Here is a 259,765-nt window from a genome sequence, read left to right as displayed (position 1 = left end):
ATAACATGTGCTTCGTTCCTCTAGAGTTTTAATTCAAACCACGATCTGTTTCCTGAACTTAACTAGTCGTTTTGGTGCCTACACTTAACTGTTGTCACCGTAGCTGTATCCCATCTAGCCTCAACCGCTGTTAAAGTGCCATTCTGACAATATGTATTTAGATCACTTTGTAAATGAAAGCTTTAAATAGCATGTTATACATCGTCCCATAAAATATACAATAACTTTCTCTCTAAAAGGGCTAACATCAAGGTTTCATAGTAATCACAATTATTTAAAAAGTATTTACTTTTTATACTAAAAGGTGCCATTTTATGCTGTCCTCTCTTTACTTCCTATTCCCATTTTCAATTACGATTTTTGTAAACTTACCACAGATGATTTGGCAAAGTAATGACTGGGAATATGGCAGCTTTCCACATTTCCCCATTGAATATCTTGGTCATCATGGCAATTGAGAGATCTGAAAAATACAAACATATAAAAATTTAAAATAAGATAAGATCCTTAATTAATCCCACAGTGGTGGACATTTTCAGTGATACTGCACCAAAAGGAAAGTGCAATGACAAAAGCATCAGTAAAAATGCAAGAATAAAGCAGTTCAAACAGTTAAGTATACAGACAGAAATTATAATAACACGGTGTTCACAGTATTGCACAGAGTAGTTATTGATATTGCATAATAAGGTGTACATTGATGTTGCACGTGAGTAAATTGTCACATATGGTGTGACATATGGTCTACTTGGAGCAGTGTTGATTATAAAGTCTGACAGCAGCAGGAAGGACGTGTGGTATCGCTCCTTCACTGCACGTTAGGGTTACATTTGAATACAAAATGTAACCTAAGTACAACTTCCAAAGCGTTAAAATATTTACTGTTGATAGATGGCTATGATTTAATAATAGTTTATTACCTACCCATTTCAAAGTCTGTGTAGGTCTTCTTCTTTGGCTTCCTGTTTTCTGGAATCATTAGTGCCTCTTCCTCTGAGCAGGCCAATTCAGCAGTGGTCGTCAAATCAGTTTTCAAACTCTTTCCTCTTATCTGTAAGAGATTAATATACAGAGGTAATTAATAATTCAACTACAATGTAATAGAGAAAGTCTAGGAACCTTTGAACACACAGGGGGTTGAAAAATAGAGCAACACATAAAAATCATGAGTGGCACTGCGCCTGCCCCAAATACTAGATAGATTCGGATTACAGGTGTGTAATTTGCATCATGCAACAAACTAATATGACAATAACATACCTGACTCTTTTCACTTGTTGATCAGGCTTATACACACAACTATTATTGTGGTATGATGTCCATCATCTTTGCATTGCCTTCTCTCCCAACTTCTGCCCACGTTTTCTGATCTTCCACTATACATCATACCAACATAAAAACAGACACACTATGTGAAAGCTACTATCAAATAATACTGCTCTTTTGTGAGGATGCAGTATTTTTAGTATTGCAAACTACTGTTTTGCAATGAACACGGTGTATTCCTGACATTTTGTAGAAGATGATATTCTTAGCAAGAACCACCTTTTTATAGGATAACTAGTGAAACAAACAAGCAAACAAACAACAACTAACAGTTTACCAAAGTTACCCTTGCTATAAACATGAAACAGAAAAGTACCAATCACAGGGTACCCCCAGGATCCTCCAACTTAAATTCAAGGCTTTTTAAGACCTTTTCAATAGCATTTCAAATGAAATTCAATGCCAACTTTGTACCCATTCCGACAGAAGTATGAGGGGAAAATGTCAAATCTGTGTACGTTTTAAACCCTAGAAAATAATTATGTACAAGTAGAATTTAATTAAATATAACATTTTATTTAAATTATCAGTCATATTTAATACATACGCAACAGCATTGTAGCACACACGGGTGTGTAGGCCTATTCTCTATTCTATTCCTATTCGACTTGTTTGTTAACAGAAAAGCCCCTCTCCACCGTAGCCTGCCCATGGGAGAGGAGCAGAAGGTTTCTGACGAAAAGCCCCGAGCTGTGGGTAGGGCTGACTTATGTAAGGATGGAGAAACACATCCAGCCTCTTCTCCAGGGGCTTGAAGGACAGGAACTTCTCATTCCTCACCTCCAGGGACAGGAACTGTGCAAATTGTTGAATGATCAGATCACCTAAAGAAAGAGTGAATGAAAAAGCACTTACATATATATAATAATCCAATCAAATGTACATGTGTTTCTTTTGTAAATTGTATGCCTAACGTCAGGACTTAATCTTATGTACCTGTAGCAACCCCGTCCAACTGCTTGTCTTGTAGAAACCTTTTGACTAGACACTTCATCTGGCCTTGACACAATTCAGGATCTGTATACATCATGGCCGGGTTAAGACAAGTCATTTGTCTTACAGTTGGGAAATTCAAAGGGCTCTTCTCTTGAATCTTCTTCACAATTTTGGACAGACCCTCCATGCATTCCTTTCTGAACTGGAGGTCGGAAAGCTCCTCGGTGGATCTACTCTGCTGCTGACGTTCCTAAGGATGAATGGGGACTAAATTAAGTAAATAGCTTCCTCTCCCTCCTCTTTCCTTCTAGCTAATCCAGTGAAGGGCTGAGTACACCAGATTAACAGGGACACTAGGAACAACCTGGTCACAACCTGCATTTCCTAAATACCTTTATTGCAGCCTCAGCTCCAATGCCAATATCAACAGCTCTTAGATGAACCCTGGACTGCGTGTCACTAACATCAAGCCGGACCAAATGCTGAGGTGTGGCATCATTGAGAAGTTCCCGTTTGATGAATCGCCTCAGCAAACTCTATGAAAAGACAAAAATATACATATTTTACAATACATATCACTGTAATAATGAAAATAAGCACTCTGAGTTTACAATGTTTCTTTTTTTTCTTCAGTATTATTCAATGAGACTAATTTTCTGACTATTCAAAATATTAGCATTTTCAATTAATTCAGTCTTAGCTGTAGTCTTAGCGTAAGTGTGAATGAGAGGAGATTTGACAATATGACACTAAAATGAGAAGATTCACCTCACCTTCAGCAGTTCAGCCAAGTCATTACCAATGAAAGGCAGCACAAGGTGTTACACTTCGACACACTGCCATGAAAAAGTGAAGCTTTGCCAGAATGAGAGGGTCTTTGGTTGCTGCGGCAATGGTATCATAGGAGGACGTCCCAGGGTTAGGAAGCTTTTTGGTGCTAACAGCTTCAACATACTTCATCATGTCTGGCCAGATAACAAGGGCCCTCTCCGCCACTGGGAGATTCTTGACCCAGCAGTGACCACAAAAAGGAAAAGCGAAGACTTTGGACTTTGTGAGATTACAGAAATCCTCCCTTCTTGCTGGCACGTTGTGGAAAATTGTATGCAGAGCTCTTAGGAACTTCCACATCCACATTTGACAGCATTATGGAGAGTATGCAGGCCACAACTCCCCACCACTGCCAGCTGAGCACCCCCAAAATGCTCTGCATGCTCCTGCTGCAGCATCTCAAAAAACGCCAATTGACATTGGGTCCATCCATAGACACATCTTCCTCAAGTCAAGGTCACATACACACTCCTAAAAGACATGAAAAGACAATTTTAAACAAACACGTATTATATACATAATAGTTATAATAATATAATATATAGCAGTGGTTCCCAACCTTTTTTCCTTGGCGCCCCCTCAACTCATGTCTAAGAAAAGCTGAGCCCCCCCTCCGAAACCGAAGTTGAGGTAACTCTCGAGATAGACCCTTACTTTCTTTTTTGATACAGAGGAGTTATCAGCACTTTTACGTTTCTCCGCCATGTTTCATTCATAAAATAGTGATGCCGTGGCGGCAGGAAAAACGAGGATGATAGCAGCTAACAGCTGACCTGATGACAACAAGGGTCACAGGTTAAGAGGCCCCGGAGGTTTGGCCTACTAAGTAGCCTGCCTACAATTTTAAGCGAGAACAAAAATACATAGTTTTTATACAGACTTTTGTATACATTATATATTCTAGTGTATTATCATAATTTGTTTAACGTGCAAATATTTTTTTTTTACCTCAACCTCAAACCAGATAAAGACTTGCGCACCCCCTGTGATCTTTGCCGCCCCCCTGAGGGGTCCCCGGACCCCAGGTTGGGAACCACTGATATATAGTATAAGTTATAGTAATATATTAATAGTGTGATTGAGGTTGGGGCCTCAAGGTTAAAGGGTTCTGTCTGAGTGGTGAGATACAGGGATGTACTTCTGGTAGGCAATCATTGCCGTCATTAATTCAATAACACTGCAGGAAATGTCCACTAGGTGGCAGCAGCGCATTATAAATCAGTAAGCTACGTGACAGAATTTCACCATCCAGTTTTACAACACATTTGCAAGGAGGTAAACACACGACAGTCGTACAGTTAAAAAAAAAAAGGCAAAATTAGTACACCAATATGAAAAAGTGGTCATATAAAAGTAAATTAATCTTGAAATAGCTATCCTCACAAGGCCAACATTTACAATATTGTTCCCTGAAGAAAAAGGCGACATCCTGCTAACAGTTAGCTAACGATAGTGCAGATACAATTCAGAAAAAAACTTACTTTGAAATGTTTGAGCAGGTCCACCGCCGTTGCATGACCCATAAACTGTGAGCCCAAGTATCTTGACTGGACGTGGTCGTTAACCCAGTAGCAAATATGAAGGTCCAACTGCTTACTTTTCGTCATCTTATTGAGGCTCTCATCAAACATGACCACAAACCTGTTTGCCATATTTACCTGGTCAGTCAGTTCTTTAGTTATAAAGGGAGCCAACCCGAATTTAGTTATATATGCAGTTTTGTTGCTTCCACACGAGAATGTAGCTGCAACCTCGGAGTCAGGAAACATGGTTTTAAAAATCTCTGTAATGTTCTCATTCGATGTGTAAGAGTGGTGCTCCGAGACTGTTTTGAGGACCCACATCACTTCTGCCTGCAGCGTTGGTGTCGAGCCACAGTACGATAGGATGTTCCTTGGCTGTGGTGGCAATGCTTCTAATGTAGCAATTTCTTCATTACTGCTAGCCACAGCAGTATCAGTAACCGAAGAGGTCTGCGGTGGTGCACAGAACTGCACAATTGGTGCCTGGTGCTGGCGAGCAGTACTACACGCTGTGTGTTTGGCACCCTTCATATGAGAGTCCAGGACTGTAACACCCATCGTCGCTAGCTAAAAAGCTTTTCGGCACCAACAGCAATAGGCCTCGCGGTCATTACCTGGCACAGACTTGACCCAAACGTAATTCGGATTCTGTGACCACAGCGGATTAAACCGACACTTTCCCATTTTAGACGACAAACTAGGCTAGGCTAACCGACACTTTTCCATTTCGGATGACAAACTAGGCTAGGGCATAACAAAATGAATTGTTTGGTTCCGGTACCCGACCAACCCGGTCAATTTATGTGCGACCCAAATTTATTTTATGAGCTTGGGGAAGAAATAATACAAACCTACACGGTCGTTCACAAAGACAATCCTTGTCGTCTCGTACAAAGGCACTGGTAACTTTTGCTGTTCTGAATAGTCGCCAGTAGGTGGCGAGAATGCAATATGCACAGCAAATATGTAATGTGTAGAAGGAGAGTAAGTAAGAGTTATTCTTTCTTTTACAATGATGGACATGTGTAATGTGTAGATTATTTGCCCAGAATCTGTGCCCTCCACGGCTCAAAGTACCCCGACTCCGTCCGCATTTGACATGCTGTTTCGTGCACAGCAATTTACTCATTTGCCCCCACCGAAAGTTGTACAGACCAAAAAAGACGAGCTGAAAAAATGGCATTCTGGGGAGCCTGCAGACCCGGGGAGTGGGCTTTTCTCTTCCAGAGAGCACAAACCAAGGCTCATTTTTGCTGACGGTAAGTGAACTATAATATTTTAATTATGGTATTACAGGGCGGTACTTGGACTCGAGACTTGGATACGTTTTTCTATGGACTTGGACTTGTCTTGGTCTCTGCTACTGGTCTTGCTAAATATGGCTTTTGGTCTCGAGCGAATCCTGGTGTCTTTATTATGTTTATAATATTATTGGAAGGAAAGTGAAACACAGCTCGAACGGGGATGTTGTTCGGCTTTTCACAAGTTTAGACAGCTAGCTAGCTAACGCTACGCTGACGTTTGCTAAATGTTAGCGCAACAGCGTTAGCCTTAGCCTGCTAGGTAAATATTACGACTGCCTTTGGAGTTTCTTATATCTGCGTCCACGTTGTCAACATAAGACCTGTGGCGTTAGCTCTCCTTTTGTACCATAATGTTATTGAATGAAATATTAAGCTTCACTCCTACGAGATGGGTGGGTTTTTGTTACGTTACACACAAAGCTAACTGGCTATAGTTACGTATGTACGTATGCTAGCGGACATTAGCTAACGTTGCCGAGCCAGCTAGCAACTTCGACAGTAGAGTTTCGGCGAGCTAACCACGACAGTATTGTCGCCCACAATCAACCTCTGCTGCTAAAAGCAGTCAACCTGCAGTGATATTTGAAATGGAGACACACAAATCGTGCCTTTTCCCGGAGATCCTGGCCATTATTTTAAGGCATAAACCAACCATAGGGGTACACTAACAGTGGTCACTTCTTTTCTACACTACATCTGGAGTGAAGCTATATTGTCATTTAGTTGCTCAAATGCTCAGTACTAGTACCTAGCAGTGGTAATAGTAGTGGATTGGTGTTTGTATCAGTTCTAACACTGCTATTATGAGGTATCACCATCGTCATTCTGTTTTCTAAATTTGTACTAAAATGAAATGTATAAAAGAGTCATTAAAATATTAAACAACTTTAATATTAAATAACTGACACCATTTTGTTTTTTTGTATTTTCAGATGCTAACAAATTGCCTTTGGTACATCACAAACCAGCAGACTGTGATACGTGATGCGTCTCACCATGACGGAGATGTGATTCCTGTTCCACCATGCTGGAGCTTTGAAGGATGCAATGAAATGAAGAGAAAGAAAATTAAGGAGCAACCCATGTGTGCTGCCTTTCTGAAGAATCACTACCAAGCCCTGTTGTCTTTGTGTGACCAACCATACATGTCCTCAACTGATGCTTGGAGAGCACTGAAGGAGAACCTTTTCAGTCTTGCCACCTGCCTTCGCAACTATGCGGAGTACCTGAAGAGGAAGAGTGATACTACATCTGCAAATCATAGCTCAAGCAAACCTGTCAGAGTTGTATCTGAGAACATTTCTGTGACACACCACAAAAACACCCCGAGGTGGCTGCAAGGTACCAGTTGCTGGACAATGTTATGTGTCAAACAGATACTCTAACACCTGTGCTCCTGGATGAGACTGTACACCTGGAACCGTTTGCAAGTTCATGGCACAGATTTGACTTCATCAACAGAATCCAGCTGTCTGTACCTGTCGATGTGCTGAAATACCAACCTGGGCGCAGCAAGACTGGCATCATCTTTCTGTGTAAAGTGGAAAGGAGAACACAGGACGAGCAGCTGACCCAGACCACTCTAGTTGTCAGTTCTCTGCAGCCATTTCTCCCACAGTATCACACCAGGTACATGAAGAAAGAATTAAAGAGGAAGGTAGCAAACGTGGCTAGGGTGACACCAAGCATTGTAGAGGCAATTTATCAGGAAATCTCCCATGATTCTTCAGCCCCATTGAATCCTCATGAACCAGCGCATCCAAGTGGCTCTCCCGGGAGAGCCTGGCATTACTCTCGACTTGCGCACCCTTAACAGTCGTCCTGGTGAAAACTTTGAGGAATTCTTCTCTAAGATGGAAGAAGCAGTCAATAAAGTCACTGCAGCAGATGATGGGAGACATGGCACTGCCCACCTGTCACAGTGGTTGTCGCTAGAGGATCTCATTGAACAGGTGAAGTCCAAATGCCCTGAAGGAACCAAGGTGTCCAACAAAGCCCTTGTGAGATTGCAATTTGCACCACAGAATTCCTACACCCGGAGAGCCTTGAACTTCACTTCACGCTTTGAACTCAAGTACAAGATCCAGCGAAGACCGCTCTGAGCATCTCACCCTGATGCACACTTCTGTGCTGCACTCTTCAAGTTCTTGCGTCTACGCATGTATCAGCTGAGTTCAGACATATTTGTCTTATTCATCGACGATAAGGCCAAGATCCCGGTTGGAGAACCAGGGGAGCCTGTGTCCACCGGTGTCCGAGGTCGACATTCAATCTCACCTTCAACCAGCCAACTGGCAGCACTGGACCATGACATGACGAGCAAGGGATCCATCACATCCACAGTATACATGCAACCTAATGTCCCTAGTCAGCCAGAGGGTTCATGGTACAGTGGCAAGGTAAAGATCGTGGTGCAGGACTCTGTCTTCCAAAAGTCTACAGCATACAGAAATGCAGCAGCAACAGTAAGGCTCGCACAGGAAGACCCTTCAGGATGGAAACCAATCCATGTCAAGTACAGTGATAGTGGAACAGAACATCGCACCCTACTGGTCAAAGTTCAGCTCAGTCTGATCACAATATTTAAGATGCTAGAACTGGACATGCTCATTGCCTGCAGAGCAGCTCCAGGCCAGAGCTGGCAGAATCCAGTTAAGAGGGTGATGGCTATACTCAACATCGGCCTGCAGAACTGTGCATTGGAGAGAGACAAAACAGCTGAGGACATGGAAAACCTGCTAAAGAGGTGCAGTTCTATGGCAGAGATCCGCAAAGCTGGCGAGAAAAACCTACAACTTGCTGAGGCTTGGAGTACTTCAGTTGCGCCAGTGCTGGACACAGTGGCAGGACGCTACAGTCAGCTAAAGTTGAAGGGAGAGCCAATCACGATCATAAATGCAGTCACAGATGCAGAGGAAGATTCTGTCATGCAGGTTATCTCCACACTCTTCCCAGCAATCAATCCTGCAACAGTGACCAAGCAACAAGCAGACAAGGATCCAGCATTCACTGAGTGGGTGCAGAAACACTGCCGGCAACGCCAGTATCTGTTTCAGGTAATCTTATTTTCCCTGTGTTTTTCTGTTTTTATGTATAACTCGTAATGTTTCTTTTATTATATATTGGCTGTAAAGGACTTTGAGCTGCATTCCATGTATGAAAAATGCAATATAGCTAAATAAGTCTCTTTCTTTCTTCAGATATGCAAATGTGATGACACTGACTGCTGTTCAGTACCAGTCCTCCCGCCTGAAAGGATGATCTGGCTTCCTGACCCAATGCCTGATGCCTCTCGTAAGAATTTTTTTATTTTTATTTTGTTTTACTTTAACATTCACTACATTGTAAAGCAAGCAAACCTTGTGGATTGTGCTTTAGCCTAATATTTCACCTGTTCACATATTCATATTACACCCACAGCTGAAAGCAAAACACTTTAATACATGTTTGTGTTGTGCTTTATTGAAATAGGTGACCATTACTTGACTCTGGCTGAGGTTATGGGCAAAGACACAGTTGACGCCCATCGACCTTCTGCCCAACAGTCCCACAAGAACAAGCATGCTATGTGTGTTGACTTCTTCATGTCAGACGCACTGGAGAAGCAGCAGAAAGAGTCCAGACTGTTTACTGCCCAACACGCACGGGCAGTAGTCGGCTGCATGGAATGTTCCAAACCACGAGTTATCTACTCAATGCGGCTCCTCTCCTCTAGCCACCAGGCCACACTAGCAGAGGCACTGTCAGATGACAGCATGGACTACACCTGTGGGAGTCACATCCTGGAGCCAAGACATGTTCTTGCATCAACTGTCCAGGTCAGGCTGGCTCTTTCATGTGGGGATCCCGTAGAGCTGGCCTACTACCGTGCACCTTTTCGGAGGCAGGATCTATGTGCACACTGTGGTGGGCCTCAAGGCAACACGGTGGAGCGCGAGGTGCATTCAATGTTACGCTGCATGAATTTTTAATTATCCTACATTAGTAACAGTTAACTTTGTTACGGTATGAAATTAATCCTAGGAAAGGCAAAAAACATAAGACCTTTGTAACAAAATCCAAGACTTTATATACCAAATTCAAGGCTTTTAAGGCTTTAATTTGAGAGTATCAAATTTAAGACTTTTTCAATGCTTTTAAGACCCCCGCGGGTACCCTGCAATCAAATTATTGTGATATTGATAATTGTATTGATCTCAAAGTCAAATGTGATTCAATATGTCCATCGAGCGTGTTTAGTCCCTGTTAAAGCCGATTATAAACCGCTAATGTCAGTTTTATGTAGCTAACGTTAGCTAGGCTTATGGTCAATTTAGCTTCAACAAAAAGTAAAACAAAGTTAAGTGACTGGACAGTAACTACATTAAGCAAACGCTAGCTTGCCAGGTAAATTGTTTTTATTTAAGTAATCAATGTTAGTGATAGATCAGTAAGAAAATGATGGTAACAGGTGACGATGCTCATTGGAGTGTTTTGAAGGCTAACGTTAGCCAACGAAAACGGGCACCATCTAGTAACTGATGTTTTATGACCGTTGGCGCTCCAAACCCCGTTTTCAAAATCAGTTGTTAACCAGATTTAATGCCGAGTGTACAGAAACGAACCAGTCTTACTAGCTAAACTGTCCTAAAACTTATTTTACATAGTGTCATTTTGGTAATAAGCAGGGTAAAAATAAAACATTATAATCACAATGTAATAAATATGAACGTTAGCCTGCCATTAGACGGCCCCTGAACTTCTTCACCTTTTTTAAATATGATTTAACGTTAGTTGGCAGATTAGCTAGCTAGCTAGCTAGCTAGCTAACGCTACATGCAGAATTTACCTTTACATTTTGATTATATAACAAGTCTTCAGCTTTAAATGTTGCCAGTTGAGGTTCAGTTCCATTTAAGCCAAAAAAAATCAAATTAACCGATATGAGCAAAGTATGACTGGGGTGCAGCACTCAGTTACTGTTAGCTAGCTAGCTAGCTAAAATTAACGTTAAGGGATATCGGGTAACGTTCAATTAGCTATCTAGCAGCCTAACGTTAGCTAACGTTACTGGCCTGTACTGCAAATGACATAGCTAACGTTAACTTTACATTCAGATTCAGTCAGATTAGTACATAACTAGCTAGAGCTCGGATATTTTAATTTTAAATTAATGTAAGAAAGGGCGGCTAGTTCGATGTTAGCCTGATCTAACGGCTCTAAAGTTACTTTAAACCATGACATGGCGTAACTTACTTACACATTCTGTTATTTGTCAGATGAACACCAACTTCCACATGAGAAAACGTCGAAATATTTGTATTAACGTTACGTTAAGATGAAATAGTGCTTACCATGGCAACGAAGCAGTCTCCATCCTAACCCTTCTAGACTAAACTTTTTTTCCTTCCTTTATCGACTGTGGCGTGAATATGTTCCTGGGCAGAATTCAGATTCACTGTCCATCACATCAACAGTGAGTGTACACAGTAAAGACATCCAGACGCTCAATAAACGATGCTTCCAAATAACCCGCGAACAACTGAGGAACTTCTAATTCATCTCACACACATAGTTAATACGTTGCTGCGATGTATACACAGGTTTCCTGTTGACAAACATTACAGGGTGCACATTACCAGGGGCAGAAAGCCAGATTGGTGAGCTGGTCCGCTACTGCAACAACTTTAAGTATTGAAGCTTTCCTTACTGTTTGTATAACTGCTGACTCAAAACGTGATTTTAGTTGGATCTGTTTGTCTGTCTTTAATTTTGCAGTGTTACTGTGATATATGTATGGCTATAATTATCGTTTTAGGCTAATGTAATAACAAATGTTAGCAGCAGGGTTACCCCTGAGTGTACCCCTATGGTTGGTTTATGCCTTAAAATAATGGCCAGGATTTCCGGGAAAAGGTACGATATGTGTCTCCATTTCAAAACATCACTGCAGGTTGACTGTTTTTAGCAGCAGAGGTTGATTGTGGGCGAGAGGGCAACAACACTATCGTGGTTAGCTCGCCAAAACTCTACTGCAGCTGTGTTGGCAACGTTAGCTAATGTCCGCTAGCATACGTACAGGCTAACTATAGCCAGTTAGCTTTGTGTGTAACATAATAAAAACCCACCCATCTCGTAGGAGCGAAGCTTAATATTTCATTCAATTAAATTATGGTACAAAAGGAGCAATAACGCCACAGGTCTTATGTTGACAACGTGGACACAAATATAAGAAACTCCGAAGGCAGTCTTAATATTACCTAGCAGGCTAGGCTAACGCTGTTGCGCTAACGTTAGCAAAACATCGGCGTAGCTTTAGCTAGCAGTCTCGAGTCCGGACCTTTAACAGTCTATGGTCCGGACTCGAGTACTACAGCCCTGACAGGTAGATATCACTTAGCTGAACAACTGAACAAGCTGCAACTTTTCTGATCGATACAATGGGAGCCTGACTCTTGCATATGACCCTAATCTGCCCTTGAAGCCATAACCTCCGCCGGGATTTGGCAAAAGCATGCTTCCCCCTAGGTATGTTAACCACCAGGCACCCATCACTGGCTCTGTTTGTGCAATTAACCACGCAACAACTCCTTGGCATTTTGACTTACGCTATGCTGCTACTACTACTACTACTACTACTACTACTACTACTATTAGCTACACAAAACACGTCTTCTTTCTGCCCCCCGGTTGCGTGCGCAAGCAGTGATGACCTTGAGTAGACAGTGAGTCTAGACAATATAAGAAACACTCGGTTACAATAATAAGACGCCCAGATGCTCATTAAACGATGCTCCAAAATGACCCGCGAACAACTGAGGAACTTGTAATACATCTAACAGACATAGTTAATACGTTGATGCGATGTATAGATTTCCATCATAATAAGACGTCCAGACGCTCATTAAATCATCGTGGTGACGTACGTGTGCTTACTGGGTACAGGCATCTTATAATCCTTTAAATGTACGCGTGTCTAACAAGGTCTTGTCTTGCAGCTACTTTTCAAACTTAATTTAAATTGGGTAAACATCCAGACTCAGTATTTCTGGGAATTATTTGCGTACAGGTGTAGATCGGAAAACAAAAACAGTTCGGAGAAGTTGAGTAAGGGCTTTTGTTTGAACACGTGTCTTTGAAGAGCATTAAATGACTTATATAACTTAAACTCACTACAACTAATCCACACGTTACAAACACTATCCAAACTGCTCCAATCCTAACCTTTACATCTCATGATCACGTTTTAGTTACTTGGTTTAATAAATTACTTTTTGCATTCAGAGTCGTGTCATCCTTTGTTGCCAGATAACACATGCTAATTCAGTTATTGTCCAATAGAAGGTCCCGCTTAAATGACTATTTTGAACATATAGTCAAACCTTTTAGTAGGCTCTATGTCTGCCAATAAAATATCATTAATCTTATTTCCTATAAGCAAATTAGGCTTATAATTAATAATACATTTCTGTCTTTCTTCTCCGTCTCTGAATTGTATTTTCTTGTATTGTGATTTTAATAAAACAAATGATATATTTGTGTAGCCTACCCTCACTTTCATTTTTACGAGGAAATGGAAAATGTAGTCGTTTTAAAAAGAGAGAGAGAGAGAGAGAGAGAGAGAGAGAGAGAGAGAGAGAAGGCGTTTTTCTAGGCTTACCTTCTATAACTGTGCTCAGAATCAACGTAAATGCCAATAAAGGTATAGTGTTGCTTTTGGAGAAACACGGTGTCCATAGTTGCACGAAGAAGCATCCATCCATTCCATTGATTGAGTTTTCCTCTTATTATACATCCATATCCAGCATATGTCCCTGCAGCTGCTCGAGTATGGCTGATGATGCTCTCCCGACGTCCAGTGTTGCCAACACCTCGCCTGGGCGTGTCCAACGGTAAATTCAGAGGGTCAAAAAATATGAAATCGCGAATTATTTTCTAGACGAGTCACGGTTAAGTTAGTGAGAATGTTGCAATTGATAACCGTTTAGACTCTTAAATTAACGTTATAAACTCTTAAATTAACGATTTTAGCCACACAAAGCCTATAGTTGGCAGATTTCTGGATGTTATATTGCTGTATCCCTGAAGTAGGCTATATTGTTTATTTGATGAAACCTGCGATGAAGTAACCTTTTTTTTTTTTAAAATACATTTTTAATGCTTTGTTTGAAAATTGTCAACATAAAAAAAAATAGTAGTACAAGCATAAACGTAGGCCTTTGCCAGAGGAAAACAATGAAGCCAAACACATGTAATACTATAAATAATACACATTTACAATAATACAATATGAGACCACAGAAGAGTACACGATAAAAAAAGGTTTTCATGCCTCCCATTGTAAGGGGATCTGATAACAAAAAATTAGATAAAAGGTTTACCAATATTTAATCATAAATCTTATTTTTCTTCTTGCCAAATTTCATATCCATACATGCAGCTCTAGAAATTCTAAACCTTCCTTTGTTGCATTTAAAACGAGCTTGTATCTGTGGATTTTAGTCATCATCAGTGGGGGTTTCACAAATTGTGAAGCTGATTTATATTTGCTAATTATATTGCAAATAATATGTTGGATTCATATTAGGATATTTTAATTTTCTTGGAAACTTTCAAAAAAATTACAATAATTTGGCAGCCCCCCCTGCAGTAACTCTGAAGACCCCCTAGGGGCCAATAGTAGTGTGTGAATGCTATTGAAGGGTCTTGCCTACAACTTTCGTGGGTTCCATAATAACGCGTCCCAGACCACCTGTTGAAGATCTCTGCTGTCGAACATTCTAGCTTTAGCCTCCCTGCTCCAATCCTCCTGCCAATTCATTTCCGTCTACTCCTATATGGGCTGGAATCCAGATGAATTTCACTATTACTCCTGCTTTGTTAATCCTGAAAACATTTTGGGCTATTTCTAACACAACAACCTGTCTGGTATCTCACTGCATGTTTTTGAAACTGGTTAATGCACTGTTTGAAACTGATCCTATTAACACTTTGCTTTGGCTTATTGTTTTGTACCAACTCAAGGGCTAAAAGAATGGCCAACATTTCTCCCGTAAACACTGAACATTAGAGGTGTTGAAATTAATCAAATAATCGATGCATTGAATCGTGGACATGGACGATGCTGCATCGATAATCGGCAGGCTCATAATCGATTATTTCTGTTTACAATTTAATGTAGGCCTAACAACATTTCTGTTTACATATTCTGGTATGTTTTGCACATTCAGGAAGTGCCATGTGCTCAGTGCTGTAGTTTTAATATCCAATTTATTTAGTATTAGAGCACTGCAGAATGTTTGGTTGTTGAAGCTTGAAAAGCTATGAATTAAATATCCTATATGGCTTTAATAGAAAAATGTATTTGACGCATCGTGATGCATCGAGATATCGAATCGAATTGAATCGCTGACATGATAATCGTAATCAAATCGAATCGGGAGATCAGTGAAGATTTACACCTCTACTGAACATTATCACTGACTCTTTTATTTGACATATTATTTAATTCTGGGATAATGAATGCAACGCCTACTTTATTAATATATGTTTTTGATGCATCAGTATATATTTTAATAAACATAGAATAATGTTCCTCTAAATATCTAATAACCTAAATCTTATCTATACTTTTCTCTTTTATACACTCTAAAAGGTGGATATCTATATTATACTATTCTATCCTGTTGCAACCAACTGAACTTTGTAAAAGCAGTGTCCAAGAGTCCAACAGTGATCAGAATGAATGAATAAATTAATAAATGAAATATTGGCTTCCTCTAAGACATTGCGATTGATGTTAAACAGAAATATGTTAACAAAGACAATGCACACAGCTTGACCATAAACAGGCTAGTACAATATACATATTGCTCTCAAACAAAGCAAACATTGTGAATGGGTTGCTGTAGGAACCCAGCGGTACAAAGTTCTCTGTCCGAACAGTTCCTCATTGTCCAGAAAGTGTAAACAGATTGTCCGAGGGTAAATCAAAAAGAGGTGTGTTATTGAAGAACAGTGTATCTCTGCCTGCCACTGCATGAGGGAAACTGACTGATCTGCAATCCGGCCTCAGATATTGCCTTTTTTGTTGTTGCTTAATTTCGAGTAAAAAAAAAAGTTGCATTTGTTGCAGTTAGGCATTAACAACCATTTCCTCAGTTTTCTTCAAATCTATATTACTACATTAAAAAAGGTTCTCACGAGGGATGGACTGAGGGATTTTGGACTCATGACCTCAGTATTTCTAAAATGTAGTATTTTTGCATACAGTTGATGTTTTGTGTGTATAATCTTCAACTCATCAGATCTCCAAAGTAAGTATTAACTATACTTATACAGCTGTCAAATAAATGTAGGGCTTAATGGAGTACAATGGATTTGCCTCTGAGATGTAGTGAAGTAGAAGTATGAATTAGCATAAAATGGAAATACTCAAGAAAGTGTAAGTAGCCTACCTCAAAGCTGTACTTAAATACAGTAAATGTTGTTAGCCTACTTTTCACCCCTGCACTTGCGTGGTAATATCTATAAAGCTGTACCATGTTGAATGATCTTTTAATTACATTTTAATATTAGAATCAACTAGCTGTAAATGCAGTGGAATAAAAGGTACAATAAGTTTGTTTTCTTCCTGTCTTGGCCTTTTGTCCACAGAGGGAGAGTTGACATATGTTAGAAAGATATTTCAAAAACAATTAGAAGTAGAAATGTGCTCATTATTTATATAATTTCTGCTTTTATTCAGCCAGTGATTTCAGTTTCAGTGATCATGTCCTTTTGACCCATCCTGCACGCTTCTCTATTTTCTCTGTCTTAACCGCATCCTGATGGAAGCTGACCCCAGTGTCTTCGTCGTGATTTTAAGCATTGTCCCAATTTCCTTCTTTTCCTAACAACCATATACCTACAATTTAGCAAATCATACATACCTTATCCATCTCAAACATGTAAAGCCTAAAAACAGGTTGTCTTTTGTCTTTATAAACACATTTATTTTAACAAATTAGGGCTTTACAAGTTATCTTGTGGCTATAATGTGACATAACGGTGGCATTGTAGAACATTTATAACAAACTTTATCACCATCTGCTGGCCACTTAACACCATTACATATATTATCATAGCACAAAAGAACTCAGCCAAAAAGCATCAAATCAAATATAATAAACATGTAAGCTGAACACGACCATCAGAAATAGAAATACAAATTTGACCTTTACTGCTGTATGCCTTTGGTCAATAGTAGAGTATTTTGAATCTGTGACTTCTCTGTATGCTTGAAGATCCATACATTGATTTAGAAATCAGATTTTAAGCTTGCCCTCTAGTGTCACATAATAGAAGGCTTGAAAACGATACATCAGAGTCACAGCTATCAAAATGTGTGGCCCTGTCTGTCTGAATACTATGGTAGCTTCATGTTTGGTAACAGCTATCAAAATAAAGCATGTAAAGTAAAAAAGTAAAAAAGACTATATCTGATGTGAATGTTTGCTTTGGCCACACAGAATCTGATGAGTTACAACACACCATGTAACACATAAATGAAATATTTCCTGTATGTATAAGATAGTAAGTAAATAAAAAAGTTATAAACACAACAGTGGTGGACTCAGGCTGTCTGCGGGGCAGGGGTGAAAAAAATATAAAGGGCACTAGCATGCGGCGGCAGCACATTATTATCTCAATTTTAAGGCCACCATAGAGGGCACTTTATCATGTTTTATCTGCCATAGGGGCTTCCAAGAGGGCACCTTTGCGGCGTTTTTTTTTTTAACATGGGTCACCAAGGGGGGCAGTCGCCATCGTCAAATGTGTCGTCTCTCTTCTGTTCAACACATCTCTTGTTTCCTATTCAGCTTTATACTGAACTTCATGCTTGTCAGGATTGAATTGAGCCTCTAGATGAACCGACTCCCTCTGTCTGGGCTGCGTTGTGTATTCTGCACAACTTTGGGATGGAGCAGGAGGAGCCACCTGTATGGACAGAAAGTAGAAATTAACTCACTATAACTCCAAGACACAAAAGAGCAGATGGGCATTTAATAGGAGAGATTGCTGAGAAATGCTTTGTGAGACATGAGAACAAAATAATTTGAGTAACAACAAAGTTCTTCTAACCTCTCTTCCAAACTGAACACAAAACTGGGCATAGCTCAGGGCCCTGCTGTCTTTGTCCTGGTTTGGGGTCTCGGTCCAGCTTTTTCTGCAGAGATAAAATTGTGACCAGTAATGAGACCCCTCATAACCTTCCAATTGTTTCAGACACATTATTACATGAGACAAAGTTGATAATTAGATTGATGCTTTTATTTGAGATCTGCTCCTTTACTTTACTATTCTGTCTCTCTGTCGTTACCTCTCTCCATTAGTTTCTGTTTCTGTCCCTCTCTCTGATTTTGTCTCATCTTTTCTTCATCTCTCAGATTTCTTTCTCTAATTTCTGATCTCCTCCCACTGTGAGTTTGTCTCCCTTTTTTCCCCTCCAGGCTCTTCTGCCTCTGACTCTACTCGTCTCTTTTATCTCTATCCATTTCTTTGTCTTGCCCCGTTTTTAAAATGTGTTGCTAAAAAGCTAGAGGCAGCTGCACTTTTATTCTTTCTTTTCATTTTCTCAGATCAGAAGGCCAATCAAGCTGCATTGACCTACAGTAGTCCAGATGAAAAACAATCTCTTGGTTAAAATCTGTGTTTCATATGGCTAAAATATTCCCATTCCAACAGTCAAGGATGCAGCCTGTTTGAAGCCTGTGTGAAGACCCATGGACTTTATATTTATCTGCTAAATAATGCACTGTCAAGTTCCAACATTCTCTAAAGGTTGTTTACTGGACGGGATCTCTTTCTCATGTCAGCAACAATCTCTATTTTAGAATGGAGCAAATGTAACAAAACCCAAATGTCCCCGCAGGGATCAATAAAGCATTTCTGATTCTGATATTACAGCATACACACTTTTATAACAAGCAAAACAATCTTGTTTTAATGAGATAAGTTTCTTTGTCTTACGGTAATAAGCAGAAACATCTCTTTTTCAAATGAGATGTTGATTTTTTACATTAAAGTTTTTCAATACAACAAGATAAAGTGATATATTCTCATAATGAGAACGTGACAGAATAATATGACAAAATATGTAATTATAAAATGAAAAAATCTTGTTACAGTATAACTTGTAAAATATCTTGTTAAAAGGAGAAAATTATAAACTAAAAAAAAAATGTTGTCATGGTGGCAACAATAGACCCTTATCACAGCAGACCTTTTGACTTGTCGAAGCAGGAGAAGCACAGGTGAAATGAATAACATTAATGATGCTGAATTCCATTTAGGTGAGCCAGCTCCAGGGCTCTGGTATTGTGTGTCACTTACACGGCTTACTGGGCCATGATGTAATAGAGCTATCCTTAACTAAACTTAGCTTCCTACTTTGACAAGTCAAAATGTCTGCCATGGAAAGGGTCTCTGTGCCCCAGTAATCCATTAATATCATCTAAAATTACCATGATGCAATGGAAACTGTTTTTTTAATAAAGTGGATAAACAATTGTATACTGTGTGAAATATATTTAGTAGAAAATACATAAATGTGTAACAAAGTGTCAGGGTTTTGGTATTTGGTTTCCTGTTTTATTTTGTAGTCTGTCTTGTCTGTCTTGTCTTGTCTAATTTACTTCCTGTTTTCTGTTTTCCCGCCTGTTTGATTGTTCTGCCCCGCCCTGATGTGTTCCACCTGTTTGTATCACCTGTCCGTTGTTAGTGTTCATTACCTGGTGTATTTAGTTCCTGTGCTGTTCTTTGTCTGGTGTCGGATCATTGTTTGATGTTGCGTGTTTTGTGTCTGGTTTTGTTTCTGTCAGCACGTCATAGCCTGTTCAGTTTTATCTGCCTGCTCCATTTTTGGACCGCCTTTGGTTTGTTCAGCTTTTTGTGTTTAATAAATCCTCGTGCTCATTACTCCTTGCCTGCTCTCTGCATTTGGGTCCACCAGTCTCTCTCTGCACGTGACAGAATGATCCGACCAAATATGGACCCAGCAGAATTCAAGCCAGTTTTCCATCCACTGGATTCGGATGGAGAACTTTTGACGGAGTTTCTCCGCTCCCTGCACGAGGAGGACCCTGCCTTCGCCAGGCACCTTATGGAGGTGCGTTGGCAGGCCACAGCCCAGGAGTTTCGCTTCCCCGTCTCCATGCCTGGGTTTTGTCCTGATCCCAGGCGGACGTGCAGCTCTCCTGATCCCGGGCGGACTAGCAGCTCCTCGGATGCAGCCCGGCCAGCGTGCGCCCCCGCCCGCCAACAGTCCTATGAAGGAACCCGCCTGGCTGTGTTTTCTGGGACTCGTGGAGGCCGAAGACGGGGGAGGGGAAGACATGGCTCCCAGCGCCATGCCCTGCATCAACCTCTTGTCGAGCCTGAGCTAACCTGTGTACCTGAGCCTGAGCTAACCTGTGTACCTGAGCCTGAGCTAACCTGTGTTCCTGAGCCTGAGCTGACCTGTGTTTCTGAGCTTAAGCTGACCTGTGTATCTGAGCCTGAGCCGACCGGTGTTCCCGAGCTGACGTACAACCCTTCTGTTCCCGAGCTGACGTGCAACCCTTCTGTTCCCGAGCTGACGTGCAGCTCTCCTGTTCCCGGGCTGGCGTGCAGCTCTCCTGACCCTGGGCTGACGTGCAGCTCTCCTGACCCTGGGCTGACGTGCAGCTCTCCTGACCCTGGGCTGACGTGCAGCTCTCCTGACCCTGGGCTGACGTGCAGCTCTCCTGACCCTGGGCTGACGTGCAGCTCTCCTGACCCTGGGCTGACGTGCAGCTCTCCTGACCCTGGGCTGACGTGCAGCTCTCCTGACCCTGGGCTGACGTGCAGCTCTCCTGACCCTGGGCTGACGTGCAGCTCTCCTGACCCTGGGCTGACGTGCAGCTCTCCTGACTCTGGGCTAGCTAGCAACTTTCCTGAACCCCGGCTAGCTAGCAACTTCCCTGAACCCCGGCTAGCTAGCAACTCTCCTGACTCTGGGCTAGCTAGCAACTTTCCTGATTCCTGGCTAGCTAGCAACTTCCCTGAACCCCGGCTAGCTAGCAACGCCCCTCATTCCCTGCTAGCTAGCATCTCTCCTGACTCTGGGCTAGCTAGCAACTTTCCTGATTCCTGGCTAGCTAGCAACTTCCCTGAATCCCGGCTAGCTAGCAACTCCCCTTATTCCCTGCTAGCTAGCAGCTCTCCTGACTCCAGGCTAGCTAGCAACTTCCCTGACTCCTGGCTCGCTAGCAACATCCCTGAACTCCGGCTAGCAAGCAACCGTCCTGAGCCCCGGCTAGTTAGCAACCTCCCTGAGCCACAGCTAGCTAGCAACTCCCCTCATTCCCTGCTAGCTAGCATCTCTCCTGACTCTGGGCTAGCTAGCAACTTTCCTGATTCCTGGCTAGCTAGCAACTTCCCTGAACCCCGGATAGCTAACAACTTCCCTGAGCCCCAGCTAGCTAGCAACCTTCCTGAGCCACAGCTAGCTAGCAACTCCCCTCATTCCCTGCTAGCTAGCATCTCTCCTGACTCTGGGCTAGCTAGCAACTTTCCTGATTCCTGGCTAGCTAGCAACTTCCCTGATCCCCGGCTAGCTAGTAGCCTTCCTGAGCCCCAGCTAGCTAGCAGCCTTCCTGAGCCCCGGCTGGCTAGCAGCCTCTCTGAACCCCGGCTAGCTAGTAGCCTTCCTGAGCCCAGGCTAGTTAGCAACCCCCCTGAGTCCAGGCTAGCTAGCACTCTCCCAGATCCCAGACTAGCTAGCAGCCCCCCTGAATTTAGGATGGCTAGCAGCCTTCCTAGTGTCCCCGAGTTTCCTAGTATCCCCGAGTTTCCTAGTGTCCCCGAGTTTCCTAGTGTCCCCGAGTTTCCTAGTGTCCCCGAGTTTCCTAGAGTTCCCGAGTTTCCTAGTGTCCCTAGGCGGTCCGTTATCCTTGATTCCCGGCTGACTAGCAGCTTTCCTGATTCCCGGCTGACTAGCAGCATCCCTGATTCCCGGCTGGCTAGCAGCCTCCCAGAATCCCGGCTGGCTAGCAGCCGCCCCAAGCTTCGGCTGGCTAGCAGCTTCTCCGAACCCCGGCTTGCTAGCAGCCTCTTAGATCCCCAGCTGGTTAGCAGCATCCCTGATCCCCGGCTGGCTAGCAGCTCCCTTGATCCCCGGCTGGCTAGCAGCTTCCCTGAACCCCGACTGGCTAGCAGCCTTTTTGATCCCCAGCTGGTTAGCAGCACCCCTGATTCCCGGCTGGCTAGCAGCTTCCCTGAGTCCCGGCTGGCTAGCAGCCGCCCTGAGCTTCGGCTGGCTAGCAGCATCTCTGAACTCCGGCTGGCTAGCAGCCTCTTAGATCCCCAGCTGGTTCGCAGCATCCCTAATTCCCGGCTGGCTAGCAGCCTCATAGATCCCCTGCTGGTTAGCAGCCTTCCAGAATCTCCGCTGACGTTCAGCCTCCCAGAATCTCCGCTGACGTGCAGCCTCCCAGAATCTCCGCTGACGTGCAGCCTCCCAGAATCTCCGCTGACGTGCAGCCTCCCAGAATCTCCGCTGACGTGCAGCCTCCCAGAATCTCCGCTGACGTGCAGCCTCCCAGAATCTCCGCTGACATGCAGCCTCTCAGAATCTCCGCTGACGTGCAGCCTCTCAGAATCTCCGCTGACGTGCAGCCTTCTAGAACCTCCGCTGACGTGCAGCCGCCCAGAACCGCCGCCTACGTCGACAGACCTCCCAGAGTCTACGTCGACAGACCTCCCAGAGTCTACGTCGACAGACCTCCCAGAGTCTACGTCGACAGACCTCCCAGAGTCTATGTCGACAGCTCTCCCAGAGTCTACGTCTACGGGCAAGCCAGAGGCCTTGTTGGTCTCCGGAGCCCCAGAGACTTCCCTAGTGACTTTGCCCGTGGTGGTCAGGCCCACTCCTGCCGCTCGTGTCCTGTCGGTGGTCAGACCCACTCCTGCCCCTCGTGTCCTGTCGGCGGTCAGGCCCACTCCTGCCCCTTGTGTCCTGTCGGCGGTCAGGCCCACTCCTGCCCCTTGTGTCCTGTCGGCGGTCAGGCCCACTCCTGCCCCTTGTGTCCTGTCGGCGGTCAGGCCCACTCCTGCCCCTCGTACCCTGTTGGCACCCCAGTCAACCTCTGCCCCGGTTGCCTGGCCACCAGACTCCAGTCCAGCTGACCCGCCGCCAGACTCCAGTCCAGCTGACCCGCCGCCAGACTCCAGTCCAGCTGACCCGCCGCCAGACTCCAGTCCAGCTGACCCGCCGCCTGACTCCGGCCCAGCTGCCCCTTCACCTGCGCAGCCTCCCAAGGGGCTCCGCCTCGGCCGACCTGCAAGGCCCCCGGAGGGGCGCTGCCCTCGACGTCCTGCCTGGCCGCCTGAGTGCCCTCGACGTCCAGTACGGCCACCTGAAAGATTCTGCCTTCGTCGCCGGTGGCCAGAAGGTTTCTGCCTCCGTCGCAGGCCGCCAGAGGGATTCTGCCTTCGTCGCCGGTGGCCAGAGGGATTCCGCCTTCGTCGCCGGTGGCCAGAAGGTTTCTGCCTCCGCCGCAGGCCACCAGAGGGATTCTGCCTTCGTCGCCGGTGGCCAGAAGGTTTCTGCCTCCGCCGCAGGCCGCCAGAGGGATTCTGCCTTCGTCGCCGGTGGCCAGAGGGATTCTGCCTTCGTCGCAGGCCGCCTGAAGGTTTCTGCCTTCGTTGCGGCTCTCAGTCCCCTGTTGCCGAGGCCTCTCTGTCCCCTGTTGCCGAGGCCTCTCTGTCCCCTGTTGCCGAGGCCTCTCTGCCCCCTGTTGCCGAGGCCTCTCTGTTTCCTGTGCCCCAGTGACTCTCTGTTTCCTGTGCCCCAGTGACTCTCTGTCCCCTGTTGCCGAGGCCTCTCTGTCCCTGTCCCGGGGCCATCCTGTTCCCTGTCCCGAGTGGCCCCTTCTGTTCCCTGTCCCGAGTGGCCTCTCCATTCCCTAGCCCCGCTTGACTGGTTTGTTAACCTGTTTGGCCCTCCTCCGGTCCCCCTCCGCCCTCCCTGGGTTGTCTTTTTGTTCTGTTTTTGGGACATCTGGGATCTGTCCCTTGGGGGGGGGGGGGTACTGTCAGGGTTTTGGTATTTGGTTTCCTGTTTTATTTTGTAGTCTGTCTTGTCTGTCTTGTCTAATTTACTTCCTGTTTTCTGTTTTCCCGCCTGTTTGATTGTTCTGCCCCACCCTGATGTGTTCCACCTGTTTGTATCACCTGTCCGTTGTTAGTGTTCATTAACTGGTGTATTTAGTTCCTGTGCTGTTCTTTGTCTGGTGTCGGATCATTGTTTGATGTTGCGTGTTTTGTGTCTGGTTTTGTTTGTCAGCACGTCATAGCCTGTTCAGTTTTATCTGCCTGCTCCATTTTTGGACCGCCTTTGGTTTGTTCAGCTTTTTGTGTTTAATAAATCCTCGTGCTCATTACTCCTTGCCTGCTCTCTGCATTTGGGTCCACCAGTCTCTCTCTGCACGTGACACAAAGCAACTAGCCCGCAATTCGGATACACGACAATGACAAATGGAGAGGGGGGAGGAAGTCATTATCAGCAAAGATAAGGAAAAGGCACATTAACTAGTTTGAAATGTTTCAAAATAAAGCAAATACAAGATATCACTTTTATAATGACAATTAGCTACAATTTGCACACACATCACTAAATGAAAACTATCACTCACCTGTAGAAGCACACAGCTAGAGTGAAGACATATAGAACAAATCCAGTTACAGCTGTGAGTATTTATAGAAAAGACCAGGATGAACTGATTTCTGCACAAAATCAGATGTGAATTAATTTAAGCAGCATGCAGTTTGAGCTTTGAAATACACTATGGCTGGTATAGAGATGATTAGTCCTGTTTTGTGTCCTACATACCTTCAGGTTCAGACACCGTTAAATTCCACTTGATAGTCCATGTACCTTTTTTGTCAATTATATCACATCTGTAGAGTCCTGCATTGTCATGCTGAACATTAGAAATATTCAGCTTTGAAGGTAAGTTTACGTCTATTTTGTGAGAGGTGAAATTTGAAACAGTTTTGTTGTGTAAGACTAGATGAGAAAAAAAAGAGCTGTCTTTGGTCCAGTTGATTTGCGTTGCATTTGTCGTTGATATGTTGCAAGTGAGGATGACGGGGTCTCCCCTGGACACCAGCATATTCTTGTGCTCAACTATGTCTGAAAGAATCTCTAACATTGAAAGAAACAATCAATCAATATAAAATAAAATCTGTAATTGAATCTATAAGCTTGCATCTCAAACAAACAAACAAACAAATGTCCACTGTACCTGCAAAGACTTGACACATAATTAATACTTGAATGGAGAGCAGAGCTGCTTGGTTTAGGCTGAACATAATGGCCATCAGATAAAGACTGAAACTTCACCATCAGCTTTTACATGTATTTGTGGAGGAGGCGCAGAGAAAAGGAAGTGGTTAGCTGCTGTTTGGCTGCTCAAAACTAAGGTGTGTGACCATTCTGCTAAGTGTACATTTAGAGCATGTTGAAAATAAAAATAAATATACCGTAAAATTTATTTAATTAGTGATCATTAAAATGCATATAACAGACATGTTCAACTGCAGGAAAAGCACCTCTGCATAGTGTTGAACACACTTTAGCCACATAGTGTGACCCTGCTGCTGAGTGTACTTTAAGAACATGTCAAATACTTTTGATGCTTGAAGCATAATAACCTGACCTAATAAAGGAGCTGTTGCTCAGTGGGTTACATATGCATTCCCCCAGAGGAGTCAACAGCTTCTACTTTGGAATACTTCACTGTTTTGATCACAAGACACTTTGACACTATTATAAGAACAAGAACTGTTACTTTACAATTACAAAATATCCTGTCTCTCTCTGCCAGCATATATCTTGTCTGTGAGTAAAACAGCAGAGCAACACACACTCAGAGATGTCCTCCACTGGAATAATTGAACATAAAACTATACTTGACTGTAGTCTCTGAAATGCAGTGTATTGTAATTTAAAATACCCCCTGTAATTCCCTCACAGAACAGTAGGGGGCACAGAACCCAATGGAAGCCTGTTGAGCTGAGATACCTTTATTGTCATTACAACTAACATTGACATTGACAGACATGAAAACATTCAACACAGCATACTACTCATAAAACCAACTTATACATAACAACATACTAAAATACACAGAGTACCATGAATTCACAAGTAAAAAAAATCCCTACAGTGACAGCTCTGGTTTTAATGTATTAATGTTAGATAAGCCAAAGGCATCAGGGACCCAGTTGTCCTCCCTCTGATTGCCTTCCCTTGAAGCCCCTGGTTTGTCCATGTCTCTTGTTTAACTTTCATTTAAATGCCTCATCAGCTCAGAGACCGTAGATTGAATTGAGCCTCTCCGTGTACTGACTCCTGTGCTTGTAATTTCCCCTAATGTCTGTGACACCCTGCAGCTGAGGGAGACCCACCTACAGAAATAGGAAGTAAAAAATAAAGTTAATCACTGTTTCCGAGAATGAATAAAAAAGAAGAGACATGTGAGAGTGTTAAAGATGAGAAAGTCTCTCTGACCTCTCCTTCCGACTGAAGATCAAACTGCTCCTGTACTGGGTTCTGGTTTGGTATCCTGGCCCTGAGTTTTCTGCATTGATAAACTTCAAAAGTTAAACACAAGAAGAATACACTGAAAATCTCATGATGGCAATTTATTCACAAACAGTTGTCAAAGGAGTACTCAGATGTGTGACATTATTAGGTTACTGTGCTCCTGAATAGAATTGCACACAAATACAAGCTGGCCATTAATGACAAATGGAGCAAAGGTAAATGATGTGTCTTTTCAAAGTGAATTTACCTTTGTGAAGACATTCTGCTCGTTTTTGTTTTTTTTGTAACAAAAAGATCCACGGGAGTATTGTTATGTCGTAACTGACTCCTGTAAACTTTGTAAATACGTTTTTTTGCAATCTTTTTTCATTGTAGTGATTACAATTATAGGGTTACATTCACTAACATTTGGTCATGCTTATGTATGACAACAATGCTTTTGTTGGGAATGCTTTAAGTTTGTCAAAGCCCATTGCATCAACTCTTAAGTCTTTATAGTTATTCTGTTTGCATGAATCTTTAGTGACATCAAAACATTCATACAGTCTCTGTGCATGTAGCTACACTATAGATATATGCATCAAAGCCCATTTACGTGTACAGGTAGGTTAACTACAGACTAAGTTCTGTAGCAACCACGGCCCTAACCAGGATTTTAGGTCACGAGTTCCACATCCACCAAAGTCAAAAACACGTTATCCAAATTGTTTTGAGTTTTTACATTTCTTTTTTTCTTTTGCTTAATTATATTCATATTTTATGTTGAAATATGTAAATTTCATTTCCCAGCATTAAAGTCTAAATGTTTCAAAACCTTCAACACTGCCAGGCATGAAACTGATGGTGGAGAAATACTGATAATTACATGGCTGGGTATCAAATCTCAAACTTCAATCCTTAATCAAAATGTCTGTAGCACAGAGTATTGAAAAGTGCATCAAAAGTCGGTGTTGAAAGCTTTATCAGATCTTAAGGCTTTTTGACTTATTCTTTGATTAGATATTTCCTGATTTATTTTGGGAAATATCTCTAACCTTAGAGTATATCTTACGTAGGCAAAACTTTTTATTCAGCACGGATGCATTGAGCAGTTTGATATGTTTTGTTAAATCAAAAGAAAAAGTTCAAAAGGTTAATGTTTATATTCCCTAAAGATATTGTATAGATACTTATATTGATACGCAGTCCTTGTTGTTTTCTAATTTAGAATGTTTTGGCCAAAAAGTAGTCTGATTTAAGCATATTGAATTTAAACACAGTTGACTCAGCCTGGAAAAAACTATCATGAGTAAATTACACAGTACATGAGCTCACTGTGTTCTCAATGGCAGCTATGACCCTGACCTCATGCGTATGACTTTGTGCACTTCCTCACATCTCTGCTCCTTCCACTGTGCACACAAATACCTCGACAAAAGGCACAAGTAAAGGACATTTTAAGGTCAGTGAAACAGCTTTAGCAGCTTGTACAATTTTTTGTCGCCACAAAAATAGAGCCATTAAGGGTTGATTCACCCATATTACACATTTTAAGATTGCTGCAAAACCCTGATATAATGTAGATAAATGAAACTGTATTCGTCTCCATTTAGGGACCCCTTTTCTGGAAAAGGTGCTTGTTTAATTTTTTAAACGTTATATTTTAATTGACAAAACAATCTCACCACAAGCTTTGCTTAAAGCAGAGCTATGGGCCCAATGCATTTCTCATGGACCAATGCCATGAGCATCACAAAGAAAATTCCATTTACCTTTTATTTTATTTGAATGGAGCTTAAATAAAGCTACTAGGGCAGCACTCTAATTTGATATTTTATTGCCACACAACGGACATTCCTGGCAGCGCCCTTCCTCAGATCAGGGTCTGATCTGGATTGGTTGTGGCTCCCTCCGTTGGAATTGAAGGGCTAGTTGTGGATGATTTACTCCACCTGGACAGTTTTGGTTGAATAGTTAAACCCACCTGTGTGTGGAGTATTGTTTGTAATTGTCTGTGCACACGCTGAGGAAGGGCGCTGCCTGAAACGTCCGTTGTGTGGCAATAAACTATCAAATTGGACTGCTGTACTACTAGCTTTATTTGTGATTATTCACTTTTAGGATCCAGCACCCAACATTCAAAGTTGTCTAAGTGTCTACATGAGTTGAGCGCGTCCAGTCCTTTTTTTTATTTGAATGGAGCTAAAATGCAGACCTGGACATAATAAACATAAAACCAAGACTAACTCTATGACAAGATGATAATATTATTATTATTATTAATAATAATAATAATAATCATCTTTATTCATTTAACTTTTCAAAATCCACATTACTCACTAAGAACAAATATAAAACAGACAAGTCATAAAATCATCAGGGTTTTCAAGAAAACAAATGAAAAACTATTTGGTGTATAAAGACCTGTACAGTGTACAGTATGTAAGAAAAGGAAAAACGTTTTAAAAAGAAATAAAATACATTCACAAGGTGGTTCAAGCGCAAATAAAATCAGGAAAGTCCCTCTGATAGAAGTATGTTTAGTTTTCCGCCAGGCACCTAGAACAAATGAAAAACCTCTGTGCGAGGATCTCAAAGTATGTACCGACATGAACTAGAAGGTCAGAGATATAGCAGGGTGCGATGCCATTAAGAGCCTTAAAAGTGATCAGTAAAATCTCAAAATCTATTCTAAAACAAGAGGCTAAAACAGGAGCAATGTGATCACGTATTGGTTCTGGTTAAAGGCTTGGCAGCCAAGTTCTGTACAGTCTGGAATCATAGATTTTTGGTTCAAGCAAGTAAAGAGGCTGTTGCAGTAATCCAGGCGTGATGAGATGAAGGTATGTAAAATTGTCTCTGTCTTTAAAAGTTAAGTTGGATCATATTTTTAAAATATTTTAAGATAATAAAAACATGATTGCACCAGGTTTGTGGTGTGCCACTTCAACTGTCAAACCAGACACCAAGATTACTTGCAACAGGCTTGATGTTGTCCAATAGGGGACCAATCGTAGGCAGAATTTGTTCTGCTATGTGCTGGGACCCTATGACAAGGATCTCTGTTTTGACATTCCAGGGTCTGTGGCTCTAACAGGCAGGAACATCTGCTCATCATCAGCATACAAATGAAAAGAGACACCATGTCTATGAATAACGGGCCCAAGAGGTCGGATGATACATAGGGGTGAGTCAGAAATTATCATTTGTTTGTAATTTAGGTTAACTGACACTTTTAATGCTAAAATCTACTACTAAAATCAACTTAAGTTCCCAGTAGGCCTACTGCTCCGCAACAGAGAAGAGTCAAATCAATTTGTACAAACTGAAAGCTTAAAGGTATCACTCGCCTGTGGAGGCAGACAGCTGAAGTCAAGACACATAGTAGCAATCCAGTTACAGCTGTGAGTAGGCCTATGTGTAGAAAAGACCACGATGGACTGGTTTCTGCACAAAATCAGATGTGAATTAATTTAAGCAGCATGCAGTTTGAGCTTTGAAATACACTATGGCTGGTATAGAGATGATTAGTCCTGTTTTGTGTCCTACATACCTTCAGGTTCAGACACCGTTAAATTCCACTTGATAGTCCATGTACCTTTTTTGTCAATTATATCACATCTGTAGAGTCCTGCATTGTCATGCTGAACATTAGAAATATTCAGCTTTGAAGGTAAGTTTATGTCTATTTTGTGAGAGGTGAAATTTGAAACAGTCTTGTTGTGTAAGACTAGATGAGAAAAAAAAGAGCTGTCTTTGGTCCAGTTGATTTGCGTTGCATTTGTCGTTGATATGTTGCAAGTGAGGATGACGGGGTCTCCCCTGGACACCAGCATATTCCTTTGCTCAACTGTGTCTGAAAGAATCTCTAACATTGAGGGAAACAATCAATCAATATGAAATGAAATAAAATAAAATAAAAATGAATTGAATCAACAGAAAAGCATGCATCACAACTACAAATGTCCACTGTACCTGCGAAAACCTGAACCATAACATATAGTTGAATGGAGAGCAGAGCTGCTTGGTCCCGGTTGAACATAATGACCATCAAACACGGACTGAAACTTCAACATCAGCTCTGAGATGAATTTGTGGAGGAGGCGCAAAGAAGAGGAAGTGGTTTGTTGCTATTTACGTAGTTAGTTGATTTGGCTGCTCAGAACCAATGCACATGTCGTTCTTTTTGCGGTATAAAGTTTTGTCGCGTGTATAGCGTTGGAGGTCATACACTTGGAATTGAGAATTGAAACTTCCTTCTTCTTGAAGGCCATGTAAAAAAATGATGTGTAAAATGCACATACATGTGCAATGTTCAACTGCAGGAAAACCACTCCTGCATAGTGCTGAACACATTTTAGCCACATAGTGACCCTATAGATAGAAGAGTGAGTTTTCACATTGTATAACCATTATAACCATTATAACCAGTTCTTTATAAGGAGGCTCTGATCTTGTTCAATGTGATTTCACAAATATTGTACTACTGCACTATAAGTGTGAAAACCACAAACCGTAAACATCAAAAGACCTTCAGACACAGGCACTGTCTAAGAAGACATTTTAACATGTCACTGTAAGAAAAGCACCCTGACTCTCCTGTTCGCTGTATTGCTCCTGCTATTTTGGGATATAAGGTCTAATATACAATATATAATATAACTGAAAACTCCTGTGTGGGTGTGCAGGGCCTTAAAGTCATAATGATTCATACTCCTACAAAGTAACAAAACTTTCCTCTCTGTAGTTACCTTATTGCAAATGTCACATGAAAAACAGTACAGTAGTAAAAATGTGACATTTTAAAAGTAAAGAGGTGTGTTTCGTGTTTTATTTGATCATTATTATGTATAATTTCACCCTTTTACAATAGAAAATTACATTTGTCATGAATGCATTAATAATTTATTTTTAATTTGTATGTCCTTTGTTAGATTAAGCAGAAGCTTTTCATATACTTATCATCAACTTACACATCGTGCTGCATTTTAACAGATTGTATTTAAAATATTGGAATTTGCTTAAAAAATAGAATTGACATTAACTAAAAGTTTTGAGCTCCTTGATACAATTGATGATTTCAGGAAGTGTTTACAGATCAGTGTGGGAAATATAAATATTGAGCCAAACATTAAAGCAACTGCATGTCATCAGAAATCAGTTATGGCTCAAAGGGAAGAAGGTCTGATATCGAGAGGCTCTGGAATATCAAACACAATGACATCCTCCATAACTGGTCCATATATACATCCACCACCCACACACTCAAAGGCTTCACAATTATACAAGATGATTCTTATTTCCTTATTTCTGCCCACAGACACTCTCCAAAGACTCAACTGTCAAAACCGAACAGAAACAGGAAACTTGCACTTTTAAGTCAGATGCAGACGACAGGCAGGTGACACGTGATGAACGATACAGGTCACAACGATACATCACTTATAGGATATGTAGAGCCTCTGGGTAGATCACAAATATGTCATAAGCATGTCGCTCTTCTCCCTGTTTTTTTGTTTTTTGATTTGGCCTTCTATTCAGATTGTCATTTTAATTGCCAGGAAGTACTGCATATAGCATACTAAACACTGGGCTGTGCATGCCCCAGTCTTTTAAAAGCAGAGTTGATTATGTATGGGGAGAGGGAAAGCAGTGGTGGAGGTGAGTAAAGAGTAAAAAGCTGAGGGCTTTGAAGCAGTGAATGGTGAGGAAGTGCTTTAGTTGTATTGTGCACCAGCAGGGGCTGCTGTAATCACCTTATTCCTACTTCTCCTCACATGAGCAAAGCAGTAGGTCAACACATGCAGAATAAGTGTGTGTATATGTGTATACCTACGGGGTACAAATATTCTTATAGAGTAAAATTTATTTCTACTTTTCTCTAAAAGGCCCAATTGTTCTCCATAGTCTTGTTTTCCACCACTGTACATTTAAATACCAGTAAGAACTGGTAAGAACAATGGAATTACACTCTAAGTCTTGTGATATATAATAAAAGGTTACCGTGTAAGCTTTTTCACTATCATATCTCTCTGTCTCTCTGTCTCTCTGTCTCTCTGTCTCTCTCTCTCTCTCTCTCTCTCTCTCTCTCTCTCTCTCTCTCTCTCTCTCTTTCTCTCTCTCTGTCTTAGAGCAGCATTTGATTATAGGATGAAGATCAATTTAAAGGGCACAGGTTGACAAAAGGGTTGCAAAGGTCTGCCAGAAGAAAAAAAAAGTTAGCCTCTTCAATTAATTTGAGGATGTGTGTGTGTGTGTGTGTGTGTGTGTGTGTGTGTGTGTGTGTGTGTGTGTGTGTGTGTGTGTGTGTGTTTGTGTGTGTGTTGTGTGTGAAGGGACATCAGTGTTTATAGATGTTTCACGTCTGATGTAATACCTATGCTGGTTTGCACCATAGTCTGTATACACTTGACCCCTCCCACTCTGTATACCCTGTGGATGGAAATGTGTTTGTTGTTGCGGTATGAATTTGCAAGTGTGTGTGTGTGTGTGTGTGTGTGTGTGTGTGTGTGTGTGTGTGTGTAGTGCACATGCTGAAGGGTTTTCTTTTCATCCAAATGCCAGTGAATGAGGTCTTAGGTAATGGCAGTCAGCAGGTGCTCTAGGTCATATTCACTAGAGACTGAGTGAGAAGAGGCCAGGCTAACAAGCACGAAAAGACAACATTGCTTTTCAACAACAACATATGAATCCCTCCAGCATCATCTCATTTGTTTCCATTAACATAAAAAAAGCACCGATTAGATGCTTTGATTGCGTTTGTTATCCGTCCTTCGTGCTCTTCGATATTTGCAAATGGGAAATCATGAGGGAAGAGCAATATTGTGAGCACTACAGAGTGAAACCTTAAGCATGGTCATATTATCAGATTCTGCAGGGCCCTTCCACACACAAATGCACCTACTTCAAGAACCCTGAAACCTCACACACAGACACACACACACACACACACACACACACACACACACCTTTGAATTACACTTCTGCAGGCCTCGGAGAAAAGATAAATAAAAAAACGTGATTAAAAAAAAAGTAATTGAATGTGTATGCATGCATTTGTGTGTGTGTTTTTGCCTGTGAGTGTGTGTATGTGTGTGATTCAGGCATTGATGGATGTTTGTGAATATTTGAGATGCCTCTCGGAAAACCCCTGGCAGAACACGGGAGACATCAGAGGAGCTAATGCCTCTATTCTCCATTCTGAATACTGTATGATTTGCTTGTATGTACGTGCACAGTGCATAAATTTAAATTAGGGGTAGCAGAGAGCAGTTTTACTCTGATGGCTTGGAGAGAGAATATGTATTGTTTGTTTGACGTTACAGCAAGAGGAGAGATTAAACAGTTTGTCTGATTAAGTATTCATCTTCTCTACACTGCTTGCAGAACATGGTGAAAGCAAATCAGCTGTAAATGTGCGTTCTTTTCGGAGTCAGTGTTTAATATTTTACACATATCTGTACATGCTTGAGTCTGTGTGTGCATGTGTGTGTGTGTCTATGTGCACAGGCAAAGAATAAGAGAAAAGCTTAACATGGCAAAAACTGGAAGAGCAGATGACAGGACAAATCAGCTGTCAGCTTTTGCATTACATATCAATCCACCTGCTCTTAGAAACATTTTGTTTGCATCTTTTACAATTGATTTATTTATTTTGAGGGAGGTGGACATGAATAGGAAAAAAAAGGGTGGGCAAATAAAGCGTGTGTAAGTGGTTAAGAACAGATAAATCTACTGTTGATTTTAATCAATCGTTGATTTGAACTGATCTCAATTGATCTTCATATGTTAAAAACCCTACTGTTGTGCTGTTTTCGCGACCCTGCCTTGCAGACATTATCTTTAGCCTATTTCTTCTGACAAATAGGTTTTAATGGACACGTACAAAGCGCAGGACACCATAGACAGGGTTTGCATCGTGAGTCGCATATGGTTAAGTTCAGGCAACATTGTGGTTTCAGTTAAATGTTCATGAAACCAGTATCTCATGCTTAAAGTTACTTTTGACTTTTTCAAAATGTAACCAAGATGACAAACTGTCCCTTACCTTAACCATGTGCGGTGAGTAGGACTATATAAACAATGAAACACAGTCATTTTAAAATACAAAATTTGAAATTGAAATATGAGGCGTTTTTTCCTTTTCCTGGTCAAAAGGGGATGCAAGCTATTTAAAAATATGCTTTGATATTCATTTTCTATTTCATATAACAAAAAATAAAATCACTCGAAAATAGAAATGAAAAAAGGCCTGTTTTTTCATATTCAGAGACCAGATGTTGTCATTTCTAATGCAACAGCACCAGTATACCAGTGTTGCTTTCAGCACAGGCTAAAATGACTTGCCAGAAACATACCAGTTAGATAGTAAATGCTGTAAACATTCTTTGTACATTTTTACAAGCATTCCCTGAAAGATCCAAGCAGGCCTGCCTTGTTGCCTGATTCAAATTGTCTTCAAAAGCTTGTTTTTGTTTCCCGAAGTGAAGGGATTTTGAGAACGGCAACACACAGACTAAACAGTCCTTGATGTGTAAAACCTGCAAAGTTCCCTTTAAGTATTACATTTTGGGTCTGGGTTATCTGGAAAGTAAGTGGCAACAACAGTTCATAGTCATCTCACCAACATGCTAAATTAAGTTGGTCATTGTTGAATTGTTGCCTCGTTTCACAGATGAATTTTATTTTGTTGCAACTAACAATGGGAAACATCTTTGTTTCTCCTTTCACACAGCTTCCTGCATGCCGGAAAAACAGGGAGGCCAACAAAGGTCATGGAATAAGTGAGATGATGTGGAAAATATATATATAATATATATATATATAATATAATATATATATATATATATACATGCAGCAGAAAACAGAAAACTAAACTAAAAACTAAAAACTCACTGCTCATTATTCAAGAAAGAAATATAGAACACAGCATCTATTTAAACAGGTAGATTTCCTCAGAGGGGATGAAGTTAAATATAATTGATGGCTTGCAGTGGGAAAAAAAAATTCATCCACTTCTTTCTGTTCAAAATTCAGTGTACCGCGGTGTTCAGTGCCTCAGTCTGCCCATCACTTGTGAATAACTCCTCACATGAGCATGCACACAAATGGTGGTTTGTAATCCTGAAATATTTAAATCATAAGAACCTTTGAACATTAAAGGTCCCATGGCATGAAATTTTCACTTTGAGGTTTTTTAACATTAATATGCGTTCCCCCAGCCTGCCTATGGTCCCCCAGTGGCTAGAAATGGCGATAGGTGTAAACTGAGCCCAGGGTATCCTGTTCTGCCTTTGAGAAAATGAAAGCTCAGATGGGCCTTTCTGGAATCCCCTCCTTATGAGGTCATAAGGGGAAAGGTTACCTCTCCTTTGTCTGCTTTGCCCGCCCAGAGAATTTGGCCCGCCCATGAGAAAGAGGCATCATGGCTTTCAAATGAGCAAAGTGGCAGTTGGTCAAGGCCACACCCCCACTCTCCACCTTGCCCCCCCCCCCTCTCTCCTCCTCAATAGCTACAGACACAGAAATGGCACATACTAAGGAAAGCTCATTGTGGGACTGGCTCTAGTGGCTGTAATTCTGCACCAAGCCTGAATTTTGGGAAAGAGACTTCAGATACAGTATTAGGGGACCACTAAGGTCTATATAAAAGCATCCAAAGAGCACCATGTCATGGGACCTTTAATCTTTTAGTAGGCTACATGGGGGAAAAGGGGGATTTTTTCACAGGACTTCTATGTATCTAACTGAATGACATTGTGCCAGTATACAGCTGAATACCGCACAGTATGAAGGGCCTACAAATGACAACTAAAAACATAAAATGTGATCGTGCTGAACTTTTGTTTATAATTTACATGTATGTGTTAACTGGACCCTGGGCAAGTAAAATCAAAAAAGAGACATAAAACATTGTGCATCACTTTATCATCCAATTGCATTGCTTTTAGACAGAAGCTATGTTACAGCAGGGGTAATTCTTGATTGAAATAAAGTAATACCTTTTAAATTTAGTAAATATAATGTGAATATGGTGTTTGTGAGTGTTGCACCATGTGTGCTGGCTGTATAAACAGAAACAGAAACTTTTTTGCATTACCCATACCACTTTTATCTAAAGGCGCTGACACACCAACCCGATTATCGGCCGTCGGACAGTCTGGCGAGGTCAGTGACTTGAGTCTGTTCGGTGTGTTCCATGCCGTCATCAGTCGGAGGAGCCGTCGGGATCCATTTGGGCCGATTTGACATGTTGAATGGGAAGGCGGGCAGTCGGACTCAATGACCAATCTGATTGGTGGAGTGCTAATCCGGACATGACGAGCGGGATGAGCGTGACTAACGCCTCTCAAAATCTGAAGAAAATCTTTTAAACTGACATTTGTCGATCTGAAATGAAGACAGATTCAGCAACTGCATGGCCTATTTCTCTCTTAAAATGTTTTCAGAAACACGTTTCAGTGAACTATTTTCGTAAAATATGAGATTGTATTCTGAACAAGCCGCCATTATGGTCCATCTTTGAAATTCGGGAGAAGCCAGACCCACATGATACGTTCGTCCAATCGGCTGCCGGTTTTAATTTTTTGGGCGACAATACAGATTAGCGCCGCCTGCTGTTGCTGTTACATTCTGCTGCTGTGCACCCGCAGAACGTACACTCAAGTCGGCGTGGCTTCGGTGTGTTCAGAGGCACTTTTTTGACCAACTCGGGGAGGCAGTCAGTCCGACTGCCTTCTCTGCCAAAGGTCGGCCGTTGGGTTGGTGTGTCTGAGCCTTAAGGATGTGCATCTGTCAGCATGGTTTGAAGTTCTTTTGCCACCTACTGGGCCAAAAAAGCAATAATGCAGCTTTACCTAACTGGTGAAACCAAACTGACCATTAGGGAATTTAACTATAAACAAAAAAAACCCTGATGTCTTGATAATTCTTGTATTTTTTCAGTGATATAGAAAAATGGACTACAGGATGCATGCAAATTTATCTTACAGTAGACTATCTTATATAGGCTAAGATTAAGATCGTGGTGGATGTTAATGTGGTATGATGGACCTACATACACACACACACACACACACACACACACACACACACACACACACACACACACACACACACACATACACACACACACACAGACACAGCAGCCATTACGACCCTTTAGTAGTAAAAGGTCATTTTTTAGGGGACTATGGTTTTACTAAGAATACACACACACACACACACACACACACACACGCACACACACACACACACACACACACACACACACACACACACACACACACACACACACACACACACACAGACACAGCAGCCATTACGACCCTTTAGTAGTAAAAGGTAATTTTTTAGGGGACTATGGTTTTACTAAGAATATACACACACACACACACACACACACACGCACACACACACACACACACACACACACACACACACACACACACACACACACACACACACGGTTCCTCCCCTCTACGCTTGTGTAATTGTCCTCGGAGGTCTCTGGGCATTTTGATTGGCCGCGGCGGAGAGAGGAGGAGAGACTGACGGGCTGGCACAAATTCCTCAGCGCTCCTCGAATTTCTTGAAATCACGGATCTCCTGCTCGCCTTCGTCCTGACAAACATCCAGACCAGCTCCCCTCCTCCTCCTCCTCCTCCTCCTCCGTGTACATAACCGAGCCGAGGAGCTTTAACAGAAATGGTAACGTACATTAAAAGTAGCATTTTCCTCAAGTTTCCTTAACCTGCTGAGGAACTGGTGTGGAAACGGATGGAAGTGTTAAACTCTTACTTTTTCTTTTTTCGTGTCCAGATGTTGCGAAGTGTCGCTGTGCTCCTTCTGCTGGCCGTGGCTGTCTCTAACGCTGAGGTAAGTTTAGCATAAACGGCTTTGTTTTTTACTCTTAAACTATGATCCTTTTTTGTGTGGTTTCAAATGTGTACCAAATAATGCCTTAAATATGTACTGAACACTTTTCTGTACGAAGCTATCCGTATGGAGTAACATTAACAGCAGCTTTGTTCACAAAGCTAGACGAGCTAGAAAACATCTGGAAAAGGGTCTGAGTCACTATCATCCGACACACACGGTGCTGGGGTATAAATCAGATATTTACAGATGACTATGCAGAGCCTATAGCTTGTTATGGTATTTCTCTTCTTAAAGAGAACCAATTATGTCATTATTGTTACCACTCATGCGCAATTATGAGCTCCATTGTGGAGACAAATCGGCTCCCAGTTTAACTAAATTGCCACTGGGACAGTTTCTTGAAATAGGGATATCATTCTTAATCCTGACAGATATTGTGCATATTGATGGCAGTTTGATAGGCATGTATATGTTTTTTTCTTTGGCTGTAACCTGAAACAAACACTCACATTTTGCGTCCTGCTGGACCACACCAGAAATGCTCCTCCTAGTTAATTTTTTTGGTGTGGAGTTGTGAAGAACACAGCAAAAGCTGCCATAAGAACAACACAAGAGTGACAGACAGCTGTGAAAACAAAGGAAAGGAGCTGCTAGTGTTTGTGAATATCTCACATGCCCTGCTCGCCTTGGGGTTTGATGGCCCTCATCATCAATATTGTAGGATGCTTCGGTGCCAAACGCTCCGCCGACTGGCAGCTGTTCTAATGGCAAACACCGTGTTTGGGTGGTCAGTCAGAGAGCATGTGTGTTTGTCTGTGTACATTGGGGTGGTGAGTGTTCTCAAGAGTTGTGAGAATACTCACCTTATGGCTCTCACACTACAGTGCTAAGTAGTCCAACCTCTGAGTAAACACAGAGATAATGTGCTGTTAGATAGGCTGGCTTGATGTCGCAGAGGGATGACCACTTCAGTCTTATCGAACTCTCGGTGAGAAAGCCAATAAGTGTGTTTCCCAAAATGTCAAACTATTCCTTTAAGAAAAAGAAACACACACACACACCAGGTGGTGGTTAATGGTCTTAATCTCACCAGACACAGCTGTTGAACACCTGGCTCTGTGTTGACTCCGCTGTTGACCTGAACAACAGTTGCATGCTGAGGAAATAAACAGGGGGAATAGCTGTAGCCTAGAGGATATATTTTTTAAACAGCTATGCCAAATGTGAAACACAAGATAAACTAATTGTCTGCTGTCTAGTCTATCTTTATAGCCTTACGCAGATGGACATTAGTGACTCAACAGCCACGACATCACTCATAGCCTGACATGCGGGTCCTCCCTGCTGACCTTTCCCTACATTTGCCCGCTGGCTAGAAAATGTGCCATTGTGTGTGCCTTTATTGGATTCATGGTCGTGATCTGTGAGGTATGGCATGGTGGAGACAGAGCACACAACAGTGTCTGTTGAGTGTATCCACAAAGTTAATGGGGAGGCATTAGAAAGGCATCTATTCTCCAAAGGTAATTACCCTGATAATATATGTCCTGTTGTCGTGGGAAGGGCCTGAACTGGAATTCCAGTGTGCTGTCTAAAGGAGGTCAACAAGTTGGAGCAAAGCTGGATCTGATGAGCCTGCAGGGTGTGTATTTAGGTTATGTATAGGTGTTAGATTTACTGCATAAAAGAGCTAGAAAAACTGATGAAAACAGGAGTGTGTGTGTGTGTGTGTGTGTGTGTGTGTGTGTGTGTGTGTGTGTGTGTGTGTGTGTGTGAGAACTAATGTGTTTATTCTCTGGCGTGAGTGCAGGGTATTAAAATCTGGACACTAACTCCTGATTTATTATGAAGGGGAATGCCTGTGTACTTCCAGAGGTGACAAATTTCGGCATTTGATGACAAGCCGCTCAGAGGCGTTGTGCGGCCATGGTTTGGTGTGTGTGTGTGTGTGTGTGTGTGTGTGTGTGTGTGTGTGTGTGTGTGTGTGTGAGAGAGAGAGAGTGCAGACAGGAAAGAGATATGCATCTTGTGAATAAAATGTTGATGTTTTACTCAAACATACCGGGAGCTTGATATGTAAAGAAGGTCGAGATGCAGGCGTAGTGAAAGTCATAAGAGTTTGCAGCCTCTGGGGACGTGTGCACACACTTGCATATAAACAGAGAGAGAGAAGTGTTTATATTTCTGTTTTTATGGCATGCAGTATTATTGTTTTATACTGCATCATTCGCTGTGACAGGGTGGAATGACACAGTGGTTAATTTAGTTATCTGCAGTAGCTCTGGATCTTAAACACAAATGTCAAGCGGAAGTCATCTCAACAAGGCAGCTAGACAAGCTCTCCTCTCCTTAAAGACAGTCCTAGAGTTGAGAGGAAGACAGATTGAAGAGGAGAAAAAGAAGAAGACGCCGGTACCCCTGTTGAGGCACTGGATCTGTAGCCGACCCCGATTGAGCCACAGCCTCTCTTGAACCTCGCCACGTTGCCATGTTGATGCCTGTTCTCCCTCATTCAAGGTGGGCTAAAAATATCTGCCCAGGTGGAGGGAACATGAGCATGAGGGGACGCTGTGTCCTCTGTCTGTATCAGCCTGCTCTAATTACTGTAGCCCAACATCCAGTCATGGATCCTGCGCAGGGATTGTTGAGGGTGGTGAGATAGAGTGATGTAAAACCGAAAGGAGATGGAGCCACAGTTATGCAATTATAGCAGGGGAGATTGTGGTGAGGTAAGACTTGTGTAGTCAGACAGAAAGAAGGGGGTGTACTGTGTTTCATGTCCCTGCAGTGTGTTCTCTTCATTCTTGGCTTGGCTTAAAAGGAGTCCTCATTTAGCTTACCAGCTGTACTGGTGTCTTATCATTACCAGCACTGTGTACTCAAAGGCACTACACACATTAATTAACACACACACACACACACACACACACACATACACACACACACACACACACACACACACACACACACACACACACACACACACACACACACACACATGACAAAGAGCAGCACGGAAGTATACTCAAGGGGTTGTGAGTAAGAGATAATGAATATGTAACATGCTAACTTACTCATACGTACTAAAAGTTAAACATACGTATAGGTGCGGAGGCTTGAATCAGTTCACTCAGGAAAAGAGGCCTCCTGAATGCAGGTTATAAAGGTGACCATTTCCCATTGTTTCCCTCTTTGTAGCTCATGGCCAAAGGCAATAAATCCACAACTTTAGTGTGACATGTTAAATAATTGTTTGACACTGTTTTAGTTCCTTTTAAAATTGCCTTTACAGTTTACTGATACGATAAATTGTCAAAAACTTATACTACCCATTTGCTTCCACCAGACATCGTCCTGTATCCAGCAGCCTGTGTAGAGGTTGCACCTTGAGATCAGGCCCTGCATCTGAAATGCAGTTTGCTTGGTGAAAACGGGGTCACTGTGGGATGAGATATTATTCTGTTCTCTCCAAATGTCACTGTTACATTTCTTTTACCATTAACACAACAACTGCTGTAGCTTTTAACTATGAAGGGGTTCATGTAACAAATTTAATTTTCATGTGATCTGAGATGTGTGCTATAACACAGCAGACATGCAGGAAGAATGTAAGTTTACTCACCATGTGTGTGTTGTGTAACAGACTTTTACAACAAACTACAACTACACTACACCTGATATAATGTTTCAGTTGGTGAGTGATTTAATAATGTTGGGTACCCTTTCAGTCTTAGAGCTGAAACAATTAATTGATTGAGTCAGTTTTGATAATCAATTAACGTTCCCTTGTTCAGCCTCCAAATTGTGAGGATTTGCTGCTTTTCTTTGTCCTGTATGATAGTGGTAGAAGAAGAACTTTGCTACTTTTAACCTTTTACTTAAGTAAAAGTCACAATACCACCCTGTACAACATTACAAGTAATAGTCTTGCATTGACAAAGTTTGTTAAGTAAAAGTGCACACGTATTATTAGCAAGATGTATCAAAAATAATAGTACTTAAAATTCAGAAAAATAGCCCCTGTGATTCAGGTCAGACTTGTGTTGGCTGGGGATCATGATTTCATACACCACATTTAGTTTCCCTCCCAAACTATTTCATTGTTTGAGCATGGAGGTTCAATCCTGACCTTTGAGAACAGTAACACAATAAGCAAAGCTCAAAGCTTCACTTACTAGCTTACGTGAGCTTTCAACCACATATCGTTGTCTTTATTTAGCGAATGGAGCTGCCTCAGATGTCTTGTTTATGAGAAATTCTAAGTAGAAGTACCAAAAATAAATGATTTAATAATATGATCAACACACAAGGTACATACATTAATATGATTACTGAGTGCTTAGGCACAATTGACACTGAATTTAGGATTGCAACAAACGAATAATTGATTCATCTTTTTGTCTGTAAATGTAAAAAAAAATAGTAAGAAATGTTCATTGTTTCCCATCTCCCAGAGGTGGCATCTTCAGTCCAAAACCAACCATATATTCAGTTTATTGCACACAACAAAGAAAAGCAACAAACCTTCATGCTTTGTCCAGGAAATTTAGCATTTTTGCTGGAAAAACTGTTAATCGATTATCAAAATAGTTGCCGATTAATTATCTGTCCATCCACTAATTATTAAATAATTAATTGACTAAACGTTTTAGCTCTAATTAAATCCTGACATTTTTTTTTTTTTTTTTCCATCTCATGCTTATTTGTCAAAGTTGAACCAGGCATACGGGACTATGGGACAAATTAAGAAACAGATTAAGTTGTATGGATGTATCATCATGGCCCCACTGACCGTCTGACATGATGAAGGTTGAAGTCTCAGAACAGATTTTAAATGGCATCACACACACTAAACACATTCTCCAGTCGGTAAATGAGCCTTTTCCTTCGACAAACATGTTCCAGCCGTTAGCCCCAATACTGGCCTCAAAGAGGGCAGGGAATCTACTCATTCTCTTGGCCTTAGCCTAGCGTGGGCCCTCCCTCCCTTCCTCTCTCCTTTCCTGGCAGTGGAAAAATGCCCAGAACAGAACAGGGGTGGGAAAGAGGGAAGGGAAAGTTGGCGAAGTGAACGGAGAGAAAAAGAGGGCAAAAGAATTTGTGGGAAATTAGGTAAGATTAGGTAGAACAGAAGAGAAAAGAAAAAAAAAGCACAGTCGGTACTTTATGCAGGAAATGATAACGAGAGAGAAATAGATGTTTAGAGGATTGGATGGATAAAGGTGGGATATTTCTGTATGGGATTGCCGTGGGTCAGGTGGTGGAGACAGGGGACACTTTTGTCCCAGCAGTGTGACAACAGGGTGCACAGGGGAGGGGAGGCTGGGGGTGGTGCTGTGTTCATAGCATTTTATGTTCTCCGCTGACATTTTAACTGCTAGCAGATGTGTCTCTGCCCAGAATGTGACTTATTTCCTGCCTTTCTTTCGTCTCTCTCTATCTCTCTCACTTTCTCAGTTTTCTCTCTTTCTTCCTTCCTTTCTTTCAGTCTCTTTCTGTCTATCTATCTTTCTTCATTTCATTTCTTCTTCTTTTTCTTCTTGGTTCTTTCAGGGTATAGTATAATAGATACATTTCACCTCTTGAATAACGGGGCCTGTGGGTGTAAAATAAGAGGCTGCAGACTGGGGTGACATCATCCTGTCCGTTGGTGCATTCCTTTCACACTGAATAAGAAACAGGGGGAATAATAACAGGCTGATCAGTGTAAACTGGTTTTTACTAAGGGTCCCTTTGTTTCTGCAGGTTTAATCTCAGACTTGGCCCCCCAGAGAGTGTTTGAGACCACCCATAGAGCTCTTACAAAGAGCTCATATCTTTATTACACACTCAAATTAGTCTTACTTTGGCCTCATTTTTCCAAGGACACATCATGCCAGTTCCACTATCCGCTTATTGTCATATAAATCCATGAAAGTCTAAGCAGACAGTTCAAAGGAAGCATGCCATGTTGGGGTGTTGAATAAGTGTTTTTGTATGTCTGGTCTCAAGAGGCTGTCAAGTACAGAAGAAATGAGGCTGAATCCGGTTTGATATGTACAAAGTGTACAGTTGAATAGATTCAGATGGAAGAAAATGCAAGAAATTTGAGAATGGAGGCCTAAATATTGAGGGCAAATGCTATAGCTTTCTTTAATGATTCAAAACCGGAGATGATGATAGTCTGTTATGTTTCTCCCCTGTGTGATGGATTTAGTCACAAGCTTGTATTGAATTCCTTAAAGGACACTTCTCTTCTGGTAAGGCCTGGTTAGAGGGTAAAGAGACGTAGGAGGAAGGTCTTCATGGGTAGACGGAGACAAGCTGTTTGGTTTGAGCCCTCCTTGTCCGCCCGTTGCTCCTGGCATGAGCCCATGTCTCATTAAGCTGACAAGCATTGGACAATCTAGATAATCTAGAGCTGGAGAGACAACACAGGGGGAGAGCGGGAAATGCTGGGGATGGGGGAGAGCAGGGGCACCTCTCTGACCTAGATACTGAGGAGATTTTTGGCTCAAGACGAACTCTGTCGGACCCCAGCTGAGGCCAAACAAAGCTGAGGAATGTACGCCCCCTAACTCTTGATTCTGTCTCTCGTCTACATCCTTCACCTTCACATTTTATTTCACCTCCTTTACACATTTGTCAAACAGTAGGTTGCATTTTGAGGCTGTGAGGGAGAAGTCGCCATGCTGTGCATGCATTTGTCTGTCCATCTGTCAGTCTGAGACTCTGTGTCGCGGTAGTGAAATACATGGAATCAGTGTAATGTAGGTAAAAAACAAACACTATTAGTGTTTTGCTTTCAGCCGCATGACGTTTCTCACACACATATACCTTCTAAAAGGTGTTTATAAACTCAAAAGTTTGAGGTTGTTAGAGCTTAAATATTTGGAGTAAATTAAAGTACTAATTAAGCCAACTCAAATATTATCAGTATATGCAACTCGAAAATATTAAATTATCTTAACCGAATAATTTTAAGTATAAAAACACAGTATTTCATGTTCACTAAACTCAATATTTATTGGTTTCTTGTTCAGTCATTTAATTAACCGTAACTCAACAACATTGACTTCAAAAAATAAGAGTTTACTAAACTCAAAAGATAGTATATGCTACTGGCACTCAACAGTTTTAAGTAAGTAGAACCTAGGGGTGGTATGGTTCACAAAATCCACGGTTCGGTTCGTATCACGGTTTTAGGGTCACGGTTTTCGGTTCTGTACAGTTCTTGTTATTTTTTCTTTTAATCTTTAACACTCCAGAAATATACTTCAGCATATGATATATAGCTAAAATTAGCATATTGAATGCATGTTGCACAATACATGCATACAGTGGCAGTTCTATCTATTGTTTTATTTCCGCTGTCATCATAGGTAACATGAAATCCCAAATGTTCCCACACACCAGACTATATACGACGCTGGCGCATCCTCCAACTCTGGGCAGCCTTCCTTATCTCTCCCACCATTTCTGCATGTGACGTGACCTGCAGCACTCTGCTCGGCGCCTCTCAAAATCTGACGAAAATCTTTTAAACTGACCTTTGTCAATCAAAAAAACAGACAGATTCAGCAACTGTATGGCCTATTTCTCGCTTAAAATGTTTTCAGAAACACTTTTCGGTGAACTATTTTCGTAAAATATGAGATGGTATTCAGAACGAGACGCCAGAGTCTGTTTTGAAATTCGGGAGCAGCAAGAACCACGTGATGCGTTCGTCCAATCAGCTGCCATGTGTTGCGTTCATGTTGCTCATCCCCCTCGTCGTTTCCAGTTAGTGTTTTAACATAGGTGTCGAAAATGGGCACTACGGCAGTAAGTGGTTAGTGCACATTAACAGTGTACTGACGAACCGTGCGACACACACACACTCCGAACCGAGACATGCGAACCGAGCGGTTCGGATGTTTTTTCATGAACCGTACCACCCCTAGTAGAACCTCTTGACACATTTTAAGTTTACAGTACTTATTCTAATTAATTATTTTGAGCATTCGGGTTTACAGTGTACATGTGTATTCTCAAGACAAACTGCACACAACTTAAACGAATAGTTCAACATTTTGGTGAAACAGTTTTTTGGAGAACATTGATACCACAGTCATGTCTGTATGCTTTATAGAGCCAGGCTAGTTGATTTAGCTGCTTTATTGTTTCCAGTTTTTATGATAAGCTACGCTAGTTGTAGCTTCATATTAACATTCATGAGAGTGGTATTCATATTCTCTACTTTCTGCAAGTGAATACGTGCATCTCCCAAAATATCAAACTATTCCTTTCATGCCTTATGTACATAATATCCCAGTACCTGTAAAGACAACCATATGAAATAGTGTTCAGTATTATAATTCTGTTTTAAGCACAAAGCTTTGCTGATTATAAATGCCAGCTAGAAAAATCTCTAAATTGAGACAGATTGATGCCTTCAGGACACAGTTGGGAGCTTTAATGCCTGCCTCGATTTTCCTGCCTCATCTGCTCATGTCAGCATCATTGTTGTAACTCTCTAATGATTTCTGAAATATAATTTCTTTGATGAATAACTGAGTTTTGGGGGATAAGCTACCACATAAAACATCTGAGCAGTTTTTAAATTGTTTAATACTTTGCATTCAGTTGGTATAAAATTAAAACATGATTAACTGCTTCCATTCAGATTGTTGAATCTGAAACTTTATTTAGTTACAAAACTGAGGGAGAAGCAGTTCTGAGTGTAAAAACGGAAAGGCTTTTTTCTCGGGTTTATGCTAGTGACCAGAATGAATAGAAACCGCATTACTTGTCCATATTCTTGCATCCTTCTGGGACCATTTTATTTTAATATTTCAAGTAGTCAAATAGCATAATATTTTATTCATAAAAACACTTACCAGGCTTGCTCTACCTTAGGGGAAAGAGGAAAATGTTTTGTCAAACTTATCTTTTACACTGAGTTGCCAGTTTACTAGATACATCTAGCTGCATTCAATGAATCCAACAAAAAAGCCCTGCAACAAATCCTATCTTTATAAAGCTTATTATATTCAGTTATTGTTGCGCAAGCTGAACCACCTTTCACCTTTTCATAATGCAGTACAATTCAACAGCACTGGAAAGTACACCCTCCACAATAAGCATAGCGCTGAATCAACATCTCTCTAACGCAGTCTCAAGAAATCCTCAATATGAACAGGATTTACTGCTGGGCTGTTGTATTGGATTGCATTAAATGAAGCTCTGTGTGCCCAGTAAGCGGATCAAGCTGATTAAACTGATCTTGATTGCTATAGAAAGTCATATTGTTGTATAGTTAATTAACAGGAAGGTTAAATGCAATATTTAATGTAGTTATTTTATTTATTTATTTTTCAAGTAACATCAATTAGTCCATTGTCACTGTAGGTATATCCACGTCAGGGTGTTTACAATCCGTAAATCAATGTTTTCTATGTTAATGAGGGGCAGGTGTCATTGTGGGAATGGATTCACAGTGGCTCTAAAGTGACACCCACAGGAAAAAAAGCTGGCCTGCTAGATCAATGGAGCATCACAGACACACACACACACACACACACGCATACACACATACGCACATGCACAAAACACAAAACATACACTTAAGGGCGGATAGGCTCTATTACTCTACTGTTGTGTGTGCTGTATGGACAGATGCAGAAAGACATGCAAATAGATGTGTTTTCCATGTGTTAGTGTGTGCAGATTTAGCCTTGCTGCTGTTGTACTGCCTGCACCCTTATCAGCAGAAGAAGATGAAATAGGCTTTTTAATTTTTTAACTGAAGCGAGAACACATTGCCCTTTACCTCCAGTCTGCCTCAGCATGAAGCCATTCAACACAGTGCAGGGGAGAAATTGACTTCAGAGCGCACACAACCCCTGCCTCTCTTCTTGTATCTTCCCCATCTACCTGTTTCTTAGTAATAGTCAGACTCTCTGCACATCTTTCTCATCCTCTTCTTCCTCTCTCTGCTCACATTTTTCCTCTGTCTGGCTCTGCAAAACTGGTCTCGGATCACTGACGTGTCTTGCAGCCGTAAAAGGGCATGGCACTGAGAATAATATGACAAGACAGGGAGAATTACAGCAGAGGAGAAATAAAAGTACACTAGACTTGAATTGAGAGGCACCACACTGAGATAGGGAAATTAAATTATGCGCTTAGGGGTTTTGAGAAATATCACGCAAAATCTTTTTATCTTCTTTAAAAATTTAAATAAGTTTAACCTCCTTACAAAAAAACTGAAAATGTGAAAGAAAAGGGCCAGGAGTCGAGGAAAATGAGCTGTGAAATATGTATATATATACAATCAGTTTTATGCTTGAGGCAGCTTTCTGTATGAAGGTCTCTGCTTAATCTGTTATGATTCACCAGTCACTTATCAGAGCTCTGGCTCCTGTGATTGGTTTTAAATGGGAGAGAAATAAATAATGGCGTCATTTGTTGGCTGTAATGAAAAATTGATGTCATTTATGTAGGACACCCACAGCGAGTTTGTTTGTTTTCGTTTGTGCTGAGTTTGTACATTTTTTGTCTTCTCTGATGGTGATTGGGTTAATGGGTGTGTTTACATGTGCTTAAGCATCCCAGTCATGGTCGGGTTTGTGGAGAATCATGGTTATGTGTTTATGTGTCATGTAAACATCTTCATTATCATCTTAATTTCTGACACCCAAATAACCCCATATCTTGGTTTTGAGGCACCTGAATATGTTGTTAGTATGATATAAACTGGGATACTGTGGTGTTTAAACACCTTACTGTATCTAGTACTAATGACTGTATGCCATGGGTGAATGAGCGTTCTCAACTTTAAAATTTTCATTTCTAAAACTGGTAATCTTAAATTAATACTTTAATATTTTGGTAAATGCACTTATTTGCTTTCCTGCCAAGAGAAAATGGATACCACTCGTGACTGTACACTAAATATGAAGCTACCACTAGCAGTCGGTTAGCTTAGCTTAGCATAAAGACTATAAACAGGGGAACAGCTGGCCTGAGTCTATCCAACACTAACAAATCTGCCTACCAGCACCTCTAAAAGTTTTAATGTAATTGTGATGTCACCAGACAACCAGCAGAGACTCCAGGAAGTCACTGCTCCCGACAAATAGTGTGGCACATAACCCCCTTAACTGCAAATTGTGGTTTACTTTTTACTTTTTTATGGACTAATCAAACTAAATATCATTAGTGAGCTTTAGAGGTGTTGGTAGATTTCTTTTAACCGTAGGACAGAACCAGGCTAGCTGGTTCCCCCTATTTCCAGCCTTAATGCTAAACAAAGTTAACTTGCTGATGGCTTTAGCTTCATATTTAGCGAACAGATCTGAGAGCGGTAAGAAATTATCATCTAACTCTCAGCAAGAAACGTAATAAAAGTGTTTCCCAAAATGTCAAAGCCTTTTTTTGTTTTTGTGACCATGATATGTACAGAGTGGAACAACTGGTCAGCTCTCTGGTGGATAATATATACTGTAGGGGTTACATTGTGTCTTCACCTAAAACCTAAAACATACCTTTTACATTCCCGTATTGCTATTTCTTGTTACTTTTTAGCCATCATATACAAAAATACCAATACCTAACATTTAATAGCTAATATTTCTACTGTCCTAGCTCCCGGAATGAGTGGCAAGGATATGTCAGAGAAACCTGGATAGAGTTAGAATGATATATACAGCGAGACAGCTTTTACCAGTTTCATCTAGGTTCCATGTAAAGGCCTTATCCCGAATTATAATCTAAACCAGGTTAATGTACTCAATGATGATGCATGGCTGCACCGTCCTGTTCATCGCAACAATGAAGGCTCCTTGCAGGCATGATTTATGACCACATAAGGCATCCTCCTGTTCCTGGTTTGTTGAAGGTTGGTTGGGTCTCATTACAGTCACTTTGTCGGTTGTTTTCTACAGTCTGTGTCAATCATAAATTCTGAACAACACGCTCTGCTGTGATCTTATTATGGGGCTTCGTTCCATTTGCCTCTTTTGATTGACACCTCTGTGATCTTGCCACAACAGGAGCCTGTACATGCTCTCACCATAGCAACAATCCACTTGAATCATCTGGGAAAAAAAGAGCTAAATGTCAGGGATCCTCTGCTGGTTCTACTCGGAGAGAGATGGACAGACAGAGCTCTACGTTTATACCAGATTCACCGAAGCAGCTCATCCATTATTCATGTTCTCATCGGAGGTTTCTACAGGTTTTAACAGACTCCTAGCCCAGCTGTGTCTAACAAACTGAATTGTCCAACATGCTCAAAGCCACAGGGATTGCTTTGAAGATTTTCATGACCTCAACTTTGGAGTGCAAGTGTGTGCGTGTCTTTAAAGCATGCATAGAAAAAAACCAAACCCTCTCCTCTCACCACTTTGGGTTAAAGCAGCTGCACTGTGATGCTTGCATGTGACTGCCTCCCCTCTCCCAGTCCTGCATCCATCTTGTTATATTCTATCATTGGTGAGCTTATGAGAGTTAGGTCACAAGAATCCAGCATCAGTTTAACCTAAATACCAGACCTTGAACTCACAAACACACACAGCAGCTTGAAAGCCAGCTCACGTGCGCTCGCACAGAGGGCCAACTTTCGGTCCACTCTTACAGGAAACAGCGGCTTAAAGAGGAGGAGGGGAGTCTAGAAAAACAGGGAGGAGAAAAGATTTCATAGCATGGGAATGGGCCCAAAGGAAAACAGCTCAGACTCCAGATGTGGAAACACCCTGTACAGACGCAAACACAAACCCACACACACACTTATACAAAGACACACAGATAAGGAAAGGAGGAGGTAATGAGGGTCATAAAGCAGCTCTTGGAGCTGCACTTGGCATCTTGTGATTGGTTGGTTTGTAGCTCTAGTGAACTCCATGTTTGGCAAGTCCTCTGGCGATATCTTTCAACAAACAAACAAAAGACAAAGAAACAAAGGCAAGTGTCAACAACAGAAAATTAGACTAAATGTACTGGAAAAACTACAGTTTGATTGTAGTCCTGTAAGGTCTCATCATGCTTACATCATGTCTTTGTTTCCCTTAGCACACTTACACACAGAGATAATACTGTTGTCAACACTACATCTGTTTTAATTTGAAGCATTGCCTTGTGTAATCCACTCTAAAGACATCAGCTTTTCTAAGTGGAGTATGGTCAGCTGTCACTTCTTGAACTTAGTCTGCAACATTAGTGGTAACATAAGTGGGTCTCCAGAGACCTTCATTAAAAGGACATGCAATTAAACATGAACAGGGATAAGGCATTTACTGGAAAGCATAATAATCATAATAATCTGTTACTTTAACAACAGAAATGTTTAAACTTTAAAATATGCAGATCTAAATTGAAATACACAATAATAGGTAAGGTAAGATTGGATAGGTAAGATTGCAGCCCTATTTTTTAGAGAATCTAAAGTCAAGCTCAAGAATATTCAGACTTTGCACAGGGATGCAATGTGTTTCAAGTGAGTCAAAGGCATAGACCACAAAGTCATGGCTATTTTAATTTATCATGTTGGTGAGGTAGCGCCACCTTGAGGGGAAATGTCATCAATCTTTGAAGGTTGGCTCAGAGTTGACATGTGCATGCATCTTTTAAATTTGCTAAAATTAAACGGTCCAAGAAGCAATTTATATTAAATAGGCCACACTTACAGTTGGATTTGGAGTTATGCAAGTATATTAAATTATGTACCAAAATAAAAAAAAATTGGAAAGGAGGAGTGGTGTAAAAGGTGTTGATGTATTTCCAAATGATGGAAATACTGTACATATTTAGGGAGAATATCTATGGATAAATATGTGTTAGACCAAGTAATTCAGGGGGGAATGACACAATTCAGGGGTTATAAGAGAGTAGTTCTTTATGAATGGCAACAAAAATCTAGGCAAATCGTCTTTTGCCCCAGGCCTAACTTTCCACTAAATTTCTTTGAAGTCTGTTTTTGAGATATCTTGCTACAATGCTATTTCTAAAGTGCCAACAATGTGTTTACTTTCTTTCAGGAGCTGCAGAGCAAGAGCAAAGTGTGTGCCAATGTGTTCTGTGGGGCCGGCAGAGAGTGTGCAGTTACAGAGAAAGGGGAGCCCAGCTGTCTGTGTATAGAGGTAAGTTTTGGGGTGTGCAGCTCTACAGAGACTATGTGACATTACTTTCACACAAGAAAGGAGTGGTAATGTAAGAAGAAAAAAAAGACATGAGATTCAATTTTCCCCTAGTTTTCACATCTCTTCCTCCCCTCTCCCTCTCCCTCTCCCTCTCCCTCTCCAGAGCTGTAAGCCCCACAAGAGGTCAGTGTGTGGCAGCAATGGTAAGACCTACAGGAATCACTGTGAGCTCCACAGGGATGCTTGTCTAACTGGCTTGAAGATACAGGTGGCCCATGATGGACACTGCCATGGTACGAGCAGCAGCACACAACATTTTGGTTAAATCATGATAAAACTTCTCTACTAGCAGAACAGCCACCTATACTGTTTATGTAATTCATATGTACTGTATATGTATCATTTTGCAATTAACAAATGGCTCATTCAGCTTCTGTTTTAAATATGGAAAGGCTACACCAGTGCATTTGAGTGCTTCACCATCCATAAATAGCTGGCGGATAGAATGGGACCCCCTCTGGTCACCATGGTTGTCTTGTAACATATGTGTCTGTCACTCTAAGTACTGGATAAACAGATACAAGATATGAGCAAACAATATGTCACTTTCTCTCACCACAGGGTCCACTAGGAGTTTTTATGAAGCTTTCCATTGTATCACACAATCTTTCTCAGCAGATGGAGTTTGCCCAGTGGTCATTGAATTGTAGTCCTTTGATGTCCTTTTTTTTTTTTTAACAACTTCTCATCTATGTTAACCTAAAAGTTTAGATTGAAAGTTCCTTCTCAACCTCTGTAGTAGTTTTATGAGCAGCTGTTCACAGGGTCACTTTTACAATCCCAGTAAATTACACCTCCAAGTGTTATGTTATGTGTAATGTTATTAATAATTAAAAATATATTATTATCAAGGCCAACAAAGTGTTCTGATAGTCAAGGACACTTTGTCTAGAGGAGGTGCCAAATCTGAATAGGATAGAAGACGAGAGGGCCTTGGATGGATATTTTAAACATGTTTTATACAGTGATGCTAGCTACATTGAATAATTGAGAAACCGTGTAGCGGTTAAAAATACCCTTTTTACTGCTATTGCTTTCTGATTCCTTACCAAAATTGTGTAGTTAGGGTGACAGCAAGACAGACTTACAACAACACTTGAGTAGGGACAAAGTTTTTTTCTCCTGATAACCCAGTGACCCAGCACTGATTCAGTACCAATGCTCTCTTTTTTCCGAATGTAATATATCTCACTGCATAGAACTCAATAGAATACTTTTTCTGTAAGATAATATAAGACCACAGACTTCTTTGGAACTAAAAACTGAGGTGGGGGCCTTTCATGACTGAATTGATCTAACTGGTAGTTAGTTACTTACTGGTAGTAACAAATTTTGAATAATTTTTTAAGGCCATTGACTAAGAAACTGCATTTATTGGAAATTGGTCGGTGTAAAGGTCAGTATTGACACCAATACCAATATGGCGTATCAGATTTAGTATCCTCAGTATTCTGTATTGGGGAGTCGGGGGTCAAATACACGGTGGAAGCTCAAATATTAAAGCCAAACATTGTTATTGTTTGGTTCTTTCAGCAATGGCCCAATGTGGACAGTAAGCTCTTACGTTTATTATCCCATCATGATTTTCTATCATTTTTTATCAGACCACACTTTAGATTAGATTTAGATTGAACCTGTCTAGTGCTAATAATACTGTACACACACCGGTAGACCGGGGGGTTCGGGTGGTTCGAAAGACCCCCCCACTGCCAAAGGTCCATAGTGTAATGTAATCCATCCATGTTATAATAAACAAGTGTCTTTTTAAATAACAACTGTCAATAATTTGAATCCCCCCCAAATAAAAATGATCTAAGCACCATTTCTATGAATGTGTTAACTGGCACGCAACATGTAACAATCTAAGGTCTAATGTATAAACAATCCATGCAACTAACTTTATGCACTCATAGCAAAATCTGTAAGGCCAAGAACATCGAAATGAAGTATTTGAACCTCATAATCAAATACTAAATGAGTGAAAAACTGCAAAAAGGTCTACTTTATGAAAAAAGAACCCCCCTTCCACTAGGCTGGCTAGTGGAAGGTACATTTTATTGAACTGGTTGTGTGATCTCTGAACTAGCCAATATTCATTAAACTGATATGTGAGGTTAAAAAGTCAACATATAAGGCCACGCACACATCACTGCAGACTCCTGTCCTGGCCTTAACTTATCTATTAATGCATCTAATATTGGCATCTTATCTTGAGTGAACTTTCAATGTTCCCAGTGGTAGTAGTTATGTCATACTTTCCTCTGCAGACCTTTGGCCAAGTGCTCAGAGACAGCCAGAGTTTATCTCCAATAATCTATATCAAGTCAACAATGTTCAATTGATTTTTTTTTTTGTTGCTTCAAATGTTATATTCTTTCTTTCTTGTTTAATCACCTGTAGAGAAGAAAGCAGAGCAGGCAGCTGCCAGCCCAGGTGAGGTGTGTGTGTGTGTGTGTGTGTGTGTGTGTGTGTGTGTGTGTGTGTGTGTGTGTGTGTGTGTGTGTGTGTGTGGGTTGTATTGCATATATGTACAGTATATATTCATGTTCTGCAGACTTAAAAGTGTTTACAATTTTAGTGAGACCGTGGATTTGAGCCATGGTTCACAGATGGGTTATGGGTTGGTGTGGTGTTAAGATTGGCTATTATGATAATAACTGAATTGTACGGTCTAAAGGAAAGGACTTAAGGAAAATGCTAATACTGACGCATGCACTAAATGACAGGGGTCAATTGTGATATAGCTTGCAAGATAAATTTTACCCTTTGGATTAGTTATTATTGCTTTTGACCTATGGATATGTTCCCAATCCTGTAGTGGTTTGCTACGCTGCTGACCGCAATGAGCTGAGGAGTCGTGTGATCCAGTGGCTGCAGACTGAGGTTGTCCCAGATGGCTGGTTTGCCAAGGGATCCAACTTCTCTGACATCCTGCTCAAATACTTCAAGGTGGGCTTCTTTTCTCTGAACAGGACAGAATGGACCCTGGTCTCAATTAGTGCACACAATTGATCCTACACCATTCTTTATACAGAATACCCCAGTGTATTTATTTATATTTATAGGCCTCCTCCAACCACCCTGATGCTTAAAGCTGTGTCGAATTATTCATGTAGCAGACCTTTTCAAGCGTGTCAGCTGATGGTTATAATTCAGTTTAATGAGGTCCTGCAGAGGAGGACCCCTGCTGCTTTATGGGCTGACATGAATGCCATTAAAGCAGAAGAGCAGATAGATTTTTTTGAACAGTTTGTGTAAACAGCAATTTCCCACCATACAAATATGCTGCATATTTTGAGAGTATACTTACCCTTAACTTTATGTAGCATCTCATGGTCTCAAGGTCCAACTATTACTATAACTATATACTGCCAAACTATTTCAAAAGCCTTGGCTAAAGTAGACCTATTATATACTGTTCAGGTTCATACTTGTACTTTGTGTTTCTACTAGCACATATTTATATGCTTTAATGTTCAACAATACTTTATTTTCTCATACTGCCCATGGCTGCTGCACCTATCTGAGATGCTCTGTTAGAAGGTCTGACTTTTTAAGCCCTCCACCCGAAAAAGCCCAGTCTGCTCTGATTAGTCAGCATTTCCAGATCTCCAGAGTCTCCTCTAAGACTGAATCGTTCAGTGCTTGACCGGAGCTCTGACTGTAGTAACCCACTCAATGACTGAACAATGTCTGAACGTTCAGCTCAGCTCGCTAGTGAACTGGGAACGGAGAGTTTAGTCATGTACCGTTTGCAAACTGTAAGGCATGGAAAGACAGATATGAACAGAGGCAAGGCAAGGCTTTATTTGTATAGCACGTTTCAGCAACAGGGCAATTCAAAGTGCTTTACATAAAACATTAAAGAGCAGTTGAAAACAATAAAGAATATAAAAACAGATAAAATGCAATGTTATAGGACGCTAGTGTGGAACAATGTATAAGCTGTTGCTCTATACACGTAATCCAACACCAATCCTTGCCGTTCCCAGAGACACCAACTGTGCGTCAAACTGCAGAATGATGAGCTCCACACAATCATTAATATCCTCCGCTCTCGTGTTTCACAGTAAAAAGATATAAATAGAAGACTAGCCGTTTGTAGAGCAGATCTAGGGTGGATAAATGAAACGATGAACGTTGTCGGTACCTTTTACAAACAGGTTTAACTTTTTATTTAAAGCTTTGGCCACATTGAAAGCTGTGGTAGGCTCTTAATAATTCCATAATAATCTTTCAACATATTGTAATTAAAGTGGTCTGAGAGACCAGACTAGACTTCTGCGCCTCCTCCTGGCTCTGTATTCAGTCTATAGAAAATCTAGCCATCAAATTTCAATCACAGGTCATTTTCATTTTCTATTGGCTGTTCTGCGTATGCATTTCCTGTGTGACAAAGAGGGGAGATGGAGAGTTGCAGGAAGAGGTCTCACTTTACTTTAAATTCTGGAGTTTTTTGCAATCGACCCACTTGGGTTTTAATATATGCATCCGACATTGTAACATTGTAGATATACGGAAAACCATAATAGGTCTCCTTTAAGTCGCCTTACAGAGACAGTATTACAGAGCATTTAGGTTAATAAGCAGTTACGTTAATTGAATATGAGCAATAAATACACATTCATATAAAGATGCATGCCAAAAATGACTATATGAATAGAATTCTTCATGTTCCCACACCCATTTGACTGACCTGTCCATCAGAAACAACAATTAGTAATATTTCCATGCACATGACACAAATTGATCACAATATAGTGGAACCCATGAAGATGTTTGTGTAATGTTTGTATCAGGCAGTCTAAAAGTTAATTGTGAAATGTTAGTGTTATTGTTCATATTCTACTGTACATACATACCGTTAACCGTGCCTCTCTCATGTCTCATGTCTCTCTTATGTTTCTGTAGTCATATGACAATGGTGATTCTCAGCTGGACTCCTCAGAGCTGCTCAAATTCATCCAGCAGAATGACTCAGTTGTGGAGTTGCAGTCCTATGCAGACCAGGAGAGCAACAAGCTGCTCAGGTCAGTGTGTTTTATTTGTCGGTTTGCATGCTTACAAGAGTGTTTTTGAGGGCAGGGTGGAGTAAAAAAGGCTACTGTTTGCATTCTTCCCTTAAACTCTGTGAAAATAAATCGGTGGTAATGCTTGCACATACAGATCCAAATCTGTGTGCTGCTGTGCTATTTTAAGCTACACAGCGAAAGTCATTGAACTCTATCTAAACAGTGCAAACTTTACTGAAGGCCTCCTATGGGAGCCTGCGCTGGCATAAACACCTGTGCTCCGTGGGATATAACATTCTAAACCAATTATCATTTCTTCTGTATGCTTATTTTCTCAGCAATGTTCTGTTGCCACTGTATGGACCAGCTGATATTTATTCAATGTTTGCATGTATATTTGTGCTTCCCAGGAGCCTGTGTGTGGATGCCCTCATTGAGCTCTCTGATGAAAACGCCGACTGGAAACTGAGCTTTGATGAGTTCCTGAACTGCCTGAAGCCTGGCTTCAATCCACCAGAGAAGAGTGAGTACTTGTTTGTGTATTTTGATGTCACATAAAGTTACACACCGGTGGATATAGTGTATGGATACATTGACATTAACTCACTCAGGCAATCCCAACACCCAGCAAACTGTGGAAATGCCTCAAATTGCTTTTCATACTAGTTTGAGTTTTCACTTCAGTCTGCTCAGTCATGTGATGTTGATATATCTGGGACAAAGTTCACAGGAAGCAGAGGCAACTTTTTTTTATATTTAGCTATGGAGCACTGAACCCTTGAGCTTGTCCAGACTCAAGGACACACACACACACACACACACACACACACACACACGCACACACACACACGCACACACACACACACACACACACACACACACACACACACACACACACACACGGTTGACTTTGTGTATAGGATTTCTTTGGTCATGGAAATCAAGACCTTCAAGCCTGAAAGAGGATGATACACATCTTGAATGTGAAAATGTCTTGAATTTATTTATTTATTTTTATCTCTGACACACATGCTTACTTTAAATTCTGCTTAGCGGGGGTTGTTGGTGGATTTGCTGACTTTTGATTAGTAAGCTAAAACTTGTGACTTTCAAATGAAGCTACTAGACGAATTATGTGGTATTTTGAAATGCTGACAACCTAGGTCATGGATTACAGTGTAATGCTGTTTCTATTATCATTCTGCCAACAGTCTATTATCTGTGGTCTTGGCTGAATATTTTGCCATGTGTCTTTCTGCAGAATGCGCCTTGGAGGATGAGACATATGAGGACGGAGCAGAGACTCAAGTAGAGTGTAACCGATGTGTTTGTGCATGCGGCAACTGGGTCTGCACTGCTATGACCTGCACTGGTGAGTTGAAATACAATATGTGACCTTTTTGCTATTTATTCTTTAGATCATTCTGTTCACACACTCACACATTAAGACAATTGCCCCATGGCCATTTTTGACAATTTTGTTATCTGTCTAGACAAAACAGCAGCTGTGGATGAGTCAGCAGATGCTGGGGCGGAGATGACTGAGGAGGAGTGGAACCTCCGTGTGGCTGAGCTCAACAAGCATCAGGTCTGTCTTTGTACTCTGAAAACCCCTGTAAACAATAAAAAAAAAATGTAACATACTCATCATATCAATCAGTCAACATAAATCAGAATTAGAAGTACATTCAAGATTTCTCTACAGAAAAGGACAAAACACCTAGCCTTAGTCACATCTTTTAAAGTGTATTTCAAAGTTCCATCACTACCCACTGCTCATAAGATTCTGCTTGGTTATGAGATCCATGAAATATCACTGACATGAGCCATAACAAGTGTCTGTTTTTAGATTCCTTCAGGGTATAACGTTGATTACTTGCGATGTGTTTCTGGACAAAGATCATTTGAATCAAACTGCTTAGCCAGCACAAAATAATTCACATGGGAATTGGTAGGGGTACATTTTTATGTGACTCTGTGTGTACCAACCTAACATAGCTCAGTGAGCCAGGGTATCAGCAGCTTTATGACTCCTGGCTTGAAAAGTGAAACAGTAAATCCAAAGCTGTGAAATAAAGAAATGTTTTTTTTTTAATTAGGTCAATAAAACTATGAAATGGATATGAAATAGAAGGCAGATGGCAGAAAAAATGATCACCAACATTTTCCCTTTTATTTTAGATTTTAGAAAGGTTGATAGGGATGTCCTTAACTAAGATTTTGTGTGGATGATTACGAATCATAATGTATTATATAATCAGTTATTCCTAAGAGTGAATTATGTTACCTGTTGCCATCTTCTTCATGCCTTGTGGCGCATAAGGCCTTGAGAGTGAATTATACATTGCTGGAATTAGGAAAGCCAGCATCTAGCAGTCTTAAAGGGGAACACAAACGACTTTACACATCAAAGTATGCTTACAGGTCTTGTGAAGTACTAATGTGAAAAAAGTTGTATCAAGCCTTTTATGGCTACAAAGGGAGCTGTGTGAAGTCTGATAAATTAGCTGAAGTGATAAGTCAGCTCCGGTTGGGGCTGAAGACTAAAAGTTTAAAAATTAAAAAATCTGGCGGTGTGGAGTTAGAAAGAAGTGAGCTTACCAGACCACTGTAGCCCAACTGTTGGTGGTCGAGTTGCATTGTGGGTAATGTCGGCACCAGGTTTTGACAAGTAAGAAGAATGTGTTGAATAACAAAACGATATGTCTGGTTTTGCTGCTTTGATTTTATTTTATTTTTTTCAACCGTCCATCGTGAGTCCGACAATGTTATAGGAGTGCAATGCTAAATTGGTATTACATAGCCTATTATGTGGTAGAACAATGATAGTTAACACAGGCTACATAAAAAGCCTTAAAAGGACTTGGTATCACCTAGGACATGTAAGGGATAATCACAGAGAGGCAGGGCAATAAACAATTTGATATGCCTTGATAAGCCGGGCATATCAAACTGTTTATTGCCCTGCCTTGAGGTGATTATCCCGTTTATTCTACTTCTTCCTTGCCAACATAAAAAAACAATTCAAATACTTTAATAATTATGCTTTTTCTTATTCGTATTGCATGCTTATCAAATATATACTCTGTTTGAGTTCATCTCCCTCAAAAAGTAGTCCCCTTTAGAACTACGGAGAATAACGTTAGCTCAGCTGTAGCTAATTAGTTTCTATAGCAACCACACAACTGACAACAACAAACACACTGAGTCAGTCTATCCTTCTGGTGGCTCTTCCACTCGGTGAAAACCTTGATAGCAAAGGCAGTTGCCTTTTTTGTGTTTGATTCAAGGGCCCCGTCTTCAATTGTACGCAGCTCCTCATCTGTCAGAACTCGGAAACGGGTACCCTGGGCCTTGTCTTTTTCTTTTGTCATTCCGTCGTCCTCGTCGCTCTTTACCAGTACTCAAATGTCTTCCCTACTCCAAATATATTAAAATTGACAATGAATTTGTCCATAACGTTAGCTCAACTGTAGCTAACGTTCATTAGTAACCACACAAGGCTGCATCTGATCACTAACGTTAGTTTAATAACGTAGTTGCTACATTGTATTTCGCTTGCGAAACTATGTATCTACTGACCCTCCGATAGATTTCCGACACATTTTAGAAACCTTTTTAGAAGGTTTATTTTTAGAATGGACCTCATGTTTGAAATTTCTGTGATAGAAAAAAAATACAAGCGGCGTATTGATCTACTATTTGATGACACTGTGCTCAGTCAGCGGGCAATCTGCCGGGTTAATGCCCTCCTCCCAGCCAATCAGAATCAAGCATTCTTAAACGAAGTAGAATAAATTGGAATAATGCTGCCAGTGTTCATTCTAGTACCTCTCTAAACAAATAATAGTGATCTAGAACCTCTCTAGCCCAAAAGTAAAGTTCTAGAACCAAGTTCTAAAACCTGACCTGACAAGCTATATACATTTCTGGAACCTCTACATTCATGATATTTTTGTGGCATGTCTACTCTTGTGTGTACGTGCTTGCTTAAATGTGTGAATGAGAGTATGAGGCTAACAAGGTAGGACTAGGGCTCTGGCTTGAGGCCATGACTGAGTCAGCAAGGCCATGTACTCTGTACTCCAGAAGGGCATGCTTATACTGCCATTGTAAACAAATGCTCTGTGGGAACAAGTTTGGGGTGACCAGGTGTACGCTAAATTCAGTCATAAGGACCTTGCTTCAAAATACAATGTTGCTTTTAATGGATCAAGTATTCAAGTGATATGTGTTCTTCCAAAAATGTTAACAATACAAAAAAGCTTATAGATACTTATACAAATATTTCTGTCAACTCTTTTCATTGTTTGAAATACAGGAAACAGTTCAGAAGATGAAGACCAGCACAAAGGAGGCCTAAAAAAGGACGCAATGAAGGAGAGGATGCATGTCATCACCCTTCCTCCATACTTGATTGACCTTGCGGCCATGTGTTGATATTAGACTGACTTGTTCATGTTTCTCTGCTATTTTAATTATTATACATTTTTTACAATGTTTAAGTGTATGTGTTGATGTTTGTTAGATTCAGGGGCTATCAAAGAGTATTATAGGATTCCCTTGTGTTCAGTACTGTCATATTTGATTGTATTACTGCGCCTCTACACTAGCCCTGGGGCTATTTTTACTACAGTCCTTATATTTTTACAGTTATTATGAAAAAAACTGTCAAGTTGTCACTGTTTTGGAATATGGAAGTCATTGTTTGAGAAGGTAGTGAAGTAAGGAGCTAGGAGAATCCACCTGTTGAAATGAGAGAGTTGTCGGAGTACAGAGATAGCTGACTACTTGATACCTGGTGCAGCATGTTTTTCCATGCCCTCATAGGTTTCAAGATCAGCAGCTTGCTTAAAGAAGCTGGGATAAGAGGGTATAGCTACTAGTGATTTTGATTTTGTTGCCATTCAGAACTGCCACCGTAGGCCACTACATGACCAATGCACTTCTCTTTTCTTTCTGTCTAGCTTTCTTAGGCTTTAGTTTATCACAAGCCTGAAATGTGTTTGTATCTTACTGCAAAAGTAATAATTTTGCTGCAAAATAGTTTGCTTCTATGTACAGTATGTTTATCTTGAGTTGGAACTCATCTTGTTCCCATGTTATGCTCAGGCAAGTCTCTCTGGTGCTCTGAGACTAAAGACATAGTGGTCCAGCTATCAATGTGGAGCAGCACAACTGCACCCAGATGAGACCTGATCTATATATAGCATGATGAAAACTAAAACCAAAGTCTTGATGAAGTGTTTGAATGATGTACAAAATTCTCCAGGTAAAACATTACTCTGGACCCAGCAACAACACTATACCTGTGCTTTTCAAAATCACTCTTACAGAAGGACTAGCCTCACTGTCAGCTAAAGTAGCGTAGACGCATCAATAACTGAGTGCATTAATTGTATGTGTGTGTGTGTGTGTGTGTGTGTGTGTGTGTGTGTGTGTGTGTGTGTGTGTGTGTGTGTGTGTGTGTGTGTGTGTGTGTTTTGAGGGTAGTTTGGTTTGTTAAATGTGTTTATTTGTTAAAAATCTTGTATCCTAAATTGGGAGTATTGACAAAAAAAAATCAGTGCCTTTAGACCTGCAAAAAGTGTAGGTCTCTACCTTTGCCTGCACGTAGGCTATTATGCCACGTGGCATAGAATGAATGAGTGTGCTTTGCTGAAGTTTAGCAGTAAACTAGTGCTTTGTGACTCTATCCCTGATAAATGTCTGTGTGAAAGTTGCATTAGTAGGTTCAAGCCAAATCTTTATATTTCACTAGAAGTGCAGAGACTGTAAGGAATAAGTATGTATGCCAATAAAAACCATACACCACAACACGGCTTTGTCCCTTTGTACATGTATGCTTTTATCTGCCATTAGAATTCAATATTTTTGTATCAGGCGCTACATGGTGAAGTCTCTGAGTACATTCCTCAATTGTGCAAACAAAGTGATTTAAAGTCTCTCCAGTCAGCTAATCAATGTGTACAGGATGTTCCCATCCCCGGCTTACAGCTCATTTGTTGTCTTTGCCCCGAAACCCTAAAAGTTTCTCTCACTAATACATTATTAAAATTAATTTTTTAACAAAACTTATCAAGACTCACTTATATTGCCTTGCTTTTTTTAACTTAATGTTTTTGCTTATTTTGTGTTATTTCTTAATTTTATTTTGTTGCCCCTGTGTGTTTGATATTGTGCTAAATGCTTTGTATTGTGAAGCACTTTAAAATTTTGTTTAGAAAAGTGCTAAATAGATATACATTTAGGCTACATACTTACTCTAGTATTTGTTGTAAGGGCCAGACAGTGGCATAATGCATTATCAGGTTTATCATGGTAAACTATATAGGCTAGTGATTAAGCTGGTCCAGGTGGCACAAAGCCTATTTCCACATATATAGGCTATCTAGTCGTTTTAACAGTCACAGTGCATTATACATATGTGTCATGTTTTGATTATAAAATCTAAGTCTACATTATCTGGTAACTATAGCAGTCAGAACCAGTTCCTCAAAAACTACAGTAGGTCTACTCAGCCTAAGTAAATATCACTTCCCCCACCTCTACAATGTGCCCTTAGAGTTACATGAACAGAATAGAGCTGTGACAGGCATATGGATAGATCTGAATACATTGGGAAGAACCCAGTTATCCTGTAGCCTACCCTTTTTCTCATTCTATGCACATCTTCAGCAGAGTATTGCATAATGTAACAGAAGAGGGGTGTTGCGTAATGGCAGACTGCACTCGGCAGCTGGCATGATGGATCATTGGCCTTTATTCTTCCGTTGTTGCAATAATGGAAAGCAGCGCAATTAAACATGACAACGTGGTATTGTACAGTTATAAAAAAAAAAGTCAATAAACTATGCCATAAAAGTGTTACAAATCTCTTAATTAATACTTTTGTAATATGACGGATTGGGAGACTAACCAATCAACGGTTGCGTGGGCGGGGTTTGTTTTAGAATGAGCCAATCTCTAAACATGGCAGCAAACATTCCCGTCAAAGAACGGCTGCGTTGTAGGAGAGTGACACCGCATTCAATGTTGGTCCATGTTACAGCTTTTCCTTAAATTACTGACCTAGATTTTCACTAGAAATGTGGTTAAATGTTACGGGCGGTTGTATAGAAATACTTATCTTCTCCCTGTCAAAAATAGACAAGTCCTGGAGCTAACAGCAAAACTTCTGCGAAGATTTTGTTCAGAGTTTTAATTTCACGCTAAAATTGCCAACATGGAGATTCACGAAGGGGCAGCGGTAGCAAGCGACAGCGTGCTTGACTTTTCCCGTTTGAGTCTGACCACTTTCAACGTTAACAGTATCAGCGACGAGAGGAAAAGGGACACCAGACAGCTCTACCTGAACTACAACCGACTAGCCTCGCTACCCTCGTCGGTCAGCCTTTTCTGCAACCTCGAGTTTTTGGACATCAGCAACAACGGACTGTCTGCCATCTGTGAGGGCATTACGCGACTGACGGGGCTGAAAACCCTGATAGCCAAGAACAACCGCCTGGACGAGTTTTCGCTGCCCAAAGAGTTTGGCTCTCTGCAGCTGGAGGTGTTGAACTTAAGTGGGAACCGATTTGAGGAGATCCCACTTCAGTGTATGAAACTGCTGCGTCTGCAGTCGCTTTCATTCGGCGGAAACAGACTGAAAAGTATACCTGAAGAGATAGAAAATCTAACCAGGTAAGGGGGCACGGTCAGTTAATGTCAATGTGTATTTCTACACTCTTTGTAGTTAACGTTATAGTTAGCCATAATCGACGATATTCCATAACGTTAATACGTTAGATACGTTAGATAATGGACCGGGTGGTCAACGAAGAAGGAAACTAAGTTTCCTTCCGATTCTATTATTTTCCGTATTGGGGCACCTCGGAGTAAATTATCGAGTTTATACCAATGACAATTAACGTTACCGTTATCCAGATTATCTGTAGTCGGTTTAGCTGGTGGTACGTTTCAGTCAACTGGTACATAGCATGGAAACCAAGTGATGTTGCAATGGTTTTCTTCTTTATGAAATGCATGCATTTACATAAAATGGGGGTAAAACTGTTGACTGGAACTTTTAACTGGCAACCACCAGCCAATCAGAATATATAACAATGGTATACGTGCAGTTTAGTGTCCCAAATTCCCCATACAATGTCCTTAATTAATTATGAACCTGTGCTACCCTAACCCTACCCCTAACCTTACCTGTCTCAAATAAGACCCTCATCATTTGGGACACTCAGTTTTTGGAAAATAATTTGGGACAATAAACTGCACGTAAACCTATAACAATTTAGACCTTAAACGATTGGTCGATTCATTTATTAGTCAACTCACATAAAATTAATGTGCTGGTTTGATAAGTAATTCATCTGTTGAAGTCATTTGTCAAACAAATTGATTTCCTGCTTTTTCTTTGTCTTATGTGACAATAAACTGCACAGCTGAAATAAGTCAATGAATCGATAAAGCAGATTAACAAAAGGTAAACTATTTTGATAATTGATAAATAGTTTTTAATCTCTTATTTGTTTTGCAGTGTGCAAAAAAGCAATTTAAAGGCAGGAAAATTTGACTGCCATAACACATTTCTGACAGTTAATAGACCAAACAATTAATCACATTATCCCTCCAGCCATTTCGGCCCATAGCCAAACATTAGTCCCTACGTTTGGTATAGGTCAAAAAGGTCACCCTGACATTTAAAATGTTTGGTGCATTCTTGGTTTACATTTACTAGAGTCAGCTTTTATCTGTAAAAGACATCAAATACAATCAAGGATAAAAACACAATAAAGTCCAGGACTTATTTCCATTGTGGTCCTCAACACATAACATCAGGACAAGACATTCACAGAGTGTATAATAATCAATGACATAACATAAAAACATTTTTCTTAAATAAATAAAAATGGTAGCTTGCCCTTTGATCTATTCCACAACCATCTCTAGTAACCAGACCTTGATACTCTTTTTAAAAGAGTTCAGGCTGGAAATGACTTTAATATAACGATCTAACTTGTTCCACTGAACTGCCCCTATAGGCAAAGTTTCCTTTCCCTAACACTGTCTTAAATTTATAAGGACACAGGTCAGATATGCTGCCACGAGTATAAATATTGTGTGTGTCTTTTACGTTACACGACAAAAAAATTGGGACACTACCAAACAATATTTTATGGATCATGGTCAGTCTTAATATAGTAACCCGAGACTCCACAGGGAGCCAGTTGAGCTCAACAAATTGTGACCTACCTATATGCGATCTATGGCCCAAGTTCAGAATTACATATTATAATATAATTTGCATATTGTCAATCAGCCAGTTGTTTACAGACGAAAGCTCAGAGCTCAGGGTACTCTCTAGTGTTGATTGTTGTTTACGAGACATTAAAAGTGCTGAGTCATCAGCGTACAAAAACAATTCACATGAACAGGAGTCTGCCATATCATTAATGTATGTTAAAAATAAGGACGGCCCGAGAATGCTTCCTTGTGGAACACCACATTCAACTACACTAGGGTCAGACAGCACTCCCCCTAAAACCACCAATTGTTCCCTCCCTGATACGTAAGACCTAAACCACCTACAGGTGGAGCTGTCTGCCCCCAAGGCCTCAAGTTTGCCAATCAGTCTGTCATGATTCACCGTATCAAATGCTTTTTGAAGATCCAATAACACCATTCCGCAGAGATTTCCACAATCTATTTCCCTGTGTATGGTGTCGGATAAATACAATAGGCATGATTCAGTAGAATGTGACTTCCTGAATCCGGATTGGAATTTAAACATGAAGTTGTTTTTATTCATGTATTCATTGAATTGCTCATTGACCAACTTTTCAAAAATGTTTGAGACTGTGCACAAAATAGACTGGTCTGTAGTTACCAGGATCATGGCTGTTTCCCTTTTTTAAAAAGGGGAACTACCTTGGCCCTCTTGAGGTCATTTGGGAAAACACCCGATTCAACAGACTAGACAGACAGACAGGTTAAAAATATGGGAGATGTAAGGGACTATTTGGGCAGCGGCATGTTGCTCATGCTCCATATGGAAAGCTTTGAATTCCCTTTTGTCAGCTGTCTTGTAGAAAGTACTGTAAAACCACTTAAGTCATTCTTAACCTGCTGTTTTGCATGAGTCAAAGGAGTTGACCCACCTGGCACCAACTGTTTACAGTGTCTATTACACAGTCACACTCAGGCAACCTGTAGAATTGTTTAAAAAGTAATTTAAATATAAGTCAGTTTTTCTCTCCCTTTTCAAAATTGTATTATTTCTATGGGTTTAATGGTATTTACCATAGCGCTTTTACGTCTATCCATATGTGTCATGATCATTTCCAGGCAGTTTATCCTGTACACGTCATGATTCATACTGTGTGTAGGATAATTGTTCACTTAAGCTGTTCCCGTAACCACCGACTGGTTTTGGAGAAACTAACAGTAGTTACTAATGGCAGGAAAGTGCAGCCTGTGACAAATTGACCTTTTCCACAGAGGACATATCAGAGTTTTTCTCTCGGTTAGTGTCATAAAGCATACTTATTTTGAATCACAAAAGACTTACTCATACATTCTAAGGCCTAGTCCACACGTATTTTTTTCCTTTGTTCTTTATAAAAAAATCCCGTCCACACATGCACTGTTAAGAAAAGTCTCCGTCCACATAAAAACACAATTGAAGCGCTGTCAAGAGCATGCCAAGCCAATACGTTGTGATATAACCCCAGTCGCACGAAGAAGAAGAAGATGTTGACCAATCAGAAGCTTGAAAAAAAGCTGTTACCGGACGACTACCCACCAACTAGAAGTCCAACGCTCCAAGACTAGCTATGTGGCAGTGTTGGATTATGTAGCAGTGACCTCCAAGCATGTTGCCAGCACTATTTTGGCCACGTCTGCCATTGCAAGAAGTGTCGCCTCATTTGTGACGCCTCACAAAAGAGATAACGGCGCACACTCTGACGTTACAAGCTTAAAACTCTGTTTTCCTTGTCTTTACGAAAACACACAAACAGCATTTCTAAAAGACTTCACCCTGACTGGAGTATTCCAAAACCTCCATTAACAGTGACCTAAAAGTGTGTGTGTGTGTGTGGGGGGAGGGGCAAAAAGCAATTTAAAAAAAATACCCATAGACTTATAGACTAGGCCTAAGCATGGGTGAATAATATAGAACTGTACAACATCTACATCAGGGTCACCAACCTTTTTGAAACTGAGAGCTACTTCATGGGTACTGTGTCATACGAAGGGCTACCAGTTTGATACGCTCTTCTGAAATAACCAATTTGCTCAGTTTGCCTTTAGTTATATATGATGATTAATGATAGTCATCTATGTGAAGACACTGATCACGTTAATGATTTCTCATTATCAATAATTATCAACAATGACTTAACAAGGTGGGAAACAGATAATATCAATATTCAATTTTCATTTTTAGAACAGGCCTGAGGGCTACTCATGTGGTCCTTGGGGGCTACCTGGTGCCCGCGGGCACTATGTTGGTGACCCTTGATCTACATGATATAATATGTCTTGATGTGTTTAGCGAAAGATGACCCAGTGTTTTTTGGGTGGAATGGCCCAGGAAAAAGGCTTAAATTGTGCTTAATTGTGAGCTTTCTATATTGTCCCTGATACACACCATAACTATCATTTTAATCTCTGGTGGCTGATTTGTGTCAGTGAGGGCAGTGCGCAGACCCTGAATGTCTCAGTTCCCTTTACAGAGGGGGCTTGCTCAGTGCTTAGCCACCAAGGACAGTATAATGGCTTCCAGTCTCACTGTTGCTGTGTCATCAGTTCCAGCAGGCAGATGGCCTGACAGCTTACTTTTGCTGACCAGCCATCCATTGCTCTCTCCCCCGTCTCTGTTTCACTCCCAATTACCACCCTGTGTACTCCATACCTCCATTAACCTACCAGGGTCCTTTTTGTTGTTTTAATACAACGTGTACATATCGATTTTATTGTCATCTAAAATGTAAATAAGTTTATATTTGTTATAACATTAATACAAATGCATATATATTGCATATATTATCTTTGCACACCTTTTCCTAAATAAATGTGTCTACTACAAAAAAACAACTAAGAATCTAAGATAATTCTGGTCTCTCGGACACCAAGCGCATACACACAAACTCTTTAGCATGAAACAATGCATCTTTAGCTCCCCCTTGTGGTTTATGTATTAGTTTTAACTTGGGATCAATCAGCTTTGTTGGGCAGAAAATTTGCCCTTTAGAACATCTTTACCTCTTATGTATAAACATGGCTACATTGACTCTGACACTGCAGCAAATTGTATTACAAACTGCAAATGTTGAAGCTGAGAAAAAGTATTCCCTTTTTAATTTGAGAGCCCATAAGATAAGAGCATCCAGAACAATAAAAAGAGTGAAATAGTGTGCAAATCACTTTTGCACTGTACTGTGCGTGATATTCAGTACTTGAGTTAAACATGGCAAACTCAAAATTGACTCTTTTCCTCTCTTTTGTTCTGTCAGTCTGGAGCTGTTGTATCTGGGTGGAAACCTCATCACAGCCATTCCCCCAGAAGTGGCTAACCTGCCCTACCTCAGCTACCTGGTCCTATGTGACAACCGCATCCAAAGTGTCCCCCCGCAGCTCACCAGGTAACTGCACATACACCACCAGTATCTTACCAGTGTAACCTGCAGTAAAAAGCCATATGTTAATGTACAATGCATTTCAAAATTGCACATTCCTGTCTGTAGTCATGTTTTTTTTTGTAGGTGAAAACTTTTCTCTGTCTCACTCCAGGCTCCACTCGCTGCGATCTTTAAGTCTCCACAACAACTTGCTCACTTACCTGCCGAGGGAGATCCTCTGCCTGGTGCACCTGCAAGAGCTCAGTCTCCGTGGCAATCCACTGGTGGTGCGCTTTGTCAAGGAGATGACCTACGACCCCCCGTCACTGCTAGAGTTGGCAGGACGTACCGTCAAGAGCCGAAATATTCCCTACTACCCATACGACCTGCCGTCAAACCTGCTGCGCTACCTAGACCTGGCCAGCAAGTGCCCCAACCCCAAGTGTGCCGGTAAGACCCTTTTTTTCACAGTATTTGAAGAGAATGCACCGATTGATGTTATTTTTTTTAATTCTATGATGTTAGGATTTGCCTTTTTTATTTATTTTTTATTTATTTATTTTTTTTTAGCTCTGTCATTTTTCCACTAATATGTAAAAAACACTAACCTGACTCCTCCAGATGGATTTGCTCGGCATATCCATCTGGGAACTTTCCATTGCAGAACTTTCGGGAAGGGGCAAAAATACTGGTTAGCTGATTGGATAAACCATCTGTCTATCACCACCTATGTTGGTGATAGACGGGCCAAATCAACCAATCAGATAAACGATATATAAAACTCTTGCCAAAACCAGTCGGGAGAAGAGCAAAAACATCTTTTCCTCCGAGAAAAGCCTCCAGTGCCGTTTTTTTGCTCTTCTTTCAATGAAGGAATACTTTCTAATTTGGATAAAACTTGCACGATAGCTACGCTCATCTCATCCGTGGAAGCCGCCATGTTGTTTAGACTGAACAGTCGCTTGTCGTCGCGTTACACCTAAACCCGCCCCAAAACTAACGTTGATTGTTCGGTCGTTTGGAGAACGGCTCCAAATTTTGTCTCAAGATGCCAGACTGATCTGCGACTGGAAAACTGGAGCTCGCGAGATCAGGACGGTCTCACGAGGCTATGAAAACACATGGGTTCTCAACCTTTTTTGGCTTGTGACCCCATAAAATAAGGAATTCCTCACTTGCGACCCCTCGTCACCGGTTGCATGTCTGCCAATTTTGACCAGTTCAAACCAAAACTGATTTTTCCCTATCCCCAGGTTGAGAACCACTTTGATAACCTATCCTGTGTTTGTTTTTCCCTTTACTGTTTCCTACCTGGGTGTACAGCTTACATCTGAGTTTAAGACGATGATGTAATGTATGAATATTGTTGTACTATGTTGATAGCATTTATGTGCATACATATATCTGCACAAAATAATTTCAGTCACTGACCTGCCACTTGAACCTGGCTTTGTTTTTCCTGTCACTCTCTACTTTCTCCAGGCGTCTACTTTGATTCATGTGTGCGGCAGATCAAATTCGTGGACTTCTGTGGAAAGTACCGGCTGCCCCTCATGCACTACCTGTGCTCCCCAGAGTGCACCTCTCCGTGCAGCTCCAACCCCCAGAGTGACGCAGAGTCGGAGGAAGAGAGCAGCGTGCCTGCTTACCGCCTGCAGAGGGTGCTTCTGGGATAGTATGACGTGGAGGAGCCTTTGACCCTTTGGACAAGTCCAGCCTTGTCAGTCTGTCACTGTGTTCAACATCTATACAGAGATTCAAAGTTGGCTGTCAGACTTTACTACACACATGCCTCATTTGTACTGCATGGTTCGGCTCAACTTTACTCCACTAAACTCACTTTTGGTACCAGGTGCTTTTCTCTAATTGTTTTCCACTGCGGATAGTACCCACTCAGTCTAGGCAGCATTCTCAGCTGATTGCCATAGCGATGCCGTGTGAAACTAGCCTAGAAATCTAGACGCACCCTATCGGCAGCAAATGTAATTTGCAGCCAGGGTCAGTCTAGCAACTCTCCGTTGGCTTGCGAGCTGGAAAAACCAAACTCACCAATCACATTGTGTATAGAGTCGGTGGGCGGGCTTAACATAATGACGGCAGAGTTGCGACGGTTCCACGTGAATTCCCTGCTACTTGAAAACAAAGACGGTGGTTGCTGCTGCTGCTGGCGAACAGCGGTCTTTTGAATCGGCTTTGGCCGCGACTCTGGAAGACTTGGAGTTAAGCTTTTCTTTGAGAAAAGAACAAAGAACGGCACTGAAGTCATTCTTAAAAAAGGAAGATGTGTTCAGAGTTTTGCCGACCGGATATGTTTAATCTATCAACCTGCGTTGCTCTGGTTGGTTGTAGCGCTATCCTATTGCGTGCAGAAAGAATTTGAAAGACAACCATTTATCCCGCCCCTTGGATTGAGCCCTGCCAATGGTGAGTTCCCAGACCCAACATCTTGATGTGGGTCTGACTTGTCAGGCTAGTGTGAAACTGCCCTGGCCTATCTTCTTCAACGCGGCACTCGTGGATCTTTTCATCAGCAATGATGTCTGCACTTCGTCAATTGTACGGCGTTGTGAACATAGTGTACAACGTAGTTTTGTGGGCTGCCATTTTTTTGAATCTGGGATGATTAAAAATTGCAGTAGCTATTGACGGTAGCTTGGCTATTTAAAAATGGTGGGTTTGTGCTGTTAGTGACAGTTCTCTCTGACCAATCAGTGGTCTGCAGTGTTTTAACTCCACTTTCTAGTATCGGCTCAGTTCACTTGGAATCATACCGATGTGGTACCAAAAAAGTACCAGGTACTATTCACAACTTTTGCTAATGGAAAACCAAAAAAGAGCGAGTTGAGTATAGCTGTGCCGTTCTATGCAATGGAAATGTTGCAATAAACACACATACACACACAAACCGTAACACTGTTTTACAGTCTGTCAGCCTGTGTGGCTGTATGGAGACCGACTTCCTCCTGGGGTTCTGAAAACACGTTAACTTCCATTTTATGAAACTTTCTCTCACCACACATTACTCACGTAACATGAGTAAAGGAAAACTCATATTTCCCATGCAAATCCACAGTCCGTCAGTCAAGACCTCATCAAAGTGCTGGTCTCCTGGCCCAGTATAGGAGGGCATTTGAAACTCAGTGAAGACTGATGGAGCGGCAGGGTTCTTTTCCTTTTTCAGGGCAGCTTACTTTGTCTTCCACACCACACTTTGTGCTTCTTGGTAGCAACAGCATTCTCTCAAAGTTTGGATATGAACAATGTGTTTTTTTTGTCCAGCTACTGGTGACACACAGATTTCACATTTCATTTTACATTTCTCATACCAGGTGAGCTTCAAAACTGCCATGCCAACTAGGAAAAAAAAGTCTCAGATTTTTTTAAATATGTATGCAGAAACTATGACATTAGTTTTACACTACAGTATTCTAAATTGATTGAGTATGATGTGTGAGATGGCCTTATTTACACTGTGTGTGTGTGTGTGTGTGTGTGTGGGTGGGTGTGTGTGTGTGGTCCTGCTGGGCAAAGGTTTTGTGCAGTTAAGCTGTCCCGCACAATATTAAAAAATCAAGGTTTATCTGTTTTTGTCTGCACACCAGCCTTACACAGTTTTGCCATGTTGGCATAGTTGTTTAAAATGAATCCAGAAAATGGTTTATGTGAGTATGTGGAGGAAAGCCTGTGCAGGCTTAATCACAAAAAGTGAATGTGGGGTGGACCAGGGAAAACCATTCACTGTGTTGGCACTGAAACAATAGCTTTTCAGCAAAACACAGTGGCAGCCTTCATGTTTATGTTCAGGGCTTTCAGTTTTCTCTAGGTATAAGAATATATATATGTGTGTGAATGGAGCCCACAGTCAGATATTTTATTTCTGAATTGATTCTTTTTAAAGTGCTCATATTATGCGTTTTGGCTTTTTCCCTTTCCTTTATTGTGTTATATCTTTTTTGTGCATGTTATAGGTTTACAAAGTGAAAAAGCCCAAAGTCCACCCCAAAGGCACTTACCATCTCCAACAGAAAACACTGTTCACAAACTGCTCCAAACAGCTCTATTGTAGTCCAGCCTTTACTTCCGTGATGAACGTGCATCTGCTAGCAGTTACAAAGATTGGCATGCCTTCATACTCTGCTTCTGACTGGCTAGTAGTCCTTACCTAGCTACTGTGCATGTGCGACTCCCAACAAAGATGGTACAGAAGTGTGATGCCTCACTCTGTAGCTAAGACAGAGAGCTCAACACACAGGGTGAAAAGAGGAGCTGCAGCAATGTGCAGTACAACAAAAATATGGTGCTTTTTGAAAATTAAACCATGTAAACCTATTTTGATATAACCTCTAACAATTATGAACCTGAACCTGAAAATGAGCATAATATGAGCACTTTAAGACAGAATCCTTAATTTCTAACAGGAAATGGCTGTTTCTGTTCCTGGTTACACTTCTGCTCTGCTTTCCTTGTTGTGTGGAAAGCTGGGAGATGTCATTAGCCTCCCAGAAAGGTTCTGTCCATGAGTGAGGAGGTAAAACCTGGCATCACATTAGACGTTAATGTTTAGAAAACAGAAGAACGCTCCTCTATGTTACAGAAACGCCTATACTAGAGCATTTAAGTGCCTTACTAATCGTGACCTCTAACCGAGTGAAACAAGAATATGAAGAAATGTGATATATGCACCCTGAAATGTGATAAGATTAACATCATGAATTAAAGTCCTTTTTAATTGATTTTTGTACTGTGCTTAACAGTACAAGTCTTTTTTTTTTTTTCTTTTTTTTATAACAAAATTAAATGCTTTTTATAGAAATAATTTTTCAAATGTTAAACACTACATATTTAAATGACAGAAAATATATTAAGATATTTTAATTGTATTTACTTGTACCCCATTCAGATAATGTAAGTAGATTGTACAGTATATAATAGCAATAATAAAGACAGATTGTAATATCTTTCAAATGTGTTTGTATTGTGGCCTTTTGTGATTTGTTTAAAGCCATAAGTGTTTTAGGAGAATGTAGAAATTATTTATATTTTAATGTTTAACCTTTTTTTAAGTTTCCATCGCATTAGAAGTTTTTAATGCCAGTTGCAAAAAGGCAAGATATTTATGAATATAATGTGTTTTTTGTGCCCAAAAGATGTACAACAACTATTGAAGAGTTTGAAGTGTGCTAACCCATAAACCAATCAATCCAACCATTTTGCAGTTTGAATGTCCCCGGGTTTCATTTGCATATGAAGGTGAGTTCATTCTCGAGGCTGAATACTGAGAGACCTTTCCTGTAACCCAGAACCAAGAGATGCCAGGGCGAGTGCATTCTGCTTCGCACAATCTGCTAATCCTTTAACAAGCCACTAACTGCTGTGTTTCTTCTTCTCTCATCTCTTTTCACACTTCCTATCTCAGCATCTCATTCAGTTCCTTTGCACCTCACTGTTTCTTTCAGCCTGGCTGGCAAGGACGGTGCTTTGAGTTTCATATATTTTGTTTGTTTTAAATGGTCTTCGACAAAGTCCCAGCTGGGTTCCAGTGTTTTTGCACGGTTTCTTTTCCCTTCTTTTTCACTATCTTTCAAACACGTGCATATAGAGCCTGTCACAACAGCAGGCACCTAGGAAACTCGGCACATTGTGTGCACATGCGCTTACACTCTGCATATTTTTGTATGTTTGACAGGAGGGTGCTTTCACAAATGCAACCCGAGATGCAACCATGATGTACTGGAAGCAATGAGTTGTGACTAGCAGATGAGGTCTCACAGAAGGACGATGCTGTCCTTGTTTTAGCCATCTGCAAGGTCAATGTGTGTCTGTGTGCTCATATTCTCATACATCTTGTTGTTTTCTGTTGTACTTGAGGATTAATTCCATTATATTATGTTTTTGGTTGGTGGATTTCATGAGGGCACCCGACTCTAAACCTTCACAGTGACAGTGAACAATACATTGCACCAGTTTTGCAGGTGATCTGCAGATCTAAGAGCAAAGTGCTTTGATACGCGGCGTTTGATACTCTAAGCCTCTTATCACCCTCACGTCTAAGGCATACCAGCTCATATCAGCTCACAGTATAGCCGATGTGCATTTACATGCATGCCAGACCTCACACATGACGAGTTTCAAATTTACACTCAGTTGAGCCTTTACACACGACAGCCACACACGCTGCAGACGCCCTTAAAACAATCACACGTTGTCTTCAGAGTTGCACTGCTAATCCTACAAGGAGAAAGTCTAGTTGGAGCCCAGAGCGAGGAGGAGGTGGGGGAGGTGGTCACAGGGGGAAAGAAAAGAAGTGGTTGGCGAATAATAATCCACCGCTGTGTTAACGTTTGATTGCTATGGTGAATAACTTGAAGCTTTGAAAAATGTATGCTCTCTCAGTCACTCTTGACCCAACATCATTCCCTTATTTATTCATCTCTACAAACTCTTTGACATTGTAATAACCTCACAATGTAAGAAAATGTGCTCCAGCTGTGTGATTATTTTTGGACATTTTTACATAGTGATAGTATCGAAGTAGACAAGAAATGTGGGGAGGGAATAGGACGGGTGACCAGATGGAATTGAACCTGAGATGTCGCAGTTCATACACGTCTTAGCCTTAGCTTATGGAGGAGGATTAGGGCCGATGTGAAAAAATGTATTTGAGTTCTGAGTTAAAAGTCAGAATTCTGAGAAAAAGAAAAGTCAGAATCAGAATTCTGAAAAAAAGAGTAAAAAAAAAAACTCAAGAACTCAAATATATTTTTCACATGTGGCCCTAACCTTCTTCCGTAGCCCGTAGACCTCTGTGACACCAAGGGTGTAACATTTTTAACTTATAATGTTATACAGTTTGACCATACTTGTTTGGCAAAAGAAGAAAAAAATCAAAACTGGTCAATTTTTTGCTTTCCCTGAGGGTTTAACTTCAATCTTCCTTAGCTTTTCCTCGAACTTAAATGGCATCTTTGCTCGCCTGTCATGGAGATTACACATCAAACTGATGAGAGATAAGAAATGTGGTTGAAAAGCTAAGAAGCCAGACCCTGATTTTTTTTGTCTAACTACTGTTGGTGTACCTTAAGTTAAGATTTGTATTGTTTACAACATGAACAGACTTTCACACTCAAATCATTGTTAAACCTTTGACAAACTGAAGAATGCAAAGTCTCACTGTTAGTTACAAATTCAATTTAAATACTGTAAAGCTGCTTTAATCAATATCTTTAGTTCATTAGCTGGTAGCACATTGTCTATCTGCATTCCCTCAGATATTGGTGGCGATCAAAACAGAGCTGAAATTAGAGTGAATAATTGTGCACACACATAACTCCAAATAACTGCTGATGGTGCTCTGTGTCTGTTGGATGTGTAAACAACTTCACCATATGTCAATGTCCATTGCCTCTAAGTGGCCAAAAAAATAACTAATGCAGATTTAAGTACATTCTTATTATATGTTATACATTCTGGTGTAATATGTTAAACTGCATATGAGCTTTCAACTCATTCACAGGGGGGGTCACCTAGCACTTTATCTGGCAGTTTTTGCATCATCAGTTGCTAAGCTGCTTTTTTTTTTTTTTTTTGAAAGTAGAGTGAATAGACTGAACCCCCCACCCCCTCCCCCACCTTATCATTATCACTGCCTTCAGTAGAAACACTACTGGAGCCTACAGGGGAGCTTTGATCCAGCGCTGCTAATCCAGCTCTATAGCAACACTGCAGGAGGAGCTGCAGCCTTTCAGAGAGGGATTTGTCTTTGGGTATGTTATTGGGCAAACCTGGGCATGTCACAGGGGAGCGTCCTGGCTCTGGGAAAGACAGTGTAGGGCTGGAGGGGGGTGGAGATGCTTCACACACACAGACTGAACAATTCATTTACACCCACACCATTTCAAACACTGCAGAATAGTGGGACTGGATGGCAGTGTGGTCTGATGTTGATTCACGGCTGCAGATGCTTCCACGTCAGGAAACGGTGCTGCTGCCTGTCAGGAGTGGTTCAACAGGAAATGGTGTGTCACTGGCTTAAAAGCTTTGCTTGTTATTTATTTTGGTTGGTGGACCTCCAGTTGATATATATGCACAATATGGCAGTCCAGAAACAGATGGTGACTGTTTGTGACACCTGTATTTGTTAATTAGAACATCTTAATGTTAGAATTGATCCCCGGTAACCCCAGTAGAACAACATGTGTCCTGTTTCATCCAGTTCGCTCAGCCTGCCAGCTTCTCCTCTTTGACTCCTGCTTTTTGAGTTACAGCTCCGTTTCCCCAGATGAAATATTCAAACTCCCTGTAATCTGAGCATCGGTGTAGTCCACCTGCCACTGGTGCAGTCTATCTTCAACCTGATCTTGAGGGAAACCTGAGAGTGATTGCCAAGCTTTGGGTGTAACAGAGCTGACAACAGTGTTTCAATTCTTCAATGGGGGTGCTAACGTGGTGTTATTTGATCTGAAAGCACAAGTTAGTTAGTTAGTTAGTTAGTTAGTTAGTTAGAGGCTGTTTTCTTTTTCCAGAGTTTACTATTTCTGTTCCTTAGAATGTTTCATCTTTGATATGCTGATTTAACCAATCCATATTAACAGAGGATTCCACTAGTTACAGTAGCCTACATTAAATAAGATCTTGTTGTCAGGTACCAGGTAACCTGAATATATAAATGTATTATGTGATTTATTGTGATCCTTAACCTGAGGCGTGATCGCTTCCAGCTCTTTACAGATTTAAGTATTTTCTCGTTTTTATACAGTAAAATTCTTCATACTGGACCTTCTCAGCGGGTTTAAACACAAAGACAAGTGTGTGTGTGTGTGTGTGTGTGTGTGTGTGTGTGTGTGTGTGTGTGTGTGTGTGTGTGTGAGACACACTGAATGGTGGGGTTGATGACTAGATGAATGAATATCCATATATTCTCTTCTCTGCTCCCCACTTGCAGCTGTCAGTGGTGGTGACACTCCCTCATCAGGAATGACCCTGTATATGTAGGCTCACACTATAAATCTCTGTGACGTCTTAATAACACCTCTATGCTTCTTATGGCTGGCAAAACAAATGCAAAAAATGTTTCTGCTGGCTCACTGCAGTCAACCAGAAGCTCTTTTTTTATTTGTCTTTTGAAGTGATTTACCAGCCAACCAGCTATTTTGCCAATCTCTCTGCCATCCCTAATGGAGGCTTACTTTTGGAAAACAAAATAGAGATGATGTGTGTTTCTCTTTCCATTAAAACAAGTGCTGTTATTCAGTGTATTTTTTGCACTGTGGACACAGAGCGTGCCGCCCTGTCCCGTATGCCACCCAGTCCCCCGGGGCTCCTGCAACATGCTGCACCCTCCTGCACCACATGGGTCACATCACACTCTGAAACCCATTTTGGTGGGCATTTGGAGCTGGAAAGAAAAAAAGAAAGAGAGAGAGAGGGAGAGAGCACACACACACACACACACACACACACACACACACACACACACACACACACACACACACACAAACACACCCCTTGTCCCTGACACACACGCCTCCCTCCCTCAAAGCGCAAATGAAAACTCAGTCAGTCTGGTGAGCTTTTTCTGAGTGACAGGATCTTCTCGGGCTGTGGACTGACAGTTTGACGGACACAGTCTTGGAATTTATTACAAGTCTGCAGCCATGGGACCTTTGTAGCTATGTTAGATAACATATTATCCATTCATTCATTTTTTACTATAAAGTTTCTTGCGCAATGGAGCCTGGAGCTGGACGAGACGATGGGATCCTCTGTGCGCTTTGGAGACCGAGGTTGGCTCTTTTAAACTTTTCTTCTTTGGTTTCTTTTTCTTTCTTCCTTTACCGGCCTGCGTCTTAATGTCTTCTCAAGCAATTTGATTGACAGTTTTGATATTTTACCGTGCAACTGCATCGATGTTGTCGAGGGTGAGAACGTTTTTACGCATCTCTTCCGCCAAACAGGATCGCCAACATTTAATTAACCCGCTGCATAATATTATTGTAAAATGTTTAAGTCTACATCGTGAGCTTCCCTTATAATAGTTATGTAGGCTACTCCTATTTTTCATTTACCGCCAGAAGTAACATCTCCACTGTGACGCATTTCGTCAGGTGTTTTGCTTGAAATGATCACATGCAGCCCCGATGCAGACTCCCCAGATCACATCAAATATGACAAATTGGGGTGACTAATATAGAACCAGGCTGTAAAATGCACCATGTGCCCACAATTGACGTTCCCCAGGCTTGAGGCGGGATTTCAGTGCCAGCAAATTGCATTCTAACTCAGCTTAAAGAATAAACTTTTAAACGGATTACTGACTGAGGAGGAATGTTTCAATATTGCCCCCTGAACTTGGCTTTAGGCTTTACATCTGGCAGCGCACTCTAATCTTAAAAGGGAAACAAAGAGACTCACAGGACAATGAATGGGCTTCACTCCATTTCTTTTATTAAAAGTTTTATGGTAAAGGCCATGTAAAACTCAATTCTGTCTAGGCACAGAGGTTGTCAGCAATGGGTAAAATATTGCAGAAAGCTATAAGCTGCACACAGGTTAGGCCCGCCCTACATTTAAGCAAGACATCCAAGGCCACAGGTAGCTTAGGTATTACTTGTGGTTTAGCTTTAAGGACTTCAAAAGACACTCCTCATGACTATTTTGAACTGTCAAAACATGTCCATAAAACCTAACTCAGCCTGGGAAGGGCCCTGTTCTCGCTGCTTACACAGTGACCCCCATGGCTGGATGTGTGCTGACCTTTATTGACCTCTGCAGGGTGGCGGGTTTTCTCCCAAACTAAAGCTACGGAGGCAGGATTTTGAAAAAAAGGCGGAAATGCCTCTCTCTCTGCCGGCTTTTCCTGCGGGAAGCAGCAGAACTGTGATCTAAACTTGGAAAGTGACGACAGGACATGAACAGGAACTCCAGACATTTCCCAGATATGCTGCTCAGTGGGCTTCATTGTTCTGTTGACACCATTCATTTCTGGAAATGAGTCACTGGGGCTTTATTCAATAGGCCTACACCTAGGAAATCTTTCCAACAGAATATCTTCATTTTATGTTGGAAGGATAAACAAATAGTTTTTGTCCAATATTCAAATCTGATTTACCACACTGCTCTGTTTTGATTGAACCCCATAATCCAACTATCCCAGAGCGCTTTGGGTATCTTAGTCATTCTACAGACAATGACGAGATGTGTGTGCCTAATAACACGGTAACACTCACCTGTCTGCCAATTGTATTGATACAAGTGGTTTTACATGGAATCGACAACTTGCTGAGTCACTGCAGCGTTTACAGCGATCAGTCTGTGCTAGTTACAGCTCAGAATATCGGGTGATACCATGCCGCATAATTAAAACTGCAACATGTCAGTGCAGCACGGATAACCTTATAAAAATGCCTGTGGCAAGAGTGACAAACAGTTGTTTGGTGATGCTTTCCAAAGTTTATGTCTTCAGTCTCAGATGCCTTAAATAAACCGACTGATTGCAGATTGTGTGGGCCTCAGTGAAATAGCAAATGGTATTGCTTTGGTATATTGCGATTTTTCTTTCTTTTTTTTTTCTTAGTTTCGCTCTGCCTTTTACCCTGTGCACAGATGTGTGTCGCAGCAGAGTGTGTTCCTGTGTTGGCTGGTTCACCTCAGTAATGGCTGATTGAAATTGAGGATTTAGGCAGAAAAACACAGGCTTCCTGTAACACAGGCACAGTCCTGGCTTCTCTCTTCTGTGGTGGTAAATATTTGACACTTTATCTGGGCATTTTTACACTAACCTTAATTTCATCCTAAAAAAATTACGTTAACTGTTGGGTTTATTTCTGTTTATGATCTCAAGCTTTTTCCTTGGTGTAATATCAATGCATTGCAAAATCACATCCATGCTCCCATCACTTTTCCTCTCTGAGGTTTCTGCCATAGCACCACACTGTGGTGGCTACAAGTCTTACAACTATTTTGTGAGACCTAGAAATAGAAACGGGACGTCACATCAAAATGTGTTCCCCTGGGTTCCAGTGCCTTATGTTTTGAAGCTCAGTGAGTGCTCTCATTTTTAAGATATACAGTATTAAGGTGCAGTGAAAATGTTATGACCAAGCCGGCGACCAAGGATTTATGCATATGCCCTCTGAATGGTTGTGGGTCAGTTTTGCAAAGGGGTGTGTGTTTAATTGTCACATGTCATCATATCTGTCATATCATCTGTTCCTCAGGATGTGTGTGTGAAAGTGGACAGACTGGGGTCAGTCATGGAGCCTGAGCAGCTGAACTGCAGCTCCCAGTGTGATTCCCCTCTCTGCTTCATCCATTCAGGAGTGTACAGGCGGGAGGGCCTCGACATTCTGCAGAGACTATGCAGTCTCAGCACGGTAAACACACACGCACACGCACGCACGCACGCACGTATGCACGCACGCACGCACACACACACACACACACACGCACACACACACACACACACACACACACACACATTGGCAAGAGATAGTTTGATGAAATCTAGCATGGCTGACCAACAGAATATTTTTGGCCCTCCTACATTTGGTCCATCATAGTCTACATCTAGATACTTCAATTGAATATGTAGTCTTTTATTTTGACAGTGCTTGTAACAAATCAATCATATCAATGATACAAAGCTGAATTATAATATAACTGACATTTTTTTTATTACTTTTAGTTAGCTTACCGGACGCAGTTTTTTTGTCAACACATTCACTTCCGTTGATAAATTGGGACTACAGCTAAACATTTGAGGAATTTCTGTCACCGAAAACACCCACATAAATGAAATACATCAAATAAAAATATACTAGAAATGTGTTATATACCACTTCAGGAGTCAGTTCAATAGTAGAGATCTGGAAATGTAAAGCTGTTGACGAGTGAAGCTATGTCTAAAATCGTCTCAGTCACTGGCACTTTAAGAGGAGAGTGAGCAGAGCTCAGCAACATGAGGCGGGCACAAGAAAGTCTCTTTGGACTTTCCAAATAGAAACTTAAGTAGTAGAGCCACTGTGTCAGGGAACACAAACACTTTCTTATTGACTCGTTCCCTATCGGTGCTACACCACATAAAAGTGAGGTAAGTTATCTCTTTTAATTTTTTTCATGCTTTATGATGTTAATTTATGCATTTGTTATTCTCAAAGTGCAGATATCATCTTCACCTAAGGGGGAAGGGAACACTGAGCTGCACTGTGTTTGCTTTGCTATTTGTTATTTGACAAGATTGTATTTCAGTGTACTGTTTTATTTTATTTTAATGTCCTAACAATTCCTTTTTTAATATTGTCTGTTGAACTTAGTGGACATGAAAACAGTTCAGCTAGAATGAAATATCCTTTGAAATGTAACACCATGCATATGTTACTATTTGTGGACGTAAACAGCCCACCAGGCACAACTGTTTCTAAACCTAATAGTATAGTGGGAAGAAAAAAATGCAAGGACCAGAGCCAACTTCTTCCATAAAATCCCACCTGCTTTTCTTTGTGGATGTGTTCCCAGATATGGCTACTGCTGGCAGTGTGCTCACTGAAGAGCAGCTTCTTTGCCCCATCTGTCTGGATTTGTTCAACCAACCAGTCTCCACTCCTTGTGGGCACAACTTCTGCAGGGACTGCATACAAGGATACTGGCAGAGCGCTAATCTGTCGCAATGCCCCATGTGCAAGCAAAAGTTCTGCAGGAGGCCTGAGCTCAAAGTTAACACCTTCATATCGGAGGTGGCTTCTCAGTTCAAGAATTCATTGAAAACGAAAGATGAAAATGAAGCCAGTACCGTGGCCCAATATTCAGGCCATAAAGATGTTGTTTTGTGTGATGTGTGTGTTGGAAAAGGAGTCAAGGCTCTTAAATCATGCCTGGACTGTTTGGCCTCCTTCTGTGAGACTCACCTGGAACCCCATCATGTTCTAGGCACCTTCAAGAACCACCACCTGATCAACCCCATGATGAACATACAGGACAGAGTGTGTAAGAAGCACGAAAAACTCCTGCACCTGTTTTGTAAAAATGACCAGACGTCTGTGTGCCAGATCTGCATTAAGGGAGACCACAATGCTCATCACACTGTACCTATAGAGGATGAGAGCAGAGACAGGAAAGCTCAAATTGGAAGGATAAATGCAGAGGTAGAAGAAATGATCCACGGCCGACTCGAGAAAATCAGCGAAATCAATCAAACCGTTGAGCTCAGCAGAGAAAACACAGAAAGAGAGATTGAGGAGAGTTTGCAAGTCTTCAGCAATCTGCTCCACTTTGTCCAGAGAGGTCAAGCTGAGGTGGTGGAGCTGATTCGTGCAAAGCAGAGGCAAGTTGAAGGCAGGGCCAGGGGACTTACCATGGAGCTGGAGCAGGAGATCGATGAGCTGGGGCGGAGAAACGCTGAGCTGGAGCAGCTCTCCCACACCGAAGACAACCTCTACCTTATCTGGAGCTTTTCAGCTTTCTCCCCACTGCCAGCAACCAAAGACTGGTCTGACACCTGTGTAGAGAGTGTTGTGTATGTGGGCACGGTGAGGAGAGCAGTCAGGAGAGTAACGTGTCAGCTGGAGGAGATAGTAAAGGCTGAGGTGAAGAGGCTATGTAAGACTGAATTTCAGAGGGCTCAGCAGTGTGCTGTGGATGTGACTCTGGACCCTGATACAGCTCATCCCAAACTGATGCTGTCTGAAAACAAGAAACAGGTCTATCATGGTGATGTAGCGCTGAACCTCCCCGACAACCCAGAGAGATTTTATCCCGGTGTCAGTGTTTTGGGAAAGGAGGGTTTCTCCTCTGGAAGGTTATACTTTGAGGTCCAGGTGAAAGGCAAGACAGAGTGGGATATTGGAGTTGGGCTTCAATCCATCAACAGAAAAGGAGGGAATACACTAAACCCTGAAACAGGCTACTGGGCCCTGGGGATGAGAAAGGACAAAAGCTACTGGGCCCTCAGCAGCACTCCTACCCATGTGCCGCTGGTCGGGAAGCCCCAGAGACTCGGGGTGTATGTAGATATGGAGTGGGGGCAGGTTTCTTTTTACGATGTGGACTCTGCTTCACATATCTACTCATTCACTGGATACTCATTCAATGAAAGACTGTTCCCCTACTTTAACCCTCGGCGTAATCATGGCGGAGTCAATTCTGCTCCTCTGATCATCTTGCCTGTCAACGCCTGAAATCTGGCTTTTCATCTCTTCCTGTTGCCTGAATGCTTTCAGCTACTTTTTTTTTAATCATTTGTCATTTTCAAATAAAAAGATAGCAAAGGTCCAGCATGATGTTTGCGGCTCTGTTTGCTTTAATAAAGTTTACTTATTTGAATCCTGTGTACTTATTTTTGTTGTTTGTTGTTTGCTTATCTATCATTTACAAAACTGAGGGTTCAGAACATATAAAAGCAATGAAATAATGCACATGTATATGAGCTACACTACACCTGTAATATTTTAGACTTGATTTTAAAGGGTTTGCATGTGTGTTTGCAGATGGCAGTGGAGCGCCCAAGGCGGTCTCTGTCCCCAGTGTTAAGTGCTGTGGTGTGGACGCTGCTCTCCTGTGGAATCCTGCTGGCTTTCTGCTTCCTGCTCTTCACCCTGCGCTTCAAAAACAACAGGTAGACCACAAAGTGAAACACATCTATAAACATGAAAGAGATGTTTACTGAATGAATTGATCAATTGTGCGTATGTTTGCACATGTTGTATTATCAGGATAGTGAAGATGTCCAGTCCCAACCTGAATGTCCTGACTCTCTTTGGAAGTGTCCTCACCTACAGCAGCGGCTTCCTGTTTGCCGTTGGTGAACGATCACACTCACAAGGTGGAGCATCCACAGCCGTGCTACAAGTAAGCCCCACAGTCTCCACTGTCGCATTTACGCATTTATGCATGCTCTTGGGGGGAATCACTGGAATTGTTGGGTCTTTGTAAATTATATAGTGTGGTCTAGACTACTCTATCTGTAAAGTATCCTGAGATAACTTCTGTTATGATTTGATACTATAAATAAAATTGAATTGAATTAAATACTTAAATCATTGTTGGATAATTATGCAGTGCTCTTTCCTACAGGCTCGGGTGTGGACTCTTTGTGTCGGCAGTACCCTGGTGTTTGGTCCAATTTTGGGGAAGACGTGGAGACTGTACAGAGTGTTCACCCAGCGAGTACCTGACAAGAGAGTGGTAGGCATGCTCCCCCGGCCTCCTGGTGGTTGTGTGTGTAATCTTCTACTTATTACATCCACCTAGGATGTCATATTTCTGGTGTCGCTTGTTTGTGTGTATGTTTCAGGATATCTAGAAATAATGTTATGAGATATCAGTGAAGATTTAGGCCATGGGCCAAAGTCGTTAGCTTTTGGTTTGGATTATTTCTTTAAAAAAAATATTTTTAATTTATGTTATATCTTCACTAACTACTGCTGTCATTTAGATAAAAAAAACAAACAACTCTGGCACAGGTATCCCAGTATTTTGTATTTTGATGCAAAACTGGATCTACAAAACATACAGAATGATTTTTGAGGATTTACCAATTTAGAGCATTGCTAAGCCTTAGTGCATGCTTATATGTTCTTTCTATAACTTTCTTTTATGAATCACTTCCATAAGAGCCTTACAGTGTTCCCTAACTGGTGTTTTCCAGTGATATGGATGAAAATGCGGAATAATTATTAAATTTGCTTCGTAGGTGTATGACATTGATGTGATTGGTGACTTTACTTTCTGTCAGATCATCCGAGACATCCAGCTGATGGGCATGGTGGCTCTGTTGATCATGGTGGACATGCTGGTTCTCACCGCCTGGAACCTCACAGACCCCATCCGGTGTTCACGATCTGTCGGAGCTGTCGTCAAGGTAGAATTTAATGAGAGCCGAAAAGCAAGTTGTAAAACAGGTTGTTTTCTTTGAATGTGTATTGGTCAAATTACGAAAGTTTGAAATTGCAAGTAAGTTTGATTTTGTGACTTCAAAATCACAAACTCTCTCATCCTTCTATCTTACAGTTTTTTACGATTGCTATGACAATTTTTTCAAAACGTGTAACAACTTTCCTAAACTCTTAACACAGTTAGCACAACATCCGTCTGTGTAGGCTATACAATTAACACATTTCTTGTTGCTTTGACACAAAATGCATACAGTTAACACAACGTTTACACACAAGCTCAACCAAGAGCAAAACAATGGATCGTTACTGCCAAATTTACAAATGCTTTCACTCTGTATGTCAGAACAGAACAGAACAAAACATGTTCTAAACCTAACTTATAGGCTAAAGTCACAGTGAACAGCTGTTCATATTGTAAATTGAAAGACAAATATATCCCCTGGATTTTGTTACATTGCTACTGAGAAACAGCTGATTGAAGTTATGCAAATAGATCGATCACAGCTGATTGACATCTAGGAAACACACTGAGGTGTTGAGGTTCTTTCAATCGCATGGCCATATGGTAGTACATACAGTAAAAGAGGTGCTATTTGAACAATATAGATGAACACAAAGAAAGGAGGAAACTGCCTGCATGAGGGAGAGGAAGATGAGTACCAGGACAATTCTGTCTCTGTCTTCTTTTTTTCATAGACCGTACATTCTATAAAGCTACTCTGAGATGGGTCATTCATTTTCGGAATTGAATTTCTGCAGCAAAAGAAACAAAATGCACGCATTTACTAACTACATGTGTGCTGTAGGTGTGTTGGTGCATTAAGAGTTTAGAAAAGCTGTTAAAAGAATTGAAAAAATTGTCATAGCGATTGTATAAAACTGTATTGTATAAGGGCAGACCTGACACATATCAAATTAAATCAAATCAAATAGTTTCTGTAATTTCATGTGATGTTAGTGTTTTGTATGACATTGTGCAGTGATTGACTAAATAAATGTTCCTGTTGGAAGAGAACAGGTGTTAGTGTTTTGGAAGAATTATTTGATTTTGTGACCTGATTGCATTGTTTTGGTAGACATAGTACATTGTGTTAGTGTATTATTGTATTTTGAAAATCAGTGTTGGAGTTTAGTTTACAATGTGCGATTTTGAGAATGAAATGAACAGTTTTTCCAATTGTGTGTGTTGGTGCGTTAAGAGTTTAGAAAAGCTGTTAAAAGATTTGAAAAAATTGTCATAGCGATCGTATAAAACTTTAATGTAATTAAAGCTTTAGTGCGTAACTTTTTGATATTAATGAACGTCCGTTACATTCAAGCCATTGCCGAATAAGTTGATACAAAGTTAATGAAGACTATCAGCTCCACACAACTCTCTCTGGGTTTCTCAGTATGGCTATGTTCAGAAGAATGTGGCGTCCGGTGACTTTCCTGCGCAAAATCGCATTTTTTAGTGAAGCTAATTACCTCTTCTGAACAGTCCATCATGTTGTTTTAATCCTCCATTTACTCTTTGGCTACTAGCAACTGTGTGGAGGGTGGGGGGGTGGTGCGTGGTCACGGAAGGCTTTTATCACGTGGACGCGCCAACAGTTTTGTTGTCATTACTAAGAATTCCTCATGGGGGCGGCAGAAACTACGCACTATAGCTTTAATTATAGACTTGTTCATGACATAGCCAAATATATTCAGGTTTCAGCTCACTGATACATTTTTTTCCTGATCTAGGTGGTGGAGAGAGACATTTCCTACTCTTTGTCTCAGCTGGACACCTGCTCCTCTGTATACTCAGATCTATGGGTTATCATTATTGCTGTTCAGAAGGTAAGTAATCTCTATTCTATTGAAATTATATATAAAAAAAAAAAAAAAAAAAGACTGCTTTGAGTTCCTTCTTGTTATGGATTTGTTGATTACAATTTTTTTTGTGGCCTTTGTCTTTACTTTGTCCCCGCATTTCTCCTTAGGGTTGTCTTCTCCTCTATGGGACTTATCTAGCTGGGCTGACCAGCAACGTCAGCCACCCTCCCGTCAACCAGTCTCCCACCATCATAACAACCGTCACTTTGGTCACCCTCTTCTCGGCGGTGGCCGTCCCTGTGTCCATCTTCCTGCAGGCCTGGCCCAACATTGTCTACAGCACTGTGGCTGGAGCCATTTTCATCTGCACACTTGCCACCAACTGCATGCTGTTTGTGCCTCAGGTAAGGAAAAACGGCTCAAGATACACATACAAGATGCATCAGACAAAAAACTAAAAGAGTTTATAGTTGCAAGTTTTGGAGAAAGTGCAGGATTTCTTCTTTATCCTCTGACATCTCCTTGTTTCTGGTAATGATGACACTGGCACTTTTGGAGTATCTCTAAAGCAGAAACCACAAGGGAGGGGGATTGTCATCTAATCATAGGATACTATGTCTGGAAACCTGTATTAAAAACAGTCAATCAGACTAAAACTCTAGGTAGACAGATACATGACAGACGTATGACTTTCTCTCTTTGTTTTGACAAAAGCAATAAATTCTATCAGTGACTATGGTGCCCACACCTCTGTTCCATTTATGCGTGTCAATTTCCCATGTCTATCAGTGGAGTGTGACTCACACAGAATGAGTCAAAACTACGAAGGATGTTGCAAACAGGTTTATGACTCTCTAAGTGTCTGGCAGAGGGTTTATGTCACAATAAAGGAATGCATCTTTAGTGCAAAGGAAGGAAATACCTGGGTAGTGAGCAATATGCTCAAACACACCTGGTCAAAGGCCCTGTGTCAAATGGCCGTGGTTACATTTCTTACTGGTGTGAGTGTGTAATGTATCTATAGCTAAAAGTTAGCATGACATACTGTTTCACCATCACGCAGCTGACCCAGTGGCGGCAGTTTGAAGAGGACCAGAACAACCCAAGTCAGATGGCCAAGTATTTCAGCAGCCCCAGTAAGAGCCAGCCATCGGTGTACAGCCAGGATGAGATGTACTACCTGCTGGGAGAGAACAACTCCATGAAAAAACTCCTTAACGAGGTACTGTATTGTTTTTTTGTTTTTGTTTTTAACAAAAACTACCATTCAATAAGAACATTTTGTAAAACATTCAGTATAATTATTTACGAGCATCTTATGGTCCTTTGTCTCAAATCCTCTCATAATGCGATGATGATACAGATATTTGTTTTGGCCTAAATTATTATGTTGTTAATTTGCCTACTTATTATTTCTGGTGTTTTCTGCACATAGAAAGTATAGATGGAAATAACAGAGCATTTTTTATTAAATACAAAACACAACTTTCATGGTTTTATGTTTGGAAATTAGCTTTTTAGGCTTTATTGTGCTTTAATCCTTAGTTACTGTAACTACTGCTGAGTTATTCTGTATTTTTAGTCATCAAATACATTTAGTCAATTCATTTCTCCAGACTTAAGCTAGATAATTCATTAGACATGATACATTTTCAAGTGAAGCCAACAGTGGTCTCAAACTGGCAACAATCCCTCAAAAAAATGTTGCCGGACAGATTTTACTTTTATTAGGGGTGTCTGTTAGCTGGGATGTGCATAAATGTGCAGAAATTGGCTGACGACATTGTAATTTGAACAGGCTAAATAATAATAACTCCGGCTGTTTAATAATATGTGACCATTTTCTCCCAGAGCTTGACTGTGCTGTTTGTGTCGATTTAAAACATCCAAAGGTAGCAGACATGTGCAAACTTTTTTTAATGCCATTTTTCTCCGTGTCAGAGTGTTAAAGCTTGTGTTTTCTGTTGCAATTTCCAGAAGAACGCTGTGATTGACAGCCTGCAGGAGCAGGTGCACAACGCCAAGGATAAACTCATGCGACTCATGTCAGCCAGCCGGCCACATGAGGACCAGGACATGGACTCTTCCAACACCAACCTCAACTCCTCCTCCACTCAGACCACAGAACTTCAGTCTGACGGCCCCTCTTCTTCTTCTCTACCTCAGAAAGACACTAAATCCCAACTCTTGCCGCCACATCTCTCCTCTCAACTCACTGCTGCTGCCGTTATGCCGTCCTCTGAGTCTCTTGTAGCTGCTACAAACTCCTCATCCCCCATTGCTGCTTCCTCTCCTCTCCCGGATGATATTTATAATACTGAAAACCAGAAAGGTGTCTCTGCCACTGGCCCTACAGCCAGAGACACAGCTGGGAGGGGAACAGGGGAGGATCTCAAACAGCATGTGTCCCTTCAGTCCCCTGGCTCACTCAGGACAACAGAAGAGACAGTTCACTTTGTCACTTCCCTACAATCCCGTAGAGGGTTAAACCCCTCTCAGGTTGAAACTTTCAACAATCAGAGTGGGCTAACATCCCGGTCGGGAACAAATGCCAGACTGACTGGTTTTGTTAGCAGCGAGCAGTTGCAGGAGATCCTCCAGGAGCTGAGTGTGGATGCAGTCATGGAAATCGCACTTCGATCACCCGGTCAGACATCCAGAACGCCCTCTCAGCTCAAATTTACTGAAGCCTCCGCACTTTCCCCTCTCTCCCTGCGGACACCACGCTTACCTCATCCACCTGTTCTCTTCCGTTACCCCAGCATCTCCCCCTGTGCGATGAGGAAACGTCGGCCGCCCTTCCACTCCCCCAGAAGAGGGTTAGCCCCTCCCTGCTTCTACGCAGGGTCAGAGGCTGCTGGTTGTGAACACCAAAATCCAGGCAAGCACACTGACGGTGTTCCTGTGGATGGTACCCTCCACCAGATTCACAACACTGACCTTGAGCTGGAGGAGGAGGAGGAGGAGGATGCGGAAGGGAATGAAGGGATAAGAAAAGGTCGGAGGCGTATTTCAAGGTTCCACAGATGTTCAGTCTTGCCCTGTGCAAATTACAAAGCACCAGCTGATGTGGAAGCGGGTGGTGATAAGGAGCAGCACCATAAACACATTAGAGACTCCTGTGGGTACTGGGACTCTGACTCTAGCAGCTCAACAGACTACTGTTACTACCATCGGCCCTACTGTGACTCCTGCCTGCAGCGAGGCTCGCTACTGTCCTCAGACAGCTCCTCAGACTCCTGTGACAGCGAGTATGAAGGCTACACCAGCCTGTACCGCACCCCACACCCTGTGGTATTCAAAGAAGACATCAAACCCACCTTTGTCTAAGCACAGGTTCACTGCACTTTACATGTTTATCCTTTTCCACCACTTGAATTCATGTCCTAAGAAAGGTTGCACAAAATTAGCTTTTAGGATAAAGTAGGTGCAAAGCTCATTGTGCATAATGTGCATCTCTAATGGGAGATCATTTGACTGAAGCTTTCAGTAGGAATGTGTTTTGCAGTCTGAGAAGAGCGTTGCGTTAGTATTCTTGAATCTTGCATCGTGGGACAGAGTGGCTCTTTTATTAGATATATGAAAACTTTTGTAGCTCAGAAGCACACAATGCTGTTTACTTTTTAATGTTACTATGGCATTATTTGTGTATTTCCGCTGTCAGATGAAATCCCTTACATTCCAAAAGGTTTAAGTCTGACATTTAGAGTAACAAATAAAAAGCAATCAAAGTTAAAGGTTTTCACAGAACAGTTGAAACATAAGCTATTGTGTAATAGCTGTATTTATTATAATATTTATAACAAGGTGTTTTGGTGTACATAATTACTTTCTGTCCACTTTTTTATTGTTTTGCATTGTCATACACATTCCTTAAAGTGTTGTTATGTCATTTTATTGTATTGTCTGCGTTTTGTTCGAGTTTTGCTTCTCCTACATTGCCAATGCTTAACATTTGTTGTCAGATGCTTCCAATCTATAGCTGGTTTATGAGACATCAAGCCCACAACATCAACGCAACTGGAGAAAACAGGTCACTGCTATCACTTTGACACACTTCATCATTTTGTCAGTATTATTGTCCTGACTCATTGAGCATCCAATGTGCAAAGGGCACAGTTATCTGGAGTGTGTGTGCATGAGAAAGAAAGAGTGCCCTGCTGACCTTTGATTTTAAAGCCCTGGTTTTTTTTTTTTTAAAAGAAACTTCTGCATCTTCTCTGTTACTGTGGAAAACAATGAGCCACCATAGCATGAACAGTCAAACAGAACGTGTATAAACCACTGGCTTGATGTAGGCCCAGATTAACCTGCCAGGGGGGCCACGGGGCTAAAATGAGTCCCTATTAATCCCCCACACATTCCCCTAGCCCATTTTACCCAGAGTCCTACAAACCAATCTGTATTTCTATGATGTAACCCTGCCCCTGGTTTGCTGTATGTCAGTTAGTTTGGGAGTTTTCATGATATTCCTGCAGCACAGACAAAAACAAAGCATTACTCTCTCTCTTTTTTTTAAATTTCTATTTCCTGTCGTGGCCTCTCTCTCCCACTCCCTCCCACTATCTCCTCTCTGTCTCACTGTATTTTTATCTTCCACTAATGGGAAAATGTGTGTTTGCCGGAGGAGTTGTTGCTATATGAAGGGAAAACAGCATCTTGTGTTACTTCTGCTCTGTTTTTTACAATAATTCTGCATATGAGCCATTGAAGGGCAGCCTGGGAGAAATTCCCTTTGATATAGAGAATAACAGAGTATAAATAAACCACACAAAAGACAGACTACCAGTGCAGGAGGAAAGACTTTCCTGCCAAGTGACCTGCATTCTGTTCAAGATGAGGATTACTGATTTTGGAATAAAAATAGTTTCTCAAAATAACACAATAGTACATAACAAAGAATAGAGGGACTAATGGCTTTAATAATGGTTAATAAAGTATTTACTAATGCTTTGTTGTTCAGTTAAAAGCTAAGGACATTTTTGGGTTGCCAGATTGTAAAAAAAAAAAAAATTCTTTGACTTATTGTTCGCTATGAACACTTCCCTTACAAAAAGGGGTTTCAGTGGATCCGAACCAAAGTTGATTTATTAACAATTTTACTATTAACAACATTTTCAGTATTAATGGCTTACCAACATTTACAACAACTTGATTACCAAACATAAAGAAGAAACACCAGCCAAAGGAATTTTTCACAACCTGGCAACCCAAAATGGGTTTTTAGCAGCTGATCTACATGCATGAGTAATGTTTAAGGTTCAGCTTTATTGCCAGTATACAACAAAGGAATGAGAGATTCTGTTTTAGCCCCCTTCATCCCACACACAGGTAACATGTATAAATAAGTCAAAGATATTAATAAAAAATAATTGGTAATAAAATATAATAGGCAGTATTAGAGTATAAAATACGTACACAATAATAGTACAACTGAAAGATGAAACTGCACTTTATTTACTAAGGAAACATCACTGGAATATGTTAATAAGATGTGGTGCAAATAATTTAGTTAGTCGTGGGAATGAGGGTAGTGCAAAGAGAGTGATATAGCGATGTGATAAATGATTTATTTACAATTTATAAACCCTTTATAAAGGGCACTCTGGGTAGTAGGCTACCGCATAAAGACATATGCCTAGATGTGAAATTAACCTGGATAAAGAGTTGTAGTGGCAAGGCAGCCATGCACATATGCACATACACATTATTAAAATTACTAATTGACACTAATTAAATGGATGTGCCAGAGGGCTGCGTGTATTAAAAAAAAAAATGGAAAAGCGATAGTGGACGGGCTTCTGTGACTTAACATAGCAACAGTGCTGCATGACCTGTGACAGCTGGTTCCAGTTGAACTGACAGTCTGGTTTAGGAGCTCCATTGGCCGACAAAGTCATCAATCCTGGGAGCAGATCCGCCCATTGTCCCTGTCGCGGCATGGGAAAAATCCTTTGAAGTCGTGAAGGCGGTTCCAAGAAAATTGTGCCATGTGGTGCTCAAGAGCGGCGTTCTAATTGGACCACAGGAACACGGTCGACGTCAATTTCTGAAGGATACCCTCTCTGATTGGCTAAATCGGCCACCCCAGATTCGCCGTTTGCGCGTTCACAGTTTTTCTATTCTCCGTCGCGGTTTACGTCAACAGCGTGAACCTCCTTCCATGAAAGCGGAGCAATCCCTGTAACCTTTTACGGAAATGACGTAGCTAACGTGCGTAGCGACAAAGACAGCGAGCCCGAAACCTATGGGGAAGGAATAAAAAAAGAAATTCAGTATCGTCGCACTCTGTACCTAAAGACCATCATTTTCTGAAGAGGTCGCTGCCCCGGAGCTTCGGTGAAGACACCGAAATTTGACGGCAACGAGAGCGGATTTTGAATCCGTTGAATTCGTTGAGGAAGACTGTGGCAATTGGCCGATTTTCCGTTGGACGGTCTGTAGGCTAGGGTATAGCGAGGGAGCCGCCATGGCAGTCGGATCATTGAGCCTCCACATCGGGATATGAAGAGGAACTGCATGTGTCCCGAATCGTCAAGAAAACGCCGCATTTAACTTTGATCCGCATTGGATCAGCTCTCTTAATATCTGATCTCACCCTCCTTCATCTTTGTGAAATTGCTTCTGTATCCAGAAAGAAATCGCAATTGGGTTTAATCTGGGGGCCACAGGGAGAGGCCAGATTCATGACTATTTTAGTCGGAGACGTGTCTTCAAAGGCCCGCTGAAAGAAAACCTGGAATATAAGGAAGAAATGCTGCTCTGATTGACCGTTGGTGGGCAAGAAAGGGTAGTTTATTAGGTGATAGGAACTAGAGTGAAGGATAAAGGGATCGCTTTCTGCCTGTCCTCCCTCTGAATTATAGTGGTATTCATTTACTGGCATCCTTTTTGGATGAGAAGTTTCGGCGAATCGATCAGCCCTGCCGTTTAGCAAGTCACAGTCTCCGAGTCGAGAGAGAATCAAAGGGATTGGATCATGTCGGGTCGGCCCAGGACCACATCCTTCGCGGAGAGCTGCAAACCAGTGCCGCAGCCCTCGGCTTTCGGCAGCATGAAAGTCAGCAGTAAGTACACCCCTGTAATTCTAGAGTAGCCTACCTTTTCTGCATGCAGCAGGCCCAGTGTGGGTTACATATCCTCGCTAAATGTCTCCTTACTAGCCAGGCAGAAAATGTGTCAAGCGAGCATGACGTTAGCTCCCGATAGCTTAGCCCTGTCATATATCTGTGTCACTGACTGAGATTGGCCGGTGCTGAGTGGCACGCACACATCGTTCCCCTCGGAGTGAGCACACACAGCTGCGCTCTGACGCGCCTCCCCGGGGCTGGCCAGCCTGACCAGGTTAGCAGGCCACGCCGGGCAGGGCCGGGCCAGAGGAGGGTAGGGTTGGCACTGACCCAGGGCAAGAATCAAGCCTTCTCTTTGTACCGCAGATCCTGTCTGATTATTGTCAATTTGAACGTAGATTAGATCTAATAGCGGCTTTGCTACATAGCACCAACCATATGCGTAATTGAGTTAAAGCGATAGGGCCGGTCTATTACGCAACTGTCAAAGCGGATGGTGTGCCCATAGTTGACTTGGGTGAAACTGACGTGATCACGGGGTGGGCTGGGTCACTGATCCGATAGTCTATGGGCCGTGTCGAAATCAGACGTCGCGACGACTGGAGCTGTGTGACACCCAGGCAGTATCCTTTTCCTGAAGCCACAGTAGTGGCACCGTCGTGCCGGAGGCTCGTTATAGACTGGCTGCAGAGATGGAATTGGTCCATACACATATCTCTTTTAAATTTCTGCTTTATATGATCTCTGCTACTATTTCAAGGCATTTCACACTATCACCTTTCCACTGCCTGTATAATTTCCTCTTTGCAAACTGGCATTTTAAAGCATTTCATCACCCTGCAAGTGTGTTAAATTGCAGATAGTTCAGGTATTCAAGTGTCCCTAATAGAGCTGGACAATATGACAATCAATTACGGATATAGTGATATGACACTAGAAACATAATTATTGTTACAGTTGTGTGACGAAATGTGTTTTAGACTGTTCTGGCTAAGTGAAATTAATTATTGATGAGATTATCCTCATTAATGATGACTTTACTGGGTGTGGAGACATCTACTGTACCTACCTTTTCTTATCTTGCGTGTGAGGAAAAAAAAATAGGCTGTTAAGGAATGTTGGTGGTGCTTCAGGGCTGTGATGATGATGTGTGTTAGTGGGGTGAGGCTGAGGCTCTTCCCTGGGCCTTGGCACTGGAAACCACTCAGTACACACACACACACACACACATTGCACACCCACTTGCCCCACATATGGGTGTTGAAGCATTGGTGTGTTCCTGTTGTCATTGTGTAATGTTCACATGTCGCTGTTAAAAGGAGAATGCTCTACAGTTTAAGAAATGTTGTGCTTGTCAATAAGTTAGGTAAATGTACTGGAGGACTCTGAAGGTCTTTGGCCTTATTGTTGTTCAGACATAAACTACAGAATTAGCACCTTGGACTTGTGGACTTAAAATTATATGAGCTTTACACCAGTGTTTTGCTGTGGTTTTCTCAACCTGAAAATGTTTTTCTCCAAGATGGTAAGTCAATACATGATTACCAGTCATTAAAGGGAAAAGCTGGAGTTGCCCAATTAATTGTGTGTTAAATAATTTGATTTCTAAGAGCAGGTGGTGTTCAGCCCCATAGAGGAAAGTATTCCGAATCAGAATCAGAAAAGGTTTTGTTGCCAAGTACGTTTTTTACGCATACGAGGAATTTGTCTTGGTGTTGTTGAGAATGATCAAAATAATATAAACAATATAAGTATACATATATACACACAGAATGTAATAATAACTAAAAAATAAATAAAAATAAGATAAATAAATTGCATTGCATAGAAGCCCGCTGTGACAATCAGTAAAAGCAATCAAGCAGCAAATGATCTCTTCAACTGTAACTGGAAATTCAAAGGGCTGCTAATGTTCAACTGTGGCTTGTTTCTCTACTTTTTGGCTTCACTATGATTGATTGTGATCAAAAAGTTGATAACTAGGGCTTATGACATTGATGGTTCCCTGCTGTTTTTACCTTGCGTCCTCATGTGGTCTAAACAATTTGAGCCATTAGGTCCAATAAAAATTCTTACTTACTCTGGTTAACTATTTGTGCCATTTACGTTTGTGGAATTAGCAAGATGTCAACCAGTTCATCCAGAGAAGGTCTCTAATTGGGGACCAAAACAATGAAACCAGTGACCTGGTGAGCAACTTTCATTAGATTGAATTTGGCTCCATCATGTTATTCAGTTCTCTTAACGCATCTATGGAGTGACGTGGTTAAGTAACATGTTATCAAGGTAAGAATTGGGTTAACAGTTGAAATAATCAGACTTTTATCTTGTGTCCAGCTGAGAAAAATGTTTCAGGAATTGGCTTGATGTCTGCTATGCTGGCTGGCACAGACTCTCTGGGTTTGAGGATCGATAAATGTACAGGATAGAAGTGATTGCATTTGCTGGCTTAAACCAAACCTGTTATGTAGAACTAGGTGAGGCAACCCCTTGATTTAACTTGAATAATGAAACATAGGACTACATAACAGCGCTGGCTATCATAACATTGTAATGTTATTTTTATATATATTTATATAAAAATTGGAAGTCGCTTAGGATAAAAGCGTCAGCTAAATGACATGTAATGTACTGTACTTTAATATGCAGTTTTTGGACCATATTTGCTAGGGATGCATCGACTGGACATCAAAACCAGCCAATATCCGCCCTATTACTGCCATTGGCCCATTGGCAAAGAAGAGGACATGCGCCGATGTTTATCTATTTTGCGCTGCCTTAATGTTGTGTTAATTGGTTTTCTCATACAACAGTAGCCTACCCAGCTTAAAAAAGAATGTTCCTGTGACATTTCAAGTGTAGAACGATAACCTGAAAGCTAATAAAAAAAGAAATGACCTGGAGGCCAAGAGAGCGTAGACGGACAGAGCGACTCAACCCATGTTAACCACACCATTCAAGAAGGTATAATCCCAGCGGACAGCGTAGCTTACCGGGGCTGGTAGCATTCAGCTAAAGACACAGGGTAACGTTAGCTTACCAGTAGCCTGCAGCTTTGCTATTCCAGATACCATGGCCACTGCCGGAGTCTGAGATAGCGGAGAAAAAAACAATAATACTCCTACTTCCCTGAAGTCACCGGTGTGACAACATTTTGCCTTCCCTGTGAGTTATGTAAACAAACAACAAAGTATGTGGGCTCCGACGGGACTCTATGGTGCCTTGAGGTACAAACCTATTTGTTTACCTGGCGCAAAAGAAAACAAACTAACATTAGCATCGGTATCGACATCGGCCAAATGGAAATTCTACAGTATCGGTATCGCCTGAATTTTGCAATCTGTGCATACCTAATATTTGCCATTTTGAGTGAAATGATAGTGACTGCCCTTTCTTTTTTTCAGATGTTATATATTACCCGCCCTTAGTTTAGTCTAAATGCATCATAAAAGCACCAATATTCACACCCACAAAAATATTGTCTTTTTATCGCTGTTGAAATACTAATTTGATTTTGTCTTGAGGAAGTTGCCCAGCTCAAATGTAGGCCTGTAAGTAACATTTCTGTCATCAGTTAAGCTGGTGACATTTTCAGTTTGACTGTTTTGTCCCAGAGAATTTAAGTTATCTATCATGCAGAACAATAGAAAGCAGCAAACATCCATGTTTGAGAAGCTTGAACTAGAACATTTTTGAAGAAATATTAAAATTACTATTAATCAAAATATTTTTCGGTCAAGTGACTAATCACTTAACTAATTGATTCAGCCCTAGTGTCGGATTGTTTTTGTAAGAACAATGGTTTTCCTATCAACAAGTGACTGCAGAAACTTTATAGAAATGTTTTTTTAAAATCTAAAAGAATCAGATTTGTCACTCAGTTAAACAGGATTTGCAAATTTAGATGTGTGGGTGTTGTACTTTAGACAGAATTTATATATAATGCCATGTCACCATGTTATTATCTACCTTATCATCTACCATTACCCTGACCTCCACCATCCCAACACACACTCTCTCTCTCTCTCTCTCTCTGATTATCTCAAGCAGCTGTAGTCAGAGTATATGATCCTGGAGAGAATGCTCTTACCCCTCCTACACACACACACACACACACACACACACACACACACACACACATACACACATACACACATACATACATACATACATACATACATACATACGTTACACCCACATGAGCACTCATTGGTTTTGTTATTTGGGGCGAGGCAGCTGGCCAGAAACAATAAGCGGCCTGTTTAGCATTTCAAAGCGGAGCTCTCTCTCCCTCTTTTCTCCCCTTTCCTCTCTGTCCCTGTGTGATGATGGGGACAAAATGAACTAATTATACTCTGATTCCAAATGAAACAGAAAGGACTTGCAGACAAGAACCAGCAGAATCACTCACAGGATTTAAAAGAGAGCTGAGTTTTAGGGAGACATGAGAAGATAATCAATCTCTGGGCAGTCCGTTGGGTGTAGTCAGTGTAGCTCTGCAGGCTGCACACCACTGTTATATCTAAGATCTATGCATCCCCATCGTGTCAGATCAAGACATCAAGGTATCAGTGGGTTTTTGATCAAACATTGCTTAGCCAAATATCCGTGTCACTGGGGACATTCCTGTGACTGGATGTTCCAGTAATGTGGAGAATTATCTCATCAGCCTTGCAACAGTAGTGGAACACTTTGCACTTTGCATTAGTACTGGCACACATTAACACAGTACGTCCTTTGCTCCCCCGTTTTGTTGTCCAGGTATTCAGCGAATCTCTTCATACATTCCTCACAAATGTCACTTTGCCCTGCAGTCCAGTCAGTCACATACTGTGATTTATATAGTCTGATGGCTATTAATATATCCAGTAGAGGTGCAATGATGAATCGATTAATTGTCAACTATTAAATTAATCGCCAACTATTTTGATAATCGGTTAATCGTTTGTCATTTAAAAAAAAAAAAAGAAAAAAAAAAAAAAGATTTCTCTGATTCCAGCTTGTTAAATGTGAATATTTTCTAGTTTCTTCTCTCCTCTGTGACAGTAAACTCAATATCTTTGAGTTTTGGACAAAACAAGACCTTTGAGGACGTCATCTTAGGCTTTGGGAAACACTCATCCACATTTTTCACCATGTTTTGACATTTTTATAGATCAAACAACTAATTGATTAATCGATAAAATAATCGACGGATTAATTGACTATAAAAATAATTATTGGCTGCAGCCCTAATATCCAGCATACTAACACAGTCTCTTAACCTAAGTAAGTGCTTTTGACAGTTGGGAATGATTGATAGTAATATGATAGTAATCAGCCACAGTGTTTGAAGTCACTGTGTGTGTGTGTGTGTGTGATATTATTTAACTGTGATTGCCAAACTGTTAATACACGCTATATATAGGATTGTATGTGTTTGCCAAATTTCAGAGAGGAATGAACACATCGACAGTTTGGCAGGTGCACATGCTGTGACATTGACTCGTAGTGATTCAACATAAATTGTGTGTGAAAGATATCCCTCATTGCAGTAAATCCATTGATAATGTTACCACTACAACCTGATGCCTCATAAATTAACACAGCAAATTATTACCCCATAGCCACCTGGGTGGCTCATGTCAGGAGGATTCAAGTATTAAATTGTTGCAATTGATTTCTTTGTTTGGACTCCTATGTCAAACAAAATACATTTTATATAAACTCCAAAAGGAAAACTTGCACCCATACGATTAATGGTCCTCTGAATATAGCCTAAATAAAAAGTGTTCAGATTGCGGAGTATTTGGCTTTGAGTTCCTACAAATTGTTTGTCTCAGAGATCATATCATAAGAGTGTCAATCTTAAGGCAGTTAAAAAAAAAAATACACAGTAATTTGTTTGAACACCAAATCAAACTTCCTAATAATGTTGGATTATTTGGGCATATATCTTGAAGAGTGGGCACACTTGTACGCATGCCAGAATGTCAGTGTGCTACTTCAAGTCTACTTTTAGTAACCAAAGATTTATGGGCTCAAATGAGGCTCAATAAAATCTTGAGCTCATAAAATTGTGTGCAGTAATTTCAAAGCCTGTGGTTGTATATCACCCCTGTGAACCTGTGAAAAAATGCTGCACGTAGAATTCAAGTTTGTGCATGTGTAGAAAAGATCTGCTGTGTGTCAAATACATTTTGTGTCAGTCAGGAAAGTACACCCACTTTTGACTACCAATTGTCTACATTGTGTCTACCAATAATTGTGTTGATAAGTTAGCAGTGCATGTTTTGTCTCCTTTACTTAAACTTGGATCATACTGCTTGGATCTTTTGATACATTCAGGTCCCACGTGTCTTGCAACTGCTCAACAGTGGTGTTTTTCTGGCCCCACCATGTACACATGTTGTGGCTTGAGCTAGTCTGGTGACCTGAATTGACTATTGACGCCTCTGGCTAATTATTTTCTCACGGCAGGCTAATTGACAAAGTAATTATGGCAATGCTGCAAGCACATGTTGCAAGTTGTTGCGTTTCTCTGTAGAGGCTGTGATTTACATTTTTGTTTCATTATATGTGGGGCAAAGGGGCATTTTTAACACTTAACTTTACCGGTGGTTCACTAGGGATAATTCGTTTTAATGAAAAGGTGCTTCTAGCTTGAAACAAGTGAAATTACAAAAAAATCTTCATTGTCATTGATTGTTTTCTACTATTATTATTATTTATCCCAATGGAGGGAAATCTGTGTGATTGATATTTCAAGATTTTAAGGCTATGCCAGATTAGTGTGTGAAAGGTCAACTGCAATCTGACTGCTTGGTTATTCCTTATTTGCACCAGTGTAAGGTCTCACTGTGAACTGTATGTGTGTTTCTCACGGTACGAGGAAGTGCAGAGGCGTCATAGAAATGGCCCTGCTGGAATATGTAGGCAGTCATATTTCTCTCTTATTTCTTTCTTATTTCTCTCTCGCTCTCTCGCTCTCTCGCTCTCTCGCTCTCTCGCTCTCTGTCTCTCTGTCTCTCAGAAAGTCTATTTCTGTCATTACAGAATCTGTCTTTAGTTTCTCTTTCTAGACTCGGTCCTGTTGGTTTCTCAGACCCTTCTCCTCCCTTCCCCTATTGTTTGATCATAATCATATCTTCAGTAATTGGACCACTCACTGGTCACACAGTGGTAAAAGTATCCCTGCTGGAAAATAATCCCAGTGAGCCAATGAAAAAGACCAGTAAACCTCTGCACTCTGTGTTACTGTCTCGGTCAAAACATCGACTTTCTGGTGTTCAAATATTTTAAGCCATGTAGGGTTAGTTAATCCAATCACTTTGTTAATGCAAAAACTCACACACAGACTAACTGGTAGTTTGCCAGAAGTCAGCATTAGATGGTCACTTCCTCCTCATATGGACAGGACGCTGTGACCTGCAAGTCTCCTCAAGTGGCCTGCTGCCACAGCATGCTGCACAAAGTTTCTGTTAAATAACACCATGATCTAGAACCGTCGGTTATTAAGCAGCACTAATCCACCCATCAATATGATTCTGTACCCACTGCGAGCTGTTGATAAATGCGTTCATTCAAATCAAAATTTAGACACATTTCACAAAGATTTTTAATTACTTTAGGTATGTGGGTGTTTGAGCTCATACATAACCTTTTTCTGCTACAGCTTGTGTGAAAGAGGAATATGCTAATAAGACTAATAAGTAGATTGAGAGGGTTGAGCAGGTGTTGCGGTTGGATTTAGTCGTATAGGTTGTGCAAAAGTTTTGCGTTTAATTTGAGAGCCTGTCAAGGGATTGGAAGTAAGGAGCAGGCACACATTTGTGGCACGCGACACACAATCTTGCCAGGTTGTTCTTTTAACTGCCAGCTAATGTGAATTTTGCTCCTTGACACTTCTGTGGGGAGGGAGCCCACTTAAACAGGAAAAGCCTCCACGTCGGGATCTCAGGGGAGCAGAGCCAGCTGCTGACTGACTAGAGAGGAAGGCATAAAGGGGAGGAGGGGCACGTGAAAGCAGATTCCGATCTATAGTGCATTAGCATCAGATACAGTCTTGTTAGCTTTTGACTTTTCACTGATAATAATCTTGGGAATTGCATTTGTCTGTCTGTACACAGTGGTCGGTGAATCTGTCCAAGGCAATGAGTCTTGAGCTGCAGACACACAGACCAGACGGCGACCCTCGGCAGAAAAGGCAGTTGGACTTATCAATGTCCCTGAGTTGGTCAAAAAAGTGCCTCTGAACACACCAAAGCAACGGGGTGTAATACGTCTCCATAACAGCAGGCGGCGCTAATCTGTATTGTCGCCCAAAAAAGAAAACCGGCAGCTGATTGGACGAACACGTCACGTGGGTCTGGTTTCTCCGGAAATTCAAAGCCAGACTGTCATGGCGGCTTGTTCAAAACGTGTTTCTGAAAACATTTTAAGCGAGAAATAGGCCATGCAGTTGCTGAATCTGTCTTCATTTCAGATCGACAAAGGTCAGTTTAAAAGATTTTCGTCAGATTTTGAGAGACTCTAGTCACGCTCATTCCGCTCCCCGTTTCCGGGTTAGCACTCTACCAATCAGATGGGTCATTTGAGTCCGACTGCTGGCAGTGGCCGCCCTCCCAATTATACATGTCAAATCGGCCAAAATGAAGGCTGATGGGCCCTCCGACAGACGACGGCACGGAACACACCGAACAGACTCGAGTCACTGACCTTGCCAGACTGTCCAACGGCCGATTATCGGCTCTGTGTGTCCGGGGCCTTTATGGCGATAGTCTCAGAAAGCTTGCAATGCAGATTGCAGAATTCAAGTGTCTTTCTCTCTGTAGTGTGTAAGATAGCAGTTGCACACTTGCTTGTTTTCTCTAGATATTTGCTCTTTAATGGCCTACTACTCAAAGTAGACTTAAACACTGCAAACAAATTTCACATTCACTTATAGAGACAAGCTTTGGAGCTTGGAGGCTTTGTTTGAGCTTAACCATGATTCACACTCAGTCAGTCAGCTGGGAGCTGATCGGTACTACCACAGCTGTTGACTACAAGGAAGTACTGCCGGAACAAATGGGAGGTTAAACTGGCTGTGGCTAAAGAAGGAGGCTGTTTCTCTCAGCCAAGAAATTTGTCAGCAGGCATTTAAATCTGCAACCTGTCAATAACAAATTGGCTTCTCTAACAAGGTGGCTATTGAGCCTTTAGATGCTCCAGTCACACTCTACAAGATATATTATTGTAAATGTAATATCTTTGGGGTTTGGAGTGTTTGTTGGGATACTACAAGCTATTTGAAAATGTCACCTAGGTTTTTGCGATGGGCATTTTTCACTATTATTTGACATTGGTAATGCTTTACAGTACCTTAATCGATCTCATCTTTAATGTCAGATTGCTCTCTCTCTCCCACACCTGAATTTGTGCATATCACTACTTTGTTTTGAGCATCTGCATTTCTCGATCTCTCTCTTTAGGGGATAAAGATGGAGGCAAGGTAACAACAGTCGTGGCCACCCCAGGCCAAGGCCCCGACCGGCCACAGGAGGTGAGCTACACGGACACTAAGGTCATCGGCAACGGCTCGTTCGGCGTTGTCTACCAGGCTAAACTCTGCGACTCCGGAGAGATGGTGGCCATCAAGAAGGTCCTGCAAGACAAGAGGTTTAAGGTAAAACATGCACACACAAACACAATGTATCTTTCAGCTTACTCTACTCTCTCGCTTCTCAACTAAAAGCAAGACACAAGAGGACTGAGAAAAGCAGCATATATAAATGATTAAGCTCTCTCTTTTCTCCAATTAATGAATGTGACTGAGTGACTGTGAAAGAGGCATGAATGGAGTGATCTTTCACAAGAACAGAGAGATCAGTAAAGCTGCCAACTGAGAAAAAACAAAGGCAAAACTTCTTTGTTTTTTTCCTGTTGACACATTCTTGCTTTAATGTGTGTATTTTCTTGAAGGAAGTGTGTGTATTGTAGTGGGGGTAGGGGTCTTTTCTCCCACAAACAAACTTGAACCCATTAACACCAAGGGGGTAGGCTTCGCTTCAGAGCTCGAATCTCCTATGGCGCCATTTTGATGCTACAAAGCGATCACCCCCCCGTTAGCATTCCATTGACTGTCATTCATTTTGACGTCACTTTGACAGCGAATAACTTTACATCTGAAGCGTTTAAAGACTTTATTTGTCCATTGTTTATTTCTAAAGAAACACAACAATGTATAAAAGGCTCCATTACCTTTTACCTCACGTTATGGCTCCGTAGTATACGTTTTTATAAAAATAGGCTAAAGATTGTGTCATAACCACGCAACTTACTGTCGCATAGTAGAGGAATTACCGTATAGTACAGGAGAAGCTTGCAGGCAGTTTGGACTTACATTAGCTGTTAAAGTTTAATTACTTATGTTAACTAGCATTTTAGTTAGCAATAATTAGCCTGTGTCCATGTTATCTCCTTACATATACCTACGCTCTCCTTCTCTGCTAGATTGGGAATTATTGAGATTTCTCTTGGCACAGCTACCAGAAGACTTACAACTTTCAGACACGTTGCTCACGTCACATTTACGTTGTTTCTCTCAGTTGGAGGCTGCGCAGTAACGCTCAGCGCTCACCGGAAAAGTGCTTCTAAAGGCCTTCACTGGTCTCCGTCCAGAGCAACGGGATCTATTGGTCCATTCTTATATACTGTCTATAATTAACACTCATCTGTCAAGTTTAGTTCAGTTGCCACCGTGGAAACATCATATTTCCTTCCATGCAAAGCTCTGCTGGAATCCTCCTTCTGTGTTTTATAATAGATTTGACTGATGGCTTGTTGTTTCTCGGCTGGGGCGACATCGTCTGTTCTCTATTTGCTGCACTCTTGATGCGGGGGGTGGGGGGGGTACCTCAGTGTCCCTGCTGCTAGCTCACAGCTCACTGATAAAAGACCTGAGACTGCCAAGCCTGCAGGACAGCTGTTTAGATTCTCATAAAGTTTATAGTGCATGCAACAGTCATATTATTGGGTAATACCGAATACGTGCTGTTGACCAGTGTCAAAATTATGTCTGATATTTTGGACATATACACTACAGATACACCTACATCCACCTAAAAATGTCATTTTAAAGCTGTGATGTTAAAGAACGGTTTGTTTATTGCTAAGGCAATATGGTCAAAATTAAATGATTTATTAATAATGTAATGACAAAAACTCGTAACAATAACTTATTTCACCGGTAAATTGCTGTAAACGACAGAAACGGGGCTTAGGCTACCGGTTTTAATTGAACTACCGTCTGTGTTGTTTTTCCGACAACGGCAGCTGCAGACTGTTACGTCCCCGTGTTGGAATCCTCTACAGTGAAATACAGTCACACTTTTACACCGTTTAACGTTAGCTGTCAGCATTTTAACTGTGTTTACTCCAGCTACTAGCTAATGGTAGGCTAACGTTACCTGCTGTCAAGTGTAGTCTTAACTAGCGTCACGAGCAGCGATGCTTCTGTTGCCTGTAACGTCCGTTTCAGAGCATCAGAGAGAAGCGCAGGCATTTTAGTGGCACTGGAATCCACGTTGCTATTCGGTCCAGTAGATACCTGTCGTTTGAGCACTGGTGCCATATTAGCACCAGGTTTCGGTACCCAACCCTAGCTAAAACACCGAATCCGTCAGTACGTTAGCATGTTGTTTACTACTGAGCCTGCTCTTACAGACTACCAGGTTGCCTCGTTCATGGACTCACTGCAGTGCGTCACTGCAGGATGAATGTAGGAGAAACACAATGGATATTTAGATTTATAGGGGAAACCCTGTTAATTGGGTTGGACAAATTATTAGTAACATCTCTCAGTATAATACAATATAATTCAACAGCAGAGATTTTCACCTGCCATAGGGGAAAAAAAGGTTTGTGAATGTTATGTCCAGGGTCACGTCGATCCCCTCTATACACGCAACACTTGAGTTTGTTGTGTCTGTATCGCACATTCCCTGGCTTTCACAGAACAAGGCACAGCATTTACAGCCAAAGTGCACAGTTAAGATGATGCAATACATCAATGTGTGACTATAATGTTTTCCATATGTGCGCTGAAAGACCTACACACCGTGACTCTGTTCTTTGAAAGATTTAGGCTCAAAACATCTTGTAATTATAATAGAGAAGATTAGAAATTGGTAAGAGGCCCCTTAACGGAAAAGTTTGACATTTTGAGAAGTAGGTGTTTTTCGCTTTCTTGCTAAGAGTTAGATGAGAGAACTGATACTGTTCTCATGTCTGTACGGTAATTATGAAGCTGTGTGATAATCATTCCCTTCACCATGTTGTTTTGTACGAATTGTCCTGTTGAGCTGTAAGTTTTATGAAGGAAGAAACAGTAACACCTTCACACTTACTCCATGCCACAAAAGTTTTAATAATGACAATGTCTTTCAAGTCTACTTCAATGATTACTTACTAACATCCATATTTATACATCATGCACATTAATAGGCTGACAAGCTCTACGATGGCAGGTAATCCAAAACAACTGACAATTAACAATTCAACAAAGGATGTAAAAAAAGTACATGAAGAAAAAAACGGTGATACAAAAGCCATACTTAAAAATAACATACATACTGTATGTATGTTAGGGCTTTGACGCCGAACTTCGATATTCGAATATAATTCGAATATAAAAAAAAAAATTGATATTCAAACGAATATTAGGCAGCCCTTAATATTCGAATTTCGAACCTGTTATGGGCATTATTTTTTTGTAAATGTGTTTGCTTGTAAACCTTGTTTTCAATTCAGATTCCGAGGCTTTTTCACGCATTTCAAAATGTAACTACACGTCGCGGCGACGCACGTCGCTTGGCCGTGGCTTGGTAGCGCATTCCCCCTGACTCATTTCCTGGTTCTCTTTCTCCATAAACAACGTAAAATCAAGGAGAGGGTTAACTTTTCCTGCTACAGATTTCCCACCGTGGTCAGAAAGAAGAGGAGACACTTTGTTTCTCTCACTAAGACTATAGAGTCGCTACTCGCTCTGAAGCTACCGGTATTCACCGTCACTCTCTCACAACACACACTCCCCAGACACACACACACACTCCACACACACACACACACACACACACACACACACACACACACACACACACACACACACACACACGTGGCTTGACGCACACACCAGCGCAAAAGTATGAACATCAGACCACTTACGTAGACTACGGTGAAATATCCGACCTTCCTGTTGAAAGCATATTGTTTGTGTTTAATCCAGGGTCTGACTTTTAATTTAAAAAAAAAAACAGTGGTGGCAGTGTGTTTTTCTTCTAACAACATCATTGCATGCCTACTGACTGATACACTGCCCTCTGGTGGACAGAACATATACGAAGTTTGATACCAATATAAGCCTTACTGAAGGCATTTAATGGTCAAAATATTATTAATAAATATTCGAATATTAATATTCATAAACAAACAAACTTCAAATATGATTTTTGGGCAAAAGTCAAAGCCCTAATGTATGTACATATTATTAAAAATAACCCCCTATGTTATTTTTTTAAAACATATCAGATCCATCATCCCATATATCAGAAACTACATCACCTACGTTCAAAAATATATTGTATTAAGTTAGAGGAAAAATAGAAGAAATCTTAAATTCATGTAAAAAAAAAAAAAGAAAAAACCTCTAAAAAAAAGTTAGCTAGATCAAATCCCAAACAGGAAAAAATAAACACCTGTGTATTTATAAAAACACAATTTCTTATTCTAAAGAAAATGTTCACACTCGATTTGATTCAGAAATCTAATTGTTTAGAGTCTCTTCTTCATTGATGCTGTTTTCTGATAGCCTTGCACCTACGTGATGTGCGTACAATTACTCTCCTTCAACTAAGCTATATAAAGGCCCATCTAGGGACAGACAGCAGCTAGCTTAGCTTTAGGCTATGAATGCAGAGCCTCTACCCTTAGCTGTCTTTCACTCATTAGATGGTTACCTCCTCCTCTCTTTTTCTGTCTCACACTTTCTCTACTGTTCCTACTTAACCGGCCTGTCCTTCCTTGTGAACAGCTTGTCACGAAAAATGAAGCAAATGAGCGCTAAGACTCCTCACATACGTGCCAATAAGTGATTTTTTTCTCACGAAGTGTAATGACAAAACAAAACAAATTGGCAGTACCAAACATAGATTTTGTTTTGGCACCTATAGCACATTGCGCATCACCACAAGCCTCTAAACATAAAGGCTTCAATGAATAAAGAAAATAAAGTACATACTGACCATTTAAGTACAGTAGGCTACCAAAAATAGTGACATATAACACATTGAACTAAATATGGCCCTGATACAGGCTCTATCTGAACTCCTTGAACATCTTTACATAATTAAAACATGTCAATGTCAAATGCTTTCAATAAATTAATTGAAGGAGAAAAAAATCGAAGTCATTTAAAAATTAAATCCTGAACGGGTGAATCGAGATCGCGATTTTATCATTGCAGGCCTAATCCCACATACACCATCCTGCTATTGTAAACACTTACTGGAGATCCAAATGTGTATTAGCTATACATAGTTCCCAATAAATTTACAGTTTGAGTAACTTTGGCTAAAAACTACACATTGATTGTTAAGGCTATCACTTTAAAATTAAATTATGTATTTGTGATTTTTAAAGATTTATGTCATAAGTAGGAGCAAACGGGCTTGAGGCTGCTCATAGACACAACAGGTCAGGGAAAACAAAGTGTTTAGAGACGGACTAAAGGCCTGGACGGAAATCATTAAATTCCAATCACCAGACTGATTTAAAAGCTATATCATAAGCTGTGTCTGCATTCAGAGTATAAACTGCTCAACAAAAGAGACTTTTGAATAAATTGTGTGAACGTATTGTCCTTTTAGCGACTGAGCTAACAAACATGCTAACTGACATTTAGAAACTTAGCAAGCTCGGAGTGCTTTGACCTGTCTTCAACAACTCTTTACTGAATGAAATAATGTACAACCCTGAGAACAAAATGCCAGAGGTGAGTAAACGGCCAGTACAGAGAAAATGGAAAGAAACTCATGACTAGTGCTAGCTTGTTACTGGCAGGCTAGCGTGTTAGCTGTTAGCTCGCCAGCTACAGTAGTTCAACTATCTTTGTGAGCAGTCACTTAATTATCAAGCCTCTGGAATTACATATTTTGTATTTTTTCCTGGAATGACCAGGGCTTTGTACATTGTTGGTTTAGTATTTTCTGGTATTTTAGGAAAATAAGAAAAATATAGAATAATACTGGGCTTATCCTTAAAGTTTGATCCACTGTCTAAATTCAATATCATACATAAGCTGTTACCGAAGCAGAACAGTTAAACAGTGTGTGGGTGGTATGTGATTCCTCTATGCTCTTAACCTTTTTAGAAACTGAATGTGGTTTTGTCTGACAGTATACATTGGCACCATGAAGGTGTAGCACTCCTAGCAGCCTGCAATTGAGGTATTGTCTCTTTCTCTTTTCTCTCCATCTGTCTCTATCTGCCTCTGCTGGCTGGGCTGCTGACACACTGGGGGATGACAGGTCAGCAGGAATGACTGCAGTATAACTGGAGCTGGGCAGGGCTATACTGAACAGCCTGTCTGCTGCTCCTCCTCCATATGGTACCATCTTTCTCACACATAACACAGACACACACAGGCACACCCTTAAACACTCCCATTAAGCCACTGCAAGAAGACGAGGGCGTTGCCTGCAGTGCACAATGCATTCGATGGTTAGTCTGTGACCGACACGCTATGATGTCACTTTAGTGTGTGTGTGTGTGTGTGTGTGTGTCTGTGTGTTAGTAGTAATTGTGTAAAGGGTGAAAAAGCATGGGCAGGACTGTGGGAACCATCTGCCTGTAAGTGAATTAGGCTGGGTTGATTGTCTATACCAGGCCATTGAGCTACAAGATGCGGCTGCTGCTGCTGCTGCTATGATGAGGTCTTGCTTAGTTGACAGACGACTCACCCTGCTCTGTTAAAAAATTAATGAGAGGGGATTGAATCCTCATAAAGTGGCAGAAAAGTGTGGAAGGACAGCAGCATGTTTCCCTCTGCGAGCCAGCATGGCCTTGACCCACATAACAGGGGATCTCATTAGTCACCCAATCAGTCAATCAAATAATTTAGTCATTTTTTTAAAAGCTAAATACAACAAATTTACTTCTCAAATGTGAATATTTGCTAGGTTGCTTAATCTTTTATTATAGTAAACTAAATATCTTTAGATTTTAGACTGTTGGTCAAAAGGAACAAGCAATTTAAAAAAGTCACCTTGGACTCTGCTAACTTGTGATCTTCATCTTTTCTTTATTTTACAACATTTAATGGTTTTAGGGCTGCAAATTTTCTATTTATCTTCTGATTATTTTGTCAATTTAAAAAGTCCAGGGTGGCCTCTTCAAAATACTTTTTTCTTTTTTTTTTTTTAAAGCTAAAGATTTTTAGTTTACTATCACATAAGGCAAAGAAAATGTACACAATGTATAGGCTGGAACCAGAGAATATTTGGCATATTTGGAATGTTTGGTACCACAAAACACATGGAATTGTACCTCAGTCAATTTTTTTTTTTTTACATTTCACAAATGATCTTTTCACTCTTAAGAGGTTGGTGGGTTCGTTGGTCAATTACCTTAATGGCTTCTTATTCAGTTATGTGTTCAGTCAGTCATGGCAGTTCATGAGCTGGTCTCCTTTGAACCTGTGTTGAACCTGTCCTGTGTTGAACCCATGTTAACCAGTACAGGGTCAACCTGTGTGCTTTTCTTTTACACAAAACCTGATGCCTGTGGCTCAGGGGGTTAAGCGGGTCGTCCTTTAAACTTTGACGGTTCGATCCCTGGCTCCTCCTGTCCGCATGTCAAAGTGTTCTTGAGCAAGACACTGAACCCAAAGTTGCTGCTGATGGCAGGCCAGCGCCTGGCATGGCGGCTCCGCCACCATCAGGGTATGAATGTGTGTGTGAATGGGTGAATGAGAGGCAACTTGGAAAGCGCCTTGTCCGGTAAGGTAGAAAGGCGCTATATAAATGCAGTCCAACTATGGACCTAGACCTAGACTACTGGTTAGTCACTCACACTTGTCAGTTGGAGTTACTCAATAAATGTAGGCTGTAAGCTGATTACATTCTTGTTATATATATTATTTATGTTTTCCACTCCATTGAGTTTCTACATGTAAACACTTTGATGTTGACAGAAACGGATAATCCGAAATATAAAGCACCTGAAATTTTAGCTTGCATATTATGCAGATTTTGATTTATGCAAATAATGAGGGACAAGCAAGTGATCATATTATGTAAATCCACATCCTGACATCCTTGCTGTAATAAATCTCATATTAGGAATATTAGTATGCATGTCACTGCAGTCAGTGTGGGTGCGCCATGCTGCTTTTGTACAACAATCAATAGTACAAAACTCCTCATTCTACTATTCAAGCTGCTCACAACTTCAAAAACAAAAGCCAGACTATTATGTAGTGACTCCACTACTCCGCCACAGTCTGATGTTAACTTGTGTCCCTGTATTCTGCTTTTTGTTTTCTGTGACCATTCCCCATGCAGTTTCTGCAGTGGAGTCCACACTCTCCAAATGTTACACAAGTCAACCCAAAGCACTGTAATAAAGAGGGGGGAAGGAGAGGAGACACGCAGAAGGGGAGAAAATATGAACTGTAATGAATCTGTTAGAGCTTTATGTAATGCTTAAATTGCTGCCCTCCCTTGAGAATGTTGAAGTCCTTATGCACAACCATTTCCTGCATGAACACACTGTATATGAATATAGATGGAGTGCTCTACCAGGGTTCAATGCTTACATCTTGTTCTAGTGGCCCTGTGAGGGCCCGTGGCTCGTCACACTACAAGGCCTCAAGGCAATTTTTCCTTTAACACGTTCATTTTAACACGTACATTTTTGCATCTTTTTCTTACGTAGAAGTGTTTCTGCTCTAGGTCTGTGTTGTGAACTCGTTTTGCTTTCCCCCCCTGTAATTATTGCTGATTTTGATGTGAACAGACATCTACAATACGTAATTGTGACGTCATGTTTTAGCCCGTGGGATTTATGCTTTCGTATAGCAATAAATGACCCTGATAAGATGATTGTTTCACAGGAGATTAGTGGCATGTGTTTTTTGTCACAAGACACAGCAATATGAAGTTTTTTTTAAAGCAATATTCTGTATGGCCATAAAGCAGCCGTACTGTTAAACCATGCTAGTGACATGTAACTAACTTCTAGGTAGATAACACTTAACTGTCCGTTATTGTGCTGTGGGTCCTATAGAAAGCTTTCAAGGGCCATAAGGTCCACAGACTCACTTCTTGAATCATGAGCATGAAACCTAGATGTAATGTGAAAAATGTAACGTGTCATTTGTGTTTTTGTTTTGTGCAGAACCGTGAGCTGCAGATCATGAGGAAGTTGGACCACTGCAACATAGTCCGCCTGCGCTACTTCTTCTACTCCAGTGGAGACAAGGTCAGTTGGCTGAGTGTGTCTGAGGGTTGTCTCTGGGCTGCATATTTAATTGTTTAATACCACACTGCAATTTTAGTTTCACCAAATAGAATATTCTTATTTTAAATACTCGCTTTTTCATCTTCAAGAGCACCTTAAGGTTCCCTGGGCTTACTGAGTGTTTTACATTATTGAGCCCTTGGCTTCAGTCAGAGTAGTAAAATAATTGAGCTTTCTCCCATGTTCAGGAATGTCATGACTATTAATAATCACAATAGTAAGAAATTAAAACTCACATTAATGCCATCGTTTTTCAGCCATAGTCGGTTTTCTTTTCCTGGGACTTTTCTGCCTCTTTGAGTTTTTTTGTATTGCCTGTGTTGCCTTTTGAACTCTTTCTGTCAGCTGCACCATCTCCCATCATATGTCTTTCCCCTGGCCTTAACAAATTCATTAGTGCATACATTGGATTGTGACAGGGAAGTCCCTCTCTCTGATTGTGGCGCGGCCATGCTGCCTGTCTCTGTCAACCATTGGAGGTCCCCTGGAGACTACAAGGCTGGACTAGGTCATTCAACTAGCTGACAAGCAGGCAGAGGTCCACATGTCAAATATAGACATGAACCTGGCAGACACGCTGATGGGACTATACCCATGACTCTGCAGTTAGGAATGCTTCCATGTTGCACACCTACCGAGGCCAAGGAAAGCTGTGCAGGCTTATAGAGGGGAGGTGATGATGAGGGTTGGGTGGGAGGAAAGATGGCTGAGAGATGGGTAGGGTAGGCAGAATCTATTTGTCAGACCAGAGGGTATCAGTTAATTATAGACTCACCCGAGCCCTCCCCTCCGTGCTGTAAGCTCCACCCAGTTCCCACCCCTCGCCTTATGCCATGTGGTCACTGACCTCTGGGAATGGCAGCTAATTCTTGGTGTACTGACACACTGTCAACGGTGACTTGTCACATGACCCTACACCTTCCCAACTTGACTTTCGCAATCACAGTATTTTCTTATTTTGATAATCCACTATTTTATCTTTTATTACTTTCACCTTTACACCTTTTAAATCCCGCCCCCCCCGTGTGTCCACCTTCCATGTATCCATTTCTACCTCCTCCTCTTCCCCCTAACGGTATCCCTCCAGGCTAATTATGGAGACTGGCAACGTGTTGTTGGTATGGGGATTTACCACCCATAGAGCCTTGACTTAGAAAAGAGAGTGGGGGAGGCTAGGGAAGTAGGCAAAAGGTAATGTCACCTGGATAGGGAGGTTAGGGGATAGATGGAAAGTTGCAGACAAGTTGATAGATTACAGATGTGTAGGCAAGGCCGAGATAAGATAAGGTCTGGTGTGTGTAGGTGCTGGTGGTGTCCTAATGGGAGGATTCATGCAGCTGTGAACCAGACTAGGACTGCTGCAACTGTAGCTGCCAGCATGTGCCCAGGTAGTCTTATGTAACTGCTGGCATGTAGCGTGCTCGACACACACAGTGTGCTTTTACCCTTTAACCACTTGTATAATACTGTTCAAACAGAAGGCCACAGGTCCAAACAGCGTAGACAGGTAGGCAAATAGCGGTTTAACTTTTACCTCTTCAAAATATGCAAAATAAAAAACAATTGTTGTGTTTATTACATTGACATAAATAACTAATATGAATTACAAAATTAAGAAAACATTGGAGGCATGGCAGGATTAACCCACTAGGGGGCCTCGGGGTAAAAACATTGTTGACCCCACCTGTCCTCCAGTTAGAGTGCGGATCGGGGCCGCATTTTTCTGTTCGAGCCCGGCCCGCCGACAGAGCAGTAACCGAATCCGGCCCGAGCCTGACAGGCATTAAGATATTTATGTCCGAGCACGACCCGAGCCCAACAGAGTTAAAATCTCGTTTTTTTCTCATACTAATGACACACGTACGTTTGTTTGTGTGGAAAGCCCGATTTTATTAAGCAACTGTCTGTCCGAACCCCGCCGGGTATCCATCCTCTACCTCCAGTTTCTGTTAAGTCCAGTGCACACAACAGACTACTAGAAGCAATTACACAATTATTATTTGCACAGAGACCCAGAAACCAAATAGCTTTCCTGTGTGTGACTGGTAATGAGTGGCGTGGTAATTTGATTAAATTAGTACAGTGCCCGTTGAAAATGTGCCTGTTTGGAACAGGCCGATTGCTTGGCCTGTGGTATTGCTGGTTGTAGAATTCTCCAAAACCAAATTGTACCCCAAAATTACTTACAGAAGGACCCCAAACCACTTAATATGCAACTCCACTGTATAGCCTACTACTGACTTACAGTGTAGGCTACTTCTACATCAGAGGAAGACATTGTGCTACTCATTGTGCTCAGATTCAGAATTTAGTCACAAAATATCACAATTAAAATGTGGAGTAATCAGACAGTTGCCTCATGGACTCATGGCAGTGCGCTACCCACCGGGCCTGTGTGTGTGTTTGTGTGTGTGTGTTTTCTTTTTCGTCAACGATATTGCAAGATATCACCTCAGTTTAATGACGGCGGCGTTGTCTAGTCTCGTCTCATGTGCGATGTCCATGTAAGCAATTTGCTGTTGCTCCAGGAATGGCCTGGTCGATATCAGAAAATCAAATATCACGATATTTTTACCAAATACCTCGATACCGATACCGCAACGATATTGTAGTGTTGACTATTGGTGCTTCCACAAAATATTTACACAATGAGATTTTTGATAAATAATCATCAGTTATGTGGATATAATGACTAAGTGGGTAAAGGCAAATAATAGAACAGTTACAACAGTCTGGTAAGTTCAGAAAATGACATAACTTAACTGTAATGCAGCCTTTAAAACCAGGAAAAGACAACACTTATCAGGGCATTTTTAGGCCTTTATTGACAGGACAGCTGAACAAATTAAAGGGGAGATAGACTGGGAATGACATGCAGCAAAGGGCCGCAGGTCGGAGTCGAACCTGGACCCACTGCGCCAAGGAGTAAACCTCTGTATATGGGCGCCCGTTCTACCAACTGAGCTATCCGGGCGCCCAAAGACAACACTTACGCCATATTATGATATTACGATATCCAAAATCTAAGACGATATCTAGTCTCATATCACGATATCAATATAATATCAATCTATTGCCCAGCTCATACGTTATATCCAGTAATTGCGTAACGCAAAACAGTCAAAGTCAAAGCCGTTGAACCTCCCCCCGATGCTGTACAGTGTCATCAACATTTTTTAAAAATTGCTGCAGTCAACCTAGGGGAAAGACTGCAGGTTAATGTGCCCCTCGACATCCCAATGTTGCTCTCTAGTGGCCAGTATTCTAACATATACACATACAGATGTTAATAGACAGACTGTGGATGAACAGCATTGCTTGTGGGTAATGAGCCAGGTCTGGTGTGTAGTCAGCAGACCTACAGGATTTGCCAAGTGAGAGTGTATGGCAATGCCAGTGCCTGACTGTGGCCATAGCAGATATTTCTAGACTTATTCTTAGATCCGTAGGCTGACGTTGCAACTGTCTTCATTACTGTGTTCCAAAATAAGGATACTTCACTCACCATATGTCCCTCTACCTCTTCCTGTGCCTCTGTCTGTGCTCCTTGATTTCACAGATCCATTAACACTATTTATCTGTAATCATATGGATTTATGCATTATGTCAAGTGCTGACTTTTGTAATGCGTGTGTCACTTATGGCAATCGTACTCAGGGCACATGACCAGGAAGCACAAACCCACAAGCTAATATAAGCTACACATGTAGAAACTGACATGCATACTGTATATTGCTGCACAGATTCCATCAATATCCTTCTCTTACACAGTGTAGCATAGCAATTGATGTTGATATATAGCTGTTAAAAGTTATTCAGGTGCAAGCAGTTTTTCTCAGCAAATTAGAGGTTGAATTATTTAGCCGGGCGTGACAAAGGAGCCAATCAGATCCCCACCTTGCTAACCATCTGGGAACACGCAAAGGAAGTGGCTTTGTAGTGAGGCAGGAAGTGAGTAATCGCTGTTGCTAGGCTAAATATAGCTTTGATCGCGCTAGCAGGAGGCGGGGCGGCCCTCTATTCGTCACAGATGTTATCAATGAGTGTTTTGCTTGTGGGTGCACACACACACACACACACACACACACACACGCACACACACGCACACAGCTAGAGGAGAGAGACACACAGAGAATGAGTGTTAGGGGGAAGGGTGATGCCAATGACGGATGAGTGTGCAAACGAAGCTACCCGTGTCTGAGAGCTGTTTCAGAAATGCTGCTCATCGTCACTGATATCTGTATCTGTTTGTGTCTCCCAGTCCTCACGGCCCATTTCATTCAGTCACCATATATGTATCTAATTGTCTGAGTGTGAGAGGGAGCGAGCAGTCAGTACAAAGCAGGGCATTGAGCTGACATAATTATACCACCTAGTCTGTCTGGGAGCTCTTCACAGGCCTAGCTCGCTCATCGTGCTTTGCAGACCTGCAGGGAGCCAGCTCCGTCCACCGCCTGCGCTGCATGTTGGGCAGACTGTTAACACTGCTAACAGATAGGGGAGGCAAAGGGATACGGACACCCGGTACCAGACCAAATAGGAGGGAGAGAATAATTAAATTAATTCAGGTTTGAAGCCCTGTCACATTACCCCAAGACAGTATATCTCACAGGTGTGTGTTTAATGGTTGGAAACTGGTTAACAGTACTGGTTCCATGAGAAACGACATCCAGCTCTATAGTGCTATCCTCTCAAACACCGAGTGACCACTAGGGCTGAACGATTAATTGCATTTGCAATAATATCACGATATGTTAAAACGCGATTTCCTAATCGCAAAGGCTGCGATTTGGTCACGTGACTCGCAAGAGCTAATCAGTCCACTGTTGCCAACTTAGCGACTTTGTCGCTAGGTTTAGCGACTTTTCAGACCCCCTTAGCGACTTTTTTTCAAAAAAGCGACTAGCGACAAATCTGGCGACTTTCTGTAGAAAAGTCACCAGTATTGTCCAGCGAGCACGCGAGGTATTGTAGCCACCAAAACAGTCTTCTGTTCTGTGACAGAGGAGCAGAGGAGCAGTCTCTCCCCTCTCTCCTCATGTGCAGCAGCACTGCGCACAGTGTGCAGGCAGGTAGAAGGGGAGGGGGACAGGGTGTGCGGGGGCCGGTGGAGGTAGGACAGACAGCAGGACGCGACGGGAGAAAGACGCCGCTGAGCTGGCCTGGACCTGGGCAAGCCAGCCTTCTTTGAGAATTCTTTATCGATCTTTTTCCCTCCCTTTGTAGAATTTCATTTTTTTACTTCAAAGATAGGCTACCTAAGTAATAATTATAAGGTAAAATAAATTCCTGTATTGAATTTGTGATTATTTGGCTAAAGAGTTATATTTCTTTCTATCTACCTTGCTGACACAACCACTAAGCTTTATACAAATGATTGCGTAATGACGTCAAAAATATGTAAATGAGCGTATGACGTCATCTAGCGACTTTTGGAGCTGGTGCTAGCGACTTTCATTGGAAAAGAGTTGGCAACAATGAATCAGTCTGCACTCCGCAGAAAAAGCATAACTTAGCACGCTAATGCTACGCCGTACCTTGAGCTGATTACTGTCATTCAAACAACTCTGAGTTGTAGTTTAAAACTTTTACAGCCATTTTAATAAAATGAAGGGTTTTATTCGGGCTCGAGTCCATACATGCAGTTAATGGATACAGGCACGCAGAACTGAAGGCTCGGTTGGCAACGATTAGCTCTGATTGGCGTTAGCTCCGGTTAGCGGTTAGCTCCGTTATAAAGATATGAGTGGAGGAGCTGCCACTGAGAGGGGTAACAATCAGACTGATAAATGACGTTCGGGGAGCTTTCACAGCAGAGGGGCTGCGGTGTTTCAACAGTTTTATTAGTACAGTTAATCCCACGGCAAGAACACCAGCAACATGCTAACGTAACGATAGCCTCTCTGAGCAAGTGCAACGTTCGGTGTCATGCACACGGCACGCAACTTCACGAGGGGGAGGGGCTGGAGGCAGCTCCTCTCTGTGCACTGTAAATAAATACACTGTTTAACCGTCTAGTGTGTAATTGTGTGTTGTTCATACTATAAAATGATTTATTGTTTGTCTTTGTTGAATAATACAGAAGACAAAGAGCTTAAAAAAGTAATTGAATATCGAATTGCAATCGCAATTAGATTATTTTCAAAAATCGTTCAGCCCTAGTGACCACTAAACACATTTCATTACAGATGTGTTTTCTATGTGCCAGTGTGACTCAAAACACTCCTGGCTATAGTATGGTGATACAAAATGGTGTTTACAAATGTGTATTAATCCACTGCTGAAAATAGTCCCCGCCTAATGCACTATTTACTACTGCTGAGTTAAACAACTACAGTACCCAGCTGTTTAAGGTAATTACTGAGCATGTTTTAAAAATTAAAACTATATATTTAGGAGCCTTTTGAAAAAAAAAAAAAAAAAAATTTAAAAAGTAGGAACCAATGGGCTTGAGTGTCACAAGCAGAGCAGGGAGGTCAGTAAATATTTAGGGATTGACTTAACCATTGTTGGTTTTGGTATTTAAATGTGATTTCTGGACAGAAGGTAGTCTATAATATTGCTTGACTTATCCTTTAAATGCTGTTGAGGGAAATGATTGATAAAATGATGATTAAATCACCCTTGCTCATGTATTCGTCCCATTAATCAGGCCAAAGTGTTTTCATCTGAAGTCTAGGCTGTTACTCCTAACAAACCATTAGGGACAGCATGAATGTGTGAGTGAGTTCCTTTGTGAATCTAGGTGTTTTGTGTTTCATTTCAGTACGAGCTGTGAGTGAGATTTGACTTGATCTCAAACAACACAGTAGATTCACAAGGAACACCCCCGATGACTCACTGCTGGCTAACTCTGGTCAGAATCAAAGGAAAAAGGAAGTGCTAGAATAATTGGGTGGAGAAGCCTCACATACAGCATCCTTTCAGGGTCACTGTGCTCCAGAGTAGATCGTGCACAACCCCGCCCTCCAACACAGGCCTCCTCCAACCAGGAAATGATATCATTGTCTGCGGCCACTGTTGGAGTACAGGACGTCATGACACATGGTTGTGTGTTTCCTGCCCTTGGGGGATGAGTCCTATACAATGGATTCCCAGTAAGACTGCGAAAAAACATCAGCTCACAAATAGCTTGACCTAACTGCAGACACAGAGAGGGAAGAGGAAGGGGTGGGAAAAATAATAGAACAGTTAACAGCTAAATAAATTGACATATTAGGCAGCTGAAATGTGCATGGATGTGCACATTTGTAGGTGACTAGGTGTTTAACTTTTCTGCTTGACATTGCAGTTTATCATAGATTTTTTATTTTTTTTTTATAGATTATTTTTTGGGGTTTTTCCGCCTTTAATTTTTTGACAAGACAGCTAAGTGAGAAAGGGGCGAGAGAGGGGGAAGACATGCAGGAAATCGTCACAGGTCGCATTCGAACCCTGGACCTCTGCGTCGAGGCATAAACCTCTCAGTATATGTGCGCCTGCTTTACCCACTGTCCAACCCAGCCACGTTTATCATAGATTATAAAACTATTTTTCATACTAATATTCTGTGTGTCCATGTTTTTGCTCCTCTCCAACAGAAAGATGAAGTGTATCTGAATTTGGTTCTGGATTACGTTCCTGAGACTGTCTACAGAGTGGCCAGACACTACAGCCGAGCCAAACAGACTCTGCCCATGGTTTATGTCAAGGTATTTAAGTGTGTGTGTGTGTGTGTGTGTGTGTGTGTGTGTGTGTGTGTGTGTGTGTGTGTGTCCACTTTATTAACAAAACCTGGCATCCTGGGAAAGACAATATTTAATCAAACTCCCACACAAGATGTAATCGTATTACATCCTCAATACTATCTCAGTAGAATACAGTATATTATATCCAAATATTTTCACAGCACTGCATATTACCCATCTCCAAATATGAGGTCTCTGTTCCACACTGTGCACCGATCAGTTGTCACTTTTGGAATATTTCACTGACTAATAATAATTTTTGCAAAGGCAAACATTGCACGTTTCCTGTCTCTTCAGTTTAAATGATGTTCCTATCTCAGTGAAATGCCGTAATTGAAAAAAAACACTGCCAGTTAATTAGTCCCACACAGCAGAGGAAGCACTCCGTTACCTTTTTAACGACACGCACCAATATAAAAATTAATCAGTACAGGAAATGTGGGATGAGAAGACCTTGCATGTTGGCTCATGAAATTAATACAAAGAAGCAATTTTTGTCATCTCACAAGAAAACATGTTAAAAAGATGTTGCCTGCTTTTATTTGAAATGTTGGTTTAAAAGATTTAATGATAGCTAAACATATTTTGCACAAAGGACATGAGAATCAGTTTTTGTATACACACTGTATATCCCTAATCACCAAAATCACTAGTTTCTGATAGAATCAGCGAGGAGAAAAAAGGACTTGCAGTTGCAGGCACATCTGTGTTTGACTGGGCTGCAGTTGATTCTTAAGTGGTTGTTTCCAAAGTTGAACCCTGTTCTGAAAACTAAGCTTGCTGTTTGTGTAGGCTTAACCTGATGTGTTTCTGTGTGCAGTTATACATGTACCAGCTGTTCAGGAGCCTGGCTTACATCCATTCGTTTGGGATCTGTCATCGGGACATCAAGCCCCAGAATCTGCTCCTGGATCCAGAGACTGCCGTGCTCAAGCTTTGCGACTTTGGCAGGTGAGACTCAGTAACCACGTCATGTTCCATCAACAGTGGTCAGATTTTTCCTAGCATTTAAAGGGACTGTAAAGTGTCCATCTGAAGAGCTTAAACGTGTAATGTTCCTTCACAATTCTAGCAATACTCTGGTTTTCACTTACACACTCTTCTGTGTGAATCCCAATGACAAGGCTTTCCTTTCGGTTCATATTTCCCTTCTGTTAGCCAACATGCAGTGTTATATGCAATATGGTGATGATAACGATTATGTGCTTTGATTTTGTGTGCAGTGCTAAGCAGCTTGTCCGCGGAGAGCCCAATGTGTCCTACATCTGCTCTCGCTACTATCGAGCCCCGGAGCTCATCTTTGGTGCCACTGACTACACTTCCAGCATAGGTAGGCTGACTCCAGCTGTCACAGTCAACACTTTAACCCTTAAGACACTAAATAAGCTTAACCTTAGCAAATATATTATATTATATGTTACTCGTGATTGTATTTGATTATGAAATATAAACACATTGAAAAAGACAATAGTAATCAGATGTTCTGTATTATTTGCTAGATATCCAGAGGAGCGTGGTCCTCTCTGGCCCTCTTTTGCCTGTATCGGACTTCTTTTTCCTTTTTTGTGACCTGCTTTTTCCTGTTTAGATGTGTGGTCAGCTGGCTGCGTGCTGGCAGAGCTGTTGCTAGGACAACCAATATTCCCTGGTGACAGTGGAGTGGATCAGTTGGTTGAAATTATAAAGGTAATGACCGGGGTGACCCACAGGGTGTAAAAGTCTTCATATACAGTAAAAATACTGAAGGGGTCCGTTTCTTTTTCACAAGTGATGATTAATTCACGTTAAAGACACATTGTGTCACGTTCTTGTCTGTCCTGTTCTTACCAGGTTCTCGGCACTCCAACCCGAGAGCAGATCCGTGAGATGAACCCCAACTACACTGAGTTCAAATTCCCCCAGATTAAGGCACATCCTTGGACTAAGGTGAGTCAACAGGTACAGGAGCCCTTTTACTTCTCTAAGATCCACCGCTGCTGCATCTCTCGTCTCCATGCTTGTGTTGTCAACATACTGTACCTGCATGCTGCTCCCAACCATCCACCACATCTACCCAACAGAGCTGCATGAGGCCTTCATAGCCCGCTCTGAGCTATTAAGAATGACTGATAAAACACAAAGACTCAATCTTACATAGTTGTCATAAAACTTTTTTAATAGTTTTCTTATTCATGTGAAGCATTCTAAGGTTTCTATGAAATAATCTGAGGAGTGCTCTTGTTTTTGCTCCTTTTTGAACAGTCTTGAGAAAGGTAGCAACTGTCACATTTACATTTTTCAGACAAAGTCGTGGATTAAGGAAATGCCACAATATCCTTTCAAATTCAGCTGTTTAAACTGAAAATATCTATCAAGCTAAAAAAAAAAAGAAGAGTTTCTTCCTTGGTTCTTGACAATTTGTTGCATGAGGAACCACAAAAGTCCATCCTGCTCAGCCAGTTCTTACTTGCTCTGCGTTATCTTTCAGTTTATTAAAGACAGGTTCTCCACTTCATGCTCACAGTTTAGCTGTTTTAATTCATGGTGAAAATAAAACAGGTAGGGAACAGTAAAGGGACATCTGGCTTCCCTCAGCAGTCCCACCCTGCTGATTGGATAACAGTCATCCAATCAGCAGGCAGCAGCAGGTCCTCCTGTTGGCCTCTCAGGCGCCGTGCTGTGGTTGTTCTGTGTAACTGCATTCAGTCAATATGACTGTTCACTGCTGCAGCAATCAATGACATTCATTCATTCATTCATTCACTCACAACAAACTATCACATTTGACTGAGTACATTAGGCTTTATAAAATATATATAATTTTTTCATTTTCAAGCACAAGTTCATTTTGTGTGTGTGTGTGTGTGTGTGTGTGTGTGTGTCTGTGTCTGTGTCTGTGTCTGTGTGTCTGTGTGTTTTTGTTTAACACTTGAGAACAGACTTCATGTGGTAACTGCTGACATCCGTATTTGTGTCTAACTGTTGTCCAGGTGTTCCGGCCGCGTACACCTCCAGAGGCCATCGCCCTGTGCTCTCGCCTGCTGGAATACACGCCCACGGCCCGCCTCACCCCTCTAGAGGCCTGCGCACACTCCTTCTTTGACGAGCTGCGCGACCCCAACGTCAAACTGCCCAATGGGAGAGAGAAGCCCTCCCTCTTCAATTTCACCACCCAGGGTATGCACACACAGAAGATATTCTGTTTATTAGTATAGAAGACTAAAGTAAACCGACAAATATTTGCTTAACAAAATGACTAACAGTTAATCAATTATCAGAATAGTTGCTGATACATTTTCTGTTGAGCAACTAAGCGTTTAATGTAGTAATTTTTCCAGTTTCAAAACATATTGGCATTGGTAAAATTGACTGGTATCAGTGTCTTTGTACGTTTTTCAGAAGTGATCCTATTTGTATTCGTGAACACTAATGACTGAGCTTCTGCTGTATGCCTCAGCCTTTTTCTATGAATAGGTGTTCTCATAATGTGAAATGCTAGCCTATATACCCTTTAAGTAAGTATTTAACACACTACTTGGAAATTTGACAGAAATAATCTCCTGTGTCATCTGTTTTTTTGCCATCAGATTTTCAATAGTATTATTCACACAGATCTCAAACTGTTCAGCATTATTAAGCATTAGTTACCTCTTACCACTAGAATATATTCCGTGCTTCTTCTAAAAATCACCTCTTCCATCGATGGCTAACATGTATTGTGATCTGTGTCTGCTATCTATCCAGGAGTTGCATGAACTTTAACTTTGAACTGGTAACTTTTTCTTTCTCTTTCAGAGTTATCCAGTAATCCCTCTTTGGCCTCCATACTCATCCCTGCCCACGCCCGCAGCCAGGCCGCTGCCTCTACCCCAACTAACACCTCTGCCACTACAGGTTAGAGTCACGCTTCCTTTAACAAGCACTTCTTTAATGCAGCTTGAAGGCTCTTTTTATCTGTTGGAAGTACTGGTTGTGACTTATATTGCTGCTGACTTGAAATATAGTGTTAAGCTCTTGTGGTCAAGATATTTCATTTTAAGTATTGCAAGCTGTGTAGATTTTAACTTATGCTAAAAGTTGGTGTATAAACAGCACTGTGGGCACTAAAGGCTGCTATGCAAGTTGTTGGTTTGACCAGAGAGAGTCGGTTGCTGACATTTTCCACAACATTGAAACACACTGGCTCAGTTTCACACATGTATGCCTAGGAGCCCAGTGTGACCTGTAATCACTGAGCAGCTTCAGTTGGTTGTTAAGGGTTAACTCGTTCCCTACTTGTAACTACTTATCTCCTTACTTATTTGTTTGTAACTGTAACTGATCATCTCCTCTTCCTGTCCACAGATGGCAGCAGCACAGAGCGAGGTCCCAGCACCACCACCGCCTCTGCCTCGGCCTCCAACTCCACCTCCTGAGCCCACAGATGACCCGCCCCGCCCCCCGGTCTCAGCCCCGACCCACGGCCTCTCCATTGCCCCGGGCAGGGGGTGAGCTCCGCTCTGCTCAGCTCTGCTCTGCCCTGCTCTCCTCCCTGAAAGCAGCGGAGCGATGCTGAAGCAGCCCGGGTTCAACAGCTAGCCAACAGCCCCATGCCATGACCACAAACCACGCATCCCTAGTCTGCCTCTTTTATCCCTGACTGGCCCCCCTCATCCAGCTGTTTGAACTCTACTCCATCCTCCGTCAAAGGCGTCTCTCCGTGCCCTTTCAACGGGGGAAGGAAAGTGCAGGGCCAGAGGTGTTGTCGACTGTACTATGGATAAAAGTACACTGTAAATGTATACACAATGCTAGCCTGCTAATGTTTGTAAGAGGACAATCTGTAGAAAAAAGTCCTAAGCTGTCCCCCCTTGGCCCTCTCCCTATCTGGCCTTCCTCCTTTGTCCTCCACCACATTGTCCCATTTTTCTGCATCCTTTGACCTCTGACCCCATGTGTCCCCTGGTTGATCCCCCCCCCCCCCCTTTGGTTTCTCCTGTAGTGCATGGCCTGAGTATGGTTAGGATCACCCGGGGGTCACCCCGCCCTCTCCCTTCTCACCTCCACTTCCGCAGACAAGGCATGAGGCTCACGCACGGGTATACACACGTACACACTCATAAACTCACACACACATGGGTGCATGATGATCCTGATATATGTGGAAAGAAGCAGTCCACTTGCAGGGGTAACGTTTGGACAGGTTTTATTTTATTTTTTTTTATTTTTTTTTTTTGCTCGGGTTGTTTTTAAATGGTCAGAAAAGTTGTTTTACTCGACCTTGTTTTTAATTTTTGTTTTGTACTCCTGGGCAGATGTTTTTGGATTGCCATGTGCGATGGATGTGACATGTATCTGGTCCTGTGTGCTTGTATAATATATACATACAAAACAAACATGCGTACATACATACACAGTTTATATATTACTTTTCCTTATGTATAAAAAGTATATATAGATATATGTATATTAACTACAATGGTTCAGAAATCATTTATGGTGAGCTCATATCTGGCAGAGCAGTGGCAATATTTGCTGCTGCCTAAAGACAATAGATATAGATAAGGTGGTGTTTTTGTTTTCTTTGCTGGAGTGTTGTTAGATTCCAGCAGTCACTTCCCTGTTCTCCTGTGTTGTCTGTATAAGGCTGTAGATGGTTTTAGGGCATTGCTCTATTCCCCATCTTTGCACCGACTGTCTGTAACAGTGTTTCTGTGGCAGTGCAGTGTCTAGACACCCCCCCCCCCCCCCCCTCTAGCTCTTGCTCTCCGTCTCTGTGAAGAATTCAAGATGTTTCTTAACACTTCTTTTCCTCAACTCCTTGAGAAGTCCCGGCGGTGGTCCCTCGGCTCACCTCTGACTCTCTCATGTTGTGACCACTGACTGAAGTGTTAGCCTAGTGTTCTTTCTCCTCCACCTGCCGCACATAGAGCCACTCGGTACAGTGTCGAACGACTTCCTTACAGAGAATACTCACGTAAAAAAAAAAAAAAGTGTATATACAGTATAAATGCTCCTCACCAAAATTCTGACTTGTATGTTTTTTATGTTGTTGTGTTGATTCTTTTTTCCATGTTGCCAAGGTATGTATATTTGCAGACCCATGTACTGTTTATGAGCAAAAACAAAGATGACAAAGGGTAGGGAATGAAATGGAAAAAAAAAAAAAAAAAAAAATAGATTTAAAAACAAAACAATCAAGGCAAAACTGATGTTGTTCATGGATATTGTTGATGATGATGATCAGCTTTATCCAGCCATATGTTCAATCTTACCTGTACAGTAGATGACAGCTGTATTATTGTAACAAGAACTAGTCATGTATAGTGTAACTATAGTTTGGAGTGCCTTTGCTTTCATACACCTTCGCCTTGTTTCACACCCCCCTCCCCCCCAATTGTGACTCTCCCTTCGGTGCTGTTGAATGTCCTGCAACACATGCACACACACATTCTAATCCCCCCCACTCGCACAGCTTCCCCCTTCATTGCACACTTATTGTAATATACAGACATTTTAAGGATTTTTTTTTCCTTGACTGAAGATACAAGTAGATGAGTGTTTATTTTAATAGATGTTTTATCTTGGACACACATGCACGCACAAACCTGCATACCACAGTCCTGGCATGGGCTCCGGGGCATGAAGTGGGTTGGGGGGGGGGTCGTTGTGGATGGCAGCAGGGGTTAAAAAGGCCTCATATACTGTAAATATACAGTACAGTTTCTGTATTACTCACAGTGTTGGTTCCGTTACCAAAGCCAAACAAGATGTAGTTGTGATGAGCCATCCTCAGGGGCAGTAATGTATTCTGTCTCTGTCTCTTTCTCTCTCTCTGGATATTTGGTTGTTCCTCTGTCCTCTTGCTTGTTCTCCTTCCTGTCTGCATACTAGGAGGGGGGATTCAGTAGCACCTAAGGGTTCGAGTCATGTAGCCTCTCTCGTCTCCTGCTTGCTGTAATTTTGCATTCATGAACGTGTTGCTACTCTCCACCAGAAAGTTTGACCACCTCACCCTAGCCCTAACTCCAGTTCAATAAAACACCACAAAGGTTACCAAAAAAGAAGATGAGCAAGTACTAGCATATATACTAGTTTGATATGCTAACTGGGGTTAAAGAAAAGAAAAATCATAGAAAATACAACAAACATCCTGTATAACAATACTACTACTTGAATGCCTCTGTTTGTGACTGACATTTTTATTTCATTTTTTTTTTTTTTTTCTTTTGTTCTGTGAAGGTATGCTAAATGTGCACCTCTGTAAATACTCCCTCTGCGTGCTCTGAGGAATAGTTCCCTGGTACTGTAATTTGCATTAAATAAAGAGTAGGATAGCCTGGAAATGATCAAGGCTCTTTGTCTGTCCCATCTTCTTTTAGTGAGAGTGCAAAATCGTTATGTATAAAACCTGTTCAGAGTATTTTGGTCTATTTATCAATATTTTAAGAAAAGTGAGAGCGTACATGTTCCTCATTAAATGTTTCAAAGTGTTAAGACTTGCTCTCCGATACCAAATTGCAGAAGCAGCAGCTAAGGTTACACACTTAACATACGTATTTTGGAAAATTGTAAATTGATTAAAAATACAAAGTTTTTCCCCAATACTCTCACTACGTGAAATAGTTCATGAGATGATGGCTCCAGCATTGTTTTTTTTAAATTGTATTTGAGTGTGATTCTTCCAAATGTTCATGTTAAAAACGTTCATATTTATGATAACAAGAGTCTACAGTCATAGCATCGCTGTGAGGCTGTATTTAGCATTTAGCTCAAAGCACCGCTGTGACTTTAGCTAAATCCTAACGTCCGCATGCTACCAATGACAACGTGAACATGCTGATGTCTAGCAAGTCTAATGTTTACAATGTTCACCATCTCAGTTTAGCATCTTAGCCTGCTAACATTTGCTAATTAGCACTAAACACAAAGTAAAGATGAGGCTATGTGTGTGTATGTAACACACTGAAATTTTGACCAAATCATGGCGCTAGATAAAAAGTCAGGGGATAAGCAAAGTAAAAAGGAACATGAATGTCAGCACAGAATTTTATGGCAATCCATCCAATAGTTGTTGAGACAGTTCACTCAAAACCACAAATGGAAACCTCATGGTGGCTCTAGAGGAAAAAACAGGAACACCAAAATCAGTCAGCTCCATCCTCTGGGCACCATGAATGTTGAGATATTTTATGGACCAAAGAGGTGGACTGACAGACCAACATTGCCATCCCTATACAGTATGTGCAATAATGATTAGGCTATATTAGTTGAGCTGTGAAATAGAAGAACTCTGTTGAGTTGATCCTAACCTGAATTCAAGAAAATGAATAAAACACAGTAACAGCAAATTAAAATAATTCTAAAAAATATAAACTTGCACGAAAACTTTCTATGGAAATGTTTTTTGTTTGTACTCTGTGTTCTAAGTCCTACTTATTTTTTTTTACTATATTGGTCAAATGTTGACTATTCTTAGGACCATTTCTTAAAAGTTTTGTACATACCAGACAAGATTTTTGAGTTGGCACCACCTTTGTCTTAGTGTGACCACAGTGCGGCAGTGTTTGTCTTATTATGCTGTTAATGACATCACACACTTCAATCTGTGGAGCAGTTTTATTTACCATAATTATAGAGCATTTTTGCTTCACATGATTGCATTAAAATACCACACAACAACCTGAGGTAACAAATATAAAACACAAAGATTTTCTTTGCAACTACAGCTCTTTCCATTCTCTGAGAAAATACTGTACATACTTCATGCTCTCTGACAATTAAGAAAAACATCACACCTCACAACTTTACGTCAACATTCATTCATAGACACACACAATGTGTACTTACTGTATGTAAGCAAAACAAATAACACATAAATGGCAAATCCACCAGTACTTAACCAGTTAATAAAACAAACTTTGTAAAACGTAATGCTGTCTTACTCATGGCTTCTTTGACGTGCAGGTAGTGTGCAGAAACCAGATGATAGTTTACATCTCAGCAGGACTTGCCTCACTCAGACAGTGAGGTTAAAAATCATCTTTATCTGTTCAGGATTTTGTGCAGACTATGCTTTAGACCAGGGGTCATAATAAGCATAATGTATATTTTCAGACACACACACAGTATATATATATATATATATATATATATATATATATATATATATATATATATGTGTGTATATATATATATATATGTGTGTGTGTATATATATATATGTGTGTGTATATATATATATATGTGTATATATATATATATGTGTGTGTGTATATATATGTGTGTGTATATATATATATATATATGTGTGTGTGTATATATATATATGTGTGTGTATATATATATATATATGTGTGTATATATATATATATATATGTGTGTGTATATATAAATATATATATATATATATATATATATATATATATATATATATATATGTGTGTGTGTATATATATATATGTGTGTGTATATATATATATATATATATATATTATTTTTTTTTATCAAACAATAATTTGGTGCCCCCCAACTCTGAGGACCCCCTAGTGGACTCTGCTTTAGACTATCACATGACGGAAATGCATTTTTTAGTATTTCGACACATTTGTACAACAGCAAACACTGAATACTTTGCTTTAAATCAAAGAGCTCATTCAGCGGGTCCCGTCCATGTACAGTAGATGTTAGTTTTAGAAGTCATCATTACAGGGGCTTTTACTGACCATCTCCATTATGAGAGGCGAGATAACATCTGGCTGGACGTCCTGGATCTGCAGAACCTGTTTGCTGTACTCCTCAGCCATCGTTCTCATCTCGGTGAGACAGGCCATCACTTTGGGGTACAACAAGCTGGAGGCGCAGAGGAAACAAAGGAGGTTCAGTCTGTGAAATATTTCAGAGTGAGTGGAGTGAGAGTGGCTCCTCGTATTTCTCTTACCGTTTTTCTGGTCCTGTCCTCTTACAGTCAATCCAGGTTTTTAGGGTCAGTGCCAAGTTTTCATGAAGCTTGTCAATCACACTGTGTTGCTGCACACCTGGACGGTCTGATAGATACAAACAAATCTACTAATCCAAAGCTGGGCTGGGTACAAATGCACACTGTTTCTAGGGTTTAAATATTTACAGGGTTTATAAATGATTGATTATCATTGGACAGGGATGAAGACCTGCTGCTACCTGGAGAAAACAGGGACATGGCTTGCATGAGAACATACTCTTCCTCCTGCAGGCCCAGCTTGCGCAGTGTGTGGTGAAATTTGAGCAGAGGTTCCAGCAGGAGCGGCTGGAAACCCGCTACAAAAGAGGGGAACAGCCAAGTGAACATGACAGAGATGGTAAGACAATAATAGACAATAATAAACAAGAATAGTCATACAAGTCAAAACAAAGTCAAAAAATGATCTAAATGTACTCAAGTGCTGTACTTGGGTACAATGTTAATGCACTTGTACTTTGCTTGACTTCAAATGCATTCCACACTCTCTTTATCTATTTCACACTTGATGCAGCGGGGAGGAGTGGGCTACAGATGTCCAGTAAACTCACTTCTTTCTAGCTCAACACAACCAGATTGAAGTGGAATCAGTTTGAATTAATCTGTGAGTGAGAACAGCATTTCAGGCAGCCTGTGTTGTTGTTCTGAAGAAAATAATGGGGAAAGGTACATTATGCTAAATTTACCATTTTCAGAGCCATTACAATTGTTTCCCGTCTGTCAAGCAACAACCTGTACAAGTTCAAACCGTCTGTAGCCTCAGCTATGATGGGAATGCAGTCTCTGCTTTGAATATTTCAGGATGTTAAATGCTTTTAAAAGGGTTTTGTTTTAAGTATTTGCTGTAAATAAAGGGTGGATAATATAGACAACATTATTATCAGGATTACTATCACAACATAATGTTGTTTCCTTGAGATCAATATTTACCAAAGTATTAGAGATCACATGCTAAAAAGTTAACGTTTTAAATGCAAACCTGGTAGACAGGTGACATGTGAAAGAAAAGGTTGAATTTCTGCCACACTGTCATCAAAGATTTTTTGGAGACACAACATTTTGGTCATGGGCATTTCATGTTTATTTAAAAAAGAAGAGAAACATGCCTTTATTTTTTAAGATCCCAAGCTATGACACGCTTAAACCACAATATCTGAATGTGAAAACTTTGTCACTATAAGATGTATTGATATAGCAGAGTAACTGTATCCTCTGTGCAAGCATGAAGAATACGTACATTTTAATATACCTTCCACTCTTTTTGAAGTGTCGTAATATGAATCTTTAAAAGACACCAGCTGGCCAATCAGAATACTCTTCTGTGTGGCCTGAATTATTTCCTAATCTTACTGTAAATATCCCATAAACATTTTGACAGACAATACACTCAGTATCAGCATTAAAGACGGTTAAATTTGGCCTGCCAAAGGTAGTGAGTATAAAGCTGGAAGACAGTGAATGCATGCCAGCTGCATTCAGTTTGATCTTTAGAAAAGAAGCAGACCACACCAGTTTGACAACATTGTGGCAAACGTTCTTCCAGAAGTCACGTTACACCCTCTGTGAACATGAGATAAGAGGTGTGAGAGGAGTGCACACACGTTTGTCGAACTCTCAAAAATAAAAAAGTACTACTATAAACTACTACTTTCCAACTTCATATATTAAAGGTGCAAGGCTAACAGAAACCGAAACAAGTCAAATGAGAAACTACCACCTCCATATTGACTCCTTCATCAGGTCAAAAAAACATTTTTGGCAAAGCTCATGCTGGAATCAAAATGTCAGTGTGCAGGCATTGCTTTAAAAAAAAAAAACTCAAATGCACTGCGTCTGTAGATCTGAGTAGACATGTCTGAGGCTGCTTTTGTTTTGAATACTTTCAAACAATGTCACTATAACCCAGATTCCTCACATACAATACATACCTCTGTACTGCTGACTATTTAATCAGCATCTGATCATATTTGTGCCTTTAAAACACTTTTCTATCCTATCTCACGTTATCCAATCACATCCATTCAACACTGGTGTATTTCCAATCAATGCTAGCTTAAACTGCAACCATCACTGAATGTATTTTGTATTAAGTACAGTACTGCAGACTTGATTAGACTTCAGCCTCCATACGATTCCACCTCTTTCCTTAAAACTGCAATAATCAATATTTTTCTACATTTACAATGAATCAAATGACTACTTAAGTCCAAAATTAGCTGCTCATAGTGATTAACCCACAGAGAATTATCACTTAATTATGTAGTTCCTCACAACTCTACAAAGTGTTTTAGTTTTATTAGGCTCATTATTTTTTGTTTTTTGGCCTGTAACTTTACTCTTTTGGTTCATTGTCATTTCCGGCAGCAGCAGCCAGTTGTTCTTAGCAAGAAAACTCTGATAAACCCACTGTGCACTACCTGCTCAGCACCAAACAGCTAAAAACTAGCTGGTGAACATAAGAGAGCATTTAGCAGCTAAAGAAACAGATAATATCTGAAAATATAAACAAAAGCTTTGGCTTTTGCTTGCGTAAGTGGGCTCACCTCGTACGGCGTCATCTATGCAGTATGTAATATGGCCGCATTCCCAGATGCCTGTTTTTGCATTGAACACCATGTTAAAGCGGGTCTGCATCATTTCAAATGTGGCTCCCTTCAACAGAGCAATTTGGTCCTCCATGCTTAGAGATCTGTAAGTGAGACACGCACTTAATAGTGAATAAGTTCTTCCAAATTGACATCAGTTATAAAAACAATATTTGAATATGCATTGAGGCACACATTTACCGGAAGTCCTGAAGACTTTTGGAGAAACTAATAATGTTCTGAATCATGTAAGTGGTGAGGTCAGCCACGTGTGGAAGAGCAGTGAAAACACTGCCTTTCCTGACCTCTCCGTCCTGTTGGTTCTCCTGTTGTTTAAAGGAGCCAGAGAGAATGGAGGAGGGTGAGAGGGAGGAGAGGTCCCTTTCAGATTGGTTGTACTCACTCGCAGGAAGGACGTTTCTGTCTATAGGCTGAAAAAAGAAGACGTGAGTCAGACAAGTTAAAACAATGACGAAGACAACACCTCAAACATGCTGGCAGTCATTCATGCACCCTAAAGTCACTGAAGCGGTAAAATGCTGAGTCAAATGAGTTGCGGTGGCCACAGAGTAGCTCCTGAATGGTTTCCTCTTGTTGGGATGAAAGCTGTATTGGTGCGTCAAGCCTTTTCCTCGTCTGGATTCGGATCCTCCTCTCCAATACCTCCTTCTCAGACATGACCACTACAAGGACACAAATAATACCTGCATGTATAGAACCTGATTTAAAAAAAAAAAAATTGATTTTACAGTTTTTTAAAATCACTCTGCAGTGCTCAGATTAACTTCTAATGCTAAATTGTGTTGAAGTAGAATAGTCTCAAAGCAAATATAGATATAGTATAAAAAAAATAATGTCATATTAATATGCAAATTTAATAATATACTGTATGACCAGCACTCCAGCATTTGAATGATAAGCTCTTCACATCACATACTTCTTACTGTCATTACTGTTTTATGTAAATATATACAGTAAAGGTTTGTGTTATGTTAAAATAATGCAGAATCATTTGCTGTATCTGGAGGTTACTTACTTTCTTGGCGCATGCCTATGGCCTGGCATTTACGGAAGCGGCAGGCTTGACACGACCGTCGGTTGTTTTTGGTTATTTTGCATTTATTCAGGAACATACAGTGGAGCTGCGTTGACCTCTTTATGGCACGTCTGAATTTATTCAAAAATCCACTTAGTAACAGCTTACAAACAACAATATGAAGTTAGAAATCACATTTATGAGAAAACATTATATAATAGTATTGCTGTGTGCTGTGCCATGTATGTCTCTATTTGATGACAATGCACCAGCCAGGAAATCATTCAGGAGACTACTGTGAGGAAAATGGAGAATTATGGAATGGAATAGAATGGAATGGAAATGTATTTATTTGAAACAGGGACAATGCACAAATAAACATTAAACTTGTAATACAAGAGAATATGTCTTGGGCCAGGTTATAGCAACAATTGCTAAATGCTTGAATGAATAAGTTTAAGTAAGTTTTTTTTTGCGTCATAAAGGTGAAAAACAGGAATTGCTGTGTCTCTATGATCCTATCCTGTCCTATTGATAGTAGCCTACTTGTTTTGTGGAGAATAATACTTATTACTATTAATTAATTACTCTGGGCTGAGATTTCCTAGGAACCTTACCAAAAAGACTCAGGATGCTGCAAATGTTGGTATAATATGAAAAAGGCTGGTGGATTTAAGACACAAAATAATAATTTATTGAATGAATCAAATATGAACATATCTGTCATTGTCAGTGGCTTGTTGATCTTTACATTATTAGTTAATTTCCTATCCTGGCCTGGGACACACATTCATACGGTTTAATAAAGTACTTATTGGACTTTAACTTATCATTGCACTTACAATAACGAGTGTAGCTGTCCTCAATTTAGGTCATCCTGTAGGTCTCATCTGCGTTTTTTCCTGCATCCACCGTGTGTGTTTGTGTGTGATTGTGTGTGTGTGTATGTGTGTGTGTGTGTGTGTGTGTCTGTGTGTGTGTCTGTGTGTGTGTTTGTGTGAGCCGACAGTATTGAAACAGCAGCTGCTGACTTTAGAGTGAATAAACGTTACAGCGTACATTGATGTTAAAATGTATACAGGTTGGCAGACGGTCTGAAATGTTCTGCATGGTCTTTCGCTGTATGTTTTGTTGGTAATATGAGATGTTTGAGTCACACACACGTCTTGTCTTCATAACAGAAACAAGAAAATTAAATTACCCGTTCTCACTCCCGCTTGGTCAGTGGCTGCACGTGGTACTGCTGGGATTGTGTGAGTAATGAAAATGCGATAGGGGGCCCTGGCTGTTAATCAATGTCTTCTAGTGATGCAGGCCCCTGATTGGACCAGGCCCGTAAGCAACCGTGTACCCTGCTTACCGATATTTACGCGTCTGAATCACTCAATTCTCATTGGCTACCCTCCAATGTGGCAGGTAGATTGACAGTGTTACCCGCCAATTGCAAAATTCACCCGCATTTGGCGGGTGGTCGGGTGTTAAATCCATGCCCTGCATGCTGCTTTTTGGATGCTTTTATATAGGCCTTAGTGGTTCCCTAATACTGTATCTGAAGTCTCTTTCCCGAAATTCAGCCTTGGTGCAGAATTACAGCCACTAGAGCCAGTCCCACAATGAGCTTTCCCTAGTATGTGCCATTTCTGTGTCTCTAGCTTTAAATGTTATTGAGGAGGAGAGAGGGGGGGCAAGGTGGAGGGTGGGGGTGTGGCCTTGACCAACTGCCATGCTGCTGTTTGTTTTCAACATGGATGTATTAAGACTCTTAATTAAGAGTCTTAATACATCCATGTTGAAAACAAGCTAACACACACTGTATCCAGTTCTCTTAATTTAAGAGAACTGGATACAGCGTTCGGTGTGAAGCCCTGTTCATTCCAATGAGAGTGCTCAAAAGCGCATAAAGCAATCATGGCTAGCTCGGATCTTTCGCGTTGACTGGCCCATGACGTCACGATGGACATGCGCACTAGCAACAGTTTGTTTGTGTTGTCGTAGCAACCGGTAGCAACATGCCCGTTCATGAGCTTCTCTCTCGTGTCTTTTACAAGTGGCGAACTCATGAACTCGCCGTTTCATTGTATAAAATATTCAATAACGTTAAACATTGTGTTTTCGTTGTTCCTGATCGTTTACATGCTTATCTAAATAAACGATGGATGTATTTAGACAACCAAGGAGATGTAATTATTATGTCGTGCTACTAGGCCATGCAAAGTCTATGTGAAAAGTCTTTCTGGCCCATGGGGTGCAGTTCCATCCGCTAAGCCCATGGTGGCTTTAAGACATGGCGCTCTTCCTGGGGGCTTGGTTTTCAAGCCATGATGTCTCTCTCTTTCTCATGGGTGGGCCAAATTCTCTGGGCAGGCAAAGCAGAGAAAGGGGAGGTAATCTTGCTCCTTATGACCTCATAAGGAGGATATTCCAGATCGGCCCATCTGAGCTTTCATTTTCTCAAAGGCAGAGCAGGATACCCAGAGCTTGGTTTACATCTATCGCCATTTCTAGCCACTGGGGGACCATAGGCAGGCTAGGGGAACTCATATTAATGTTAAAAAACCTCATAAAGTGAAATTTTCATGCCATGGGGCCTTTAAATAGTTTGGCCGTATCTTTATCTGTCGATCTGGGCGACAAGCCTCTGCATAAATTGTAATGAACCAAATTTAATTGAATTCACAAATGTATTTATTTTTCAAACACGAATGAGTGTTTGGAGTGAGAGAAGGCTTTACAGGAAAGATTAATTAAAATGTTGTGTGGCACAGTATGAATTTAAATTCATCTGATGATCTTGTTTTTTGGTAACAGTGTTTCAGAAATGGTGCCTATAGCAATTGTGAAAACTGTAAATCGGCCTTTCAGTGAGTTTCTTTGTTTCAAGTCACCTCTCTATTATATCATAGATGTCCCTGTTGGTTGTCATAAGTTATGTCACAACCAGGAATACAGACTGAGATGAGGGAGAAGCTGCTTCAGCTGCATTTGTGTGGGACAGAAAAAGAGTGAGTGAAACAACCTCACCTGAAGAAGCCCTTGCAGCCTTCGCATGTCAAAGCATTGAAGTGGTAACCCTTGGCCAGATCTCCGCACACACCACAGGCTCTGGGCTCCTCGTCGTCTGTCACCCTTCCATCCTCGTCCTCGTCTTCATTGTGCCCCGTGAGCGCTTCTCGGATGCTCTGCACTCCAGCGGCTTTATTCATTCTCACCTCTTTAGAGAAGGAATATGATTGGTAATTATGTGCCGCGATGCTCTTACCATAAGGGCGAAACACTATTGTGGCTACATCATTTTCTTGTATTAATCTTTGAATAAAGGTACAATGACGCACAACTACGTAAAGGCTCAGTTGAGATATTTGAGCCTGTCAGCCTACTATTGTTTCAAATCCTAAAGCCAATTATTGCAACTGAACTGAGACAGACCAGAGTGTTTGTTTTTTTGTCCAAGGTATTTTCAGTGTTAATAAACAGGTTATATAAATTCATATAATTAATTAATCCTCTATAGCATACTGCACGTCATTTATGACATTATTCTAAAACCAAAGTCATAATGTGTAGGCTATTTATGTATAGGCCTGTGTATCTTAACCCAGTGTGATGCGCCTTCACACCGTGCACAACTAACGAGTAACCCATTACTTTCGTTTACACATCCCTGTGATTGAGCGCCGGAGAAAACATGTAGGCTATCGATTCCCAAAAAAGTAATTTTGTTTGGGCGACGCACCTCTACCGACTACCGACATGCATTCGACAAACGTGTAAAATAATCTGAAAAAACCTGTTTCCTACCTCTCCTTTGCCTGGCCAAAGGGCGAGTTTTAATCAAACAGTGATCGAGATCATTCCACTCACTGACTTGGTGATTCCAGATGTCCAAACAGCTGTCTATAGTCCACGGGGTTTCGCCTAGCAGAGCTTAATTCCTGGTTTTACTGTACATTCAGCAGGTGAGAACGAGTATCGCATTACAGTAAGCTACTCTTGTTGGCCCGGTTGTTTGTTGTTTGATACCGGGCTAGTCGCTCCAAGTACAGCGCCTTCCCGGCTGAAGCCCGCGGGTCGGGCCCGTTGCCAAGGCTGGCATGGGGCATCGTGGTGCAATTGTCCTTTTGCTACCCACATCTGATTTAAATGTAACACACATAGCACATGCCTTCTTTCTTTATACACGTATGCTTAATACGGTAGTTCATTTTCTCCTCATTGAGTTTGACCTTATGCACATTGCACATACATCAGCAAACAGGTATACTATTAACTTTTGTTTCATACATCATACTAAGTTTATTTTGTATGGTTGACAGTACATTGATTTCCATTTAGTGTACATTTAGTTAACTTCTGTACAGTCACACTTTAATTTGTCTTTATATAAGTTTGCCTTATGTCATTTTCATTTCTATTTCTTTGAGTAACCAGTGCTGAGCTGGTGCTGAAGGTGCCTACCTGGTGGGACATCTTGACAGGCCTGAGCAAAAGATGCGCCCCTTAGGCAGTTTACGCCACAATTTGATAGGAATTCACAACCATTTACAACACCAGTGGCTGTTTGGTTTGGAGTCTTTCTGCCCTCTAGTGGTCAACAATCACTCTATAAGGCACGTGTCAAACTCAAGGCCCACGAGCCGAACCGGCCCCTCGCAGATTTTGATCCGGCACGCATATTAATTTAGTTTCAGAATACATTTGGGAACCGTGCTAAAGTTGGTTTTATATTGGACATTGGATATTCGACACATTTGAAAAATCTATTATGCGGCTTGCCATTTTGACCTATTCATGTCAAAATACTTCTGATGAACTCAGCTAACCCCCCTACACATAACACAAAGCTTCTTTTCTCAAAAAATCCATCCGTTAATTTTTAAAATATTTTTTTAATGTAAATAAATGCTATAAATCTATTACGCAGCTTGACCTTTTGACCTATTCATGTCAAACCACTTCTGATGAACTCAGCTAACCCCCCTACACATAACACAAAGCTTCTTTTTTTTAAAAAAAGATCCTTTGATTTTAAAAATATTTTTTAATATTAACAAATGCTATAAATCTATTATGCGGCCTGACCTTTTGACCTATTCATGTCAAACCACTTTTGGTGAACTCAGCTAACTCCCCTACACATTGCACAAAGCTTCTTTTCTCAAAAAAACATCCTTTGATTTTTTTTAAATATTTTTTCATTATTTTTATTATTTTATTTTATCTTTGTAGACCCAATTTGACTCATGCAGAAGATGGTTCCAAGATCTCTGCACTCCAGCAACCGGAATGGTACATGTTCCAGAAGAATTGTTTCAATGTACACTGTGTGAAAAACAATAAATAACTAGAACTGCAAGCAGTTATGACAGGGTCGTGAGTAGCCCCCGACGACACGGGGAGCGTGCGAAAGTGGGACCCAAAGCGTAACGGTGAGGAGGCAAACGTCAGTAAATATCGACATGTGTGAGACGCAAGGTCTGTGGTACGTTGCCGTTGCAAATATCCCATTAACACTGATTGAGTAGAAGGGCCGAAACTGGTCTACGTTGGCTACAGCGGCCCTTAATGGCCGATCTTCTTAAAATGTGTGGGGGACCCCCAGAGGGTCATGGCAAACTAGGACCTAAAGTTTCGTGTTGGTAGCATTTATTTTGGTTGAGATATGTCAAAGTTGGCGAACTACAAAAATTTGTTTGTGCGTAATTTACGCAATTTTTGTCTAATAAAAATTCTATAAAATTGAAGGATGGGTTTTATGAGAAAAGACGCTTTGTGCAATGTGTAGGGGAGTTAGCTGAGTTCACCGAAAGTGGTTTGACATGAATAGGTCAAAAGGTCAATCGGCATAATAGATTTATAGCATTTTTTTACATTAAAAAATATTAAAAAAATTAAAGGATGAGTTTTTTGAAAAAAGAAGCTTTGTGATATGTGTAGGGGGGTTAGCTGAGTTAATCAGAAGTGGTTTGACATGAATAGGTCAAAAGGTCAGGCCACATAATAGATTTATAGCATTTTTTTTATATTAAAACATATTTTAAAAATCAAAGGATGTTTTTTTTTTTAAAAAATAAGCTTTGTGTTATGTGTAGGGGGGTTAGCTGAGTTCATCAGAAGTATTTTGACATGAATAGGTCAAAATGGCAAGCCGCATAATAGATTTTTCGAATGTGTCGAATATCCAATGTCCAATATAAAACCAACTTTACCACGGTCATTTGGGACCGCCTTAATGTTTGCCAAACCAAAAAGATAGGAAACTATTTTTTCAGACTGCAATTACTCGACACAGAAATTCCCCCAGAAGCAGATAGTTTTCATATTCAGGCTGTTAAACAGGTTGCTGGGAGTCAGCTGTGTGGTCGCTGCTATTAAAAATTTAATCTTTGTTTTGCTTGATTTACTTAATTCTATGATGGCTAAGGAACTTTTTTGCTGACTTTTTTGGAGCATTGTAGACCAAACTGTACGTGAGAAGACCATATGAGACATGCAATAATACAAGCAAAGATATTTGACTTTTTTGGAATAAAAGCATGTCAATAAACTCAACATGTCTGGCCCTGGATGTGATTCTCATTTTCCATTGTGGCCTTTAGAGAAGTTGAGTTTGACACTTGTGCTATATAAGGCTTTCATGTTGATGGACATACTGTAGTTGTCATGGTTAAATCAAAGTATAGGATAATTAAAGAAAGTAACTGACCTCAGATTGTTGTAATAATTGGAGAACTTCCTTTGCCACTTTAAAGCACATTTTCTTCTCAGTAAATAAGTCACCAAATGAATGAATCCCTCTGTAAAATGCATCCCTGAAACATCCTCAGATATCTATTAAGTCACTCTCTGTCAACTTAAAATGAGAAGTGCTTAATCAGGGACCCCTGAATCCTCCATACCCCTACAGCAGCCCAACTCCCCAGATGGAAATGGAGCTTGTACTTGATCCTGTCAGAAAAGGTGGGAATATACTGTAAATTCTAGATACAATATGTAATAATAAGTAATAATTAAAGGGCTATAATTGAGCCCTAAACTCACAATGATGATAATGGAAATTACTTAATACTTAATTACTACTTTAATAATATGAACAACAAATTCAGTCATTAGACTGCATCTCAGTACACTTTTTGGGGATTTTTAGCCCTCTCTTTACTCAGTTTGAATGTGGTGCTGCTTTGTTTCCTTCCCCTTCTCCTGCTCCACTTGGCTAATCATCTCGAGGACTCGGTTGGAGGCTCTTTCAGAGGGACAGGTCAACTGTGGGGCCTCCAGAGTACTAGGAAGTATCCCAGAATGTTCTGCAGTTCCGTGAATGATGCTGCGAGCTGCCTGCAAGTGTCTATGCTGCCTCTGGAGCACTGGAAGAGAGAAATCACAAGGTTAGACCAGTGAGCAAAGCATCTGACCTTTAACTTTATCATTCCATTTTCATGTTTTGTTTGTTTTTATTAAGAGAAAGGGTCTTAAAAGTAAGAGATAAATTATCTCTTGCTTTTAAGAAACATGGTGCCTTTTCTACCCATTTCTAATTGTTGATACAAATACTGTCTACTTATAATCATAATATCATTTTGATTTTGAATTCTATGATCAAAATGTGTGTGAATACAGTGAAAAAATAGAAATCTCCCAAACCTCTTTGTCTGACTGTGATCTTCTGGACCTCTGGGATAAGGAAACTGTACACCAACTCTGACACAATCTCCTCCGACTGAAGATTGCTCCGGCTACTCGCACACAAAAAAATGATTCTTGATTATTATTATCGGTTACATTTCTGAATACAAAACATTAGCAGACATGCAGAGGTATCCATTACCTTTCCTCCATGGCATAAGCAATGTCATTGACCTCCTTCGCCCTCCTGTGGATCTCCTCTCTGGCCTGCTGGTCAGCTGTCTGCTCCAAGGTCTCTAGGATGATGTCCTCCAAATACAAATCCACAGTTTCCTGGTGTACCTGTACCACCTGTGATGCATTAAGGACACACAACATGCATTAAAACACACACACACACACACACACACACACACACACACACACACACACACACACACATTATTCTTATTACTATAGCCTAAAAATGACACATCTACACACTTGTCTGAAGATCTCATCTTCTTCTCTGCGTCTGCGCTCCTCCACCTGTCTCCTCCCACTCTCCTCCGCCTCTCGTAGGCGACGGTCTCTCTCAGCCAATAGTGTAAAGGCATGGATCCTGCGCTCTTCCTGGAGATGAATCAGCTCCTTGGACAAGGCGTCAAACAGGTGTTCAAGCTCTGCACCGACCACTCTGGCCTGAGACGCCTCCTCTTGAGTGGTCTGGGAGGGGAGAGAAAAGGCGTAATGAGATTGTTTGGAGTTTGTAAACTTCTGTATGCGAATGTGTCTGTGTGTTTCACCTTGTGTCTATGTTTGTCCCTCTGATTTTTAAGGGTCATTACGAGCCCTTTGTCAGCTTTCTGTAGCTCTTGCTCCTCCCTCTGCAGGGCGTGGACGGTCCTTAGTTCCTGAATAAGATCCAGATGGTTCTCCTTGCCCTTAAACATCTGTCAGAAGACAACACAGACAGACGTGAATAGAGATGCCCTTACAGTTTGAAACATATGCCAAACATTTCTGTAGGCCCGTCAAGCATATGAAAGTCATACATGCAGGTAAACACGCACACACACGTGCGTGTAGACATGTTCAGACCTCGTATTGGATACTCCTTCCTCTCAGTAGTTTCTGCAAGTGGATGACTGCGAGCTCTATCTCCTCATCCCCCTAATGAGGGACATATAAATGAATTAGCATTAACAAAATTGAACATTTAGGATGAACAAGGTCTGCGTCAATTAAAAACAGAAACATTAGCTGACCTCTGGAGGCTCCACCACTCTGGGAGTGACAGGACGAGGAACAGGCTTCTCCTTCTTGACAAGAAAACGTGAAGACTTCTTGGACACTTGCTCCTTCTCCTCCTCTCTCAGGGCCTGTGGAGCCACCCTTGTTAATTCATGTGTAGGTAGAACTTAAGTGATATGCTTGATAAACACATTTCTTTCTGCTTTACCTTGTATTTCTTCATCAGTTCTACCTCTCTGCTCGCAGGGTGCTTGATCACATTCTTGATGATGTTGACTTTAGGTTTAGGTCTTTTCTCCCATCGCTTGACTGAGGCAGAGAGTCCTGCCTCTAGCTGTAGCAAACCTATGACGATGACAAACAGTTAAAAGTTACCTTCTAAATAAAATTATACTGTAATCTCTGATGCTAGTATGGAAATTATCCACTTTTTAGATTCAGACCTTCATATGTGTCTAAGTAGTGGCTTTTTAACTCATTGTTGTGGGTCTTCCTGTTGGTGAATGTATCCCTGCGGCTCCGAGGGGGATATGTCTGAGAATCTGTATATTTTCTGACAATGCCAAGTTGCTCTAGCTTCCCCTCCACATTTCTCCTCTTGGCTTCCAGTTTTCTCAGTGCTGCCCACAATACAACAATGAAAAAAGGAGATAGATGACAAGGAATGAAACAAAGCCTTGCATAATACATTTATGATCTGGATATTATTTTAGAGCAGAGGCAGCGGTTGTCTTACACCTGCTGTAGTCATTGTGAATCTTGTGCAGCTTGGTCTCTTTGTCCTTTTGGTGCTTAGAATATATCTGGTTCAGTCTCTCGTTTGTGACTTCTTTCTGGGCCTCATCTCTCTGCCTCAAGAGGTCCTTCAGCAAAGCAAGACGGGCCTTTTGCAACCTGGCCAGGACCCACAAAACAGGGAGAGCATTGCAGAAGGGCAGATTTTGCATTGTACAGAGAGCAGGAACAACAAAGGGGGAGGAGGGCTCACCGAGACTGCTTAATAAGTTCTTAGATTGACAGTATCAGCCACAGTACTTTGTTTGTGGCATTTTGATAAGAGAAACTGCCTTTACAATGGAAGAATTTTGTTCAAACTCATGTGTCAGCAAATTTCCAACTCCCAGTGGTAGTATCAAAGAGACAGCAATGCACTGTGCTACATAAGTTTGGGGATTTTATGGTTTGCTGTAGTGGTAATTGTATGTGTATGTGTAATTGCTGTAGTTACCTCTCTATTGGTCTTATCTTGTCTTTATCAGATAGGGATAAAAAAAAAAAAGAAGCTACTGTGGCGCAGCGTCACTCACTTCTCGATTTCTCCCTCTCTGAAAGCCCACTCTTTGACCTCCATCTCCTCCATTATACGTCTCCTTTTGTCCAGCTGACTAAGGTCATTCAATGGAGGAAGGGTGGCCTCCCAAGCTCGTTTGGCACGTGCCCGCTCTATCATTTCCACTTCTGCCAGGCCTGCAGGTAGACCACGACCTAAGGGGAACGGTAAAGGTAAATTATTCAGCTGAGAGCACCAGTAAGGCTGCAGATGTATGTTTTTAACAAAGGTAATTGCCCATTATAGTCTATGTAAGTAAGATCTCAACAGTTGATCATGTACCCCAAGTCAAAGCTGCCAGTTGCAGGAGCTCTGCGGGAGTTGTCCCAGGTTGTACCACATACTCAGGGCTGTACGGTTCTGTCTGTGTTTCACTTTCCCTGTAGTCTGTCTGGACCCCCACAGTGAAGTGGGTGGGCTGATGCTCAGCATTCGTTCCACAAGTTGATACAAAGTCTTCTCTGATGAGACAAAAAGTATGGAAAGGAGGATGTACCCTCTACCAGCAAAAGGACACAACAGAAATGGCAAAAAAAGAAGCGTGAGAAACCGCTGAACTTACTTAGGCAACGCAAAAATCACATCTGGGGGAACCTGCTGTGAAAAAGGAATCAGAGGGCTAAAGGAAACAAAATGGAACTATGTCAATATTTAATGTGGGAACTGTGGCAGTTATCTTTAGTTAACTGTCATAATATCAGGTTGAGGTAAGTGATGCACAACTGAGATTAGAATGACTTAATTCCACTATATTCACAGATTCAGTATGTAGGCAGGCTAATCAAACCGTTTAAAGTATTTCCAGCGATCAGCTCCGGTCACATAGCACTCCTCCCTTTTCAGCCATGACTGAGCATTTGGAATAACTCTGTCAAGAAGATAATGCCAAGGGCCACATTTTATATTTGTAATGATAATGAGTAACTCAGTAGCTGCTGCTGCTCAACTAAATGGTGTCTGTTGGGGTTACCCAGCCAGCTGCTGCAGTGCCTCTCTGCGCTGTTCTGTGTGGCCTCGCCAGCGACGATCAATAGAGGCCGGTACTGGGTCTGCAGGGTCCAGTTGAACAGTATACCGTGGGTGGTGGAACAGGTTACTGAACATAGACCCAAACTCAGGCACTTTCCTCTAATAAAGGCAGGGAGAAATACAGTCTGTGAGTGCATTTCACATTTAATCCTTTTTTTTTCTCCTCATGTGTAAACAGTAACAACTGAGAAACAATATTGGCCATGGGTCAGTCATAGGAGGAGAGGAGAGGAGAGAACAGAAAGTAGGTGAATTATGAGTTACGCTCAGTGTTCAATGTGTAAAAGAAAATAAGTAACGTTACATTTAATGATACACAGTACAATATTTCAGTACAAACGTCTTACGATTCGGTCGTTAGACGCATAGGCCTTGAGGGTGGACCTGGCATGGTCTGCCTCCGATGACACTGTGTAAACTGGATCTGTGGCGAAACAGTTCAGGTGATGTCAACCAAATGAGTTAGCCTAGCGTTAGCTAGCAAGTTTTCAAATGGTAGCTTGCGTCAGCTGGCGTTTAACGTTAGCTAGTTAGCTAGCTAGCTAAGTTTACTTACCGTACAAGTGGTCATAAACCCGTTGCCGCCTAACAACTTTACTAGTATCATTTTTCTTAGAAATTGTGCGAGTCACAGATACACTCATTTTCTTATTTCAATTAAAACCAGTGTTTTTTTCTTTCTCTAATTTCTCTCCGATGCACAACGTCAATGAACGCTGCGGTATTTAGCAATGTAACCATGGAGACGGTAAACTGAGCGTTTGAAAGTGGGAGGGGTTATTTATTTCATTTTCTGCACAAAACGGCAGGCGGATGACAGTTGGAGCACTGACCGATATGAAACTAAAATGATGGCTCTTTGTCAAATGAAAGTAAAATGTTCAAGCCAATGTACCGAACAAACATGAATACATCCATGGAACACATGCAAGGAGAGAAGTAAATTACGACTCTAAAGGATTATTTCGGCAAGAACCATCCAATCACTAAACTTAAAATTCAGTCCCACGCCAACAGTAGCAGAAGCTAAAACAATTGTTCTGTAGAATTGTGACAACACCTTCATCAGTTGGTTTAAATCAGTAGCTTCTTGGTAAATGCACTGTTTCCAACTGCAACGACGAAGAGTTCTTTGCTCCAGCTCTGACTCGTGCCTTTGACTACTTCTCCTCTCGCAACAGTGGCTGAGGCTCATGGGTATCGTAGTATTAAAAGCCATTCTCAGTACCAAACCGACGGGTAAAAAACACGATTTCATAGGGGCAAAGAACGGAAACATCCTCCCGGAACCAGCGGTTCGGTTCCTCCCATAGATGGTCCCCCGCCCTTCATAATTTGCATTACTTTTAATAGGTATTATTAGCTTTTACTTTATTGAGGTGGAATTATAACCCTAGTGCAGTAAAAGAAAATATAATTAGTTTTTCTATTGTATTTGTACACCTAGTTGATATTTATCATTAATTGCAGAGTCACAATATTTTAGTGCAGTGCTGCAAAATGTATTTTCTGAAATAACAGTATTTTGGAAGCCCATTTTCGCCAGTAAAAAAGTTATAATTATGAGATTAAAAAATCGAAATTATGAGATACAGTCAAAATGATGAGATCAAAAGGCATATTTATGGGATTAAAAGTAAAACATATGAGATAAAAATTCTGAATTATGAGATAAAAATTGAAATTATGAGATAAAAAGTCAAAAGTATGAGATAAAAGTCATACATTTGATAACAAGTAAAAATTATGAGATTAAAATTTATAATTATGAGATATAAAGTCAAAATAATGAGATACAAATGTAAAATGATGAGATAAAAAGTTTCAGTGACAAGCGCCTCAAATGCCAAGGTGGGACAGCTAGCATGGATAACATTGTTTTTTTCTTCTTTTACTGGCAAAAATTGGCATCCATTAGTTCTGGCACTTAGACCAGGTTGTAGAATAGTGTGTTTATTTGGTTATGTAAAAAGAAATCAGGTATTTGAATGGCTACAGTCTATGGTTTTAATGGTAAAATTACAGTTATCTGATTTATTTTCCCAAATGTTCAACAGTCACTTCTTACTTTAGGTAGGCCTAATCTATTTCTACAGTAGGTACAAATGTACATCAGTATTTTTTTTTGCCTCTATTAATTTTCAGAGGACATGTTTATTGTTTTTCCTTCATACATCTAAGTTTTGTCTTTACCCTTCAGAGCAAATTTTTGGGTAACAAAAAAGGTTGATTTTGACATCAACAGGAAGTCTGTGTTATCAAAGGGAAACAGTGTACACACACACACACAAACACACACACGCAAGCATGCATGTGCACACACGCACGCACGCACACAAGATGACACAGAGTATTTTCTCCTCAAAGTTCCTAATCTATCAACTTTTTAAGATTTTTGTTTTGTTTTGTTTGTGTGTTTTAAGCTCTGTTGGATTTGAGGAACACAGCTGACCAAAGCAACATTACTTCATAGCTGGAAGGTTTTGCAATTCTGTGGAAAAGCTTTTAGTTTAGTTTTAGTGCCAAGTATGCCAGCTCACAGTCAGCTGAACTTCTGCTATATATGTTAAATAAACACTGTCTAATAATAGAGCTTAGAAAAAGGAGAACGGCCTTGTGCCTAAAAGCAAGAATTACTGCAAATATTACTTCCGCACATTTGTGTCTTTTTGAAATCCTATTTAACAGCTGTAGATTTTATGAGGACATACAAATAAGTCAGGGTGTTCTAGCTGTGGGGGTCGATTTATATTAGTGTTTAACCAGAAGATTTTATGTACCTTTCACAGATTGCAACTGGCACTCAGCACTGAATGTTAATTTTTACAGTTTTTCTGTATCATACATGGGCAGAGCGGACTCAAGAGTAGGATAATCACAGTTATTATTGTTCATCCACCCTTTCTGCTCTGATATGATGCAGTTAATATCAAGATGTCTCGTTGCAAGATGTACTCATGAACCACAAATTCCGCAGAGAGCTTGCAGATCATAACCACATACACGCGATAATGCCTGTTGTCAGTTAATCTCTGATCTGCAAACTGGATGGAGTCCGTAGTAACGCCTACACCCACATTAATGCTCCATAAACAGCACATGTAAGCAACTCTGCATTGTCTAACCCTTGTAGAACAAGATGTTCTTACACCAGCAAATATGAGACCACAACCAATTACACTTACTCAGCAAGAAAGATTCCTTCTCCATAATAACTCTACACTTAGTGACCAGTTTATTATCTAAAACATATAATCCTACTTTCAGGAAGGTTAGAATGTGTTTTGATTAAACATTTTTTTTTAGAAAAGTGTGTATTCAACTGTAACTTTGGAGGCTGTATAGTTTGTGCTGCGGTTACATTTTATGTGTCGTATGCTAGTGGTGTTATTTTGTCCAGATTGGCTAGATATTAGAAAAACCTCTCAGTATAATGCAATACAGTTTAACAGCACCACAAACTACAGCCTCCAAAATGTAAAGGATTAACACTTTTGTCTTAGTTCAAACCTAAACATTACTCATGTTACATACTACATGAGAAAGTAGGATTTATTGAAGGGTCTTGAATTACATTTTATTAGTTAGGTATTCATATAAAGTAAGGCAGTCAAAGCCATGTTGGGCTAAGGCTTTATGAATGATATAATACAAATACATAATGTGACTGTGCCTAACGCATCTGCTTTATAATGTTGTCTAGCTTGGAGTGTTCACACACACACACACACACACACACACACACACACACACACACGCACGCACACACACACACACACACACACACACACACACACACACACACACACACACACACACACACACACACGCACACACACATATACTGCTTTGAAAGACGGTGATCATGTGAAAGGAAACTGGTGTCTTCTTGTCTTGTCAGATGTCATCCTGTGTGGGAGAAAAATGCAGATGCTTTGGGTGGAAAGCAGTTTGGAGAGAGGGGAAGAGAAAAAAGGAGGGAGGGATTAGTTAGTCACATGTCCTTTATATTTCTTTATTATGAGGGGTGTCAAGGATGTTCAGTTTGTCTGGATGGGGTGGAGAACCTGCTTTAATCAAACCCTGAGCTTATTGGGCTTAAATAGAGAAGGTGAAATTCACAAATTAGGGTAAATGCGTGATAGCCCAGGTAAAACCACGCAATTCAGTTTGATGTTACTGGATTTAGTTGAAGACCTGATGTGTTTCTTACTGGTGTGAGAGGCTCTGTGGTTGACTGTTAACAGAGGATCCTGAAGACAACTAGCGATGAGGGATATGATGATCTGTGCCGCGATTATCTTCTCGTTGTCTGAAGCATGGAGCCTAGATCCAGGTTTGAACATTAAGACATTTTACTTGCATTTGGTTTAAGCACTTAACATTTACAGCTGTAAGATACAGACATGTTTTTTTAGAGGTGCACAAAACCTCCACGAAGATGAATTTGTAAGGTGGTGTCTTAATATATACTGAGCAACATTGTATTATGTTACTACAACTACAGATGATAGAGATTTTTTTTTTTTTTTTTTTTTTTACTGTAGGAATGTGTCATTTGTGGTACTTTATAATTATGTAAATATGTTGCATGTATTGCCATACAGTGAGATTGCACAGAGATTTCGGTTACAGTAAATTGTCTGTGGTGTGACTCAGTGTAGGCCTACAGTCAGTGGAAAGAACAATCCCCGGAGGTGGGGTAATGCAGAAGCTGATAACGGAGGAAAATCTTCCATAACACATGTATGAAAGGTTTGCCCCATATTTTCTGAACAAACGAGCAGCACGCTGCCACTTGTTCCGTGGAAAGCATGATTTCAGATCAACGCTCTGATGCAGTTTTTCTCCACTGTGTGGTCTCTGAAAGCTGGAGGAGACACATCTGTTTGATATCTGTGGTTTTGCCATCCCACCTCATGCATGCTGTTTTGCTTACACCTGTCAGACGTAAACAAGTCTCAGACCCCCATAACACTCCGCAGTAAAAGTCAGTCAATGAACCCGGAAGTTTCCAGTTCATTTCTCTGAAGAGCAATGCTAACTGTACTAGCTTATTCTACAGTGTAGACAGGCAAATGGGGGACCTCATGACAATAACATTTGCTTGTTTTATATGTTCAGGTTTTCCTTCCCCCAGCTACGTTTTCTGTTTTTACAGTAAATACTTGTAGTACATGTTTGTGTCTGTGATTTAGCCCTGCTGCAGTTGGTTAACTAACTAAATAACCAATAACAGATAAACACTTTGATTGTTCTATATCTATGGTTGCTCTGCTGATTGAACACTTCCGAATGAATCACTAACTGCTGCTTTCTGACTGAAAAAAAGTGTTTACTAAGTTTTACTAACTTGTTCCTCACCTCCACCTCCACCTCTCTCAGGAACTAATCAAAGTACCTCTGTGAACTCCAGCACTTCTTCTCCTAAAAGTTTTGGTAAACTCTTTTCACCCTTTTTCTCTCCAGCTATTTTGCAGTATGAGAAACATAATAAATAAGTAACTAATAACTAATACTACTAAGACTTCCTTTCTTTATTAATCCAGATTTCAAAAACATTTTTTTTTCAGTTGAAATGAGTTGAAAGAGTTAAAAAAAACTAGAAAGTTATTTCTAGAGAAGAAAGGTTTAGTTATAATTTTTTTTTTTTTTTTAAATGTAATTATGAAATATCAAGAGGCTTTACCAAATGTTTGCCCACTTTGAAAAAGTAATTTCAAAACGTTTGTCATTCAGTAGCTCTTAAAATACAAAATAAATAAAAACATGCTTTGATTTTGTTTGTCTTGCATTGTGGTTCTCAGTAACAATTTGATAGTGCTAGCGATTTATTATATAACTGTTTTGAGTGATGCTTCATGACTAAAGTTATATTGTGTTAGTAATAGTGTTTTATTTTTGTTGTTTCATTTATGTTTTATTTTTTGTGCTCATCCATGTCCCATGTAAAATTTCTTTCCCTTGCATATTTATGTAAAATATATTAGGAAAAACTGTGTATATTGTTTTATATTTATAAGAATAAACCCAAATGATGTAATCAGCACAATCATTACACCATAATGTGCATTAAAAATGCAACTTTTCTTCCTTCCATTCTTTTTTTTTCCAGTTGTCAGAAATTCAGCTTTCAACCTGGGGAGTGAAGTTAACCTGACATGCAGCAATAAAACATGGAACGAGATGATGTTTGTTACCTGGACTATAACATTAAAAAACAAACACTGTAGTATAGGGTATAGTAATGAAGGCCGAAGCGATGACCTCTGCAAAGATGGAAAGTCACTCCGAAACACATCCAGCGCTCAGTCATACCTGCACATCTCAAACTTTTCCAATAACGACGTGGGGGTCTACAATTGTGAGTCGGTTTACACAGGAGGAAACGACAATTATCGCATCCATGTGGATATCAAAGGTAGGACTTTTCTCCTGACAAGGATAGATGATTTCAAGGTAATCAATAAGGTTAATTTCTTAAAGGCTCGGTTCGCCCATGTCACTCACTAAACATTTTATAAGACAGCAATTTCTGTTTTACTTGCCTAGATTTTGAAATATTTATTAGGCTACTTAACCTTTTTCCACTGCAAAAATGGGGCAATAGCCTAATGGAATTTCCTTTTTTGCTGTTGCAGTTGGTCCCCATATATCAGCCTGGTTAGAGTTTAAGGACAACAAGATGGTGGCAGTGTGCAAAGCTGAAAGAGGAAAACCTGCTGCCAACATCAGCTGGAGTCATACGGGATACTCATCGACTGTGGAACCTGGCTTAGATGGATTTTTTACAGTAGAAAGTCGCCTGGAGCTGCTTGAGGGAATGGATAAAGAAAACCTGAGCTGTGCCATCAGGCACCCGTACTGGAAAGAGGAAAAGATTTTGTGGCCAAAAAAACAGTTTAAAGGTCAGGCTTTTGCAGAGTGGATAGCATAAGAGAAAAATATTTAAGCTGTGGGTTTAGTGCAGAAGCAATACGTCATTCTATGTTTTTTTGATTCATGTTGACTAGGTGTTTTACATTATAGTGGTAGTTACAAATGTGTTAATAGATGTAATGTGCTGTGTTGACATCCAGCAGATCATTAACAAACCTTTAATCTCCACTCTCTCACTGCAGATAAGATTCCTTGGCTGTGCATCCTTATTGTTGCTGTAATCATTGTGCTTTTGGCAGGAATTTTATTATTTGCACATAAGAAACTCATAACATTGAGGTAAGACTTTTCATGTGATAATAAATGAATTACAGTGACTACTTGCAAGCTATTTTGTTGAATCACTGAGCTGGTTTGGGCATCCATCTTTCTCCAGGCGATGCCAGCGGACGGAAACTTCACCATCTAAATCTCCACCGGTAGGAAATCTTTCTGTATGTCTGCAGTTTATAGGTTTGTGTGTTTTACTCACTGTACATTGTTAAACTTTGTTCACGACACCTCTCTGGTTTTTACAGACAGAAGATGTGGAGGAAGTGGAGCCTTACGCCAGCTATGTTCAACGTGTGAACTCTATCTATTGCTCATCTGCAGATTTGTTCACATAAAACCATGCATCACACTCTGAAGGCTGAAGGCTGTGAAACTGAAGGCTGTGAAACTGAAAAATAGTAAAGATAGAGAATGAGATGAAAGACTTCCGATAAGAGAGGGAAGCCTCTAAGTTTAATTCTGCCTAAACAAAACTCTTGACTGATGGAACAGGGGATGTACGTGTCACACAGTGGCGCTTTAATGCACAGCATGCAGTCCACTGGGTATAGGTGTCATGGATAATATTAATAATAAACTACAAATGCAAAGAACCGCTGAATTGTAAAGAATCCCGCCTTCAGCCGGACTTAGCACGCCAAGACTACCGAACTTTAGATGCTCACCTTTTAATGGATTCTTGCTAAGTAAAACCAGTAAAAGTCCAAAGTAACAGGTGTAAAATTGCCTTAAGATGATGTGGACAATATAATGTTAAGTATCCATGTAATGTCTTAATGTATAATTATGTATCTGTTTAAATTAAACGCACATCTGAACACATTGGTTTCATTGTGGCTAAGCTCTACAAAATTATAAAGAACATTAAAAATAGTAGCCTACACAAGAACAAGTAAACAAGTACAGGATGTTGTTTTAAATGGATTTTGGACAAAGTGTAAAAAGCAGTCTGTGATCTACACATCACATTGATTTCCTGCTGTGGTTAGGCCTGATATTTAAAAAGAATAAATGTCAAGATGATTTCCTTTGTAGACATGCAGCAAACTGATACATTTGTCACCTGTATGATGATTATCAGCACTGGACCATTTAAAATAAATGGTGAGTTTTGGATTTTGGTTCAGTACTCTTATGAGTAAACCCATTTCTGAAGAAACTGATCAAGAGGTTTGATAATGGAAACTGGAAAAAACATCTGTGCTGCCATCTGGTGGAGCTCAGAACATAAACTACCATCATGATTAAGCACTGTATCACAGTCCGTGTTAGGATAATGCTAACAGTCTGTGCTAAAACAATTGTCAGGTGCCAATATGTACATTGGAACATGCTTTGCTTGCTTTAACAGTTCATCCTAATAATTAGGAGATGCCCACCTTATGTGCTTCCAATGTAAGTGATGGGGAGAAAATCCACAGTCCCCTAATCAACAGCCAGGGTCTAGACTTTCTGTTTGAATTTTCATATTAAATTGTAGGCATCAACCTGCACTGATCATTAGGTTGAAGAGAAAAGAGGAAACTGACAATGCATTGCTGTCCACAGGACATGCCGCGCGTGGCATCTTTTAGTTTTACACTTGTCCATTTTTGGTGAACTATTTGCTCCCTGAAATACAAAGAACCTCACTGAAGTTTCGACCTTAAATCAAAGATATTGTCATGACTTCTTGGAAATGTTTTTAGTGATGCAGCTGAGCAATACAATAGAATAATAAACAAAGTGGTAACTTTTTATCAATAAAAATATCTCCCACTTTTATAGCACACACACACTCCTTGAAAAATGAAAGTAACACACCGAATACACCAATTTTGAAGAGCAATTAAAAAAAAAAAAAAAAAAAAAATTTCACAATTCAATAGATAGTGGCTTTAACATGGATGCTCAGTCATTCACATCATGTTGTAATTAACAATTGTTTGTCAGAAGCTTCTGGGTTTGCTGTTTTGGAGATGTTCAAAACCGATAAGATCTCTTACATGAGTGGGTAAAAAATGATGTATGAGTTTGGGACAGTTCAGTTTCATTGCACTTAGTCTACTACTTCCAGATACTGTGCTAACGTCACAACGTTTCAGGAATCTATTTGTAGCGTACACATACACCTACTACACCAATTTTGTTGACACATTTTACTGCAAACAAAAGTGTATGCCAACAAAATTATATTAAATATGCTATAATATGAGAGTGTCATACAGGTCATAGTGTAACTACTATGGTGTATGTGAGAAGCTCCAGTTTTCTCTGACTAACTGATTCCAGATAATGTGCTAATGTCATGACACTTCATATCATACTGAAGAACTACAACTTCTACTCCTGAGGTTGAGTTCCTTCTGTAAAGAGGTCAAATGGGACGCAACTTTGTCTTCTCGAGGAAGGGACACCACAGTTGTGTTCAGCCTTGAGGTTACCTCAAAGGTGAGGCAAAAGAATGTGGGGGGCTTCACAACCAGCTGCTGTTTACTGTGAATGTTTTTTTTCTTCATTTTATCACAGTTTCTTCATTGAAGATCAAGATTTAATTAACAGACACTTTCTCCTGTTTGTGATATTATCTACGAGTCCTGCATCTTGCAATAGCCAGAATCAACTTCTCGTTTCACTTTACCCCATGAGCACATAATCGTCTGCACATTCGTCTTTAGATGAGCACTCAGACACAGTTTCAGGTTGAAGGGCTGCTGGGACATGAACCGTAGCATAGTCACAATCATCGTCAGTTGTAGCTCTGGTTCTACTTGATCCTCTGGCTGAGCTGTGGTCTATAGAGGCATACGTTACATCCTCGTTAGGCTGTCATGAGATAATACACAGAGTTAGATATCATTCCTCAACATTATTAATTATACTTGTTTTATATAGCGCTGCTGCTACCAGCATGTTTTATTTATGTGGGTAGTGGTTATGACTTCCTGCAGATGAAATAAACAGCCTCACAGTTTCATTTACAGCACAGGGCACACACTAATGTCCACCCAGTATGTAAATCTAACAAGGCAACACCTCTGACAAGGCTGTCATAAAAGCACAGGGAACACACTGATGTCCCATGAAAAGCTGGAACTGATAACTATGAAAATGTATGCTCAACAAAAATAGACCTGACATTGATATGGGCAGGTCTACCTTGTTATCTGTGCTGCTTTTTCTATCTGGTGCAGAATTCCCTAAAAGAGAAAATGCAAATATTTTAAAATAAGCAAAAACCATACATTACAAATATACTATAAATGCCATTATACGTGTAGTTTTACCTTTCCTTTTCTTCTTTATCCTGTCAGTAGAACAAATTGAAATGAAGAGACCACAATAAGGACACAATCATCCAGAGCATTAAACAGAAAAATAAAACCCATTAGTGTGTGATAAATAAAATGACTGAAAATGTTAATCGACTTCCACTTAGCAGGTAATAATGTCTTTTATATCATACAATATCATGAAACATCATGTCAAACATCAAATCATTTCGGCAACAGCTTTTTTAAGAGGTGTAGGTTTTACCCCACAGCAGTGTTTCCTTGACAGCTTAACAGATGACAATGTGCACTTCAACAGGAAACACTTTACACAACCCACATCTGTCGATGACCAACTGTTTATAAACCACACTTGAACTTATAGAACTTTGCATGCTTCTCGGTCAATATCTCACATCATGTTATAACAAATGTACACTTTAATACACTGTACTGCACTGCCAATTCTTTATGTTTGACGCTGGCTGGAACTGAGTCTGTTCTTATCCTGTAAGCACTATTTCCTTACTGAAGCAAATGCAGAAGCTGCTTGGCATGGGGCCAAATGCAACATTGTTTAAATGGTCTTGCCCATATTTTCTACTAAATTGTTCACTCTTGTTTGAAAGTTTTCTGTATATACAGTATGCAGCCCTTTCAGGAAAGCTTTAGAGCGTAATTATCCGCTGCTGAAAAATTGTTTTGTGGCATCTGCAAGTGCCCTTTATGTGAATCGAAAGGATGACTACTTACCCTGAAGTGCAGTTTCCCATGATGTGCCCACAGAATTTTGAATGTACCCAATGTAATTGTTAGCAGGTGGAAAGTACCAGTGCTTGGTCGCAACCCTAAGCTTGCTTGACACTGCAGTAGACACTGATCTCACTGATCTCACTGCTGCTGCACACAGGCCAGAAAAAAAGAGGGAGAGAGAGAGAGAGAGACAGAGAGAGAGAGAGAGAGAGAGAGAGAGAGAGAGAGCACACAACAGTCTATTTGTGTGCTATCTTGATTTCCTGTGCATGATTGTACACAACACCACACACCACACAACATTAATGTTAATGCACACACAAGTGCATTAACATTAATGTTGTAGGGGAAAACCTCAAATACAAGGATTATTTCACCTGAATAAAAACACACACACACACACACACACACACACACACACACACAAACACACACACACACACACACACACACACACACACACACACACACACAAAATGTAAAGAACATAGTCCAGCAATTTTTACAAAATAAATTATCCCAATAAAAACTGTTGGCGGTGATGCCAGAAGTTGTCAAGACTTGATTCTAGAAACTGAAAGATGTCAATTTTTTTGTCTTAGCAGAAGATATCACAAAACATCTGCAAGTTACGAAACTATCTGCATTGCTAGATATTGCAGGGGTGAGTATACTGTATCTGCAGCAAGCTGACCCTGTCAAAGTGTAATGTTTGCATGATTGCTCTTGTTTGTCTCATTTGCATGACTGTGCAAATGTTCTTGATGTTGAATGAGGAAGTCACTGACCTTTTCTCAACTTTGGTGGAAAGTCCAGTTTACTTTACAAACTGCATCATTGTTAAGAGTAGGCAAATATACCTCTATGAATGTAATGATCATTCACAGATATTTCTGTAATATGCAAAATGCAGTATTGGAAAGTCTCAAAAGGCAACTCAAAACTAACATGATTCACTACTGAAAGTTTTGTTAATTTCTGTTGACAAATATCAGTTTTATGAGATTATAATTTACACTGTACTGTATATTGCACACATCCATCATTGAGTCCATCCTCACATCCTCCATCACCATCTGGTACGCTGCTGCCACTGCCAAGGACAAGGGCAGGCTGCAGCGTGTCATTCGGTCTGCAGAGAAGGTGATTGGCTGCAATCTGCCGCCGCTCCAGGACCTATACGCCACCAGGACTCTGAAGCGTGCTGGAAAGATTGTGGCTGATCCCTCCCAACCCAGCCACAAACTCTTTGAGTCACTCAACTCTGGCAGGAGTCTGAGGTCCATCAGGACCAAAACCTCACGCCACAAGTAGGGATGGGCGATACCACACTTTTAGGATTCGATACGATACCGATACTTTTTCTTGCATTTTCATCGATATCGATACCGTTAATTTCTTATTGCCAATTTTTGTCAGTAAAAATATTATTACATTTAAGACAAGACAAATACAGACCATTTATACAAAATGTATTATGGTCAATACATAATAAAATTAAAATTAAAATAAATAACATAAATATGAATGAAATAAATTAAATATGAACAAAAACATACACATTTTCAGGCCCTTGGCTGTGTCGCTGTCGGCTGTGTCGCACGTTGACGCTCATTCGCTCGTCTCCTGTCACGTGACATGGGCCAGCTCAATACGCCGCCAGGTACAGGGGTGTCCCGGCACATAGTCATTTAAGTAAGTAATCTAAAACAGCTGAAAGTAATGCATACACCCCCAATTATTATTTTTTAGTTTATATCGATATTTTTTTAAGGAAATCGATGCCAAATGAGTAGCGTGAGTATATCGATCTATCGATACCACAGGATCGATACGCCCATCCCTAGCCACAAGAACAGTTTTTTCCAATCCGCCACTAGCCTTATCAACAAGGCCCGGAAACCCACCCTGACACTCTCCGCACTCCCCCTATGGCTCTACATGCCACTGTACTTACTACTAAGTAAAGTAAAGTAAAGTACTAACTACTAATACTTACTCTGCTGTGCTTCTCTTCTTATTTTTATTTTTATTTTTAATACATACTGTGTATATATGTTTATACTTATATTGTTATATTCTGGCGCTTGATTCTCTTAGCCTTCTTGTATGTAGAGATTGTGTGACGCACACATACAGCACCAAAACAAATTCCTTGTATGTGTGAAGAACATACTTGGCAATAAAGCTTTTCTGATTCTGATTCTGATATTCACTAAACCCAGACACAACCATTTATTCATACGCAGTTTGTGGTACAACGCACTGGAGGGCGCTGTTGTAGCAGTCTAGGTGATTCACATACCACTGAGCAAGAACATGCACTCAGTCTACTATAGGAAGGTAAAAACATCTTACACCATCTACTGGTTACATTGAAACCAGCAAGAAATAAAAAACCCTTTTGCTATAGTACCATCAAAGATGATGCAGTACATCCATATCCACCAATCATCCACGCCTGTGATGAAAACAAGTGTATGTTTAGTTTTTTTCATCAAAGTCTGACTTTGAGCCAGGATATCACAAACCCCGCCGGGCTCCTGAGCCACTTTAGGACAACGTAGGAGTGTTATTGGTTAAAATGATGAGTCTGTGCACTAAACAAAGGTGATCCCCAGCCCCTGACAATAAGTGACAAGCCCACTTTAATAACCAGGGGTGATTGCAGGATTTTTAAAGTGGGGGGGACCAGGGGAGGCATTTTATCAGAATACATCATAGAAAATCTGCTTAGAAATATAGGAAATATTGGATAGGATAGAACATAATGTAATTCTGCTAAATAAAACATCACATTCATTATTAGTTTCACTTAGTTGCACAGAATGCAATACACTTTTTCTAAAGTCTGCCACTTTTTAAAAAGCAATTCCAGTGCTGGTATCAGAATTTTACATAATCATCATGGAAACATTAATTGGTCATGTGACAAGGGCTGGGAAAATTGGCAGAACATGCAGCCAAGTGACAGTACTCTGATCCAATGGAAATCACAATTGTCAGATTGATAGCACTCTAGCCCAATTGATTGGGGGGGCACCAGAGGGGGCCAATCATATTTTGGGGGCTTTAGCTCCACCCATGTTAATATCCTTGATAACTATGTGTCTCAGTTTTGCATTAAGGATGACTTACATCTGTGGAAATAAGTATCTCTGTAAGAGTGTATTGCAGAATTAAATTGCCAAGACAATACACGTGCACGTGCGTGCACATCGTCAAATGTGTTATGTCATACATATTGAAATACACACATGTGCAAAGTGGTCTTTGAATATATGTGGGAGGACAGGAAGTGGTAAGCTTGTAACAAGTGAAATGAGCCCATGCAGTAGCTACACTTTAAAATTAACTCTAAGGTCTCCGGTGACAAACACATCAGGCAGAATGGATAGATCAGCATACACCCATCTGTGGATATTTAGCTGTTTTACATTTGTCTGCATCTATGGAAGAGGTCAAGGTAAGCCTTAATACACTTTTTTCTTGTGATATGTCTTTCAAGAGAGCATGAGGGGACATTTTGAATGGATTGTATTCATTAAGTTGACGAAGAAAAAAGTTACACTTAATTACAGTTACACTAAATTAAACTAGATTACAGCCTGTAAATTACAGTGTTATTATGTTATTATTTATGTATGGGGTATCAGTACGTAGGCCTATTTGGTACCTATATGTAAGTGCAGGTAAAGGTGATGGCAGGTTGTAGAATAAGGGGGTAAAGACTTTTCAGAGGGACTTAAATGACAAAGAGACAATGAGACAGGAAAAAATGGGAAATCGGTGTATTGATATTGCAATTAAATTGTTAATGTTATTTTCTTTTTTAAAATCATACCAATTGGAGTTTTTTTTAATAAATATATTGTATTTCGAAAAGGTAACTACATTTCTTGCATTGATGGAATAATCATACTGTAGATGTATTTGTCAGAATTTACCGTAGTATTGAGAGACACTTTTCTGTTGTATTAATTTCTGAAATGATGCTTCTATTTTAGACTTGATTCCTTCATGTGAAGTTGAGCTGATGGTCCGGCAAGGCACGACATTGAAAACTGTCCCACAACAACGTCTGACAGTCAGATGTCCTGTCAAACACTGTGGAGAATCAATGAGTGTCACCTGGTGTAAACGGCTCGACACAAACAAATGTGAACGAATTAATTACACAGAGAATGTGGAAATAACACAGAATGATAAACACGTTAAGGACAAACTCATCTCATATCTGACTTTCACACGGATTTCCATTAATGACAGCGGCCTGTACCAATGTCTTGTAAAAGGATACAAGTCTCAGCAGATCAGTCATTTCATAAACATCTCAGTGTCAGGTAGACAAAATGTGCTCCCTCAGTGCCAAAATATAATATAAGATGTGTAATTGTATTAATTGTATATGTTTTCTTAATCTACAGATCTAAACCAGGATGTGGAAAACTCTGACAATAATGCACGTAAGATAAATGGATTTGTCAAATTATATAAATAATATATACATATAAACATTTTATTGATAAAGACTAACTACTGATCTGGTTCTTCTTCTTAGATGAGCTACCAATACTTGTTGCTGGTGAAAAGGATGTATCCTGGCTGCCCTACTTCTTTATCTGTGTTAGCATAGCTCTTCTGGTTGCCACACTGACAGTTTCAACTCACCTGAGTTGTTATTGCTGGAAACGTAAGAACATTAATAGGTATTCACAGTCTGAATTACTACGACAAAATTTCTAGATCTTACAACCTAACAATGGAGCATTTGTGTTATGTCTTCTTCACAGGAATATTGACCTATAACCAATCAAAAAGACAGGTAATGCGATATTGTGTTGCTGGGCATACTTAAAGAAATAGTTTGACTTTTTGGGAAATAAACTTACTTGCTTTCTTGCTGAGAGGTAGATGACAAACTTGAGACCATGCACTCTAATGTCTGTACGACAAATATGAAGCTCATTCATTTAATTCAATAAGCACTCTACTGGCAGGCATCTTTGTTACCTTTGGACACAGTCAGGCAAACCCTGTTTCCAGTTGTTATGCTAAACTAAGCTAACAGGCTGCTGGATTTTAGCTTCATATTTAGTCTACAAACATCAGAGTGGTATCGATCTTCATCTAACTCTTGGCAAATGTCGAGCTATTCCTTTAACCTAGATGTTCAAGAGTCATAACGGTGTCAAGCAAGAATATTTTATTGGCTTATTTAATCTTGTTCTGGTGTTTTGCTGTCATAGGAAATGTCCACTCACATGATACCTGACCTACCCAATGGGAGTGCTCCTTCCGCTCCTGTCCTGTATGACTCCTCCTATATTTCCTATTCTCAAAGTGCTGCAGGAAGACCATCATCACCATCTCCCCTGATGACCAATGGGAACCAGCCTGCTGTGGCAAACAAGATAGACGAAAGTCAAGTGTCAGACCATGCAGTGTATGCTGTTGTCAACCACCATAGGATACCTGCCAGAGAACAACATGCTGCAACTGAACAAAATAAAAACACAGAATATGCTGCTCAGTGTTTCCTGAACATTTTGGATTTGCCATAGACACATGCAGATGAAAACATGGATGGAAAAATGTACACAAGTATGTGGTGGTGTCATGGAACAGGCAAAGAAGTTACGCAATCAACCACGCTGCAGAAGAGGTGAACGGATGAGGATTGTGGTCACGCAGATGCACAGTACAGCCATATTAAACTAACCAGTCTAGACCAGAAGCAGCATTGAATGTATTTTCTCACTCTCAGGTTTGTTTCAGGAAATGTTGCTTTTAATTATTAATTTTGCATTATTTTTTCAGTTGTTTTTCCCTCCATTTATTTCATTTACGTGACTTAGAGTGCTTTTTTGACTGATTAAACTTTGTTGGCCAAAGCTTTGGTGGTTTGTGTAGAAAAGCCAGTGGGTAAGTAGATCGGTCATGTGCAGACTCACTGAATAATTATTGTGCATTCTTCTGTCTGATTTCGTAGTTTGAATGCTGAAGTTTGGAGGCATCTATATCTTTAAAAATAAATGTCAGCATTGCAATATAAGCCTTGACTGATCTGTGACTATGATCGTGGAAACATTTTGTTCTTTGAAAGGTCATGAATGTGCTGTCCGTGATATTTATTTTTAAATTCCTCGACCACACCAGTGTGGTTTATTTTAAATGAGCAGGAAGTCAAAGAGGGCATCGGAACATTTTTTGACATCATCTTTGGTAGCAGATGTCCCGCCTCTGCACAACCACATATAGTACGTATTGTACATGAGATACTGTTTGAGCAGTGGCCTTATCATTATGGTGGTCACACATTCAGCAGGTTGTATAACATGAAGAGATGAAGAAAGAGGAGAGGATAGAAGATAAAGAATTTTTTTAAAACCAATTTACCATAAAAACAATAACATTAACAACACAACACAATGATATGTCACAGACCATGGGTTTTGTGGTCTCTGTCAAGCCTGACATAATCAAAATATGATTTTGAAGTTGTTTTCTTCCACGTTCTTCCAAATCTTGCTGACATTTGGGGCGATTACTGGAAAACAAAGCCATACTTTTACATTTTGAGTAACTGATTAGATTAGCCTACTAACTGGCCAATAAATCAGAAACTCCATAATATTCTTTTCCAGTCTGGTGACTTTTAAGATTCTTACTCAGAGAAATTGTGACTGGGTTCCTTCCAAGTCAAATAAATTCAGCACCTGGGTGAAAAATCTCATTCGTAATCTGAAAGATGACAGATTTGAGAACAGAATCAGAAAAACAGGGATTGCCCTGCTCATTTAATAAGACCACAAATCACTCACCACTGCCCATCATGCTGATAACACACAGTGTGTCATATTGACACACTGATAATTCAGTTTTCTTTAGATGATGTTCAGTGGAGCACTGTGTTCCCTGTGCTGTAATCCATTTACAGATGCTCACAAAAGGTCCTTTCACTAAGAAATGGCATGTGGAAAATGTCATGAAATGCTCCTGAATAATGTGACTTGACTTTTATATTTCTTACAGTATATTCACTTGATACATAGGAGAGGAAGGTGAAAAGTTGAAAAGTAATCTAAATGCTGTACATGAGTCCGGAACATTGTGTGAAATTACTCTGTGAACTACTTTTCTGTCTCATGAGTGGAATTTTTCATCTCAACATTGGTGTCTGGTAGTTACAGCCCACACGTTCTGCTCTTATAGTAACTATTTCCCTCTCTCCCTCTCTCACACACACACACACACACACACACACACACACACACACACACACACACACACACACACACACACACACACGCAAACTCAGTAATTGTGTTTTTTCTGTGGTGGACAAAGCCCTGGTTCAGGCGGCAGAGCGATGGAGAGCGTGGAGGCTTGTGCGAAGGCGGCGTTTGAGACGGGCCTGATTAGATGGAGTCTGAGGTCATTAGAGAGTATGGACTCTGCAGCACTGCGACCATCTGACAAGGTGTAGAGGAGTGCTGGATACTTGTGATCTACTAACTTTTGTTAGGGTTTTATGATAAAAATCTGAAAGGTATCTTTACTGATCAGTGATTGGGAATTTATATTTAACAACTTTAGTTTTTAAATAACCAAGTAAAGTGACTAAGTCAGCACATCTCAACACCTCACTACAGCTTGACATGTACACTCACAATCTTTTCCTTACACATAAACTCGCCTGGCTGTGAAATGCAGGCGATGAGACATGCATACTTTTTAGATGAAATATGTCATAACACATACAAACAGCCGTGTGATTTAATGAAGTGTGTGGCCTCAGTCTACCCAGTAAATGATATTGGTATCTGATTGAGTTTATGAGTTTTTACGTCCTGTGTGTGTATAAAAATACAAACATATATGCAACAGAACTAATAAATACTGTATGTTATCCCAGAGCTTATGAATACATCAGAACAGAACTGGCAAGTGCTGCAGGCTCTGTGAGTGAATGTGTGTGCACAACACGTGTGTGTGTGTGTGTGTGTGTGTGTGCGTGTGTGTGTTTTGCTTTATGAGGTCCACCATAATCCGTCTGGCTTGGGATGAAAAAGCCCCCCAAAAATCAGCATCTGGGAGCAAGGTCTGGCACATTGGAAAGGAATGCCTGTTTTTCTGAGAGGTACAAAGCTGAGCTGAAAAAGCTGAAAGAGTGGCAATGCAAGATTATGCATAACAAAAGATTCAGAAATGTATAATTTTTAAATATTTTTATTATTCTATGTGTTGCATTCATTCCATCAACTACATTGTTGGTCATAATGCATCGTTTCATATTTTCTTTTTCTTTTATTGGACTGTAGTGACTCTGTACAGGAATAGATACTATGCTACATTTTAATTTATTTTTAGCAAATGTTCTGAAACCACATTTCAGAATTATTCTAATGCAAGCTCTGATCTCATATTTAAAGTCATATGATTTTTGTGAAACTATACAGAGGAATGCAGCCTAAACTCTAATTAATAGTGAGGAATGTGATGTGCCTGATGGAAGCCGTATCATATCATATGCTTTGATACACAAGACTATTTCAGCATAAAGCTTACGTTTTTAAATGTGCCTGTACACATGCAAACATGATATCCAAAAAGCCTCCTAACATTATATTTTAGGCATTTATGTGCCACTTTGATCCAGAGCGATGTACAAATGAGCAGACGCGGTTTTAGTTTTTTTTTTTAAGAACACAGTGTGGCTCTTCTGGTCTTTTAACCACTATTAAACCCCTAAGCCAACTCTCCACAGCCCAACCTGTATGCTCCCATCTTCACACACATGAACTCTCCGGACTCTACGATGTAGACGGGCAGCAATACATGCATTCCTTTCAGGGGCACCAAGAAGGTTTCAGTGTTGCTTCATCAGGGAATTGATTCAAGCTATCTGATCAAGGAATTTAACCTCTAACAAATATGCACGCATGCACACACACACACACACACACACACACACACACACACACACACACACACACACACACACACTTTGAAACAAAAAAAGTTTGCAATAGATATTACACAAACAAGACATAAGTATGTAGCCCTAGTTGAACAAATGAAGACCCTACCCAGCTTTAACAATACAAATAAGTAATGGAGGGCTTTGACTGAGGTACAAGAAGTAACAACTTACTGTAATGGTGAACTCATATTTTCAATTAGCTATGTTATTTAAAGGATAAGGCTGGCCATATTCTGTATTTTCCTCTTTTTTTTTACAATCCCATGTAAATACCAAATATATCAAAGAGTTAGTCCTTCTGGTTGGTTTGGTTGGGAAACAATAGAACGTGAATCCTTAAAAAACAGGGCATGAATACATAAAAAGGCCAAATAATTGGGCAATAATGGGACACTGCAGTTTTTAGCAAATGTTACTTAAACCTTGAATAGTGCATTTGCTGGGGACTATTTATAGCTGCGGATTTATACAAAATAAACTACAGTGCCCATGTTCAGGTGACCGGTGCATCATGTGGCTCGTTAATGTGCTTTTAATAGTTTTCAGACAACACTGCAGGGGTTTGCTATATTAGACTTTGTCTACACACGTGTTAGTTGAATCAATTCATTGTTGGTTTTAGTCTTTTCATGGGATTTGTTGAATAAGAACCATATGATATCACCAGACTTATCCTTTAAGGACCAGGTAAAAGACAAACAGGAAAGTATTTTGAGGACATGCAATATGTTGTAACAGCAAAACCACTGTACTTTAATTTGTCATATACAGTGACTCTGCTGTGTGTTGCAGAAAGTGTGGCCATCGCCTCAATCAATTTCAGAGCCAGAAAGAAAAACATGGACCGCTCAACATTTCCTCACTGACTCCATGTGAAGACAGCCTGGAGATTATATAAAAGTCAGATGCAGAGGAAACGCAGAGATGAATGTCGTGGTACTGTTGGCGTCCATCAATAGGATTGTATTTGACATCCTACTGTAAAGAGGTGCGTCAGAACATCTTCCCTTCTTATCAAGATGATGGTGAGGATGTTGATGATGATGCAGGGAAACAATTCTGCAAGGTTGGCTCTGAGAAGCACTGCCTCTTCTTTTTAGCCTCTGGTCTCATCTGAGAAATTAATCAGCTGAAAAGAAATGCATGGAGAGAGCAGGAGAAGTATGGCACAAAATGGAAGAATGCATTATACATGTTTAGGTTTTCTCATATTTACATTTTCCATTAATGGAATAAAATTTGACTTGGTGTAGCTATGACAACACGACAAGGCTAGTAATGAGGACATCAAAGCATTTCCCTCCAAACCTGAAAGTGTTTGACTGCCCTGTATTCAGAGACATCACAGCTGCACGTAGCTAGATTCATACTGGTTTGGCAAAATATTATGTCTCATCTGTAGGATTATTTAAAAAAAACACACCGTATACTGTGATAGTTTCATTGTCTGAGCTTGCACAGTACATGATCTGGAGTAAAGAGGTCTGGATCACACAGTTATAGTTAGAGTTTTTCTGTGAGTGAATAGAAAGAGTCTAGGGTCCCCAGACATGAGGTGTGTCACTTCTTTTTCTGTGTAAAGAAAAAGAAAAGTAAAATTAAAGTCCAGGAAAGCCACACAAAGAGTGAAATGTTACTGGACAATGATAACTTTATCTTCCGTATTTTAGACTAACAACTAACATTTGCATTTCAACAAGGCGTAAAAAAATAGAGTAGGATCCAACTCAATGCTAACACTAAGTGACAGTCAGTTGTTAAAGATTAGGTGTGTACCAGACCTCATCACTCCAGATCCTGTCTCAGTTGTCCTGTCTATTAAGGCACCAGTTTGAGCTCTGTTTCGGCTGATATGCAGGTATTTCCTCATTTTGTATGTTGTTTTGCACTGTTAGCAGTACTATACAGATCCATGGTTGATTTCCTTCATGCACAGACAGAAAACATTGAGTGGACGTGAGGATAAAGTGCAGATGGAGTGCAGGTAACAAAAAGGTGAAAAGGCTGTCAAGTTCTCACATGTGGATGATATAAGCATTACATCATGTGATTGAGGAGCAGTGTTGTTATCTCCGGTTGGCTTGAACGACCACAGAGAAAGACTGTATCTTAAATACTGCGCTATTTTCACCAGCTAGTTGCTAATTTTTTCAGTCTGTTTTTTTTTGGCGCTGGGCAGATACAGTCGGTTTATCAAAGCTTTTCTTTGTTAACAACAGCTGACTGTTACAGCTAAAGGAGACTAAAAGGCTCCATATAGTGCTGAGGGGAACTGCATACCCACTGCTAATATACAGTGTATAAATACGACATAAGACATCTCCTTTAACAAATCCGCAGATATGAGTATTGCGAGAGCCGAAGTGAAACCAGAGCTCTATTCCAGAAGTAAGAAAACCTCATTCAAAATCCCATTGACATTTGTCACTACGCTAATAATTAAAATGCAGCCTTGGAATAGAGTCTCTCTCAACAGTGTGCTACTTGACTCGCTTCATGCGTTAAGATAAGGGTGCTAATTTTTTCAAAACTAACTTTAATATTAATATTCAATATCAATGTTGGCTTCGAACACCATTTCCCATAAGCCCTCAGCGTTTGTGGGCTGAACATGGCGGCTTGACAGAAGATATCCATGAGAGAGGACGTAAACGTTTAACTTTGTTAAGAGGCCCTCTTATGCTTTTTGGGGTTTCCCCCGTCCTTTAGTGTGTTATACAGTGTTTTGTGTATGTAATAGGTCTTTAAAGTAAAAACAATTAAACACATTTCACGCCAACGGGAGCTTTCAGAAAGGACTTATCCATAACTGCCTGAAATGCCTCGCCTGCATTTGCATCACAAATTCCTCAATTAGTGACATAACCAATTAAGAATGCCCGCCCAGCAGCACACTCTCAAAGCGGAGGCCAGCCAGGAGAAGATTTAAATTTCTTATAGCAACTGCTGTAGTGTATGGCAATTTGTCTTGGAATATGCAAAGTAAACCCCACGAACACGCTTCATTGTTTCAGAAAGACAGATGAAAGAAACCCTGAATGCACTGAGTTACGGAAGATATGGAACAGAGGCTAGCCCGTCGGTGTTGCAGCACATCCCATAGAGCCACTGTTCCTTTTCATTGTTTCTGTAGACACCTGTGCAGTTTGCCAAAGCCCACCATAGGTAGAGAACCCTAAAGCCACATTACCCCTGTTCTTAGTCTCTTCACTGGCTCCCTGTTTCATATGGGATTCAGTTTAAAATTCTTACTCCTACATATAGACATTGCACGGTCAGGCTCCTGCATATGTGGCTGAACTACTTCACCCATATTCCTTAGCTTGGTCCCTTAATTCTAATTTGTAGTTAAATTGTCTGTTTTTTATGTCATTGTAAAGCACTTTGTGGTTTTATCTGAGAAAAGCACTAAATAAATACATTGTACTTACTCTACCTACTATAAAAAAAATATTTTATTGACCTTCATAACTTCTTAAGAGAATGGTGATAAACTGGATGTAAATCTGTAGAAATTTCCCCAAATTAGCCACATCAGAGAGACCAATGAAAGCTTCAGGAAAGGTACAGTACTAAAAATGTACAAGTGCCACAAAATAATTAATAATTTTTCCAATCCCAGCCAGTCACTTAACAAAACCTTAAAGTGAAATAAATACATTCTCCAAGTTATAATCCTGTGCCCCTATGTTAATTGCTCAATTATCTCTTGTTGTAGGCCAAATATATGAACTGTACATTTTCTCCCCACTTTCTTCTGCACACCTTATCTAAGTGACTCAAAGATTGTACACATAAGGTGTTTAGGAGTATGACTTGGAAAGATCATTTGTTTTCCATTCATTCTTGATATACACCTTGACATTGACAAACATGATCTCACCTTCTTTGCGCAAGAAACACTTCCAAAGGCAGAAGCAGAGGGACATGACCAACAGTGCAGCCACTGTAGTGACTGAGATCAGGATGGTGAGAGCCGTCCCAACTAGGAGGAAGAAAGACAGAAAAATTATGAGCAGTTTTATTATCTGCCATAACTATATACTGCACAGTGTGTAAATCCTAGCCTTGCAGAAACCAGATTAAATGTCACGATCGGTGTTGACATATGTGTCTGTGTACTATAAGGCCTGTGCTAGTCTAGACATTGTTTTCTTTTTTATGGACCATCACTGATTAGATTTGAGATTTAATCTACTGTATAGTGTCACTGTCTGATTTATATAATGTGGGTTCTCCTGACCCATGAAGCCATGGTAAACTATAGGTTATCAGCAAACTAAAGACATGACAATCACACATAGGGTATACTTATGAGCACATTTACCTACTACTCAACACTCGCTGCATTAAAACTAATGCAGATTTTTATTTGTAATAGTGTAACAGAGATCTTGAGGCATCCTTAAATGATTGTCACAAAGCAAAACAAGCTATATAGACATAAACATCACTCAGGGGGTTACAGTCAGCATAGTCTCGCTTTGCCAGACCCTCCTCCAAAGCGCGCTGGAGGAGAGTCTGACTACGGTCCGCATGACTAAGAGTCAATTTAATCTCAGATAGATTATCTCTATGGAAGGGGCCAAAGTAGAAAAAAGACATTGCGAACCAAAGATTCAGTAAAAGATTCACTAAAATGTAATACATTACATTCTAGGTTTGTGATGTTTATTGACAATGCCTGATGAGGATCTCGGATTGAAACATTGCTTCTGTTAATTTAAATGTACAGAGAGCTAGCAGATCTTTTCTCTGACTGTGGTTTTTTTGATGCCCTTTATAGTCTCCAACAATTTCTGCTTTCTTTAGTATTTTCTACTAGTAGGCTTCTTTTTTCAAAAAGATCTCAAGTGATGATGACATCAAGTACGTTTGGAGTATGCCAGGGAAAAATAATGACACAAGGCAATCAAAAGCTTTGAGGTAAAGTATGTCATTTAAGCAAAGGTTCACTGACACCAACTCACTTTTAGTGTTCATGGATACAGCAATCGGTGACTCAAGCCCTTTGTGGTGGACCAAGCATTTGATGGACACGTCTTTCAGCAGCCCGGATTGGACGGTCAGCGTACTGATGACCAGAGTGGTTCCATCGCTCTGTGGAAGCTGTGTCGTCACAGGAGGGCCCATGGTTCTGTTATCCCTCTCCACGTTCCAAACTATCTCTGTCGGGGGGCGCGACACTGAGGTGCAATTGGCTTCAATTACACCTGGAGAGGTGGTTTTGTAGCTCACCTGAGGTTTTGGCAGGACTGTGAGAAACAAACAGAAAACGCTAGAACTATCACAATACACTGCCACACATTTACACACAAGAAACAAGCTCATACTGTGGTAGATGTATATGGCACATATTGAATACACTGTGCCAAGGTATTAATGTATCTATCTATCTATCTTAGTTCTCTTTTGCTGTGTGTAAAATACACAAGCCAGAAAACTCTGGAAATGCTATTACATAAAGATCAAACACTATGGAGGACTGGGATATGAAACTTATTATTTTAATCCAGAATTTGGCTGGAAACAAATTCAGAATGTAGTTTAGTTTGTATTTGTACATCTTCAAAGCGTCTTTGGGTAAATTGCTAGGATGATAACTGGGAAAAACCTTGAAGCCTTGGATCAGGTGAGGAATGAGAATTCCTGCACGCTTAAGATTCATAAGTAAATCTGTGGCTGTTTTCAATTCTCTGTTCTCTGGGCTGAGCGAGGAATGTGATGCACTGGAACCAAGAACATTTTTGTTGGCAAGAAGACGTTCAGCCACAGATATTTAGCCCTCATAGTTTTAGTGTCTTCTCAGAGTCCTAGGTGGTAAAAATTACCAGCGGTCTGTATTGTATCAGATTTCGGGGCGGGTCAAACCACAACAATCTTTATAACAATCCAAACCATAATGACCTGTGAATGAGCACAAAGCTGGTGTGAAATTTGGCTCTTATCTAAGATTAAATTCCATAGTTTTTCCTCACTATAATTCTCACTATGAAGCTCCATAAAGCCGAGGGTAGCTGCAGATTCGGGTGATAATTGTCGACCTCCTTTTACATCGTCACATTGTCATTTGATACATTGGTATTATAAAAATATAAATTTCAGCCATTTTATGTAAATAATCTTTATATTTCTCCCACCACTGACATCTAATGTGGTCATTTCATTGCATGTAAAACTGAACCCACTGGCAGCCTTATTTGTGGCGTGATGATTTTAACATTTGCAGTGCAATTGCATTATAATGCAAAGTCAGGGTTACTCATTTTGACTACTTCTCTCTAATTGCTCTTGCAATTTGATCTTTTAAGATGTTAAACCTAGTATGACTTTTTAGAACTGTATTTCTGTTTTGCAGCTTTCTAAACGGTTTAATTCTGTTACGTTTGAAAGACAGATTTGATTTTTATGACTTACTCCATGTTGTGAGATCATGTGCATTCATGTGTTTCAGCTATCACTGTTTGTGGACAGTATGTGTGAGAGTAAGAGTAAAGTAGGGGGCATCACATCATCCGGAGTGGGATGAGGGTGGAAGACTGTTGGCAGCAGTACGAAGTAAGAAAAAAAACACATTAATGCTAACCGTGCTTTACTTCTAGAAACCCCTACTGTACTGTACAGTTCAATTTCAAACAAAAGCACATCTGTTTGTTGAGATAACTGTGAGAGAAAGGGTGCGGGAGAAAATGAGTAAAGAGCGAGAGAGAGACAAAGCACAGAGGGAATGACTGTCTGGCTGCAAACACTGACACAGTCATGCATCAGGACCTCACTCCCTGCCTCCATCATTCTTTGAAATGGTCCATTCTTCACATGGACACACTGTTCTGTATTTGCGTGTTAACAAATCAGTCGACAGCTTAGCCTTGCTATATCATTTCAGCAGCTACATTCGGTAAGAAAAGAACAACATTCCTGTCTAAATCCCAGGGGTACCTGTCTTTCCTGCAGACACAAAGTCCAAGTTAAGACTCTTGGCACTTGCAAGCATGTCTGATTCCTTCAATTCCCCCACAAGATCCTGTCTTCCCAGCTCGTAATTTACAGTAGGACATATTCATACACAACCACAGCCCTGCAAAAATGTGCATCTGAACAACTCTTACTTATATTCCTTAAAAAAGAAAAATTCTGCCAGTGAGGTTAACACAAACCTGACATTATTGTGAAACAAAGCAGCAAAAGATGGATGACAGTATGACAACAATAGCATTGGCAACAAAAAAAATTCATCTGCCCTGAATGTCAGATATTGTTTTGCCATTTTTCCAGCATGGCTCTAGGGATGGAAAGGTGGAAAGGTCTGTTGGTCTAACACTTCTGTCTGGAGAAAAATATGTCTTTTGATTGATTGCCATGAAATGTGGTGCATAATTTGGTACAGACATCCAGTAAGACTTCTATTAACTTTGTTGATGCCTGGACATTTAATTTAGCGCTACAAACAGGTCCAAATTTCAAAGGATATCTCAAATAATTGCATGATGCTAAAGTAAAGAGAAATGTCACAGTTCATAACATCACAAGCACTGACTGATAAATAATCTGTACACTTACACGCCATACTTATAAAATATAAAATGTAATATAAAATAATCAGCAATAATAACTGGCTGCGAAAAAGAAGTTTACCATAGATGGCGAGGCAAACCGTGGAGGTTTTCGGCCCGTCGAGATGTGTGTTGTACAGACATGTGTAGCAGCCCTCGTCCTGGATGGTGACAGGCTGGATGGTGAGCTCACTATGGGATAGGGAGGCACTCAGCCAGACTCTCCCCTGGAATGGAGGCTCTATCATGGGGTCGCTTCGCTTTGCAAAGGAGGCTACCTCTGTGGATTCTCCTTGCGCAGAATTGTGTCTCCATATGATCTGCTGCACCTTTTCAGGCAAACCGTAGGAGCACATGAAGGAGGCCTTCTTGCCACTCACTGCTGTCTTGTTGCTTTCAACGGTGACTTGCGCTGGGAGTAAAAAGAGCCCACCATCCAGAGAAAGAATGATGGATGAGGAGAAAAGATAAGAAAAAGAACAGGGACACAAAGGGTGAAAAACTGAGAAATGAGGCACCCAAACAGAAACCAGTCACTGGAATCTGCAACAGCTGTTTCTGCTTAGAAAAATGAGCCCTGCTTCTCCCACTGCTCCACATCTCTTTATTACCAAGACTGGCTGAGCCTCAACAGGCTCATCAACTTGTGTTCAAAGGTTAGCGACATCTGTATTCACATATTTTCCCAGTAAATCCCCACAGAAGATTGATTTTGAGGTTGTAGGGAGGAGTACCTATCCCTGGAGTCTGCTGGAGAATTGGTTTTGTGTCATTTTAAAGGGAGAGTGCAAAGGGCAGGCTTCCTGAATAAAGACATTCACATTATATTGTTTAAAACATAATTACGAGCAGCACAGTGGGAAAAACTGTTTGCGTCAGCTTCCAACCGTAATTCTCACCGACACTGATCATTACTCAACCTGGCCTCACATGGGTGCTTTTCCCACCTCGTTTATGACCTGTGTCACAATAGCAGAGTCATATCCTGGGCTAAAAAAACTTATGTTTCATCTGAATCTTTCCTGTCAGGGTTGAATATAAGTCAGAGACCCACACCTTGTTGCTTTTGTTTCATCACTGCATTTCTAGCTCTCTCACAAGCAGGCATGTTGTTACAGTACATAGCTTTGACCTTTGGCACTGGAGATCCAGGAACCAAAGCTTTTTTTTTTTTTAAATGCTCTTGATAAAGGCACCAACTAAACTCTCATTAACACAAAATATGTGTTCTTACTTGTGCTTAATACATCAAAAATCTAATTATTAGACTGTAAAGTAGATATTAATGTACAATATCTTTTTTAAAGCATTTTTGGGCATTTTATCTCTTTGTTAAAGTCAACAGTAGGAAGATGACAGAAAATGAGGGGTCACTACTGAACTACACCCACCAGAGTGATCCTATGTACTCAGGGGTGGAGCTTGTCTAAACTGTAACAAATTGCTGTTCTTGCATCCTTGTTCACAAAATCAAAGCTGCAGTCAATAATGGCCTTACTCACAGGTAACAGTGAGGCAAGTCTGTCCCTGCTTTGAACCGGAAGGATGCATGTCAAAGATGCAGGTATAGCAGCCTTCATCACGGAAGCCCACCCTGCGGATGGTGATAGCCGAGGTGTCTTTCGGGGAAGGGGCGAGCTCCACATACTGCTGTCCACTCACACTGTCTCTGTTGCCAGGTTGGTAGCTCAGCAGGGTCTGGTTCTGGGCATCCAACCAACGCACCTGCCTCAGAGACTCCCCTCGTTCCCTCGAAACACTGCAAGTCAGAGTGAAGGGCTTCTCCACTGGAGCTTCCAGACGCTCGGGTGCTGTTACCCTGCCTGAAACATTTACCAATATAAAAAAAACATTATAGTGTGACAGGAATTCTTCATTTGAGTTTTCCCATGTCTTCTTTTTGTATGGCAGACTCACCCTGTAGGCTTCCCACCATCATCAGGAGTAAACACACATGCAGACCTTTCCTACAGGAGGCCTGGATCATCATCTTCTTCATCGCTCATTTAACAGGGAGGAGGAAGAGTGATACTGAGATGTGAGAGTTATCAAAGTCAGCACAACATAAACTCAAACCCTCCTATAATCACCACTGTCACACTAAATGCTTGCTCTTGTGGGAATTACTGGAATTGTTGGGTCTTTGTAAATTATAGAGTGTGGTCTAGACCTACTCTATCTGTAAAGTATCTCAAGATAACTATTGTTATTATTTCACACTATAAATAAAATTGAATTGAATTGAATATAATGTATACTAGTGACCCAGCAGGGATACAGGAATAATTTTGTAGAGCAAACCTAATTTTCCCCTAGTCCTGCAGAGCCAACTCAACTCATGTGTTCACTAGATGCTGTCCAACACATTTTTATTGCATAAAAAAGGTCCAGAAAACTATTCAGTGGGATGCAATGCAAAACTTTGCCCCAATTGCTATAACATCCCAAATACAAAGATTTTCAAATGAGAAATAGATGAGAAATAAGTTAGGTATCCGTAGGGTTCAAAGCTATCAAAGCTCTTTAAACATTTGAACAGATACAAAAAATTGGCTTTAAAACCTAAACCTAGGGGGAATTCAAGTCAAACACAACGACTTGCAATGAACTTACAAACACATTACAGAGTTACAGAGCAAATATATACAGCAAGTTTCACATTTTTTTATTTAATGAGATAATCTGTAGTTATTCAAGATAATTGAGAATAACTGAATTATCTGATATACAATTTCTATTCGTGTGTCATATAAATTATACACCCATGAGACTGAGACACTCACCTCTACGTGTCCTGATGCGAGCCAATTGTTGAATATGTTCTACCTCTGCAACATCTTGCCCGTCCTTATGACCCAGCAGTAGTTTGAAACATCACTCCAGACCGAGAAACTATTTTTACTCCTCCGTGTTTTCTTTTCTGCGCACCAGCAGCACAATGAACACCAGCCGGTGGCAGCTCCAAACTTTTGACTGGATGCTGTAGAGTTCTGAGTGCAGACAAAGCCACAGCGCAGTTCTTGGCTCACAGCGCCCTCAAGTGTCGCTTTGTATGTGTTGCTGTGGGACAGGTGGAGATGTCAGAATCATAGACTGTATATAAGAAGAGGTCAGAATGGATGTTTGATTCCACAGTTCCTGTTTCTACGTTTCTTAAAGAGTTGCCTTGGAGAGGCTTTGTGTTAATTATGTTTTCCTTGTGGCTAAATGTCTTCAGGTCATAGTGACTCATGTTGCAGTAGGCCTATTGTTGTTGAAAAAAAAAAAAAAAAAAATGCAACTTGGAGAACATAGGCTATTCATTAGACAAGCCTACTACAGCCCTTCAACTTTTAGTTTCAACTTTATCTATGTTGTCCAGAGGAAGAAATCTGTCATAGACAAGAACATACATTCTTAGAAAAATAAATAAGCATTGCATAAATGTGTAATGCATATGTGGCTATCCTATAATACATGTATTAAAATATGTTAGACATATCTTATTGTAGTAGCTTGTAGTTAAGGCTATCTGCAGTAGTATTGGGTATTAAAGAAGTAGCCTACTCGTTGTGAAGAGTGCTCTCAAGAGAATAGTGAAAACAAAAAATACAAACACAATCATGTAAAACAACCTAACATTAACCTAAACTCTTCTAGCTTTGGCAGAAAATGTTGTTTTCATGCATGTAGCTAGGAATTTCAACGATTCAGCAAAAAAAAAAAAAAAAAGGAACTAAGTTCCAGAATTTATTATTAATCAAAAAATATTTACAAATGTTTTAAAGTATTAAGACATCTTGTCGGTACACGATCCGTTCTGCCTGCACGATCCGTTCTGCACATGTGCAAAATGTTCGCGCATGCGCGGTTGTACGAGGATTTATGACACTGCACGATCTGTTCCACGCTTCCGGTCGACAGCCAAGCTAACGTTAGTTTAGCTAACAGCTAATTCCACTAACTTTTTTTTTTTTTTTTTTTTTTTTTTTATTGACAAAAAGCACCAACATACAAAACTCTTGTTGGGGAAAAGGATATACATGCGTATATACAATATAAATGTTGTCAATGTACAAGAAAGAATTACCTGGTCAAAAGAAACAAAGCATAGAACAAAAAGGGGGAGCTGCTTAAAATATACAAGTCAAAAGCAAAAAGGCTAGAAAAAGTAAAATTAACATTTGGAGCGGTACACAAGGAGAGACTAATCAAAACAGTAGTTTCCTAGATATGTCACTACACATTTTCCTTGCAATCTTAATAGATTTGATCTTTTTCAGTGAGGAAAAAAATAATTTAAAGTCATTTATAAACCAAACAAAGGAAGGTTTAGAACATCTCCACTTACTGCAATGAATATGATATTTACCCATTAGAATAATCATATTGACTAGATCTGATATTGATGAATCTATATTATCCATATAAAAGAGGATGTGTGGCAAGGTGAGAGTAGGGATATTATCCATCTTAAGTGACAGCCAATTTTGTATCTCAGACCAGAAGCTGTTAGACACGGGGCAAAAAAAGAACATGTGTTCCAGTGTCTCATCAGCTATCTCACAAAAAACACAAGGGTCTACATCAAATTTGAATCTTCTTCTAAGAAAGTCAGCGACTGGATATATCTTATACATTATTTTAAAGTGAGTCTCTTTGACTTTTGGGGAAATGGGCCATTTAATGAATTTAAAATGTGTTTTTCCTATGAACAATGCATCCATGTTCGGAACCTGTACACACAATCCTCTTTCATAACCAAGACATAATTTAGATTTCAAAGCATCACTAATATATTTATTATTACATTTATTGTCAATTAAAGTACAATCATTGATAACAAGATTTGGTAAAGTTGGTAAGGGTCTTGTTCTTGCATATAACAATGTGTTATGAATTAACTGTAATAATGGTACAGGTATTGCTTTACAGATCGTATTGTATTCTCTATAAGTACAGTTTAAATTATATTTTTCTGAAAAGGCTTTATATTCCAAAAGGTGACCATTGTCATCTATAATATCATTCACAAAAACAATGCCCTTTTCATACCAATCATACCTGAACAATGATTTCCTATTGATTATAATGACCCTATTGTTCCATAAGGTGGATCCATGTGGAGAAAAGTTATGGGTAAATATCATTTTCCAATATTGGAGAACTTGTTTGTGGAAGTTTGACAACTTAATAGGAATTTTGGTCACCTCAAAATCACATTGCAGAAGAAAATCAAGCCCTCCTATTTTTTTAAATAAATGTCTAGGTATGTGAAACCACATAGAATCTGGTTGTGATAGATATGTTTTCAACCAGTTGATCTTAAAGGTCCCAAACATTGATTCAAAGTCCAATGCTTTGATACCACCCATATCATAGTCTTTAACCAGCTGTGATTTCTTAATATAGCTAATTCGGCTAACTGCTAGCTGATTGTAGCGGTCTGCCGTTAGCCTCCACAGGCAAGCTAACGTTAGTTTAGCTAACAGCTAATTCGGCTAACTGCTAGCTGAGACAGCATGTAATAACTTTAAAAGACCCTCAAAATAAAACTTGAAAATAAACGTTGACATATATAACAAACACCTAACATATATAACAGCTGTTACGTCAGTTCTACTTTACTTGTGCTCATTTAAAATACAATCACTCAATACTTGTCTTTATTGTTATTACTGTGAAGTCTTAATTTAGCTGTAGCCTGCTTTTCCCATTACGTTTGAGTTAACGTTATTTTAGACTGAATCTAGCTGTCAGCTAGCGGTTAGCCGAATTAGCTGTTAGCTAAACTAACGTTAGCTTCCCGGTGGAGGCTAGCCATAGGCTAGCGTGGAACAGATCGTGCAGGTCGTATGGATACGTAAAACAGTATAATCTTGCGCATGTGCAGAACGGATCGTGCAGGCAGAACGGATCGTGTACCGACAACATCTGTCGGTACACGATCCGTTCTGCCTGCACGATCCGTTCTGCACATGCGCAAAATGTTCGCGCATGCGCGGTTGTACGAGGATTTACGACACTGCACGGTCTGTTCCACGCTTCCGGTCGACACAGATCGTGCAGGTCGTATGGATACTGTCGGTACACGATCCGTTCTGCCTGCACGATCCGTTCTGCACATGCGCAAGATAATACTGTTTTACGTATCCATACGACCTGCACGATCTGTTCCACGCTAGCCTATGGCTAGCCTCCACCGGGAAGCTAACGTTAGTTTAGCTAACAGCTAATTCGGCTAACCGCTAGCTGACAGCTAGATTCAGTCTAAAATAACGTTAACTCAAACGTAATGGGAAAAGCAGGCTACAGCTAAATTAAGACTTCACAGTAATAACAATAAAGACAAGTATTGAGTGATTGTATTTTAAATGAGCACAAGTAAAGTAGAACTGACGTAACAGCTGTTATATATGTTAGGTGTTTGTTATATATGTCAACATTTATTTTCAAGTTTTATTTTGAGGGTCTTTTAAAGTTATTACATGCTGTCTCAGCTAGCAGTTAGCCGAATTAGCTGTTAGCTAAACTAACGTTAGCTTGCCTGTGGAGGCTAACTGCAGACCGCTACAATCAGCTAGCAGTTAGCCGAACGGATCGTGCAGGCAGAACGGATCGTGTACCGACAACATCTATAAATCTTGTAAATTACTTTTCCGTTTTTTTTTTTTTTTGTGAGGCGTCACAGTTTTGCGACGGAAGTGTGTTCGTCGGACTCATCTTGCTGACGTACTAACATGGGCTACCCGTTGTAACCAACTTGACAGCTGAACAACAAATCCTCCTAAAATGAGCGAACATTTCAATGCTGATTTGTTTTTCATACCAACATGAATTGAAACTGTCCTCGACCCTGCTACACCTGTACGGTTAGTTACTTTTGCGGACTAAAGGCTGTTTATACAAACCTCATCATGTCGTTTCTGGTGGACTCAGTCATCATGTTCACCTCACAGGTAACGATGAGTTTGTAAAGTCGACACATATTTCTTTCACTGAACAAGACTATCCAGCACATGTAAGCTAACGTTGTATTAAATATGTTATACGTTATAATTTAACGTTACGTAACGTTAGCTCTGTGACTAACTTGAACTACGTTTTTGTGCGTCCTATAGACGTTTTTCTGTCTTTAATATCAATTCAAAGTTTTGAGACATCGTGAAAGCAGTAAACTTGTATTTTTCACAGTTGATTACACCCATATCTTAATACTGGGTTCAAAACACTGACAAAACACAGACATTATTGTGAATAACTTTAATAATTAATAATTAATAATAATTATTATTATATTATAATTAATAATTCTCTCACACATCTTTCATGCGTAAATTCATGAATTGTTTTCTTACTTTGCTCTATACGTAAATAGACTAGCTACAGTATTAAGATAACAAAACAGGACCAACCTGACTGAATCCTAGTGTATTCAAGAATGGACACAATGTGGATGAGAACTTGTGGCCCAACCCAGTCTCACGGCAGTTCGTGAAATGTTTTAGTTTAATCTTTCTGCATTTTGAAAGTACTCATTGAGTACAGTATTGTTTGCTAGTTTAGCATTGAGTCTCAATGCTAAACTAGCAAACAATACTGTTAAGTATATTGCAACATTTCTGATCAATGTCCATCAGGTAGCATGTTACATACAGTAACAAACAGTGTTCCATTTCTGTTTTGTAATGTGATGTGTTGAATTATGCAAATCCTTTTAAAGACAATGCTTACTTATAACATTAACAGTGGTTCTGTTATATTCGGCTGTGCCAGTGAGCCATGTAATCTTCCCTTCTCTACTTCCTCAAAATAATTCCCATCCCATGTATTCCAACATAGGTGCTGTTCTTTGGATTTGGCTGGCTATTCTTCATGCGGCAGCTGTTTAAAGATTATGAGGTACAGTGTTATCACAAAGCATTTATTTACAATGACCACTAGGATGGACGTGTTGAATGGCCTAGGCATAATCATGATTCCAATGAGAAAAACACATGGGTGCATTTCCAAGTCATCACCAATAGAGTTGTAGGCCTAATCAAACACTGGAAGTCTTGATTGTTTTTGTGTTTTTTTGATAGGTGCGACAGTACATTGTCCAGGTGGTTTTCTCTGTCACTTTTGCTTTTTCATGTACCATGTTTGAGCTCATCATCTTTGAGATCCTGGGGGCCTTAAGTACCAGGTAAGTACATTTTCTGTGGCCTATAACTGTGTTTTATTGCTGTTTTTTTGCAGATGAAGAATATTAACCCTCATGTTGTTACAGCTCTAGGTATTTTCACTGGAAGCTGAATCTGTATGTGATACTGCTGGTCCTAATCTTTGTGGTGCCTTTCTACATCGGTTACTTTGTTGTCAGCAACATACGCCTGTGTAAGTTGACTCTGGGTATTGAAAATAAAATACTGTTACTAAAAATGAATGATGCTGTTTGGCAGATGTTATTTCACACATTATGTCACAGAAAGCTGTTTTTTTTGTGTGTGTGTCTGTGTAGTGCAGAGACAGAAGCTTCTGTTCGCTTGTATGGTGTGGTTTACCTTCATGTATTTCTTCTGGAAGTTGGGAGACCCATTCCCCATCCTGAGTCCAAAACATGGTGAGTGTGCATCCTTCTCCTCTCTGGGCAACTTTATGCCTCATTTATGACTTTTTTTCTAATAATGTGAGAGTCAGTGTTTTCAGTCTGTTGTTGTCTTTTGTTTAGGCATCCTGTCCATTGAGCAGCTAATAAGTCGTGTTGGTGTGATCGGAGTCACCCTCATGGCTCTGTTGTCTGGGTTTGGTGCAGTCAACTGTCCCTACACGTACATGTCCTATTTTCTCAGGTAAGGTCAGCCGGTGGTTTTCTCAAACGTTACCTTCAGCAGCCATATCACACAGCCTGGTAATCTGAGTCGGCTTATGCATCAGACATTACTATCCCCAATCACATCCTTGTTTTCGTAACACATGTTGCCATTGCTTTGATGCTTCTGTTACAGAAATGTAACAGACAGTGACATCCTTGCTCTGGAGAGGCGACTGCTCCAGACTATGGACATGATTCTCAGCAAGAAGAAACGGTGAGATGTGGATGTATTATCATTATCTTTTTTAATAAAATGAATAAAACACATTTTTGTGCCACTACAATTTGTTCTGTGTGTGTGTAGAATTGCCATGACACGGAGACAGATGTACCAGCGTGGGGAAGACCAGAACAGACAGACAGGATTCTGGGGCATGATAAAGAGTGTTACCTCTACACAATCAGGCAGCGAAAGTATCCTTTACACTTACTAGGCACTAATTATCCATAGCATTTGTAGTAGATGCCAGCCTTGACTTCTTCCCTCCAGACCTATCTCTGATCCAGCAGGAGGTTGATGCTCTAGAGGAGCTGAGTCGGCAACTCTTTCTTGAGACTGTAGACCTGCAAGCCACCAAGGTAACACACACACACACAAACTGTGCTCCACTTAACTATGGAGAAACAGAGTGAATTAAAAACAACAATACAGAGGAACATGCAGACTATTATCTTGAATTAAGTTATGTGGGTGAAAGTAAAAATCCTAACTAACTCATTGCAAGTTAAGATTGGAACAAAAAAACATTCCTATCATATAACATGGACTGCTTAGGATTCAAAAGAAATGAGTGAATGGCAGGTTTGCAACACCCCACGGCTTTCCAGGGTTCTGAGTTTCAGCTCATCGTCTAGCTGTCCAGCCTGCAACTTTGCTGTTTTGGTTCACTCTTACCACTCTCATAGAGTAGGTTTAGGCCGCAGCAGCTATTTTCAGTGAAAAAGCTCTAACCCACCCCATACGCTACCTGTTACCTACACAGTTACCAACTTGCTGGTTAACATAATGGAGCATTTAGCAGCTAAAGAGACAGATATTTCCCTCAGGAGTTGGTAGAGACCAAAAACAGAGCCAAACGTAGAGTGAGCAATGGACTTAACGTTCATCAGGTGGACACAAACACGATTCCGAATAAATCATAATGTTGCTCCGTAACTGCTGGTTGTGTAAATAAGTATTCGCCATATCAACTTAACAGGTGATGATATGTCAACGTTGTGTTCACATCTTGTTTCCGCTGCTCCCAAGTGGCCAAAAACATCAGTTATTACAAGTTTAAGCATACTTATTTAGTGGTATGTGTCTTGACTTGCACAGTTGATAGGTCTGACTATTTTATGACTCCTATATAACTTGTGGTGCAGTTTCTTTAAATATCCAGGACCGTCTGTCCTTCCTGAGAATCAGTCAACAAAGGCCTGTCTCCCAAAACAAATTCTCAATTGCTGAATGTTATCAGTTTGGAGCTTTATTAGCTGGCAATCTGGGTGTGGATGATTGTTTGTGTTTTCCTTCAGTTATTATGCACCTCTTGTGTTTGCAGTTTGCCCCTCCTCCACCTCCGTAGTTGATCATTACAGCAGGCAGTGTGGTCAGTTCTGCTGAGGAGGGCATAGGCCAGTCAAAGATTATAGAGCTAGTTAAAAGCAGACCGGAAAAGTAAAGAGGACATAACTGACATACACTTAAGTCCTTTTTTCTGACGGAGGTGCAATGGAACAAAGCTAAAACACTCTTATTTCAGCAGTCTTAATTCAATGTCATTTTGGTACTGTGAGGCAGCCCTCTGACATTATACAGAATAATTTTGATTAAACGGTAATATAAATATTATTGATTAATGCTGGTTTGACCTAGGGTTGGGCGATATGTTAAGATTTTCCAACTGGCCACCGTCACCCCAACAACACCCCCAATAAACTGACAAAAATCGCCCCAACAGTCAGCTATGTACTCAGCCATTCGCCGATAACCGATATATTCGTCTTATCGTCCAACCCTAGTTCAACCACACCAAACCTAGCTAAACTTTGCAATCTCTAACCTAATATCTAACACAGCATTGTCCATACGTATGCCTAAACTTACACATCTGTGACATAATACAAATCTGTTTCTGTACATAATGTCAAGAATTTCCCCTTCTGCAATTTGAGCCAGGTTTATTGCCACTATATATTATCACATGCAGTATTATATCACAGGACCTGATAAAAGAAAATTAAATAAAAGATCAACTTTTGATCGCATGCTGTCAGGTCTGCTTTTGGCTATTAACATAGTTCATAAAGATCGGATGCAAAAATCCTCTGGAAATCCTAAATCCTAGTTTTCACTCAAATCAGTGCCTGATTACATCGTTTAAACTGACATTTTAGGCTATAAATAGGCTATGCCACTGACTGACTTTACAGACATCTATGTACACTACACCCATTTTGATTACCCCTTTTGCCTACATGTGATAAATGATTTGCTAATTCTTCTTTCTTTACCACCTTTCCTTATCTTTAGGAGCGAATTGAGTACTCCAAGACATTCCAGGGGAAATACTTCAATGTCCTCGGCTACTTCTTTTCCATCTACTGTGTTTGGAAAATCTTCATGGTGAGAACATGAACAATTGACTGCTACAGTCCAGTTACATAATCACATTTTGTTGTGTGTTTTGTTTTGTTCAAAATGTAGTTCAAAAAATGTATTTTAAAAATCCCTCTTCTGTACATCATAGGCCACAATAAACATTGTGTTTGATCGAGTTGGAAAGACGGATCCAGTGACGAGGGGTATTGAAATTACAGTGAACTACTTGGGCATCCAGTTTGATGTAAGACACAAACACACACCTGCAGAATAAGCACATGTCACTGCATGGCCTCCTGTAAAGATAATTGCTGTTATCAGCCCATTATCATCTCTCTGCCTGCTTTTTCTGCAGTGAACCTGGTGATGATCGCTTTCAATCTTTTGCCATGTAGGCAATTATTTGATTGCGTTATATAGCTCACACTCACAGAACATTTTGTTTAAATGTAAATAAATAAATGATGAATGCAGATCGTAAGTCCTCTGTCCCTACTAATTTATCATAGCTTTGTTTTTCATATTCTCTCTTTCTCAGGTGAAGTTTTGGTCCCAACACATCTCTTTCATCTTGGTGGGAATAATAATCGTTACATCCATTCGTGGCTTACTTATCACCCTCACTAAGGTAAAACTATCACATGATACATTTTGAAATGGCTACAGATCTTGGGGCTAATAAATCTGTGAGATATTTGAACGATACTGTTTAACCAAAGATGTAATGTTTCTTGGTTTTTAGTTCTTCTATGCAATATCGAGCAACAAGTCCTCCAATGTCATCGTGCTTGTTCTCGCTCAGATTATGGTGAGTGCGTTGCTTTATAGTTGTCTTATGACACAGAGCACAGTCTGTAAACAACAGGTAAAAACCGTAACTTTCTCCATCTGTGTCTTACTCCACCAGGGGATGTATTTTGTATCATCCGTATTGCTGATGCGTATGAGCATGCCGCTGGAGTATCGCTCAATTGTGACAGAGGTTCTGGGAGAGCTGCAGTTCAACTTCTACCACCGTTGGTTTGACGTCATCTTCTTGGTCAGCGCCCTGTCCAGCATCCTCTTCCTTTATCTCGCCCACAAGCAGTCCCCAGAGAAACACATGGCCCTCTGATCCCATACATATTTTCCCACCTGGATGTAACTCCTGGCCCCTGGGTGACTTTGAATCTGGAATTTAGGGATATCCAAAAATCAGGTTTTCAGGTTTATATATATATATATATATATATATATATATATATATATATATATATATATATATATATATATATATATATATATATATATATATATATGGGACATAATTATCTGGACTGTCTGTTCCTGAATCAGGAATGGCTGATTGCTGGATGCAAGTGATGGAGGACTATTGGAGCACATTAGGAAACAACTTTGAAAGTGGACTTTTTCGAATTGAAATATTTATAGAACAAACATTACTATTAGGAATTTTAATTTTATCTGCAAATGCAACCACTTTGTTCTTTGTGCTCTTAAATTCTCATTATTTTGGCCAAAATTATATTTACCTTTCTTTTGTCTAAACACACTGGAGCTGGACTGTTCACAGGACATCCCTGCTTTACTCCTACTGAGGTGTAAATGGACTATATGAAGAAAAGATCACTCATGATCTGCATACTGAAGCGAAATATGTCATTTAATTGGGAACAAAAACAAATACCCATAAAGTAAGTTTAATTAAAATAGTATGTCTTCATTTATTTGTGTTTAATGGAAATATTATGTACTTTTATTTTAGAATTGGGAACAACAAAGTTTAATTTTTAGAACATTAAAGTCATCTTTGCATAAAGTGAGTACAGTATTTACTGGCAGCATTAATAGCTAGTTAGGTTAAAGGGGCTTTACTTGATATTCAGAAAAAAGAGTGTTCTGGGATTGCCTCCACACGGCTCGCGCAGACCGTTCCCCAACTCGTCAAATACTGACGCTTATGGCGTTTTTCCATTACATGGTACCTGCTCGACTCGCCTTGACTCTACTCGCCTTTTTTGTTTTTCCATTATGAAAAAAAGTAGCTCGTACTAGCTAACAGGTACTTTTTTTAGTATCACCTCCGTCGAGGTTCCAAGCGAGCTGAGGCGATACCAAAAGGTGACGTGAAAACCTGCAGACTGCTGATTGGTCAGAGAGAATTGTCACTAATCACTGCGTCGTCATTGCTAGCGACAGACTGGGGTGTCGTGAACAAACCCACCATTTTTAAATAGTTTAGCCAGCGGTGTTTTTTTTGCTGCCTCGAGGTTCTTTTGAAACAAAATTTGTCTTCTGGCTGTGGCAACAGCCACATGCCGAGAATCAAAAACAACACACCTTCGATGTTCTGTGTGTGTGTCGCGTTAGGTCACAGCAGTTTCCTGCGGCGTCGCTATGATGACCAGCCACGCTCGCCTCATGCATGAGGCGGTACTAAATCTGCAATGGAAAATGGAGGACGGGGAACCGCGGCCGAGCCGAGCAGAGCTGGTACTAGCAGTGGGCAAGCGCTATTAGTCACGGCCCTTGGCATCTGATACTGATGCGCAAGGTGCTCACATGCACGGAAAGCCATACCAGCTATCAAAACAAAGAACAGAGAAGCTCAGATCACAACACACACAGAGGGAGTGTGACTACAGCCCGTTTGAGCTCTGTAGGCTGTAGATATCTTAGTAACATTGGTGATCTCAGGTTTGGGAGACATTGCACATTAGTCAGATCATTGCACATCTACAGTAAATCTACTGTCTGCATCAAAAGAAGACAAAGTATTCAAGAACATGTTTTTTTTTCTCCGCCCTTTAATACACGCTACTATCATGCAATGGTTGAGATATTGATAATGAATTTCAAAAGTCTTTTCTGTTAGAGCTGATTCGTTTAAAAAAACGATAGATCAACATTAGATTGACAAAGACCAAATCAGGGAGCGTGTCCTTTCTGTGGCATCTCAGAGTCTCTCATCGATACTGTCTTGAGATAAAGAAGATGTGGTCTAGAAGAGACGAAAAATAAAATCACAATTATTTTAGACAAACATTTTCTCTATGTCGGCACTAGGTTGAAAAGATAAAGGAGGAATGACATGATACATGCAAGTTTGCTAACTGGCACAAAACACAAAGTATAGCTGAGGCTCATGGGAGGCTCATTAATTTTGCAGGTATTTGGTCACAAACCAAAGTATTGAACCAATTAAAAGTATGACCTAGAAATCCCCAAAGTTGTTCCAATTCATCCTGAGGGGGACAGAAATGTATGTGCAAAATTTCATGGCCATCCAATAGTTCAAAGACATTTCACTCAATACCACAAATGTTATCCTCATGGTGGTGCTGGAGGAAAGGACAGAGGATTGCCAAAGTCATTAGGATTCATCGTTTGGAAAACATGAATGTCTTTACAAAATGTCATGGCAATCCATCCAATGGTTAAGATATTTCAGTCAGGACCACCACTGACCAACACACTCACATTGCCATCCCTAGAGCCACACAGCTAGTAAAATATTACCTGTGGGCATTTAAAAAGCACCACTCACCCTCTTTCTTTCTGGTTCTGTTGGGGTTTCAGGTCTGGCCTCCTCATGCCTCTCAACTTCCTCTGCAATAGTGTCTGCAGTGTGGACCTGAGCATAAGATGTTTCCCCGAGGAGCAGGCGTGTGATGGCCACTCCTTTAGCATTGAGTTGGTCATAGACGCTCTTTTTCGCCACCAGCATCTCCAGAGAGCTGCCACTGTTGCGGATCAATTCCACCACCTCCTCGTGGCTGCTCTGCTCCACATTTACTCTGTTCACTTCCACCACAATGTCGTCATCCACCAGACCCGCCCTGTCAGCCGCTCCACCCTTCACCACCTGAAACAAAGTGTGTGTCACCACTTTGATTTGAAATGGTAATTATTAAAGGGCGGGCATGCCTGTCATTCTTACCTCCTTGATGTACTGTCCAGGCACCCCCTGGATGCTGTTAAGGTGAAAGCCATAGCCAGATGAGGTCTTCTCCATCTTACACAGTTTAGGTTTGAGCTCCTCCTTCCTCCCCTGAACAGGTATGGATGGTCGGACAGGAGCAGGTAAATTGAGGGCCTCTGTATAACTGGGCGGTGAGCTGGAATCCATCTCCTCCAAGAAGAGCATCGGAGACACTTTCCCCTGTGAGGAACACAACAATGACATTATATAGCATATCTGTGGTCTATAATAAAGTTTGACAGTGGCACCCTGACACACCTGCTTATACATTTGGTCCGTGTCTTTGTCCACCACTAGGAGGCAGCATTTTATTCCACTCAGCCTGATCTTGTCCACCACCTGCTCATGGCTGCAGCCGTCCACCTCCTTTCCATCCACAGATACTAGTCTGTCCATTTCCTTCAGACCTGCTTTTTCTGCTGGGCTGCCTCTGTCTATATCCTTAATGAAGTGGCCTGCATGGAGTTAATGAGCACACTGTTAAAACACAGCCTTCTCTCTGCGTTAAAATACCAGTTATTTCTAATATTAACAAATGGACTTGCCTGTTAGGTTGATCTCCTCCTTTAGCAGGAAGCCATAGCCATCAGGTCCTTTAGTCATGTTGACGACACGTGGCTTGTGTGGGAGATACTTGGCTGTGGCTAACCATGCTCCTATCTTCATACGCACGTTCTTGTAGTGCTTGTCTGTTTCCTCATCAACCAGCAGGAACATGATGCTGCTGCCAGCCAGCTTTATCTTGTCCACTACATGTTCGTGTGTGGAGCCCTCTATATTCTCCCCGTTGATCTCCAGCAGGCGGTCGTTGACATCGACCCCGGCCCTGTCAGCCACGCTTCCTTGGATCACCTCTGTCATGAACAAACCCTGTTCACCTAGAAAAGATGTTATAGAAGATAAAGTGAGAAAATATCCAAACAGAGATATTACACATTAGCAACCTCTGGCAATGCGTGACTAGCAACTACTAGTAGGCTATAACACACCCGAATCTCCGACCAAACTGTCGGTTAAGTTGCATTGTGGGTTATGTAGGCGCCAGGTTTTGACAAGGGAGAAGAATGTGTGGAATAAAAAGACGATATCTCTGTTTCTGGTTGAAGCCCTGTTTCAAGCCTGTATCTCCTCGGATGTAGTGTGGTTGGGTGAAGTCAGAAGTGTGCTCTTTAGCACCTGTAACCACACCTAATAGTGATGTCACGAGGTCCTGGAGTACACTTGTACATCACTGCAGCAAGGTTAGAAGTTAAACCACTGAAGGTCAGCCAAACTCTGAAAAAGTCTGATATAAAGACCTAAATGCCGTACAACAAAAAAGGTCTTTCTGGAGGAGAATATAAACGAACCAATTTCAGATTTCACAATCTTGCAAACCCAAGTTGTTCTTATTAATTACTTGCTCTTAATCTACTGTATAAATAATTATTAAATGTGTTTAACCATTAATAAAGCCATTAGTTGTAACCTTATTTTATCATCCAGTTCCACCCCACATAGTAGTGGGTAGATAAATGAAATCGGTTTATTCGTCTGTCGTCATTTAGTGCGTTTTAAAGGTTCTCTTTTTTTATCAGTCGTCCTAGATTGCGGATGCCTAACCCTGCCTCCTCAGCTCACCTTTGACTGAGCGAAGAGAAAACCCATAGCCTGAGCTGGACTTAACCAGGTAGCAGAGTTTGGGTTTCAGAGTGTGTTTGGCCACACCATTGGTAACTGGTGTGCTCTGAGGGTTGGACAGGTCCAATCCCTGTGCTTTGGCTAGCATGTAGGAAGCTTCATCCAGGATGTGGAAGGTGACTGATGCTCCACTGTTTCTCACCTTGTCCACCACCTGTCCCAGGGGAACACAGACACAGCAGAAGGGTTTTAAGAAAGATGCCTGTCACAGAATAATACCATCAGACTATGAAGCCCCAATACTGACAAAATGTAATAAAAGGTTATCGGACAATTCAAAAATATAACAGAATATACAGTATGATACACCAATACATAACACTGATAGTTTAATGATTAAAATAAAGTGTTAAAAGAAATATAAAGCGTCATACTTTTTGTTTAACCTCCAAAAAGCTTTTTATTGTTTTCCTTTACCACCAATTAGTTGATTAGTTGATGAAAGTTGATTAATTAATAAATTATACTCTTTATTGATCGCCAATGGGGAAATTTACAATTTACACCCTGTTGTTATTACACAGGCCTGAAATCCACACACACATGCTCAGGTCCTATACATAATGGGGTATAGTGTATGGTCCTATACACTAATGTAGAGATGTCAGAGTGAGTGGGCTGCGAGTGCTGAACAGGCGCCCTGAGTGGTTGGGGGGAGGTGCTCAAGGTGCTCAGGTGAACTGGCATCTCTCCAGCTACCAGTCCACATTCTGTACTTTGGTCCGTACGGGGACTTGAATCAGCGACCCTCCGTTTCCCAACCCAACTCCCTACGGACTGAGCTACTGCCACCCCCAAACCTCTCTTCCATCTATATTTCACTAGCTCGTTTATTTTGTTCGACTCCTTACTTTTCCTATTTTATTTTGGGCCTTGACACACATTTATCGATTTATCTATTCTTTAATTTACCTACGCATAATTTCCAATTTTCCATACCACTCCTGTAAGTAGTAGCTAAGACATCTTAGCAACGGCAGGCTAATGTTCACAGACACGGTGCTCCTGTCTTCATAACATCAACCATCTTCAAGTGCATGTCTCTTGTCTTCATCCAGGACCACAAAGTCTGGGACTATTTCATTTTGTGTGTGATTCAATGTAGATTTAATGTCTCTTCTTATAATGTCAAATATACTAAACTAAAAAGGTCTCAGTAGTGAGTAGGCTGAATGTATGCTTTTGGCTCACTTTAAAGGAACAGTGTGAAGTGTTATATTTCTTTTTACTCCATATTTAGTTGTTAACCTTTTACTACATATTGTCATTTCCTGGGATCCATATTATTGATTTAATTAATGCACTGCGGTAAGTCCACATCCTACTTACCTCTGAATGGGACAGTCCATCAACAAATGTTCCATTGACCCGCAGGATGCGGTCTCCATCTCTCATGCCAGCCAGTTCAGCTGGACCTCCCATTTCCAGGCAGCGAATCAGGTGACCCTCCTCACCCTGCTCCACCCTCAAGTAGAAGCCAAATGTATGACCCGGCCTCTTAGTTAGCGAAATCACCCTCGGCTTGTACCCAGCCATGTCCTAAAATGGAGGAGACGGTTACATACATACAATCACAAATTCTGAATTGTCTTTTACAGTATCTGGCATTTTTCTACCGAAGTGAACACAATTCGCTGTCTATAATTAGTACATTCATCTCCATATCTAAATAAATAAATGAAAATACTTTTAACATATATGCTGTAGACTATAGGCATCTTGAGGCTGTGATATACATAGATAAACGAGACGTATAGACAACAGTAAAGTGCTATGTTGAATATGTTAATCTAACCCTTCAATAAAAAAGTAGCTGCAGTTTTTGGATTTATTTATAACCTTAAAGAAAAATCCGTCCTCTGTCTCCCCCTTTTCCTAACACCACTGTCACCCTTTAAACAGGAACTTACTGTAATAGCAGATAACCCTGGACCTAAATGAGCCATAAAAGTGCTGAAAGCTTCAGATGAAAAGTTAATCTTCCATGTCAGCACTCAGTGGCATTAATGGTTAACAGCAGGTACAGCTGACTGTGGTGAGGACTCTCCTTTAAAAGACAGCCTGGACTTTAAATTCAAAGTAAGTAACTGTAAGCATCTTATTATTGCCACACTGAAAGGTCATAAAGGATGTGTGTATGCCTACTGACTGGCGTTGTTATTGTAGGAAACCGTATTTATATCTATGGTAGGATACGGTATGTTCTGTTAGTGTCACCCAACTCTTCCTGTGTTATAATCAACAGGTTTACTGACAGGTCAAAATGACAAGAACCAAACAATTCATGGTTTGGAGTCAGTTTTTAAATTATGCTGTTTTCCAACAGCCTTGCACCTTCATGTGATGTGTGCATGATTACGTGCTCCGAGTACAGTTCATGCAATTTATTAAACCTTAAAAACCTTGAATCCTCATTTTTCCCCTAACCTTTCTCCTTAGTATAGTAGTTATAGTTTAACTTAAAAATGTCCTTACTGTGCAGGAGTGTAACACATGTTGCTTATGTTAAGTGCAATATTCAAACCCAAGACTTTTATGACAAAAATATAGAAGTCCTATATGTTATTTTTTTTACAAACATTTACCCCAAATCCGGCCATATTGAATGTCTGAAAACTTTGGAATGTCCTCTAGAATTTAAAGTAAAGTTGTGTGGGTTTAAAGAGCGCTTAGTCGCACAATGCAAATTTGTAAAGATGCCCACAAGAGGGCACTTTAGACATAGGCTTAATAAATCCTGTATCAGAATTACATTTACAAACACCTCAAGATAACTACATTGCTTTCATAAAAGTCCTCTAATCCACCATGTTTATATAAGAATTTATATTGTACTGCATGTTTGTGGTTCCCAACCTTTTTGGCTTGTGTGACCCCTCAAAACTAAGCAATTTATACCTGCATCCCTTTATCATGTTTGTGACCAGCTCTGTATTTTTTAGACACCTCCAGTGGTAAAATTATTCGGTAATTTACAAAAAAGAATACAAGATTAGAGGAAAAGAAATTAAAACAACAAATGTTTTATTCTGATTCCTATGCCTGCCCATCATGCCTACATCAAAATCTGATGATGTAATTTCAAAAATGGCCTTTAAATGTTCCCTGCTTTATATGTTAAATAATTATATGATATGTGATCATAAATCTCAGGTAAAACTATAAACAGTATAGTAGAGTGTTTTTTAATTAAACTCACCAGCCCGTCTGTGCTCAGTGTCCTAGTCCAAAGGAGGAGCTCACCTGTCACTGCTTGGCTGTTATCTAATGTGTGTTCAACCTGTCCTCCTCCTTCTCCCTCCTTCCCAACTCTCCCTCTCTCTGCAGGGACTTTGACGGGCCAAAGGTGAGCCTAAAGGCTGAGTTATTTAACAGCGTGTTGTGTCAGGAATGTCTCAGGAGGCGATGTCCTTGTACAACCCGAGAAACAGTCATCTGCTTGGTGGTCAAAGGTACGTGACGCAGGTGGCAATAAGCATTGTCAGGAATCATGCATGCATCATAGTCAGCAATAAATCAAGGGAAATGCATCATGTGTACTCATTTGCATACATCGTATTGCTATAAATCTGCTTCATCTGAGTTTTGGAACAAAAAATTAGTATGCAGTTAAATCTACTGCATATCTTAACACTATCACATTACTTTAAGCTATATTTAGCACAGGAAAACAATATAATTTGGTGTGTTCATGGTGTACCAACAAGCATACTTTCTTAACATGAAATAAAACTTACATGCATACAGCTTGGAGAAACAGCCCTACAATAAACCCTACCTTACTAAAGCTTATATGTGTTAAGGTTTTGTTAAACTGTTTTAGTGAGCTGATAAATCAGTTTCATGGTCATTTAGGAGGCTGTAGTTTGTGGTTCTGTTGAATCGTATTGTGTTATACTGTATGTTTTAATTCACATTAGATCTTTATTGTCTCACAGGGGTAATGTACAGTATTTGCAGCAATGTATAAACTAAAACCAATTCAAACAACTCAAGAACAAAAGCAGTAAAAACTGAGTTTTTGCATGACAATGTTTCTTCTAAAACATGGAACTTAAGACATGTAGAGACAAACCATCATTGACACATCACTGATAAAAAAAAAGCCTTGATAAACAAAGAAGTTCTGTGGGTATGTTAAGAAGCAGAGTTGCATCTTAATGTCATCAAAGGTTAAAGATTTACCTCTTAAAAATACATTAGAACAGAACATAAGAATAGAAGTCTACTTTAACAACCTTCTACTTGAGGGAAATAAATCAAACAACATCCAAAGTGTTCACAAAGTTCAGGGTGTAGTTTAGTTCTCCAGGATTATGATTGCTGTGGTCGGTAACTATGGGAGAGGCCTTTGGTTATAAATGGCTTATTACTATATTGCTGTTCTTGGGATGGGACAAAGGTGACAAAAACTCAACCAAAGCCAAGCACAACAAATCTGCAAACTGTAAAAGTTAATTTATTACTGGGCAAGACTTGTTTTAGCATGGTTCTGATTAATAATTGCACTCTGAATTTGATTAACAGGATTCTGATATTATCCTGTCTTTCTCACAGCCTCCAGGGAGAATAATTCTCACACTCTAAACCCAGATTTAATTGTAATTAAACTTTTTAGTGGTCACTACTTATTTTTTTATGTTTTGTTAAAAAAACACATTCATTACTAAATCACATAAGTTGTTTGTAATAATCAGCTAAAGTATGCAGTGCACAGATTATGTTAAGCAGAGATAACTAAGGATGTTAATTAAGTTTCTGTATGGGAGGGGCAGGGTCGTTTGAACTGTTCTACGCTGAGGCGATGCAAAGGCTCATGGGAGAAAAAAAATGAACGGGTTCTGTCCTAGTGTGTTTTAATAATGTTCTGTTAATGTTATGGGTGTGCATTTATGTTATTTGTCACATGTTATTGTATGGTTGATTTAGGGTTCCTGTTTATCTACATTTATTGTTGCACCATGACCATGGGGGAATTACTAGAATTGTTGGGGCTTTGTAAATTATAGAGTGTGGTCTAGACCTAATCTATCTGTAAAGTGTCTTAAGATAACTCTTGTTATGATTTGATACTATAAATAAAATTGAATTGAATGACCGACTGTTAAAGGAAATCAGTAATCTATTATCTCTCTATTATCTGAGTGAAACACTTCATCAAGCACAAAACTGTTGAAAATGTTTTATGTCGGAACTCATGTATGGAATACATTGATCTTGAAATCAGGCTGTCATAAAGAAAAAAACATATTTATATAAACATATTCCTGTAGTAGTGAGAATTAACCCAAGGTAACATATAATTGTAATGTTTCTTTGCATATTTAACTTAACATGCTTATTTTAGACAACATGACTCCAGAATTTATTTTTTATGTTTACTGATGATTTTTTAGTAATGACTACTCATGTAAACTTGATTTGTCTACTGTATCAACTTACCGCTCTGTGTTAATACAACAAAACTTGTTAAGTTTCATCTTGTGTAAAAACTTAAATGGTTTAAGGCAACGGGTTTCCACTCAAATTTCTAGAAAAGCCAACTAATTCGGGATAACAGTGCAGTTAAGGTAAAACAATTACTTTACACATTGATGATGCCAACACCGTATGGTCCACTCGGTCATCAGCAGTTCTTCTCATTGCCTTTCTAAAACAAGATGATTTTGTAACATTAAGTAGACAGAGTCAAAACAAAGACGGAACTGCTATGGACAGAGGAGACCAATAAACACCATTGCTGTTGGAGGGAGACTCTGGCCGCTTTGCAAAAACATGTTGCTGCCATCTACTGTTGTCATGAAGACTATTTCAGGACATTTTCCAACAGTGGAGAAATATATAAATATATTGTAGAGGTGCAATTTATTTACTTTGTATGCACTAATGCACCACAAATATTTTATTTTGTGTGAGATGATGCAAGTTTTTTGTTGTTAATGTGTCTAGTCTAGGGTATTTACGTACAGGTGTGTAATGCAGTAATGTTACCTCAATATCAAATAGAAGCATCCTGAACCTCTGTACCACTCAGTGTTAAATCATTGATGTATTGTACAGTTAGCAGTATTTTTCTGTTGTATATATATATATATATCTCCACGCAGTGTCATATTATTGTTATTGTTGGGTGTAATCCTCACATTTTGATTTGAATGAATTCAGGTTTGTTGAAGAACAAGGTGCTCCGTCACAGGTTGAAAAACTAAATCGAGATAAATTTTTTTTATATATAATATAATATATATTTAAAAATCTATAACCTCAACCTTTTCAAAGTTCTTTAGCTTGTGAAATAATGCACCATCAAGCTGTTTTTCATAGTTGAAGATGCAACATTTATTGAACAACAATGATACTTCACAACTGCATAAGCTCTCCTAAAATGGAAAACAGTAAAGTAATAATGTATAAAAGCACACTGATGTATCTAAGTGTAGCGTTGAATGACTTTTATAGTAGGTTACTTGAGTATTTCTATATTAGGCTAATAATAATAATAATAATAATAATAAATATTTCTTTCACACAAGTAAACAATCCAAATACTCCACCACTGAGTACTTAAATCACCTTGCATGTTAAAAAGGCATGGTTTCATTTACATTTTGCATTTTTCATGAAACATATTCTAAGTATCTCTGAGACCTAACAAACATTTCCTTTCTCATAAAGCACCTGCATTAGTTGCACTTTTATTTCATCCTCCACTTTTTGGCACATTGCTACCTTTCACAGAGAATTACCGTCACCAACGGTAATGTACTGTATATTGACAGATATGCAGAACTGTTAATGGAAAGATCGCCAGATATCCATTATCATTCTCTACAGTCTGCAGAAAAGTGTATCAAGTCAGCCCATGCTCATGCTGTACAGTGTATAGAATTACTGATATAAACAATACAGGCACTCTACAGCACTACAACTTGAAAGCTGCAATTATTGATTTTTTTTGGTCACTTGGGGGCAGCGAAAACAATCTGTGAACATGAAATTGAAATATCATCACCTTTTAAGTTGATATGGTGAACTTGGAAGCAAACAGTTGCTTATTTACACATTCAGCAGTTACGGAGCAACATTATAGTTCATTTGGAGTCATGATTTTAGCCGTTTTTGGTCTCTACCAACTCGTAAGGAAAATGTTTTGCACCTTGTAAATGTTCCACTATATTTACCCGCTAGTTGCTGCTAACTGTGTCTGGCCACCCTTTGGTTGTGTGCAGTTGGTTTTTAGAGCTTCATTGCTTCACAAACACAAACAGCACTCAGGTGAATAAAATAAAGGCGCTAGACTGTCTGCCAGAAAATTGAGAACAACAGCAGGAAATGGCAGAATCTGTGCAGGATAGAGGGCGTCAGTCTCTCCGCTTGTATACACTGACACTCACACACAGGTGTATGTACCTCCAGAACAGGCACTTACGACTGCTGATGGTTTGGTGCTCTGAGCTCCCCCAAGATAACACATACAGAGTACACACACACACACACACACACACACACACACACACACACACACACACACACACACACACACACACACACACACACACACACACATATACACTTATTGATCCCAGGGCTCCAGTAGCCATAATCAGAGGAGGGAGGAAGTGAGTGGAAGGAGACAGAAATTGTCTTCAGCTCGGCTTAGCACTGATGCATTCCCTATCCATTACCCTCAGTCATCACCTTGTGTTTGCCAGGAAAAAAAAGAAAGTTGAATGTATTTCTGTCGTGCTAACTGCCTGGATTGATGAATCCTCCTGTGCTGCAGTTGTTTATTTGATCTGAAACCTTAGTGTTTTTTACAGTAACGTCAGAAAAGTATGCATATACTGTAACATCAGAGGGTATGAGCTGTAAAATGCCACCCAGAAGTAATTATCTCCAACCTGTCTTCATCAGCAGTGGAGCATCAGTAATCAACACGCCATGCCAGTTTGTGATTACAGCACTCTCTGTCTCTCTATCTTCATCTTGATTGGCACCCTCACATGGCTTGTTTATCTGGGGTAAGTGGCCCCGCACATGACCTGCCAGAGTCAGCTAATTAGACCAGAAGAAAGATAAGAGGTGGGTCGCTTCAAATAATGGCCACTTCTTTTTTTCTCTCTGGGAGTCATTTGAGCATTCAGAGGCCAAGCAGCCAGTCCCCGCTCTCCACAGCAATAACATGCCTCAAACAGCAGCGACATTACAACCTCCCAAATGTATAGGTGGCACGGAAAAGTCAACTCAATACAGCACAATGGTGCAGCTGGACTAAAAGACATTCTCCTTAAACCTTGATGAAATGATTGATGATGATGGCTTTTTCTAATCATAACAATAATTTACACTCACCAGCCTTTTATAAATGCCATTAGTTCCACACAGACCAGTAGCAGCATTCTGTCATTGAACATTATTCAGAATTCAGAATTATTCAGAACAAAACTGAATCACAATAAAAAAGTCAAAATAAATATGTGCCTAGACCTGCAAAAGTACTGTGACCAAAACTGAAATAATCAAATAAATCTGTCATAAATTAGAACAGCAAATCTCAGAACGTATTAGTGTTTTCCTGTTTCCTCTTAATATTTCTCGAATTGTCTGTTTTCTTTCCATTCTCAAAACACAAAGCGAAGTGGCATCTATCAATTTCAATGCAATTTATTGCAATTATTTATATCATTATGATAAAATTGGACAGATTTTTGCAGAGAAACTGTGCCAATGATTGTCATAACTAAACATCAGACACATCAACCTTTTATAAATCTAATGCTCGGAACATCAGGACGACATTATATTTCATAGCCTTCCAAAACACATACCTGTATTGACCATTACATATAAAGAAATTAGTTGAGAAATGTGGTCATGGTTATAAGAAACCATGCCTTGACTGTTGAAATAGATCTCACACAGAGCATCCATAAAATATTTCAGAGAAAGCAAATGACTCATAGTAAAAACACAGAGCAAGGATGTATAAGAACCATAACAGATATTTTAATATCATAGAATTTAATTAGTTTCTTCTAGAGGAGGGCTTAATGGGGTAACAATGATGATTTTGATTATGATAAGCAATATATAATGAGGATAACCACCTCAGACTGTGACTTCAACTCTACGTACATTAATGCTCTTGCAAATGACTGAGACAAGAATGTAAAAAGTAGGCCTATTGGCATATTCTGCAGAACCCTTTTCTATCAATACAGAGCTCTGTAATGTTACATGTCCATCCTTCACCCAAAAGACAGAAAGTGCACTCGCACACCACGTGAGGGCAGTGGTGCGCATGTAAAACCACTACACTAGGTCATCCTTCCATCCAGCCAGAGCCATTAGCTATTTCTGCTTATACTGTGGTGAGGCTGGAGCCAAACCCAGCTGACATTGAAAAGGAGGCTACACAATGGACAGGTCGCCAGTCTGACACATAGAGACAGACATTCACATTCACATGGGCAATTAGGCCTACGAGTTTAACTCGTTACAATTATCTTAGCCTGCAGAGTGCCTGGACAAAGTGCGTCACACTTTTTCCTCTTTTTTTTCTCCAAATCTTTTCTCTGAATTCTCCCCAATCTCATTAACTTAAACTGCAGTTTTACAAAAGCTCCAAGGCTATTTGTCAGAGATAAATCTTAAGGCCCGTCACTATTTAGGTATGACAATGTGATAGCTTATCTGGACTCAGATGACTTATGGCAGATAGTGGTGGGGTTGTCACTCAAAAAAACCAAGGCATTAACTTATTCGTTTACACAGTGTCCCTGCACATACTGCTTTCAGCTCATTAAACTCCTTAATTACTTTTAACCCAATGCTATCTGATTTAAGAAATTAATTAACTGTCATTGTGAATGATTTAATAATATTGTTTCAACCAATAATTCCAATTCCAATAATTTTTTTTATCGCGCTGTTTTAATGAGAAAAACAAAACTTCTGCATTAATATCTGTAATTGTGTAGGCTAAATCTCTGACATAGGATACCTGCGTTAAAGTATTTTTTAAATTAACAATTTAACATTGATTACGAGTGTTCACAAACTGACCAATGGCCGTTTTGTTTCACGCACGCACGCGCACGCACGCACGCACATACACACATACACATACACACACACACACACACACACACACACACACACACACACACACACACACACACACACACACACACACACACTAACACACACACACTATATGACAGGTCTCCCAGTCCACTCTCCGCTCCATGCGGTTTACTTGGCAAAGGCGCAGCATTGCGCCGCGCTCCTTCTCTCTAGCTCCTGCTGCGCACCAATCCTTAATTAACGCGTGTAATGCCAAGTGAGACACATCTACAGCAAAGGTGGAAAAATAAACGAAAAAGAAGTAAACGACAGTTTTTTTTTGTTTGTTCTAGTGGTTGGAAAGCGACAACTTGCCTCGGTCTCAAGTGTAAAGGACTATGGATGCCGAGTGTAGGGGTTTTACTACTTTAGAGGCTCAGACGAAGATTTACAAAATGTCTAAGTCGAACTTTGTGTAACCTTAGAGACAACATTAAATGAAAAAAACATGGATCTCTATGCACGAAATGAGACATTTACATCCCCTGAGTGCGTCGGATCGCAGACTGATGCGGTGCAGAACGGAGCCGGTAACGGGAGCGAGACATCAAACATCACCTGCGGCAACGTTTCCACACTGCTCATACCTCAGCTTGTGAGGAACAAAGGTGAGCGGACAGACAGATTACTCAACATTTATCACCTGGAGGTTAATTAAGAAGTGCAACTATGACCTCATGTTGTCTTTCTGCTACGGGAAGGTGCTATATTGACCTGACTTATGTACTTGCCTCCAGCTGGTGATCACAAAGAGGCATGCTGCAAGAAAATTAATTGCAGTTTTCCTTTAAAATACCCTCAGTTTAACGTTAGGTTGTTAATGATGATTTATTGAGATATATTGGGCTGGAAGTGCAGATTATTTCTGAATTGAAAGGAGGATAAACTGACTTCATTGTGTGTAACTTTTGGCTCATAATTAAAAATTCTACTTTAAAAAGCAATAGTTCACTTAACATAATGAAAAGCAGTATGGGTGTTATTAATTCCCTAGGAATATCATATTCTGATGTGCCAGACTCTACAGTATTTGTCAAAGTAAAGCTGTGTTGTAAGGTATTTTGCTTGAGAAAATTGATGGAAATAAGATATCATAATAAAGATAAGGCTTTATTAATCCTCAGAGTGAACATTCATGTGTATACAGTGAAATATCAGAGAGAGAGAGAGAGAGAGAGAGAGAGAGAGAGAGAGAGAGAGTCACAGTCAGGAATCAAATCAAGGCTAAACAGGGATTTATAAAAAAAAAAAAGTCAGATGCTTTATATCTGGATTGTGCTACACGGCCTTACTGCTGCTTCCTGCTGTTTTTATATGCTAATGTTTTATATACAGTATAATATTAACCAGGGCTATAGTACTTGAGTCCTTGAGACGTTTTTCTGTTGTCTAGGAGTTGTCTTGGACTTCTTGGTATTTGGACTCAGACTTGTCTCGGACTCGCCAAATATTCTAGTTGTTCTCGACCAGCTTTTCCTTCTTAAATAACTCCCTCCTTTAAAACAAAACCATTGATTAGGCGCATTGACATCGGTCATGGTCGCCAGGTACACGCCTGGCTGCGTCATATGTCTAAATCATCAGGCATCAATCAGTTTAATTTTGGCCACACTATGTCACTGAGCACTTTGTACTATGGATTCTTCAGGACAAGTAATAAGTTCAAGAATGTGAAATATTTCCATTTTGACACCTGTGTTTATTGTTATTTGTTACATTTTCCATCAGCAGTCCAGAATGTTCTTCTTACACCAAAATAAAAGACTCAACATCTAAAATGTAACGTTGCACTTAAGGCTGATGTGACTTAAGTGAAATTGTTATACTTAGAGTAAATAACATGGCCTAATTTGATCATACAGTGTTGTCCTCCGCACTTGCTTTTTGATTATTGCAAATAATAAATCAAAATGATCATCTTAAAATAGAAGCTATACTGTCTCTCACATCACATAAATAATGAACAGGTAAATAAGTGGTCTTGAAGAGGATTCTTTTTTTCTGTCTCAGTCATGACTGTGTCTCATTTGGACTCGGTCTTGACTTGGACTCAAACCTCTTTGGACTCGGTCTTGACTAGTCCTGGTCTTGGCCCTGATATAAACATTTCCAAGCACTTTATTCAAATTGAGGGTATACAAATGTGTCTGCCTGCTATGTTGTACATATTGTAAAACCCTCTGAGGCAAATGTGTGGTTTGGGACTATATTAATTAAACTGACTTCACTTGAGCTTGTGAACAAGAAAGAACATTAATGTGCGTCATCAGTCTTGCAATTTCCTCTCAGTCCTCTCTCCACCTGCTATTTTATCAATTAACACTTGCTATTTTTACCCCTTACCGGTTGTTTGTCATGTGTTGATGAGGTGTGCGCGTTGGCCACATGTTCGTAGAAGACACTGCAGAGATTGTGTTGATCGCTCAACATAAGTGAGAGATACAGTTTCTTAACTGAAAGATTTCACTTCATTCCCATTTTTACCTCACATCTTCTATACCTGCCAGTGATGAGTAATATTGAGGACACCTGTGACAAGAACATATCAAGACTGCATTGTCTTGTGTCTGGTGAGAAGTGCAGCAGCATAGTTAAGTTGGGAGCTAAATCCATTTTTATGTCGCCTGCACTATTATGTTATTTCGCCCACACACTGTCACTTCTCTTCAGTTTGGCTTTGCGCTGCCTTACTTCTCTTCCCACTGTATCTCCCAACAGGACCACACACCCATCTTCTGGAAAAAAATGAGGATGTCTGACCCTGTATAGATGCTGTCACCATCATTTCTCACTCTGTCACTCCAGCGTTTGATTACTCCTTTACCATGTCACACTCCTTTCTCTGTCCATCAATTTGACGCTCTGTGTTAATGGAGCAGATTTGTGTCACCATCAGATTTCGGTCCGCAGATCAGAGATGTAAATGCATGTGCCATGGACCATATATATATTGTTATGGTTAGGGAATGATTGTGGCTGTGCTGTCAGTAGGCAACAGGGAACTACAGCTGTTTCCAGTTTTAATTTCCAAAGTTTTGTTAACCCATCCATCCGTCCATTCTGACCTCCACCTATACACAAATTTGATCACTTTATAATCATGTCACCTGGATTCCTCCTTTGCTACCAAAGGATTAGGCTACATGTAATAATATAGGCTACGCTGTTTTAGGGCACTTGCTGCGGGGACAGTCGCTGAAACATATGCATTTAATGTGTTGTTCTGTCTTCATTCAATTTAAAACAGAAAAGCTTTATAGTTTTTTGGTCTAAAAGTAAACTCCACCAATAGTAATTTACTCATTGTGGCTCTGGAGGAGCTTTGTCAAGTTGTAGTAAATAAACCTAAACATTACAGCAGGCTTTTTACACACAGAAGCGTCAAACATTCCTTTTTAAAATCTGTCTAGGGCATGTTCCTCATTTTTATGGAAGCGCAGCACTAAATAGAGTACCGTTTTAACAGTGCAAATTGCACCCCATGTGTATCTCTGTGAAACATTTCAGTGTTTAAATACAACACTGCTTTGTGATATTTTCACCATGGATACTGGCATCCACCCCTGACACAGCCACCAAACGGGAGCAAACACATCTCAAAGCAAGGAAAATCCTTGTTCCCTGTTGTGAGGAAACATCACTCAGCTAACACCTTTCAAAATGTTTTTACATTGGATGCAGCTCAGGTGTTATTTTTGATTTGGAAACAAAACCTGCAGACTCTTAAGTTCTTCATGTCACACGGTTTGACACGCCTGCTGTAGACTTGAGATTAGTTATGGTAGCTTTAAAGGAAGCCTGTAACACCTTGTTTACTACACAAGACAGGTTTTTATAAAAGCAATCACAGTGTTTATAAGTTATCAAGGATACTGGCTGATTGCAGTGCAATTCATCATAAAACAGTAGGAGGTGGTCGTTACTTTGGAGTTTATGATGACTGCAACAGGAGGGGTTATCAGTCACTGCCAGCCTGGAACAAACCACCATTTTCAATTCCTGAACACAAAGCAGTTATCCCTCACAAAAGGATTTTAGACAAAAAAATGCTTTTCATTTCCCTCTTCACTCCCACCACTTCTCTCAGCGCTGCATCTCTCCTGTTTGTGCGTATTTCACTATCTACATGATTGCTCACACCCTCTCATCTCACTGCTTTTTGAGAGTTGAGGTGTTTAATACATGCCTGCACTGTGTGCCAATGTGTTCTGTCACCCGATCACCATGACCAGGGCCTCTGAGGCTTGTGTGTTGTTGTCTGTCAATCAACAGAAAGTGGTTTCATTCAGTGCCTTCATCAACTGTTCTGGGGTGCAGTTGGCTTAGTGACTAGGCTTAGCTGACATTTACTCTGCTAGATTAGCTACTAGCTGTGACATTTACCAATACCTTGGTCTTACAAGAGCATAGCCAGCTTTTCCCTGATAGGTGCATCGACACAACGGCCAACTGGGATAGAAAGGGACACGCTGCATTTCTATTAAACAGAGAGGGGGGTAGGGGGAGAAACAGATGAAACCGTAAATATTCATGGATAGACTACAAACCCCATTATTAATGTATCCACTATTTCACTGCATATCTAATAATAGTCTTTGCCACTGCAGTTCACTTTCCACAATTATTTTAATGTTATTGTTAGCAGCAAATCGGTTCCCCAACCTTTCACATCCAACACTTTAATTGCTGGTAAAATAACAGCAGTGGTGTGTTCAAATCAAGGTTACACAAGATATGGAAAAGATTTAATAGGGTTTTCAATTGCACAACTTAAAGTGCTCATATTATACTTTTTGGCTTTTCCCCTTTCCTTTATTGTGTTATATATCTTTTTTGTGCATGTTATAGGTTTACAAAGTGAAAAAGCCCAAAGTCCACCCCAAAGGCACTTACCATCTCCAACAGAAAACACTGTTCACAAACTGCTCCAAACAGCTCTGTTGTAGTCCAGCCTTTACTTCAGAGACAAACGTGCGTCACTTTGTAACACACATTATAATGCTCGCCTAGCTGCTAGCGTGGCACTCCTTCAGACTAGCTAGCAGTACTTACTGCGCATGTGTGACTCCCAACAAAGATGGTACAGAAGTGTGATGCCTCACTCTGTAGCTAAAACAGAGAGCTCAACACACAGGGTGAAAAGAGGAGCTGCAGCAATGTGCAGTACAACAAATATAATGTGTTTTCTGAAAAATAAACCACATAAACCTATTCAGGTACAACCTCTACAAATACAGGTACAAATACAATTTTGAACCTGAAAATGAGCATAATATGAGCACTTTAACTAAACTGTGTGTAACATGCATGTACACACGGGTGTCCAATATAGCAGATATGTTATGTGTGTATGTGATGCAACCAAATAGGTACACATTACTTAGATAGTGGGTGCAGGGAAAGCACTCTAATAAGATATAAATGCCAGATAAATTGAAGCCGTATTCTCTGACGTGTCATGATTTTTTTCAAATGGTTGCAAGGAGCAAACCTTTGGAAGTTGCAACAAAATATTTTTTCCCGCAACCGGCTCACAGTGCCTCTAGTCTGTAAACAGAGAGCAGACTGTGTGCCAGAGCCAATGGTCAGACACGGCTTATGGGCACTGCATACACACTCATGAAACCAGCTCCCCACACCTCCAGTGCTACAGGCTTCCCTTCTGTCATTTGGCTCTAACTAAAAAAAGAGTTCTCCAAATAATTGGTGGAGCTGAGCGCAAACTAAACATTGCTAAATAGACAGTGTTGGTTTCTGTAATGACTTTAATTTTAATTATAAATTTAAAAAAAAAGTTGTGTGGGTTGGCAGGTCAGCTATCGTGAACATCGCTGTTTAACAACTTTATCTGTACATTTTTAGCTCAACATTAAGATCCATCAGCCTCCAGACAGAAGAATCAGATTAACCAACAGCTCCTGGACAGAAATAAAGTGTAATCATTTGATTGCCTTAAGAATAGACATATGCTGTCAAATTAGTGTTTTGTGTGTCACAGTATTTAACCAATTCTGTGAGCATAGAAAGTAACAACTAATCTAAATCTAATCTAAAATTTGTTATTCATTATGTCCAATATATTTCTGTCATGAAAAGTGCATGTATTAACAGACTTTATTTGGCTTGTTCGTAAAGAAAATATATATATTTATTACAACAAAAAATAAAGAGGATACAGGTGAAAAATACACCTTACTGGCTGTTTAGTTTAGTTTATTGAAGCAAGCAGTATACTGACTGGAAAATCAACAAGTACTAAATTATTAACACGTCTGCAGCTATGCAAAGGATGCAGCTAGCTCTGTGAGACTGCTGCATGCAAGTCAGCATGCTAACATGCTCAAATGCTAATGATAATGTCAACATGCTGATGTTTGGCAAGAATAATGTTTCACATGTTCACCATCATAGTGTAGCGTGTTAGCATGCTACCATTCACACTTAAAACACAAAGTAGCCTACAGCTAAGGCTGATGGGAATGTCATTAACTTTGCAGATATTTAGTCATAAACTAAAGTAGCCTATTGGACAAGGTTTAAAATTGACCTGATGGTGGCGTTAGGTGCATCGGTTTTCTATTGGCCTAATACTTTGTGACTTCATCCAACTTAATTTATCATAGAGTATGTCCTTTTGTAGCTACCCGACAGTGAGTGTATATTTTTCTCATATGGTATTAGTACAATCGTAACAACTGTCAGTCTGCATCATAGAGGCTCTACAGATAACAGTAGTCTGTCACAGGTGGAATATTCATTGTACATCCACATCAGGAGGACCACATGCAGCACTGCTGTGTAGACCAGTGCAAACAGGAGATTCCATCAGATTCACAGTGAAACCAGTGAAAGTAAGGAAATAGCTAACTCTTTAGCTCCTAAATGCTCCACTATGTATGTTCACCAGCTAGTTACTAAATTTGTCAGGCACGATGTTTAAGTAGTGTGCAGTGTGTTGATCGGAGCTTATGAGCTGCAAACTACTCCTGATGCATCTAGAAAAGATGCAAATGTAAATGGTGAGGCAAAACAGCAAAACCGTAAAACCAAAACAATGAGCCGAAAGACGCCAAAACGCACCTTCATAAAGTCTTCATCAAATCTATCTTAACCTAATATGATATATCATAATATGTTTGTTGATTATATTTTGAGCGCAGCTAGAGCATTGGTGAGCAAAGTGATTCATATAAATGCTTCTGCTCCACACACATGAACAGGAGCAGATATTGGAAATGCTGGCTTGAAGGAACTGGTAAATGTGCTGAGGAAATTTATCAGTGTTTCCCGCACAGGCAGCAAGCACACAGGAAAGCTAATTGGCTTTGATTAGGCACGAGAGAGAGAGAGAGAGAGAGAGAGAGAGAGAGAGTTGCACAAACAAGTACACAATTAAACACTTTCATTTGCAAGCCTGTTGTGGCTAAGAAACCCTGATGTTATGTCAGCAGAACCGTACCCACCGTATTAGAGGTTATTGCTTTTTATTTGCATAGGAGTGTGTGACACAGATGGTGAGGCTGCATGTCATTAGATGGGAAGACTGTAAGTGTGTGTGTTTCTGAGAGAGAGAGAGAGAGAGAGCGAGAGAGAGAGAATTGAACGCTGTGCTTATGTGCCCCAGCCAGCTGTGCACAATTCATATATTTACATCCCAGGTGGATTACTGTTAATCAATATGACTAATGATCAATATCAATGGGATTCCTTTAAACAGACATGTCACAGGCCAAGGGAAATATGGATATTATGTTTTGTGTATTGAATATATATTTGTAATGTTCAGGGTCAGTGAGGTGAATTGGTAAATAAACAGAAAGCAGCACTTGGAAATTGGGCAAAACAACCAGCACTACTTTATTTACAGTTTTTTTTTGATTGCTTAAGCACTATTTTGAAAACAGGGACCGGTTTTTCAAAACACTACACCCAATCAGCAGAACACCTCAGACCCTTTGCAAAATGAAACACTCTTGCAAAAACTGTACACTAATTTATAAAAAACATATTTTGTTACCATATAAAACACACACACGTTTCATATGACTTAATTCTGTTTGAACCAGTTACACACTGCTGTTGCTAACCTAAAACACGTTTAGCAATTCTACTACTCAGTAATTAGAGTACAGTAAATGAAGTACACAGAGAAAGTGAAAATATACAATAAGTTCACCAAACACTACACAAGACCAATGCTGCAGACTGAGGAAAATATAATTTATTTTTCTCTTCATATACCCAAATCAGTCACCATGTCAACATGGAGAATCACAACAACAATATGTCCCAGTTTTCATACAGCTACTACAGTAGTGTTTAGGCTATAACACGTTTAGCTCAGCAATCAACAGACAAACATAACATACTGTATCCAGTATAGGTTACAATTACAGTAAAAATTAGCAAATCCACCAATGCTTTAGGTCTCTTACCCCCGTTGTTGTCCACAAAACCTCAGTGCCGACACTTTGAAATAAAAGACAGGGAAAGCAAAAAAAGGCATTGCTAACATCACATCCAGCCAGCGAACTCCGTTTCGTATAACAAGAGCGGGTGAAGCCCACGGTGAAGCCCTGGTGTAGCTTCATCCTCGGTCACTATCACTGGCCTGCTGCTGGATTTGTAAATCGGGTTGGTCTGGTCCTCTATCCTCTATCCTCTTTTTTTCTTCCAGCGAACGTCTTGTGAAAAGGTTTTTTGTAAATCAGGGACAGAATTTGGTTTAACTGCTGCCATTATCTCTACGAAAGTGATTTGTGTGATTCTAAGCTAGCAAGTTTTTGGCAGAGTGACGGTATCGCCTGCGCAGTAGTGGCCAAGAGCTTGAAGTTGAATGACAGGTGTCGAGAATCAATCAGATTGGATAAAATAACATGTTTCCAATTCTGATTTGCCAGGGCTGTCTGTCAAGCTGCGCCCTGAGGAGAATCTTTAAAAAAACAATTAGAGACCAGCTTTATATCACATGCTTGCCGAAAGTTTAAAGACTTACATAGACATCCATTTGTCCGGCGTCCCTGCCCATGGAACCCATGGATGTATTAAGAGAACTGGATACAGCGTTCAGTGGGAAGCCCCCGTTCATAAGCGCATAAAGCAATCATGGAGCTCGGATCTTCCGCGTTGACATGACATCACGATGGACATGCGCACTAGCAACAGTTTGTTTATGTTGTCATAGCAACCGGTAGCAACATGCTCGTTCATGAGCTTCTCTTTCGTGTCTTTTACAAGTGGCGAACTCATGAACTCGCCGTTTCATTGTATAAAATATAAAAAATATAAATAAATGTTTTCGTTGTTCCTGATCGTTTACATGCTTATCTAAATAAACGATGGATGTATTTAGACAACCAAGGAGATGTAATTATTATGTCGTATTACTAGCTAGCTACTACCTAGCGCTAGCTACTAAGGTTAGCCTGCAGTTTCGTGAACAGAGTTTCTCTTAATGGCATCCATGGCTTCATCTCTCATCCACGTTACAGGCTTTACAGCATACATACCATGGATGTATTAATAGAACACATGGTGAATTACAACCATTAGCGTTAGCATTAGCCATTATTACAGCTACAGGACCTCGGGAGAACAGTCATATGAGCATGCGCAGTGCAGTCTGCTCGCGTCCATTATGCACGTTCATCATTCATGCCTAGTTTAATAACTCTGGATTCGGCTATTAGTGAATGTTAAAAATGTTAAAAACGTGACGTTTTAAACAAGGACCCTTTAAGTGTTCGGGCTGGTAAGTTGATGTACCCCAAAAAAAATGATCCGCTGAAATATAGAAGTTTCTTTCGCCATGCAAAGTCTATGGGAAAAGTCTTTCTGGGCCAGAGGATGCAATTCCACCCTTATCCGCTAAGCCCATGGTGGCTTTAAGACATGGCGCTCTTCCTGGGGGCTTGATGGAACCACATGAAACATCTTGTATTTACATAGAAAATAGTTAACTGATTAAAACCAATTTTTATTAAATGCTGAGGTGATTGCTACCAGCCAGCACATTGTATGAGTAAACTATTTTATTTTTTATTTTTATATTATTTTTGTGTTTAAGTATACATTTATTTTTCTGGAATTTTGATGGGGGCGGCACCCTAGCGCCCTCTATTGACAAGCTGCCACTGGTAAAGGGTCTGAATACTTCATTCACCACTGGTGAGGTGTGATCACTATGATGCTCAAAGAGTAACCCTGAGAGTACTGATCAGCTAGAAAACCTGAATTAATGATGGTGTAATTACCCTCTGATTCTCAAAACACAACTCTCAAGGTGAGATGCCTGAAAGATGACACAGGAGTGCAGTGAGCGAAAAGAAAAGATGGAGATAGTAATAAATTTGGTTTGTGTTTTGCAGGGGACCTCTCTTGTGTTGCAGGTCTTAGTCTATGTAATTTACCAGTACCTTCGACGAACTGTTGGTTGGGAATTTTCAGGGGATTAAGACTCGACTGTGTTTGGTTTGCACATGCCTCTACAACTGTGTCAATGGAGTTTGGGCTTATGCATGATGTGATTTGTGCAGATGTGGATGGGTGCCTATAATCTCCAGGATACAGTCGCAGTAGGTAACCTGTTAAAAAGTGTTGTGTCTAAGCAGGGGGTGAAGCAAAGATAACAGAAAGCAGACACCATGGACTTTACAAGATATGATCCAGTGAAGCTGCTAATAACTGAGGGTAGAGACAAGCTTTGGGATGCAGGCCACAGTATTTTGTACAGTATTTTTGAAGGTAGAAAAAACTACATGATAATTGAGTATGCCTAATTATACTAAATACAATTTCGGAATTGGGCTACTTTTATGATGATTGGGCAGTTTCTAGGCTTTAATATTGTTGTCAGTCAAACTTGGCAACACTGGTTGCAGCTAATTGGTGGCTTGCCATGTCAGCAGAAACATTTATGCAACAACAAAAACAAGCTAAACAGGCTAATTTTGTCCCAGACTGGTGACAGCAGAAACCTAGTTGGACAAAAATGAACAGAAGGTAGAAGCGTGCCAATTATGCTTGTAAATCTGTTTATAAGTGTGTCTTATTTTGTAATGTCATAATGATGCAACACCTATGCCACTTCTCCACCCCACCCCTACAACCAGATGGTCCAAATATAATATATACTGTTACTTGAGTTCAAGAAAGCCCAGCTGGACTTACCACAATTACCTTTTCTATTATTTCACTGTATCTTGTATGGAGGTGTAAATAGGTATGATATCACAAATAAGTGAGAGCAGTGAGTTTGTTATAGTATTTCTTTAGTACAATACAGGCTATCAGGATCAATGAAGACAGCGTGATTGTATTGCTCATCATGTAAAACAGAACTGGTGGTTCTAGGCAAACGCTCTAACAAATCCTCTACTCCTGTCTTCCTCTGCACCAGATGATGACCACACACTGCGGATCCTTCTCTACTCGCTCATCTTCTTCCTGAGTGTGTTTGGCAACCTGCTGATCATTGTGGTGCTGACGGTCAATAAGCGCATGCGCACTGTGACCAACACCTTTCTGCTGTCGCTCGCCATCAGTGACCTGATGATGGCTGTCTTCTGCATGCCCTTCACACTCATCCCCAGCATCCTCAAGGACTTCATCTTTGGAGCCGCCATGTGCAAGATTGTGTCCTACTTCATGGGTGAGCGAAGAGGGAGTATAAATATACAGACTATCTATGTATCTGTATGTTTGCCACTATTCTCTACATTCAGTAAAATAACATACCTGTATCCTAAATCACTTCCTTGTTCACTTATTCACTTTTGCCTGCGTATTATAATAGACACTATACTGTACAGTATATAACACTTTTTGGCAAACAAAGACATCACATATCTTTCACAGTTTTGTTACTACTGCAATTCCATGTGAAATTGCTCAAACAGGCATTACGTGTTTTTTTTCTTGTTACTTTCATCATTTTTCAAAACAAAAAATCCCATTATAGCAAACCTGACAAAACCAAATACTTCTCATTTTGTGTGTGTATGTGATATAGAAAGAACATTTCATTTAAGTATGATTATTAGACCAATTCCATATTGCCTTAAGAAGAGATTTACTTTGCAGCCTATTGTTTTATTGTTGAACATTTTTTTTATTGATTTCTTTTACTTGTGAACCTAAATTGCAACACCCGAGTAAACAGGCAGCACTCAGGAAGTGATCAGGTTCTCTGACCTGTCCACCACTTTACAAAAGGTATAGATTACCATTAAACAATATCACAGACCATTTTCATTGTCTCCCCCATTTGTGGCAGGATCATTGGGGAGTTTAAGTGAGTAATGGGTAATTTTCCTTGTTTACATCAAGGGAAACATCCCTCTAGGTAATGGGTTCTCTTCTAAAAGTAAAATTACTGATTTAAAAAAACAAAAACAAAACAACTACAGTAGTACTTGCTGTAGTACAGGATGTTTAACTACTTTACCTACTGTTCTGCTTATTATTCGTTTATCATAGATCATAGATCCGGAACATTGTACTGACCCTGAAAGACAAGCCATCTGAGAATTAAATAGAAAACGTGGATTAGATAAAGCACATGGACCATGAATGAAGAGCCATCATCTTGATGCATTGAGGAAAAACTGGACAAACCCAGGGCTGATTGTTCTTTGCTTCAGTGGGATCTGCTCTAAAGCTGCTCTCATTGGTACAAACACAGTGCTCCCCTGGGTCCTGACTTGCACAAACACACATACAGTACACACACACACACACACACACACACACACACACACACACACACACACATATAGCCTACTGTCTGTATTCTCGCTGAGGACATGGATAAGAGAGGTAAAGAGTAATTTCCCGTCTTGTCCTGTCAGAAGGGAGATGGCCGATATCATCAGACTCAGATAACCATCCTCATCTACATTCTCGCACTGTATTCATTTGCAAGCACATCTTCTCTGAGCGCCTCATTTTATTCTCAGTTATGATTGCAGATATTACGTGCACATCAACAAACATGTTGATGTTACTTTTTTATTACGGCTCCAAGCTCTGAGCGCAGAGCGGTAATAACTTTTCATGCGTCAAAAGAAAAGATAGCATGTATGTTTACTTACTTTTTAAATAATCTGTTTTGTTTCGCTACAGGAATATCAGTGAGCATCTCCACATTTAGCCTGGTTGCTATAGCGATTGAGCGCTACAGTGCCATCTGTAACCCCCTGAAGTCACGGGTGTGGCAGACCCGCTCCCATGCCTATCGGGTGATTGCTGCTACGTGGGTGCTAGCCTTCTTCATCATGATCCCCTATCCAATCATCAGTCACTTGGAGTCTTTTCCGCGTCCTGACAACACCACTGCTCACCAGTGTCGCCACATGTGGCCCCTCGCAACAGCAGAGCAGGCCTGGTGAGTGTTTGGGTTTTAGATGGTGTGTCCTTTAAACAATCCCAGTTCTTTAACAAAGTTTTATGACTATTTCAGAAGTGTTTACCTGCAAACATGAAAAAAAATCATTAGCTAAAAACATTATCTTTAACCACCATGAACAAACACCATGTATTGAATTGACAAATGGTGTATTTTTATATTAATTCATTTTTTTCTTTTAAAACTTACATAGTATCAATTTAATGTTATGCCATTTTTATTGCTTGAATATTAACATTATTACCACCTTTTTAAGATTTAACAAGTAAGTAGTTATACTTAGGCTTTTGTTTAAGACATGGGGAGATTTTGCATAACAGATAACAGTGTCTTAAGTATGCATACACTACGTTGAATATTAAAATGTATGGGGCCACACAATTAGAAAAAAACAGCCGGTCGTCTTGGAGGTAGCATGTTTTTTAATAATCCACTGGAAGGACATAGAAGGCTGCATGTGTAGACAGTCCTATTCCCGGATTAATAAAGTACAATATCAATGAGTATTAGATTGAAGGTTATTTTCACACAGTGATTTGTCAACAGGAAAATTGTTTTGTATAAACATACAAATTTAAGGTATTTTAACATGAACATAGTCCCATTATATGAAATGTGTACAGAAATAAAGAGAAAAATAATTGTTTAGTTATGAATTTGAAAAAGTGGAGGAATATTTTTAGTTAATCCTAACAGTCATCACTGTAATGTGCATCTCATCGTGGTCCTATAATATCATGCGCTGCTCAGCACATCTCATTGACTAATTAAAAAGCACAAAATCAATTCAAGAACAAATAGAGATTAGTGATCGTCTCCAAACCACACGCACAGTACATACACCACAATGTCTTTTCTTTGGGCTTTAACTGGATCTATTTCTTGTTTAGAGATGATGTGCTTTAAAAAATATAAAATATAAATATACTTTTGCAATTTGAAAATTTTAAATATCATTCTGCCGGGTTTTTATTTTTCTGAAATGCTTAGCTCTGGGACTCGAATGTACAGGTAATGGTAATACATTAATACATGAGAGGGACAAACTGGGGCTACATGAATGCCTGAATGCATGTGGCAGTGGGATCTTTACCTCTCTCTCTCATGTGTCTCTTTTAGGTACATTCTGCTTCTGCTTGTGCTGTTTGCAATCCCAGGGTTGGTGATGATTGTGGCCTATGGACTAATCTCCAGGGAACTTTATAGAGGCATACAGTTTGAGATGGGCCACAAAAAAGACTCTACCGGTGAGGCCATAAACCCTGCATGTGGAAAACATACAGAAAATGAAAGACATTCTGCCACAACAACAGCAGGACCATAAACACACAAACTAACATGTTCCAAGAGAACATTAATGTTGTTCAGCAGCCTGCCTAGCCACTAATAAAAACAACCAAACAATGCATTTAATACAACCTATCAATTAATAAATAAAAGGCTGACCATACGTAATGCAACTAACAAGCAGGGCAATAAAAACAGGCAATAAACATGAAATTAAGCAACAAGAAATGGTTGTAAAAAACAATACATATGAAACCTTACAAATGACGTCAAAAACACAACCCATATTACTGGAAACAAGCAAATGTCACATTTCATTCAAGTTTTACAGGTGTGGACACAAATGACCATCTAAAATCAACACACTTTTTAGATGACTAAAAACACCAAAGAAGGGATAACCGTCAAACTGAAGTATGGTTTCAACTCTCCTGTTTTTTTTAAGTATTTTAAGGAAATATGAGTCACACCTATTACAGAACTAGCCTTCTTTTTTATTATTGTTAATCCTGTTTCTATCATTGACGATAATGCTGTTACCTCAATAAACCACAATATAAAATAAGGCACTGGCCACAAAACTTGTATTTAAAAAGCTTTCTACTGACATCAAAAAAATTATTTTCCAGAGAAAATGCTGCTTGGGTGATCAAGCAGTATTTCATCTTTGACTTTAATGATGTTTTGATTGCAGTGTCAATTGTTGAGTCAAACTGTGTCTCTTGATACATGTCATCACACTATCCAGCAGCTACCAACTAGACACTTATGTTAGCATTTACATTTTTCTTTTTAATTTATGTGAATTATGAGGAATTTTAATTACCACGATTTCATTAGCGCTACAATCATTTTAATGTGTGCAGGTTAAGTGGAACATAACCTGTTGTGGGCATGTGAGAGTGTGTCTGGGATGATAGAAGCATGGAGTGCATTAGTGGATAGAATTGGCTGGCAGCTGCGGGCCTGGACTTCACCATCTGTTTAGTCTCAGAGAGAAAGAGGTTGTCAAAAAAAATGCTTGAGAGACAGAGATCATGGGGTAAAAACAGCAATAAAGGGATAAATAACTTCTAAAATAACTTCTTGGAAAATGTGTTTAAAAATCCAGGAGTGGGTTATATTTGCATTAGGGCTGTTATTATTGTATTTTATCAATGAATTGATGATGGATGATTACAAATGGGTGCATGCATTTTCACAGAGCTGTGGTGCTTTGGCTTTAGCTTGTTTAGATTTTTTTTTAATGTATTTACTGGCTATAGGACAAAAAAAACATAGCCAATAACTCAGACAGACAGAGGTAATTTCATAGTCACATGTTCAACATAAAGTATAGTATTATCCAATCATACATGTTTACGTCCTATCTCTAACACTATGTACTTTATATAAACATTTGGCATTCAGTCTATCTGCATACACAAACACAGAACTCTAGATCTTTGCTGCTACAAAACTGTCTGCTTTCTGAAATGTAATTCCTTATCCTCTTCCTGTAATACCATTTAGTTATATGTGACTGTTTCTGTCAGGCAGGTGGAGGCAGCAGAGAAAGTAACCAAATGCAGACAAGCAGGTCAACAACAACAGTTCGCTAATTTATTAAAGAAGTGAAGATACAAAAATGCAAATGCAAATGCAATGCAATGCAAAAAGCAACATTGACAATATGGCAGGGAATTATAGGAAAAGGACCAGTTATATCCTCGGAAATGCATGGGGAAAGTGAGAAGTGACTGGAGACAGAGACTGATGGGCAGACTGCGTACAATAAAGACAGCTGAGGCAGACAGTTTCTTTGAATATTTGTTCATGTTCATGAAATCTGTATCTCAGGCCATGTTGGGGGGTTATGAGCTCATGGACAGTCTGTGCAACCCTTGACCTATTAAGGAGATTGCTGCTCGCATGCATGCAACATCAGCAGAGAAGCAAAGAGAAGGCTAAGAAATGTTTTTTAATGGACCTATTATTTGGTAGCAATCCTTTTGACACTAGTATCGATACTGAAAATAAGACAGTGACATATTAACATTGTCTACAAAGTATGGTAAAAGCATAAACTCTCACAAAATGGAAACATGACTCACATCTTAGGGGATCACGTTTTAAATACAATACATGTAATTCACAGAAATACTCTTTTTTACTCTGCCATACAGATGTGAAGAATGGACTGACCTCCACTGTGTCTACTGGCAGTGATGATGGCGATGGTTGTTATGTTAATGTTGTCCAGCGGCCGCACTCAATGGAGATGACAAACATGGCTGCATCCAGCAGGGCAATCAAGGCGGAAAGACCACGCAGCAACACATCTGAGGCCAAGCTGGAGGCCAAGAAGCGAGTCATCCGCATGCTGGTGGTCATTGTTGTCCTATTCTTTCTCTGCTGGATGCCACTGTATTGCGCCAACACCTGGCGGGCTTTTGACGACCTCTCTGCCAAACACGCCCTCTCAGGGGCACCCATCGCTTTCATCCATTTGTTGTGCTACACCTCTGCCTGCGTCAACCCGATTATTTACTGCTTCATGAACACACGTTTTCGCAAAGCTCTGCTAGCCACATTCTCGTGCTGTGCTGCACCTTGCCATCATCGCCGGCGTCGTGGGCTACGGGACAACGAAGAGGATGTAATGGCAACAGGAGCATCCATGTCCAAGTTCAGTTACACTACAGTCAGCACCATGGGAACCTGCTAAGGCAGATGGATGCAGGCACAGTCCAGAAGAGACAGTTACTACGGCAACACAGCATCCCACATCCTTTGTTTTTAGGCCAATTCTATACTCATAGTGACAATAATGTGGAGTGAAAAAAACAGGCCATATATTGTAGCAGAATAGAAGCTTCACCCTGTGCGTAAAGTTATGTAGAGATTATTTAATGAAACACAGTCTTACAGTGTAAATACCTCCATAGCATTATTGAAAAAAACCCTAAAAAACAAGTACAGTTATCTCTTGTCACAGTGGACCAAGGCATATTGTTTGCTTCGATGTTTACGGCGGGGCAGGTGTGTGTGTGTGTGTGTGTGTGTGTGTGTGTGTGTGTGTGTGTGTGTGTGTGTGTGTGTGTGTGTGTGTGTGTGTGTGTGTGTGTGTAGTGGTGGGCTGTATGATATGGGGATGAATTTTAATAATTTAGTAGTCATTATGTAGCTATAAAAATAGGAAGACTGTAATCTGTTAATCTGTGTTAATGACGCTAATTGCAATTGCCTTGTGGACTAAGTGCCTGGTTCTACATACTATGTTATATTTGTCAACTGTTGATTTGTCTCATTCATAACAGGCACCATAAACACAGACAAATTGTAAACTGAAGGGTTGTGAAAGTGGAGTTTAAAGACTCAACAAACTAACCAAAATAGGAATTTCCTCCTGATGGGACCTGATAAATGAGTGGGTTGTCAGTTCTACATGGCTCCACGGTTCACAGAAAACACGTAAGTGGTATAAACAGTTTAGATGGGAAGTGGTGATGCCTTGTGTTGTGGTTGTAAATTGTAATGCTAGCTGCCTTTGTGTTTTTGAGCTTAGAGACGGAATTGTTTGTATTTTGTCCTTGCAGGTGAACACAGTAGCAAATGTGAGAAGGGTGACTTGACACTTTGAATTGTGTTTCTTTCTCATATTAGGGCTCTAGTTTGAGGGCATTACAAAATTGGCAGATAAGTATCCATCACTTTGTGGAGAACATCTTGATTGGAATCTGGGTTATTTAAGAGACTATTTAACAGTTCCTACATTATTATATTTCTGATACCATATTAGAACACAAGAGAAACTATATAATGAACTTTGATGAAAACACCAGGAGTATACAAATAGTAAATGCTACTAATATGTTGTATGTGTTACAATATATGTACTGTATGGCAGCATGAAAGGGTGATTTTTTTTAATAAACAATAAGTCCACTGCAGCCTTGCAGTAAAGGAGGTAAACCAAGGATAAAGTAACTATAATATATACACATTTATAAGTTCAGTGATTGTTAAGTGACTTGCAGTCCCTGTTGAGCTCACCTGCAGGCTACAACATGGCAGCCAGGTTTCAGAGGTCTCTGTTTGTCAGGTCCTGTCAAGGGTGCCTGACTCTAGCTCCCCCGTTCACCTCGCACTAATTGTGTTACAACCTCAACCCTCCCAGGTTGAACGACTGAGCATATTTCACTGAGTGCACCAAAGCACAATGCTGTCAGCCTCTCATCTAATAGATGTATGGCCTGCCTTTGTGAGCATTTTTGGGAGGATTGGCCTGCAGCTTTAGCAGTTTATTGTGTGCACCGTTCCCTTTGTGTTTAAAATATAAATCTAGTGAAGCATTTCTGTTTGACTAAACTACAGAAAGAAAGAGAATATTTCTCTACACTGACTGAGACAACCTTACGTTCACGTGTGTCCAGTTCATGTCAAGAAGAGGTCAAATTGACTGCTAGAACATTACCTTGACCTTCCCCTTGTCTCACTGTACAGACAACTTTGAAACACAAGAGGCACACATTCATCAAGCTGATGACATTTGTGCTGATTACCACAGGGGCATCAGGCCTCTGTATATATGGCTCTGATCTTATACATGTACATACAATGAAGTCAAAATGATATCATAGTAGATCAGAGTAGAAGTGTTTTCTCGAATGAAAATGCCCGTCTGATCTAAAAAAAAAAAGAAAATCCTGTTGTCAAACCTTGGAAAAGCAGTAAACAGCAGACAGGAGGTATTTATGTGTCTGCTAGTAGCATTTCCAAGCTAGAGAAATACTAGCTTGGAAAAAAGCGCCACTGTCTGTGTTGTTTTTTATGAGAAAGTGTTTTGTTTTCATGTAGATGCTGAATTCCCTGCAGTGTCATAGAGGACGTTATGATTTGTTCCCCAATTCACCCCACCTTATCCAGTTGCCACAAGTACACACACACACACACACACACACACACACACACACACACACACACACACACACACACACACACACACTTAAACTGGTTATGATGCACTTGCTCACAACTAATTACAGACAGATGGCAATAAATAGTTATTTCCCTCTTTTACAAAATTAATACTTGCCATGAAAATTAAAGCTCAGTATGAAAATAACTGTGATGACAAATATGCAGTGGTTAGAGGTTAGCTCTCTAATTAGCATATTCCACTTATGCATAAGTAAAAGTAAATATGCAAAGAAGTACTAAAGGTTACTGTAAATTAAGTCCTTCAGTCCTCTGTTTAACAATGTTGGTGATAATATTTTCAAGCTTCTTATTATTTGTAACATGTATTCTTCAATCAGAAATGGTAATGGTAAATCTATCCTGCACAATATCTACAGACAGGTGTTACCCACAGGCTAAAGCTGCACTAATTAACATGTTTTATATAACCAATAGATCAAACTCCTATGTGTAATGTAAAAGGGGTTGGTCATAATGATGAACACACACATAATTGTCACCCATCATTGCAGTTCCCCCTGGCTTCACAGTGTTCACCTATTTTTGATCTTTTTTTTTTTTTTTCCAGCCCATAACTCTGCTCTCATCAATCAACCACAGCAATCAGCTGTTTTCAGCAAATAAACTGACTGTATGCGCTCTGCTCAGCACCAAACATAGTGACTACCTGGTAAACATAGAGGAGAAGCTGCTTAAGACCCAGATATTTCCCTCAGGAGTTGATGAAGACCAGAACATAGCTAAAGTGAATATTGGACTTAAATACATTGGGTGACCACAAACATAACGCCAAGTGTTTCTGCTCTATGTGTAAATTGACAGGTTGTTAACATGTTAGCCATAACAACTTTATAAGGTGGTACTATGTCAGTGTTATGTTTCAAGCTTGTTCCACTGCCCCCAAGAGGTGAAAACATCAATTACTGAAGATTTAGGGTTAGCGATGAAATATGAGCTGAGCGTATCAATCTTGCAGAAGGTTAAGTGAGGTAAATGATACACTTTAAGTTCAGGTAAGAGTACAAATATGCTAATTTAAATGTCTCCTATTGTCATGAATACTATGGTGTGTAAATATACAACAAGAGGGGTACACCTGTTCACTGATTACTATCAGGGATCCATTTCACATTCACACAAGCAATCAATCATGTTCAGTCAAGACAATGAGGTGCCCTTTATAAAGTGACAAACCCTGACTCATTCTTGTGATTATTACGGCCCTCCTGCTAGTTAAACTACCCTCTCCTCTGTTTGGATTCTCTGCTGAAACTCTCATCACTGCTTGGATTGCAGAGTGCCCTCATGAGCAGAGCTTGCTCCTCCAAAAAAAGTGTAACCATTTGTTACAAGAAATGTTCCTTTTTGACATTTGGGCTCAGGGGGAGTGCTGCCAGTGAATGATAAGGACACTGTGCACAGGTGTTTCAGAGGGAACCTCTGGGGCACAGGTGTAGGCAGGGTCCTATGGTAATTGTTTAATGTGAGCAAAGCTGAGGAGCAAAATTGCCTGACTGGGCGCAAAGCCAGGTGCATTCATGACAAATCCGCTCAGCAGTGGTAAAAGGATAAAAAAAAGAAACTTGGTTATCTGAATTACAAATAAAACTCATTGCTTGAATGCCCAGGCAATATCATCTATTTTAATTGTTTGTATTGTGATGGTAAGAATTTATTTCAGCTTTCAATTTAGGAAAAGTTATTTGATAATTAAGTTACTTTTGAAGTAGGAGATCTACTATTATATTTATTATAGAGATATTAACTTTCTTCCTTTTACATGGTTTGATTAACCTGTCAGGGGGAATCCAACAAATCATCCATTAAACATCAAAATATGTTGTCCGTGCCCTCAATGACCACAAACAGAATGGCAGGAGGACATCATTTGTCTGGGCCTTCCAAAACTGTTACAAATCACAAGTGGAATATAATTCTGTTTTATGATGCGGCCATGCTACGGTTAAGGTTTGTTTAGGTATAGGGAAATATCATGGTTTGGGTTAATATTTTGTTTAGGTTAGGGGACAAGTGGTTATGTTCTTTTTGGGCACTTGCTAAAAAGACTGGTGCGGTTGTTTTTCTCGAGGCCTCGGGGCAACCCCTCACCTATCTCATGTTAAAGATCCAGTTATATCCAATGTAACCTGTAGCCCAGTGCTGGAATCAATTCTTAAAATAGCGTTTAATTAAGGTAATTTGATTAAAACAACTTTATTAGAAATATGCATCATGTGAGTACAATATAAAATAAAATAAGAAAGCACTGAAACTGCATTTTGAAACAGGGCTTTACTACAAGATGGCTACAACATTAGCTAATAATGCAGGACCTGCCTTTGTTGATATTTTACTTTTGTGGTACAAAATCACTTACACATTTGCAATTAATCCAATTGCCAAAGCCACACAGTGAATTTGAGGCTTTTGGAACAGTTTCCAGTTTTGCCTGGCTGGTAACCCAGCCTTGCTCTTTTAATTACTAGTACACATTTCCTTATAAAATGAGAAGCTCATTTATGTCACAACAAATGCTTCATTGTCCCTTAAAAGCACCAGAAAAAACCCCACGATGCAGCTAATTTTTAAGGCTGTCACAAACATCTTTGTTGTTGAGTTGTACGAAATGAGCGGAATTGACAGCTCTCGTGCACATATGCAGCAAGTTGCAGTGTAACCTATGTTTTAATATAGTTTTCAGGGTTGTATTATAATGAAGATGCATTTGTCATTTCAACCATCATATCAATATGATCCATGCGGAGTGAGTGTAGAAATAATATTGTGGAACATAATCATGAGGATTAAAGACCATGTTGTCTGGGTATTGTTTCATTAGTGTTAATGTTTACTGTCTCTAGGGCGGATTTTGGATTAGTGCAGCCATCTTCCTGTGAATGTCAGCGATAATATGTGGAGACAAAAGCCTTCCTTAACAACATGCAAATATAAATTGTATCCGCTTTATCTGTGCCCATACCTGTTCATCTGTATCCTTATTAATGTACACATAGTATTCTAAATTGTACTGAAATCAGGTGTTAACAATATGATATAATAATATAAAGTATTCTCTTGTATATTTGCTATGTGATGTTCTGTGAAGGAAAGAGCTGATCTTGTGTTTTAGTGATCTGTAGTAGTGTTACATGTTTCTAAGCAGCTTGTTCAGGCTGCAGGCTCATATGGGATGAACAGGGATGAAGGGTTAGCGAAGCATACAAGGGCACATTTAGATCTACTCGAACGGTCACAGTGGCCAGGCCACCATTGCCTTAAATGTGTTTTGAGTGTACAGTATCTGTGTGTGTGTGTGTGTGTATATACATGAGTCACTGTTGTTTCAGGCAAAACGAGAGCTGGAGGTGAAAGCATTTGGCGGCCTTGTTTACCCATCCATAGAAAAGACGTGTACAGAGCTTATGCTTTGAATGTTGTCCTTTCTGAAATGGAAACGGAAAAATTGCTAATGTGGTTTTCTTGGCTGCTGTCCACGCTGTTATCTTGACAAGTGTGTTTGTGCTGCTATGCCGCTATAAGGCCTTAGTGGTTACTTGTGGTTTGGAATGTGTAGTTTTCCGTTCTGGTTTATGCTCAAGATGGAGGAGATGCAACAGTTCTACCTCCCTTATGACAGCGCAGATTTATTGCTATTATGGTTGTCATTACAGACACTATTTGTTGTTTCTGACTTGACAGACGGGATGTGCTATCTCCCTGCATGAGGATCATCTGGATAGCATTTGTGTATTTCAGTATGAAAAGTGTGTGTCTGTGAGTGTGTCAGACAACGAGCCAGGATCGTAAAGAAGAGGCCGATTCTGTGCCATTTGTTAAATGTGATCTTTAAGATTTGCTTCTGGCTGCTGTGGCTTACTAAATTGTTGATCCTCATGTCTGACAGATTAGCATTTTGTGTTTTCCTATCTGTCTCTGTGTCTCTCACACACAGTTATACATGCATTTTTACAACTGGATGACTATCCATGGTAGTACTTTGCTTTGCTTTTTTTGTGTAATGTTATTTAATTCTAATAAAGTCTATATGTCAAATACCAAATCGCCTCATGCATTCTTTGACATTCTACTGCAACCAACAATTTAAGTGGGAACAGAAGAGCAACAAATTCATCTGTCTGTTTCAGCTCCTGTGAGCCCTTTCAGCAAGGTAAAAGACCATGCTGAAACTCTAGAAGGTAAAGGAGTTGACTCTCTCTTGCTTACTTGGTAGTTATGCTTAGAGTGGTCTTAATGGAATCATAAAGAAGAAACTTAGCTGGTCTTTACATAGCTGAGGTCTAGCCTCTCAAAACACTGATGGCACATAGTAAATAAATCTATATAATTTACTACTAAAATAACCACTTGGCCTCAATGGACAGTAAAACGTACAAAAAGCTGCAACACGAGAATTTTATTACACACTGTAATGAAAGACTAAGCAGAGATGTGCTGATTTAGCTTGACCTTCAAAACACAATTCTCTTCCAGTTGGCATCTCTTGACAGCCTTTTAATTGTAATAGATAACAGTGTGTGCATGATGAGGTACTCACTGAAAACAGAATATAATTAAGATGACAGGGTTATGTGTAATGAATGACTATTTTGAGGGAGTACTTGCTCTCAATACAGCATCTCTGACAAGGAATCAGAAATCAGAATCAGAAAAAGCTTTATTGCCAAGTACGTTTACACACACAAGGAATTTGTCCTGGTGTTGTAGGTGCATGTCACATTAAAGCAACACGCACAGACACACCGAGTCGCCATATGCGGCGCCATCACAACTCTCTCTTAACTCTTGCAGGGACAGATACAGCATGACATGAGGAGAGGAGAGGGAAAAAAAAAAGCAACTCTCAGACTATCCTCATAAAGATAAGAACAGTGTGGGAACAGGAAAAAACACCTCAGCACGTAAGCACACAAACAGTACATTTGCACTGTTGAACATAACATAACATAACATAACATAACATAAATGTACAGTTGCACATTTAGCGGCAAAGGCGTGGGACTGGGGGTATAGGGTAGGGTGGGGGAGTTTGGCCTGCTGAGAAACGCACAGCCCGGCAGTCCCACCAGTGTCCCAGTCCGCAGAATGTTATAGCGATAACACAGCACGTTGCCGTGGTGACACCCTTGAACAGTTCAGAACCGATACGACAATCAGCAGGCAGTGGGGAAGACGGGGGAGGAACCAAGAGCGTCTCGCTTGCAGAGCCCCAACAGGGTGACTGTTTGTTTCAAGAAACGGCCTTGGCAAGGCCGTTCAGGATAAGGGAGCCGAAAGATTAAATTTGTTTGGTCTACACGAATGGCTGCTCTAATTTAAACATTCATTCTATTGTTCAACTGTTCAACTGTTCAACTGTTCAACTGGTCAAAGGATTAGCTCTGCCTGGCTGATTTATGAATGGACAAGCATTTGGCCCAGAAATCAATGTGAAGTTAGAATGATTTCATCATTCCTACACAAATCATTTCAGGCCCCAAGTGAATAGAACATTACATTTATCTCTTCTGCTGCTGTCACTGAGACACAATTTGGCATGTATAAAAACAAAACCCTTGAAAGACTCAAAAAGGTAAAGTGTTGGTTTTGTATGGCAGGTTTTGCTTGTTCCTAAGCAGCTGCTACTTTCCTCATCTCAAAAGAAATAAAAAAAAACTATTGATCTCTCTGTGGATCATTAACTACTGATAATTATTAGCCAGTAATTCTCTTCCTGCTGCACATCCTCAAATCATCACCTCAGTGCAGACCAAGTATGGGAGGTCAGAGAGGTCACAGAATGCCTGAACACTCTCCTCATGGGGTTGGAGATGTCTCTGTCAATGCACAGACATACATATTAACCAAATTCAATGAAATTTAAAACAAAATAGCCTTTCAATAAAAATACGTGTTCTGTATGTGGACAAGCAGACAGTCATGTGTGAAGATGGTGTACAGGATAGGGCTCAGGACACACCCTTGAGGAACACCAGTGTTGAGGATGAGGGTGGAGGGTGTTTGTTTTCCTAGCCTGATTATAGAGGATACTGATTATTCAAATCAGATTTAATCTGGCAAAGTATTCCCATTTCAAGGTGCCCTAACAGTAAAGTTTGGTCCCCTTTAGTCTTACAGTACACCTTGACATGACTACTTCAGACTGTACAGGGTGATGAGGGGAGAGTCATTCAGAGATTTTATCTGGGCATCCAAAAAAAATTATCTTAAAAATGATTCTGTGACATACTGGTAGCCAATCTACATGTAAATACATTAAAAGAGGATTAATATCTATTTCTTTTTAGTTTGTCTGATGCATTCTGCTGCATGTGTAAAAACCCAATCTCTGACCACTATCAGCATTGTGATTTGTCTCACACTTTGGACTATACCACTTTAGTCAAGTAATAACACACACTAACATGTTTATGCACACATACGTTTCAACGCCTTTTCTTCCAAATCAGCATTTTTAGGAGCTGTATAACACTGGAACAGCCTGTTGCATCTATCAGCCAAGAACATTACCTTCAGAAACATCACTTTAACTTGCTTGTGCTTGCAGATTATTATAACTGCTGATTTGCTTTGTCACGTCACCAGATGTTGGAAGTCTTCTGCCCGGTTTGTGGTTGTAACAATACACCTAAATGAAATGTCAAAACAAAGCAATGATCTGGCTTTACTTGGCACAGACGTGTTGTAACACCAGCGTAAGTGATGTTTCATGCTTAAATGATCTTCCAGAGTGTCTATAGGGTAGGAAAAACATGAAATGTGGGTCTGTGGTGTCCTCACTTTCTGTAGGTGAAGGCTACCCACAAGGACCTAGATGCAACTGAATACAGTATGAGAAGATCGATACTGATGTTGATGCCTGTACTGTAAAGCGTTCTCACCACACAAACAAAGAAGCAAACATTTGGACACCCAGTATGTTTTCACAAACAAAATGTCATAATTACATTGGTGATAATTTGGCCAACAAAATTCAGCTCAATTGTGGTTCAACTGTAAAGGGATAATAAACGAGCCGGGCAGTCCAAATAAAAAGTTTTAGTATGTCCTGGCACAAAGGCACAAATAGCACTTTTTAAGACAATGCACAGGGTTTATTATACACCAGGGAAATTAAATAAAATGAACAGTGAGATATAATTCCTCTGTTGGCGTTACTCTTGTTCATATGCTTTGGTCATGTAAACAACTTTCGTTATTTTGGAAATTTGTTACCAAGCTGATATCTCAGTGTTTACATGTATCCGTTCCCCTTTACCTCGTTTATATCTTTTGGGAATTAATATGTCTGACAAGTAGAATAAATATAAACATATGTACATAGATCTTGCTTTGATCGCAGCTAGGAAATGCATAGCTTTAAAATGTAAGGCTTCCAAACCCCCAGCAATAATCCACTTGTGGAATGAACTCTCAAGCTACTTTGTTATGCACAGCATTTATTGGCATAGAGAATTTGACTTTATACATTTTTACATTAATGTTAGGGACTATGACAACAGTGTTATCTGATTGCATTTATTGTGTTGTTTGATCTTTTTGTTGGGTTTGTTTATTTATTTTTTTTTAATGTCTTGTCTGTTTTGTCCTTTTGTGAAGGACTTGAAATATGAGGAATGAGATTTATGTATGTAATTCTTCATATTGTTTTTGCAAATAAATAAAAGAAGAAAAAAATAGTGCGCAGTGTTAGTCAGTGAAATATGTGCAAGGTTGAATACCTTGTACCATGCAGCTTGAAGCATTGTGCTTATTTGACCATGGACCTCACAAGCATTCAGTGAAAGGATTGCTGCCCTGATCATTTTCCAGATATGTACAGTCCATGTCTCAAAGGAGTATAAACACAGTGTCCTTGTGTATTATAAGCTTTTCACTATCTGGCTGCGTTTTATATGGTATCCTGTGGCAACACACCCACACCAACACAGACTCTTGCGGTGACTTTGTCAAGAGGCTATTGTCGGTCTGAACAAGGCCTTAGTTTAGTTATTTGAAAATAGAAGAGCTGAACTGTTTATCGTTCTGTGTGAAAGGGGCTGATGAGCGTTCATGTACCTCTGTGACCCTATGTGTCCCTGTCCCATAGGGCATGTTATGGGACAGAAGTAATCGCTCCCCCTAACCTTCTTTGTACTCTAGAGTGGCTATATTGCATACTGTGAATTGATTGGGCATTCAACCTTTGCCTCCCTTGAAAGAAGAAAACTTGCACAGTGAGGATGAAATTAAGACCTTAGCAGTAAAGATTGTGACCCTAATGACTGAATTCCCCCCAGTACTGATTCAGAAAGCTGTGAAAGAACACCACAGAATGAAGTTCATATTTTGTACTCTTAGAAAAATGTCAGGATTTGTGTGTACAGAACCAAAAGCAATAATACAAGTAACCAGTAGACAAACAGGCTACAGGCCCAATTGTTCTTACTGTAAAGTGACATTTTATCTTAGGAACCACTTGAGAATGTTTGGACAAGTTGTTGGGACTTTGTGCCTATGGGCACTTATGACCTTATATTGTTGACTGTGAAATGAATCACTTATTTTGCATGTGATCTTATCATCTACCTGACTGGCCCTGGTTGACAAAATGTTTTTTAACACATTTATATTCTGTAGTCTATACTAAAAGCTCAGTTTGAGAATGAATGCAACGGAATTATAAAATGTAAAATAATGTTATGGTCTAGGGTTAAACCTGATTTATTTTTATTTATTTATTTTTGAGGGTATGATCTACAATGTTCTTTCATAATTATTCTCATTATTATCTACCCAAGAGATTCCTCACTGATAGTGTTTTGGTTAATTTTGTAAAAAGAAAAAATAAGTTTAATAAAATCAGAAGTAAAAATTACAGAGGTGAACAGGAAACACCGAAGTATGGTTTACATGTACTACCTTGTCATTTGCAAGTCCCTTCATCATTTCAAGTGCTAATTGTAAAAATAAATGTTATTACAACACAAAATATAAAAAAGAAACACCATCAGATCCATGCACAAGCACTTTTTTATGTTTTTGCATTCACTTTTGTGAGAAGCCAGTTTTTGTTTAAACAACTAGTCGTGTTGATATTGGCCACCTAGAGTTTAAACGACGGGTTGAATTGAATGGGTCAAAACCTTTCATCCCTACAATATATGAGATAAAAGCAGGCAAACAGACACAAGGTATGACAAACTGACAGATATAAAAAAAATGCACGCAGGTAATTATGCTGATGGACACAGTAACATGCTAACAGGCAGGCAAGCGGAAAGCTAGACATACAAAGCAACATAATGACTCACATCACTGCAACACAGCAGCGTGCAGTTTAGGGTAGGGTAACAAGACGCCCTAGAAAGAGAAACACAAAGCATTTTCAGAGTCTTTTTTTCAGTAGACTTGTTTTTGAATGAAACATTTCATCAGTCGATTTCAGTAACTTAGCAACTAACAGTGATAAAAAGAGGCACATAAGATCTTTTGTTTGTGTCACTGCGGTGGGATGCAAACTTCTTACCAGAAAAATAAAGATTATTTGGCAGCTTGGACAAATAATAGCACTTGTGTATTAATGTCTGCCATTCATTTTAGAGTGAAAGCCTATAGCCTACTGTAGGCTTATAAGAAAACGTATAATTGATTTAATTTAATATCCTGAACTAATAATGGCATCTCTACCCCTCTACCACGTCAAGGGTCTAGTTGCCAAAGACTTCTCAAATTCTTTTTATCATGCACTTGAATAAAAAATTATCGTTCACCGAAGTCTCTCCTGATTGAACTATTAGTTTAATAATAGTTATCTTCACAACATTGTGTTGGGGGTATACTTAACTAAAATTGTCCTTATTGGTCCAATAAGAACATTTTGGAAAGCTATACATTCAATTCACTCAGTAATTGCAAGCTACAGACTCTAAATGATTGGTGCTGTCCCATTAGTGGGATTACCGCTGTTTCTATCTCTCACTGGAATTCCTTGTGTGGTGTTAAATTGCTAAAGCTGTCAGTTGTCTTTCAACATGTTATTGCAAAACAACTGTGAAATTTTCCACAACTACCTCACACTCCCACCAACCAAGAAAGTAGCCTACTGGATGCAAAACTATAGTAAATTAAAAAAAATCTAAGCATTTGCACACTAATCTCCATTAGTAAGTACTACCCCTAGTAAACCATAATATATGTAATTCAAACGTTACTGTTACGTGCCATAGCATTGTGTCCGGGTTTTGGCTGTTGTTTTGTGCTGTGATCCTCTCCAGGTGTGCACCCATGCCGGTGATGTCACTCCCGCAGCTGAAGCTGCTCAGCTATAATCAGGGAGAAACAATAAGTGGCCACGCCGAGCTTCAATGGGTGGCAGTGTGCCAAACAGCTGAGTGGAAGCTGCATGTGTTGCGCTGTGAAACAGTGTAGTGATTAATGGTAAATTGTTTTGTTACTTAGTTACAAATGTACAGTAGCTCTAAAGTTGAGTTTTTGATGAATATTCGTCTTAATTTATTTTTTGTGGAGATCCCTTTCATTTGTGCCCTGTTGGACAAGAAATTATTTGATTTATCCTTGAACTGCCTCCGCCTGTCCCTTGTTTTCCACCCCACATTTATTTAATTGTAAGTCTCCTAGATATAATAGGGGCATAACAACTATGGGGGCTCGTCCGGGATCGGGTTTATTTTTCAAGTTTAAATTATATATATTGCATTTTTCATTGTCTGATACGTAAGTCTTGTTTGATATTGCCCAGTGTGTTGCCTACTTGCATTTAAAACTGCTTCCTCGGTCTAGATAGGGTAGTGTCTAGATGGGCTTAATCAGCCATTCCTTCTAGCACTCATTTATTATTTTGCCTTTTTTATTTTCAGAGTCAAGGTTTCAGTCGTTAATGCATTGCCTGTAATTTGCCTCCAGCCCGGCACGGCTTCGGAAGATAAATAGGAATATGTTTTGGTGAGGCAGGTTCTGAGGGGGTTTTGTTGTGGGGTGTGGCTGGATTCCTATTGTTTGGGTTTAATCTCAAACATTAAACTTATCGTGTTCAGCATGGTGGTTGTGCTGTGCGTAGCTAAAATGGCAGTGTTAGATTTAAACATGTTTGTGTCCGTCTCTGTTATGGCTGGTTAGAGGAGGACTCAGCTGTGAATACAGAGCACGGTAGACAAAGTAACAAGGAACAGGATTTATTTAAAGAACAGATAGCCAGAGCAAAGTCTGGGTGTGTGGGGTGAGCAGGTGATAGGCAGGGTGAAGATGGTGGTTTCCAGGTATCCAAATGAAGAGTGGAAGATCCAGGTAGGAAAAAAGAGATCCAGACTGACTCAGCAATCTTTAGAGAAGAAAGAACAAAAATGAGGTTAGACTGAAGACAAGCAATAAGTACCTGCAACAGGAGACTAGTAGATACTGAGTTTGTTGGCCTGAGGTACAATACCTATCTTAGTAAGCAATAATCTTGCATCAAGTAAGCCTGGTGTCTTTATTTATTCTTTATTTACACAGGTAATGAGGAGATTGCGTGCAGCTGAGTCCAATCACTTGGATCTCCACCACGCCCAAGACACACCCACACTAGGTCTGAACGATATACCGTTATCGTATCTATATCTAGATATGAACATTCAAGATATTAATATCGAAAAAGTAACGATATAAACGATAGATTTTCCTCCGCGCACGCCCTGCATGTACAGCTCTGGCAGTCACCATAATCACTTTTACGATTGCCCTTGAACGCACCATTACGGCCAGCCAACCACAAAGCTTAATTCATGTGGATCGACAGCTGAAGCCAGCCAATGACAAACATAGAAGGGCAGGAGTGAGGGAGACGGAGACTGACGCACACACACAGGACATTCACAGCGGGGAAATCGAAACGAAAGAAAAGTAACATGAGTGCGGAAGATAATGCGGCCGGTGGCGATGCAGAAACTAATTTTGTGCCAAAACATAAATCATCCTCCATTATTTGGAGGTATTTTGGATTTAGAAAGGATGATGTCAACCAGAGCGAGGTGTTGTGCAAGTCGTGCTTGGCGAAAATTGCGACGAAGCAAGGTAGCACAACAAACATGTTTCACCACCTGAAACAACACCATCATGTGCTGCACGAAGAGTGTATGACAATGAGAGAAACACTGGGGACTTCTCAGTCATCCCAAAACAGGCCCAAGCAAAGTATGATTGCTGATGCTTCCACCAGCTGCTGCATTTTATTTTTTTTGTTAAAGCAGAGCTGCATTAAACATTTTTATTTTTTTATTTATTGATTGGTGACTATGTTACAGTAATGTTGATGACTGGCAGTGAGTTCTAATCAATAAAACTGCACTCTTTTGTATTATGATTATTTTTCTGAAAAATGCTTGATTTTCACCGAACCCGTAGTCATATCGTATCGTATCGATATTGAGATATCTGGCATGAATATCGAGATATGAAATTTTGTCCATATCGTTCAGCCCTAACCCACACACAACACAGACAACAGAAAAAAAGGAAGAGGCAACAAAAAAAAACAGAGTCACAGCACTGGCTGTGACAGACCCGACTTTAGGTCAATTTGATACATTTAAAAAGAATGAACTGAATGAGATCGTAGAACTTTACCGCAAATCCGTGTCCATCTCCCTCCCCAAAGCTGTGCTAGCTGTTACGGCATGTGACAGTTACTGTTTTTATTTCTGTGTCCCTCCTAAACACAAATTTGTAACTCCCTTATTGTCTGCACATCTTTGTTCTATGTACAGCTAGGTACCCAATGTATGATAAACAGCATATGTACAAAATAATTAAATTTTTAATTGGCTGAGTGCACTCCAAAATTCAACCAGCACAGTGCCAGTTTGTGGCATAATTTAGTTAGTGGTCTAACATGTTTTTGCATTATGTTACCTTACAACTTACCACAGCTTCTGTCTTACTAGCTGCCCCTTTTTAAATAATTATGTTTGTTAACTAGGTCCATTTGCTGCTATAATTGTTGTCCATCATCATACTCATACATTCAGATTCGATAAAAGGGCATCAGAGCTGTAAAAAGGAAAAGGGGACATAGGGGTGATTGGTTACTTTTCCATCTCCTCTTACCTAATTGCCACATTAAAGGACAGAATGGAAAAATGGAGCTCTCCGGAGAGCCATGGAACTACAGACAAGAGTGAGTTTTAATGCAGAGTACAGCAATTCCACATACCTGATGGAGCTCTGTGTAGATATTATTTCCACATAGCTAAAAGCCTACCTCAGAAAAGACCAAGCTCTTTTATTACTAAAATACTTTACAATCCATTATGGAGCCCCTGCATTTCCTGCCTAGAATATAGATACTCCAGTGATTATAGGTCATTTACAAAATGAGGCCGTTTGAGGGATTTGACAACTTCTCTTCTAATATACAGTGCTGGAATAAATGCAAAGGGATGTGACACAATGCCATCAGAATCAAATCTTTAGCTGTTTAAGACTCTTGAATTTAACTTTTAATTTTTAAGTTCTCAACCCTCCTCTCCCTCTCACTCAGAAACAAATAACATGTGCTAATATTGCCTTATTTTGCAGCTGCTGCTTATTGATTGGAGAGTGGGTTGTAAGGAGGTTCACGAATGGAAACATTGTTGCCTCCCTAACCTGGTGGTCAGGGTGGCAGACTTGCCAAGACAGACAGGTGACCTTTAGGTTGTTTCTACATGCTCATAGGATATCTCTACACGGAGAAGGGTAAAATTCATGAGAGTCAAGGCTGCCATCATCAGAGATGTGATGTGATGGACAGGCTGATTATTGGAGCAATCAATAGTTTTTGGTCACTTCAAGGTCACCAGGTTCATGGATGGTGACACTGGAACTCAACCCTTAACACGTTACTATGATTAAAGAATTAATTACAAACTAAACAAATGATGCTGTAGTCTGTTTCATTTGCAATTCATTTTCATTTTGCATTGATTGTAATCATCATGTCATCATGACTATGTAATTGAAATAGTCATGCTGCATTTATTGTCACCATCAGGTATTATATATATATACTGTATATGTCAATTATGGCGAGACTGTCTTGCCCCAAAAAGCAACCGCATAAGTTGTTTGTTCAAGCAGCAACTATGACTCATACGGAACAAACAGAACTATGTTACGTTCTGCGTCACGTGCGTAACCCGAAGTCAGATAACCTAAAATAATGTACTTATTTTAAGCATATGCTTTCAGTGCATTGAGCTTTCTTGAAGACTGCAGATTATATCCTCACACACCTTTTAACATACAGACAGACCATTGTAGACTTGTTGCTACATCAAAGACTGCTGGGTCTGTAATTCGGTGAGTTGTATCTTCACATTCTAAATTTTCTGGCTTTTTAATTTTTTACATTTCAGATAATATGGATCAGCCAACACTGTGAGCTGAGCAATCAGCCCAGGCAGCCTCCTAACCCCCAATTTCCACCAACTGCGGAACGTCTGCGGGTCCGCTCCAGAACGGCGGCGGAGTCAATAGGTTTTCATTAAAGTCAATGTGTGTATTTTCACTGCCAGCGGAACGGCTGTGTTCCGACTCCGTCCCAGCTCCGCGATCCGTACCCCTCCGGAGCAGATACGCAGAGCTTCTATTTTTGCCGGACGCCAGAGATGTGGTTATGGACATTTCTGTTGGGGTTGTTGGTATTTCTGTTGCCTGTTTGCATTTTTCTGACTGTTTCTTGTTGTGTATATTTCATTGTGTATATTTCTGTTTCCTGTTTTATTTTGATAGTCCGTTTTCTGTCTTGTCTTGTCTAGTTTTGCTTCCTGTGTTTTCCCGCCTTGTCTGATTGTCCTGCCCCGCCCTGATGTGTTTCACCTGCTGTATCACCTGTCCCTCATTTGCTTGTTACCTCATGTATTTAGCCTCTGTGTTCCCTTTGTCTCGTGTCAGATCATTTTGTGTGTTTGTGTCCTTTCCCCGTGTCAATTCTGGTCAGTTCTGGTCAGTTCCTGTGCTTCCTGTATTTCCCTGGTTTTTGTACTTCCTTAGTTTTTTGGGATTCCCTGTTTCTTTTACGTTCTGGAATGAGTTTTTTGGTTCAGCTCCCATGAATCCCGGCTGGCTAGCAGCTCCCCAGAATCCCGGCTGGCTAGCAGCTCCCCTGAATCCCGGCTGGCTAGCAGCCTCCCAGAATCCCGGCTGGCTAGCAGCTCCCCTGATCCCCGGCTGGCTAGCAGCCTTCCTGATCCCCGGCTGACGTTTAGCCGCCCTAAACCCCGGCCGACGTCCAGCCGCTCTGAATCGGCTATGACCAATCCCCCAGAGACTTTGCCCTTCCCATTCGCCCCTGAGACCGTCCCTTTGACTTTGTCGGTCTACGGCGCCCCTGAGACTGCCCCTGAGACCGTCCCAGTGACTTAGCCGGTCTCCGGTGCCCCTGAGACCGCCCCTGAAACCTTGCCGGTGACTATGCCCGTCTCCGGCACCCCAGAGACTCTGCCCTTGTCCTGCCCCCCAGAGACTTTGCCCTTGTCCTGCCCACCAAAGACTTTGTCTTTGTCGGCGGTCCGACCTACTCCTGCCCCTCGTGTCCTGCTGGTGGTCAGACCAACTCCTGCCCCTCGTGTCCTGTCGGCACCTCAGTCGACCTCTGTTCCCGTTGCCTGGTTGGCTGACCCCAGCTCAGTTGACCCGCCGCCTGACTCCAGTCCTGCTGACCCGCCGCCTGGCCTAAGCCCAGCTGACCCGTCACCCCAGCCCAGCTGACCCGTCGCCTGGCTCTAGCCCAGCTGACCCGCCGCCTGACTCCAATCCTGCTGACCCGCCGCCTGGCTCCAGTCCTGCTGACCCGTCGCCTGGCCCCAGCCCAGCTGACCCGTCGCCTGCTCGGCCTCCAGAGGGGTCCCGCCTTGGCCGACCTGCTTGGCCTCCAGAGGGGCTCCACCTTGGCCGACCTGCTCGGCCGACCTGCTCGGCCTCCAGAGGGGCGCTGCCCTTGCCGTCCTGTTCGGCCGGCAGAGGGTTTCACCTTCACCGACGGCCGCCCAGGAGTCCTCAACGTCCTGCCTGGCCGCCTGAGGGGCTCTACCTTCGCCGTCCTGCTCGGCCACCAGAAGGATCTTTCCTTCGCCGCCGGCTGCTGGAGGGGTTTCGCCTTTGCCGCCGGCAGCCTGGGAGTCCCTGACGTCCTGTTTGGCCGCCGGAGGGGTTTCGCCTTCGCCGCCAGCCGCCTGGGAGTCCTCGATGGCCTGTTCAGCCATCGGAGGGGTTCCCCCTTCACTGCTGCCAGCAGCCCTGCTGGCCTAAGCAGTTCAGTCCCCTGTTCCCGAGTGCACATGGTTCCCTGTGCCCACGGTCTCCAGTGCCCTAGCGCCCACTGTCCCCAGTTCCTGAGCGCCCTCTGTCCCCAGTCCCCCAGTGACCTCTGCCTCACTTCCTTGTTCCCCGAGTCCACGGTCCTCAGTTTTCGCCCCATTGACTCTCTGCCTTCCCTGGACCCTCTCCGGCCATTTTGTTTTTCTTGGACATTTTTTGTTCCTCCTCCGGTCTTCCTCCGCCCTCGCTGGATTGTTTTTTGTTTTGTTTGGGACGAGAGGAGGGGGTACTGTTGTGGTTATGGACATTTCTGTTGGGGTTGTTTGTATTTCTGTTGCCTGTTTGCATTTTTCTGTTTCTTGTTGTGTATATTTCATTGTGTATATTTCTGTTTCCTGTTTTATTTTGATATCTTATCTGTTTTCTGTCTTGTCTTGTCTTGTCTAGCTTTGCTTCCTGTGTTTTCCCGCCTTGTCTGATTGTCCTGCCCCGCCCTGATGTGTTTCACCTGCTGTATCACCTGTCCCTCATTTACTCGTTACCTCATGTATTTAGCCTCTGTGTTCACTTTGTCTCGTGTCAGATCGTTTTGTGTGTTTGTGTCCTTTCCCCGTGTCAGTTCTGGTCAGTTGCTGTGCTTCCTGTATTTCCCTGGGTTTTGTACTTCCTTCGTTTTTTGGGATTCCCTGTTCGTTTCTTTTAGTTCTGGAATGAGTTTTTTGCCTGCCGCATCTCTCAGCACTCCCTTGGTTCATTTTTGTGTTTTCTTCAATAAATCCTCGAGCTCACACCTTCGTCTGCCTGCCTGCCTGCCTCTCCCTGTAGTTGGGTCCTCTAATTCTCTGAGCTGTAACAAGAGAGCTCCGCAGCAATTCAGCGCAGGGCAGATAGTGTGGGACAGGAAGTCGAGCACAGAAGCAAAATAAAACATCTGGTTAATTTTCAAAATAAAATACACCGTGCTCACAGCGGGTTCATATTTCCCTGCACTACACCTTGAAAACGGCATAATGGGCTGGAAACAAACTGTACTTGGTTTTGTGGTTCTGTCTATAGAAACTACATCTTGTTATATCACACGATCATACGTAAATTCGTTAGATCTTGAGGGTCCTCATGACTTCAGCTTTCAGTCATGGCCACAGCCGTTACGCAACAAATCCGGACCTCGTGGGTATTGAAGGACGGCGGAGCACGGAGCCGACAAGCAGCAGAGCTGATCCGCAGCTGTTCCGCAGTTGGTGGAAATGAGTAATGCAGCTAATTTTCTTCTGGTAAGCAAATAGGGTGACCAGATGTCCCGAAAAAGTCGGGACAGTCCCGAAATCCAAGCAGTTGTCCCGAATCCCGAATCCTGCCCTCGAGTAGATGTAGTCTGATAGAACATAAGGCGCAAATTTTGATAACACGCATTGCTATTTTTCATTCATTAATGTTGAAATGGAGGCTCAGGCTGGTGTCCCGGGACCCAATGAACACGTAGCTAAAAAGCAAAAACGTCTCTGCAGGTACCGGGAGGAATGGGTAGGGAAGTTTGGTATTTCACACGGGGGGGGGGGGGGGGCAGACGTCAGGCTGCATGCTAGCAGCAAACTACAAATAACTATAACAGCACAACTGTACAGACCAACACTTTGTGTTTGTTTTATGTGTTTCATAATGATACTTGTGTTCATGATTTTTTTATTTGTATTTTCGGGTTTACATGACAGTTTTTATTCCTGAATAAAAATAATAAATTATTTTGGTGTGGCGTTTTGAAATTCATGCGCACCCACCAAGCAAAACACGTTTTTGAAACTCTTCAGTCCTCCTGAGTGAAGCCGTCATGTAGAAATCGAAAAACTGACGAAGAATTGACGTCCTGCTTGCTGATGAGACCAACCGTGTGAGCCGAGACCTCTCCCCTGGTCTGAGCAGTGACAGCCCAGCAGGCAGCCCGTTATCCTGCCACTGTGCGGACACCCTGTCTCCACGGGCCGCACAACTTCAAGGAATAATCCACAAACCGGGTATCCTAAATCTCCCGCATCCAGGTCTCGCTTCAATTCCCGGCATGTATCATGCCTCTATGTACCCATTATCCGCGTTGGGTGGACAGCACCCCGCGTTTGCATACATCGGTTTCACACAACTAACACAGACCTACCCAGAGCACCTAAAGGCAGTTGCCATGGCGGAATCCCTGCCCCTGGAGCACTGGATCCGCGCATGATGCCACTACTACCAGATTACAGCAGTATATGATGAAACAAAATTATTTTATAGGCCGAAAATATCCAGACTTTAAAACACAAGATAATTAGTACATACATATTGTTTATCCTGACCAGATTTAATTTCCAAAAACAGGCACACATCTATCACTCAAGAACCGTTTTCCATTATAAGTTTTTGCAGTTTTTAATGAGCTCTGAAGAACCGCTGAGGTGTTGTAAACTCATTGAACACACTGTCAAATAAAACTGCAGTTCATTTTTGGTTTATAGTAAGTAAATCTACTGAAATGGCCACCATCTTGGTGGAGTGTGATGTGTAAGATGATAAAGCAGAGGTTAAATCATGTATGTCATGGTTGTAAAAAAACAGTGGCTATCTGTACATCTTTGCCAAGCGCAAACCAGTACAGAATAAATTGTTGGGGAGGGTCATGCCTCTTTTCCCAATCATTTTGAAAGGGTCATAGAAAATTGTATTGCTGGCGAAGAGAGGGTCAAGTCTATTTTGACTAAAGATCCCAAAACTCCTCCGGTAGCCCCTTACAGTACACTTAATAGTCCCTTATTGTTCTATAGCCTAAGTGACAGACAGATTATAAATAAAACTGATATGAGAAATATATAGATTATTGTAAAGCAAACCAAAGTGGAGAAGGTGGTTTAACTTCCCTTGATAGTACAAAAGTACAATATCTAGTTACTCACATGTAGCTGCTTGATCATGCACGACTCTGCCAGGGCATATAGTTTGTGTTAAGGTAACCAATACTGTACAACCATTTACATATGAAAATAATTTAGAACAGTTTTGTTGTGGCGATCCTGTGGAAGGCAAACATTTCCTAATATTAAGTTTGCTTTGAATGTCCAACAGCTCAAACAACATTAGGCTGAAAGCAGATGAATTTGTTATTTAATTTCCTGTTTCTGTGTTAGACCACTTAAGTCGGGGTCAAGTTCTTTATTAAATAAGTCAAACTTTAAGGTTAAAAGATGATAAATGAAATGTTGACTCTTCATCGAGATTATTCAATTATAGCGCATACCAGCCAGTTAAATTGACATTGAATGAATTTGTGCAGAGAGGCACACACATATGCACACCAAAATGGTTAAATTGTTGTGTGTGGTTATGTGTGAGACACACACACACACACACACACACACACACACACACACACACACACACATAAATCCTAATTTTAGTAGGGAATTCAAAATAGTTCAAGGTAATTACTGATGTCACCCGCACCTTATTTCCTAATGATGACTGATGTATTCAGTGTAGTGTAGGGAAGGGAAGGAACAGGGAGGAACGAGCAAGTGCAATATGGCTGCTGCATGTGTTCTTCATTGGATCTTCTCTTTCAGCCTGTGGGATGCTGGTGAATGGCAGAGCTGAATTCTAACATGTTAATCATAGAGCGAGACCAAAGGGAAATTAGTAGTTAATTTAGCACTGAACAAAACATGCACGCTATAAACTCAGATAATACAAAGGCACTCTGGAACTCATACATACAGAGAACATCTGCCACGTAGATTAGTCCCTTTCACACATGCTCTGTAACCCTGAACTTATCTGGACATTACCCTGAGGAGCTGTGTGTGAGTAAAAAATGTCTGAATCAGTTGGACTAGACATTAAACAGACTTTACCCTGCCAGCTCCCCTGCAAGATCCCCTGGTACGAATTAGAGGAGGATACCCGACCCGAGCCCGACGGGACTGGCCGGGCAGGGTTCGGACAGAAATTAAGAAATTAGGTTCGGGTTCGGGTCGGGCTCGGTCACATCAGCGCGATAAGGCATTTGTTGTAAAATGGTGCTGGTGTGTGTGTGTGTGTGTGTGTGGAAAGTGGGCAGAAGAGAGATAGAGAAAGCAGATGTGTAGATGCGACCGGAGCAGAGTTGGTGGAATAAGTGGTGTCCGAAATAAACCCCAGACTGAAAGCCAAGTTCATTAATTTGCTCACCAGAAACGGGATTTTAACCCCGACGTTCATTCATTTTATAACGTCGGCCCTGGAGGTAACAAGTCTCCCCTTGTTTTCTGACCACGGTCGGAAACGAAGCAATCAGGAAAGGTTAACACATTGAACATTTTAAATTAAACATGCGCTTGTTGCCCCGGGTGCGCTGATGCGCTCATCTGTTGACATTTCCGAATGCCATCCTACAGTTGCTTAATAAAAGCGGGCTTTCCACACAAACAAACATACATGTGTAATTAGTATGAGAAAAAAATGAGGATTTTAACTGTGTCGGGCTCGGTTCGGACATAAATATCTTAATGCCTGTTGGGCTCGGGCCGGGTTTGGTTACTGCTCTGTCGGCAGGCCGGGCTCGGACAGAAAAATGCGGCCCGATCCACACTCTAATACGAATACGCTAATGACCATGTGTGTGATAGAGCAGGTTATATTAGACGCTTCTATCATGCGGCTGGCGCTTAACAACAAACATCCGAGGATGAGCAAGAAGCGTAATTTACACGAAGACGCCAAGGAAAATGTCTTAAAGGAGAATTCCGGTCGATTTCAACCCGTAGCTCTGTTTGTAAATGTGGAGTGCTGTCAGTAGCAAGAAAAACGAAAACAATCGGTGCTACCTATATCCTCCTGCTAGAGTTAGCAGCCAACAGGCTTAAACAGGGCAAGTTTTAAACTTGTTTTTAGCCTCTAAACATGTTTGAAATGTCATTACAAGTGCCTACCCATGTGCAGTTATTCCTACCGAGGGAACACAGCGAATTTGACCGCAGTAGCCGTGACAGAAATGCATAAAAGTTGTGTTAATCCATACCTCTGTTTATTTCCTGGTTTCTGGTGAAGTCCACACTAGTCGATTGCCGAACTCATACAATCCAATATTCCAAAACATATTTTTCCCCCCAAGAAACGATTTGCCATGGTTATTTCCATAGTAATGACTGTAACAACAAGCTGTAACCTGACACCACAGCTCAGCCTGCAGGGTCCGTGTACTTGGTGGCCAACGGATTTTCGTTTTGAAAGGAAAAAACAAAAACGAAAAACAGCCAGTTTCCCAATTACCATTATTAATAGGAAAACAAAAAACGGAAAACAACCCATTATTCGTTTTTTGTTTTGATATTAAAAAACGGAAAACGAAAAACAATCTCATTATCCGATTCAAGGAATACGACTTATACACACGTATTTTAATTTAATTTCCGAGTTCCATCTATAAACACATCAAAGACAATTCAGAGGGGAAAGGATCACATGGGTCACACAAGTGGAGTGACTGACAATCTTCTTGCTGAAACCATCGATAGCCATTACATGGGTCACTCCAAACATAACAAGCTTTTCATTCTGATCTACATGTAGCTTGTGCCCCATGTATTGTGCATTGTAGGTTATGGGGTTCAGATTTCGGGCACCTTAAAATATAAGAACGACATTATTATAAAATCTCAATAATCCTTGATTTGTATGACAAGATTCACCTACACCTAAGTTACAGTGGGGTCCAAACATCTGAAGCCCTGTTTCAGCAAGCAGGCTTAACAGACACTGAGCTTATCCCTGAGCTCTGAGTTGACTAAACCTGAGATGGGAAAGTCAGAGTTTTTGGTTCCAGAATAGCTGATAGAATTAGTTCAATCAGTTCGTTGAACCGGATGGAAGCACGTGAGTGGGGATGAAAAAAAGCTATCATCAGTGAAGCTCCGATACTACGATTTACCATGGCAACGGGTGAATAAAGAGCAGAGCCTCCAATCTAATCCAGTGGCACTAGAAATATGAATGTGTGGAGTGAAGGAAGGATCAATAAGTTAAAAATATAAAATTTTATTCAGCGTATTCCACTCCAGCTCATTCACCAGACTTTAAGTTCCTTAATGAATGATAAAGTGCTGGAATTCTCCCATATATACATTTATACAGCTATAACCTCGAGGGACAAAATGCCACTGGCTGAAGATAAAAATATGGATCAAACAGATAAGACACCGTTTGGGCTACTCATGGCTTATGGTTGTAAAGTCACATTCCGACCCAGGAGGCTAATTATTTTTTGCAGTGGAAAATGTGACTTCCATCAGGTTGAACATACTGAATATTGAACTAATTCTATCAGCTGTTCTGAAACTGTGTTTCACCTCTCAGACTCAGTCAACTCAGAGCTCAGGGTAAAGCTCAGAGTTTGTTAAGCCTGCTTCCTGAAACAGGGCCCTGATCTATTGAAACGCAGAAAAAAAAACAATGCTATGACCTTACCTGCTGTCTTGCAATGTGGTAGGGTTGATGACTACGTCTCAACACTTTGCCCACTCTGCCCTCAGAAGCTTTAACCCCTTTTGCAGATAGATAGCCTGTCATAATTTTTCGGCCGAAAGACGATCCAGTCTGGGAGCAGGAGTGCAACTTAGTTTAAATGTTAATTGTTATCCTAAACATTCTACTTAGTAATAAAGTGATTAAGGCATTTTTTGAAATACTGATTTACAGAGGTGGAAAGTAACGAATTACAATTACTCATGTTACTGTAATTGAGTAGTTTATTGTGTACTTGTACTTTTTTAAGTAATTTTTTAAATCTGTAATTTTACTTTTACTTAAGTATGTTTTGTTTAAAGTATTGTACTTCGTTACATTTTCAATCACATCCGTTAGCCTACTGAGTAAAAAAAAAAAGTGCAAGGAAAAACTTGCGAACACTGGCTTCAAGTGCAAGAAAACATCAGCTTTATCATGCAGTGTAAGCTGTGAAAAAATGCTGTATTAAGTTACTGCTAATGCAAACTGAACATTTCCTGCTGCTGCAGCTTCACATTAAAAGCATTTCACTGGCGAAACACAAGATGACTTTTATGAAGTGGTCACAGGAGATTAGCGCTGACCGTTCTCATTCATCAAAAATGCGTCTACACAACAAGACAACCATCATAGTCTAATAATAATAGCCTAATAATAATAATAATGAAGCGAAAACATTTTCAAAACTTCTCATTTTAACATAAAAGGTCTCTAACGTTGTTTTGCGCCATTGCTTTGGCAAAGTATCTGTCAAACAAACTAAAATCGAAACCATGATATGGCTTTCCCTTATCAAATCGCAAAAGACTCTGATTTAATATAACAATATCTGTCAAACAAACAGGCCTATAATAAGTATAAATAAGATATAAAATCAATATAAATGTGATTTTTGGAGGTTAAAAAAGTAACTAAGTAACTTTTACTCAGTACATTTTAAATTAGCTACTTTTTACTTTAGATTTAGATTTTTATACAAGTAATTTTACTTGTACTTAAGTAAAAGTTCAATAAAGTAACAGTACTTTTACTTAAGTAGAATATTTTTTTACTCTTTTCACCTCTGCTGATTTATCATCTATCGATAAACAACCAACATGTTTGGTTATCTAATTAATTCATTTGTATGTTTAACAAAAGCAGTAAACGGCGATTGATAAAAAAAAAAAAAAAAAAAAAAAAAAAAACTTACCTCAGCAATACCTTCAGCAATTTCAACTTCAAGTTGGCCGTCAGGACAGAAGTTCCTGACAAGTCCCTGCTCAGCACACCACCTCCACACACTCCTCTCAGAAAACCCCCGTATCGTTCCAAACTGTGAACCCAACACAGCTGAAGACATCCCATTCTTTCGGCTTTCTAATATAAAACTAGCATATTCGTCTAAAAACATTTTTACGTCCGTATCATTCTAACTGTCTATGGTCTTATTGATGTCCAAATGACTTCCGGGTATGCAGCATACAACCGCTTACTACTTACGATCGCTTCCAGGTCACGAAAAAAATGAATGAGGAATAAGATTTATACACACATTTTAATTTCCGAGTTCCATCTACAAATACATCAAAGACGATCGGATAACGAGATTGTTTTTCGTTTTCCGTTTTTTAATATCAAAACAAAAAACGAATAATGGGTTGAATCCGTGTACCTTCCGTTCATTCGTTTTTCGAAGTGAAACCAAAGAGAAAAAAAACGAGAAACCACTTGTTTTTTTGTTTTCCGTTTTAAAAACAAAAACGGAAAAAACGGATTAAGGGTCGTTTTTTTATTTTCCGATTCTCCACCTAAATGAAAAATAGAAATTTTGGATAATGGGATCTGGCAAAAATTCAAATACAAATAAGAAAGATGCCAATTCCCTGAAATGTCTGTGATTGGTGATGATGTAGCTCGCTACAGTTATTTTCTCCCCAGAAACAATCAAATCTCGTTCTTGATTGGGTCCTTAAATTATGTCGTCAACATTTCGGATAACGATCATTTGAGCTGTCAAGCCTGAGGTAAACTACCTAAAGAGGAGGCCAGCATCAATTTCTCACTCTACTCCTCTATTTGATAAGGTGTGCCCTCCATATATTAGAGCAAAATGGAAATTAAACTGATAAATGACAGTAGCTAGTTGAGTTTACGTGATTCTAATTTGACCGATTCATTTAGCTAAGTTGAAAGTAGAAAATACATTAAGTGATAGAAGTAGCTAGACTAGCTAGCCTTCAGTTGACACCGAACTGTAGCGATGATGGCGTGTAGTGTAGCTAAGTAAAAGATGATTTGAAGACTGTTTTTCTTCATAAACTTTCATAAACTTGCTATATTACAGCAGCTGGCTGGTCCTCAGGTGCGCTCTAACACCAAACTTTTAGCTTGCAGCTAGTGCTACTTCAGAAAAAAGGCTTGAATGAAGCGGAATGTGCGCTAGGCTTTGAGGTGAAATGGATTGCTAGCTAGCTAGCTAGCTCAACTCAATGTTCCGGGGACATTCAGTAGCCCACATTTTTTTTATATATATATTGAAAGTGCAGTTCGTTGTTACTGTCTTTGGTTAGTTTTTTGAATCAGTCACAGGTTAAGCTACTAATTTCTACGCTCAAATTATGGTGCGCTTGTATTTGAGATTGCGGTTACTGGGGCACACTCATCACAGGAGCGCTCAATTAGTCATAAGAGCAAATGTGCAGGCAAAAGTTTTGTTCATTAAGTAAATTTATTTTATAAAATGTATGTCTTTATGCAGATGTCAGCGTTTGTCCTTTTCAACGGCGGCAAGAGGGTCACTCTAAGACCAGAAGACATGACGAGCGTCATTTTTCAGGTATATATTTAAATGTGCGTCAGATAAGTGAATATACAATTGCTTATTTTTTTGCTTGTTTATACTTTACCAATCAGTGTGTGTGTGTGTGTGTGTGTGTGTGTGTGTGTGTGTGTGTGTGTGTGTGTGTGTGTGTGTGTGTGTGTGAGAGACGGATCTTTATTCCTCCCTCAAACATACAGGTCAAAAACAAGATATATATCTCACAGATGATGCCAATGTAGCAATATTTCCAGAAGAAAATGGGACCTTCTTTTGCTTGGACCTCCAAGATCGGGGGCACTATGAAGTGCATGGCGAACGTACTCAACAGGACTCAACTCCTGCCGTAGACCCTCCTGCCCCATCTGCCCGCTTTTCATTCCAGCGCCCACATGCTGCCAGTGCTGCCTCCTCGAGTCGGCCCGTGACCAAGGCGTTCCAAAGATGATCAAAGAAAACTTTTAATTTTTCACTAACCTATTTAAATGTATCAAACCCAATTACCGACATATACACAGTTGCACCAAAAACTATTAGACCCTATTTTTTTGTGAAATAACCAATGGAGCCTTTCCATGCACATATTAATCCACACATTCAAATTTTAACACACATACACATGTGCATGACATTTTGTTCAACTTAAACATGTGTGTTGATTGTCATGTGAAATTAGCGCAATTTAAAGTAGCTTCTTTGTAGCTGACTTTTTGTCTATATTAATCTTACCTGACGACGCAAGATATTGTATGGCTGATGCACCTCCCTAAGTATTCTCCCAACACATCCTTCGCCTGCGTTGATGCCCAAAGTTGACAGGTATCCAGTCATAAATTTTCGGCCATAAGACGGGCCTGTCTGTGAGGGGTGGAGTAGGAGAGTTAGGTTATATTAAGGATTCACAATGATAGTGTGCATGTGTGTGTGACAGGAAAATCTTATTTTTATTTAATTTATAGTATATAAATAGCTATACTACAGTAATTCATTATTTGGGGAAAACATGTTTTATTTATTTAACAACTATTAAATTACAGGATTGACTTTAAAGCTAAATCACTTAATGGGATGAGGCCAAAGAAACATCTTAAATGTTTCAGCAATAAACTCAGATTTCTCAGATCACAGCAGAAAACATCTGACGCAAAACAGCCTAGAGTTGGGAGTACTTGAGTCTTCATGTCTCGCTTTGCATTGAGTGAACCAGCTGTGTCAACTAACATCGCAGAGTTTGAGTAAAAAGGCAAAGCCAACGTGTTTACAACTATTGACCAGAAGCCTTGGAGTTTGTCGAGATCAGCTGGGAGGGATCCAAGCTGATTAGATGACTAGCTGCTAAGGTAAACAAATCTGGTAGCTTGCTGTCACGTGACGATGGGATCCTACGCTATCGGTTGCCAGGGGACAACAGTGTCAGAGTGACACAGACGGAGCAGGAATGACGGCTCGAGGAATTATCATCACGGCGTTTAAACAGAGAAATTACGAGAAAATTAAGAAGAAATGATTATTATTCTAAGTGTGTGACAACATTATGGAAAGGATCCCTACAGAGATAGACCTTTTAGTTAAAGAGTAAGATCCTTTTAGTTTAACATGAAACAGCCCCGAAATCACCATCACCAAACTACACCAGACTCCATGTAAATAATCAGTACTTTTATCATCATAAAACACACTTCATTCAAAGTTGACAGAAATATGCTGGCTCTATACACGCTATCCTTGCTAGCCCACTGTCACTGGTAATGTTGGTGTAGCTGCTAACAGTTGTGATAAATAGCTACACAAAATAGTTAAAATACAAACGTACCTGGTTAATGGCAGACAACACCTCGCATCCCAAGCTCTCGTCTGAGACGAAGTTTCTCCTTCACAGATTGTGCTCTGAACAAAACCTTCTCATGGTCATTAATGAGCACCTTGGAGCACCAACTCGCTGTAGTGCAGTGGCAATTTCAGAGTGGGTTTTCCCACTTTCAAAAAGTTCAGTGATGAACTCTGTATATGCCTGAAGAGCCATTTACCGTTCCTTCCATTCAGTTTGTTGTCAGCACAGCGCAAGCTCTTGGTGGGCTTCCTCACCTAGGCAACCAAGTTCCAACCGAGCGATAAGACGCAGGCAGGCAAAACAAAACAAATTTTGCCAGATCCCGTTATCCAAACTTTCTTTTTTTTCATTTAGGTGGAGAATCGGAAAATAAAAAAACGACCCTTAATCCGTTTTTTCCATTTTTGTTTTTAAAACGGAAAACGAAAAAACAAGTGGTTTCTCGTTTTTTTCTCTTTGGTTTCACTATGAAAAACGAATGGACGGAAGGTACACGAATCGGGTTGTTTTCCGTTTTTTTGTTTTCCTATTTACTAATGGTAGTTGGGAAACTGGCCTTTTTTCGTTTTTGTTTTTTTCCTTTCGAAACAAAAATCTGTTGGCCGCCAAGTACACGGACCCTGCAGAGTGGCCGGCTGGAGTTCAAAAGTTCGACAGATATCGCGCATGCGCATAAGGTAACCATAGCAACAGTGGAGCTTGTTGGCGAAAGCAGAGAGGAGGAATATGAGAAAATGGTTTGAGTTTGTGTTATATGAGCATGTTCATAGACCTAGGAAAAGAATACTGAACTATTTTTTCTTTGTACACTTCAGACTATGTTGTGGCATGATTATGTATAAAACCACACACTGCACTGTACATACTTTACATTGATTGTGTCTAGATTGTGATATTGTAATTTCCTTTTTGTTGTTGTTGAAGTAAAGACACAAAAGCACAATGTGTACTGTTATATTATAAAACCACTGATAACAGATAGGTGTACATAGAACTGTACAATTTACTTATTCAACTTTACTTGTAAAATATACGTATTCTTACTTTTTCTTAATAGAACTGTGCAATTGCACATCGGATTGGGATGAACTATCCATCTGAGCTGATATTCTACACTGACACAATCTCGTTATTATCCCAAAACTTCATTTCGTCTCTCTCTCATCTCAGCTGACAGTCTGTGAGGTTTTACCATTGCCATGGTTATCTTATGCATGCGCATGCGCGATAGCTGTTGCTTTTGAACTCCAGCCGGCCACTCTGCAGGCTGAGCTGTGGTGTGGTGTCAGGTTACAGCTTGTTGCTACAGTCATTACTATGGAAATGACCACAGCAAATCGTTTTTTGGAGGAAAAATACGTTTTGGAATATTGGATTGTATGAGTTTGGCAATTGTCTAGTGTGGACTTCACCAGAAACCAGGAAATAAACAGAGGTATGGATTAACACAACTTTTATGCATTTCTGTCACAGCTACTGCAGTCAAATTTGCTGTGTTCCCTCGGTAGGAATAACTGCACATGGGTAGGCACTTGTAATGACATTTCAAACATGTTTAGAAGTAGGCAGCACCAATTGTTTTCGGTTTTCTCGCTACTGACAGCACTCCAAATTTACAAACAACAGAGCTACGGGTTGAAATCGACCGGAATTCTCCTTTAACTGGAGAGATGACGAGATTCAGGAACTTCTGTCAGAAAATGTATCCAAACTCTGGTTCACCACAAAACATTGCATGTCCAAATACGATTCAGTATATGAGTTTGTGGGGGTTTGCGCAATGCATAAACAAGTGGCTCGTAACGCTTTATGAACTAGCAATGCCCAATAAATAAACTCAGTGTGTAGTTCTAGCAAAGAGCAGCCATGGATGTGACAGGCATGATGACTGTGTCATGGTATCTTGTTTTATTAAACATTAATATGTGCTTTCTGCCTCAGGCATGAACGATCTCATCAACCTTTTAATTAACCTTGCAGCTCCTCCTCTCCTCTGCCCCTTTCCTCTTGTTCTTAGAGGTGTGGATGACTGGAGGCTGTTGTTACACTCGCACTGCAGGTTGACAACTCAGGTAATCAAAATCTATCTGTGCTAATTGCTGGCTTCCCCTTAGTGCCTCTCACTAGAGGTAGAATCAGTGCTGGAATAAAACAGAACACTCAAAAAAACAGCAAGGAAGATGGAGGTGTCTTTGTCTTTCATCTTTCTGCCACCCCCTTGTACCTTTGGAGTCAGCATTTTCAATTACAGATTTGACCTCATTTCCTGCTTCTGTTTGATTTGATTTCACTGCTGCAAGTTTTCACTAATTCCACTTGTCTTCTATCCTGTTGACCTGATCTCTTGATTTTATTATCAGGCTATTTCATTTCATTTGTGTGGTTATTTCTGTCAAACAGCACAAATTTCAACAGTTGCACCTGACATTAAAAGTTAGTAGAATAAAGGCTTGTTTGGTACTGATAATGTAATCAGACATCAGATGAATGGAAAGCTGAGAACCTCTGAGGTTCCTCTAATTCATATTTATCTGAAGCGATAGATAGATAGATCTCTGTAATAGGCATACATACATTATGGAAACCCAGTGTTAAGATGGCCACATAGCGGCTGGATAATTACAGGCTGAGGTACGGTGCAGATCAACAGGTGTTTATTTCCACAACAATTAACACAAACACGGAAGCCATGATGGCAACCAACAAACTGAGCACCACAGGCAGCATGTGGTCATAGACTGTATACAAGAATGGACCAACAGATCCCGTTGCTCTGGACGGAGACCAGTGAAGGCCAGAAGCACTTTTCCGGTGATGGCTGAGCGTTACAGCGCAGCTGCAAACTGAGAGAGACGACGTAAATGTGCCGTGAAAGTTGTAAGTCTTCTGGTAGCTGTGCCAAGAGAAATCTCAATCATTCCGAATATTGCAGAGACGGAGAGCGTAGGTATATGTAAGGAGATAACATAGGCACAGGCTAATTATTGCTAACTAAAATGCTAGTTAACATTAGTAATTACACTTAAACAGCTAATGTGAGACGAAACTGCCTGCGCACTTCTCCTGTACTATACGGTAATTCCTCTACTATGCGACAGTAAGTCGCATGGTTATGACACAAACTATTTTTACAAAAACGTCTGCTACGGAGCCATAACGTGAGGTACAAGGTAATGGAGTCTTTTATACATTGTCGTGTTTCTTTAGAAATAAACAATGGACAAATAGTCTTTAAACGCTTCAGATGTAAAGTTATTCGCTGTCAAAGTGGCGCCAAAATGAATGGCAGTCAATGGAATGCTAACAGGAGGTGATGGCTTATTAGCATCAAAATGGCGCCATAGGAGGTTCGCGGTCCGAGGAGAAGCTTACCCCCTTGCATGTGGTCCAGACAGCAGCAGCGCTAGATGGAAACTGGCAGCCTTTTATAGCCTGCCACTGACCTTATCTCAACCCTACCATAGTACAAGATAAATCTGAAATGTACTCAATTTAAACAATTATACAAAATACAACAACCACATCAAATACATTTCTACTTCTCTACTGTTATCTCAATTTACTTGCATTATGTTACCTAATACAATCAAACATTGTTAGTTTAGCAAGTACAGTCAATTAAAGTACTCAAACACCCCTTCTCTACATGAAACATGGTATCTCCCGGAACCTTCAAAATGGGGCTCAATACGCTGGGGACTCTTTTAGCCTGAACACTCTGGAGAAGAGACACAACAGAGGTGAGTTACTTGAACACAAACTTTACTATAACACAAGCAGCAACTGTTAACCTGCATTCGATTACTCAGGCAAAGACTATACCATACTACACAGGTTTAGGTAAACAAACTAGCAAACTGAGTGTGTTTCTCTTGACAGGGCTGGCCTCCAATCAACACCAGCTGCAACCTTCACCAAACTGTTAATATTCTCCAATAAACATTCAAAACTTTTATGCCTCATTTTATTTACCTGTAATATGAGCTACAGTCTACTAATGCTGCAAAATATTAGTGATGAAGAGGACCTTCATTACACCCAGATTACTTTAAAGGCCCTGAAAACACATTTTCTCAATCAGCTTCCTGTGAATGATGGGGTCCAACATGTACACACAATTGTCTACCAACTTTCTATAGTTTTGTTTTCTCACTGGTTTGATGTAGGAAGGCATCAGTTGGTGACATCACACATTTCTGGCAACCAATCTGGTTTTAGCAATATTTGAATGAAAATGTGATACAAATGTAGAGAGGCTGACATTTTAGATTTTTTGGGAAACATCTTGAACTGTTTTCATACATTGCCATGACATTTGGTTAAGATATTTAAGGTCTCCAGAGGATTAATTCTATTGACTATTACATTTCAAAGACAGTTGTGTTATCTGCTTTTCCACTGACTACCTGCATACAGTACAAGTAGACCAGGCCACTGAAAAGTAGCCTGGTGACGCCTTCAGCTATCTCTATGACCCTCAGCTTGCATTAAACAGCAAATAAGAAACATGCAATGCCCTTTTGTTCATGTTTTCCATGCACTTTAGTTTTAAATCATTTTTTATTTAATATTTGGCCACACATTAACAGAGGCAAATGGAGTATATCAATGCAAATATTGCTTTGTTTAAATGTACTTAAGCATGCTTTATTTCTTTTGCTTTGTGTATATTTTGGTTAAGCTTAGCATTGCCTAGTTGTATGTTAGGGTTAACATTTTCTGGAATTCTTCTTGGTTCCATTTCACATCATTGTTTTATTGTTTAGTGTTTTGTATTGTTTGTAATAGTGATATCACAAAAAGTAGGTATTTGTGCTTGGGATAAAAGTATTACTTGATCCTGTGAGCTGAACACATTTTCCTAGTTTTCTGTGTTCCTGCATAATTTCTTTTATTTTTTGGGGAAGTCCTTGTATTTTTTATTGACTGCTAAATCATCATCATATCATTATTGAATCTGCATCGTCTCCCTGTGTCAGCGTGGTGGTAGAATGGTTGTCTGTATGTGTAAGCCCTGTAATAGACTGGCAACCTGTCCAGGGTGTAACCCATCTCTTGCTAATATCATCTGGGATCAACTCCAGCCCCCTCGCAACCCTGAATAGGCTTATCGGTTACAGATGATGGATGGATTTAAAAAATGGTAGATGGAGTTTTCAAGGACATGAATATTAGAGGTGTCCTAGGGGATCTGGACACCTTCCGTGGAGACTGACAGTAACATAGCCTCTGCCTTCTGTCGACCACCCAACACATAACAGCCTGGCCTTGGGACCTCTCATCGGCCTCTCTGATGGAAAGGTAACACTGCAGATTTTGCATAATAAGGACTGGACAAGTAATAAAGTTTCCACTTCTGGGTGGAAAAGTGCATGACACAGACAATGCTCAGCCTTGGCAGTTTAGTGTCCACCCACAGCAGCTTAACTAACTGGAATCCTCTGTTGACTCACTGATCTGGCAGGGCTTAACTGGTGGCTCAATACAGCAAGCAGAAGAAATAGGAACACGTCCAGGAGGCTTTACTCACTGTGTTTGCATTGCATTCCCAATCATACACATCACACAGTGTATTGATATACTATACGTGTGTGTGCCCATACACCCATAAAGTGGAAGTTCCATCAGAAAGCGAAGGACTGACTCAGACTGAAAAGCAGAAAATAAACAAGCACATCTATTCATAATACACAAGTGAGAAAGAGAGCAAGAGCTAATTATCCTATTATGCCAAAGAAATTAGATTCTCAGAAGCAGAAGAGACATTTATCAGCCAGGGATGACGCAAAGTCAACTTAACGTAACTGATGTGTATGGGGGAGCATATCTGTAAATGAATGAAGGGTATGATCATGTTAATTTTGGTTTTGGGATAAATGTGTTATTAAATTTATTTGACATCAGCCTGCCCAGGGACTACAGGAAATTAGCACAAGTGCTACAACCTGGTAAAATGCATCTCTCCTGTCTAAGGTTAATGTATATTGTACATTGTCCCTGTTTTAAATAAATGCGAAAAACCTTAACACTTGGATTTCGGATCTGCATTGATTAGATTTAACTGACTGGAAAATAAATGCAATCGGTACGGTTACTACAGATGTACAGTAAATAAAATTCATTTAGATTATTTCTGTGCTCTTTCTTTTTTGCTTTAAAGAAAAGGTGATTAAATACCTAAAACTGTTAGGCTAAAATATTTAGGTAGGTTGTTTTGATTAAATAGTTTCTAGTGTAATGTTCTTTAAACATATACTGGCACCATTTTAACAGCAGGCAGATTATAATGCAGGTGATCTATGAATCAAACAAAAACCTAAATTCTAGCATTGGAGTAATGAACTGAATGTTTGATAAAATGTGAGAAAGCCCTTTTGCTGCAAATGTAAACAGTGAGGAGAGAGCAAAACTGTACCAGGACTGATATTTAGAAGGTGTGAGATGGGGAGCACTGCACTTTGAGCACAGTAGGGTTCAAAGCAAACACAAACACACGTTGCTATTTTTACTCACCAAGCCGCTTAGAAGTATTTCATAACATCAGTTTATATTTTTACACCACTAAGCAAACATCTGTTCATATTCAATCATCCTTTAAAATCAATTGGTTCTGAGGAGGAACTACATTGTAGGTTCAGCGGTCATGTGTTTGCTGCCAAAATGTTCTCTAATTTTTTTCCACTTTGTAATTAATTTGGACTGTCTGTGTTTGTGAAGAGTTACAAATACAAACAAGTTAACAATTGTAAAATATAAAGACGGAATGCAGCCACTATTGCACTATTGCCAACATTTCAAGACAATTATACAAACTATATATATATATATATATATATATATATATATATATATATATATATATATATATATATATATATATATATATATATATATATATGGTTTAAAGGTATATTACACATATATAGAATAGTACATTATGGACTCTTGCCTTGCTGATTTTGTTGGGGCCTGCTGATGTTCAGCAGCATTTTACAGCACCTGTGTGCAGAGCCTACTGCATGTAATCAATGAAAAAATATTGTCCCTTTTGCCAGAGTTATACATACATATTCTACTAAGCGCATCCAAGATGAGCCCAAATTTTGGCTTACTGATAAAAAGGATCAAATATATAAAGGATATTGGCAGTCTAACTTTGAAAAAAAAACAGCAAAATAACAACATCAAAGGAGCAGACAAATACCAACCATTGCTACACGCCAAGGTGATATAGGAAGACAAACAAAAAAACCTATCAAGCTGATTGAACCAAAAATAAGGGCTTTGTTTATGCTCATGAATTCAGGACATCCTCTGCTTTGTATTAGATTTCCTTTGCATTAAGAAAACACTACTATTCCACTTGACTCCAGGGAAACAAGTGACGCAGAATAACTAGGTTTACAGTTATGTATCTCTCTGTGTAATGTCATTTGATTTGTGTGTCTAGGCGTTATTCTGCAAGCAGCAGTTTCAGTTAAACATTCCGTTGTTAGTAGCAACCACTACTGGCACTACTGTTTCCATAGAAGTTCAACAGAAATGTTGTTAATCCTCCATTTTGTCAGATCTGTGACCAGTTTACAAGCATCTTTTATCCAACATTATTTATAATTGCTCAATTTATTGTAGCTATTTTGTAACTGTATGTCATATTAGATATTAGTGTTTCTGTGATTCTGTGATAACTAAGCTAGCCTGTATACAGTACTAGCTCTGTCTGATTAAAAAAAGAGGTTGCTAATGCATACATTTTAGGTAGTTATTTTGCCCTTTTTTCTTTTACTCATGTGGACTATTATGTTGACTAGATTAGTTATTAATAATAAATATACAACATTAGTATTCTAGTAGGATAAACAGGAAGGCAATCAAGGTCCTCAAAAATGATAACAAGAAAGGACAAAGAAAAGCCTTTATTATAGAGGCTATATTATTAAAAAAGCCAACATGTTTCAACCACTGTAGCTTTGCCATATCATTTTGGAGTGCCTGGATTGCCTTCCTGTTTATCCTGTTTGATTACCCGTTTCCCAAGAGCACCAGACACTTGTTTGATCTACGTTTGAGTATACAGAGCAACCAGTAATCTCTCCTTTCTTCCTCATTAGTATTCTAGTCTTGTACTTAATGTTCTTTCTTATTTGTGGTAATTAGTTTTTTCCTAGCATGAGTGATTAATTTGACAGTTGGTCTATACTGTTTCTGAATTTGTAGTTTTTCTAATTTACCATCATTATCATTAAATTAGTTGTTGTATTATCCAATATGGTTTTCACAGTTTCATATTTGTTTCCAGTAAGAACTTTTGAAGGCCACCATTTGTCTTGCTCACTGCACCTACATACATAATGAGGAAAGAGGATGCATAATTTAAAAAAAAAGGTAACCTTTAAATCTTTAAAATGATATCTGGATGAGGATGGGTGATATACATCAGTGGTTGCATGTTGCAGCATGCCTTCACACTCCTTGTTAACTGTTCTGGCATGCAGAACATGTTTTTTTCAACTTTTTCATTTCTACATTGGGGTTTATGTTGTGTTGCCTACAACAAACCAGGGTTGTGTATTACTTTGTTTAACCTTTTTGAAGATATTGTTCAATAACATGGGCCGTAATATTGTTTCATCAGCATGATTTGAGCCGTGTCAAGACTGTGTGGTGCCCAATAAAATAAATGACTGCATGGGGCTTCTTTTTCTGGCACAAATAAACATAACTACCTATGCTTTAGCTTTGACTTATGTAGCATGGTAATGAGCTAATACAAGTTAGATATGTTGACATTATCAAAAGTAGCACAGCCCTACCCTTTTATGAACAGTATCATATTTAATACTTGCAATATTTTTCAAGCTCCATTATCATTCAATATCTTCATCGATTACACCCTATACAGAGGGCAGACATCATGGAAATATCCAGAGTACTTTGGATGTATATACGGAAATTTCTAGCTTTGCTTTGCTCTACCCAATATTCTATGTCACGCTCCTTCTTTCCTACATACCGTCCATGACTCAATTTAAGGTGAAGATTCAACCTTTGCTAATGAGTTAATCAGAATCAGTCGTGCCACTCCCATGATTAGGTTAGTATCCTGTTATCAACTGTGTGAAGTATGGAAAGTGCATAACTTTGTGTGTGTATGTGTGAGTTGTTTTTTTGGTGGGGATGGTTATGCTGAAAGGAAGTCATATGACACCATCATTATAAACGTTCATGTTGGAGCAACCATTCGATTCATGAGCGATTGTTTCATTTCCTATTATGATGGTTACTTACACAATTGGTGTGGTATGTTATTTACAATATGTGATTCATTGTGAGCACCAGTTCCCCTGAGGCCACAGGAGCTGATTACTTGTGAGGCAGCTGCCCCTTAGGTGTGTTCCTGCAGACACAGTGTATAGCCTACACAGTATGAGACCTGTGGCTTGTCAAATAAACACCAGGCATATAATCAAGCTATATGCAATTAATGAATAGCATGTATTGAGTAGGTGTAAAATAATAATAATAATTTAAGAAACTACCAGCATGTCAATATCAAGGCCGTAGTGAAGACCAACTAGCCCAGTGATGCATTCAACAACATGAGAAATAAGGCATCTTTTAGACCATAAATAGCACTGCATTATAAAAACACCCAAGGAAGTCCCTTGGTATGGGTGTTGCTAGTAGGTTTGTTGCTTGTTTTTCTGTATATTAAGTGTTTTGAGTTACGTAAAAGGGGCTTAAAATAATTTTTTTTCTTATTATTATTATTAGGCACTATAATGAAATACAAACTGTCAAGCTTGGATGTAAAAGAAAAAAAAAAACACTCCACAGTGGTTTATTCTGTTATTTACAACTCTGGATACTCTTTTGTGTCCATTTCAACAACTGAAAGGGTTTCCAAATTTTTTGGAAATATCTTTGGATATTTACAGAGCCCCCCTGGTCCCACTTTGTCAAAAAAATTAATTATAACTATCTCGTGGCCTCAAGATAGTAACTCGTGGCCTCAAGATACTTGCAAGATATAGCTTGCAGACTGGCTAAACTGTAACAGTAATCACAAAATGAACTGGACGTTGATGGAAAAACATTTTGTTTATTGACGAGCACTGTAGCAAGAAAAAGTAAAGAGATACTTCGAAGAGCACAACAAAATTTGATTCAGTGGTCTCGCTCTGTGATTTCTTTGTTCATTTGTGACCCAAAAGTTACAGAGAGTAAGAAAATGAGGGATTGAATTAGGGGGATCTATAACATCACGGTAATTGGAGAAAACTTCTTATCCAAGCTTTGAAGATTTTGGCTCTCAGGAGGCACACAATCTTATTGGGGAGAAGAATGTAATGGCATGTGGCGCCTACTCTCCATTATGCCACAATGATATGCAAACTTTTGTAAGGATAGCATGAACACTCAGCTCTGCATAGCTAAAAATGTAAGTATAACAGAAAGAGATTTCTATTGGAAATACATAGAGGAGTGCAGTTTCTGTACTATTGGTTGACACTGTGTTGGAATGGGTGTTTGGTGTTTTAAGCCCCCAACGTCGCCTTCCAGGCAATGGTTATGTTTAGGGTAAGGTTAGGGTTAGCTGCCTGGAAGGCGATGTTGGAGGCTTAAAACACCATACAGCGTTGAAATGCATATTCTCAGATGCATTAAATAATTATCAGAGCTAATTTCTCCATTAATTATCCATCTACCCATCCATTTTTTGAGACCTAATCTCACTTCAGAGTTGCAGTGC

The 259,765-nt window shown here is 40.3% G+C and overlaps 16 protein-coding genes and 4 long non-coding RNA genes across 35 annotated transcripts in view; 11 read left to right on the top strand and 9 right to left on the bottom strand.

Annotated features, from left to right (window-relative positions):
• The window catches only part of LOC118495577, a 2,210-nt gene extending 683 nt beyond the window's left edge, over nt 1-1,527 (bottom strand). For all 3 annotated transcript variants that reach the window (XR_004898031.1, XR_004898030.1, XR_004898032.1), the window contains exons 1-3: nt 1,261-1,527; nt 925-1,051; nt 373-463 (exon numbers count right to left, since the gene is read on the bottom strand). This is a non-coding gene — a long non-coding RNA (uncharacterized LOC118495577). The remainder of the gene's footprint in view (nt 1-372; nt 464-924; nt 1,052-1,260) is intronic.
• The window catches only part of si:ch211-214p13.3 (nectin-3), a 44,599-nt gene extending 30,855 nt beyond the window's left edge, over nt 1-13,744 (bottom strand). For all 4 annotated transcript variants that reach the window (XM_036004151.1, XM_031295434.2, XM_036004152.1 and 1 more), the window contains exon 1: nt 13,560-13,744. In XM_036004151.1, coding sequence (XP_035860044.1) covers nt 13,560-13,662 — 103 coding nt within the window. In that variant the 5' untranslated portion in view covers nt 13,663-13,744. The remainder of the gene's footprint in view (nt 1-13,559) is intronic.
• A 3,923-nt stretch (nt 13,745-17,667) lies between these two features.
• On the bottom strand, nt 17,668-30,594 carry LOC116047068. Of its 2 annotated transcripts, XR_004104313.2 has the most exons (6): nt 26,475-26,649; nt 25,207-26,371; nt 24,792-25,106; nt 24,595-24,685; nt 18,023-18,107; nt 17,668-17,878 (listed from the first exon to the last, which is right to left on the bottom strand). XR_004104313.2 is itself a non-coding variant. In XM_036004616.1 (5 exons), the coding sequence occupies exons 1-5, from the start codon at nt 30,538-30,540 to the stop codon at nt 26,273-26,275; spliced, it is 657 nt and encodes a 218-aa protein (XP_035860509.1). In that variant the 5' UTR covers nt 30,541-30,594; the 3' UTR covers nt 25,975-26,272. The 2 variants fall into 2 exon arrangements, 1 of the variants encoding a protein (XP_035860509.1); XM_036004616.1 differs by lacking the exons at nt 17,668-17,878; nt 18,023-18,107; nt 24,595-24,685; nt 24,792-25,106 and adding exons at nt 29,840-29,936; nt 30,043-30,357; nt 30,465-30,594 and having other exon boundaries at nt 25,975-26,371; nt 26,475-26,544.
• Nucleotides 30,595-37,983: 7,389 nt separating this feature from the next.
• Nucleotides 37,984-62,859, top strand: LOC116047025 (follistatin-related protein 1). Its single transcript, XM_031295514.2, has 11 exons — nt 37,984-38,198; nt 38,310-38,366; nt 52,367-52,468; nt 52,632-52,761; nt 54,929-54,961; nt 55,347-55,477; nt 57,440-57,558; nt 57,951-58,063; nt 58,802-58,912; nt 59,034-59,128; nt 61,862-62,859. Exons 1-11 carry the CDS (start codon nt 38,196-38,198, stop codon nt 61,901-61,903), a joined length of 936 nt encoding a protein of 311 aa, XP_031151374.1. The 5' UTR covers nt 37,984-38,195; the 3' UTR covers nt 61,904-62,859.
• A 1,667-nt stretch (nt 62,860-64,526) lies between these two features.
• On the top strand, nt 64,527-72,785 carry LOC116047006 (leucine-rich repeat-containing protein 58). Its single transcript, XM_031295496.2, has 5 exons — nt 64,527-65,223; nt 70,053-70,181; nt 70,330-70,607; nt 71,640-72,092; nt 72,632-72,785. The coding sequence occupies exons 1-4, from the start codon at nt 64,766-64,768 to the stop codon at nt 71,831-71,833; spliced, it is 1,059 nt and encodes a 352-aa protein (XP_031151356.1). The 5' UTR covers nt 64,527-64,765; the 3' UTR covers nt 71,834-72,092; nt 72,632-72,785.
• An 879-nt stretch (nt 72,786-73,664) lies between these two features.
• On the top strand, nt 73,665-74,999 carry LOC118495645. Its single transcript, XR_004898136.1, has 2 exons — nt 73,665-74,054; nt 74,553-74,999. It is a non-coding gene; the product is annotated as an uncharacterized LOC118495645 (long non-coding RNA).
• Nucleotides 75,000-79,686: 4,687 nt separating this feature from the next.
• On the top strand, nt 79,687-93,030 carry gpr156 (G protein-coupled receptor 156). Its single transcript, XM_031295317.2, has 10 exons — nt 79,687-79,939; nt 82,373-82,528; nt 85,637-85,764; nt 85,862-85,997; nt 86,223-86,333; nt 86,884-87,009; nt 88,772-88,867; nt 89,011-89,247; nt 89,907-90,065; nt 90,821-93,030. Exons 2-10 carry the CDS (start codon nt 82,409-82,411, stop codon nt 92,171-92,173), a joined length of 2,466 nt encoding a protein of 821 aa, XP_031151177.1. The 5' UTR covers nt 79,687-79,939; nt 82,373-82,408; the 3' UTR covers nt 92,174-93,030.
• Nucleotides 82,756-85,409, top strand: LOC116046873 (E3 ubiquitin-protein ligase TRIM21-like). The gene is made up of 2 exons (XM_031295343.2): nt 82,756-83,244; nt 83,670-85,409. Exon 2 carries the CDS (start codon nt 83,672-83,674, stop codon nt 85,325-85,327), a length of 1,656 nt encoding a protein of 551 aa, XP_031151203.1. The 5' UTR covers nt 82,756-83,244; nt 83,670-83,671; the 3' UTR covers nt 85,328-85,409.
• Nucleotides 88,350-96,578, bottom strand: LOC118495644. Its single transcript, XR_004898135.1, has 2 exons — nt 95,945-96,578; nt 88,350-90,023 (listed from the first exon to the last, which is right to left on the bottom strand). It is a non-coding gene; the product is annotated as an uncharacterized LOC118495644 (long non-coding RNA).
• On the top strand, nt 95,035-129,489 carry gsk3ba (glycogen synthase kinase 3 beta, genome duplicate a). 2 transcript variants are annotated; one of them, XM_031295381.2, is made up of 11 exons: nt 95,035-95,910; nt 105,366-105,559; nt 114,328-114,411; nt 122,031-122,141; nt 122,998-123,128; nt 123,401-123,507; nt 123,766-123,863; nt 124,008-124,115; nt 125,147-125,333; nt 125,952-126,050; nt 126,501-129,489. In XM_031295381.2, the coding sequence occupies exons 1-11, from the start codon at nt 95,823-95,825 to the stop codon at nt 126,569-126,571; spliced, it is 1,278 nt and encodes a 425-aa protein (XP_031151241.1). In that variant the 5' UTR covers nt 95,035-95,822; the 3' UTR covers nt 126,572-129,489. The 2 variants fall into 2 exon arrangements, with proteins under 2 accessions (XP_031151241.1, XP_031151245.1); XM_031295385.2 differs by having other exon boundaries at nt 95,036-95,910; nt 124,008-124,103.
• A 2,137-nt stretch (nt 129,490-131,626) lies between these two features.
• On the bottom strand, nt 131,627-139,860 carry nr1i2 (nuclear receptor subfamily 1, group I, member 2). Of its 3 annotated transcripts, none has more exons than XM_031295403.2 (9): nt 139,541-139,860; nt 138,775-138,961; nt 135,754-135,884; nt 135,231-135,400; nt 134,919-135,148; nt 134,676-134,821; nt 132,315-132,431; nt 132,076-132,181; nt 131,627-131,987 (listed from the first exon to the last, which is right to left on the bottom strand). In XM_031295403.2, exons 2-9 carry the CDS (start codon nt 138,954-138,956, stop codon nt 131,828-131,830), a joined length of 1,242 nt encoding a protein of 413 aa, XP_031151263.1. In that variant the 5' UTR covers nt 138,957-138,961; nt 139,541-139,860; the 3' UTR covers nt 131,627-131,827. The 3 variants fall into 3 exon arrangements, with proteins under 3 accessions (XP_031151263.1, XP_031151272.1, XP_031151282.1); XM_031295412.2 differs by having other exon boundaries at nt 138,775-138,962; nt 139,552-139,860; XM_031295422.2 differs by having other exon boundaries at nt 138,775-138,964; nt 139,615-139,860.
• Nucleotides 139,861-142,812: 2,952 nt separating this feature from the next.
• Nucleotides 142,813-148,150, bottom strand: cfap91 (cilia and flagella associated protein 91). 2 transcript variants are annotated; one of them, XM_031295330.2, is made up of 17 exons: nt 147,522-148,150; nt 147,313-147,389; nt 146,907-147,064; nt 146,724-146,804; nt 146,499-146,555; nt 146,219-146,397; nt 145,914-146,091; nt 145,343-145,500; nt 145,050-145,226; nt 144,815-144,951; nt 144,621-144,734; nt 144,454-144,525; nt 144,159-144,305; nt 143,857-144,078; nt 143,576-143,724; nt 143,392-143,483; nt 142,813-143,114 (listed from the first exon to the last, which is right to left on the bottom strand). In XM_031295330.2, exons 1-17 carry the CDS (start codon nt 147,607-147,609, stop codon nt 142,906-142,908), a joined length of 2,295 nt encoding a protein of 764 aa, XP_031151190.1. In that variant the 5' UTR covers nt 147,610-148,150; the 3' UTR covers nt 142,813-142,905. The 2 variants fall into 2 exon arrangements, with proteins under 2 accessions (XP_031151190.1, XP_031151194.1); XM_031295334.2 differs by having other exon boundaries at nt 148,026-148,149.
• Nucleotides 148,151-150,872: 2,722 nt separating this feature from the next.
• Nucleotides 150,873-154,997, top strand: si:ch211-214p13.9 (cell surface glycoprotein CD200 receptor 1-A). 4 transcript variants are annotated; one of them, XM_031295532.2, is made up of 7 exons: nt 150,873-151,301; nt 152,351-152,398; nt 153,081-153,386; nt 153,607-153,873; nt 154,087-154,183; nt 154,281-154,323; nt 154,423-154,997. In XM_031295532.2, the coding sequence occupies exons 1-7, from the start codon at nt 151,235-151,237 to the stop codon at nt 154,510-154,512; spliced, it is 918 nt and encodes a 305-aa protein (XP_031151392.1). In that variant the 5' UTR covers nt 150,873-151,234; the 3' UTR covers nt 154,513-154,997. The 4 variants fall into 4 exon arrangements, with proteins under 4 accessions (XP_031151392.1, XP_031151383.1, XP_035860429.1 ...); XM_031295523.2 differs by having other exon boundaries at nt 150,874-151,301; nt 152,351-152,404; XM_036004536.1 differs by having other exon boundaries at nt 150,874-151,301; nt 152,351-152,404; nt 153,607-153,878; nt 154,092-154,183.
• Nucleotides 154,998-155,846: 849 nt separating this feature from the next.
• Nucleotides 155,847-158,344, bottom strand: si:ch211-214p13.7. Its single transcript, XM_036004538.1, has 4 exons — nt 158,182-158,344; nt 157,444-157,463; nt 157,316-157,356; nt 155,847-156,982 (listed from the first exon to the last, which is right to left on the bottom strand). The coding sequence occupies exons 1-4, from the start codon at nt 158,199-158,201 to the stop codon at nt 156,794-156,796; spliced, it is 270 nt and encodes an 89-aa protein (XP_035860431.1). The 5' UTR covers nt 158,202-158,344; the 3' UTR covers nt 155,847-156,793.
• Nucleotides 158,345-161,174: 2,830 nt separating this feature from the next.
• On the top strand, nt 161,175-164,236 carry si:ch211-214p13.8 (B- and T-lymphocyte attenuator). The gene is made up of 6 exons (XM_031295487.2): nt 161,175-161,647; nt 162,189-162,524; nt 162,609-162,647; nt 162,743-162,874; nt 162,975-163,006; nt 163,431-164,236. The coding sequence occupies exons 1-6, from the start codon at nt 161,407-161,409 to the stop codon at nt 163,743-163,745; spliced, it is 1,095 nt and encodes a 364-aa protein (XP_031151347.1). The 5' UTR covers nt 161,175-161,406; the 3' UTR covers nt 163,746-164,236.
• Nucleotides 164,237-166,399: 2,163 nt separating this feature from the next.
• Nucleotides 166,400-177,738, bottom strand: zgc:113337 (uncharacterized protein LOC503741 homolog). 3 transcript variants are annotated; one of them, XM_031295455.2, is made up of 7 exons: nt 177,504-177,738; nt 176,638-176,751; nt 176,223-176,552; nt 174,803-175,132; nt 172,138-172,422; nt 171,051-171,152; nt 166,400-168,296 (listed from the first exon to the last, which is right to left on the bottom strand). In XM_031295455.2, the coding sequence occupies exons 2-7, from the start codon at nt 176,717-176,719 to the stop codon at nt 168,289-168,291; spliced, it is 1,137 nt and encodes a 378-aa protein (XP_031151315.1). In that variant the 5' UTR covers nt 176,720-176,751; nt 177,504-177,738; the 3' UTR covers nt 166,400-168,288. The 3 variants fall into 3 exon arrangements, with proteins under 3 accessions (XP_031151315.1, XP_031151330.1, XP_031151336.1); XM_031295470.2 differs by having other exon boundaries at nt 176,638-176,713; nt 177,504-177,717; XM_031295476.2 differs by having other exon boundaries at nt 176,638-176,710; nt 177,504-177,717.
• Nucleotides 177,739-181,389: 3,651 nt separating this feature from the next.
• si:ch73-390b10.2 (Golgi pH regulator) lies at nt 181,390-187,971 on the top strand. Its single transcript, XM_031295365.2, has 15 exons — nt 181,390-181,658; nt 182,542-182,601; nt 182,784-182,887; nt 182,972-183,078; nt 183,203-183,304; nt 183,413-183,533; nt 183,690-183,770; nt 183,861-183,970; nt 184,047-184,135; nt 186,072-186,164; nt 186,289-186,384; nt 186,679-186,768; nt 186,883-186,948; nt 187,048-187,319; nt 187,414-187,971. Exons 1-14 carry the CDS (start codon nt 181,617-181,619, stop codon nt 187,252-187,254), a joined length of 1,368 nt encoding a protein of 455 aa, XP_031151225.1. The 5' UTR covers nt 181,390-181,616; the 3' UTR covers nt 187,255-187,319; nt 187,414-187,971.
• A 966-nt stretch (nt 187,972-188,937) lies between these two features.
• On the bottom strand, nt 188,938-195,115 carry pdzk1 (PDZ domain containing 1). The gene is made up of 8 exons (XM_031295355.2): nt 195,002-195,115; nt 193,132-193,341; nt 191,743-191,956; nt 190,668-191,000; nt 190,381-190,577; nt 190,081-190,302; nt 189,688-190,005; nt 188,938-189,141 (listed from the first exon to the last, which is right to left on the bottom strand). Exons 2-8 carry the CDS (start codon nt 193,336-193,338, stop codon nt 189,097-189,099), a joined length of 1,536 nt encoding a protein of 511 aa, XP_031151215.1. The 5' UTR covers nt 193,339-193,341; nt 195,002-195,115; the 3' UTR covers nt 188,938-189,096.
• Nucleotides 195,116-202,026: 6,911 nt separating this feature from the next.
• On the top strand, nt 202,027-220,233 carry LOC116046897 (cholecystokinin receptor). Its single transcript, XM_031295368.2, has 5 exons — nt 202,027-202,535; nt 213,326-213,577; nt 215,050-215,311; nt 216,452-216,579; nt 218,785-220,233. Exons 1-5 carry the CDS (start codon nt 202,376-202,378, stop codon nt 219,324-219,326), a joined length of 1,344 nt encoding a protein of 447 aa, XP_031151228.1. The 5' UTR covers nt 202,027-202,375; the 3' UTR covers nt 219,327-220,233.
• A 25,404-nt stretch (nt 220,234-245,637) lies between these two features.
• On the top strand, nt 245,638-247,622 carry LOC116047100. Its single transcript, XR_004104320.2, has 3 exons — nt 245,638-246,447; nt 247,122-247,199; nt 247,382-247,622. It is a non-coding gene; the product is annotated as an uncharacterized LOC116047100 (long non-coding RNA).
• The last annotated feature ends 12,143 nt before the right edge of the window (nt 247,623-259,765 follow it).

This window comes from Sander lucioperca, chromosome 8, assembly GCF_008315115.2.
Source record: "Sander lucioperca isolate FBNREF2018 chromosome 8, SLUC_FBN_1.2, whole genome shotgun sequence".
In the NCBI taxonomy this organism is placed as follows: domain Eukaryota; kingdom Metazoa; phylum Chordata; class Actinopteri; order Perciformes; family Percidae; genus Sander; species Sander lucioperca.
This window is presented reverse-complemented; position numbering and strand designations above follow the sequence as displayed.

Coding starts and splice junctions, on each gene's coding strand:
- LOC116047068 (XM_036004616.1), bottom strand. CDS start 30,540: ATGGTCATTATGTTCAACCGGGACCAAGCAGCTCTGCTCTCCATTCAA. Junction 30,358..30,464: donor TATGGTTCAGGTTTTCGCAG/GTACAGTGGACA, acceptor CCTCAATGTTAG/AGATTCTTTCAGACACAGTT. Junction 29,937..30,042: donor AACGGTGTCTGAACCTGAAG/GTATGTAGGACA, acceptor GATTTTGTGCAG/AAACCAGTCCATCGTGGTCT.
- LOC116047025 (XM_031295514.2), top strand. Junction 38,367..52,366: donor TGGCTGTCTCTAACGCTGAG/GTAAGTTTAGCA, acceptor ACTTTCTTTCAG/GAGCTGCAGAGCAAGAGCAA. Junction 58,913..59,033: donor CACTGCTATGACCTGCACTG/GTGAGTTGAAAT, acceptor TTATCTGTCTAG/ACAAAACAGCAGCTGTGGAT.
- LOC116047006 (XM_031295496.2), top strand. CDS start 64,766: ATGGAGATTCACGAAGGGGCAGCGGTAGCAAGCGACAGCGTGCTTGAC. Junction 65,224..70,052: donor GAGATAGAAAATCTAACCAG/GTAAGGGGGCAC, acceptor TTGTTCTGTCAG/TCTGGAGCTGTTGTATCTGG. Junction 70,182..70,329: donor GTCCCCCCGCAGCTCACCAG/GTAACTGCACAT, acceptor GTCTCACTCCAG/GCTCCACTCGCTGCGATCTT.
- gpr156 (XM_031295317.2), top strand. CDS start 82,409: ATGGAGCCTGAGCAGCTGAACTGCAGCTCCCAGTGTGATTCCCCTCTC. Junction 82,529..85,636: donor GACTATGCAGTCTCAGCACG/GTAAACACACAC, acceptor GTGTGTTTGCAG/ATGGCAGTGGAGCGCCCAAG. Junction 86,334..86,883: donor GAGTACCTGACAAGAGAGTG/GTAGGCATGCTC, acceptor ACTTTCTGTCAG/ATCATCCGAGACATCCAGCT.
- LOC116046873 (XM_031295343.2), top strand. CDS start 83,672: ATGGCTACTGCTGGCAGTGTGCTCACTGAAGAGCAGCTTCTTTGCCCC.
- gsk3ba (XM_031295381.2), top strand. CDS start 95,823: ATGTCGGGTCGGCCCAGGACCACATCCTTCGCGGAGAGCTGCAAACCA. Junction 114,412..122,030: donor TCTACTCCAGTGGAGACAAG/GTCAGTTGGCTG, acceptor CCTCTCCAACAG/AAAGATGAAGTGTATCTGAA. Junction 125,334..125,951: donor CTTCAATTTCACCACCCAGG/GTATGCACACAC, acceptor TTTCTCTTTCAG/AGTTATCCAGTAATCCCTCT.
- nr1i2 (XM_031295403.2), bottom strand. CDS start 138,956: ATGAATAAAGCCGCTGGAGTGCAGAGCATCCGAGAAGCGCTCACGGGG. Junction 132,432..134,675: donor CATAGATGACGCCGTACGAG/GTGAGCCCACTT, acceptor CCTCTTTTGTAG/CGGGTTTCCAGCCGCTCCTG. Junction 131,988..132,075: donor AGGACAGGACCAGAAAAACG/GTAAGAGAAATA, acceptor CTGCGCCTCCAG/CTTGTTGTACCCCAAAGTGA.
- cfap91 (XM_031295330.2), bottom strand. CDS start 147,609: ATGAGTGTATCTGTGACTCGCACAATTTCTAAGAAAAATGATACTAGT. Junction 146,092..146,218: donor ACTGGCAGCTTTGACTTGGG/GTACATGATCAA, acceptor CGTTCCCCTTAG/GTCGTGGTCTACCTGCAGGC. Junction 145,501..145,913: donor AGAGAGGGAGAAATCGAGAA/GTGAGTGACGCT, acceptor GGTCCTGGCCAG/GTTGCAAAAGGCCCGTCTTG.
- si:ch211-214p13.9 (XM_031295523.2), top strand. CDS start 151,235: ATGAGGGATATGATGATCTGTGCCGCGATTATCTTCTCGTTGTCTGAA. Junction 153,874..154,086: donor GCCAAAAAAACAGTTTAAAG/GTCAGGCTTTTG, acceptor CTCTCACTGCAG/ATAAGATTCCTTGGCTGTGC. Junction 154,184..154,280: donor AAGAAACTCATAACATTGAG/GTAAGACTTTTC, acceptor ATCTTTCTCCAG/GCGATGCCAGCGGACGGAAA.
- si:ch211-214p13.7 (XM_036004538.1), bottom strand. CDS start 158,201: ATGGGAAACTGCACTTCAGG. Junction 157,464..158,181: donor ATGGGAAACTGCACTTCAGG/GTAAGTAGTCAT, acceptor TTCTACTGACAG/GATAAAGAAGAAAAGGAAAG. Junction 157,357..157,443: donor GATAAAGAAGAAAAGGAAAG/GTAAAACTACAC, acceptor TTTCTCTTTTAG/GGAATTCTGCACCAGATAGA.
- si:ch211-214p13.8 (XM_031295487.2), top strand. CDS start 161,407: ATGTGTTATGTCATACATATTGAAATACACACATGTGCAAAGTGGTCT. Junction 162,525..162,608: donor CATAAACATCTCAGTGTCAG/GTAGACAAAATG, acceptor CTTAATCTACAG/ATCTAAACCAGGATGTGGAA. Junction 162,648..162,742: donor AAACTCTGACAATAATGCAC/GTAAGATAAATG, acceptor TCTTCTTCTTAG/ATGAGCTACCAATACTTGTT.
- zgc:113337 (XM_031295455.2), bottom strand. CDS start 176,719: ATGAAGAAGATGATGATCCAGGCCTCCTGTAGGAAAGGTCTGCATGTG. Junction 175,133..176,222: donor GACTTGCCTCACTGTTACCT/GTGAGTAAGGCC, acceptor TTTTACTCCCAG/CGCAAGTCACCGTTGAAAGC. Junction 172,423..174,802: donor GGTTTGCCTCGCCATCTATG/GTAAACTTCTTT, acceptor TGTTTCTCACAG/TCCTGCCAAAACCTCAGGTG.
- si:ch73-390b10.2 (XM_031295365.2), top strand. CDS start 181,617: ATGTCGTTTCTGGTGGACTCAGTCATCATGTTCACCTCACAG. Junction 181,659..182,541: donor TCATCATGTTCACCTCACAG/GTAACGATGAGT, acceptor ATTCCAACATAG/GTGCTGTTCTTTGGATTTGG. Junction 183,305..183,412: donor CATCCTGAGTCCAAAACATG/GTGAGTGTGCAT, acceptor TCTTTTGTTTAG/GCATCCTGTCCATTGAGCAG.
- pdzk1 (XM_031295355.2), bottom strand. CDS start 193,338: ATGGCTGGGTACAAGCCGAGGGTGATTTCGCTAACTAAGAGGCCGGGT. Junction 191,001..191,742: donor TTCTCTTCGCTCAGTCAAAG/GTGAGCTGAGGA, acceptor CATCTTTTCTAG/GTGAACAGGGTTTGTTCATG. Junction 190,578..190,667: donor GGAGGAGATCAACCTAACAG/GCAAGTCCATTT, acceptor AACTCCATGCAG/GCCACTTCATTAAGGATATA.
- LOC116046897 (XM_031295368.2), top strand. CDS start 202,376: ATGGATCTCTATGCACGAAATGAGACATTTACATCCCCTGAGTGCGTC. Junction 202,536..213,325: donor TCAGCTTGTGAGGAACAAAG/GTGAGCGGACAG, acceptor CCTCTGCACCAG/ATGATGACCACACACTGCGG. Junction 215,312..216,451: donor GCAACAGCAGAGCAGGCCTG/GTGAGTGTTTGG, acceptor TGTCTCTTTTAG/GTACATTCTGCTTCTGCTTG.